We start from the raw sequence: 245,498 nt of genomic DNA, 5'->3' as shown, positions 1-245,498 counted from the left end.
ACTGCCACCCTTTGAATATCAAGGTATGTAAGCTTTCAAGTACTGTCTGTTTTGATGTTGCCTTAAGAAACTTCCGTCCACCTTTTAACTTTCAACGAAAAAAGAAAAATAAAAAATTGAAGTAGAACTAATTAATCAAAAATCAACCACTCCTTTCTTGTTTGGTAAATAAAAATCAGCCACTCCCTTGATAGATAATTTATCGACTTAATAATCACCTCAATCGTCCATCAGAAGCTGACATATAACTCCCATTTTGGAGACACAATATCCACTTGGGATGTGCCTAATTTTTCGAAAATTGATTCATTATTTCAACCTCCCTATTATGAAGAAAAATTTTCTAAGACCAATTGATTTCGTGTGCTTTATTTTGGCCTAATATGGGCGACTTGATATCCTGTAAAGCAGGTACAAAGCGAAGGTACATGGTAGCTGAGTATTCATATTATTATTAGAACCTCACCATTACTAGTTAGATATGTCCCCCACTATACGTTTGATTCATTGATGCGTGTCCCTTCTACACTTCTCAAACATCGTTTTTTTTCCTTCCATTAATACAATTAAACACTCTTTTATTTTCCTTCCCCTTCGTGCATGTTATGTGATTTTCACCACCTTATACTTGCTTAGTCTCTCACATGAATACCCATATGCCTAAAGGGCCACCTCTTTTCCTTCAATTGAATTTTGTTCTTCAAACAATTGGGTTTTTTCGTATGCCAGAAAATCCTAAGTTCTGTTATAAAAAGGAAATTGTACGTGAATATATATATATATATATATATATATAGATAGATAATATATACACATATAAAGCAAGCAAATGTGGCTTAGAGGGAATGAGTTCCAAGTGACACCCAACTTAGCAGCTTGGGTACCCCACAAAATGGACAAAAAGCAGGGGCCATCTAAATGGCCGTACAATCAATATTGTGGAGGGAGGGAATGTGATGCTTTGACAAAAAGGAAAAGTGCTCATGATTTTAGAAAAATCAAAGTTAACGGTTAAACAACCCATAAAAGAAAGAGAAGAAAAGAAAATAAAGGGAGAAAAATAATTGAATAGAGTGAGAAAAGGGGAAAAAAAAAAGTGAAAATGACAAAAAGGGTATGGGACCCAAAGCATGGATATATATATTAGATGCATATAATGAGTAACATGCACACATGGAAGCCAAGGCAATCCCCACTAAGAAGCAAATAATTTTTCATCATTAAAACGCAACGCATTAGACCCCTTTTTGTCATTTGGGCACTAAAGGTCAACTTTCATCATCCCTTTCATACCTCTCCACTCCACTACTCCTTTGGATTACTAGATCTCCATGCTTGTCTTGTCCCAATTATACTGTCCCTCTTCTCCAACCCCAACCCACACCTAGCTTCATTTATGTTTTCTTCTTACATTTTAATTTCACTAAACAAGCTGTAAAAACTCATGCATTTCTTTTCTTTGTTATTGAATGATTGATGAATTGTTTCCTTCATTTTGGACCATGATTTAAAATGGTAGGCCATAATTTTCCATTGTTTTTTGTCTATGTCTTTTCATTGCTATATATATTGTAAATAGCACCGTTCACCAAATGTTGCCAAGAAACTAGCAGCGAGTTCTTTTATGAAGCTATAGCTGGAGGGGAAAAACAAATAATTAACAACCATAAGCATTAATTCACAATAGCTGAAAATCTTGGTTGTTCCTTAAACACCCAAGAGAGAAAAGCCGAAGGATCATTTTGGTTGTCAATAAAGATTTTTAAAACAACTCATAAAGATTACACTTTCAGACTGACCTTTTTCTTTATTTGAATGTGAAATACAGATTGTATGCTTAAAATACAATACTACAGGTTTGCATGTACCATTATCAAAGTGCTCAAAGTATAATTACCTAAAAATAATTTTTAAAAAATATGATTCGATCACTAATTAATTCCATTATACTATGATTCTACAAAGTTGATTTGGGTTAGATGCCTAAAACAGGTGGCTTGGACTGGACATTTTTAATGTTTTAAGTACATGGCTAACCAGAGTAAAGCTACTTGGAGAAAGGAAAAAATAAATAAATAAGTAAAAATAAATAAATGAGCCCCTAATACTAATTTTAATTTCTTTTAATAAAATAATTAAGTTCCCATTTGGTGTATGTCTGCTACCGTTAAGGATACCTGTTTCTAGCAAAATAAATAGTTTTCTTTGATAGTTCCCAGTCAGATTCCCACCCCACCCATCAGAGAAATTGATTCAAAAATGTTCTGCTTAGAATAATATCTACTTTAAATCAAAAAGCCTAAGCAGAAGGAAGTGGGAAATTCACAAATTATTAAATTAATTGTTAAAAAAAATATATATGTGGGATTTGGTTAGCTTTGGACATTTAGTTGCCATTTTTTGGTAGAACCAATCAGAGTATGTGCTTAATCATTCATATATTGACACGAATCAATTTGCAAATGACAAATGCTGACAAATTAATCTGGAAATGAGTTGGTAATAATATGGATCCTTTTGTCATGCACTTGCCTACTTTTTTTTTTTTTTTTTTTGTGGCATTATTGGTTTGCAAGGTGGTAAAGGATAGAAAGATCTTTATAACTTAATGAGAATATTTAACATGTTTTATTGTATTTTTTCATCACTTTCTCACTTTCTTTGTTAGGCCATAGTGGGGCTTCCTTGTGCAGCTTAGGTATGGTTTGCAAGCTGGAATGTCCTTCTCCTTGCATTTCAATGAATCAAGTTTTGCTTTGCCTCCTGCACAATCCAAAACAGAGAACAAAAAAACATCCAAGGATTGAAGAGAAAGGAGAGTAATTTCCAAAGGAAAATCAGTCTCTACTGGTCATTATAGTTTCTGAATGATTGATATCCTTCTTCAACAAAACAAAGAAAGAAAAAATAATAGTAATAATAATGGAGTTCAATTGTTAAGTGATATTTGGGGTATGTAGGAGTGACATAATATACTATGACTCTTTTTGCCAAGTATAGTCGAACTGTCACTTTCCAAAAAAATGAAGCAAAAATGTTCCAGACTTGTATGTCTTTGGAAAAGACAATAGCAATTTTTTTATGTGATGCTTTTATTTTGATGAATGATTTTTCCTATGTGATGCTGATAGTGATATGAATGTGAAGATTTTCGCCCCCTTTCTTTTTTTTTTTTCCCATTTCATTTTGTAACAACATCGCTGTTTAATTTATATTTTTTTTTATCTATCTTTGAGATTTAACTAGTTCAACGGCCTCTAAATGCATTTATTAGTGCTCATGGCATTATTACATGAAAACACCTTCTATATGTATTTTATTGGTCGGATCTCTTGCACCACTCATTGAAACCCAAAAGTAATGTATTTTCCGAGGCAATTTTGTCACTTATTTTTTTTGGTAAATCGAGGCAATATTTCATGGAAACACATTCTTCATGTCCCCAAGCTTATTCTATAAGTTCCAGCTGCAGCATTGCATTATTTACCCACCAAAAAAAAAAAAAAAAAATGAAAGCTCCAGCATTGCATTTAATTTTATATTTGTATTTATATAATATATATAAAATAAGAAAACCAGAAAATAGAAAACAAAGAAAAAGCCTGTTTTTTTCTTTTATGGAATTTTTGTTTACAAAATTACAAACTTTTAATGCAGTAACTGACTACGGAAGATTTATATAAACAGGATAGCGATTTGTTAAGGGGGGAAAAAAAGAAAAAGAAGAAAGTTTTGTTCTTTTACCAGAGCAAAAAGAACAAGGAAAAAAATGTTCTTCATTTGCAATAGAACGTGTACTATGGTTTTTTTTTCCTTTGCACAGTCCCTTTTTTTTTTTTTTTTTTTTTTTTTTTTGTGGGGACTATAGGCGTTATGCTTGTGAATCAAAAGGGGTTTCATTTTTCACCGATAAAAAATTTGGATTTGATTTCGACCATATTCTTGGAATGGATGCTCAGGGCTCACCTACGCGAATTGTTATTCATTTTTTTTTTTTTTACATGAAAAAAAAAAGGTTCCATTTTTCTACTTTGACTTTTACTTTTTATTCATTTATTTATTTATTTACGTCTATACTATTCCCTTTTAAAAACAGCTGTGTTTGATTCTTTCCCAACCTTATTATATATAGGCTGTCAATGTTTGTTGGATGAATTTTGCCCACAAATCCAAATCTTGTTGATAAGATTTGCCACTTTGAACTGTTTAAGATTTTGGTATTATTTCGTATTACTGAATACTGTTTTTATATACAGAAAAGTTAGCATTCAATGATTAAAGCCTAGTTTTAAAAAACCAGCAAAAACAAGTTATCCAGGGGAGAAATAATTAACGTAAATTTAGGAATTTATTTTATGAGTCTAGTACATTGATGATGGCGAAAATGCTACATGTCAACCACAGCACAAGATGTTTTGTTGACTTTTTATTATTATTTGCTAATCAGTTACCTTTGAAAACAACACCAAACACTAGGTTGGTGTGGTGGAATCGAATATCATCAACAACTAAAAATGAATTGTTCATCGTTTCTTTCTTTCTTACTAAATTATCAAATGAAAATATTAGAGCTAAATATGAACTCATAAGCAGAGTAATGCCAGGTTCAAAAATGTAAAACTTCCAAGTTTCTATGTACTTCTTTTAATGCTTCACTAATTCTCCCTATTTTACTTCTTCTTCTTCTTTTTAAAATGAGATACATATTTGTTCTGATTTCCAGAGATAATTAAACTATAACAAGTGCTTTAGGATTTTGTATTCTATTTTGTAATTTCAATGCAAATTAATTCACTATTTTCCCAATGAAATAAAAAGGAAAAAAGAAAAAGAAAAAAGAAAAGATACTTGAATCTTCATTTTATTAGTATATTTTTGTGCGGCTACTTCAATCTTCTTTGCTTTTATAAATGAAAACCCTTTTTGTTATCAGGTAAAGATAATATTGATTTTCATCTTAGAATTAAGCAAAGAAACATGAGGGTTTTTCCTGTCTACATAACAACAGACCTACTATTTATTTATTTATACATTTTGATCATCAACGGACCCATTTATGCATGTAGGCAATGATAAAACAACCCAAGTTCAATTTATGAAGTGTGAGTTTCTAATAATCCTTAAACCATATTCATGAATATTCAACATATATGTCAAACATACATACATCATTTTATAAATCATAGACATATTTTACCCCCCCACAACCTGCTCATGATGGGCCATAAAATTTTCCTCCTCGACTTAATAATTGAGACCAGGTAAGATGCTGAATAAAAACTGGCCAAAAAATTATGTAGACACAACTTCCAAACGCTCCTCGTCAAATCACATGTCACAAATTATTCCAATAATTAAAAAAAAAAAAAAAGCTTAACACCTTAAAAATAATGGAAAATTATCCACAAAAATATAATCTGGAAGCAGAGCGTGACTTATGATTGGTGCTCATTTCATTTTTAGATTGGGATTTAAGATAATAGGATGTAGTAAAAGATTGTAATAACAATAATAATACTTTTTTTTGTTCACCGATAATAATAATAATAAAATAAAACCAAAGATTGTACATTAGAAAGATCATATTTAGGAATCGATGTGTCCAAGGTAGGTGGACCCAAATCTCAATTTGCAATCCAAAGCTTTTCATGGCTTCTACACATTGTTATATAGAAATTGTGCCCTATTTCCATCACATGCCCAGCAAGTGCCCTACCATCTCTCAAATCAACCAACCCCTCTGCAAGTTTCTTTGCACTGCTCAAGAAATGAAAAAAACTTTACCAAAGCAGGGGTTGCTTGTGATTCTTCTTCTTTTCTTCTTGAACCAAGTATTATTATATACCATCAAATTTTCAATTATAAAAACAATGATATACAAATATATAGAAAGAAGTGGAGGGAATTATATCTATATCCCCCTTGTAACCTGCTTAGTTTAAACACAAAGCGGCAGTCTAGAGAGAGAAAAAAAAGGAAGGAAAAAAAAAAAAAAAAAAAGGGCTACTGAAATGTGGACCAGAGAATTAAAAAATGCCAGGATAAAGAAAAAAGTCAAAGTTATATATTCATATTTCTTGCCATTTTGCTGAAATTTGGGCACGATGTAGAATAATTGAGCCTGTCAGAGGAAATTTCAGGCTCCTAACTTATAGCAATGAATACGGTTTCTGAACCCTGACTGAACTTGTAAACAAGGGCAATAATCAGACCCCCAGTGTCACATATATTTGTTTCTAGTTCATATTTTCTGAGACTTAAATATGACAAAGAAATAGTTTTTACATATAATTTTTTTCTGAGCACTTTGGACACTTGTAGAAGTCTTAGGATGCCAACACAATCATCTTTGTGGTTTGCAGTTATTATTATTTTATTTTTTTGGTGAATTTTGTGGTTTGCAGTTGCGTATACAAAGACCACAAACCCACATAATCATCATTCATAGCTTATGAATTAAAAATCATCTAACCTTTGATTATTATAGAAATTAATATAAAAATAATGCACATTTAACCACAAGAAAGACAATGGAATGGCATAATGAGTGCCACATGCACCACATATTAGAGGAGTATTTGAGTGGGCACTTGAGTATATGTTATGAGATTTGAAATTTAACCTCTCTTCCCAATGGCCAAAAAAAATAAATAAACAAACAAGGGAAAGAATGAATAACGGACAATTGGACATACCCTTTATACAAAACATTAATAATAACCTCTCAAATATGAGAGAGAAAAGGATAAGTGGGGTTGATTTTGATTTCCCTTTTTTGACTTGTTCAAAGTCACACACTCTCACTCTCTCTTTGCTCTTCCTCCGAATTTGGCTCATTACTTTCACTATAAAATACACATTCTTTCTTCTCCTAAAGTTATTGCATGTAAAACTCAATTGGGCAATTTTCTTTCTTTATAGAAGTTTGCTCAACAACTCTTTTTACTTTACACCTAATCTTTTAACCACCTTATTTGATTTCTATGCCTTTCTTTATCTGTATACTGCTAAAACTCTTGTTGGATACCATTCACTGTCTTTATGATGACATTCTTCAGGGCCCTACTCTATTTAAGTTTCTATTTATTCATTTATTTATTTATTTTAATTCTGAATATAAGAAATTGATGAAGTGTGAGAAAATGCCCTTAGTGTTTTAAGTCAATTTGGTTCATTATTTATGTACTTTTCTTTGTTCTAGTCATTGAATTTGAGGAATCTTCAAGGGTTTATGTTAAAACAACCCAAAAGCTACTGTTTAATATACAGTGCTCTTTTAGGGCATGAGTAAGATTTGCATAGTTGGTCATTGAGGCTCTCACAGGGGAATAGTCCTAGTGATGTTTCTTTGACCTAAAACTTTGAACCATGGTCTAAGTGCACAATTGCACTGGTGGACAATTACGCCGCTGGTCATTCGCCTTTTGCTTCCTTTGTTTTTATTTTTATTTTTTACTTTACTTGGTCATGTTGAGGTCATGACTAAAAGGCAGATCTGATGTACCACAGCTATAGATAAACAGAACTCTTTTACGTGTATAAATCTTACAAGGGATTTGTAAGTTATTATAAGAAATGTGTAGTCCAAATCATTTGGCACGCAAAACCATTGAATTCTTTTAAAAATGGTGGGGACTAAAATATACCAAGGAGGGCTTTCATAATAATATTACATGCCCAGGAACAATGTATTTAATATATAGTATAAGAAAAAGTTACTTGGTTTCGTACCATTGTCCAAACTTTCACTTTAGTATCATAGAAACCTCCTTAGAAGATGATCTTTTTAGAAACTTTAGGAAGAAAATTCAATGATTGTGGATTGTATTTGGGAGTTGGCATATTAATTTTCAACATTTTGAGACTCGATTTGAAATGATCTTTGAGGTCCACAATTTCACTGAGCAAATTCATCCAATACAGTTTTTCTTGCTAGTAAATAGCATATAGTATTGTCATCAATGGAAGGGCACCAAATTTAGAGTAGTCAGATATAACTTTCTACACAACTTTTTTCTTTTTTTTTCACCTATTTCCATATTAGCGGTTTACCCCAAAGTCCGTATCTGAAAAACCAGAGTAGTAGTTGGAGTTCAGTCCCTCCCATTTACATCTGGCATTGATGGAGGTCCCAAATTCTTCAAAACCGACCCAACACCAATTTCTATTAGGAGTAACATAGCATTCAAGAGCCTGAACACTAATATATTATCCAACAAGATTTGCTTTATTATTATTATTATTAATAATTTTTTTTTCTTCCCTTTTCCTTGTAATAAAGCCTAGTATTGTTGTTCAAGGTTTTGTTAATGGAGGGATAAGTAGTAAAGTAGAAGCAACGGAGGGGAAAGGAAGTAAATGTGACAAAAGAAACCAACAATGGCAGATGGGTATTCTCGTGAAAAGCTGCAAAAAGAAATTCAAAATTCATGAGAAAGGCAGGGTGCAGGAGTCGACAAATGCCCGTGGGTAGACGCAAAACAGAACCTTGCCAAAGAGGACTTGGCAGGGACGGTACTGTATGCGTGAAAAGAGAGAAAGATATCAAAACCCCACTTTTTCTTTCTTCCTCGTTCTATTCTTTTTACAAAGAACAAAAAAGAAAAAATTAAAGAAGATCCAAAGTTTTTCTCATTTCTTAATTTATTTCTTTATTTTAAGTTTATGAATTATTAATTATCTCCAAAAATCAATTTTTGTCACAATCTCACTGAGGAAATAAATGGAAACAAAAAAAAAAATAAAAAAAAAATGCAACTCTCAGGGGGAATTTTTGAATTTTTCTTTACATTGTCAGATCCCAGTTCACTTTATTGTATTTTAGCTAAGGAAACCAAAAAAAAAAAAAAAAAAAAAAAAAAGGGAGCTGACTCATTAGCCCAGATCCATTCATTAAACTATGAAAGCGTGATTAAAGCCAGTTTCTCTTTCCGTGGTTATCTCTGTAACGGAGGCTAATTTATTTAGCTTAAATGTTTAATCAAGCTTTATAAGCAGTACAGAGTACTCTCTGACTTAAGAGAGAATATGAAAATCATTTTATTACCAAAAATATATATATATATATTTATGAAAAATCCTCTTAAACTGAAAAAAGAGTGGCAGATGGTTGCATGTAAACAAACCCAATAATTCGCTGTCATTTTCAGTAAAGAATCAAAACTTGGGAGGAATCGCACAGATTTATTCATGATTTTCTGACAATTGCCTGGAATCCTACTTTGAATTAAATCTCAAGAATTTCACTAAAGTATATAGATTAAAAAAATGGTGGAACTGGAATTTGGGTTTATATTGTAGTATAATTTATAATGGACTGGTGTGTCACTGCCACACAGCAGCTGTGCAGAGAAAAAAAATATATATATGGAAGAGTGTGTTTACATTCACAATTTCTATCACCGTCAAAATTTTCCACAGTCAACATTCAAACTAAATGTGCTACAATAAATTAATAGTGAATGACAATTGAACACTATTTTTGATTGGGTAGCTTAAAAAAATAAAAACTTGTTTTTTAATTTTTTAATTTTTAAAATTTTGTTTTTGTTTTTTAATCTTTTGGGGGTACAGTGAGTAGCAAAAGTCGCCGGATTTAAAGGTAATAGACAAGAGAGGTGGTGCAAGGTATGAACTTTATAAAGAAGAAAGGAAATTACTTGTGAGGAGCTTTTACGGTTTAACTTGCAGAAGAAGCCAAAGCAGAGGAATTGAAAATCAACTGCCACTGAGCTATATTTCTTTTAAAGAAACAAAAAATAATAATAATAATAATAAATAATATTTTTTTTTTAATTTTTTTTATTGGGTTCTCTACTTTGAACCTGTTTTAGTCAAAAACCTATCTTCAAGTTTTCACACAGTGTTGTTTGTCGGGTGTAAAATCCTTCTCTGCTGTCTCTCTGCACTCTGCTCCTCAACTTACCATTCTGTCGCTTTCCATGTTTTTTCTTTTTTCTTTTTAATTAAAGTTTATTTTAAAGAAGAAAAGAGACTAAATTGGAGCCAACCCATCAACCGTAAACTCTCTACAATGTTAGATATATGATGGAACAAGCACAAGAAAAAAAAGCGCAGAAACAACAAAACTGACTGAGAAAGAGAGTAAAAAAAAGATGAAGACTAACATGAAAGGGGGGGGGGGGGGGGGGTTAAAAGGAATAATAAATTGGAAAAGTTAGGCAGCAAAAACATGAGCTCAAAAGCCAGGTAGAGTGAGATAACAAAGAGAGAGAAAGATAGAGAGGGAGAGAGAGAGAGAGAGAGAGAGAGAGACGGAAGGGAGGTAGGGAGAGAGGGAGAGAGGTTTGTTCATAAAGTTAGGAATTTTGCAAATGTCACAAGATTCTCAGGAGATAAAGACGATTGAGCAGTGGAGATGGTCCGAAATGCAAGGCCTTGAGCTCGTGTCAGCTCCTGCTCCTGCTCTTCCTGACCCATTTAAAACCAACAACAACCACCCATCACCAACGCCAACACAACAACCTACAACACCATTAGCCACACCCCCGAGAGTGGAACAACAAGACCAAGAAGAAGCTCAAAAGCCTCCTAGCAGAGCACACAGAACAGAAGCAATGGAGAGCTCCGAACCCACAAGGGACGCCGGCGGTGGTGGTGGTAGTGGTGGAACTAGTAGTGGCAGTGGGGAAAAGCCCGAGGTTTTTCCTGCAGTTGGGTTTGGAGAGCTTTTCAGATTCGCTGATGGGTTGGATTATGTTCTCATGACAATTGGGTCGCTTGGAGCAATTGTACATGGCTGCTCTTTGCCTCTGTTTCTTCGCTTCTTCGCCGATCTCGTTAATTCGTTCGGTTCCAATGCCAATAATATGGATAAGATGATGCATGAAGTTTTGAAGGTAGGATATATAAATTCAGTATCATATGATTGAAAATCCATTTTGTGTTCTTTGCCTTGTGCTTATGCCTCTGTCGTGTATTTGCAGTATGCCTTTTATTTTCTTGTGGTTGGAGCTGCAATATGGGCGTCCTCATGGGCCGGTAAGTTGCTTTCTGTTGGTCCTTGTTGATATTCTTTGCAATCATTCTGGGTATTTTCCTTCTAGTTTCCATTTTTTTTTTTCTGATTTGATCAATGTAATTGAAAGTGGGATTGGATTGGTAATTTATGATCAGAAATATCATGTTGGATGTGGACCGGAGAACGGCAATCGACGAAGATGAGGATCAAATTCCTTGAAGCCGCTTTGAACCAGGACATTCAGTACTTCGATACAGAGGTCCGAACCTCCGACGTTGTTTTCGCCATTAATACCGACGCAGTGATGGTCCAAGACGCCATTAGCGAGAAGGTGAACCAAAACTCAATATTGCATAAAGACATTATAAGTTTGGTTTCTAAATGTGGTATCTAAACTAACAATATTTTTTCCCCTTTTTTTTGTTCTGCGTTTTTTCGGTGCAGTTGGGGAATTTCATTCACTATATGGCTACTTTTGTATCCGGTTTCGTGGTGGGTTTTACTGCAGTGTGGCAATTAGCTCTGGTAACACTTGCTGTTGTTCCTCTCATCGCCGTAATTGGAGGCACCCTTACTGCCACATTAGCTAAGCTCTCTGCCAAGAGCCAGGATGCTCTGTCTAAGGCAGGAAACGTTGTCGAACAGGTTCGCAAACTGCAAGTTTTTCTTTTTGTCGCTCTCTGAGTTTCATCTGAGCTCTGATTTATGGCAGTTTTTCTATGCATTTAGTATCTGGGTATCACTGACTCGTTGCTAAATTTGCAGACGGTGGTTCAAATTCGTGTTGTGTACGCGTTCGTCGGAGAATCAAGAGCATTACAAGCCTATTCCTCAGCTTTGAAGGTTGCTCAGAGAATTGGTTACAAGAGCGGATTTGCAAAGGGAGCTGGACTTGGCGCAACTTACTTTGTGGTTTTCTGCTGCTATGCGCTTCTTCTCTGGTATGGGGGTTATCTGGTTAGGCACCACTACACCAATGGAGGACTTGCTCTAGCCACCATGTTCGCTGTCATGATTGGTGGGCTGTAAGTATCTATTCAGTTTCTACATTTTTCTTCTCAGAACTTTTTCTCTCTGATTAAATTTTTGTTTTGCCTGAAAAATTGGTTTTGATTGGCAGTGCCTTGGGTCAGTCTGCCCCAAGCATGGGTGCATTTGCCAAGGCTAGAGTTGCAGCTGCTAAAATTCACCGTATAATTGATCACAAACCGGGCATAGACCGAAACAGTGAATCAGGCACCGAACTAGAGTCCGTAACTGGATTAGTGGAGCTAAAAAATGTGGACTTTGCCTACCCGTCGAGGCCGGAGGTTCGGATCCTTAACAATTTCACTTTGAATGTACCGGCCGGAAAGACCATAGCTTTGGTTGGCAGCAGTGGCTCTGGTAAGAGCACTGTTGTCTCCCTTATTGAGAGATTCTATGACCCTATCTCAGGTAAACCCATTAGTAATTTCTTATTTTAGCTAATCCAACAAAGATGCATACTCCAAAAACATAATCTTTTTAATTGCTACTTTAATAATTGTTAATAAAATGATAATGTGAACTAGCTATTTTGAATGTACAGTAAGTGAAAGTATCTTGGTTGTTTCAATGGAAATTGTGCAGGAGAAGTTCTGCTTGATGGGCATGACATAAAGACATTAAAACTGAGATGGCTAAGGCAGCAAATTGGTCTTGTGAGCCAAGAACCTGCTCTGTTTGCTACCACCATCAAGGAAAACATACTCTTGGGTAGGCCTGATGCAGACCAAGTGGAAATTGAAGAAGCTGCAAGAGTTGCAAATGCTCATTCATTTATTATCAAGCTTACTGAAGGCTTTGACACTCAGGTTAGTTAATTGGGAAAATCTTTTTAAAACTTGTTCCGATGGATCAGCATTAGCATACTTGTCGTCTTTACAGCTGTTTGAGGAGGTGGTTGGAGATGGAGATATTTTTGGTCATTATTGAAGGTGAAACTAAGTTATGGATCTTGACCAGAGAGGACATGATTTAGTTTGACTTTTAATGCCCAAATAATTGCTGCAGTTCTGATATTTTTAAGATGGAATAGTTTTGGTCAAAAAACAAACCTAACTTATTTTATACTGATATTCTAGAAGTCAATGTAGGAAGTGTTTTTTCATGCATGCATTTGATGTTTAAGTAACATGCTTCAGTCAACAATGCATGTGCAACAAATAAATAAAGGCTTTTATATTTATTTATATTCACGAGAAAGGAGAGACCAAGAATAAGGATAAGGAAACATGAGAAAAAGGGAACTTTATATCAATATTTACCTCAACAAAACTATGAATATCTTAATCCCCGTGTAACTTGTAAAAAAAGGAAAAAAACAGACGCATGATGTTTGAAATTCGAAGAATCGTCATAATTGTTTGGATTTATTTATTTATTTGATTTTTATTCTTTCTGTAAAATTTCATATAGGTAAATATTAGTCTTAAAAGGATTTACTATATGATTGAACAGAATATCATATAGATTCATTGTGAAGAACATATAGACATCAAAGTGAGAATTTTTTAAAGATACTAATACAAAACTTGAAAATGACAGGTAGGAGAGAGAGGATTGCAGCTTTCAGGAGGACAGAAGCAGAGGATAGCTATAGCAAGGGCTATGCTAAAAAACCCAGCAATTCTTCTCTTAGATGAGGCAACAAGTGCATTGGACTCTGAGTCAGAGAAGTTGGTGCAAGAGGCTCTTGACAGATTCATGATTGGAAGGACAACTCTTGTCATTGCTCATCGTCTCTCAACCATTCGAAAGGCTGACCTCGTAGCTGTACTCCACCAGGGGACTGTTTCTGAAATTGGAACCCATGATGAACTCATTTCTAAAGGTGAAAATGGTATGTATGCCAAGCTCATACGAATGCAGGAGATGGCACATGAAACTGCTCTCAACAATGCCAGAAAGAGTAGTGCAAGGTAGGTTCCATCTATTTTTAATTCTTTCTGTACGTCTGAAAATGCTAATTATGCCATGGATAATGCTTATGGTATTTCCATATTCTCAGGCCCTCTAGTGCCAGAAACTCTGTGAGCTCACCAATAATTGCCCGAAATTCCTCATATGGTCGATCACCATACTCACGCCGTCTATCTGACTTCTCAACCTCTGATTTTAGCCTCTCCCTTGATGCCTCATACCCAAACTACCGCCTCGAAAAGCTTGGTTTCAAAGAGCAAGCTAGTTCTTTCTGGCGGCTTGCAAAAATGAATTCTCCTGAATGGGTATATGCTTTGGTTGGTTCAATTGGTTCTGTTGTTTGTGGTTCCCTTAGTGCCTTCTTTGCATATGTTTTAAGTGCAGTCCTTAGCATCTACTACAATCCCAATCATGCTTACATGAGCAGAGAAATTGAAAAGTACTGTTATTTGTTAATTGGGCTTTCATCGGCTGCACTTCTTTTCAACACACTTCAGCATTTCTTCTGGGATATAGTGGGAGAGAACCTTACGAAACGGGTGAGGGAGAAAATGTTGGGAGCAGTGTTGAAAAATGAAATGGCATGGTTTGACCAGGAGGAAAATGAGAGTGCTAGGATTGCAGCAAGGCTAGCTCTTGATGCCAACAATGTCAGATCTGCCATTGGGGACAGGATTTCAGTGATTGTGCAGAACACAGCTCTCATGTTAGTTGCTTGCACTGCTGGGTTTGTTCTGCAGTGGCGCCTTGCACTTGTTCTCATCGCCGTCTTCCCTGTGGTTGTCGCTGCCACAGTTTTGCAGGTTTGTTTTTCTAAAGTCTCTCAAGCTTGCAATGATTTCTAAGTTTCTAGTTGGGAATTTATCATGGTTAGTATTATTAATGAAAACCACTGACAGGCTGCTAATCACATTATGGAAAAAGTTCGTAAAAATGTTAGATGAGATACTTTTGGGGTGTGGGAAACACCATATAAAATTGACTTCATATTAATCATCTCATGATGAATTGTTCTCTAATACAATCCTCTTATTATGGTTTCAATTTTACAGAAAATGTTTATGAATGGATTCTCTGGAGACCTTGAGGCTGCTCATGGCAAGGCCACACAACTAGCTGGGGAGGCCATAGCAAATGTAAGGACTGTTGCTGCCTTCAATTCAGAGGGAAAGATAGTCGGTCTTTTCGCCTCCAACCTTCAGGCTCCCCTTCGCCGCTGCTTTTGGAAGGGTCAGATTGCTGGAAGTGGCTTTGGGATAGCTCAGTTCTCACTTTATGCTTCCTATGCTCTAGGTCTTTGGTATGCCTCATGGCTTGTAAAACATGGGATCTCTGATTTCTCCAAAACTATAAGAGTTTTCATGGTCCTCATGGTATCTGCCAATGGTGCGGCCGAAACACTAACCCTGGCTCCTGACTTCATCAAAGGTGGTCGAGCCATGCGATCGGTCTTTGAACTCCTTGACCGCAAAACTGAAATCGAACCTGATGATCCAGATGCGACCACAGTTCCTGACCGCCTGCGTGGTGAAGTTGAATTCAAGCACATAGACTTCTCTTATCCTACTCGCCCCGATGTCCCTGTTTTCCGTGACCTCTCTCTGCGTGCTCGAGCAGGAAAAACTCTTGCACTTGTTGGTCCTAGTGGATGTGGCAAGAGCTCAGTTATATCATTGGTACAGCGATTCTATGACCCAACATCAGGACGGATTATGATTGATGGAAAGGATATTCGGAAATACAATCTCAAATCCCTCAGAAGGCACATTGCTGTGGTTCCTCAGGAACCGTGCCTTTTTGCTACTTCCATTTATGAGAACATTGCTTATGGTCATGAGTCAGCATCTGAGGCCGAAATCATAGAAGCTGCAACTTTAGCTAATGCTCACAAGTTCATTTCTGGATTGCCTGATGGATATAAAACATTTGTTGGGGAGAGAGGAGTTCAATTATCTGGAGGACAGAAACAAAGAATTGCAATTGCTCGTGCTTTAGTAAGGAAGGCAGAGCTTATGCTGCTTGATGAGGCAACAAGTGCACTCGATGCTGAGTCTGAAAGATCTGTTCAGGAGGCTCTAGAGCGCGCATGTTCTGGGAAAACTACGATTGTCGTAGCACACAGATTGTCAACCATTCGGAATGCACATATCATTGCAGTGATTGATGATGAGAAGGTGGCAGAGCAAGGATCGCACTCCCATCTTCTAAAAAATTACCCTGATGGGTGTTATGCACGAATGATACAGCTGCAAAGGTTCACACATAGCCAAGTCATTGGAATGGCTTCAGGTTCAACTTCTTCAGCAAAACCTAGAGAAGATGAGGACAGAGAAAGCAAGTAATTAAGGTGAAAAAGAAATACAAGTAAAGAGGAGTATATCCCATATACCCCCTTGTTATTTTTTTGGCTTTTTTTTTTTCTTTTTTTCTTTTTTTTTTTTTTGTTTTGTTTTGGTTTTTCACTATTTTGGTATAGTATGTTTATTATCCTTTTTTTTCTTTTTTACCACATATGTTCTATCTTTACGAATCTTCTTCTGGAAAAAATGATAATGACCAATACTTGAGATTGAAGTAGATAATAACACGTAGATATTAACACCTCTCTTTGCATTATGTTTTGTCTCGCCCCATGCTTTAAATATAGTATAATGTGGATGTAAAGATACCCAATATTCGGTCATAAATGAGAAAAAATTGCTATCCAGACAGGCACTTTCCAACATGGTACACAGCTTGGCCTGTGAAAGTGAAAACCTAAAATGTGTCAGAATCCAAACTTCCAATTGCCCTTTAAAACGTGCATGGACCATTAGATATCCACATAGAAATGTCCCTGTAATTCCACTATCATGGCGATAAAGTGTGTTAGAATTCCATCGCTTTCAAACACTGATTGCATGGAAATGGTGGCCGAATATCATGTTGGACTGCTGACTAAATGTTATGCATCACGGTGGGAAACTTTAACAACATGATTGATTTCAAGGCAAAGTTGAAACGGCCTGGTCTTGATCATGACGATGATCCATTGATCTTGATCTCAAATGGGTAATGCATATTTATATTTATGAGAGAGAGAGGTTTTGTGGGGAACGACACTATTGAGTGAAAAGTTCACGTGGTGGTTGCACATGTGCATAAGTTATAAAGACAGAGCAATGGGGGGAAGATAATTGAATAAAGATGAAAACGGACAGAGACCCAAGAGGTGGAGAGAATTGAAGACGACAAACCAGTGGCTCTGGTGATGGACAAAGCATGATCGAAAAGGGTGGGTTAAAATGGTTTGGAAAATGACATGGAGATTATGGTGTTTGATTTAGGGGGTGCCGTGGAAGCAAGTGGGTCACACCTAATCTCTTTGTTCCTCATAAAGTAAAAATACCAAGGATGTCAGTCATTGGCCACCATTGGCTTAATGGTTTTTTCATCTTGTGTGTTGTGACCAGCCTCATCCTTGTTTTGTAATATGCCAATATCTTTGGAGAATTGGAGCCTCATTATTTTCTTGTTTAGAATAAAAATAAAAAAATAAAAAAAATTACTTATTTATAATGGAAAAAATGCAAAAGATGAAAACCAAGTAGATAAAACAGGAGTGCCTGAAGCATACGATTATATCATCCCGCTACAAACAATGTAATTAAGAACTTGGACCAAAAATAGCCCCCCAAAAAAAAAGAAAAAAAGCGGATTCTGAGGTAAACCAAAAATTGAGAACTTCACAAATAATAGTAATAATAATAAACAACGGACTAACCCAAAACAATAAAATAAATAATTGAATGAATAAATTATATGTCAAACTAAAAGATTTTTACATTTTAGAAGTCAAGACAAAAGCAGCGGCAACAGGTTAGATGAAACAAACCAAGAGAGAACATTATAAGAGCAGAGTAACGCGCAAGGCACTGATCCTTAAAACGATGGGAAAAACAGAAACTTATGAAAGCTTCTATGTTGGCCCGTCAGTCATCTTTGTGATGTTATGGCTTTAAGTTACCTTGGTGGTCCGGCTAGAAACAATGACATGATCGTTGATAGATAAAAGTGTAAGTTACACGTCAAAGAAAAACACGCAATTGTGACTTTCGATTCTATACCGTACCATCATCACATTTATCGCACCACTCACATCATCAACTATAATTCACCAAAAAAATAATAATAATAATAAACGAATAAAATTCAAATATTAACTTCTGCAATATCATTACTTTTTTTTAGGCTCATATTGTTTGTTAAGATCAATTTAATATGACAACAATTAGGTGTCCTCTCTCCTCGGCACATTTTTATAATTAAAATTGATTTTTTTTTAATAAATATTTCTTTTAACTATGTTGCATAAATATTTCTTTCAAAAAAATTAGTAACCTACACTGCATATCAAATTTAAATACCCTCATCAATTTGTCAACAACTAGGTGTCCTCTCTCCTCGGCACATTTTTATAATTAAAATTGATTTTTTTTTAATAAATATTTCTTTTAACTATGTTGCATAAATATTTCTTTCCAAAAAATTAGTAACCTACACTGCATATCAAATTTAAATACCCTCATCAATTTGTCAACAACTAGGTGTCCTCTCTCCTCGGCACATTTTTATAATTAAAATTGATTTTTTTTTAATAAATATTTCTTTTAACTATGTTGCATAAATATTTCTTTCCAAAAAATTAGTAACCTACACTGCATATCAAATTTAAATACCCTCATCAATTTGTCAACAACTAGGTGTCCTCTCTCCTCGGCACATTTTTATAATTAAAATTGATTTTTTTTTTAATAAATATTTCTTTTAACTATGTTGCATAAATATTTCCTTCCAAAAAATTAGTAACCTACACTGCATATCAAATTTAAATACCCTCATCAATTTGTCAACAACTAACCGCAAAACTATCCAATGATAAAATTTAAATTTAAGTATGTGTCATTTTGGGCCTTTCTTATTATGGGACCAATCAAAAGCTTTTGGGGGAATTTCGCCCAATAGCCCTGTTTGAATGAGGCTAATAAAATCTACCCACGTTGTCTTAAAATTTTTTGTTTTACCTTCTTACTTTTTGATATTCCTAAATTATCCTTAGAAATAAAAATTAAAATGAGAAGCTATTGCATTTTTTTTCTGAAAGCGGAGTACGAAGAAAAAGAGGAAGAGAAAAAGCGGAAGAGAAAGTGAGAGAGAACGGTGAAACGGCTTGGGACGAACGGAGAGTTCTTCAAGAATAGTAATCGGATCAACTTTTCTTCTCTTTGTTTTTATTTTTCCTTTTGTTTTCGAAACCATCAATTCATAAGAATATATAAAACGAAAATAATATACATGATCAGTAATCACCGACATGGTTGAAAGCCTAGTAATCAGACAACTGGCCTCTTTCCTTTAAATGATTCAACTTCGGAAGGCCAAAAATCAAATTGCAAAGCAAAAGATCCACAGCCGAAAGTAAAAGCAAAACTGTGGTAGCAGGAACTATTGAGCAATGTCAATTTTTCCATTGTTGTATCCCAGTTGTTGCTCCATCTCCCATTCGGTTCAGTTTATCCTATTTGGCTTTTAAAGTTGTGGATCGGCTCATTACTCATTGCAACCAAAGTTACAAAAGAATCGGTGGGCATAGTAAGTAGACCCAAAAAAAAAAAGCCCCAGCCAATGGTTTTTATTTATTTATTTCTTTTTTTTTTTTTACTCGAATTTTCTAGTAAAAAATGAAAGAAAAATTGCTCTCCAGAACCCCCAAAAAAAAAAACGGAAAAAAAAAGAAAAAATTTGTTGCTTATCTTCTGGTCTGCCAAAAAAAAAAAAAAAAAAGAAAAAAAAAGAAAAAAAAAAAGCTAGACCTTTGTTATTGGGATTTGATAGTTCCAAACATTGGTAAATTCTTGAGCTCCCATGCGACTCTTTCTTGGCTTTCAAGAGAAATTAATTACATTTTTCATTAGTTTTTTATCTTCAAAGTTCAATGGGATTGTGTATGGGTTTGGGAAGAAGAAAGAAGGAAAGCATTGCAGGGATTGTGCTTCTCGGGGAAGGAGGAAAGAAAAAAGTAATATTTTATTTTAATGAAGGGTAAAATAGGAACAGAAGGGCAGATATAAAAAATTTGAAAGAGAAGGGGCATATTTCATTAGCCACCTATTTTGGTGCCTAATTATATATGGATGATATTGGAAGAAATACCATAAGTTGATAAGTACAGCCCAGAATTCAGCCCAAAAAAAGACAGGTAGAGCCCAGATTCTTCTACAACAGTAAAAACAAAAAAACCAAAAAACAAAAATAACAAAAAACAAAACTCTCAAATTCTAATACCTTCGGCTGTCACTTGGTTCGCTTCAGCTCCATCACACAGACATGAGCTTTGGACCATTATCTGGCATTCCCATCCCACCTGCTAAATCGGCATCAAGTTGGGTGTGAGGGGCAGGCCCCATCATTTGTTTTAAACTGCATCAATAATGCTTACGTTAGATTAAACATCCTCCACGCACATTGAACAATAATGAATTAGAATTTTACTTTTTGTGCGAAAATAATTAGTATGAATTTGTTTGTAAGACCAACAAATGACCATCGTGTTCAACCACAAGTCAGAACCATAAGCACTACAGAAAACCAAATCATACTAGACCTAAGAAGATAAGAAGCACACATTTTCCAGGATTTGAGTAGAGGGAGAATGCATCATTAACGTAACATACAGAGGATATATCATAAATATTAATTTAAGTATTCTGTTCCCCCTTCTTTTTTTTTTCTTTTTTTTTGGGGGGGGGGGACCACAATAAGTAATAGAGTTTCTAAGGTACAAAGTTCATGTATACTATATAACTACATAGATGAACACTCCAGAATTATATCTACAATTCTTGCATAAAAATTCTGTACCCAACAGCACAATCAAAAGTACTAGAAAGAGAAAATGATATACCTGTGTGTGTGTAAACAATTTAAGACTTTGCAAGCAAAAGAGAACTTAGTAATTAGACATATGGTCTCCCTTAACACTGTGTTTCATTTAGTGCAATTAGGAGTCCATAACATAACAATGGGTGGGAAATAGAAGAATTGGGTTAAAGGCTCACCGCTTTTTATGTCGCTTTGTCTTGAAATGCTCATCTCTCACAGCCACATTAGCAAAGTATCGGCTGCAAGTATACACCAAAAAGCTCATTTGAACGATCCAAAACCCAACACAAAACACAGTGCAAGGTAACCAAACAAAACAAAGATAAAATAGAGCAAGGAAACGAAACAACTTTCTAAGTCTAATGTCACAAAACCACTCAAGTCTTTCTCGTTTTCTATTTGACAGTTTGTTACTTGCCTTTCTAGTTTATTCTCGGCAAGCAAGCAGAACACCAAAGAAGACATAATTAAATCCGAGAAAAAGCAATTCAAGCAGTTACACATTTTAAAAATTGAAAAGTTTAATTAGAGTAAGAAAAAAAAAAAAAAAAAAAGACATACTCGCAGTGTATGCAATAATACTGGCCCATGCCAGGGAGGTCTTCATCAAGGGGCAAGGATTTCCTCTCTTCGTCTGTTTTCCTCAGCTCATCATATACCATATCGTCGCGTGGCCATTTTTAGGTCAAGGAAGGAAAATTCAACAAATTCAAAACCCAAAATAGCAAAAATTGAAGGAAATCAAACAGGAAAAATAAAACATAAAACTCCACGCTCCCCTGAAAAAATAAATAAATACATAAAAAGGATATCTTTGACGAGGAATTTGGCGCGGCGATCAGTTTTGTGAGATAACCTTCTTTTCTTAACTTTTCTGTGCGGGCACTTCCCTCCCATCTTCTCGGCTTGACCTAGGTTTTCCTTCCAAGTACCAATTGGGATTGTCTTTGCCTTCAAACCCAACAAAAACCCTAAAGCTTTACCGCGGCTGTGCTTTGTGTTTTAATGTCTCTAGTGCTGTCTGTTTTATACGATGCCGTTTTCACCAGCTTCCATGGTCTCCATCCTTTTTTTCTGAATTGGGTCTCCATCCTCTTGGACACACTCGGAATCAGGCCCATGTGTATCGGGAATTTTTTTATTTTTTTTATTTTTTTCAGATTCTCATAAGGAAATTTAATAAAAATAATAAATAGTAAAAAAATAAAATCCTTTAAAAAAATACCAAAAAAATAAGAGGTATAAATATCTCCAAAGATTTAGGTCAAACAATGTTGGATGCTTTTTTTTTTTTTTTCTTTTCCAGCAAGGATAATCCAATAGTAAAAAGTTGTTGTTTTCTTACATAATAATTTTAAAAAAGTATATTCAATCTAAAATTTGAAATATTTTAAAAATATTTAAAAACTTGAAGGTATTCAATTTAAATTTTAAAAAAGTCTATATAAATTCAATGATATTTAATTTAAATTTTATAAAAATCTATTAAAATCCAGGTGTATTGAATTATAACTTTGTAGAATTTTTATGAAATCTAATGGTATTTAAAAAGTTATTGATTTTAAATGATTTTAGAAAATGATGGATTTTAATGAATTTAAAAAAAAAAAAAGATTGTCAATATGAAATCTAATCTTAATCCCAAATATTTCGTTAGATTCTTATAAATTTTTTATGAAATCTATAGAATTTTATTACAATCCATAAAATCCTTTAAAATTTATAACCCATTTTAAATCTATTAACTCTAGATTGAATACATATTTCTTAGTTCAAATGTTCCCCTAATATTTAAAAAAAATAAAAAAAAAAATAAAAACTTAACAATCTTTTCTTGATAAAGCAGATGGAGGGATTCAAACTCTTTGACTATTATCCAAAAACATAATGATTTTATTATTAAATTGTTCCTTAACTACCATAAAAGAAACAATTGGTGCAAATCATTTGACCTCATCAAATTAATTATCTTATTAATAAGCTCTCTTTTTCTTTTTCTTCTTTTTATTTTTTATTTTTTTCCTTTTGGGTAAATATAAGCTGCTCGTTGTCTCTAATGGGAAGAACGATTGTTTCATTTTTCAAAACATGTATATTTTGGATTACTTTTTTATATTTATCATTGGAAGACCTCTTAATTTCATAAAGTTATGATATTTACATTCCATGAAAAGTGAGAAGTTTTGCATATTCAAAGTATTAATTCACCATACTCAATTAATACATATATATATATATATATATATATATATATATATATATATATATATATATATATATATATATATATATATATATATATATATGAGTATTTCTATATGGTAGATATCCACGTTGTGGACACAAATAAAAACAATGGTTTTTAAAAACATCATTAATATTATCATCCAAAAAAATAGAATTTTTAAAAAATCATCTTCTTCACATTTGTCCACGTATTAAAACAGTTGAGACTTTCACACCATAAAAAAAAGCTATTATATATATATATATATATATTTAATATGCTTTAGGCCTCTGCCAAAAGACGCAGGCACTAGCGAGAAAGCCTGCATAGTAATCAAAATAGCTAGGTTAACGATGATATACAGTATAGTTTTACCCAAAAATAAAAAAAATAAAAAAAAAGATGATTTACACCGTATTTTCGGTAAAGAGAAGAATATTTTGGAATAAAAAGGTATAATCAATGCTCAATCTTCCAATCTACTACCTTCCAATATTTATTAGGGAAAGGATATAGCAAAAAAAAAAAAAAAAAAAAAAAAAAAACAATTCTTTCCCATAAATTATAGTTTTATTTTCATTTTGACATTATCTTTTTCTTTTCAACTCATGCTTTTCTTCTTTTATCCAAATAATGAGAGTTAAGAGATTTATCTTCTTCTTCTTTTTTTCCTGTAACAGATTCTATGTTGCTTGCATAGTCCAATTGCTCATCAACAACTAGATAGCGGAAAGAAATATTGAACTACTTCAGATGTTAATGTTATATGTTTAGAAGCTTTTTAAACCATTTTGAACATCTATGTATGTTATTGCATATAAGAGAATAAGAAGAATATGCGTATGGAAAACAAGGAAATGCGTTATACTCAAGGATGCTCCAGGATATTTATTAGCAATTTCGAACTCTTTAATATGGATGAGAACTTATTAATATTTCCACGAATCAGATTCTTTTCGAACATATATATATATATATATGCCCTCTGGATGAGTACATCTATTGACATTTATATATACTGTACAAAGCAGGTGAGAAAATTAAATAAAGTGTACCTGAAATTAAAAAATCAACATAGCTCTATTTTACAAATCTGCTGGTGGCTCTACCTGAAATGAAAAAATCAGCATGGCTCTATTTTACAAATCTGCTGGTGGCTATGTAAAAATACAATAGCTAAATCTGAAAATAGAACCTTCAAAAAGAGAAAAACACAGCATCTCTATAATTTAATTAAACTAGCTGAAAATTGTGATAATATTGAAGCATTTTTCAATGGATATGTGAATTGTAGATATAAACATACCAAGAAAATAATATAAACAGTATGGTAAAGGAATTGTTATTTAATATAATGTATATCAAGTTGATTAGACTTTGCTAAACATTATATAGTTTCCTCAAGAGCTGAATTTTTCTAAACTGAGTCAATTAATTTTTTCAAAAACATTAATAAAATATATAATTAATTAATTACCATAAATACTTTTGTACACATTTTACTTGGATAATAACAATTTAATTTTAGAAAAGCTGTATATTTATGCTATTTAAATTTAAACAATATTAAAATTTATATTGCATAAAAATCAGTCTATATTTATCAATGGAGATATTCTTAGAATTGTTAATAGTATTAATTTTTGAGTATTATGACCAATATATTCTCTATATTATGTCCAATAAAATTGAAGAAGCAAAACTTATAAAAATTTTGTGATTGACAGTAACTTAAAGACTATCCAGTTATGTTCAAAGTTGGACAATGACATATAAGTGTAATGAATTGTTAAAAAAAAAAAAAAAAAATTGTTTTAGTAGATATATATCGTTAACTTATAGACTATTTGATTAAAAAAGAAAAAAGTTCTACAGATGATTGACAGTAACTTATAGACTATTCAAAACCAGTATCTAGTTACAATCCGAATTTGATTTAAAAAACTTCTCATGATCATACGTTTAATGTGACCCATATACTACAGCAGTTAGTAGTTTCCTTCGACCATCAATTTATACTTTCTGATCATATTCACAAAAAGAAAGCGAAAAAATTCCACTTTCTTATATATAAAAAAATAAATAAATAAATAAATAAATGAGTAATAAATTAACGAGTAAGAAATGGGTGCATATACAAGTTGTTAAACTAAGAAGCAGAATTTACACAGAAATTACCTATTACATATATATATATATACATACATACATAATTAAACCTCAACATAGATGTATGAGGAGTTGACATTAGTCTACCAGTCTTACTTTCGTGTAAATTGATCTGATCCCTATTTGGAAATGATTTTTCATTGCTTGTAAATATGAACTATGCTAAGTTATGGTCTTGCAAAACAGTTATGTCAAAATGCTTCTAGTTGAATAACAAATTGTGCTTTTCATATAACCCTATATCATAGAATAAAGCACGAACATACAACATGAATAAATGCATTATCAATCGTCTAAAATGATTATCAGTTTTCAGGTAGTTTTAAATAAATTATGTATAATCTTTACCACATATATATAAGTTTATTTTATTATCAAATAGATTTTATTGATAATATTATTAAAATATTATGTATATATACACACATACATACCTGTATAAGACAAATGCAAAACCTGTATGACCGTATATATGTCATGATACGAGCTGATTGGCATATTTTATGTATAAAAGCTGCTGTTTATGACCTGCTGGATTTTAAACAAATGGACAAAATAAAATAATAAAATATCGGTCCTTCTGCTAATATAATATTTATATTTCTGTGTGCTGATTTATTTTTACTTTCTTTCGACCTCTTTAACAACAACTTTCAATCAGATGTAATTTTGGACTAATCTAACACATCTCAGGAACTCAGCAAGCAACTAATTAGATCAAAGATAAATTATATTATTATGGCAGTTTGGCTTGCATAGAACTAACAATAAGATGCAAAGAAAATTGAAAGAAGGTAACTTTGCCTTTTGGTAAGTAAAAAGGTTATCTTATTTTAAAGTTTTGAAACTAATTAAATTCGAAAAAGAATATATCTATATATATATGTATATATGAAAACATAAAAAATAAAAAAATAAAAACAAATCAATCAATTAATCAGAATTACTTAAAACCCTAAAACGCTACAGGGAAAAATATTAATTTGTTTCATCAAGGACACCGAGGGGGGGGGAGATGGATTTCAGAGATTAAATCTAGCTTAAGGAAGAAACTTCCAACTAAAATAAAACTAATATCTATGTTAACTAGAAAGGATATATAGAACATAAAAAAGGCGTAGATTGGCCATGGTAGCAGAGGAAGAGAAAAGAGAAAAAAGGAAACCAAGGTGGCATTTGTCTGCAGGTACATCTGCACCTTGTTGGTTTGGAGCTTTACCACTACCATTACTGTTAGAAAGCAGTGCTCAACAGAAAAAGGTGCAGGTGCAAATGCAGAAAAATGAAACCACTATGGCTATATTGGAGTACTTCTGAAACCCTAATGACAAAATTGAACTCTTCCCCACTTCCTTCATGGGATATATATAAGCACGAGAGAAAGAGAAAGAAAAACGTCATCAAACAAGAACCAATAGCAAGATATGTATAAAACGATGTACAGTGAGTACTGGGGAGGGAATCAATATGAGAGAAAGGGACATTGCTTTGCTTGCTTGCTATTTTTGCAATTGCAAGCAAGAGATATAGATGAAATATTAATAAATGAAAGTTAATGGAGTGACAGTAAATTTTTTCTGCCCTATGCATAATGTCTATTGTGTTTTATTTATTTTATTTTATTTTTATTGGCAGATGGGGTTTAGTAGTGGTACGTAAGTGACCCACGTGATCAAAGATGATGAGCACGTGGGGAGTAAGATCCTTAGCCAATGATAGAACAACATGTTGGATATCATAACATCCGTGTCTCCACCTGATACGTTAACCAAAGCTGGTGGTCTAAAAAGTTGAATGAAGAGATTGTTTGGTCACGTGGGCGTTTACAACCCAGCTAGCTGAATATGGGGTGGACCACCCCACACGCACCGGGCCCCCACCCCCACCTAGACAAATCCCAATCCCCTTTTACTGTCCCTGACAACGTTTTCGGTTTTTACCCACAAAAATAAAACTCTCTCTCACTCCCTCTGTATATTTTGTTGTCTCCTTAAGATCCTCAAATCTGTTCAACTGGGGATATTTATTGTGAGAATGAGAGGTACAACAAAGAGTTTTTGTCATTTTCTCTGTAATTTTAAAGCTTAGCCTTGAAATGGGAAGTTGGAAAATAACGACGAATAGCTTGATTGAAGATGATCAAAGTCTAAACTAATCACCGTTCATCATCTTCTTACATTTCTAATTTAGGGTGGGTTTCAGACTTCAGACTCTCAAGAGTAAAAGTTCCATGAAAATTATACTAGGATTAAGCCAACCAACCACTTCTATGTCACGTCAACCATCAGTCCTACTCAAGGAATGGGCAGTCCATATTGGATTCCTCCCTCCCTCTCTCTTATCTAGCTAAATGATTTATTCTTTATGTACACCAATTCCTATTGTTTTATTTATCTTATTTACAGGTTCATTGACTTTTACCCATACATATATATTTTCGAAATCTTGAGAACGATTTTATTTTCACCTAAGAAAAGAAAGAAAGTAAAAGATATATAAAGTAAAACTGGAAAAGTATGTGCTGTGAAAAACTGATAGGTTAGCCTTTTTACAAGTTTGGCAGATAATCAAAAGATGTGAAATGAAACAGAGGGTTGAATTGAAGGGGTATTGTACAAAATACAAACACCTTTTAAGGCTTTCCCATTTTTTCCATTTTTTTTTTTTTTATCTTGTGAATTTCCTTTCACGGCAACCAGACACGAATTAAAGTATCCAAGAAATCGCCACCAAAGCTAAACCTGAGCCACGGCTCACTCTCTGGTGCAACATGAATCATCGGTTCGGAGGCTCCCACTTTTCATGCCCACCTATGAATTGGACATGACCCATATGTGTGGTAACCAAGACACTGATTGCCTGGACTGCTAAGCATATAGGTATAAAAATATATTTATAACATATGCATATACATATAATTTATAAAACAAAGTGGAGAAGATTTTTAGCCAAAAAATAAAAGGGGGAGAAGATTGATATTAAAAGAACAAGGAAATGCAAAAGCAAGCACAAAGAAGCGCCCGTATCTGGATTGTGGACCTGATTCTCTTTTTCATATTTACTTTCTGGATGGTGCTTGGGAGAGACCCACAACGAAGGTTATTAGTCAGGGCTGTCACCGATCAAAACTTAATTTCAATCTTTGAATAGCTACATATATAAATAAGATATGATCAAGGTCAACAAAGTGGCTTCTGTCCACAAGATTAAAGAGAACCCCACTTGGTTGAAATAATCTAAATAGGCCTTGCTAATTCATTGTATTGATGTTTTAAAATCTTTCCTTTAAAGTATATAATTCATTGTATGGCCTCTTTTCTTCTAACTAATAATTTCAAAAATCTCATGTTCCTAGTCAGCAATTTGGCATCCTACTATTAGCAAGAGTACAATGATTGAGGAAGAATAATGGATTGACGTAAAAACAAGAGTACACTGGAAAGAGATGGTATTTAACTGTTTGAATTAATTAGAAAAAACCATGGTCTCAAATAGCAACAGAAATTAGCTTTCTTATCCACAACAGGGACCATAGAGGATTACAAAATCTACAGATCGATATCATGCTGATATTATTTCCAAAGCGCAAACACATAGATATTCGATTATGGGAAGCCATAGAGGAATCTATGATATTGGAGGCAGATAAATTTGGGGACTCAAAGCTCGGCACGCTAGATATAGAAGTACCCTCATCTTCAATCTTTCATCTTGGGGAAATACCGCGCGGCATATCATGATAACATTGGTGTCTTCTTCTTCTTCCTCTTCTTCGTTGTTGTATTATTGTTATTTATTTTTATTTGTTTTTATTTTTTTGTGAATGAGAGATTCTTTGACAGAATTTTTATCCCAGTTTTCATGCTGCATAAACTAGAGTAATCGACATCATTTTGTGTTTCACACTTTTTTCGGTTTCTAGGAACAGTTTCGCATCTGATTGTATATTTGACTTGCTGCTAGCTTTGCCTGGTAGAAAAGGCTGTATCCAGAGTTCCACTACGCAATATATATACAGCAAATCGTTATGAGTCAACAGGAAGATAACATGGCCATTGGGCTCCCTTGTCTATTTTAACCAAATGCACCAGCTTCATGTATTCCAATGTTTCCATTCCACCTGAGCAAGAGCACAACGAGCACATGCCCTACAGATTTCAAATGTCAGGAAAAAGTCAGGCGAGCACATTCTATATCCAGCAAAACTTCACATGTTTAAATAGTGATGCGACACAATATATCAAAAAGGAAAACTTATTGGGAAAGACTAACAAATGTTCATCATCTGTCAAAAAGAAATATGTGCTTTAGACTCTGTTTCAACAAAAATGGGTCAAGCCTTATGACAAGGTCTGTTCAAAGGCTTGGGCCTGAATCCTCTTGGCCCATGAACCCTTACCCTCACTTAAGAGAAAGAAGAAACAAAAAAGTGGACTAAGCTACATGGAGCTTTGAACTATCTTGGGAGTTTGGTTTCAAGAATACGGGGCTTCCTGCAACCTGGTCAAAATGTGCAGTGGAGAAAGTGTGTAGGATTCTTTAGGTGTTTAATCCTATTAGAAGTCCAGTGAGTGTTCGAATGCTTGTTAAGAGCAATAAGATATGTCATGGGAATGCACCGTGCGAACTATATCTGCAAGGGGAGACTGATACCTTCCAAACTCAACCATTGGATTCAGCCGCTTACACCTTCTCATACACCATGTTATGGAAGATTCTTTTCCTCGTTTAATCAGGCCTTGCTGGGGGATAGCTCTCCGTTTTGGACCATAAACTGATAAACAATAAATAAAAGTGGATAACACATTTGCCTTACCCTAAACAATAAAAGAGTTTTGGGCTCTTCAGCATTGCGAAATTGTGCTTGTGCATCCAGACTAAACCAGCCGGCAAAGAATGAGAAGAATATATAGAGATCTGATGTTCTGTGCCCAACTCGCTTGAAAGATCCTGCTGACCACTTGGCCCCGAGACATGGTTCTCTTTATTGCAGGGAACCAATGTTACAATATTCTGTAACCATGTAATTCAGTTTGCTAGTGTTTGCCGATCTTATGCTATGGTTTCAACTGGTTAGGGAGGAGAGTACTTTGTTTGAGAGATTGTCCAACAAAAGAATATGTGACGACTCACTTTAATAACAATCAATTATGGAATTTCAATTCTTGAACCAACACCGCTACGTAGGCAAGGTAGACCAGGCATCACTTTTCCCTGCATGCCTGTATGGAACTGATAGAGCTCTAGAGATAAATGGCAATTTTAAAAAATCTAGGAAGCACTTAACAGACCGTAGGAAGTCCCATATAAGAAAACCAGAAAAACTAACTCTGTGTATGCACCAATAAATGGTTAAAGGAAAAAAAAAAAGGTTCCTTGCAAGGTTTATGTTCAAGGAAGTGCATCTTCCAAAGCTGGTCTGTATTTTCTTTGGTGGTAAAAAATGGAATATTAGAACAGGACCAAGCTCGACATGCAAAAAACATAACGAATCCCTTAGTCTTCAGGTAAGAATGTGACTTTTAGAAGTCAATTGTTAAATTTCAAAACCATTTCTAACAAATCAAATCTTTCACACTGTTCTTATTGCACACTGACCTCTTACTAAACCTACTTCCAGACTTGAGTTGATTTTGTCTACGTACCAAAAGAACCATCCAAATTAGGATGAAATTTGGTGGAAGAGGAAAGCATAAGTGCTGATGCATGAATACGTCTGAAAAAATTACTTATATATAAGTTCTTAGAATTCAAAGGATGGGGGATATACAAATGTATTCCATAAATGAAAATTTTCCATATTAATCTCATTTCTAATTAATGTTCTACATTTGCCATTGCTAATCACAATAATGACCTTGAATGCTCTGCAAAGGAAAAAACAAGCTTATAGCATTCAAGCATTTCACCATCTCAATCACATAAAGCCCATACTTAATAATTTTTATAATCTATTCCATATGAATAATAAAGTGAACCTTTAAGCTAAAAATGATTAGAAGACGGCAAACATGCCAATCATGATGTGTAAATGATATCAACCATTATATCGTTCCTCAGGAAACAAACAATATGGATGATGTGTTAGAAGCTAATGTCTCTATTTGACTTTGATGCATGTAAAACAAGTTCTTTTTACACGTATGCACGACTCCAAAAAAACATATGCTCTCTTCTAAACGCTATGTGTGATCTAAATGCATCAGCTATATGAGTTGGAAAGAAAATAATTATTTACATTTTTTCAAGCATGGTCAAGTAATAGTCTTCCTTCATATATGCAAGCTTTATAATTTATGCTTTCTAACTTTAAACTACATCTTAATCTCTGCTTCTTTAATATATTTATGTAAACCACACACATCAGAGGTATTAAACCATTTAGTGGTACTTCTTTAGATATTTTGATATTGAAAAAAAAAAAATATATATATATATATATATACATGTGTGTGTGTGTGTGTGTGTGTGTGTGTGTGTGTGTGTGTGTGTGTGTGTGTGTTGTGTGTGTGTTGTGTGTGTGTGTGTTGTGTGTGTGTGTGAAGTAATTTTAAATCATTTGATTAAGCAAGCCCTGTAAGGTTTCTCTGTGGTTGATCACTTTATTCACTGTTATATCATCTATGCTAATATTCAGCTGTGGTTCAAAGTTCCTTCTCAAAAGTTTCCTAAATAGAATAACTAAAATAAAAACAGAGAAAGATTCCTAAGTAAATATAACTGAATAAAAGATAACAAAATCTACATGATTTGTTCATAAAGAAAGAAAGAAAGAAAAAAAAAGAGCAAAGGAGAGAAAGAATATGATATTACCACGATACCAAGACGTTATATAAGAAACAAGAAATGCCAGCTTGATATTTTTGCACTTATCCTACATATAACTCGCTAGAACACACTATCAGTAATTAAATTTAGTACTGGAAGCAATTATGATCCACAACCAAAATCATTGACTATAAAACTTCTAATTGCACTAGCGGCAAGAAAGGCCAGGTATCAACCTGCCGAATGCATACCTTGCAGCACATTGCTTGCATGTACACCGTGTGTCTCATAATTAAGAGCTCCTTTCAATGGTATACTCACCGTACTACATTCTTCCACATAAACCCAATTAATGTCTTTATATTCACTCCTTTTTTGCTTTCTATTTAAAGTAAACTTTGCACCTCTAGAACACAATTGTAGCCACTGTATGCTTCTCCTGCATCTATCCATTGCCCTCATCTCATAATTCCTTCAAGACACTGTCTCTTCTCAGGTTCTGAGTTTTCTTTGCTAATTAGTAACGTTAGTGAAGATGAGAAGTCTAGTTTCTCAGAACCCTAAGCTGAGAGTGACAACTGATGTTACAAGCAGTCTAGGATATGCCTTGCAAGTCATGCGAGCTCCAGTAATAATACCACTACTACAGCTAGCTATGTTGTTGTGCTCACTGATGTCTATTATGCTTTTCATTGAACGAGTTTACATGGCACTAATAATCATATGTGTAAAACTGCTGGGGAAGAAAAGATACACCAAGTATAAGCTCGAGAACATGAGAGAAGACCTGGAGTTTAACAAAAGCTATCCAATGGTTTTGGTTCAAATACCTATGTACAACGAGAAAGAGGTATGGTGAATCATTAGTTACGGTAAAGTAGAACTCATCTGCATATTTATATTAAGCGTATAGTCATGTTACAAAACTTTCATATAAGAACTATGGAGGCATCTAATTTTGAGATTGAATAGCATATTATTTGCAGAAGGTGGTTTCAATCGGTAGATAATAGATCTTTTTTTATTCTAAAAGAGTTGTCCTGCTTTGATGATAGCAACAATCCGAACATCACATGTAGTGGCTTGACTATGGATTCTAAGACTAGTTTGGCATATATTTATGAAATATAATCCCTGCTTCCTTTTAAAGTAATAAATTTAAAGTATGCTAAACTATAGTAGATTCTTTCATGTTCAAAATGGTTATGTATTTTCTTCTTTAGGTGTCCAACTTAAAATCTCATTTCCTATTTATGCAACAATGTCTTCATTATAGATTGTACAGTTCCATCCCAAAGTATCATGTAGAACAGCATCCTAAATATGTATGTGTTTGTACAGTTCCATCCCAAAGTATCATGTAGAACAGCATCCGAAATATGTATGTGTTCTATAAAACAGAATTATTCATCCATAAGAGTTCAATAACTGAAAATCTAAACGGTACAAAAGCCTGCTGACAATTTCTGAATTTTCTATCCATTATTTTTCATTTTCGACAGTTTCACAAACAGTGTCCTCATATACAAATATTTAAGAGCTTAAATTCAGCTAACCGACAAGGGAAACGAGTCGGTTGCACTTGTCTGAAAGTGTACTTTAGTAATTTCATAAGTATTCACTGTTGACAATCATTTCAGACCTATGTTGTAATTATTAGCATGTCTTAAAAACTAAACCACTTAAAAAGGTACAAGTAACACAAATCTTTTTTCTTTTTCCTTTTCTTTTTTCCCCATCTCTCTTTAGGTCTACAGGCTGTCCATTGGGGCTGCATGTGCACTTTCATGGCCTTCTGACTGCCTCATAATTCAGGTTCTCGATGATTCAACAAATCAAGTGTTAAGGGTATCTCTTGAAACCCATTGAAACTTCTATTTTTGACTTAAAAGTAATAATATTTGTTAAAATCTGATTACTTATATGCAGGAGATGCTGGAGTTGGAATGTAAGAAATGGATACAAAACGGAGTAAATGTCAAGTATGAAACCAGGAATAACAGGAATGGATACAAGGCAGGTGCCCTCAAAGAAGGTTTAGACAAGCAATATGTCAAAGACTGTGAATTTGTGGTAATCTTTGATGCAGATTTTCAACCTGATGAGGATTTCTTATGGAGGACCATTCCTTATATGCTTGAGAATCCAGAATTGGGCTTGGTTCAGGCCAGCTGGAAATTCGGTAAGATCATGTGATATTCAATTTAGAAAATTACGTTCAGTAGCCAACTTGATAGTGTATCAGGATTCATGTATGCAGGACATGTCTTAGCAGACATGAAAGCTGCACTCAGATAAGGCAAAAATACTACCTAAACTATATATTTGCAATTTACTCTGTAAAATTTCAGACAATTTCAGGGCCCATAGCCAGTTATTTGTGTAATTTTATCATTTGATTCACAATTCATTATCTGGTATTTCTCTACAGTGAATGCGGATGAATGCCTGATGACTCGACTTCAAGAAATGTCCCTGGATTATCACTTCAGCGTAGAGCAAGAAGTGGGCTCCTCTACATGTTCTTTCTTTGGGTTTAATGGTAAAACCTCATAAGATTTCTAATTCAACACAAAATGTTGGAATAAAACTAAATATTCTACTGAAACTGAATCAAATTCTGGAATATTTTTTGAAAGGGACAGCTGGGGTTTGGCGAATTCAAGCTATCAAAGAGGCTGGTGGATGGAAAGATCGAACCACAGTGGAAGATATGGACCTTGCAGTCAGGGCAAGCCTAAAGGGTTGGAAGTTTATTTTTGTTGGGGACGTAGGAGTACGTTCATGATCTCACTTTCTTATTTAAAGCTAACAATTTATCTCATTCTCATTCCTTCTAAGCAATAATATTCTTTCTTATTTATGCAGGTCAAAAATGAACTTCCAAGTACCTTCAAGGCTTATCGGTTTCAGCAACACCGGTGGTCATGTGGCCCAGCTAATCTCTTCAGGAAAATGACCAAAGAAATCCTCCTCTGTGAGGTCAGTAATCTCAAATCTGCTCCAAAAAAACATAATGAAACTGTTAATTGAGAATTATTCCATGTATCTTGAAGATAAGGTTTATTTATTTAAGGATTTAATTATACTTGTCACAGATGCATGTATTCATGTACTTGTCACAGATGCATGTATTCATGTACTCGTCTCTTAGGAGTTTGATATGTATTTATTGTTCTAGTCTATATTCATAGTTTTAGAAAATTATGTTTCTAGTATAAATAGCTTTGTATATTCATGGATTAAGTTATGAAGATATGATATATGAATGTTTTTTATAGACCAATTCCTTAATAGTCTTTATTCATTTTCTGTCTGGTGTATGTACCAGCATATTTCATGTTTTATTAACAGAAACAACTAAAGAAACATATAATTTCCTAATAGAAATGAAAAATTGGAAACCATTCACTAGAAATTTCTAGATTCACGGTTCCCAATTAGGAAAGTTAAGGTGGTACCTTTTCATGTATGTTTTGTGCAGAGGGTGTCGATCTGGAAGAGACTTCATCTAATCTATGCTTTCTTCTTCGTGAGGAAGATTGTTGCACACTGGGTCACCTTCTTCTTTTACTGCATTATCATACCAGCAAGTGTTTTAGTCCCTGAACTTCACCTCACAAAGCCAATCGCCATCTACATTCCAGCCACCATCACAATTCTAAATGCAGTCTGTACTCCAAGGTAGAAAATTTCCAAATTTGGAAAAGAAAAAAAAAGTTTTTTTTTTAAGTTTCTTTTTCTTCTTTTTTACTTTCTGATAATAATTTTCATATCAAAACTCGAATGTAAAAGGTCTCTGCATCTGGTGGTGTTTTGGATATTGTTCGAGAATGTCATGTCACTTCATCGAACCAAAGCAGCAATTATAGGACTCCTTGAAGCAAACCGTGTCAATGAATGGGTTGTGACTGAGAAGCTTGGAAACACCATGAAGCAAAAGAATGCAAAGAAATCAAGGTTTCGAATTGGTGAAAAGTAATGCACTATTTCCATTTTAACATTTATTCCTCCCCTTTAATTTTTTTTTTTTCTTTTTCTCTCTCTAAAATAAAAAGGGTAGCTTTATTAGCACGTAAGAAGCAAACACAGATGGACGAAAATAGCTCTTTCACCACGACACGAGACAAACTAATAAAAAACAAAAGAAAAGCTAAGAAAAACCAAAAAATTGAACATAAAAATAAAAAATAACAATTTGGGACAGACAAAATAGAAATTTGAGTTCCATAAGCAGCACTCTTGGGTCATTTGAATTGTAGTTTTTCCTCGTTCTACTTTCTCAAAGTCTTTACCTTGCCATGTTGAACAGGTTCCACTTCTTGGAGCTGATAATGGGAGGATTATTGCTGCACTGTGCAATCTACGATCTGATGAATGGAAAAGATCACTTCTTCATATATCTGTTTCTGCAGTCTGGGGCTTTCTTCATCATGGGATTTGGGTATGTTGGAACATTCGTTCCAACTTAAGACAAAAGAATTTAACGAGGGATTTTCAGCACCAATAAGTGTATCAAGTAGTGTACAAGTTTTTCCCCCAAAAAAAAAAAGGTAGTATATACGTTTGTGTAATAAGATCAGAACTTTGATTAGAATATCTAGTCAAGAGAAAAAATACTAGTACGAAAATTAGAGGCTATCTAGTTTGCGTTCAACCAAGCAAGAAGTGTATAAACGTTTGGTATTATGCAGTGAGTCTGCCTTGTATAAGAGACATCACAGAACCCTCTAGCTTTTCTACATCCTTGTCCCATGAAATTCGAAGTTTGTACGCAAGAAAAGCGCCCTTTATTTAACATTTGAAATGAGGAAGTGGGATGGAATAGTTTAAATGGAGTAATCCTTTTCACATATTTGGATGCCCATTGTTCATGTAATCCTTTTCATTCAAATAATCCATAGTAAAACCAAGTTCGTTCTATAATTTTCGTCTGCGATTTTCAAATTTTGAAAAGCAACTCAGGTCATATTTAGATTGTGCCCATTTCTTCAGCAGATCATGCATTAACCTCGTGATTTCTGAATAACACATACACCCAAATGGATAAATCCTCTCTTCTTGTCACTTGTGAATTAGCTGCCACAGATCCACCCAAAATCCTATATCTAGGTAATGTGTGTCACCGTACTAGCTGCCATAAAGAAGAAATAATAGAAGCAAAAACCTGCTTTAATTGATATTTGACTGAAAAAAAATATTTTAAGCGTAAGCTGGAGGAAAATAACAAATTGCCTAAAGTTGACACTTTCTATAAATAATACAGGTTAAAAATACAAAATCCAAAAAGTCATCACTATAGCTGTTCAAGTTTTATCTCATGTTGTTCGCCAGAAGAAAGGATTTTGACACCAACCATACCCTTTTGCCACTCAGAAATCCCCACCAATATAAGCCTGTTAGCATTTATCCGAGCTGCCCGTTTGAAAACCCTGAGAAAGCAAGATTGATATTTAGAAAAATGACAAAGTAATCAATATAGTGGTGAAATATAGAAACATGTGAGGAACCATAGAGGTGGATAATATTACCATTTAAGCGGTTTGTTCTCTAAGACTAGATCAACACTTTGGCCCTTTCCCCTGAGTATGGTAGCAACAGTAGCAGCTGCACCTTGAAGATCAGGATCTAAAGCACATACAATGTTTTCTACTTGGAGGCTAAGTTCAGGTAGAAGACCCTTCTCCTTCAGCAACTATCAAACCCAAGATGGCAACCAGAAATTTATATTAAAAAATAAAAAAAATAAATAAAAAAAAAAAGAGAGAGAGAGAGAGAGAGAGAGAGAGTGGGGAGGGCGTTAGAACAAAAGATGAAGATGACATCAAGAAAATACATGAAGCATAAAAATCACCATGAGGAAAAGATGAATGCATACAAAAATTTATTACTTATGAGTGCTAACACCATAAAACCTTTACTTTAGATGCCACCCACCATTAATTTTTCAGATTACAATCATAGATTAAGCAGATTAGTAATCATAGATTACTTGATCGGTTAACTTCTTCAAGAGGTATAACAAACAATGCTAAAGCAAAGTGTGTGTCTGTGTGTCTGTGTGTCTGTGTGTCTGTGTGTCTGTGTGTCTGTGTGTGAACTTGTGAATTAATATCAAATTATACAATCCATGGTCCATAATTTTCCTGTTACCCCACAGATTGCCGAACTTAATGAGAAACATTTATTTAGGGGTTTGACTAGCACAAAGACATTTATATTTGATAGGCCTGCAAAAGTTGGTTTATCCAAATTACAGTTGCTGAAGATATAAGAAACATATTCTGCTTGAAGTTTACCAAGAAAAAAACGTATTCAGCTTGAATAAAAATGTTTTAAAGTAACAAACAGAAGTACAGCACTCAAATCTTAATAAAAAAACAAGTTAATTATAGAAAAAGGATATAGAATTTTGCACTCACTTCAACTATGACAGCATCACCAAATCCAAATCCACAAGCAGGAATGTCATCACCACCAAAAGTAGAGAGCAATCGATCATATCGACCACCCCCACAAATAGCTCGTAACTTTCCTTCTCTATCAAAACCCTGATAAAACAAATAAATTATTAAAGCAGAGAAAAGGATGAATCAAATTTAAAACCTACACAATTGACATGTGTGTAAGCCATATTCGGAAGAAATTATTGTCCATAATGGAAGAGTACTGAGGCATATGTATGACATGCAGATAGTTAAACTGCAGTCTCCAGAACAGCCTTATATAAATACATCAGCAGGAGGGCCAATCAAGAAAGTGATATTCTCAGCTCCCTCAAGCAACAGCACTATAAAGGGGCACTAAAGAGATGCTTTTAACTCCAAATAATTGAATAAGCATCTGCATTACTACTACAAGATCAAAGAACATAAAAGTACACAAAAAATCTAACCTCAAAGACAATACCAGTGTAGTAGGCAAGACCACGGACAATGGATGCATCAAATTGAATCCATTCAGAATAACCAAACTTGTCAGCAAGTGAGAATAGCTGTTTCAGGTCAGCAACTGCATTCCCAGTGCCTCCAAGTATCTCTACATGCAGACAGATATAGCATCTATAATTAAAATCAATAATGCCTATTCCACTCGAAATAAAGACAACCTTAGTTATTCTCAAATGCCTCGTTATAATATCGCATTTATTGCACAAAAATAAAATTTGACACATCAATACAGAATTTTAGTCCAAATATTTCAGATTAAGCACTACTTTTGGCCAAATGCCAAGCTACTGGATACCAGATATTCTAGTCAGATATCTAACTTATCTGGATACACTCAGCCCACTGACAAACTAATGACAGTGTCCTTGGTTCAATTCAACATTAGCTAACTGAAGATTAATAAAAACTTCTAAATTAATCAACTGACCTTCCAATTCCGTCAATGACTTTATGGAAAGAACTTGCATTAGTTGCTCAATAGCCTCTGCCGATACACCAGCAGACTTCAACTCCTTCTTGATATCATCCACTGGAATTTTTTCAATCTGTTTAAATAGAATTAGAACATTATGTTTTTCACACAAAATACCATTTAAGTAAGCAGAACAACAATAATTCAACTTTATTTCTAACTTCAAGGACCCTCAACATTAGAGAAAAAGAGAAAGAAGGGCCAAAATCCAGTTGCAACCTTACACATCTTACCTTGTCTATGATGATGCAAACCTTGCCAAATAACTCTTCAGGTACGGAGTAGCGCATCAGAACTTCTTGTAAAACCTGCAAAGGAGGGAATATAAAAGAAATTAATACTATCCTTTCCAAAAATATGAACAAAAGAAGAATTTTTTACATGTCGCTGGATGGAATTAGAGATCTCTTAGAAGGCAAAAACAGAGTTATGAAGCATAACAAACCAGTTTAAACGTTGAAAATTATCTTTTTAGTTTTTGAAAATAAGCAACAAAAATAGCCAAATATGCAGGGCATTGAACAGAGAAGCAGTTCATACTTCGTCAACACACACACACACACACACAAATAAAAACAATATTGTGAAAGATCTGATACTACATGTTAGTGCAAGTAAAAATCATTCCCACCTTTCGGCTTGAAACCTTAAATCCAACATCCGATGCTGTAATTCCAATTCGCTTGAAAAAGGTAATGATTGAGGAAATAAGTTCTGCTTCAGCCTAAATCATAGAGAGAGCAAAAATAAGCTTTTTTCCTTCATATCAAACTGTTTTTTGTAATTGAAAAACAGAAAAATAGAAGGATGACTATGCGGAGAGCTAAGATAGGGAAAGAAAGAGTGAAAAACAAAAAGTATGTTCAACAAAAAAATCACTCAAGAGTAAACAAATAAGTCTGAAAGAAAAAAATAGAAAGTGGGAAACCAAACCCAGTTCATAATACATACAGTAACCTCCGGCACACCAATAATATCCATATTCCACTGATAGTGCTCTCGACGCCGTCCCCTTGTCATTCTCTCATATCGCCAACACTGTCCTACGGCAAACCATTTCAGCGGGAGTGATAGAGATTTTCTGGACAGAAAAAAACATCGACATCAAATTCTGGCATCTGTACCTGGATAAGAAAATCATAAGTAAACAAACTGAAACTCTTGCACCATTTAATTGTTAAATTAGCAAAAAGCAATGACAAATGCAAAATAAGATACACGATAAGATAATAGAAATTATTTTAAGTACTTGAAACGTGGCAGCAAAAATGCTGTAGAGTCGAAATTAATTACCCTTTCTGTATCACCAGCCTCGCCAAAGAAGGAGTGAGTTCAGGCCTCAATGCAACGCGACGGTTTCCACGATCCTCAAAACAATATAGCTGCAAATTGATAGAGAATTTATTCAATCTAAGTATTTCCTATAATGGTTGTACCATTGAGATTCAACGCCAAACCAAAAAAGCGAAAAGACAGTCGTTTCCACTTTCCAGTACGAAAATCAAAACAAATTTCAAGGCTTTTTTAAGTTCAAGCATGCAAACACACGAACAACGCACACTTTGACAGAGAAAAACACTGACCTGGTCTCTAATCTCCTCCCCAGCTTTTCTAACAAACAGTGCCTCCGACTCGAGCACTGGAAAATCGACCTCTTCGAACCCGAACAAACGCGAAACCTGAAAAACCAGAATCCAACATCAACCACACCCGATCAAAACAGCAAAACATGAATGAAAGACAACAATTAAAAACGATGGAGAAACCCCTAGCGACCTCTCTGAAATTGTGGAAGAGCCAGTTACGGAGCCGCATTTCCTCAGGCGGGAAATCCCTGGTCCCCTTGGGAGGATTGACGTCGATCTTCTGCAAGTCTTCGACGAGCGGTGGGGGAGCGAGCGCTCCGGACCTCCCGCCGGAGCCTCTGTCATTGTCACTCGGAGACTGTGCGGAGACGATAGAAGAATGCTTCCGACTGATTGCCGGCAATAGCGGCGGCTTAGTGACGAAGAATCTGCGAGCGGGATTGACTAGCAAAGAAGACGATGAGGAGGGTTGACTAAGGGACACCAACAAGGGCTTCAGGAAATGGTTGAGCTTCAGCCCCGGTTGGAGGATAAGGAGGCTAGAGGCGCTTGCAGCAGACATGGTGGCGCGAGAGTCGCACGAACGCGCTCGCAGACCTCTGACCTTATTGGGTTTGGGGGCATTCTTGGCGCTTATTTCCTACGCCGTTCTTTCTTTTATTTCTGGGTCAGTTGGGCTACTGGAATCAAACCCTTGGTCTTCTTTTTGTCTCTACGTGGTCCTTTTTAAGGGAACTTGATCCAATATCCCTTTTAGAAAGGCTATGATGATATATATCCCTCGATCAATTTTTTTTTTTATCCTTTAATAGTTATTATATTTTTAAAAAAAATTTAAAAGATTTGTATGTCCTTTATTTTAGATTTAATATAAGGAAACATTTTGTGGCTCCTACGATTTGGCCGAGTTCTCATAAAAAACCAATGTTCAAATTAGAAAGAAGACCAAATCTAAAGATAACATGTTTGAGTTCGAAGAAAGCAATGCTCAGATCTTCAGGCTAATGCTCGACGATGCCCATCTTTAATCCCGTCTTTATTTCTACGAGTATCGAAATGCTTTTACCTTCTCACTTGTGGTTGTTTCTTTTCTGCTGCTTCAGAAATACTTGAATGGTGGATCGGAAGAATCTGGTTCTTTAGCAAATGGTGGTTTTGTTCCAGTTCTACCAGGATTTGTAGTTGTTTTTAAGTTTCTAACGTTGCTCGACAAGGTTTCTTTTGAAAAATCAGCATCAAGGAGGCCGGAGAAGTGTGAATAGAATCATCAAAAATTCTGAAAATGTTATCAAATTGGCAAAAAAATTTAATTACTGTAGGGTCTTTGATAATTACCAATGAAACCTACGCTAATCAATTTATCCTTGCTGGAAAAATTACCGTAGATTTCATCGGTAATTACCGAAACCCCTGTGGTAATCACATTTTACCAATTTTTTTGCCTCCACAAGTCCCCTAATGTGTGTTAAATGCAACAACATACAAAATATACATTGTTCAATGATCCTAAGGAGGAAAAATTCCAAAAGTTAGGAAAAAATTCTCAAATTGCCAAAAACTTTATTACCGTAGGGTCTTCGGTAATTACCGATGCAACCTACGGTAATCAATTTGTCCTTACTAGAAATATTATCGTAGGTTTCATTGGTAATTACCGAAACCCCTTTAGTAATCACACTTTACCAATTTTTTAGCGCCCACAAGTCCCCTAATGTGTGTTAAATGCAACAACATGCAAAATATACTTTCTTCAATGATCCTCAAGAGAAAAAATCCCAAAAGTTCTAAAAAAGTTCTCAAATGGGCACAAAAATTTGATTACCGTAGGGCCTTCGGTAATTACGATGAAACCTACGACAATCAATTTGTAGTTGCTGGAAAAATTACCGTAGGTTTCATCGGTAATTACCAAAACCCCTATGGTTATCACATTTTACCAATTTTTTAGCCCCCACAAGTCCCCTAATGTATGTTAAATGCAACAACATGCAAAATATACATTCTCTAATGATTCTAAGGAGAAAAAATCTCAAAAATTCTGAAAAAGTTCTCAAATTGTCACAAAAATTTGATTATCTTAGGGCCTTCGGTAATTACCGATGAAACCTACGGCAATCAATTTGTCCTTACTTGAAAAATTACCATAGGTTTCATCAGTAATTACCAAAACCCCTATGGTTATCACATTTTATCAATTTTTTGGCCCCCACAAGTCCCCTAATGTGTGTTAAATGCAACAACACGCAAAATATACTTTCTTCAATGATCCTAAGGAGAAAAAACCCCAAAAGTTCGGAAAAAATTTTGAAATTGGCAAAAAAAATTTATTACCGTTGGGGCTTCAGTAATTACTGATGTAACCTACGGTAATCAATTTGTCTTTGCTAAAAAAATTACCATAGATTTCATCGGTAATTACCGAAACCCCTGTGGTAAATTGTGGTGATTTGCTTTGAAAAGATGGACAAATTAAAATTACCAACGAGGTATCGATAATTACCGACGAAAATTATCGGTAATTTTTTCTGCAAGTAAATTGGGTTACCGATTGTCCATCAGTAATCAAATTTTCTCATTTTTTTCGATCGTTTTTCCAATAACACAATGGCCAAAAAAATATATAATGATAACATAATCAGCAATTGTCATTTTAAGAGACAACACAATGGCCAAATCCATGGTGTAATTGTTTAAAATGGTATTATTCCTTAAACATGAAACTGCTTTGAGCTTTTTACATTGAAGTTATGCTCACATTTCTGTCGATTCAAAATCAGATTAGCCAATATGAGATTACTGTCCAATCAAAGACAAACAAGTAGAAGCAGTGCATCATAATGAAAGGCTAGTTTCGGTTTCAGATAAAGTCTCAAAAGCATAGACTGCATCCGTCTGTTTTTTCAAGTTAAAAATCATAAATGTAAATGTAATTATGGCAAAAACTGATAAAATTGTAACTTTATAATACTATCCCACGATGAATGTTGAACGTACATGAACAAGTGCTGTCAAAACTGATATACTAGCAAAGAGAAAATATTTGACCAAATAATACATAGACAATCATGTTTATCTAGCCAATGCATTGAAACTGCAAGTAAGATTTCAGTGTGTTCCAAGTATATATCTTTCTATAATATCAATTCAACTAAGTGAATTTGTTTTAGCTGCAAGATGAATGAGTGCTCGCTTAAGTGGTGCGAAGCTTCTTGTATATCTGCACAAAAGGACCAAGCTCGATCTCCCTATCAAGAAGCTGCTTGTGCAGATTTTCAGATTCCTCATTGGTCTTGTTCATTGCATCTGCAAACAAACACCAGTAAAATAAAGGTTAAAAGTAATTAAGATAAAGTAGCTTTCTATCATCAAATTTGGCTTCTCTACATTAATTCTTTTGTGTTTAAGCATAGCCACTAGGTACAAAACAACAAAATAAAACATGTACTTGAGCACAAAGAAACTACACAATGTAGATTTTCAACTATAAATGATCATATTCTATACCTTGAAGCCTTTGGAGAAGGGAAGCAGGGGAACCGAACCTCAACATTTCTTCCTTTTGTCTCTCAAGCTCATGTAACTTCTCCTATGTAGCAGCCAACTCTGTTGTTCTAATAATTCTGCACTGTGACCATACAAACAGGAGAAAATGTTTCACAATCAACACAATAAATTCGACACTACCTAAAGAAAGCAAGATAAATATTACCTGATTTCTGAGCTCCATAATGCGTGGTCCATTTTCCAAGTTCTCCCCTGTGAGTTTAAATAAATTCAGGATCTGTTTCTCCATGCATAATTCAATTGTGCTTAACTGATATATATATAATTAAAAAAAAAAAAAAAAGAACTAGCAGATTTCTCCATGCATAATCCAATTGTGCATGACTGATATAACAAAAACTAGTAGATAACAAGAAAGAATAACTCGCTAGCTGCAGTGTTTCTTTGCGAATTTCATCTCTAAGCTGATAATTGTCAAGTTGCAAAAAAATATCAAGGAAAAATAATCAGAACATAGACTCAAGTATCACAATAGCAAAACTACTATATATTGGGAAGGCATAAACCACCATGCTCATTAATAAACCTTATAAATCAAGCACAAAAGTCATTGTATTAGCACAATACCCAATATTCACTAACAAGCATTTTAAAAAGGGGTTGATGCATGCACTTTATGCACTTAAGTACTACAGACAAATTCCCAAATAAGAGAAAAAGCTTATGTACGTACATTATTTTGAATTTTCACTTGATCGAGCGAAAGTAAAAATTGATGGTATGCATCCTTGTCAAACAAAAGCTTCCTTAACTCGTCAACACTAAAAAATATCCAATCAAAAACAAGAGAATGATAAATATTTATCAATAATGTTTAACCCAACTGCAAAATAACATATCAAAATGAAACAAGAGACTGATAAATATCACTCAATAATGTGTACCCCAACTGCAAAATAACATATCAAAGCATAAAACATTACAATAATCAAATGAAATATGAAGTTTATGACTTTTACAAAGATGACTAATATTTTCACAAATAGTAAAACAGATTACTTGTCAAGTGGGCTTTAGAAAAATAAAATTAGATGACATAACAAATGTATAAGTAGAAATTAGTTTTCTCTTCATAACAGAAAGAGAAGGAAATAAGCAAGTGGTGATGATACTATTAGAACAGTTTGATAGAATACATGCTTGTCTAAAGATTAATTAACCTAGTTCCATAAAGTCATATGAGTAATCAATATAAAATTTAGTCATGAGCATGAGGAACCTCACGTCTTATCCTTCAAAACAGCAATTACACCCACAAGCCATACAATAGATGGTTTGACTAACAAAAAAATTTATATTATCATAATTACCGAAAATTTGTATTATCATAATTTCTACACATAATTTCTACATAATTTCTACTTTCACTCTATTACCTTCAATGCCCATCAAAAAGACCTCAGATTTTCTTCTCGCAGAAGCAAGCAACCAAAGAAGCAAGGCATACTATAATTATTCATTCCAACCCATATCCCAAGTGGCATATCAAATACAGTTAAGCAATGAGCTGTATCAAACACCACTGCATCACTAAAGATCTTATATGACTTGACAGAAGATGCATATGACCAGACAATGTTCTATAGTTGGTTGTTTGAATCAAGTGTATACTCAAATTTGAAATTAGGGTATTTGTCCTTAATATTTCTGCACATATACAAGTCTATGCTCTCATCTTCTGGGTCTAATTTCCTGAATGACTGCAAAAATACCAAAAGTGCACAATACCAAAAGTGCTAATAATAAATCACAGTTTCTCCTATTTCCATGCCCTTAAAAACAATTGGTGGGTTTTTGAAATTTTTTGAAAAAATATCCAATTCAAGTGAAAAATCGATGAGAAATTACAAATATTTAAAGAGATACCAGGGGACAATGTAGCCCGAAATGGCCATGGTTCAAACAAAATGTCGGACAAAAAAAGAGAAAAGAAGAGCAGGAAAGACAAGAAATGGGGAGGCAAGCAGAAAGTGTTATCTGTTTTTTCTTTTTTTTTCTCATGAAACAAAAACTCACCTGAAATGCTTCTTTGTGTTGGAAGAATTACAGAAAAGGCCGAAGCTCGGAGAAGAAGAAGAAGACGAAGAAACGCTTCTACGGGAGATGTTCATGGCAAGAACAATGGCCACAGCAGAAAACCTATAGTGCGCCTTAACAGTCAAAATCCAGTCCATAGATTCTTTCCGAGCCATCAATGAAGCACCATTCGAGCTCAAATCGCTGAAACAGACATGGGTCTCTTCCTCTTTAGGGATTAGAGAGTCAAGCTGATGATCTTCCCAGAATAAGTCATTTTCCCTCACTCTTGAGTTTAAAGACTTTAAAAATTGCATTACCCATTACACAAATCATCTCTCTCCCAAGCTCTATTCGCGATTCTGTCTCACTTTCTCTTCCTCTTTTCTTTGTGCTCCGTTCATGTCGTTCAGGTTCAGGGGAAAAATAGAATACACATACCCTTTCATTAATTCATTTTTTTAAAAGGATAATTTAGAAATATTAAAAAATAGAAGGGCAAAACAAAAAATATTGAAACCGAAAGGGTAAATTTCCTTAGAAGGTTTTCAATAAGGGTATTGGACCAAAAATTTCCCCCTTTTTAAACTTCGGCACTAAAATTTTGAGCCCAATTGTGGCTGCAACGGCCTAACAGATGTGACTGCCCTTGGAATGAGAACGGGCCAGCTGTGAGACGTACTGGACTGAACTGGATCCATAATTATTAGGATTTTTTTGATAACTAGCCACTTTACAATTGCATTTTAGAAAAATAGCAAATTTTTTTATTTTTTTAAAAACTAACCAATATTTTACCCGTTTGGACTAAAGTACCCTTATCTACAAAAGCTTTCCTTTCTTCTACACAGCCGTTCGTTCGTGGGGGTGGGGTTTATACAAAACTGTTCGTGGGGTTTCTCTAAACTCTTTGCATCTCATTGCCTCTCACTCTCATTTTTTTGTATTTTCTCAGATCTCAAACTAAAATCAGGTAAAAATTTTATCTTTTTTCTTATTAGATGAAAGTAAGGAAATATGTATTTTTTTTGTTTTTTCTCTTTCTATTTTTTCTTGTAAGTTTTATTAGTTTATGGTTTTTTAAGCTTTTTATTTGATATGGGTATGCAAGAAATTGATTTATGAGATGTTTTATGTGATTTTAAAGATATTTTAGGTGGTATATGGTTTGAAAATGGGAGAAATTTTGTGTAAAACTGAAAAATCACGAAAAACAGTAAAAACGGAGGAAATTTGGCGAAAAAGATGAATTTCCGCCAATTTCCTCCAGTTTGTCAGTTTTCGCAAATTTCCGCCAATTTTCCGCCAATTTTCCGCCAGTTTTTCGCCAGTTTTCCTCCAGTTTTCCGCCAATTTTCCGCCAGTTTTCCGCCAGTAGGAAAAAGCTATATTTGGCCCGAAAAAAAAAACAGAATCAACTTTTTTAATACAGTTAATATGTTTGTTTAATATTATTCAAAATTTTATATATTTATTGATTTAGTTTAACGTTATTCATTTAATTTTGTAGTCAAATGGAAGATGATGACATTGTAATTGCGGTTTTATACAATGGAACATTGGTACAAAATGATAGTGGTGATTGGGAATATCGAAATGGTAAAAATGTAATGGTTTCCGTCGGCAAGAGATGCACAAAATCAGAGTTAGAGGACTGTGGCATATTTACACTCAAGACCATCGAATTCTTACATGCTAGATTACCATTGACATTCACACAAGATAACATGGAGTTCTTTAGGAAGAAGTATGCATATGAGGTTTACAACAAAGAACTTAGCATATGAGCTGCGTGGTGATGCTTTTTTCTTTCCTTTTTTCATGTTTATAGATGCATATTATTTATTATATTTGACTTTTAATTGTAAATATAATGGTGGCTTATAATGTTCATTTAACAAAGATAACAATGTGGTATTGATGTAATGATAAGTAATTGACCTTATAGGAAATGTGCCATGTTTATTTATTAGAATTCCGTTATGCACAAACGCCTTAAGAGCTCAATTGCAAATTTTAAAAAAATTTCTGCTTGTCGGAAATATTTCCTATAGGCCGAAAAATTTTCCTACTGGAGGAAAAATGGAGGAAAAACGTTCCTCCAGTCGGAAATCCCATATGAAGAAAAATTGAAGCCTCTTGATAAATTTCCGCCAGGTGGAAAAATTTTCCTCCAAGCGGAAATAGTTTTCCTCCTGTTGGAAAACATTTCCTCTAAGCGGAAATTGTTGAATAATTTTTACTCCTATTAGAAACTAATTTCCTCCACTTGGAAAATCAATTTCTAATAGATTATATAAGTTAATAGTAGGATAAAAAAAATTGGGAGTGGAGACAAATATTATATAAGATGAAGATGGAATTAATAAAAAATGTAGTGACATTTAAAATCAATAACCATTTTAAATAAAAATAAAATTGATATATGTTTGTTTTTATTTTCAAAATCATTTGGACATTTCATAAAATGATATGTAAACTAAAGATTGAAAATCAATTCCAGAAAGCATCTTTTCATTTAGGATTAAATTCAAAAAAAAAAAAAAGATATGAAATAATTATCAAAACATATTAAACCATAACACTAAATTAAAACTTTCTAATTCGAAGCATAAGACAATGGATTCGTACATCTCTGCCTATAATGTCCAACACCACCGCATCGGCTACATCTACGTCCAATAACATCTTCACCTTCGGATGGTATGCGTTGCATCCTTGGTCTACCGGCTCGCCTACGTGTCCATCTTGGTGGAAGAACAATGCGACTTGCCACGTCATCCGGGACATGCCACTGTTTTTCATCTAACAAAGGATAAATGGACTCAGCATAAGCTGCACGATATGCATCCGCGGTGTAGTAATGAGAACACATGCCATAAGGAGCAATTTTTCGGTCTCTGCAAGCGGCAATACAATGATCACAAGGATATTGATCAAGATCGAAGACTTTGCATGAGCATGTTTTTGATTGGAGATTAACTGTACCCCTCAAACTCCCACCTTCCACAAGAAATTCATGCATATTAATGGCTTTCACACGTAGTCCGATGGACTCCAAATTTCGTAGTTTAAGTTGCTCTTCCATATGGTCAGTCACAGGCTTTGTCAATTTTGCACCTGCAGTATGTCGCTAATAAAACCACCTTTGCAGTAAATCCCGTATGTGCTCTATTAATGCTACTATTTGCATCTCTCTAGCATCTAGCAGAATGCCATTCAAGCTTTCTGCAATATTGGTGGTCATGATAGTGTACCTTCTACATGGACAAAGAGAACGTGCCCACCTTGTAGGGTCACATGATCGAATGTACTGGGCAGCCCTAATGTTTTTTGCCTCAATTTGCCCCATATAAAACTCAAAATCTTCAACCAAATATGCACTAGCTGCGAGCATGAAACATTGTATTATTGATTCATCTTTCGCATGTCCATTTGCTTTAATATTTCTGCTTATATGGTACGTGCACAACGCATGGTATGCATTGGGAAAAACTTTGCGTAATGCCCTTTCAATAGCGGGGTGTCTATCACTCACAAACACCAAATCTGGAAAATCTCCGATGGCATCCTTCAGGTTTTGGAAAAACCATGTATATGCTTGCTCGTTCTCTCCATCTCCAATGCCGAAAGCCAAAGGATATATTTGCTTATTGCCATCCATACCCGATGCAATATACATGTACCCTTTGTATTTCCCTTTCAATGTAGTTGCATCAACAGCCAATACGAATCTTATGTGGGATTTAAATCCCCTAATGCTTGCTCCAATCGCCATAAAGAAATATACAAAATTGTTATTATCGTCTGTTTTGATACGTGTAACAGTCCCAGGGTTCTTCGACACTAACTCAAAACAGTAGGCAGGTAACTTAGCAAAATTCTCCTCTGGAGATCCCCTAACACTGTTAAGTGCATACTCTTTACCTCTCCATGCTTTGTTGTAGCTTATATTCACCCCATATTTCTGCAAAAAATCATGTTGAATTTCTTTGGGTTTGTAAACACGTGCAATACCTTCATATTTAGATTTGATACATTGCCCGATAACCCGGCTACTGGCTTGCTTGTGTTCTCGATGCACGATATCTAACGAGCAACTGTGTACATTATCAAAAATTCTCACAACAAATATTTCTCCATTTTTAAATGTGGTTGCACGTAGTCGCCATTTACAAGTATTTTCCAAGCATACAACCTCATACCGTTGTGTAGTTGATCGTGTCACCTTGAACTCCTTATTTTCTCGCATGCAATAGATACTCAGTTTATTCTGTAGGTCACGTTTGTTGCGAAATAATTGTCCAACTACTATGCTCTCACAGCCAGTGAACTTTGACGAAAATATGGCCATAGAACCACTTCTGTTGCTCGATGATATGTGGTCACTTGTAGCACGATGAACCCTAACATCATCAACTCCTTCATTGTTCATTTCAGGATGCATATCATTATCATTATCCGACAACTCATGATCAAAATCTACATCATTATGACCAACATCATCCCCTGCTGCATTGTAATTCTCATCATGATCAATATGATGCAACTGCTCATACTCCTCGTCGTTAGGAAACCGTTCAGCATAGTCACCTCCAACATCAACTCCTTCGTGAATGTTAAATGATGTCCAGGCCCCCCCACGAACATCAACTTGATCTCTAAACTGAGTTTTTTGAACCATAATTTCCTGAGATGTAGCCTGAATTGGTTCAGTACCGGAAGCTTGTGGTAGACGACCGCCAATTGGAGGACAAGAAAAAGAATGAAGATTACTCCCACTATCCGAAGTAAATGCTGTTTGATGAACATTTCTACATACATGTTCAACTTTTGAAATCACCTCAACATACAATGGAGGCCGCATCATTGTCATCCCTCCATTCCTCACTTCTTGAAGAAAGCATTTCACATCCCTATCACATCGTATTTCTGTAGGATCCAACTTTTCTGCACATCATCCATATATCCATTTTAGCTTTAGCAAATATTCATTTCGATCTATCTCAATAGAATTGAAAATCTCATCCTCTAACTCTGATTTTGTGCATCTCTTGCCGACGGAAACCATTACATTTTTACCATTTCGATATTCCCAATCACCACTATCATTTTGTACCAATGTTCCATTGTATAAAACCGCAATTACAATGTCATCATCTTCCATTTGACTATAAAATTAAATGAATAACGTTAAACTAAATCAATAAATATATAAAATTTTGAATAATATTAAACAAACATATTAACTGTATTAAAAAAGTTGATTTTGTTTTTTTTTTCGGGCCAAATATAGCTTTTTCCTACTGGCGGAAAACTGGCGGAAAATTGGCGGAAAACTGGCGGAAAAATGGCGGAAAACTGGCGGAAAAATGGCGGAAAACTGGCGGAAAATTGGAGGAAAATTGGCGGAAATTTGCGAAAACTGACAAACTGGAGAAAATTGGCGGAAATTCATCTTTTTCGCCAAATTTCCTCCGTTTTTACTGTTTTTCGCGATTTTTCAGTTTTACACAAAATTTCTCCCATTTTCAAACCATATGCCACCTAAAGTATCTTTAAAATCACATAGAACATCTCATAAATCAATTTCTTGCATACCCATATCAAATAAAAAGCTTAAAAAACCCTAAACTAATAAAACTTACAAGAAAAAATAGAAAGAGAAAAAACAAAAAAAATACATATTTCCTTACTTTCATCTAATAAGAAAAAAGATAAAAATTTTACCTGATTTTAGTTTGAGATCTGAGAAAATACAAAAAATTGAGTGAGAGGCGATGAGATGCAAAGAGTTTAGAGAAACCCCACGAACAGTTTTGTATAAACCCCACCCCCACGAACGAACGGCTGTGTAGAAGAAAGGAAAGCTTTTGTGTAATTTTCAATTTTATCAAGGGTATTTTTGTCCCAAGGTGGCTAGTTTTTAAAAAAAAAAAAATTTTGCTATTTTTCTAAAATGGAGTTGTAAGGTGGTTATTTATGGGAAAAACCCTAATTATTATTTCGGCCAACTTCCAATATCAAAAAGAGTAAATTATTTTTCCAACGGTTGTAGAAACTAATCCAGACTAACCAAAGTGATCTAACTGAACTGATTTAGTTTGGGTCGATTTCGAATTTGTAATCTGTTTAGTTTTGTCTAGATTGTTGTCATTTCAAACCAGATTAAACCGAATCTGGCTGTCATATAAATATAATTTTTAAATGTTTATATTATTGTTAATTAGATTTTTAATACATTTTTATGTTTATTAATTGTAATATATTATTAATATTATAAATATTCAAATTATTAAAAAAATAATAATATAATTTAAAAAACATTAAAATATTAAAAAAATAAAAAATAATATAAGATAAAAAGTCTAAACTAACTAAACCAAGCTAAACTGATGGCTCGGGTCGGTTTTTGTCAAAAAACTGATTGAATTGAGTTAATGTCTATCCTAACTTCTAAATCTTTTATCTTATCTTCACAAAGTCCCATTCACTGTGAATTGTTAAAAATACCCAAATTTTGTTTTTTAATACTTCATATTGTCGACCTCATCATTTTTGCTTGAAAATGTCTGACAAAATAGCTATCGGTTTTGGACTAATCTCATCTCATCAAGAGCAGTATATTGGTTATATACAAATTCTAAATAGATATATAAATCATCAGGAACCAATAAAGACAACAACGAAGTAAACTTTAAACTTTGGGTGGATCCCCTTAGGTTTCATAGAACGGGACCCTTTGAATCTAATAACATCAGCATCTTTACCAATAAAGTTTGGGATTAAACGAAAATTTAGTGCAACAGTCAATAATCAAAATACAGTAAAACTAATGACTTTCAATGTTTTATGCATTTTGGTATTTCAAAATAATAAAACTATGTAAAATATATTTTTTTATGGAAAAATGATGTAAAATATTTTTGATAATGCTAAGTATTTTGATATTTGAAGTTAAGATTTTGGGTGCATATCATTATTTAGAAAAACAATAACTTTTGCCCTCAAGCTTTTATTAGTAAAACTTATTGGTAGAGCAAGTTGAACTTTTCTATTAGAAACTAATCCCAGAGGCTTTGCAATTGAATTTGGCAGAATAATGCAGCTAAAACCTATATAGAGCTGAATTAATTATAATAAAGATCCCATTAATTTTTTACCATACACACTTATTTTTTTCCCCGAGTATACGCATAATTAATTGGCAATGTACCCCCAAATTTAGCTTAAAATGCTTGACGTCACATCGACTTATGATAATGTTGAATGTGGGTTTGAAGGAAGGGGTAAAGTTTTATTTAATTGTGCCAACAAAAAAATTGTCAAAAAGGTGAAAAGAATTTGGTCAAACAAAACAACGAAGGAATCTTCGCTATTTTAATCAGGCCACCCACAGTAACATTATCATCAATGTCGCTTTGTATGTGAAAATATCATTTTCGGCTACCAAATTGCTGTTGGAATAGTTTATTATATATATATATATATATATATTAAAAAAAAAAGGGCATTGGAATTTACGCCCTAAAAAGTAATTACTCAACTGTATCTAAATTAACCTCATTATATACAAGCCAGCCATCATTATTTTATATAATTAACAAAAGAAATTAAAGAAAAAATAATAATACGGAGCCCTCGACCAACCAACCTTGCCAGAAACATTTACGAACGTTCTGAAAAAATTTTGCAACGTGAAAAATACCAAAAAAAAGCAGCACATATATTGCAGTGGTCATCATGTGAGTTCTGTGAGTGGAACTTCAGTCCAATAATTATTTAATGGCAGAGTCGAGATCTTTAAAAATCATAACCAATTGGCCGCCTTTGCCTCTTCCAACAATTGCTAAATCTTTTATATTAATACCATCTCGAAATTCTCCTATATATATATATATACATATAAAATATATTTTCCACAACCATGTGACGCATATTGAATATTCCTTCAAAATTACGAAACACCCATAAAAAAACAAAGAAAGAAGCACAATTAGAATAACTACCCATATATCTAAAATACTTCATTTATTATTGTTTTATGTACGAAATGGCAGAGTGCAATTCACGTTTTTCTTTTCCTTTGATCATTTTTTTTCCCCCTAAGAGATAAGAAAGAAGATAAATTTATTCATGAATGTTGAATTCTCTAGACCATGTTAGCTTTTATTTTATTTTTTATTTTTTTGGATGAATTAGTCCATATTAGTTGTTACAAAGCAGAAGCTACTCCTCTAGTAGAGAGGGGGGAAAAGGGGGGGGTCCCCGTATGGCGGTACCGTATATAGCTTTTCTTCGCAGCAAAATCACGTATAGTAGTCCCTAGGGGGCGCCACAAGTGCCAAACACAGGTGTCACTCTCACATTCTAAATCAAAGATTTTAACATCTCCCCCATCCGGGTTCTCCATTGCCTCAGTTACTTCTTTCCTTGGCATTGAATCACTGCTATTGTAAGCATCTTTAACAAAAGTCAGTCAAATTCATCACCCTTTTATCATTCCTCATACCACCGATAAAATGCCAAAAAAGGTCAATCATCACTGCGTTTAATTTAACACACTCTCTCTCTCTCTCTCTCTCTCTCTCTCTCTCTCTCTCTCTCTCTCTCTCTCTCTCTCTCGTGGAGTCGGCTTTTGTCTTGAATAACCTTTCCCACGTTGGGTTCATAAACATTCTCTTGGACAATTCTTTGATTAAATGTGTTGCGTGTGATAATAGACCTTCTAAACCAATAGCCGTGGAAGAAATATTATGTCCATTGGTGAGGTATTCCAGAGGCACAGCAAAAATGATGTTGATGTAGGAACAGATGTCAAATGACCAACTAAATACGTAATATTTGGAGAGCTTTTCAATCTGATTTCTATGTCTATATGAACAATGATTTATATATATATATATATATATTTGGTAAATGATTTATATGAATAAATATATATGATATTTTGTGGCAGTTTTGTAAAATTGTATTCGTTGGAAGTGAATGGAGTTAGTTAGTCCCGCACTTAAAAATCTAATGCGGCAAGTTAGCATTTTCAATTCGAACTACTCTTCATCAGCCGGCAAACAAAAGTTATGAGCCTGACGCCCTAGACAAACGAAAAAAACAAAAAAGTAACCAAATATATACTAGGCTTGCTAAAATGAAACTGGTTTTTCTCCTATTTACAAGCCCCCATTGCAACGGAGAGACAAAACAAGACGAAGCCTTTTCCAAATTTTGACAAGACCATTACCAAGACAAAGGTCCTCAATGGCTCGCCGCCGCCTTTTTAGTCCACGTTTGATTATAGCTTTGGTTGTAGGTTTAGGTTAATTTGGTAGATTTTTGTATTTTGTTATAATAATAATAAAAGTCAGACCCACTATCTATCATCACAGCCATTCTGAAACTTTTGCAAACGACATAAATGCTTACCCAAATAAGAGTCCCAGCCACTATGAGTGTAATGCCCTCGGTTTACCGGACTGCCCCTGCTTTCCAATCTCGGGGTTAGAAAACTAGCCGCGAAGACCGAGGGGCATAAAATAGGGATAGAAAGGTCATTAAGCTTGAGTAACCATTGACCAGTCAAAAACACACGATTTTTATCACGGTGCCGTCGTTTCTCCACAACCGATTGGTCCAACTCGACGGCGACGCAACGCACCAACGAGACTCGCCCATCTATGCTGACCTCATCATTAATATTAATTTTAAAAAATAAAAAAATATATATTTAAACCGCCATTACCAAATCATACCTATATGACCCGCGCATACATCCAAGCATACATACATAATCCATACATACATAGAATTGGAAAGTTAGAAGCCCCCCCCGCATCCGGCTCAACCGACTCCCACTCTATATATATATATATATCTGTTTTGCCTCCGTTTATATTCCCTTCAATACATTCCAGCAAAGTGAGAAGGTCGTTCCTTCGAATACTCGAATCCCTAACTAAGGTTCAGATCCCACATTTAGAGAATGGGCGAGGTTAGTGGTCAACTTTAGCAGTTTAATTAAAAGTCAATAACTTGAAGAATTTGGATTGGAATTCTCGTTCTGATGTGGGTTTTTGTTTGGATTTGTGGCAGAAAAAAGAAGGCGCAAAGAATGAGAGCGAAAAGAAGGCCGGCGCCGACGCCGGTGCCAAGAAAGACGATGGCATGACCACCGTCGTTCTGAAGCTTGACATGCATTGTGAGGGATGCGCTAAAAAAGTCAAACGAGCCGTTAGAAGCTTTGATGGTATACCATATATCCCAAATTCATTTACTTTTTCTCATCCGTGATTCTCCTCCGGCCTAATTAATTTATTTTGCTTTTTAATTTTCCAAAAGTTAAACGGAAAAACAGCATTGATTTTTTTGTCTTAGATATTTTTACAATGGAAATTATATCTTATATCGAACGGTTAAAAGATATGGTAAAGGAAGAGATGGGAATTAGAACTTGAATTTGATTTTGATTTTGATTTGATGCCAGTTTTATTTTCCCGTGACTTTAAAATCATAATTGTTTGAAATTAAATTGTCATTCATCTTTAAACTCCATTAATTACGTAGCGTAAGATATAATCTATCAATTCGTAACAAACTCAATTCCTAATTGTCGATTGGCTTTTGGGGGCTTTGAAGGCGTTGGAGACGTAAAGGCAGACTGTGCCACCAGCAAACTGACGGTGAATGGGAAAGTAGACCCCGCTGCGCTCCGAGAGAAGCTGGAGCAGAAGATCAAGAAAAAGGTTGAGCTCGTTTCTCCACAGCCCAAGAAAGATGGTGGTGGCGGTGATAAGAAGACAGAGGAGAAGCCGGAGAAAAAGCCCGAGGAAAAGAAGCCCAGCGCCGACGACAAGAAACCAAAAGAGGTAAAACAATAAAACAAATTCTATCTAATATATGCGCACACGGCGCACTTTAGCATTGTTGAGCGGTTATTGCTCAATTTGAATTCAAACTTTGTTTTAGGGACTTGATCAGTCAATGTTGAATTTTCTCATCGATTGGGGGTTCAGAGACTGAGAGAGTTCCATGAGTTGTTCCATTAATTTCGTTAACACCAAGACTTTGTATTCTATTATTTATTTATTTTAATTTTTTAATATAGGGTTTCTTATTTTATTTTGGAACTAATTATTTAATCTTATTTTTGGTTGGCTCAGGTTACGGTAGTTTTGAAGATCAGGTTGCATTGTGAAGGATGCATACAAAAAATTCGCAAAATCATCTCCAAGTCCAAAGGTGAGCAATAATAATATCCAATTCTCACCCTTTAAATTTTTGATATATTCGCTAATATTACGTCATGATGATAAATATTTGTTTAAACACAAAAGTATTTGAATATTACAAAGATAAGAAATTGTAATCATTTGAACCACAAACAATTCAAGATGACGCAAGCACACCACTTGCCCTTGTTTCTCTTCGTGGAGATGGCATACGCAGTAATTACTTCATTATCTAACGGCAAACTGAAATTGCAAAATTGCAGGAGTTGAATCGGTGAAAATTGACGATACCAAGGATTTGGTAACCGTTAAGGGAACCATGGACGTGAAAGAGTTGGTTCCCTACCTCAGCGTGAAGCTGAAGAGGAGCGTTGAGGTAGTGCCGCCGAAGAAAGACGAAGGCGCCGGTGGCGGCGAGAAGAAAGACAAAGAAGGCGGTGGCGATAAGAAAGATGCCGGTGGAGACAAGAAAGCCGACAAGAAAGACGGCGCCGGAGGAGAAAAGAAAGAAGGCGGCGGTGATAAAAAGGAAGGCGGCGGCGATAAGAAAGAAGGCGGTGGCGATAAGAAAGAAGGTGGTGGTGGCGCTGCTAAGATGGAGGTGAACAAGATGGAGTACTTTGGGTATCCGTCGCACCAACCTTCTATGTTCTGGTACGATGCGCCTACACTACACTCTCACAACAACTACGTAATGGAAGCTCATGCGCACCAGGCGCACGTTAGTCAAGCTTATACGCACCAGGCGTACCCGGGCTACGGGTCTATGGTACCAGGGCATCAGTACGATGCTCCTCAGATGTTCAGCGACGAGAATCCCAATGCGTGTTCAGTTATGTGATGTTGAGGGATCAACGGCGGGTGATTCAAATATTAATTCAGATCTAGAATATTAGTGCTTTAATTAATTTCTAAGATGTAAATAAAAAAAATGGTATATATGAGATATATGAAAAGGAGAGAGAAACAAAATATATAGATGAATTTTAGGGATGGTGACATTGTGAATATAATTTTGGGATGTGATGGGTTTAGTCTAGGGACGTAGGGCAATTGTTAGACGGCCGACTGGCCGGTGAAGCCGGTTCATTTGTTGGGGTTGGTTGGTGGTGGTTGTTCTGTTATGTGGTTTTGTCGCTTTGTCTTCTGTAATCAAAATTTTCTGCTTATTTTTTTTATATAATAAAAATATATTAGCTCTTGATTTAAATTTATCTTTTTTATTATTCGATCGGTGAATTATTTTATGATTTAGTGGCTTAAACAGCTCCACGTGGTTAACTCTGCTTATTTTGATTATTCTAGCTCGATTTAATCAGGTGGTGTACTTTGTTGTAATACATATTAATTATTATTGGTGGGGATGGGGGATTAATTTTGGAGTATAATTCTTCAACCACATGGCCCATGCCTTGAAAGAGCGAATAGCTTTCTCTTTTGATAAAGTAAAGCCATGTAGTACATGGTATGTACATATATGGTGGTTTTCGCAGTACAATTTTTGTGTTTTGTTTTTCATTTTGAATGTATATTAAATTTATAATATTAATGCTGAAAATGTTAAAATGGTCTTCAAATTTTAGTAATAGATGTTAAAATATTATTATTAACATATTTACATAATTTAAATATTAATAAATAAATTTTTAAATAGATAAATTTAATTAAAAATAAATTAATGAAATAAAAATTGTAAATATTTTTAATAATTTCAATATTACTGTTAAATTAATTAATAAATAAAAAGTTGCATACCTTTGAATATTCGAGATAAAATGAAGCAATGGATTAGGTGGTGTCCCAACAGCCAACTCTACAGAGATAACCCTTGTAAAAAAAGGGAATGCAATATAAAAGAAAGGTAAGGCTTTCCATGCATTGGATTCAGAAATTACGGGAGTTTATCTGCATGCCCAGCAGCAATCAGCATTACAGATTAATTAAATTACTATTCATGTACATATATGGAACACCACACATAATATGAGATATATATATATATATATATATATATATATATTGATGATGATCTATTTATAATCTGTGTATAACATTAAGATGCATGACTAAGCAATGAATATTGTGTTTTACGTCCCTCATAAAAAAAATGAATTAGAGGGGGATGGGTTAGGTTTAAGAGGGGTCCCTTTACTAGCTATTAACTAATTCAATCATTAATGTTGCTGATCAGACATACATATATCTATATATATATATATATATATATTAATGAATTCTATATTTATATATTTTAATATATTACGTTCATCATAATGTCTATTGTTTGGATATATTGTTATATATATACTACTAGTACTGATATTATTATACAACTTCGATAACTTTTTAAAGTGAATACCAGATATCGTTTTCGATGGATGGGTAAGTATTAATTAATCACTATTAATATAAACTTTTGTGAGATAGATGAAAGAGATAAACTAGAGAATTAATTTTCTCAAGTAGGGTTTTAGTCTCACTCGACTAGCTAGCTTTAAACAAATATTTGGCTAATAAAAGCTGATTTTCATTATTAATAAATGATATTAGAATCTCAAATAACCTTTATAAACTTCTAAAGTTCTAAGAACATGTTCAATCGCCGTCCATAATTCTTAACAATATCATTTTATCAAGTCAACGGCAAACGGGCCGTTAAAGCCACGGCTTTTCATTTGCAACCCAAGGCTAAACAACTGTGTATAAATAGTATGAACTTGGATTTATTCATCCATCTTTCCGAATATATAATTTTGCTAATTTGCAATCATATTAGTTCAGGAATATCTACATAAAAAGGAAATTACTTGCGATAATTATAAGGATATAATTTGGAACTATGGTATGTACCACATACTATTTTAATAATATATATAATCTAGAAACTTTTTGAACCCTCTTTCGGACTTTGGAGGAACTATGTACTAATCCTCAATATTTGACTTTATATATATATATATATATATATGTATGTATGAATGAATAACATTCAAACAATTAATATCTTAATTTCAAATTTTGAATCAAAGTTGAAAATAGACGGGACTTGGAATTCAAACTTTGAAAATTAAAAAAAAAAAAAAAAAAAGATATTATTTGTCACAAGTAACAAATCATGACTAGTAATGGATTATTAATGGTCCTTAAATGTTAAGACCAATTTAATAAGCTACCATTCAGTATTTACTTTTTTATATTAAATTATTAGTTTTAAAAAATAAAAAACTATTAAATAAATAATATTTATCAAAATAATTAGTAATGGATTACTAACGGTCCTGTATGTTAAGAGCAATTTAATAAATTATTATTTGATATTTACTTTTTTATTAAATTATTAGTTTTAAAAAAATAAAAAACTATTACATACAACCGAATAATGTTTATCAAATCAACATGGATTTTATTAGTGATGAATGCTACTGATAGTAAATAACAAAACTTAATTTGAGGATTTCACATTGAGTACTGGCCCCCCATAAATATATATGCATTAAAGAAGAAACAATTTGAAAGATTATGATAAACACATTGAAATCTTTAATTGCTAATAAAAAAAATAGTAGCGTTTAACGAACTCTTTTTTCTTTTTGGTTCTCCTCCCTATCTATTCATTCTTCCGCAGTACTTAATTAGATTTTGTCGTAATTTCTTTTTAATATTGATAGATAATAACGTTTATTTCTGGTTTGAATTTTTCTTATGCCTCAACATATGACGAATTATATTTTTATATAAAAATAGCCATTATTTTTACTTCTGGGCAAATTGAAGGGCAGGCGTGCAGTTGTCTCGTAGCAAATATTTTAAAAAATGGATGCGGCGTGTTTCTGATTATATGTATGCCCATGTATGACATCAAATATATATGTTTTTTTTTTTTTTCAAATTATACATGCAATTTCGATGTTAATTATTTGATTTACTACTTGAATAATATACATATAAATATATATGCATTAAATTTTTATCAAAATTCGAATATATATATATATATATATAATCCGGCTACCATTCAGACCCTTCGATGTGTGGATAAGAAAAAAATGATGATTTTTGGATGGTCCAATTGGTAGAATCATCTTTTATATATACATATATATATATATATATATATATATATATATATATAAGCAACTTGGTATACGGAGAAGAATAATTAAAGGCATCCAAATGAATTAACAAATAAGCCACCTTCCCGCAAAAGGGTCAGAAGCTAAGCTACCAAACTGGCCTTTTAAAGACAATTTCTTAATGCTAGAAAAGTAAAACCACCTTATTACCTTTATTTATTTAGCAGGAACAAAATGAATTTTTATTTTTTATTTATTTTTTAAATGTCTAAACTGATTTTTATCAATATGTATATATGTATGACATTACTGACCCATCCCTCCGTGAACCACGTACGACTGCTCGAATTTTGAAAGACAACAACGACAAAAAGTTGTTTTTATAAAAGAAAAAAAAAGAAAGAAAAGAAAACAATTATTAATTAATTGACATTATATGGTTACGTAATTGCATAAAATACTTAAGACAAAGAAGACAAGAGCAGCCAATCATTTTGAGGATAAGAAAGTTGATGTACAATTTTTTTATTTTTTTATCATTTATTTGAGCAAATTTTTTTTTTTATTTTTATTTTTTATCATTTTCTTTTTTTTTGCTTGAACAAAGTTGATGTGCAATTGCATGCATCAATCATGCCCTTCTTTATACAGCGAGCTTATTGCTCCATTAAAGTATATGATTGTGATAGCTCAACAATAATTTTCTCTATATATTTATTTTATTTCAATACTTTATCCCTGTGTTGTGCCCTCTTTCTTTTTTTCAAACTATTTTAATACAAATAAAAAAAATATTTTTCATATATTTAAAAAAAAAAAAAAGAAAGAAAGTAAATGCGTTTATTTAATTGATTGATTGTGCCCTGTGATCTCCTTGTTTAATTATTTCTTATAAATTAATCTGCACTTAAAAAAAAAATTGAAGAAAATAAATGCATTTTTAAATTTTTTTGGTGACTTAAATTAATTATTAGTAGGTACCGAAATAATTAATAAGCACTTCTTAAATATAGAAGAAAATTATTGCATTTAATTTTTTGTCTTTTATTGATTAATAAAATTTTCAATACCTATCAATGGAAATAAAAAAAATAAAAATTTAAAATAAAAAAAAGGTAGATTGATATAAGCTAAGCCATAGTGCATTTGGTTTAAAGTAAATCAAAATGAGCATAAATCATAATTTACCACCACAAATTAAAAAAAAAACAAAAATCAAGTGAATTGATATTTGGCCAAAAAAATGCAGCTGGGTTTCGTTGTCATTTAATTAATGGATTCACCTATGACTTGTACCAACTTCACAATGAAGGGCATACCTAAAATTGTAATTATTGGAATCGTCTTTTTTTTTTCCCTCAAAAATTAAAAAAATATCTTTCAATTTTTTTTTTTTTTTGCTTTTTCAATTTTCTTTTTGGCGCTTACTGCATATATCCATAAAATATCAAAATCCAACGTAAATCATGCATCCCATTATTACACTTGAAAAGTGATTCAAACTTTTTCCATATTTTTTTTTTGTTTTTTATAATTTAAAAACTAAAGTAGGCTGAAAAAATTCGCCGTGGATTATAACCCAAACCGCACACGTCACGCATCTAAATGGATAGAATCGATTCACTTCAACGTGTCGTTCTTTTAGCGCTTTAATTCATGTAATGTAACCTTTTTTTTTTTAACTTGATCGCACCAGAAAAATCCTTAGATTACTGAAGCTTTACCTGCAATTTTGCCTTTTATCCGAAATGACAGCAGGGAATTGGAGTATAGGGCCCCGCCAAAAGTGAAGGACGAGAGTCGAGACTTGGCCCGCATAAACTATTCGAAAGTGGTCTCCACGTCAGCACACACGTCATAGCTTTGAAATGAAAGATGGATTTGCATTCTTTCTTGTTGTCGTTGTAGTTGATGTTGTTGGATTCGGGAATGAAGTCATGGTCCTAATCCAAGCCCACTTGACACAAAACCACGGGTAGTATTTTACACACAAATCGTAAGGAAATTACATTTCCGACCCTAATTGGGCCACGCCTAACTACCACTTGAAAAGTCTTGAAAAGATCTGAAAATTCATGGACTCTGGGTCCCTCACCTAACAATTTAGTTGAGAGGATTATAAAGTTTCCAAATCTTGAAAGCTTTATTCAATGCCATATAATTGTGATGGGTTATCAGGATTAGTGAAAATGGTAATTTTAAATTTGACGATCATGACATAGTGGAAATTAAATCCGACGCAATCGAATATTAAATAAATAACAAAAAGAAAAAAAGAAGGCATATCAAGTTTTGTTTGTTTCCCAAGAAAAAAGAACGTGACAACAGCCATTTTCATGTCATTTTGGTACACCATTAGAGGCCACTTTCTTCATCTCCCAAATGCTTCTCAACACCATATTTGCTTTGATTGGCGATTTCAATCAATTTGCCATTAGACATTGTCATGTCTATATCATTTATAAAAAAAACATCAACAAACACGCACACATAAATATATAGATTAATCCAAAACTTCGTTTCTCAAATATTAACATTCATTTTATAACTATCGGTTTTGAATATTTTATATTTAGCTTCTGACTCTCGAGGCATAGCACAGTTTGGTCATTAATTAATTTATTGAAAAATAACGCTGTAAAATATAATAATGTTCTAACCCAAAGAAAAAAGTAATAATAATGATAAGAAGAGAATGTGTCATCTTGATTGATACAACCACCAGGGTTTTCAGGTTTAACTAGTAAAATATTAATTCATTCACGGTCACTGAATCATTTACCAATGAAGGGGCAACCGCCGTAGTTGAAGAAATTAATGATAAAAATAACTCGGAGAAGTGTCAACCGGCATGCATATGGTTGTTGGAATAAAAAATAATTAAAGTAAATATTTTATACATTGATTTAATTAAATTGCTATATTAACGCAATATCAAATAAAGTCTTAATTAATTAATAATAAGTGTTTGGATTATTAACAAGGGGGGCAGCGTTTATCAGTATCTGTGGATGGGTAAAGAAGAGCTGCGTGCAATACGTACATGAATACTTTCTATTGCACCGACACATAATTTCATCTACAACAACCACGACGACAGGTGGTTGTCGTCTTTTTATTTTCTTTCTTCTTTTAAGAGGAGACAAGTGCTCTTTCACCTTTGCTTAACTTTTTCTTCTCGTTCTCAATATAACCAAATACCACATCAATGATGTTCATGTCCGATTTAAGGTTTTCTTTATTTAAACCGAAAAATTATGGAATATTTTTCTTCACCTTCCACCATAATTTTTATTCTACAAGTTTGGTGTACTGTTTTGTCAAAGCTCAACTCCCTAATGTATATTTGAAAAAAAAAAAAAAAATGGTGGAAAAAGAAAAGAGAGCATGTATATGAAAATAATATTCATTTTAATAAGAGACAAGCACGCCCGTGGTGTACTAACTAAAAGAAAAAGAAAAAGAAAAAAGGCACTCCCGTGGATTGTATTTATTTATTTTTGTTTTTTCTATTGCGAACCACGCGTGTACATTAACTTAACAATTATTTATCCCATTGGGTGAGCTTATTCTTCATTCGTTTAATTATATGTCTTGATAAAAATTCAATTATATATGTATGTGTAGAAGACTCTTGGGTTGTCTTATTGAGACCCTCTAATAATGATAATTTTGATTATTGTGTAAAGGGAGATTTCTATTAGCAGCTAGTATAATCTAGCATACCGTAGTTAAAATCTTCTCACCTTTAGTCATCATTATTTATTTGAGAAATATAATTAAAGATCGACTTCGATCGATTTAAGATTTGGTGAATGGAAATTTTGATCTTTGGTGGCACATAGCAAACTCCTTCAATAGTGACATTGAGATTAAACCAAGAGACGTTTATATTAAAATGATTTGGGATAACCTAATTTACCAATAAGGAGGGAAGATAATGAAATTTATTGGAGAATGGGATTTGTCATCATGCATGATCATGAATATTAAGCATGGAGACAAATTGAGTAACAATGGAAGAGGAAGTTGAGTCATGAATGAGGTCCTAAATTCTGACTCAGCCATGACTATGACTCAAGACCGCGTTGCTCTTCTAGATTTTTTGTACACCCCATGAAATACATGGGGATGATGGCCATGTATTTGTGTATGTATGTATGGACATGGATGATAATGATGATGGTGGAGATGTATGATGAAAGTGAGCATGTTCATGTGGGTCCTAAAGTGTTTGAAAAGGGTTTGAGTTTTGGGATCTGGTGTGGGTTGGAAGGAATAAAAGTTTGACTCCGTGAGAGATATGCACAGTTAGCCACCAGACGCAATTTGGCAGAGGACATTCAGGGCCCATTCCACGTCAGGTACACATGGCGCCGTGTTGGACTTTTAATTCGCACGCCAAGTATGGGCTTTCTTTCACTTCAATACGTCTCCTCCATGTTCTATCTTCTTCAATTTTCTAAATTAATTCCTCCATTATTTTTGAGGGATTGGATTCTCTATCTTTATATTTTTCCTCAAATACGTACTTGTTCACATTAATTCTCGAACCAAAAGCTCTATCGGTTTCGGCTTTAAATAATTTAAATATATGCTATAGGTGTCTTTGTTTGCATTTTTTTTTCCTTCAATAACTCTTTAGTTTTGTTTTTAGACAGTTTAATTGCAATATCCATATTTTTCCATATATAAAGTTTTAGATTTAAGATTTTAGGTTTGAATAATTCTAATAATAATAATAGAAAACTAACTCCTTAATTTTCACCCTATTATATAAATTATAACCTAGTTTTAAACCACCTACTTTGATTATTTCTATCCAAAGTTGTTCTAGAGTGTAGTCTAGTAAACTTCATATTTTAATTTATAAGATGAAAAGTGGGAAATCGTCGGAGTCATTGACTCATTTGTTTGAACACGTGAAATTTGCCTTCATATTCAAATTACGCAGATAAATGAAAACTAAATTATATTATATATATATATATATATATGCGCTTAAAGTCCAATATAAAGATGTTAAAAAGAAAAAGAAAAAGGAGTTGATTGGTTTTGTAAGTCAAAACCCAGGTGCACGATATCCTTGTCCGCTATTCTTATACAACAGTCTAAGGAGAGATAAAGTTTGCTTGATTTATATCGGACCAAAGAATTCTAACATGAAGACTGGACCAGCGGGACACAAGCAGCCTGAAAAAAGTTGATATGTCTTTTGACTTTTGGTCCTTGGATAAGATTTTCCAAATTACTCTAATTAATATTCTCCTTAATTGGTCCATATATCCTTGGACCAAATGATATACTTGGTTTTGCCTGTTAGATTTGGTAAATGTCACTGCTAATCAAACTATTTGACAATCAGATGCAGACTATCAAAGGTATACTTTGTATCCCATACCATGTGTTGCACTTGTCTCCCAAGAGCCAAATGTTTGACTATTTCGTGATTTGGTCTTTAGGTTCCATCAACCATGGAAGTTTTTTTTTTTTTTACCAAGATCACAAATAAAAAAACGTTTATTTTGTGTTTAAAATTTATTAAACATCTATTCCTTACTAAGAAGTACTTAATGCCCATTTAACATAAGTTACATAACCAATACAAAACTTCCTACTGGTTTGGTTTAGGATCAATGTTTTTTCTAGAATGCGATGCGAATGCATGCGCCATTAATTTATGGTAGAGTTCCATCCACACATGTTAGCTTCTCTGTATGGGTTTGCTTTTAAATTGAGAATTGTGTACAAATGATTAAACTCTTTGTTTTCTCTTTGGATCCTACATGCCATGTCATGGGAAATTTTACATAATCTACGTACACTGAAGGCCCAAAATCCATGCAATCTAGAGAGTTGGAACTTGTTATCCACAAACTTTTCTGCAACCATGCCTTGGGCTCCACTTGTATTTAATCACCATGGATGTATGTTGTGGGCTCATCATTATGATCAGCCATGACCATAAAAGGGGATGGTGGGCCAACCCAATCGATGATAGATAAGTAAGTCCAACATTTCAGAGGGCTAAAAGATGGGGAATTTGGCCCTTTGCCCTCACGGGCAGGGCTTTAACTGAATATATCCCCTCTTCTTTTATTTTTTATATTTTACCCTTCTACTTTTCAATAATCTTAAAATACCCTTATATCAAAATTAAATATTTTTACCTGTTTTTTTTTTTTTCATTTTTTTTTTCTTCATCGGCCTTTCTCTTCTCCTTCATCACCTTTCTCCTAAAGCTGGCTCACCTCTTCTCATTCATGAAGATTTCTTCACTTAATTGCCTTTTTGCCAAACAACCTGGTTTTATCTCTCAGGTCACTAAAATTCCATACATACCTGTTCAATTTGATAGTTCGGAATTCGGAATTAGGGTATTGTGAAGAAAGAGAATTTTAAAAGTATTAGGGTATTGCATTGCCACCTCGTTACAAAAAATTCCTTTTTCTTCCACGCAATCCAATACCCAATAGCCCAAACCCCTCTCCATCGTCTTTTCGTTTCCTTTGCCTTTTGTTTTTTTAAGAAAAAAAACATTACATTACTCAAAAATTTAATTTAATATCCTTTTTCAACCTTCTCGTTGTTATTTCTTTTTGTTCCTTTGGTGTTTCTTTAACCCTTGTTTTATGTTTCCGCGAACCAGAGAATCAGCCAAACTGTTTTTCTAGATTGTTAAGGCTTCAGAAGAAGCTGCGTACGTCAGAGACCTCTCAGATGATTTGCTGCAGCCAACTACAAAACGGTCTCACAATGTCTCAACCAAGGAAGTCATATTCTGGAAAATTTTTAAGTGCCAACAATTGAAGTGTTCCCTGCAGCTGCTCTAACACCTGCACTAGCAGCACCAGAGATGAGAATGAGTGAGTGGTCCTGAACCTCCTTTCATTTTGTCGCTTTCCATCATTTTTTGGGTAGAAAATTTGTTAGTATATGCAGACTTTCAATTGTTGCAGTAATTATGATGTAGTATCAAGTCTGTATGCAACTATAATTAGTGCCAGATTAATAAATTCCATAAGCAAGGAAATTTATCTTGTTCTATTGCTTTCTTTAAGTACTCATTAGAAAATCTGTCTTCAATATTGCAGACTGAGGGAGGAATCAGAAGCCCTTTGTTGGAGAACCCGAATATATCCCCCTAGAAAGGTAACCATGCCGAGTAGATATTGGTAAAATGCATTAGAAGGTTCTTAAACAGTCATGACATGAAGGGGTTAAAAAAAAAAAAAAAGTTTAGAGAAGAAAGAACAAACTTCTGAACAATAATAATTATAATTAATTTCTCAATACCTTTGTCCAAATTTTGTGTTCATCTTTGATCATAATGAAGGACCTCTGTTTGTGTTAGGAAATCACTCTAGATTTTTTGAATAATTTCTTAGATGCTATATACATAATTTTAAATGTTTTGAGTTTCAGGCCAAGGTGTTATTACTCTTTGTACTGACTCTTTCGAATGTGTTAATGGATGATGCAGGCTTGCCAAACAAGTGTCACGGACTTGTTTGTTTACCCTTCAAGCCGTGCGGCCTTAGTTGCTATTATAACCCTTTATTGCAACTAAGTCAGCCTTTTGCTCACAAGAAGTGAAAGCTAAGCAAAAAAGACTAGAGCACAAAAGAGAGTTTGGGAGAATGAAAGTATATTGAGCACAAAAGAGAGTTTGGGAGAATGAAAGTATATTGCTTAGAAGAGAGTTTTACAAGTGAATGTGTGGATTCTTGGTTTTTGGTTGTTGGTTCTACAAATGAGGGTTCACCCCTTTTATATAGAGGGCTTGGCACGTAGTACGAGGATACAACATTCTAGACCTTGTACACATGGTATTATCCTAAATAAGATTCTAGATAATTCTCCTAGATATTTCTATGGACTATTCTAGAAAGCCATCTTACTACATGATCCTAGAATGTTCTAGAAAGGTACATATGTCCTAGATTGTTCTATAGTATTCTAGAACCTTCCAGAGATCTCTTGAGTCATCTAGAACCTTTTAGACTTCTCTTGAATCATCTATAACTTTCTAGAATTCTCTTACCTAGAAGCTTCTAGAATCTTCCGGACCCCTCCAGATTTCTCTTGAATTATCATGAATTCTCATGGAGAGTCTTGAATATTCCGGATAAGCCTCAAGGATTCCTCCATATTCATGCGGAACGTGACACTTTCCCCCACCTAATTTCGTGACACCCTCATTGCGCCTTCTTCCTTGAACCTTTGAATATGATTTTTGAATTGCCAAAGTGCATCAGCAGGTTCCCAACTTGCTTCGCTATCGGGTAGTCCCTTCCATTTCACCAAGTACTCATGACTCGGATGGTTATCCCTTCCACGAACTACTCGATTAGCTAAGATGCTCTCCATATCCTTGTCATAAGTGTTGTATACCCCTATTGGTGCTCGCTTGGACTCCCCTCTTGTTTGGTCTTCCTCATCCTTGTAGTATGGCCTTAAGCAACTTACATGGAAGACCGGGTGAAGTTTGAGTGTTGGAGGTAGCTCTACCTTATAAGATACCTTGCCCACCTTCTTGATGATTGGAAATGGCCCTTCATATCGGCGAACAAGGCCTCTATGTAGCTCTCGGGTAGACTTGTGTTGGGATGGAAGGATTTTGACGAACACCAAGTCTCCCACTTGATACTCCACGTGCCTTCTTTTTGTGTCGGCCCATTTCTTCATTTTCTTGGTTGCTTTATGAAGATATGACCTTGCTAAGTCCACTTGCTCATGCCAAGTTTTAGCATCCTTGAATGGGGCAGGACTCCTTCCTCCAAGTTGATCAAATAAGTTGGCTATCAACGGTATAGGATATTTGTTCTTGATGGTGACCTTGTTAAGTGCCCTATAGTCGATGCATAGCCTTAACGAACCATCGTGCTTCTTTTGGAACAACACAGGTGCTTCATAAGGTGCTTTCGACGGTTGAATGTAACCGGCATATAAAAGCTCTTTAAGTTGTCTCCTTAGCTCCTCTAGCTCCGGGGGAGACATGCGATAAAGTGCCATTGCGGGTGGTTTGGCACCGGGCTCCAAGTCGATGCAGTGATCCACCTCTCTCCTTGGTGGAAGTCTTTTAGGTAGTTCGGGTGGCATGACATCTTTAAAGTCTTCAAGGACTTGGCTAATCTCCTTTGGTGGCTCCTTGGAAGTGACTTCTTTTTCCTCACGTAATGTAGCAAGGAATGTAGCATCTCCCTTCCTTATCCCTTTCTTGAGTTGTATGGCAGAGAGATGGTTGGAAGTTCTCAGCTTGTGTATTGTTGGGATCATGCAAGGGCCTCCCTCCATTATACACACCGTGTTGTAGCAAGGGAGTGGCACCACATTGAATTGTCTAAGAAATTCCATGCCAAGCACAATATTAAAGTCATCCATAGGAGCAATGGAGAAGTTGACTTTACCTTGCCAAGTACCGAGGTGTAACTCCACGTTACGAGCCATGCCATCCAGTGGTTTAGCTTCAGCATTCACAGTCTTTAACCACCTTTGACCCTTGTCAAGTTTTAGGCCAAGCCTCATGGCCTCCTCCCTCTTTATGAAATTGTGAGATGCTCCAGAGTCCACCATGACTTGAGCATCCTTACCATTAATATGTGCCGCCACGTACATAAGGGAGTTGTTCTTTGCATTGTGAGCTGGGATCGGTTTAGCCTTCAATGAGTTGAGGAGTTGTAGACAACCCATTTGTGTTTGCTCTTGAGTTTCCCTCTCTTCGAGCATGGCACTTAATGACTTCCTCTTTGGACAATCTCTTGCTCAATGGGGACCGTCACATAGGAAGCAATTTCCTTTCGGCTTTAGTTCGGGCTTGGCTCCTTTCTTCCAATCTTTGCTAGGTAATGGTGGCCTTCTTTGATGTTCCTTACTTTGGGGAGTTTTATGGAACTTGTCTCCCCCACCTTTAGTATAATTATTCTTAGGCTTAGGGTTAGAAGACTCACCTCGCCTATATTCAACAAGAGTTTCGGCTGTAGTGAGTGCAGTTAAGATGTCTTGTACACCCCTTCGTTGAAGCTCTTGACATGCCCATGGTTGTAATCCATCCATGAAGTTAAAAAGAAGATCCTTCTCACTCATGTTGGGAATTTGAAGCATTAGACCAGAGAATTGCTCCACATACTCACGAATGGATCGTTGGTGCTTCAACTCTTTCATGCGCTTTCTAGCATCATTTACCACATTCTCGGGATAGAATTGCTTCTTTAGTTCACTCTTTAATTCTTCCTAAGAGTTGATTATGCATGTGCCTTTCTTTATTTCTTCATGCTTTCTACCCCACCATACTACAGCAAGATTAGTAAGATAGAGGGTTGCGGTGTTTACTTTTTGTTTCTCATCTTGAAAATCCAAGGCCTCAAAGTACCACTCCATATGCCACATGTAGTTGTCTAACTCTTTGGCATCTCTTCTCCCACTAAACTCCTTGGGCTTGGGAACATCCACCATTGGAGTAGAGACTACTTGTTGAGTAGTAATGGCGCCCCTAGTTGCAGCTTGCTTGCATAATGCCCAATCCCCACGTGTCTCCTCTAAGCTTTTCTTAAACTCATCCAATTGAGCTTGCATGAGGGACAAGGTTTCAATGACCTTTGTTTGGAAAGCTTGGCTTTCATGACGCCATGCCTCGGTGTTGGCCTCGTTGGTACTTTGCATGGTACCTCTAAGCTCCCCCAATTGGTCACCCACACGACCATTGAGCTCCTTCATGCCTTGCTCCACACAATCAAGCCGCTCCAACATGTCGGCAACGGCCAACTCCATCTTGACCACCTTGGTCTCCATGGCAGCGAGAACGTCCTTCGACTTTGAACGCCCTCGTCCTTTCCTTCCAGCATTGGGGCTGGTCTCCCTTCCCCTTGCCTCCTCAACCACAACCTCTGATGAAGACATGTTGCTCTAGATGCTAGCTTTAACCAAGGCTCTGATACCACTTGTCACGGACTTGTTTGTTTACCCTTCAAGCCGTGTGGCCTTAGTTGCTATTATAACCCTTTATTGCAACTAAGTCAGCCTTTTGCTCACAAGAAGTGAAAGCTAAGCAAAGAAGACTAGAGCACAAAAGAGAGTTTGGGAGAATAAAAGTATATTGCTTAGAAGAGAGCTTTACAAGTAAATGTGTGGATTCTTGGTTCTTGGTTGTTGGTTCTACAAATGAGGGTTCACCCCTTTTATATAGAGGGCTTGGCACGTAGTACGAGGATACAACATTCTAGACCTTGTACACATGGCATTATCCTAAATAAGATTCTAGATAATTCTCCTAGATATTTCTATGGACTATTCTAGAAAGCCATCTTACTACATGATCCTAGAATGTTCTAGAAAGGTACATATGTCCTAGATTGTTCTATAGTATTCTAGAACCTTCCAGAGATCTCTTGAGTCATCTAGAACCTTCTAGACTTCTCTTAAATCATCTATAACTTTCTAGAATTCTCTTACCTAGAAGCTTCTAGAATCTTTCGGACCCCTCCAGATTTCTCTTGAATTATCATGAATTCTCATGGAGAGTCTTGAATATTCCGGATAAGCCTCAAGGATTCCTCCATATTCATGCGGAACATGACACAAGGCATCAACAACAAGATTTGCATTTGGTTGGGTGGGTTCTTCCCTGTGGTACTGTCAAATAGCTGGTGAAAATCTAAGAGTTTTGATATGTTTGCCTGCATTTGGGAAGCTTCACAAAAAAGTATTGCAGATGCCTTCTGTGGGTTTGGGTTATCAAATGTTGAACTAAGCGAGCTTGTCTTGTCCTGTGCTCCCTTTTTGCTTTGTATAAACATTCTTTTTGGAAAAAGGAATATATATATATATTAAGGAATCAATTTCTAAAATGATTAATAGGAAGAGTAACTCTTGGAATCCGTCATTTCTATTACAATAGGTATGACTCAAAATTTGATATGCAGCAATATTTGGTGGTGATTATACTGAATGTATCATTTTTTTAGGACAATGACCAAGATTTTTTCTTGCAGTCTTGATATTACATATAATAAAATTCAAACCATGCCATGGGCAGCGATTCTTGAAAAGGTTGTCCAGCTACAAAGTTTTCAACAGCTTTGTGTGGTTAAGGATCTTTCTGCTCATGATGTGGTGATGCAATTGATGCAGAAGGAAAACTACTTGATTGGAATGCTTAACAAGGGAGTACTTGCATTTCCAATCTTAAAATGGGTCCCTGGTGCTGGTCCAACTGTCAAATCTGGTTCAAAAGGAAAGTGTCGTCGTTTGATACTGACTAAAACCCTTGAGTGGACCTTAAATTGGTGCATACTACAGAGCATGTTTGATAGGTATGTTAAACTTGACCGTGCATTTCTTGTCATAGATTTCTGTTCATATTTAAGATACATATTTTGATTGGTGCGTACAGTTGGACATATGCCAATATGTAATATGTAAAATGTCCATTTCATATTTTTGAGACAATATGTAGAAGACAAGAAGTTATTTTTAAATTTGGCAGTTCTTACAAGTTTGTTCTTTTCAAGGGATGATTACTTCTTATCCTAGATGCTTTATTGAACTTTATACCTTGCCTTTTAAAAGACAAGGTGACAATGCAAACTAGAGATAGCCCTCAAATAGTCAGACAACCCTTTATAATGAGGAAATTTAAAATATTTAAAAACTTGATATAATTAAACCTGTGATTTTATCCAAAGATTTGACTTTTGTTCATTTTCCAGTAAAAACGTGTCACGTTTAATTTTCTGTTTGCAATTTGATATCTTAGAATGAATAAATTTTTTGCAATCAATTTATTTAGTTTGAATTCTGATTTTTCCTTATCTTATTTACAACTGATAATTTAAAAACTTGGAACCCAGTGGAGTTGGAAGGTTTGAAAAAAGCACACATTCGAGATGGCGTTGCAGTGGTGCAATATCTTGTCTAGTTGGATAAGCAGGTAATCCGTGAAACTTGTGCATCTGTTTATTTCTTGGACAAGTAGTCAATATACCCTTTTTTGAGGAAAAGCTTTTTATGAAAACAATAAAACTAAAAAAAAAAAAAAAAGATGTCTAAGCTTTTAGTGCATATACGGATGTAGGAGATATATGGGGTTTCTGGTTACTTCTTGGAGGGAGACGAAGTGACTAAGAAAAAGCAATTGTAAGTTCATTTTTTGTTTTTCGTTTTTTTTTTTTTTTTTGGTTTTTTTAGGTTGTTATGCAACATCTAACATTTGATTGAGATACCAGTTGAGATGTATTGTGGCCTAAATATTTCCTGAAAGAGGAATGTAAAAGGACATAAACCGTATCAGACAATTTGTCAGTACACAGCTTGTGTATATTTCTATGTGTTTGCATGCAATGCTCTGCTTGTGCAGTTTCAATACACACTAATCAAATAATGATGGAATGATTGCAAGCATGGCAAATTTCACCATATAAAGATAAATAAAGTGTTTTCCAATTTCAAATGAACTTTGACATGGATATGCTAATTCCTACTTTAGCAACCACTTTCAAAAACTAGCATGACATTCGATGCATAACAAATTCCAATATATCAAGAGAAATAAAGGGTTGTCCACTTTTAAAATGAACTTTGACATGGATATGTTAATTCCTACTTTATTAACTACTTTCAAATGTTCTTGTTAAAAAGTGATATAGTTGAAAATGCTATACTGGAGTAAGTGCTAATCTATTTTGTTTTTCCTTTTTATTATCATTATTATTATTATATTTTTTTGAGTCTTGTAAAGTAATTTTGTTTGCTTTATTTTGCAGGTCCTCAAGGGTCATATTGCACTTGGGAATGCTCAATTTCCTAATGGAACCAATGGTATTTTATTTTATTTTTTAAATTATGTGTTTCATTTTAAATGAAATGTATTGACTATATTCTTGTAAGTTTGTGTGATAGGAAGGTACATGTTCATTTTCCTATAGGTAATGCCCTAAACATTCTTGCTTGAGTTCCACTATAGAAAAATGGTCTTGATTATCGGCATGGTACAGGCCACGGAATTGGGTCTTACCTTAATGTTCATGAAGGCAAGTGTATTTTACTACTTTCCTCTATTATTACTGGGTATGAGCTATTGTCTCAATTGTTATATTTGAACCTTTATATTTCTTTATGGATACTCTAGGTATTTAATTATTTTATTTGAAACTTGTATACTAAATATTGTAAGTAACCGCAGACATTTCGTTTGATTTCATCCAGGTATCAAATTAGTCTCCGTTATAGTGTAGGTGCCCCATATGCTTTTAGTGCTGTCACTAAAATTTGGCATTATACCAATTGTGGTGCGAGTTGGTGTTCGAGATTTTGACATTGATGGGTTACGAGACATTTGTTGGACCCAACATTCGGGACTTTTAGCTGGTGATAGTCGACATGGTGAGTCTCCTTATGGTAGTAGTCCAATTGATAATGTGAATGATGATGTGCTTGCCTCTCCTTGTACCGAAAACCATTTGGACATTCGATAGGATTCTACCGCAACCATGGCTGAACTTAGGGTTAACCATCGCTTCTCATCCATCAATGCCCATGAAATCATTCGAATCAACCAAATCTTTGCGAGTAAGAATGCGCTACAGAAGAAGATCAGTCTTTATGCACTAAGGAGAAATTTTGAATTCAAGGTTAAGAAGTCGGATAGAGTCCGATATGAGGTTGTATGTGCAAACGACAATTGCATGTGGCAAATGCGTGCTACCAAACTACATGGTGATAATACAGAGGCCTTTATGATTAGGGCCTTCAAGGATGAGCATATTTGCTCTTTAAATATCATGAAAAGGGATCATCGTCAAGCAACAAGTTCAGTTATCGGAGACATCATCCAGCCAATGTTTGATGGGATTTCAAGGCAATACAAACCTTGAGATATCGTGCATGACATTCGCTCTAATTACGGAGTAAACATAAGCTACAACAAAGCATGGGCCGCTAAGGAAGTTGCACTATCAGGTTTGTGGGGCACGCCAGAAGATTCATATGCAAAACTTCCTTTATGGAGTCACGTTTTGAAGAGCAAAAATCCAGGCACGTTTACTCGAATTGAAACTGATGATCAAAACAGATTTTTATATTTTTTCATGGCACTTGGAGCTAGCATTAGAGGGTTCCAGCATATGCGGAGAGTCGTAGCTGTCGATGGAACTATACTGAAGAATAGATATAGAGGTTTGTTATATATTGCATCATGTTTGGATGGGAACAATCAAAATTATCCACTTGCTTATGGAATAGGCCATGGGGAGACGGATGCGGCTTACACATGGTTTTTTGAGAGCTTTAAAGAAGCATTTGAGGATGATCCGAATATAGCTTTTATATCGGATAGACACAAGAGCATTGCAAAAGCAATACGTACAGTTTTTCCTAATAATCACCATGGCCACTGCACATATCATCTTGGTACAAATTTACGTGCTAAGAAGTTTAAAGGTAATGTCAACGCGATTATATCAACTTTTAATGATGCAGCTAGAGCATATATTGTTGAGGATTTTGATAAGGCCATGCAGCTTTTAGAAGGGGTTAGTATTGAAGCTGTACAATATCTCAAGGATGCAAGTCCTTCAAAATGGGCTAGATCACATTTTCCGGGCAATAGATACAACATAATGACAACTAACATTGCAGAGAGCATGAACTCTGTGCTTATTGATGCTAGGGATAAACCTGTTTTGCCATTACTAGATCACATTCGTGATGTCTTGCAAAGGTGGTGGTATGAACGTCGAACTAACGCTGCTGCAATGCAAACTCCTGTTACTAATTGGTTGGAAAAAATCATGCAGGACCGCTCAAATAATGGCAGAGGCTTATGTGTTATGCCAATGAACTTATATGAGTTTCAAGTTGTTGGCCATGGCATGTTCGTTGGAGTTTTTAACTTAGAAAATAAGACGTGCTCATGCAAGGAATTTGACGTTGGTGGATTTCCTTGTGTCCATGCAATTGCAGCATGTAAGCATCGACATATCTCTCCATATTTCCTTTGCTCGGCGCATTACTCAGTTGACTCACTCCGTGATGCATATTCGGAAACCATATATCCACTTGGAGATAAAAGTCAGTGGCATGCTCCAGATGATGTCATAAACCAGGTTGTACTTCCACCTCAAATTGGCAAACAGTCAGGAAGACCAAGAAAGAAGAGGATTCAATCTCAAGGAGAGGAGCGTCATCAATATAGATGCGGGAGGTGCAAATAGGTTGGTCACAGCAGCCGATCATGCTCCGCCGCCGTACCTCTTGATAGCACTAACAACCAACAGCACCACTGAAACGAATGCCCATCAATCGCATGATGCTATATTCAGACAATGAGGCCATGTTATGTGGTATGCGTGTGTATGAAATGTAGTCAGGAATGCAATTAGTTGGTCAACCGCGTAACGTGTGTTTTGGCGTAATAGACGTTGGCTTTATGTGTTCTTTTATTGTCAAATTCATCTGTCGTATTGTTTTGATAACATATCATTCCGTCTTCAGTTTTTGGTTCAGTTGTTTGTATGTTTCTTACTATTGCATGGATGATATTACTGCCCAATGGTAATGACCAATGCATCATCGGTAATTGACATTTGTACACCATCGTAAAAGACTCACAACAATTCCATCCGGCAACTTCAATCATGTGTGTTCCAACCAATAACATGCTAAATGTAGCATTATTAATGATAAATTTTGGCAAAGTAAATGATCAAACAGCATTAAGAAATGAAAACGGTCAATTTGTTTTTGATTAAAAAATTACCGAAGGTTTCGTCGGTAATTACCGAAACCCTATGGCAATCACATTTTACCAATTTTTTGGGCCCCACAAGTCCCCTAAGGTGTGTTGAATGCAAAAAAAGAAAAATATGTATTCTAAAATTATCCTAAGGAGAGAAAATCCCAAAATTGCTTAAAAAGTTTTCAAATTTTCTAAAAAAATAGGATGACTGTTCACCCTCGGTAATTCCCGAGGAAATCGTCGGTAACCAACAAATACCCTCTGGAAAAATTACCGACGGTTTTGTCGGTAATTCCCGAGGGTGTACAGTCCATAACATTTTACCAATTTTTTGGGCCCCACAAGTCCCATAACGTGTGTTGAATGCAAAAACATGGCAAATAGGGACTATAAAATTATGTTAAGTAGAGAAAATCCCAAAATTTCATAAAAGTGTATCAAATTTTGCAAAAAATTTGGATGACTGTTCACCCTCGGTAATTCCCGAGGAAATCGTCGGTAACCAACACATACCCTCTGGAAAAATTACCGACGGTTTCGTCGGTAATTACCGAGGGTGTACAGTCAATCACATTTTACCAATTTTTTTGGGCCCCACAAGTCCCATAACGTGTGTTGAATGCAAAAAAATGAAAAAAATGGATTCTAAAATTATTCTAAGGAGAGAAAATCCCAAAATTGTTTAAAAAGTTCTCAAATTTTGCAAAAAAATCGGATGAGTGTATTCCCTCGGTAATTCCTGAGGAAATCGTCGGTAACCAACACATACCCTCTGGAAAAAGTACCGACGGTTTCGTCGGTAATTACCGAGGGTGTACAGTCCATCACATTTTACATGTTTTTTGGGCCCCACAAGTCTCATAACGTGTGTTGAATGCAAAAACATGCAAAATAGGGATTCTAAAATTATGCTAAGGAGAGAAAATCCCAAAATTTCATAAACGTGTCTCAAATTTTACAAAAAAATTGGATGACTGTACCCCCTCGGTAATTCCCGAGGAAACCATCGGTAACCAACCACATACCCTCTGGAAAAATTACCAATGGTTTCTTCGGTATTTACCGAGGGTGAACAGTCATCATATTGTTTTACAAAATTTGAGACACGTTTAGGAAATTTTGGGATTTTCTCTCCTTAGCATAATTTTAAAATCCCTATTTTGCATGTTTTTGCATTCAACACACGTTATGGGACTTGTGGAGCCCAAAAAACTTGTACAATGTGATGGATTGTACACCCTCGATAATTACCGACGAAACCGTCGGTAATTTTTCCAGAGGGTATGTGTTGGTTACCGACGATTTCCTCGGGAATTACCGAGGTTGAACAGTCATCCAATTTTTTTGCAAAATTTGATACACTTTTATGAAATTTTGGGATTTTCTCTACTTAGTATAATTTTAGAATCCCTATTTTGCATGTTTTTGCATTCAACACACGTTATGGGACTTGTAGGGCCCAAAAAATTGGTAAAATGTTATGGACTGTACACCCTCGGGAATTCCTGACGAAACCGTCGGTAATTTTTCCAGAGGGTATTTGTTGGTTACCGACGATTTCCTCGGGAATTACCGAGGGTGAACAGTCATCCAATTTTTTTGCAAAATTTGAGACACTTTTATGAAATTTTGGGATTTTCTCTCCTTATTATAATTTTAGAATCCCTATTTTGCATGTTTTTGCACTCAACACACGTTATGGGACTTGTGGGGCCCAAAAAATTGGTAAAATGTTATGGACTGTACACCTTCGGGAATTACCGACGAAACCGTCGGTACTTTTTCCAGAGGGTATGTGTTGGTTACCGACGATTTCCTCGGGAATTACCGAGGGTGAACAGTCATCCAAATTTTTTGCAAAATTTGATACACTTTTATGAAATTTTGGGATTTTCTCTACTTAGCATAATTTTAGAATCCCTATTTGCCATGTTTTTGCATTCAACACACGTTATGGGACTTGTGGGGCCCAAAAAATTGATAAAATGTTATGAACTGTACACCCTCGGAAATTACCGATGAAACCGTCGGTGATTTTTCCAAAGGGTATGTGTTGGTTACCGACGATTTCCTTGGGAATTACCGAGGGTGAACAATCATCCAAATTTTTTGCAAAAGTTGATACACTTTTATGAAATTTTGGGATTTTCTCTACTTAGCATAATTTTAGAATCCCTATTTGCCATGTTTTTGCATTCAACACACGTTATGGGACTTGTGGGGCCCAAAAAATTGGTAAAATGTTATGGACTGTACACCCTCGGGAATTACCGACGAAACCGTCGGTAATTTTTCCAGAGGGTATTTGTTGGTTACCGACGATTTCCTCGGGAATTACCGAGGGTGAACAGTCATCCAATTTTTTTGCAAAATTTGAGACACTTTTATGAAATTTTGGGATTTTCGTGTATTTGTGTGTTCGTGTAAAGCCGTTTGTTTGGTTTTTTGTATTTGTGTGTTCGTGTAAAGACGTTTAGAAAAAGTTGATTTTTGTTTGGTTTAAAATATAATAGGATATGTAAGTAATTTTTTTTTGTTTGAAGGTTACAATGGATATTGAGGGGTAGAACAAAAAAGATAGGGTTTTTTCGATAAATAGCCACTTACAACTCCATTTTAGAAAAATAGCAAAAAAATTTTGTTTTTTAAAAACTAGTCACCTTGGGACAAAAATACCCTTGATAAAATTGAAAATTACGTAAAAGGTTTTTTTTTTACCCTTTCCTTTCTTCCTCTACACAGTCGTTCGTGGGGTTTCTACACAGCCGTTCGTGGGGTTTCTCTAAGGTCACTCTTTGCATCTCATCACCTCTCACTCTCATTTTTTTGTATTTTCTTATATCTCAAACTAAACTTAGGTAAAAATTTTATCTTTTTTCTTATTAGATGAAAGTAAGGAAATATGTGTTTTTTTTTGTTTTTTCTCTTTCTCTTTTTTCTTGTATTTTTTATTAGTTTAGGGTTTTTTAAGCTTTTTATTTAATATGGGTATGCAAGAAATTAATTTATGAGCTGTTATATGTGATTTTAAAGATACTTAGGTGGCATATGGTTTGAAAATGGGAGAAATTTTGTGTAAAACTGAAAAATTGTGAAAAACAGTAAAAACGGAGGAAATTTGGCGAAAAAGATGAACTTCCGCCAATTTCCTCCAGTTTGTCAGTTTTCACAAAATTTCCGCCAATTTTTCGCCAATTTTCCGCCATTTTCCGTGAATTTTCCGCCAATTTTCCTCCAGTTTTCCGCCATTTTTCTTCTTCGGCAAACTAACTGACGAAAATGTGGACCTTCTATAGAAATTTGCAAGCTAATTTTGATTTTCCAGAAACTTGTTTCTCTGCTCAAAGATGAATATCAAACAACATCGCATCGCATGGGCATGGGGAGGGAGAACAATTTTCCAAAAACTGGTTCTTCTATGACACCGGCAAATGGGAGGACAATTTTGCTTGAAGTGAAAATGGCACTGGTGTGTTTCTAAAGGGAAAGGGAAAGCTTAGCTTTGTTTTTATGTCCTAGTTCTGTATCGAAAGGAAAAGGAAATGAAAGAAAAAAAAAAACCAAAAACAACAAACTAAAAGAAAGTTGCATTTCGATAGAGAAAATAGACCCAAAAAAAAAAAAATATAAAGGGTATTTTGGTCCTGTTGTACTAAAAATTGAATATTTTTAAAAAAAAATTTTTTTTTGCTATTTTTCTAAAATAAAATTGTAATGTGATTATTTTTCAAAAAAATTCAAAAAAATATCAAATAAGAGGACAAAAATCATTAACCTCGATCTTATGAGAGTGTTGGGCCAAATTACCCCTAAAAGATTACAATGATGAGGAGATTTTGGATCGAGATTTCGAAAAGCAGCACAAACTTAGAGGCCCAAAATTGTGGGGTTGATCTTAGGTGGAGTGCAGAACAGGCGGATGATTAGGGAGCACCAATAGCAGCACGGAGAGTGTTAATAGTTCTGTAGAGGGTTGATCATCCAGAGTCTCTGTGCTGACAATTTTCTACACAATTGGATGCGGAAAGGAAATCTTCTCGAAAGGATTAAAGAAATTGTATTAATGAAAAACATATAAAAATAATTAGTCAACGGAATTGAATGGCATCGACGATTCCACCACCAACATCCAGAGCTACCAGATTCCTACTATCTCGGAACAACAAGAAGCCTCTGGTGGATAAATGGAGCTCCAAATCCAATACCCAGAAAAATGCTAGTTGTTCTCATAGAATCTCCCATCTCCATCCTCCTCACTTTCATCCTCCTCGTTATTCTCTTTCGCTTTGCCATCGTGTTATTCTTTCTATTGCTCCTTTTCCTTCTCTGTTCCAACCTCGTTCACCTCCTTTTCGACATCTTCTTCCTATCTCCCTTATGACTACTACCGCTCGCTCCGCTTCTTCTGACTCTGCTCAGCCTTCCTCTACCAAAACGGTGCTCACCCCCATTTTCGGTTTTGATATATATATATATATATATTTTTTAGTGGGTTTTGTTTTTGATTGAAGTTAGGGCTTTTGAGTAATTGGGTTATTGGGTTTTTTCTGGGGATGTGCAGGTAAGAGTTGTGATAAAAGGGCGGGTTCAGGGTGTGTTCTATCGGGACTGGACGGTGGAGAACGCCAATCAATTGGGTTTGAAAGGTTGGGTTCGGAATCGGAGGGATGGGTCTGTTGAGGCTCTGTTTTCTGGGAATCCTGACGCGGTGCACGATATGGAAGAGAGGTGTCGCCGGGGTCCTCCAGCTGCAATTGTTACTGGTCTCGAGGTTTCACGGAGCTCGGATGATCCTGGTACTGGATTCCTGCGCAAATCGACGGTTTGATCAACCTACGGAATAATGCTAGTATCCCATTTTCTATGTCTTAGCATGTATGCATAGCGATATTCTCTACATAGGTTATCGTTCTAAAAAACCATTTTCATAAGAACATTGTAATCGGTGAAGAACATGTGATGTGCTGCCAACCCATGCTTGCAAAGCGTTGATAGGGGTGCTCAACCATTGAAGCTACCCACTTCGTCTCGGTTGTAATTGGTTATAGTTTGGTTGATGAGTATGTTTCATATTTACCGAAAGAAACTGGATGAATTGGAGACAACACTTTAATTATGACTTGTCACTATCTTCCTCAGCTTAGTAATAGTTATTTGTAGTATTGATATTTATGTGCAGAACATGACACCATTTGAAATTTTTTACCAGCCTTATAAAACTCACGAAGTTGGTTGCTGGGAGTAAATGATTATTTACTGCACAATGCACATGTCAAACATCTTTGGATTGCTTGTACCCCTTTTTTGGAAGGTTGCTTGGTCATACATGAAAATCACAAAACATATATCAAGGTTAGGGACCAGAAATGCTGGGATTTGATGATAGCAAAATTTTTCTTATTTGTTGCAAGTGCCTAACTTCATACCACAAAAACATACCAAGTTGTGTTTATCTCTATGTACCGTTTTATTTTGCTTATGACCAGCTTATTTTTTAAAACTTGATCAATTTTTTTCCTTCATATCAACTTGAGTTGTCTAATACCTATGCCCTCGATAATTTTTTTATTATGTTAGCAAGTAGTTGATTTTTAAGGACTTCCATCTGGAAACTACATTTCATGACACGATGGCCACTTCGAATTTGGAGACATTTCATGACAGCTGACTCTGAGCAGTTGAAATTAACTAATTAAGTGTAAATTAAGTTGATTTAGTTTTAGTGGGAGCCTACATAATTTGATGGCCGTTTTCAGCGTATTGATAGCTTGTGTCCTGTGGTTTCCCAATATTTTGTGCGTACCTGTTAGACTGATAAAGCAGATGTATGCTGCTAACTGCTCATACTCTAACTTTTTCCAGCATAGACTGTGAGTTATCACATGAACATAGAAATTCTGTGGCATTTCATGGTGACTGGTAGCTTCTGAGGTGATTACCATGCTCAAATCAGAATATACAAGTGAGGATGCTTCCTTATAGGTTGCACTGCACACAACATATGTCTCAGCTGCACCTTTCAGAGATTTGGCAGTTCTTTCTCTGTCCCAAGGTCTCCAATCTCCACCTTCTTCGTTTATATCTAGTCTCTATAAGCGAAATCTTTTGAGGATCTCAATAGATGCTCATATAAATATCAGAGCTTTTCGGTAAAAATGTCTAAAATGAGATCATGTATATATATTATTGTGAGTTTCTTTTTTCATTGTTTCTTATCTACTACCTGCAGCTTCCATATACCACGGTTCATTAACAGAAAATTTATGGTAGGATTGTCGAAGTTAAAAATCTCAGTTTAGTCAATGCGAAGTGCTAATCTTTTGCCTTGAATTTACTCCGAGGAAGAAAGAGTGATGGGTTTCTTTGGTCATAACTGTACATTCTGTTATATTGTGAATAAAGTAGATGACTGGATGCGGAATACGTTTGGAGAAGCATCAATATCGTTTTCGCTAATCAATAAGATAGTATGTAGTCCACATTGCCAGAGTTGTAAGTGTTGTGCCTTAAAGAAGGATAGAAGAAAAATGAAAAAATGTAAGTACGGTGGTACCAATATCATTACAATTACAAGAAGTTATGGAGCCCCTGATTTGTTTTGTTTGGTTTGGTTTAGATATGTTTTACTAAGTTTTTACATTTTGAAGGATAAAATAATCATAATTGAATTTTAGCTAAACCTGCACAATTGTTTTAGGTTTATATACTGAGCCAAAATAGAAATAATAGAATAGTATTATACCACTGTCATGAACAACAATTCTTATTTTTAATGCTTATCAAAAGTTTGATTTTTATGGTTGCAATCTATAAGAGTTCTTCTGTGCTACAAAGAAATCTCTCCACTAATTGGAATTTATTGGTAAAAACCTTTTGGAAAAGTTGAGGAGCAAAAAAATGTTGGGGAAAAAGAAAGATATTGTAGCAGGTAAAAAAAGTTAAAAACTCAAAGGTAAACAACAGAATTTCTATTTTTGAATAAAATTTTTGAAACCTTTTCTTTAACAGGGGTCAATGGGTCATGAGTGTTTTTATGGCTAAATGTTGAGTCGTGAATTTTGATGTACCAAAAAAAGTCCCAGCATTTAATTGGCCAATTAAACAAGATTCACATGATTCCATTACTCTGCAGGTTTAGTAAACCCTGGAACGGATATGAAACGGCTGAAGGAAAAGCAATTTTCCATATGTACTTTTTGTCCTATCACCGTATAAAGTGGTTACTTGACCCCATGATTACGGGTTTATATAGGGAAAATGTATATCCAAGATACAATTACGTCCAACCCAGAAAAATGGGGTGCGGTTTTGATAGATTATAATGATACACCACATGCAAATTGGTCCTACCTCATCACCACTCTGTTTTCAAGAATCTTCTTATATTTCTGCAATCTGTTTCAGACTTTATGCAAGTATAAATACCACCAGTCTCACAGAAGAAGAGTGTCAAGGGGCTAGTCTGCCATTGTTTTGGAATTCATGAGCAATACTTTGAGCATGGCTAAAGCTATCAATTATGGGGGATCAGCAAGGAAGGGAAGTCTTGGGGTGTTTAGGTCTATCATGGGAAAGCTGCAAACTAGGCTCTTACCTTCTAAAGGGGTTAAACAAGGCCACTTTGTGGTAGTTGCAACTGAAGGTTGGAAACCAAAGAGGTTTGTGCTTGAACTGGGTTATCTCAACGATCCGGAGTTCTTGAAGTTGCTCGAGCAAGCTGAGGAAGAATTTGGGTTTTCACAAGAGGGAACTCTTGCAATTCCGTGTCGACCTGATGATCTGCAGAGAATCCTTGGGATAAGAAAGCTGTGAAAGAGAATGCTGATAAGTAGAAATATGAGTTTTCTGCATGAGTCCTTGAAAATAAGAGATATACATGTGGACAAATAGAGTTGCAATGCTAGAAATAATCTAATCAATGTGTTGCACTGTTAAATGTCATATATTCTTCTTTCCCTTGTTGATTTCCCAACTTGGTCACTTGTTTTGTAAGTGTAAATTACTACTTGCAGCTATATGATCATGTTCAGGGACTTAGGTTGTGTGGTTAAGTCTTAAACTTGAATGAAAATTACCTTTTCTTTTTCTTGGCTTAACATCAAGATTTTTGCTAAAATGATGATCACAGAAAATATTTAAATGTTTTTGAAGTAAATAAAGGCTTGGGTTGTGGAAGACGAGGAAATTAGTCTGCTGCTAGTAACTAGTAAGAGACATGAAGGACATCCGTACGAAGTTGATCTGGTTGGTGCTTTTTCTAGTCGGCATCAACATAGAGATTGAGAAGAGGGCAACTGAAAAAATGAAATAATGCAGCATGTGCAATGACCCCATCCCATTCTTCCTTTTTCAGAAAAATCTAATCGTTTTCCACCCCATCACTTTGCCAGATCCATAGTTTATATATGTATGAATGTGAAATCATCAGAAGACTATGTGATGGTGACATTCGTTCATATGGGTTTGGTAGAAACTAACTCAGTGACATTCATTCATATGGGTTTGGTAGAAACTAACTCATTTTTATCACCTTTCATAAAACAGATCAATCAAACTAAATGCCAATCCATTGCTAATAACAGCTCATAAGCAATTGGAAAAAAAAAAAAAAAAAATTGGAACTTTACCATTTTGTACAGATATGTGTTTTCCAAATCTATAGAGCTTGGATTTAATCTGGTGTTAAAATCTCTCTCGCAAATTTTTTTAAAAGAAAACCTATCTCACCCTTCTTCATTTGATAAACAAAAATTATCAGTCTTCCAATTCCCGCACACATGTGGATATGCGGCTTGCCTAATTGGCTAATCAATGTGATCATCTTATAGACATTTTAGCAGTAGCCCAAAAGTAGTAGAAATGTACTAGAAAGATTTCCCTGGTACTGGTTGTAAAATCCCATCTTGTAAACCCAAAACTAAAATCTTTGCTGCACTATCTTACTGTACCCCTGTGGGACAACAAATCAGCAGCAGTGTCTTGACTAAATTCACCCATTTGGACCATTAATACTCTTGGGTTAATTAATATTTGGGCCCTGACACCATTTATAGCTGGGCTTACTCTCTCTCTCTCTCTCTCTTCTTTATTTATTTATTTTTTAAAAATGACTAAACTCAATTGGACCAGAATACCCTTGGACTTAATTATGTTTCCTGTTGAGTACCAGCCCTTTCTATTCAATTTCAATATGGTTTTCAATAAACCATTAAAGGCCATTAAACGAATAAAAAGAAAAAAAATTTCTTTTGAAGTAGCTTTTTTTTTTCTTTAAATAAATAATTCTGTTAATTATTTTTGGTATTTCCCCTTTTTTATTTTTTAAGAATGTCCAAATGGGCTCAAATGAAAAAAAAAGGGGGCCCAGAGTTTGTCTCAACTCAAAGAAATAGTTATGCATGTGGCCCATTGTTTAAGTTGGGCAAGCCGAGTTCGGACATATGAAACAGTAAAACTGTGAAGCCTGAATTCAAAATCAGGCCAGAAAAGGGAAGCAGGAAAGCCGATAAAATAGGATCGAGGTTCATTTGGAAAAAAGACAAAAATGGGGGATAAAAAAAAGACAGGTTCCATGGGCGAGAGTGCGCAATGGAAAGTGGAAACCAGGTTGATAAGTGTGAGTAAAAATTCATAGTGATAGCCTTGGAGCTGACACATGGGGCATGACCTGGTTCACTACGCAGCAAAACCTTATACAGCGGTCACTATAAAGAATAAAACTTTGCAGCAAGAGTAGGTATGCCTTTGCCCTTTGCCATATTCTTCTCTCCCCACCAAACCCAAATACATAACTCTCTATCTCTCTCTCTCTCTCTCTCTCTCTTAATCCTAAACTAAACTTCTCCATATATATATATATATATATATATATTTGAATCAAATTCTAATATACATATATATATATATATATATATATATATATATATATATAATGTAATTTCTTTTGCATAATTTATATATCAGATTCTCTGTCACTCTTGTTTTTTAATTAATTTTTTTTCCCCTTCTTTTTCCCCGTCGGTTTCAGTACTGTGTTTGATCATATATCCTTTTATTGAGAATTTTCTATTTTGATAGAGATATGATGAAATGTTGTTTTTCTTTTTTTTTTTTACAATATATTTGCTGAGATTAGTTGAACATCTTACTTGTCTCTTTCTTTCTTCCAGGTAATTAGTTTAAGAAAATATATGTTTGCGGAAAATTTTTTTAATCTAATTTCTAGACCTTTTTTTACTTTTAATTTTTAATTTAATTTAATTTCTAGATCTTTTTTTTTAAATTTTATTTTCTAATTAATTAATTTATTTACTTTTTTTTTTTAATTTTTTTTAAAACTTTTGTCAATTTTAATTTGCAGAAGTTTTTATGGTTTTGTGATTATCGTTTTTCCTGTCGGCGGTTCTCTGACAACTTCACTGCTTCCAGGTGGCTGGATTCAGAATGGGGCTGTCGGGGGATTTCGCCGGCGAAAGAAACTCTTCAAAAAGTCTCAAAACCTTAAAAAAAAAAAAAAAAAAAAAACCCATAAAAATTGAATTTTAAAAAAGAGTCTAATAAAATTGAAAATTAAGGATATTATTTTTGCAGTAAATTAAAGGGTACCGAGAAGAAGAGGAGGTTTGTGGTTGATCTAGAATTGAATACTAATTTACTACTACTAATCGAATTAACCTTATTCGTTTTTGAGTTAATTTGTTAGAGCAGGCTAGTTAAAGGACGAGTATACGCAAATATGGATTCAGCCTCTAATTAAGGACGAATTGCAGAGATTATTTTACAAGCTGACAGGAAGGAAAACCAAAGAGCTTGGGCTCCCTAGTCAGTGATATATATATCATCACTTTTGCTAAACAAGGCAAAGGCAATCATGAAAATGTAAATTCTCCAAATACAGTTCTATAATATTCTTGTGTTCCTTGTTGATTTCCTGTTTTAAGTCTTTAGGTTCATCAGGTCATTCACAATTACATACGTGTCAAAATTTTCGGTCAAAACAATATTATGTATTTGCTATTTCTAATTTTACACCATTTTTTCTTAATGCATAATTTCAGGTGTTAATGTTAAGAACAAAATTATAATTTTGTTGAGATGATATGGATGATGATTATGATGTTCATCTAATAATACGAACATAGTATGAATGATTAGGGTGAATTTGATTTTATAGTCCTACCAATCACATGCATGAACTTTGAGACAGTGTGTGACGCGGAAAATTAGAAGTAGTAGTTGTGGCATTAAAAGAGATAAATTGGAAATGAAATTACATTAATTTTCTGTCTCATATATTTTTTTCCTCTACCAACCTATAATAATAATAATAATACCAGCTGCAACTAACATAATTTAGCTTGCTGGATGTTTATTTTTACAAAACAAGGTAGTCGGAAGTTAAAGCCAACATCAAATCAGACAATTGCCAAGTAAGTCCTTTGCTACAAAAGAAAAAATTGATGTGACAATATTTGAATGTGGTTTTCAATTTTCCAATACGGGGCCTGGTGCACCATTTCCTGTAGTTGGCTCGTTGATTTATGATTACTATTCCTATTCCAATCCAATTTCCAAATCAAATTTGATGGTAATATGTAAGTAAATTTCCTATAAGTAATAGACATGAAAAAAGAAGAGAGAAAACACCTTATTTGGAGAGTAAAACAGAATACTTTTATTATTCATTAGAAAGTAATTTATACTATATTTGGAAAACCTTAAAATAACAAACTCCTAAAGTTAAGGAAAGAACTCTTAACTAATCTCCTAAAGTTCTAATTAACCTAGGACTGCTAACACTCCCCCTCAAGCTGGACTATACAGATTGTACCTCCTAGTTTGTTCATCAATCTTTCAAACATGACTCTATGTAGTCCGTTTGTGAAGACATCTGCAGTTTGCTGTGTAGTTGGTACATAGGCTATACATACCATTCCTTCCTCAATTCGTTCCTTGATAAAGTGACGACCTATCTCCACATGTTTTGTTCTGTCATGTTTTATAGGATTGTAGGTCATATTCATTGTAGATTTGTTGTCATAGTACATCTTTATGGGACTCTCCATAGGAAGTTGAAGTTCTCTGAGTAGAAGTCTTAACCAAATTACTTCGCACATACCATCTGCTAATGCTCTCAGCTCTACTTCTTGCCACCACAGTTTGCTTTTTGCTTCTCCAGGTTATCAGATTTCCCTAAACAAAAGAGCAATATCCTATGGTAGATCGTCTATCTTCAGTTGCTCCTCCCCAATCTGCATCTATACATCCTTCAATTCTTCGATTGTCAGTTTTTCGAAACAACAATCCTCTTTCTGGCGTACCTTTTAGATACCTCAACATCTGGTAGGCAACTTCCATGTGTTCTACGCATGGAGCGTGCATAAACTGACTTACTCGGCTCATAGCAAATGTAATATCAAGTCTAGTGTGGGATAAGTAGATCAGTTTTCCCACGAGTCGCTGGTATCTCCCCCTATCTACTAGCTGTCCATCTGTTGATGTACCGAGCTTCACTGTTGGGTCAATTGGAGTCTTGGCTGGCTTGCACCCTAGCATACCTGTCTCAGTAAGGAGATCCAGAACATATTTTCTCTAACAAATCATAATACCCTCCTTGTGAGTTCTTGCAACTTCTAAGCCAAGAAAGTATCGTAGTTGGCCAAGATCTTTGATCTTAAATTCTTTAGCAAGAGTGCGCCCAATATTCTTTAGTTCATCATAATCATCCCCAGTCAATATGATATCATCCACATACACAATCATAATAGTTACCTTGCCATCTCAATGCTTTAGAAACATAGAATGATCAGATCTGGTCTGTTTGTACTGTTGACAAAGTAGTGCCTTCGAGAATCGGCTAAACCACGCTCTTGGTGATTGTTTGATACCATAGAGAGCTCGTTTTAGCCTGCACCCCCTCTTGCAGTTGTTACTAATTCCGAATCCTGGTGGTAGATCCATGTAGACTTCTTCTTCCAGTTCTGCATTCAAAAAGATGTTCTTCACATCCAATTGAAGCAAAGGCCAATCCAGATTCACAACTATGGACAATAGTACTCTAATTGTGTTCATTTTGGCTACCGGAGCAAATGTTTCCTCATAATCAATCCCATAAGTTTGTGTGTAGCCTTTTGCAACCAGTCGCGCCTTGTACCTCTCTACTGAGCAATCCGCATTATACTTGATGGTGAAAATCCATTTACATCCAACTGGAATTTTGTCTCGAGGAACTTCGACCACTTCAAACGTTCCACTCTTCTGTAAAGCATCCATCTCAACCATGACAGCTTGTCTTCCTTTGGGATCTTGTAATGCCTCTTCTTTGGTATTAGGAATCTTGTGATCTGCAGATTGAACACTAACTGCTGTACAGATTTAGACAAGTGAGTGTAAGCAAGAAAATTGCCTATAGGATGTTTGGTACATGATCTAGTTCCCTTGCGAAGTGCAATAGGTAACTCTTCTCCTTCATGTGGATGCACCAGCTCCACTTCCTTATCATGGGTCTCCTCTTCTACCTCCTCATCATTTCTCAAGTGAAGTTCAGTACCAGACATCGTATTAGAGTCTTGGACGTGTGAGTCTCTTTGTATCCAACTACCTTTCAGACTTGTGCCCCGAGAATAAGTAACATCAATAGACTTTTTTGTGTTGTTTTTAGGGCTGTAAATATGAACAGAATCTGACTTAAGATTTTTGAGGAAGAGGCGAAATTTTGAGGAAAAGTAGAGATGAGATTTTGATTTTGAATGTGAGTAGGACTGGGCAAAAGTGAAGAAGTGATGTGTGGAGTTGAATTCGAAATTGAGGGCACAAAATTATGAGAGAAGATGGAGAAAAATCTAGAAAAATAGAATTCGAATTTAAATCTAGATTTTTAACAGATTTGCATGAGGATTTGGACTTGAGAAACCAGATTTTGTGGAAGGATTAGGTACAACAGAATTCGAATTAAATTGAATATCAGTACTTGAAGGAAAATTCGAATTTGAAAGGTTATCATGAGAGAATATATTTGAATTTGATGGTGCCATATTTTTAGGAGAATCTAAGTTGAATGATGAATTCGAATTTGATGGAGAAAAACTAGAATTTTTTGAATTAATCTCTTCCTTATGTGGACCATAATCCCAAAAATATTCCCATTCAAAATCTAAAACATGTTCTCTCTCTCTCTCCTTGTTCTCTCTCTCCCCCTAGATCTGTGTTCTAGCAACAAACTGATTTTCAAAAAATGTAACATCTCGAGAAACAAAATATCGCCTTCTTTCCATAGAATAGCACCTATACCCTTTCTGCGTCGTGGAATATCCCACAAATGTACACTTATGTGCCCTGGGATCTACTTTACTTCTATTTTGATCTAGGTTGTGGACAAAAACTGTACACCCAAAAACTTTAAGACCAAGGTTTGAGAAAACTTGGGTATTTGGGTATGATTTTTGGAGTATGATCAAAGGAGTTTGATACTTTAAGACTTTGGATGGCATCCTATTTATCAAGTAACAAGCAGTTAAAACAGCATCCCCCCAAAACCGCTTTTGTAATCCAGATGTGAATAAAATTGCCCTCGCAACTTCTAACAAGTGTCTGTTTTTTCTCTCAGAAACTCCATTCTGCTGTGGGATATCTACACAAGTACTTTGATGAATAATTCCATTATGACTCAAAAAATTTCTAAGATAGTTATTAAAATATTCAGTACCATTATCAATATGAAAGACTTTAATAACTTCATGAAACTGGGTTTTAATCATGGAATGAAATTGTTAAAAAATAATCCCCACCTCAGCCTTTTCTTTTAACAAATACACCCAACAGACACGTGAATGATCATCTGTAAATGTAAAAAACCATTGTTTATTAGTAAGCGAGGGAATTCTAGATGGTCCCCAAACATAACTATAAATTAAAGAGAAAGGTTTTGAGGCACAATAAGGATGTAAAAAGAAAGAAATACATTTATGCTTTGCCACTTGGCAAAATTCACATTGAAAAACATCAGATTTATGAATCAAAGAAGGAAACAAGCATTTCACGTACTGAAAACTAGGATGTCCTAAACGAAAATGCAACTTCATGATTTCATTTATTCTAGAAACAGAATTGGAAACAGAATTTGAAACACTTAAAGCTATTGATGACTTCTTATTCTCGAAGAGTTCATCTTCAAGGTAGTAGAGTCCATTGAGTTCTCTAGCACACTCAATCATCATCCTCGATGTCCGGTCCTGAAAAACACAGGTAGAATTCACAAAGTTAGCCATACAATTCAGCTCCGCAGTAAGCTTACTTATTGATAATAAATTGCATGTTAGCTTAGGAACATGTAAAATCCCTCGAAGAGTCAAGTTGGGATTCAGTTTTATTGTTCCAACACCAGCAACTGCTGATAACGAACCATCGGCCACCTTGACCTTCTGTCGTCCTGAACTGGATGTGTACGAGGTGAATAATCGTTCACACCCTATCATATGATCAATAGCCCCTGAATCAACAATCCAGATCTCCTGTTTTCCTCCTAAGGCAGTAAAACTTGTACCTGTTTGTGTCATGAGCTAGGTTGGTGTCTCTACCGGAGGATTCAAAAGTTTCCAAAGTTGATCAAGTTGTTCCTTTGTGAACATATCTAATCCAAAAGTTGGCTTCGGAGTGGAATCTGAAATTGTGGCTTGAAGTCCCTTGCCTTGAGTTCGATTGGATTGAAAATTTGATGGCTTTCCATGGAGTTTCCAGCATGTCTCTTTTGTGTGATTAGACCTTTTACAATGGTCATACCACCTTTTTGCATTTCTACTTTCTCCAATCTTCTCTGGTCCAGATCCTCGAGCCACTAGAGCGGTATTCTCTAGAAATCCACTAGGTGTTCCTCCAAGCATAACTCGTCTTCTGGACTCTTCTTTTCTAACTTCCGCAAAAATCTCTTCAATATGAGGTAGTGGCCTTATTCCTATCAACCTTCCTCGCACATTGTCAAGATCTTTATTGAGTCCTGCCAAAAAATCATAGACTCGGTCATTCTCAATCATCTTTTTGTACAACACTGCATCTTCGGGATCCTTCCAGGCTGGTGTAGTAAACAATCAAGTTCTTGCCATAACTTTGTCAACTCATTATACTATTGAGTGACATCTTCGTCTCCTTGTTTCAAGTTTCGAGCTCTATTGCGTAACTCGAACATTTGAGATGTATTTTTCAAGTCTGAATATGCCAGAGTAACAGCTTCCCAAATCTTATGGGTTATAGGAAAGAGAATGTAAGTGTCTGCGATGTTATCCTCCATGGAGTGTATGAGCCATGCCATCACTGTAGAATTTTGAGCTTCCTAGATTGCAAAGGTTGGATCTTCTGGCTTTGGTTTTGGAATTTAATCATCCAAAAAACCTAACTTTCCTTTACCCCGGATCACCATCAACACCGATCTTGACCACTTCAGAAAATTCTTTCCATTTAATCTCTGGGTAGTAATTTGCAGAGAGATATGAGATCCTGTTTACGAAACAATGGTGGATGTTGTGCCTGAGCCACCACTACCACCATCTCCCTTGTGTGTTCCTTGTAGTGCCATCCTGTACATGGATCTTCGCAACGGACTTGAATGGTTTTACCGCTCTGATACCATATAAGTAATAGACGTGAAAGAAGAAGAGAGAAAACACCTTATTTAGAGAGTAAAATAGAATACTTTTATTATTCATTAGAAAGTAATTTATACTACATTTGGAAAACCTTAAAATAACAAACTCCTAAAGTTAATCCTAAAATAAAGGAATTTCTAAAATACTGCTAAAGTTCTAATCAACCTAGGACTGCTAACATTTCCAAATCAAGATGGTAATATTTAATTAAGAAGTAGCACCAATTTTTAATCCATCGGCCCTTTCGGGAGCTTAGAGATATCATGTACAGATGGTTTAATTTAATGTAACATGGTAACCTCGCTAACTATGGTATGTGACTCATCCATTGAAAGAGTATAAAAAAGTTCTGTTTGACATGATTTTAGAAATCATAAACAATATTTAAGGTTTAAAATCTGTTTTCAGAAATGCTTAAATGATTTCCAAAACATGTTTCCGATTCTTAGATATATTTCTAAACAGAAGCAAAAACTATGCTAAGTAGTACCCAAGTCTGTCTCAATTATCTCCCGGGAGTGGGAGGGATGGAGAACGGATCTTATATGATATCCAGATGCAAATGCTTCTACTGGAATAGTACACTCACCCATTGCCATTTGCTTTATTATTGCCGATGGATTGATTATTCAGACGATATGGATTTTTACTCGATTTGGTTTATGTTTGCTTTTGCTTTTATTTGGGGTCAATCTTTTTATTTACGGGTCTGTTATTCATTAAGCAAAACCAAAAAAATCAATCTACAGAAAACATCAAAACGATAAAAAATTTTGTGCAAATAAATAAACTGCTTAACAACAAACAAAAGAAAGAAAAAGTTTTCGCCGTGCCGACATCTTTGGTACAAGATGTTGGGTCAACCTTGAAGCATAAAACATCAACGACGTGAATGAAGGACAAAGAACGATTAATACGAAGTCCTACAATTTTCCTCTTTAGACTAGTGAAGTCATTGCAGAGGACTTTTTTGAATCCTTAGAAATCTGTAAGATTGAAAAGCCACTAAATAGAGACAGAGAAGGCGCGTTATAGACGTGTTAAAGTGGAAGCACCGAGTTCTGAGTTCTAACCCATTAAACGCTGCATTGAACGACATGCTTGTGGCTGTGGCCCCCATCAGACAATAAAATTTCCCACTTGTTTCTCCTCACACCAATATATATAGGAATCTGCTCTACCATATATTACTTAGCAAATACAGAACTACTATCCAACTTCTAAATAAGACCTTCCTCCCTAAAATGTCGACCAACAATTATAGGGAAGAAAGAAAGAGAGGCTTGGTGATGCTTAGAGTCTTCATTAGAAAGTTAAAAAGGGGTTTCTCCGCTTTGGCTGCTATTAGAGGACCTGATCGCTGCAATTTTAGTGATGAAGAACCGGAACTGGAAGTGTCATCGACCAAGGTACCAGAAGACGTAAAGGAAGGACATTTTGCAGTTTTTGCAGTAAAGGGTACTGAGAAGGAGAGGTTTATTGTAGAGCTTGGTTACTTATCTTGCCCTGCGTTTTTGAGTTTGTTAGAGCAGGCTAAGGAAGAATATGGATTCAGACAGAAGGGTGCTCTTGCTGTTCCTTGCCTGCCTGAGGAAATGCAGAAGATTCTACAAGAAAGGAGGGAGTGTAATCTTACCGTCATAGGGGGACAGTAGGCCAAAAAAATCAGTTTTCGTGTTTAGCTTTAGGATAACTTTTTTCCATGTCGATATGTGTTGCTGATTATGTCGCTGAGATGTGCAAAATTAAACTCAATGCTTAAAAAAATTAATAAACAAACACAATAAGCAAAAAAACATATATATATATATATATATATATTGATGGTATTTACATTGTTGTTATTGTTTTCCATTTATTTCAATCGTGAACTGCGGGAATGTTATTAAAATTTTGAAGCAAGATTGCTAGAATTGAAACTTGCTTTTTGAGATTTTTAGTCAACATTAATAATGCTATCAGATTTTCAAACCAAATTATAACATATGTTTGGTAGCTCGCTCCTTTTGCCATAGATTAGGTGGGCAACCAAAACCAAACAACAATGAAGGTAGGGTTATGAGGCCAAAAATGAAGGAAAAATATCCAAACATGTAGTGGACTATGAATTTCAATCAATATTTGTCAAGAACAGAGCCAATTGTAGTTTCCCAGGCATTTGAGACTTGCATCACAATTGATGCCATGTGCAATTTACTGACAAATGGTACTGGTCAAGGTTCAAACAAAGTTTGGCAAAAGACGTAAGATGTGCAAACTTCCTATTAATTTCGCATTGAATGGAAATGTAAGTCCATACGACAATCATGTTTTCGTGACATGTATATACTATTATCACCTAGTAAAGAAGGCAATCATGAAAATGTAAATGATCCAAATATGGGGCAAAGTTTGAATTGTCCTTGGGTTTAGAATTATATAGAACTTCTGCATAACGGTAATATACAACTTGTGGTCTCTTATTCTATTATTTCATGAAGACAAATGAATATATGACTCTATATTTACATAACGCATTTGACTTGAGTAAGATGAATTTAAAAGAAATAAACAGTAACATCTTTCTCTGTTTTTGTCTTTCCACATTCTACACAGATTTACACACCTAGTTTCATGACACACATTACAAAATTGGCAGGTACAGAATGGAAGAAATCTCGACGGGTACTCATGATGGTTTTACTTAACCTCGGAGCAATTATTAGGGCCTACAGGTTCCTTCAAGCAATCAGATATTGCCATGACTGCTGCTTCAATAGATGCATCCTCTCCCTGTTTCATGCAAATTTGTAATTAATTATTTTTTTTTTCCAACAGAAGCCACTATCATGGAAACAACCTTGTTAAATAAATATGACTACCAAACCAAGCAATAAAAAGACCATTCCACCTTCTCTTTCCAATAGAACATATTCCCGTACTTCCCAGCCAAACGACTCCAAAAGCTACGAGGTATATCTAGATCAACTGAAGCCCCCACATTGAAATTTAGTATATTTCCTGGTTAAAGAAACCCCTTTTCATCTAAATCATCCATGGCAGAGTAGTCAAAAACAGCATAAAATATACAAAAAAAAGAAAGCTTTACCAAAAGTGGGATCAGCAACAAAGACTATAGTTCTATCATCCACTTGCCAAAAATCCTTTATAGCCAAACCTGCAACAAAAATTGATTGGTTCATATTGAAGTAACACAGGAAACCAAATTATGGGCTACAAAATGTGAAGCTTACCCGGTGTGTCAGGATAATTCTGGGCCAGAACTCTCAGCTTGAATCCAGTATCCTTCTCAATGTCATCAATCTCTTGGGCAAGTCTTTTCTCCTGCAAAATTGACCCATTTAAACACATTGAAACAACAGGAAGAAGGAAATGATTAAAAATGCTAAAAACAAAATAATAATAATAATAATAATAAAACAGAGAGAAGGCAGAAACCTGGCCATCAGAGAGAAAGCCGGCAACGTCAATGACGGGACTAAACTCTTTGGGAAGCAGTTCTGGCTTGTTTACCCCTTCTTTTGCTGACAATAAAAGATTGCATTTTTTTTTCTTTCTCAGTTTGGTGAAAAAATAATCAAAAGTGAGATACAAATTTTGCTTATTTTAAGGAGATGCGGTTGTTTTGAACAATAACTTGCCTGCAAGTACTGCAAGAGAAAAGCCGAACGTGATAGCTCCTGAGAGAGCTAAACTCAACGATTTGGATCCAAAGTCTCTGATCCACTTGCTGGGTTTCGTTGGAGACAGATGAGACGACGACGTTATAGGTGGCTTTGTCAATGCATGACGCGAAGTCACTTGGAATGAAAAAGGTGTTTGCAGATAAGCCATGTCTCTTTGCAGCTCAATCTGGATTCTGATCCTCCGGATAACGAAGATTACTATCACCCCCTTTTGGGTGTGTACTTTTCAGTTCTAAGCGTTTCAAGGCGCGTGAAATATAACCGCACAAATATTCTTCAGCGTTTACTGTCAAAATTGGAAGATTGTTGAGGCTTGTTAGAGCATGTTACATAGAATGGCCATTGGTTTATCCAAAATTTTTTTTACCGTATCAGATGGAATAAAGTTATGCAAAACATGTGAGATGGCCCCAAAAAAAAAAAAAAACTGTCCAATTTTGTAAAAAGTTTATTAGAGGAGTTATAAGTTCCAACATATTCTCTATAATCTTTCCTCCTCAATTCATAATTTTTTCTTCCTTCTCTTTCCTCTCATCTCCTCTCTCAATATGCCTAAATTTTAGTATTTGACGTAGAAAACGTTATTTATACAACCGGGGTAAAAATAGGATTTGTTAACATCCTTATATATATATATATATATATATATATATATTCAGATTTTATTATGGAATGACATTAGAGGCTGAAGTTTATGGTTAACTTCCATTTATTTTGGTTTTGGTTTTGGTCTTCTTACCTAAAAGCATGCAAAACGCAAGGAATAATAGCTCTACTCAAAGAATATGGTATTCGTGCTTGTGTATTACAATTCATAGTGTGTTTATATCCCTTCCTAGTTTTCAGTAAGAGCTCCATTATTTGCTTTTTAAAACACAAAACGAAGATGCTAAGATGAGATAATAACAAAATAAAGAACGCTTATATCTTGTCTTTCCCCCCAGGCTAAATACGAATTCAAGATCCTGTATAATAAGCAAAGAAAGGGGCAAGACCTTCGATCGTGCATTATGGACATATGGAAATGACGAGCATGTGAGGGGTGCAGGAATAGAACACAACTCTTCAATTTTGTGCCACAGGGGTTTTCTCTCGGTTATCTTTAGTATGCATATAACGTTGTATTATACACATACATCTTCCATTAAAAAATAGATAGTAACTTCACCATCCACAAGGATCGCAAAAATCTATAATAAACCTGTCCTCCAATTCCAAACAAACCATTTCCACCCAGCATTACAATTTTTGCAACAAAACTTAATGGCACGCAATTCACCTGCATTGTTTAGGCCTCCAAAAACCAAAACCAAGAGCAAGATAGTGATAATATTAAAAATTTTCTTAGTTTCAGGATATCAGAGTTGTGTTTTTTTATAGATTTCAGAAATTAAAGGCTATAACGAGTTGCATTGATCTAAAAAAATTCATAACCAAACGGTAGAGTAAAGCATAAGCATGCCTATGCAAACTGAACACTTAAGGGAAATAAACAGGCCAGTTGAAATAGTAGGAGTCTCGGAGGTCCTTGTCCATGTACTGGTTCCACTGCAACCACAAAAATTTCAATGACAAAATGGCTAACATATACTAAAGCACTGAAAAGCATAAGTCTAAACACAACATAATACTCAGATAGGGAACTGCGAAGTATGAGACAAACCCACAATCAAAACTATTCTGGGTCACTGAAAAAGTTTGGGTTTTTACTAGTGTCAAAGATTGTACCTTGAATTTATATGGCTGCCCTTTCTTCATGGCCTTCTTCCAGTGATACTGCTCGAATAACATTGCTTTGTCATGCCAACTGCAAGCAATTCAGATAGTGAGCCAGAAACCAGAAAAAAAAATTTTCAAAATGGCAGCAAACAAGGTTAAAGCAAAAAAAAACAGAAACAAGCAGCAAAACAGCAAAATGGGAAAAACTGATAACATGGAGAATAATGGAATATGAACCTTAAATTTATCTAGGAAATATTACCATTGCACAACCCAAATAAAATAAAAAAAAAAAACACAAAAACAAAGGGTTTGCATTTGCGCAAAGCAATTTAACAGGAAAAATTAAACCCTAAAAAATTAGAAATTTGAGGAGCAAAACGAGTAAAAGCAAGGGAGTTGAGTAGGGCGGTACTTCATTTGATTGGAGAGCTGCCACATGTAAGGATTGAAAAAGGTGAGGACGGAGAAAGCAGCCGACCCGATCCATATGTTCACGAATCGGTCTGCGTCGGCGTGTGGAACTCCCGGGTCTCCTCTGTATGCATTTCCAAAGTACTTCTCCATCTCTCTCTCACTCTCTCTCTTTCTCTCTTCTTCTCTCGGCTCTCGCTTTTTCTTATCCTGTTCTGTTGTGTAACATCTTTGTTTTCAACGTCAAGGCCGGGCCTAATTGGGCCTGACCTTTCAAGTGAAGTTCCGTCCAGCCTAAAAAGAAAACTAAAAGCCCAATAATTTGGCCCAACGTAACAGATACTAGCGAGTAGGAAACAAAATCATACTCGCGCAAGTAGACGGGTAGGAGTGGGACTGTGATTGGTTAAGGGAGTTTACTAATAAAACTCTATAAATAAAGCCCACATCTCCTCCATGTTTTGGCTCACCGAACTATAATCTTCTGTAATTTTCCACATCTCCGATCTACTTCCTAGGGTCTTGCAAGGGTTTATCTTCAATCTTTTTCTTTTTTCTTATTATTATTATTATTTTTTTTTTTCGAATTCTCGGATTCCCTCTCTTTCTCTCTCGCTTCTTTTCGCTTCCCCAATTCTCTCGCTCATCAAAACCCTAGCAACCTCTGCGTCGTCCGGGGCTTTGCGCTTTTGTCTTTGGCGTTTGCGATGCTTTTCCCTATCTCTTCCAAACTTTGTTCTTTTTTACGCTGAAGTTCGTTAATCACTGGTAGGGCTCGAAAGATTTGTTTCTTCTCGCCAGTTTCTTGAATCTTGTGGCTTCTCTTTCACTTCCGCTTCGTGCACTGGAAATTTTTTCACTCTAGGGTTTCTCGGTAACTGCTGAGAATTTCTCTCTTCCTTTCCCTCGTTTGTCTCTGTTTGGTTGTCTGGAAAAAAGGTTTAAAGGTGGGAAATTTAGAGAAGCGGAAGTTGGATTTTGGTTAATTTAGGGACGTTGGGAAGCTTAATTTTCTCACTGGGTTCATCTGGCTTAGTGGAGGTTTGCAGCGCGCTGGTTTTAGTAAGGTTAATGATGCGGGTTCAAGAAATAGATAAATGATATGAGAATTTGAATATGAGCCATGCAGATGCGAATGGTACGAGAGTGAATGAACAGCGAGGAGGCAATAAGTCACAAAGACCTGGAGACGATGATTTTGGACGGGCGGTTTCAAGGGTTGCAGTGGCGCAGATTTGTGAGAGCGTCGGGTTTCAGAGCTCCAAGGAGTCTGCATTGGATGCTCTCGCTGATATTGCAATCAAATACCTCTGTGACTTAGGAAAATTGGCGAATTTTTATGCCAGTTTGACTGGCAGAACAGAGTGCAATGTGTTTGATATCATTAGAGGGTTGGAGGATTTGGAGGCATCGCAAGGATTTCCAGGTGCTGCGGATGTTAACCGTTGTCTTGCAGGGTCTGGCACAGTAGAGGAAATTGTTTCATATGTTGGTTCTGCCGAGGAGATTCCATTTGCTCAGCCGGTGCCGCGGTTTCCGGTGATCAAGAGTCGTAGCTTAATTCCAAGTTTTGTAGAAATGGGTGAAACACCCCCTGCCCAGCATATTCCCATTTGGTTACCAGCTTTCCCTGATCCCCATACCTATATTCACACACCCATGTGGCATGAGAGGAGCTCAGATCCTCGTTCAGATAAGATTGAGCAAGCTAGACAGAGAAGAAAGGCAGAAAGGTCTTTGTTGAATTTGCAACAGCGGTTGGTCTGCAATGGGTCAGTGGGAACGTCTGCTGCTGCTCCAGTGTCCTTGGGCAATGAAGTAGCGGGATTGATGGGGGATGAAAGAAATCCATTGCTTGAACCGCCTTTGCAACCAGGAGAAAGAGATGTTTCTGCCGTTGTCTTACCTGCTAGGTTTTCAGATAATTTGACAGGAGAAAACCATGGTTCTGTGCTGGAGGCATTTGCACCTGCTATTGAAGCAGCGAAAAATGGGTTTTGTGATGATGGGGAAGACGAGAGAAGGGCTCTTCCTGACACGAGGCCTGCTGTTCATTTCAAGTTCAAAACTGGCAAGAAGTTTTTAGGCGAATGTTTGGATTTGAGCCTTCAGAAGGGTGTTGGCAGAGCTGCAAATTGGTTTGGAAGGGATGATGAAAGGGATGACAAGAAGAGGAGAGCTGAATATATTATTAGACATGCTATGGAAAATCCACAGGAACTCAACCAGTTGTAGATTAATTTTTCTGACCGACCTTTCTCATGGAAAGAGTCTTCTTAGAAGTTGCTATTAGAAATGGGCTTTGGCTGCTCAAAAGTTGGAAGAGTATGGTGCTATTCCTCTTTGGATAATTCAGTAGTTACTCGTAGTCTTTTTCTAACATTTTTTTTTCAGAGGCATGTGAATGATCTTATGTTACCGGGTCCTTAACTTGAGAACAATTCTTTTGTAATGAATTCCTTAGCCTTTTTCCCTTTTTCTTTTTTCGTTTTTCTACTCCCGTTTTCTATATTCTATATAAGTTTAGGGTATTCATGTGGCTTTTTGCTTGCCACTATCCTTTTTTTGTTTTTATTTTTATTTTTTATTTTTTTAAGGTTATGGATATGTTTCACAACTTCGCTCATGAATGCTTGACATACTTATGTATATAACAATTACAGCTACATTATGTTAACCCTGAAATTTGCATCATCTCATCTTCAAGAAAGCTAAATTTGCAATGTCAAGGAACAGATTTTATGTTGTGACCATCTTTCAACAGAGCATTGTATTGAATGGTTTGACCAATAGTAGTATTAGCATTAGCATTAACTTGTGTCAAAACCCAATGCAATTTCTTGCTTCATAATAAAAAACAGACCTTGGCAACATCGTCACATTCAAATCATTTAATTGTCATTGTTCTACATGCAAATTCCACGAGCAGGCTTATAGCTCCTCATAGGTGATCTGACAACAAGCAAAACTGCACCGACATTATAAAACTACTGGACCAAGTTAAGAGACAAAGACACGAATATTTTGTTTAAAAGCTACATACCACTGTAATGAGAAAAAAGCTAAATCCAAAACAACTAAAACAAGGGGCGAAGCAGCTATGATGATTTGCAAACGTAACGCTTTTTCTTTTCAAAGCTAAAACTGATGGTAAGCGGTGCTCCCCTCAGAAAGACACCAGGAAGACCCCTTACTTGATTTCACAGACTTCAATGTTTCAGCTTCAAATCCAAATCAAGGGGAAATGCTTTGCCACGATGGTTGAAAATCATAAAATCTAGGTTGGCTGGTAGAGAAACTATCCTGCATTCCACAACTCACAGATTTGGATATCAATGTCTTATTCATCTGATATATTTACATGAGTATAATCATATACAAGAATAAAATACAAAATGCAATATCTGGTGTATTCATTACTTGTTCATCCTTTAAAAGAACTGTGTGTAGCAGCCTATACTTGCACGCCAAGTATATCAAAGAATTATTGATACCCATTTAAATATTGGTATAAATGTATTCCATGTTTCACTCTTGCAACAAAACAAAGATGCCTCTTTACTAAAACCAAAAAAATCAAACTTCCATTATTTTTTGAACAGGCAATTGTGTCATGATCATACCACTAAAATATTGTATCTTACAATTACTATGAGCCGTTGCCCAAATTTAATGAGGGAAGACGAGGGGTAAATCAATGAATGACCTTAGTAATAAAAATAAAACCAAAAACTAATACAAGCAAGGAGCAACCAACAGGTTGTAAAATTAAATGTTAACACGTAATATAGGTGGTCTTAGCAATTCATTTGATAAGACAGAATTTGATTACAAAATGCAAATTATAAGATTGAAGAAGATATTATCATTTAAAATTGTAAAGAGAATGTCATTTACAATGAATTAAATTGATTGGAGATGATACTATATATTTGATTAGCTTCCAGTTATAGGGACCAAAATAAAACCTGTTATAACAGAAACACAAGGGAAGTTATGCCATGACCAATGACTATTACTAAATAAATGGTCATGGGGAGGTCAAAACAAGTTAAAACCAGCATGCAATAGTCCAATTAGCAACTCTAATACTAGTATAATAGAAGCTAGAACCCCTTCTACTACCATTTATCTTTTGCAAAACTCAACCACACATGCAGAAAAGCAGGCGTTTTGAGTATTCATACATGGAACTAAGGTTTCATTATATTCTAAATATCTCTGTCGAGTATGCAAAAAACAAAGCAGATATCCAAACCTCACTACTATTAGAAACAGCACCCAAAAAAAAAAAAAAAAAAAAAAAAAAAGAACTGTCCGTCTATTTCTAATTCGAGCCAGATTTTCACAGAGCACAAGGTTAAACTACCAAAACTTCGGTTTTTGGGAGTAACACATCCCACAGTATGAATTAAACTGCTCTAACGTCAATGCACCCAAGCTGCAATTGAATCTTTTGACCAAAACAAACTTTTAACTTCTTATTACAGACACTGAATTTCATTCAACACAACTATAATCCAAGTTGAGGAGACAAAACCCATACCTATTCTCGTCAGCATAAGGGTGTATTGAGAGGAAATTGCCGGGAACGGTAAGCGCCGCCCACATACAGACCGCGAATCCTAAAAGCAGTTCAATTACCACCTGTATTTTACACACAAAAAAAAAAAAAAAAAAAAACCTAAACCATAAGCACCAAAAGCTTTATAAATGAAATCAGACCCATCAACCAAAAAGCTCTAATGCTTACATTCATGGGAGGTCCTGAAAACTCTTCCTCCATAATCTTTAACAACCCTCTATCTACAACCAGGGTAAAAATAAAACAAATAAAGAAAACCAATCAAACCGACCTCGTTAAAAGCAAACCCAACATAGATGAGAGAATGGAAAAATTGAATTCAACATAAAGACTTCAAATTTCTAATTCGTTGATCCAAATACATACATATAATTGCATTGGATGTATATGTATATGCATGTATTCAGGACTTACATTGGATGGTTGAATAAGCGGCATGAGCGAGGATTAGAACTCCAAAAACGCCAACCGCAAAGCCCAGACCCATTTTAACGGAAATCCTCTTGAAGCTTACCGATCTCCGGCCGGAAACAACTCCGGAATGGGTTTCCACGGCGGTTGAGGGTGAAGGGCACGACTTTGTCTGCCTAGATCGTCTCGCCTCGAGTATGTAAACCTCCAAGAACCAAAGTGCGTGGTATAACACTACGAGCTTTCATTTTGGTGATTTAGACGAGGAGAGAAAACGACGTCGTGAGCAAAGCAAATTCAAAGAATAATATAAACCTTTTTTTATTAAGTTCTTAATTATAGTAATTATTATTATTATTTTTTTACCCCTTTTTTTGACAGAAATTAGTTATTATTTATTGCTTGTTGTTTATCATGTTTATTTATTTATTTTTTCGCCCAAAAAAAAAAAAAAAAAAAGAATAAACAAATCTTGAGACCTTTTAAGGAAGAGTGCAGTTTTGTAATCTCTGCCAATTGAAGCACACATTCAGTGGAAGAAGATGAACGACCGATTGGGAAGCCAAGCCTTCGGAGCTTCTACTTGAGATTCTGAGCTCCAAGTTAGCCTTTCTTTCCTGTTTCCTTATAGTTGCTTCAATATTCACTGGCTGACACTGATATACACTTCTCTTTCAGCAAATTCAAGCAAGCGAAAGAGGAAAAAAGAAATGGGTCTGCTTCTGAAGCCACTCCAAGAAACTCTGTGTTTTAGCAAATTTAGTAGAAACGACTGTTGGCCCAAGTTTCAGCTCAACAAACCGTGTTGGTTAATTGGAGAGTGTGCCTATCTTCTGAAACGACACAATATAAAGTCATCCTTGCGAGGTTCTTATTTAAACCAAATAATAGTCTTGCAAAAATGTTTCTACTTTTATGAATATATTTTAAGTTTCAAAAGTTAATTCTTTGCAGGCAATTGGGAGGCAGTCAATCACGTTGAGAGCTCACTTAAACATAAGGTACTAATACCACAATGCTTGTTCGTAGGTTGGAATTAGTATTAATCTGAGAACTGGGTATTGGCCTTAGGACTCTGATGTCTTTCCAGACGTACAAGCTCTTAGAAAATTTCCCAAGGAGGAGCTCCATGCAAAAGTTGTCTTGGTCAGGTTTGATTCTACCATTTTGCTTTCCAAAGGTGCTGATCAAAATGTTCAGTTAGCCTCCAATGCTTTCTTCACCATTAAGTACTTACTAGAAGCTGGAGCTAAAGTAATTCTAGTGAGTGAATGGTCTGTAAAAAATAATTTGAAACTCTTTGCTGCAGAGCCTGTCGCAGGTATTGTATCAAAAAGCATTCCTTTTGAACTATTCCGGTTTCAGTTTAGATAGCGTCTATTATAGTTTATTGTTCTTTGTCTGCCTGATTTTATGATGCTTATATTCTCGGTCTTGCAGATTTCTTGTCATCTGTTCTTCACCATAAAGTTGTTCCTGTACGATGCATTTCCTCTGAAATGCTTTCAAATATGGAAAGCATGGAGAAAGCAGATATTTTTCTTCTTGATAATCTTTCAGAGTTCAAAGAGGAAGTTGCTAATTGTGCAAAATTTTCTGAATCATTGGCATCTGGAGTTGATATCTTTGTTAATGACTCCTTTTCCCAGTCTCATAAAATTCTTGCATCCACTGTTGGTGTTACTCGCTTCTGCTATGCTAGTTTAGCTGGATTTCATTTCGAGCATAGCCTATGTCAACTCAAAAAGGCCACAAAAAATGAAAACAAACCTTATGTGGCAATTGTATGTCTTTACTGCTACCATGCTATTAAAGCTATTTCCTTAATTATACAGAGCTTTTTATACTTCCATTGAGGCTTGCCAGCTGGCACTACTTGAGCTAAGTTGTAATCTTTCACTTTCTAATTGTAATGTGTTTCAAAATGCAGATTGGAGGAGGTAAACTCCTTGATAAAGCAACTGCCTTGCATTTTTTGGCTTCCAGATGTGATGGATTAGTGTTTGTTGGAATGATGTCTTTTCAAATAATGAAGGCTTTAGGGCTATCTGTTCCTTTGAATTTGGTTGAACATGGGGCACTTAAGGAAGCTTTAAATATAGTCCAGTTTGCACAAGGTCGAAATGTACAAATTCTATATCCGAAGGACTTTTGGTGCAAGAATGATCGTTTTCCAAGGCAATTTGAGATTTTCCCTGCTCATGGTATTTTGGATGGTGAGATTGCACTTGTTAGATCCTGAATGTGATGTACTTTGATTTCTTACCAATATGTTTTCTCGCTTATGTCCTATAATTATCTGAAGTATGCCTCTGTCTGCTCTTGGCATTTCAGAAACTTGTTTAATTTTGGACTGTTACATTGATCATTTTAGCTTATTTTTAAAATTGTCTTGTTATCTTTCGCTAATATTATATTACTATTTGGTTGTAAGTGGTAACATTTGAAAACAACTTTGATGCTTGTGTGCAAGTTGTTTCATATATATATATATATATATACATTCCCCTTAAACATCAAGTCTTATGTTTTTTTTATGTTTTGAGGTGTAGTTCTACGCATAACTTCAAGATGATAAAAGTCTGATATTTGGATTTTTCATCTTATATTTTTCTTATTTTAGGGTGGGTGCCTGTTGATATTGGACCCGTATCTTTGGGTGAAATCAACTCCTTGCTTACAAAATGCAAGGTAAATCCGAAAGAAAACATGTTATAAGGTAACATAATGATTGTGTAGCTTTCCAAATACCATTCACTATTTCATTTAGAAATTGAGAGTTTTAGGAGTCATAAAGATACTAGGTTTAAAATTTTGTGTAGTGTTGGTACACTGATGTATTTGCCCACTTATTTTTAGATTATGATTGAATAATTCATCTTGAAGTCATTTGTAATTTATTTCATGACACTTTTGCAGTATAAGAATTTATTTACTGATTTGTTTCAAATATCTTTGCAACTTGATTTTTATTGCTTCTTTTTTCATAGTCAGTCTTGCCTGATGCCTAATATGCGTTTCAGAAAATTATATGGATTGGTCCAGTGAAATTCCACAAGGCTGGCTGCACCAGTGGAGCATCTAAACTGGCTCAAATGCTTGATCAACTAAGTCGGAGCAACTGTGACATAACTGTCATTGGGAATATGGCATGTGAAGCAATGATGAAGGAATCTAGTTCAAACTCTGTTTTTAATATGGTTTTCAATGCTTCAGTTGTGTGGGAGTATTTCAAAAGAAGAAAACTTCCAGGAGTCATGGCCTTAGATAGGGTATGATTTATGTACTTTCACAAAATTTCACTGCTGTAAGAATAAGCCTACAAGACTGGCTGTTAAGTCATGCTGCAGACAAATTCAACATCCTGGTAGAATATTAATGGGAATAAATTGTTCAAAACTGCTTAAAATAGTTTCTTGGTGCAGGCATATCCTTATGATACTAGTTGGAAAGCTGCCTATTCTGATCCAGTTCAACCTTTGGCTGTTGATATTGGATGTGGTATGGCATTTCTTCTCATTTTCCATTACTATGTTTTAAAATTTCCTTAATATTTGTTCTAGATGTATATTGAAGCTAAAATGAAAGAACCAAGAAATGACATTCTTCTTGCATTTAGCAAATCTAGAAGTGAATGTCAAATTTTATAATCAGGTGCACAAACCAAGGACATGGATTTTCAATTACGATGGTTTAGCCACAGACATATTTTTTCAATTGTTAATAATTGCAATTGCTGTCTGTTTCTCCTCACTTTTGGATAATGAATGGCAGGGAATGGACTCTTTCTTATAGGAATGGCTAAAAGAAGGAAGGATTGGAATTTTCTTGGTCTGGAGATTAATGAAAAGGTTTTCTTCATTGGCATATGCACCCCCTTTGCTATAACTTTCATTAAATTAAGACTTTTTAACTTTTTTAACTTCTTCTTTTTTTATGTTTTTATTTATTTATTTTTTTTCCCCAGCTTGTAAAGCGCTGTCTAGATTCTGTCCAACAACTCGGTATAAGAAATGGGTAAGGTTTGTAACATTTACTGCCAAATATAGTAATGAAAGTATGATGAGTTTTATTCATGTTTTAACATTTTCTTGATGAACCTGAATGCTTGAATGGATCCATCCAGCATTTCTTTGTACTTGAGTTTTGATGTGTGATAATTGAGTGTTTCCATTTTGGTTTAAAGGCTGGAAAACTTAGCTGTTATTATTGATAAAGTCATGTGTTAAGAACAGTAAGTTCAACCATTAAACTTTTATAATTCTATGACATAAAGGGTGTTTTCCTCCTTTTCTTATAAAGAAAATAACACTGGTTACCGAAGATGTTTAGTATGATCAGGAGTAATACTAAATGAGAAGTCACGAGAAATACTTTCTTGTTGTAACTGTATTGATTTTCAATTTCACAAAGCCAGAAGGATTTCTTTATACTTTCTTCTAGCCATTGCTCATCATCAAAGCTATTTTCAGGCACTTCATTGCAACAAATGCTACATCGACATTCCGTTCTATAGTTTCCAGCTACCCTGGAAAGTTAGTTCTTGTGTCCATACAGGTAGATGCTGCGATTCTAAATGTTTTATTAACCGTAATAGTGGCTAATAGTGGCTTCTTATTTTATTTAAATATTGCCATTTCACATGTAGTGTCCAAATCCCGATTTCAACAAACCAGAACATAGATGGAGAATGCTGCAAAGGTCGTTAATAGAAGCAGTGGCAGAACTCCTTGTGCCTAACGGAAAGGTAATACTGCATAGGGTACCAACTTCTGTAAATTCCTTTTATTCATGTGACTAGAGTGCACCTCCGTTTGATCACCCCTTTCACTGCATTTCTATCCGCCGCAAGTAAGGGAACAGTATAATTTCAATATATAGTTTGACAGCAAACACCTAGAATGTTTAGGCAGGTGGGCTATTTTTACAAATTAAAAGAAATCATTGTTTTTCCCTCAAATTATATGACACTTCTGAACATTGCTAATGTGAGATTAGTTTTAGCCAGTAGCAGATGGGTCTCAGTTGGGTCATTTGCTCACATTTCCAGGTCTTTCTGCAGTCAGACATAGAATCAGTGTCAGTGAGAATGAGAGAAGAGTTCTTGAAATATGGAAAGGGAAAACTGCTTGTGCATGAAGAAAGCGGTGATGAAACTGATCAAGGATGGCTTAAGGAGAACCCATTTGGAGTAATGTCAGATTGGGAGCAACATGTTATAGATCGAGAAGCACCAATGTACAGATTAATGCTTTCCAAATCTGCAACTACTGATTGGAGTGGCTGATAATCTTCTTACTTGGAAGAGGTCGTTTGGGAAGAGAGTCTGTTCCCATTTGGCTAAGCCATGTTTTCATCCGATCATAATCTACCCATGAGATGCTCTGCAATTTTGTGATCTAATCACTTTTTTAATGGGAAAGCTTCAGTTTTGATTTCTACTAGCCTGGGCTCCACCTAAAGAATGGACATGGATTATTTTATTTTATTTTTTTAATGTTGGTGGAGAGCCATTAACAGATTGGTGGGAAGAGATTAGTGCTGTGTCTGGAATCCATTTGAAAAAGGTAATGGAAATGAATATGATATGATAAAAAGGCAATGCTTAATTGCAGGGATATTTCAATCTAGGCAATGTTTATACAGAGAGAGTTGGCAAGCTTCAATCTTTCCCATTAAACATCAATTTTATTTACTTTTTAGTTTCCTGTAACTTGATTAAGAATTTTGGAATCAATGTATTTTCTATAGATTTTCTTTTCTCGAGGAAAATGAAAAGTTCACGCTAAGCAAAGTGCACCTTGTAGTACCGTAACAAGTTTGGAAAAATTGTTGTCAACACTGCCTTAATTAATTGTCCAAAACTGGAGCTTTCTACACCCTTCCTTCAATATCTGCCAAATTCATTAATTTTATAATTGAGACACTTTTTTTTTTTTTTTTTTGTGTGTTTTGTTTTCACCCCCCAAAGAAAATGTGGCTCAGGAGAAAGGATGATTTTATCTATATATCTATATCTATATATATATATATATATGTTTTTCTTTTTTATTTTTGGATCTAAATAAAAAAAAATGAGTGGGATCTAAAAATGCCGTTGTCTCTTTTATGTTGAACTCTGTATGATTTACTAAACGAGGGAAAGAATACTGATTTGAACTCGTTCTTTTTATTTTATTTTTTTATTTTTTTATTTTACCATTGTTGAAAGTAACTCATCATTTCGACCACTTTTTGACAAAGTTTAAATAAATAGAGCACCCGTAATAATGACAGAGAAATGAATGCTTATAATAAAATACCAATACAGATATCAGTGAGAAAAATAATTACATAATTGACCCCAAAAAAAAAAAAAAGAAAAGAAAACCATGATATTTAGAGAATAAAATTCAATGCATTATGATAATTTTATTTTTTTTGGGTATTTTGATAGTTGTATATTTGAAATCATTTATGGTCCATAAGGTTGTCAACCCCATTTTGTAATTGGCCATGCTCTTCTTGCTGATTGACATTGCTGGCTTTCATAATATTTTAATGAAGTTTAGTTAATACGTATGAAACTTTTGTGCAAAATCATAGTTTATATGTTTGAGACTTTTATGCAAACTCATAGTTTATATGAACTTTGACTACCAATACTCACATAATTTCTACAACATGAAACATCAAAGAAGATTCTGCTTCAAGTAGGTTGAAAAGGAAATCACAAACAGGTCTAAGCAATAGAAAAATTAAATAATTAACGACAAAAATAAGAGAAAATCAGATTAATTAGGAGATCCTATTTAGTTTTGCCCTTCAGTTTTATTTATTTATTTATTTAGGGGTAGTGACATTCTTTCATTGCTACCATAAAAAAAGAATTATGTGAATTCAAATAGTACTCAAACCCAATTTGCAATAATAATCCCAATTTTATACCATAAAAAAAAAATATATATTTCCCATATTTTATTTTCATTTTAAATCCTTCAGGAATTAACTAATGACGTATTTCTTTTTATTTTTTTAATTTTTCCTTTTTTCCAAAGTAAAATTCGTTTCCTCTTTTCCCTTCTCTCTCCAACTGTACATCTCTGTCGGAAGATTCTTGCCGGTCTCGATCACTTTGTTCCGAATACTTGAAGCTAATCGAATACGATTCCTGGGTCTGCTCGATCACCCCCCAAATCTCTCTCAGGTATTGTAAAGATTCAAATTTTCTTTTTTTCTTTTTATTTTTTTTTGTTTTCAGATTCAGTTATTTGATATGTGATTCATAGCTCGTATTCGGTTAGTTGTTCTGTTCAAAACCCTAGCCGTTTCTGATTGCTGGGAAAATAGAAGAAAACGAAAATTTTAAACATTTTCCTGCTGGTTGCTTAAAGAAAATTTGAAAATTTTCCCAAATTAACTTAGCCCAATTCGTTGTATCTTGTTATTTGGATCCAATTCGACTAGTCATGAAAGAGTCAATGCTATATTATGCCCTATTATTTTCCTGCATTTCATCAGGTACCCTAAAAAAGAATTATTAATTTAAATTACTTGCTTTACTTTGCTGAATTGAATTTTTCTTATCAAGTCAATGTAGGGTTTCAAGTAGATCTGGATGGAAGTTATTTGCTTCTCCTTGCTTACTTGAATTGTTGTAAATGGATTCAATTATATGATATAGATATTCTGAAGGTTTCTCACCTCCACTTCATGATCAGTTCTCTCGTAATATTGAAATTTCATGCGCTAGAGTGGATAACTACACGAAATATGAGTTCTCCAGTATTATTTAGATTAGTTTGTGGTCTTCTTCTAATTGAACTTATGTTGGTATTAGTTGTTTCTCGATTACCCTTTGGATGCTAAGCTGCTCTCCCTCTATTTTACCAACTAGATAGACATTGTGTCAACTCAAAGGTCAAACACTGCATCACTTGAAACTCTGTAAGGTTAGAGGACATAGTGTTCTTGTGATGCATTTAATATGCTGATGGAATCACGGGTCATCTTGGACACCGAGGCACACCCCCATCTGGAGAATATTGCAGTTCAGGAAGGAGAACATGGTGTAGCTTCGTCAAACCCTATTCATGTTGTGCCACAGCAGCCTGGTATGTTATTTTCTGACTGGTTCAATATTGATTACATATCATGGTTTTTTTTAAATGATTATACACCCTTGCTTTTCATAAGTACAAATCTCCACCTTAGTTGTTGTTCAAATTCCTAATGCAGCAAAAAAGCCAACAAGGCAATGGGCTGCTTGGACCCGTCAAGAGGAGGAAAGTTTCTTCACTGCTTTACGACAGGTTGGCAAGGTATGTTATCATCAATGTTTATATTCCAAATTAGGTTATTGTAGCTTATTGTTGTCCTAAGGACATATTGTTGACTGCAGAATTTTGAGAAGATCACTTGCCGCGTGCAAAGTAAAAACAAGGATCAGGTATTTATTTTGATATAGTGATTGATAGATCTTTCTAATGTCTTCCTGAAAATATTTTGACCTTAATTTCTGTTTTCTTTCTTTTGGTTTGTCCATGGTTTTTATTGATTTTCAGGTCAGACACTATTACTATCGTCTTGTGCGGCGCATGAACAAACTTCTGGGTCCAGGACTGTGCTTGGATGCCAAGAACTCTAAAGACACTAATGCTGCCATGCTACGATGGTAATATTGTCATTTAGTCAGTTGTTTCCCATGAACTAGTTTTTGAAACCCTCTGTATATTAGGAGCATGATATAGGTCTCTTGGTTTTTAGCATTTGTTATTGAAGGATATGGCCAATATTGGGTGGATCTTGTAGCTTATATGGCTCAAGATTATTATGATTTACAACTATATTTTACTGCCCTGTAGTAATGCTAATAATTTGGTATTCTATGTTGGTTTCTGAAAAATTACTATTTCTCTTCTTAAAAGTCTCATCTAGAATGAGCTGAGAACCATAATTGATAACTTGTTTAACTCTGTAACAGGTGGTCTTTACTGGAAAAGTATAGCTGCAAAGCGTCAAAGCTTCACTTGAAGCCTCGAAGGTTTAAGATATTTGTAGAAGCTTTGGTTAGTTAGCATAATATATTTCCTATCCTTGAATGCTTTTCTATATATGGAAGATGGATATCTTCTGCTTGTGTTGGACTCTTACTGACTCATTTTTCTCATGAAGGAGCACCAACTTCTGAAAGACAGGAAGAAGAATGTCAGGAAGCGGCCTTCTCAGGGAGAAAACTGCCCTCCTGCACCAAGCACATTCTCAAATCAGAGTAGAGCATCAGGACATGATAATCGTACATTTAAACTGGTTCTTGTTGACAGTCAAAACATTCAGAAAGTAGGACCTGGAAAAGCATCATTAAAGCGAAATTTAAATACGGGCATTAACCGTAGCAATAAAGGAGACTCGACAACCATGAAACCAGCAAGACAACGTCGAAAACCAGGTGATTCTTTTCGCTTTTATCTCCAATTGTTAATTTGTTTTCCCTTTTACTTTTAGAGAAAAAAGGTTCAGTAGAAGGTGATTTGTATGTCTGGTTTCTAAATCTTTAATCTCCTTTTTCGTTTTAAGTTTTTTTCATGAACTAATATAAGATTGGGCATCTGATTCTAACCATGCCTGATTTTAGTATCTCTTTCATGCAACCAATTGAGTTGATTGTTATTATACAATAAAGAGTAAACCATTGATTGGATTTACATATTATATTCTTGAAGTTCTGGATGATTATAGATTTATAGATAAGATTGATTTTGCCAAACTAACATGTGCATTTTTGAGACAAGTTTGAAGATCTCATATCATCACTTGCTTTTACCAGAAATAATTGAATTTATGTAACATTGCCTGATCTGTAAAATAATAAATTTAAAAGTTGTAAATGCTCACAACCACCATGAGGGAATTTTGTATTAAACTGGTTGTTTCCGGATTAGGTGTTGTTTCATCAGCTGCATATAAAAAATGGGAAAAGGCTGCAATTGCAGGGGTTTCTTTAGTTGCGGATGCTGCTGAGCACTTGGAGCGGGCAACAACTGGTAAAGAGGTTGAGCAAGAGCAACGCACAGCAGGTGAAACATGCTGTAGCTTAGTTGTTCCTATCTGTCATATGTTCTTGAAAAAATATATAATCCAAGGTAGTGGAAAGAAATTTCTTCATGATGTGGTTCTTTCTACTCTAATTTCCAGGTCAAAAGAGTAGTGATCCTGTTGGAGAAGTTCTGTCCTCTTTGCCTAGTTTTCCGCAAAACATTTTTGTTGAGAGCAACACACACACTTCAGTTAAACTTAAGCTCCAGTTATTCCCAATTGATGATATTACAAGGAGAGCATTGGAGTTGGTAGGCACTGAAAGAATTGTATTTATGATAATTAATGCTGAATGAAGGTTTTTAGCTGAATAACATTCATACTAATACAAGTAACAATGTGGTTTTCATCTATTCACAGGATAAGCATAATCCACATTTAGAGCTAACTCTTAGTAGTCGGAAAAAGATATCTTCAGTTTTAGAACATCTAAATCGTAAATGGGGCAGTTCAGTGGTAGCATCTGGAGAGTTAATGCTTTTCCCTTACAGCATCCAGAGGGAGAACCTACTGGGTCATCAAAGATGGACACAGGACTCGATTGTCAGTGCAGCAGATGTGTATGCAACAATTGGAAGTCCTGCCATTTTTCGTTTAAGGTTCCTTCTTAGTTTCTTTTCAACTTAGATAGAAGCTTACATATTTGACACATCTTAATTGACTTATTAAATGTCCTTGAAGGTATGGTTGGATCCCAACTACTGAACTTGGGTCTGTCATGTTACAAGCACAAGCACCTATGGCATCTTGCTATGTTCCAGAGGAGCATAATCTGAATGTGGAGAAGAGCAATGATCAAAGCAAGGATTTAGCACCTGTCTCTGTCCCATCTACCGATTATCAGGCTGTGGAACTCAATGAAAATTATCCAACCTCAGTGAACAAAAGCCAAGCTATTGCGGTGACTTCAACAGATGTCCCAAATGAGAGGAAAAGGTACGATACTGTAGGTCCAAGCAATAGCCTTGTCGAGTCATCTGAAGCAAAAAAATCATGGAACAGAAAGGGGGCTGGTGATGGAACTACACTGAGACAGTTGAGAGATGTGGTACTTATCCTTCCTCTTCTTCCCTTAAATTAAATTATGTAAGCCCAGAGGTATTATTTCCAACTTGAGCCCACTGACGGCCTGGAAATGATACCCAAGTTCAGTAAACAATGCTTCATGTGAAATCAACTGTGTTTGATATGACTCTGATCTATTTATCACATGTACAATTCCTTTTCTTTTTTTGTTTCTTTGTTTTTTCTTTTAATTTTTTTTTTTTCCTGAATTTGTAATTCCCTGAAAACTTTAGGATGATCCAAGAAGCAACAGAACTCCATTATCAGCTGGCGAGTGGGCTGATAGCCTTACCAACATAAGTGTTGGAGATCTGCTTTCAGGAGTGTCTCAGCATATGGATGCGACCTGCACTGATCCACCTGATGCTGGGATCTCACAATGCCTTCAACAGATTCCGTTCAGCTGTGACTCATTTGATGCTGCTATAGCTGCTCATATTTCTAGACAGCAAAACAAGATGGGATGTCAACCTAATTTGGCATCTAATGCATCTTCCATATTGGATGCTGAAGAAACATGCGATGCCTTCTCATTTCAGAAGAACCATGTTCTTCCTCAGGACGCTCAACATATATCTGGTGTTTCTTCACCAAGGGCTTGCAAACAGATGGCTGGGACAAACATGGTGGACACTGGGCACTTGGATGAGGTATCAATTCAAATTTTTTTATTCTAGTAATTATCTCCTGGGTAAAATTGCTTGCAAATTTGAGCTACATGTAACATGTTCATTCTTTCCTGCAGGAGTTACCTGAAGTGGAGAGGCTACCGAATGATCCTGCACAAGTAGATCCTATGGATGAGTGTCAGTCTGATCCAAATCTTCTAGACAATGCAGTAAAAGATTTCAGCGTGCTTGCTGACATATATTGGGTATTTTTCCTCTGAGAATTTTATTTTATTGTTTTGCGGCTGCATGATTCTAAACTCTCCTTTGGTTTTATGGGTTCACCTCTGTTGAAAGCTGCCTTGGAACTACGGACAAGACTTTTTGGTTGAAGCAAAAGGAAAAAGTGCTTATGTCTACTTTTTTCCAGTGTCCCTGTCAAAAGAGTTAAATATTCATGACTTTAGAATTATAAGTTGTTGATTTTTTAACATCTTGATCTGATTTTTTATGTTCCCTGAATTGCAGCCTGATTCTTTAGGACCACTGGATTTGGATATACCATCATCGAAGTACCACAGTGAAGATATAATTCTGAGTGATAGTCTTAGTGGTTTGAACCGTCTCATAGCCAGCAGTTTGGATGCATTTCAAAATTGCTCCTTTTTTGGGTTTGACAAGAAAGAGCCAGCGTCAACAGTTGAAGCTCGAGAAACTGCCTCGTTTTCAGATTTTAAAATTGGCAGTGGGGTTTGAGAATTGGCACACTTGATATCAGAGATCATAATCTTACTCAAACGGGCTTTGATTTTGGAATCTAGCAAAGCATAGTCATCTTCCATTTCAGCTGTGACATGAGATTTGATTTGCGTGCTAATGGTGGCGCTGCTAGCTCTGTATATTATGGCTTTGCGTGCTCAATTGCTCTGTTTGGAAGTCTCTCCAGCTGTAAAAACATAGACATGGAAAAACTTCTACAATTCAACTTTATTGTTTCGATACTTCTCTGTAAATTAGAATTCAGAGCTGGTGTGAGCTGTGTAACCTCAATAGAACGGGACACAATACCACATCAGAAACCTTTTGATCATTAATGTTAGTTTCTTGTACATCCATCTATCGCTTCTATTTTGCTGATTTGCTTTTCATTTTCATTTTTCTTTTTCTTTTTCCTAGTTCGGTGTGCAGCCCAAAGGGAGGGTTTAACTGTTGGGACTTTGTTCTTGAGCTACTTCTTCCATTTGCTGCTCAAGATTTTTGGTTACTTTTACTTTTCAAGAAAGAATTACATCTGTCAAGCCGTTAATGTTAAAATTTAATTAAATAAAATTTAAAATATTGCAAGTTAACTGTTTTACTTCTCTATAAATACTTGAATCAAAAACAAATTTTGGATTGGAAAACTACCGCTGTGTAAATCTTTTGATTTGGATTTATTTAACTGTGAATTTATAGTTAGTTTAAGTATTAAAAGGTTTACAGAATTTACAGTTTGTTACAAAATTGATAAAACATGAAAGAGATAATTACAAGCCCGGCCAAACAAGTTTTGTTTTTTTCAATTTTCAAGAAAATGAATTTACATGTTCTATCAAAAAAAGAAAGTGAGTTACATGTTCGATCAATTAGATAAAAAATTTCAGGCTCATGAATTCAATTGTAGCAATTTAATTCTTTATTGAACGAAAAAACTGCATCAGTAAATAACATTGTAGCATTTTTATTATGGATTTTTTTTTTGGGTGAATTTTTATTATGGAATTTATTATTCAGTAGTTAGGAGTTAGAAGTTGAATCAGCATTGCTAAGTCTGCTTCTCCAATCAAAATGTAACACGTCAATTGTAGCCTCATGTGATGAATTATAAATGTAGTTTTGTTCTTGCTTATGATTCAAAAACAAAATAATAAGCCAAAATAAATACATTGCTGTTATGGGGAACTTTTATTTGATTATATAACCACTGTCTAGAGTATGATCCATGGAAAAACTATTTAAACAAATCTAATTACTGAATAAAAGTTAAAAAAAAAAATCAACAGAAAGATATATTATAAAAGTCTCCTTAAACAAATCTTTTTTTATTATTTTTCTTTAAGAAAAATCCTTAAACAAATCTAAACAGTGTCAGTTTCCATATCGATTAACCAATACGTACAGTCATTTTGCTGGCAAAGAGCAAAGTTTTAAATATTTGAATGTTAATTAAATCCTAAGGGAACAGGAAATAGTTAATATTAACAATAATTTATGAACAATATATTATGTCATATTAAAAAAGTTACAAGATGGGAATTTCACAGTAACAAAACATCAAGTGTAGATTGTTACTCAAAATTATTACATTTGGATATGTTGAGTCAAAGTCCAAAATAATTATGAATTACTGGGTTTATGCTTTATTATATAGTACAAAATGTAGGACAAAATGAAGAAATATAGAAATTTAATACGATAGTTGTCCTTCGGTAAAAAGATTCCGATTGTTTTACTAATTGGTGACAGCTTAAGAATTTTATGCCTTATAATAAATTAACGAATTGAAGTTTTTTACTGTTGAAAAAATTTATGAAATTACATATTTATATTTGATTAATTGGTTATTTTGTAGGATATAGAATTGTAACATTTTGTTCGTCAAAAAAAAAAAAAAAAAAAAAAGGAAAAAGAAAAAACAAACAAACAAACAAACCCAACTTGAAAAGGTATGTTTTTTATTATAAGTAGAAGACTTACTATAGGCAAACATCAATCTTACTATACAAATAAACGGAATGAAATCCTATGTGATGCCACCAAGTAGTCCAATCTAACATCCATTTCTTCAAATTGCAAGTTTCTGAAAAGTTTTATTTAAGAAAATAAGGCCACAATGGAGTACTTATAAACAAAATTTATATCCAATAATTTTCTCTAATTAAGTCGTAATAATTTGGGCGTTTAATTGGAAAATCAGCTCACACATTGTTGTTTCTGATAATCCATCCGCGTCCACAGCATGCTCTACTATCTCCCTCACCTTCTTCATCTCCTCCCTCAATTCTTCAACTGAATTTCCACTCATCAGATGGTTGATCTTCTCTCTCACTTCCATCCTAGTCATTGGCTTCCGATCACTCAGAAGTTCCAATCATCAACCACTAGTTTCCTGTTAGTCACCTGATCACTCAAGATTGGGAAACAAAGCATTTGGTACACCACACCATAAGCACTGAGTTCCATCCACAGTGTGTTAAGAACCCCCAACTCTGGATGCGAAATCACCTCAATCTGATTGCACCACGGCACCGTCAACCCTCTGCCTTTGATCTCATCTTCAAATCCAACGGGTAGGACATAGGATTCAGCATAGCTCACAGTACCAGGACGCAGCACCCAAATGAAACTCACTTTGCTCAGTAACAGCTCCTGAGCTATTTCTTCTATGTCAAGTTTATTGATAAGAACATAACTTCCAAAAGAGAGATACAAAACTGAACAATGGGGCTTCGAGTCTACACTCAGACTCGGACCTAAGGCTAGCGGCCACTATGTCCCTATCTTGCTCATTGTCTAAAACGGGTCCGATTGCATATATTGGCTGCTTCTCTCGTATGGCAGAAATGGCGTGGGGTTCATGCTCTTCCACTGTGTTGCAGAGAATAAATTCTGCCTTTTTCACATCCTCGAATGCCTTCTATATCATCCGATGCATCACTGTTGATACATCAAGTCCTTCGGCTCAATAGCCTGGACACCCGGTATGTCATCTATGCAGTCCTCTCCATTATCTATTATTGAACCGCACTGATTAAAGATATATAATTAATTACCTATTACACATAAGAAAATTAAAAGAAGAACATATAGAAAAGCACTTACATACCATGAGAAGCAAAATGACCGTTTCTTACAAGGAGGTCCAAGTGACAGTAGAGACTAAAGACGAGAGCTGGTTCTGTCCGGAAGGAAATATAGACAAGTTTGTACTTTTTTGGCTATGGTTGATGGCCATGAGTGGACAGTATCTGCAATCAAGCATGAGACTGAGGGATCGGCTCCAGCTATATTTCCTACAAGTTCATCCATATGAGCTGGGAAGACATGCATAAAACCCTCACAGAAATTGCTCAAGGTTAATGAACCTATTAAAGGACAGAGGAAAACCATCAGTCACCGTCTTGTAGCGAATGTCTAGGCCGGACTTACGTGCTCCGGCAAAGATGTTTTGGTCGTCGTTGCCGTCTTCTTGGGGTTGAGATTTAATTATCTGATGGTGGGTGCCTTTGGTGTTGATAAAGGTGATGGTGAAACCTTTTGAAGCAAGCTTTATGGCTAGATATACGGCTGTGCTTATGTCGTCTTGGGGATTGATGGGAATCATGAGAGAATGGGGCTTCGGATGAGTGTTCTCCGTGTGTGATTGATTTTGAGTTCTGTTTTTTTGGAAATCGAAATTTGAAAATGAAACTTTCAATATTCCCACAAAATTTTTATTGAAATTACTATCAAAATATTCACATAAATTCCTTTATAATTTTATCAAAATTCCTTAATTTCTTTGGAAATTTATATTAGATTTAATTTATTTTATCTGATAAATATTATTGATGTATAGCCTTCTAACTATCTATTATTTCTTTTATTATAATAAATTTAATATTTCTATAAATATTATAAAATAAATATAAAATCATAATTTTAATAAAAATACAAATATGCATACGAAGTAAATGTTAAATAGTATAAAAGTAAATAAATATTATAAAGACATATAAAAAATATTATAAAGATATATAAAAAATATATTTTCTGCAAATGTAATTAAATGAATTAATAAAATATTTATAAAATGTCGTTAAGTAGTAACTGGTGAATACTGTTTCAAATTTAATCATTAAAGGATAATAATTTTGCTTACAATTAATTACATCTAATGATTATCAATAAATATAGCCATATTTAATACAATATTCATGTGGTTGGCGTATTAATAATTACATATAAAATTATCAAAAAAATATATATTTAATAATTATTTTTCATATTTTACATCTTAAAATGACAATAAAAAAATTAATAATTTTCAACAATCTAAGATTTTGTATATGGTATTGAAATGACATTTTATGATATATTATATAATTATAATAATTATTTTATATATCTTAATTAATAAATATTTTTAATCTAATATATATATTTTTAATAAATAATAATATATTTATGATTATAAACATGTACTATGCATTATTGGTAAAGAAAAATATAAAATCCATTTAATCATTTTTTATGAATTAAAACTTTCATATTTTTATAAATATTTTTATATTTTAAACTTTTGATATATCTATTTATATCAAATTGTTTAAACCTTTATATGTGTGTTTTTCTGGAAAATACTTTTGCAAGAATTATTTTTTTTTTTAAACTACAAATAGTATTTTATGATAATTTAACTAAGCAATATTTTTTATATATATTTGTTAAGCTTTAGAAAAAGATTTTTTTAGAAGTAAAACACCATACTCCAATTATAAACATATTTTAACTAGCGATTGAAAATAAGTTGCTTTTTTAATCTGCATAAAAACCTACTGGACTTGTAATACTTTCAAGTTGAGAGAACTATGGACTAAAATGATGAGCCACAGTCAGTTAGATACTTACTGTTACTTTAACGCTTTTGATATTTATACTGATTTTATTTTAATTATTGCAAGGAAGTCCAAATGATGACGAGATAGTTAAATAAAAAATAAAAATAAAATAATAATAATAATAAAAGGTGATGAGATAATATAGAGTGGGAGCAAAGAATTAAAAGTCAAACATAAACAAAAATCCTTTCAAAGAAAACACCGAAATAATTGTATCTGATTATGTCATAATCCTTTTCTTAATTTGAGATTTGACCTGGAAAATGAACTCATGTATTCTTTTTTCTGATAATCCATCCCCCTCCACGGCATTCTTCACTATCTCTCTTATCTTCTTCATCTCCACCCTCAATTCTTCTGCTGACTTTCCGCTCATCAGACGGTTGATCTTCTCCCTCACTTCCATCCTGGTCAATGGTTTCCTATCACACAGATTGAGTCCAACCCTCCAATCATCAACCACTAATTTCCTGTTAGTCACCTGATCAGTGAAGATTGGGAAACAGAGCATTGTTACACCACACCACACGCTTTCCAGCACTGAATTCCATCCACAGTGTGTTAAGAACCCTCCCACGGCTGGATGCGAAACCACCTCAATCTGATTGCACCACTGCACGATCAACCCTCTGCCTTTGATCTCATCTTCAAATCCAACGGGTAGGACATAGGATTTAGCATAGCTCACGGTATCAGGACGCAGCACCCAAACAAAACTCACTTTGCTCAGCAAAAGCCCCTGAGCTATTTCTTCCATATCATATATACTGATAAGAGCACAACTTCCAAACGAGATATACAAAACTGAACCATGAGGCTTTGTGTCCAGCCATAGTCTGCAGTCAAACTCGGGCCTAAGGCTTTTGGCTACTATTCCCCTGTCTTGCTTATTGTCTAAAACAGGGCCTATTGCATATATTGGCTGCTTCTCTTGTATGGCTGAAATGGCGTGGGATTCAAGCTCTTCAACCGTGTTGCAGAGAATAAAGTCTGCCTTTTTCACGTCCTCGAATGCCTTGTACAAGATTCTGTGCATCACACTTGACACCTCTGTTTCTTGAAGGTAAGACATCAAGTCCTTTGGCTCAATAGCCTCAACACCCGGTATGTAATCTATTGTATCCTCTCGATTATCTAATATTGACAAAGATATTTAATTACCTTTTAATATATATAACAATAGCATATAAAATTAAAAGAAAAGCATAATCAAGCGCATAAAAAGAATTTTTACATACCATGAGAAGCAAAATGACCATTTCTTACAAGGAGGTCCAAGTGATAGTAGAGTGTAAAAACCAGAGCTGGTTCGGTCCAGAAGGAAATATGGACAAGTTTATACTTGTTGGCTATGGTTGATGGCCATGTGTGGAAAGTATCTGCGATCAAGCACGAGACTGAGGGATCGGCTGCGACTATATTTCCGACAAGTTCATCTACATGCGCTGGGAAGACATGCAAAAACCCCTCAAGGAACTGGTCATGGTCAACGAACCTATCGTAGGACACAGGAAAACCATCGCTTACCGTTTTGTAGCGAATATCTAGGCCGGATTTACGTGCTGCGGCAAAGATGTCTTCATCGTCATCATCTTGGGAAGTTTTAGGTCGAGATTTGATTATCTGGTGGTGTATGGCTTGGGTGTTGACGAAGGTGATGGTGAAGCCCTTAGAAGCTAGCTTCATTGCTAGATTAACTGTTGGGATAACGTGGCTTTGGAGATGTAGGGCTATCATGATGGCATGGGGCTTCGGATGACTGTTCTCCATGGATTCAATTTTGATTTGTGTTTTTGCCATTTGGAAATTGAAAATGGAATTCAATCTGGAATTTTGAGATTCTATGTTTTTGTTTGGTTGAGTAGCTCTGAGTTATCTTCATCTAGCAGTTGGTCCACATGCTTGAAAACCATACCATACATTATATGGCCTTGACTTGGGACTTTGGTTTCAAAATAAACATAGTGGAATTGACATTGCGCCTGGTGCTGGTAAACTGTCACTGTCTGTACATATTGTTATGAATACATATGTATGGGCTGTTTGGTAATACTTTTGTAATTAGTTTTTTATTTTTTAACTAGAAAAAACGTTTTTCGTAGAAGAGCTAAGGAAAATAAACAGCTGGCACATGTGTGAGTAATTTGACAGTTGTGGGTCTTGCCACATTCCATGTTGTTATTGGCTGTTCATATGATTAATTGCTGTTAAATTTTTCCTAGTAGAGTTGCTTCAGGATTATCAAAGTCAGAATCTGATTAGAAGGCTGATAAGTTGAATATAAATCTAAAACAGGTTGTTGTAATTCGTAAACTAAAAACACAGATCAAATATTCTTTTCTTAAATTATTGCCTTAGCTTCTCTCTAAAGTTTCTTTAGTTTTTTCTCGTTCTTAGTTTAATACAGCTTGTTGTTCAACAATTCTTCAGTTCAGTTTCAACATCTATCTAGAAGAAACACACCATTCGCCAATTAAACATACTTCATCTTGGGATTAAACGTAAGTTGCTTTATTAAAATGAATAAAAATTTACTGGATTGATAATACCCTCATGTGAGAGAAATATGGACTAAAATGATGTGTCAGTTATAGAGCAATTTAAAAGAAATTAAGTTTTACCAAAAAATTAAAAAGAAACTAATATATATCTATATATAGCGATAGAAAAGTCATTAAAAAGAAAAAAGAAAAAAGGAGAAGTGGAGGATTTATTTAGTTGGGAAACTTTTTGGAAGGGAAAAAAAAAAAAAAAAAAAAGCAGACAAAATGAATTGATTATTGTCTTTGTCTTCTTAATTTACAGAAATATCCGTTTGGTGATTATTTTTCATTTTTATTTTAATTATTACTACCTTAATGATTTTGATATGGATATTGATCTTTTCCTAAGGGTTAATTACATTTTATATAGCACCATCAGTTTCATCATGTTCTAATTTAGGATTTTTTTTAAAGTTTTTTTTTCTTAAAAAAAAAAACTTTATTTGTGATTTGATGTACATTAATCCAATTTTTATCAAATATTTTAGTTTTGACCAATAAGGAATTATCTTCATGTTGCTCCACATAACTCAACAAAGTAAATAAAATAAAATAAATCAGCAAAGTATAAAACATTCAATTTAGTTGTAAAGGTTGCAGTCCATACTTCACAATTGTATTAGGGGTTAAAAGTTATAACTATTAAATTTATATAAAGCTCAAAATGAATCATATCAAAATAAACGGCACTTGGTCGATTTAATTGTAAACATTCTAAAACTAAAAGGCTACTAAACTGCAATTAATCATTTTTTTTAGTGAGGTTGTTATTTGTTTATTTTATTCATTGCTTCCTCTTTATTCTGAATATATTCAAGTCGTTTATTTCAAAAATAAAATAAAATAAAATTTATTACAAGGTAGAGAGTGACAGCGTAGAAATGAAAATTCAAAGATGACTTTGACCTTTACAAAGCATTTGTGATTGTGGAGCGGTTAAATTAGTGTGTTTGGGAGAGTAATTGTCGTTTAGTTTCTTTGCGATACATCAATCAATCGCTGATGACATATAAAGAGCGTGGTTATGCCCACTCCTTTGACTGAGATGACCAAGCTTGAAAGCAAGAACCATATTTCATAGTTTTATTCTTTATATATATATATATATATATAATTTGGTTTAGCTTGGTTAATAAGTTATACGAAAAATTGAATGTTCTATTACCAATTAATGACTCCTAAAACACTGAAAAGAAACATGTAGAAAAGTAGTTTCTTGAAGGGTGAAATTAAGCTTTATAATTTGGTTTGAATGGTATAAAAACTGTGCGAGATGTTGAGCCTTGAAACCGTTGTTGAGAAAGATGGAAATGGTTGTACATTCTATCTTCTAACAGTTTTGCTGCAAACATTTTACCATCCAACAATTAGTTGAACAAAAATTTAGAATGCGAGCCAAGCACAAAGAGTTTCTAAATCACTGTTAGTGAAATTATAGGTTTGCCACACGAATCACAATATACAAACTAACACAAAATCAGTTCCTGCAATTCTCAAGTTTCTGAGAACTTTTATTTGTAACGAAAGAATGAGAGAATGACCAACAATGAAACTAGCATGTTCTCGACTAAGTTAACATACGCCCTACCATCTTATGCCCAATAATTTTTCTGATATGTCACATACCTTTATCAATTTTGGCCTTTACTTGGCAAATGAACTCACATATTGCCTTTTCTGATAATCCATCCTTGTCCGCAGCATTCTCTACTATCTCCTTCACCTTTTTCATCTCCTCCCTCAGTTCTTCAGCTGACTTTCCGCTCATCAGCCGATTGATCTTCTCCCCTACTTCCAACCTCGTCAATGGCTTCTTATCACACAAATTGAGTCCAACCTTCCAATCATCAACCACTATTTTCCTGTTAGTCGGCTGATCAGTAAAGATTGGAAAACACAGCATGGGTACACCATACCAAATACTTTCTAATATCGAGTTCCATCCACAGTGTGTTAGGAACCCTCCAACCGCTGGATGTGAAATCACCTCAATCTGATTGCACCAGGGGACGATCAATCCTCTGTCTTTGATCTCATCTTCAAATCCAACGGGTAGGACATAGGATTCAGAATAGCTCACGCTATCAGGACGTAGCACCCAAACAAAACTCACCTTACTCAGCAAAAGCCCCTGAGCTATTTCTTCCACATCCAGTTCATTAAGTGGAGCTAAACTTCCAAAAGAGATATACAAAACTGAACCATGAGGCTTGGTGTCTAGCCATTGTTTGCAGTCAGACTGGGACCTAAGGCTGGTGGCTACGATGCTTCCGTTTTGCCCAATAATGGAAAAAAGAGGGCCAATCGCATATATTGGCTGCTTCTCTCGTATGCCGGAAATGGCGTGGGGTTCAAGCTCTTCCACAGTGTTACAAAGAATATAGTCTGCCTTTTTCACACTCTCAAATGCCTTGAATATCAGCTCATAAGTCGCCGTTGATACATCCGTTTGTTGGAGGTAAGATATCAAGTCCTTTGGCTCAATAGCCTGGACACCGGGTATGTAATCAATGGTATCCTCTCGATTATCTAATAAATTGAATCACCCAGAGATATTTAATTGCCTATTAATATATAACAGAAGTGTACGAAAAAATTAAAAGGAGAACATAATTAAGGACATAAAACGTACTTTTACATACCATGAGAAGCAAAATGGCCATTTATTACAAGGAGGTCCACATGATAGTACAGAGTAAAGACCAGAACTGGTTCGGTCCAGAAGGAAATATGGACAAGGTTGTACTTTTTGGCTATGGTTGATGGCCATGGATAGAAAGTATCTGCAATCAAGCACGAGACTGAGGGATCGTCTCCTACTATATTTCCTACAATTTCATCCACATGGACTGGGAAGACATGCAAAAGACCCACACAGAATTGCCCAAGGTTAAGTATCCTATTGAAGGACAGAGGAAAACCATCTGTCATCGTCTTGTAGCGAATGTCCAGGCCGGACTTACGTGCTCCGGCAAAGATGTCTTGTTCGTCGTTGTCGTCGTCTTGCGGCCGAGATTTGATTATCTGGTGGTGGGTGCTTTCGGTGTTGATGAAGGTGATGGTGAAACCTTTTGAAGCGAGCTTTAAGGCTAGGTGCACGGTTGGGATTATGTGGCCTTGGAAACAAAGGGGAAACATGATAGCATGTGGCTTCGGATGAGTGGTCTCCAACTCCATGGGTTTCAGTTTTAGTTCAGTTTCGACTACGGAAAATGAATATTGAATGTGGAATCAGTTTGGATTTTGAAACTCAAGTCAAGTTTTTCTCGGGTTGACGAGCTCCTGCAAGTTAATCACTTGCTAGCTAGAGCTATACTGGCCACTATTGCTGCTGCTTTGTCTCTTTACATATTTACTAGGTGTGGGTGTGGCCACGTGCACGAGGCCCTGTGTTCTAGATTTTAAACGATTGCCATGGCATGATAATTTGAAAAGTTAAGAATAAAGTCACCTTACGGGACTTTGATTTAAAACACAAATCATCTGGCTCATTCGTAGAAGGAAGTTTGTTTAGATAAAATGATCATATAAAATATTTTATGAATAGTTGCTTTTTTGTTTATCCCGCTGCAACTATCAGTCTTTTGGAGCTGAAAGATTGTCTGTGTCCCATCTAGAATAAAATTTCACATATATATATAATTCAACTATCAGTCTCCTGGAGTTCAAGCAAAAAAAAAAGAACTATCAGTCTCTTGGAGTTGAAAGATTGTCTATGTCCTATCTAGAATAAAATTTCATATGTGTATATATATATATATATAATTCTACCATATTGATATCCACATTTTATTAAAAATGTAAATATTATTTATATAAAATCGGATTGTATATAGTCTTCATTTATGATTAATGTAAAATTTATATGCATCTTGACATATCGGTATTGTAGAAGAATTATATATAGATTATGCAACATATATTTATATATATACACACAGACACACGTAGGTAATTAAAAGAACCTGTCTAAAACAAATACATATCTTAGTTCATGAGAAAGAATCGAGTTGGTGGAAGCCAGTGAAGCTCACTAATTAGATTTACCGTACCTAGGGTTCTTGGAATTAATACAACGAAAGTATGGAATATATGGTTTTTCACTTATGGTATACCCACAAATTTTCATTGCATATATGAAAAGGAATAAAAATGGGTGAGGTTGGGACCATTTGAATCCGTTTATTGGACGTGATTAAATAGGATTGAATGGAATTATTTCATTGTCATTCAATCAAATAAAACTATTAATGAACTTCTAGATTATTTTATTAATTTTTTTTTAAAAAAAAAATTCCTATCCATTTTGTCCAATCCATACGCCTTTGGCTTCCTGTCCTAAGTATGATGTTAAAATCTTCTTATCAATTTATTAAAAAAATTGGATGATTTTAATAGTAAGTAAATCGACAGCATTTAATTTTACCCAAAAAAAAAAAAAATCGACAGCATTTAAACCCGACCATTTTCTTTCTTAATTTATACTTTGACATTTACAAAGCATTTGTAATTGTGGAATAATTAACTAAACTAATTGTCTTGTTAGTTTGTTTGCAATCAATCAATCGCTAATTACATACAAAGGGCGTGGCACTTTGAAAGCAAGATATCTATTTCATCTTCTTTTTTCTTTTTTAATTTTTAGTTTTTTCTTTTTATATGAATTTGATTTAGCTTAGGTTAATAAATTATACCAACAATAGAATATTCTGTTACCAATTTTGACTGTTCAAATTCTAGAAAGAAACATGTAGAAAAGTAGTTTCTTAGAAAGTGAAAGCTTTCTAATTTGGCTCGAATGGTATAAAAATTTTGCGAGATGTTGATCCTTGACACCATTCTTTTTGCGCAGACATTTCACAATCCGACAATTATATAAACAAAAATTTAGAATACAAGACAAGCACAAAGAGTTTCTGAATCGCAGTTAGTGAATTAGGCTTGCCACACGTATCACTATAAACCATTCACAAGATTGGTCCCTGCAATTTGCAAGTTGTTGAAAAGTATTATATGAAATAAGGGAGTAGCAAACAATGGAAGTAGCATCTTCTCGACCAAAAGAATATACCACTATGATCTTATGCCCAATAATTTTTCTGATGAGTCATATTCCTCAATTAATTTTGGCCTTCACTTGGCAAATGAACTCACATATCCTCTTTTCTGATAATCCATCCTTGTCCACAGCATTGTGTATTATCTCCTTCACCTTCTTCATCTCCTCCCTCAATTCGTCAGTTGACTTTCCACCCATCAAACGGTTGATCTTTTCCCTTACTTCGAACCTCGTCAATGGCTTCTTATCACACAAATTGGGCCCAGCCCTCCAATCATCAACCACTAGTTTCCTGTTAGTCGGCTGATCGGTCAAGATAGGGAAACACAACATTGGTACCCCACACCATATATTCTTCCGCTTTGCCCAATGCTGGAAAAAAACAGGGCCAATAGCATATATTGGCTGCTTCTCTCGTATGCCGGAAATCGCGTGGGGTTCGAGCTCCTCCACTGTGTTACAAAGAAAATAGTCGGCCTTTTTCACACCCTCAAATGCCTTGAATATCAGCCGATGCGCCGCCGTTGATACATCTGTTTGTTGGAGGTAAGACATCAAGTCCTATGGCTCAATAGCCTGGACACCCGGTATGTAATCGATGTTATCCTCTCGATTATCTAATAAATTGGACCACTCAGAGATTTACCTATTAATATATAACAGGAAAGTACGAAAAAACTAAAAGGAAAGCATAATGAAGCACATAAAACGAACTTTTACATACCATGAGAAGCAAAATGGCGATTTCTTACAAGGAGGTCCACACGATAATACAGAGTAAAGACCAGAGCTGGTTCGGTCCCGAAGGAAATATGGACAAGGTTGCACTTTTTGGCTATGGTCGATGGCCATGGATAGAAAGTATCTGCAATCAAGCACGAGACTGAGGTATCATCTCCGACTATATTTCCTACAATTGCATCCACATGGGCTGGGAAGACATGCAAAAGACCCCCACAGAATTGCTCAAGGTTAAGCATCCTATTGAAGGACAGAGGAAAACCATCTGTCACCGTCTTGTAGCGAATGTCCAGGCCGGACTTACGTGCTCCGACAAAGATGTCTTGGTGGTCGTTGTCGTCGTCTTGGGGTCGAGATTTAATTATCTGGCGGTGGGTGCCTTCGTTGCTGATGAATGTGATGGTTAAACCTTTTGAAGCGAGCTCTGGGCTTATGTGGCCTTGGAGGTAGCATGGGGCTTCGGATGAGTGTTCACCATATGGAATTGATTTTGAGTTCTGTTCTTTTGGAAATCGAAAATTGAAAATGGAATTGAATTTGGTTTTGACGAGCTTCTAATATTTGTTTGGTTGAGGAGCTACTGTGAGTTATCTCCGGCTAGCAGTAGCAGTGGATCCATATGCTTGAAAACTATACTACATGCAGCCTTGGGACTTTGAATTCAAAACAAATATAGTTTAATTAAAGTGTCATTTTGTCAACTGTTCCGTTTTTTTTTTTTTTAAATTGTATGTAATTTGCTCACTTTGATTGTTTATTAATGGTAATTGGAGTTTATTAAATATATAAACTAACTATAAATATGAAGGAAGAAAAAACAAAATAAAAAATAAAAAAACCAATGCAATTTTAAATTATATTTCACTTGATGTTTATGTGTTTTTTTTTTTTCCCTTTTTTTCTTGAATTTATAGCTGATTGATATGTCTAACTACCACTAAATAATACTAACAAACCATGGAATAAGTAAACCACTATCAACTTAGTATAGAAAAACAAAAACAAAAACAAAAAAATTACTAAACACGTTAAAAAAACAACACCTAGTATTATGCTTGATCTGGTGGTGACATGTCTCACTCTTTGTACATATTTATATAATATATATATATATATATATATATATATATATTAAGGTTTAAAAAATCAAAATTTTCTTGAAATTTGACTGAAATTTTTATATTCTTGAAAGGTGAATAGAAAATTTTGGTTCCAAATCAAAGCTAGTAAAATTTTTAACAAAATTTCTAATATTTTCACAAAATTTTTATCGAAATCTCATCAAGCATCTATATCATTCCTTTATAATTTTATCAAAAAATTAATAATTTTCATGAAAATTTTTATTAAATTTAATATATTTTAAAATTTTTTTATTAAAAATTTACTAAATATTATGATATTTTACTGTCTATCTATCCATTATTTTTTTATTTTAATAAATATAATATTTTTATAAATATTATAAAATAAATATAAATTATAATATAGACAAAAATATAAGCATACATATTAAATAAATAATAAATATTATATTATAAATATTATAAAAGTAGATAAATACTACAAAGATGTGCAAATAATATATTAAATCTTATAAAGATGTGCAAATAATATATTCTCTCCAAATAAGTTAAATGAATTGATGAAATATTTATGTAATATTATAGAGTAGCAACTTATGGGTATTGTATTAAACTCAACCATCAAAGAATAATTATTTTGCATACAGTCAATTAACATCATATAATAATTATTAATAAGGATAGTCTATAAGATTCATATAATTAGTATATTAATAATTATATGCAAAATTATCAAAAAAATATAATTTTTAATAATTATTTTTCATATTTTATATTTCAAAATAAAAACAGAAAAGAGATAAATAATTTTATGATAATTTAATTAAGCAATATATATATGTATGTTAAGCATTATAAAAAGTTTTTGGGCAAAATGCATTTTAGTACCCTCTACTATTAACCTTTTTTAGTTTGGGGTTTGTAAAAAAAAATTTTTATAGATAATACCCTTTATTATCTAAATCGTTAAAACAAAATGATTTCTGTTAAAAACTCGTCATGTAAGTTCCACGTAACAAATAAATCCATTTTTTTAATACTTTCTTGTTTTTCTAAAAAATTGAAAATGGTAAAATGTTTTGAAAATCAAAAATCTAAACTCATCATTAAAGCTTCTGTCCCCAAACCTTCTGTCAGTAGAGTTTCAAGCTCAAACTCAAGGAAGCACTAGAACCTGCAAAAGTCATCTCTCCTCTTAAGGGTCAGAACAAGATAAAGAGGACTGAACCTAAGCAAACCAAAAATGATGAAGTCCAAGAACAAACTTTGTATGCCACCATGATGGAAATTGAAAGCAAAACTTTAGAATCTGATCGAAATGAAAATTGTGCTATCGAATCACTACCACCTCCTCCATCATCATCTCCCAAGTCTTCATCCCTTCTGAACTCTCTATCATTTTCATCCTATGAAGAAGAGGATTATCAAGAGGAGTCTAAATATACTAGTGAATCGGATTTTGACTCTTCCACTAAAGACAATGAAATGGAACATGCAGGAGATGTAGAGACTGTGGATGGAGATGTGAAAAGGATGGATAAAAAGTCTTGGATGGTTTGTAATGAAAAGGATTGCCAGTCTTCAAAATTAAAGTTCAGGAGGGGAAAGGTAGTTGACATGCAATCTGAAAATAAAGGTCCAAGGAGTCTAAAATTTAGGAGAGGAAAAGTGTTAGCGGAGAACCCAAATGTCAAACTTGATGCTCGAAGGCGAAGCTTTAAGAGGAGAGATGGAGTTGATGACAATCGTACTGAAACCATTCTAGAAAAAGTCGTTTTGAAGCATCAAGATTTGCAGGGGAAGAAACAAGAACAGGGTATGTTTAACAATGTCATCGAAGAAACAGCAAGTAAACTCGTTGAAACACAGAAGAGCAAGGTTAAGGCCTTGGTCAATGCTTGTGAAATGGTGATCTCGCTCCAAGATAGCAAACCTTTTGCCAAGACAGTCATTTGAGTTCAATTGAAATTTTCATTTCTATTAAATCCCTAAATCCTTACACGTGTGAGAGGTTTGTTTCTATTGAACGGTGAGTTTCAGATTTTTTTAATTTTCAAAACATTTTTCCATTTTCAATTTTTCAGATAAACAAGAAAGTATTAGAAAAATGAATTATTTATCACGTGCAACTCACATGATTAGTTTTTAACAGAAAATGTTTTGTTTTAACGGTTTGAGTAATAGAGGATATTATCTATAAAAAAATTTTTTATAGATCCCGAACTAAAAAAGACAAAAAAATAGAGGATACTAAATTGTATTTTGCCCAAAGTTTTTTATAGAACTAACACACCATACTCCAGTTAAAACATATTTTATCTTGCGATTGAAAATAATTGGTTTTTTAATAGGCATAAAAACCTACTGGACTTAAATGATGAGCCAGAGTCGGTTACATACTATTACTATAACGCTTTTGATATTTATAGTGATTTTGTTTTAATTATTATAAGGAGGTCCAAATGACGATGAGATAGTTAAAAATAATAACATTAGTAAAAGGTGACGAGATAATGGAGAGTGGGAGCTAAGAATTAAAATTCAAACATAAAGAAAACTCTTTTCAAAGAAAACACCAAAAGCAAATGTCTCCATTACTTAATTAATTTATTCAAAAATAGTTCATCAGCAATTTTAATGGATAACCTTCCTTTTGGACGGTTCTGATAATTTCAGATTCTGAATCCAAATCAGTTTCTGTGAAGTTTTATACAAGGAGGGAAAGGCGACAATATTGGAGTAATTATAGACACAATTTTTTATATCAAACGATTGTATTTGATTATGTCATAATCCTTTTTCTAATTTGAGATTTGACTTGGAAAATGAACTCACATACGCTTTTTTCTGATAATCCATCCCTGTCCACAGCTTTCTCAACTACATCTCTCACCTTCTTCATCTCCACCCTCAACTCTTCAGCTGACTTTCCGCTCATCAGACGGTTGATCTTTTCCCTCACTTCCAACCTCGTCAATGGCTTCTTATCACACAAATTGAGTCCAACCTTCCAATCATCAACCACTATTTTCCTGTTAGTCGGCTGATCAGAAACGATTGGAAAACACAGTATCGGTACACCATACCAAATACTTTCTAATATCGAGTTCCATCCACAATGTGTTAGGAACCCTCCAACCGCTGGATGTGAAATCACCTCAATCTGATTGCACCAGGGGATGATCAATCCTCTGTCTTTGATCTCATCTTCAAATCCATCGGGTAGGACATAGGATTCAGAAAAGCTCACGATATCAGGACGTAGCGCCCAAACAAAACTCACTTTACTCAGCAAAAGCCCCTGAGCTATTTCTTCCACATCGTGTTCATTAAGAAGAGCTAGAGTTCCAAAAGAGGCATACAAAACTGAACCATGAGGCTTGGTGTCTAGCCACTGGCTGCAGTCAGACTTGGACCTAAGGCTGGTGGCTACGATGCTTCCGTTTTGCCCAATACTGGAAAAAAGAGGGCCAATCGCATATATTGGCTGCTTCTCTCGTATGGCGGAAATCGCGTGGGGTTCGAGCTCTTCCACTGTGTTACAAAGAATATAGTCTGCCTTTTTCACACCCTCAAATGCCTTGAATATAAGCCGATGAACCGCCGTTGATATATCTGTTTGTTGGAGGTGAGACATCAAGTCCTTTTGCTGAATAGCCTGGACACCGGGTATGTAATCGATGGTATCCTCTCGATTATCTAATAAATTAAATCACTCAGAGATATTTAATTACCTATTAATATATAACAGAAGTGTACGAAAAAATTAAAAGAAGAACATAATTAAGCACATAAAACGAACTTTTACATACCATGAGAAGCAACATGGCCATTTCTTATAAGGAGGTCCACATGATAGTACAGAGTAAAGACCAGAGCTGGTTCGGTCGTGAAGGAAATATGGACAAGATTGTAGTTTTTGGCTATGGTTGATGGCCATGGATGGAGAGCATCTGCAATCAAGCACGTGACTGAGGGATCGTCTCCGACTATATTTCCTACAAGTTCATCCACATGGGCTGGGAAGACATGGAAAAGACCTTCACAGAATTGCTTAAGGTTATGCAGCCTATTGAAGGACAGAGGAAAACCATCTGTCACCGTCTTGTAGCGAATGTCCAGGCCGGACTTACGTGCTCCGGCAAAGATATCTTGGTCGTCGTTGTCATCGTCTTGGGGTCGAGATTTGATTATCTGGTGGTGGATGCTTTCGGTGTTGATGAAGGTGATGGTGAAACCATTTGAAGCGAGCTTTATGGCTAGATGTACGGTCGGGGTTATGTGGCCTTGGAAGCAAAGGGGAATCATGATAGCATGTGGCTTCGGATGAGTGGTCTCCATCTCCATGGGTTTCAGTTTTAGTTCAGTTTCTGCTACGGAAAATGAATATTGAATATGGAATCAGTTTGGATTTTGAAACTCAAGTCAAGCTTTTCTCTGGTTGACGAGCTCCTCCGAGTTATAACTTGCTAGCTGGAGCTAGACGTGCACTGTTGCTGTTGCTTTGTCTCTTTCTATAATTACTAGGTGTGGGTGTGGCCACGTGCACGAGGCTTTGTCTTAAATATAAAATATCTAATATGTTTGCTAACTTCGTTGGAATAATTCTAGATTTTAAGAGATAAACACAATCTGCTCATTGGAAGAAGGAAGTTTGTTTAAATAAAATGATCATATAAAATATTTTATGAATGGTGCTTGTTTGTTTATCCCACTGCAACTATCAGTCTTTTGGAGCTGAAAGATTGTCTATGTCCCATCTAGAATAAAATTTCATATATGTGTATATAATTCAACTCTCAGTCTCTTGGAGTTGAAAGATTGTATATGTTCATCTAGAATAAAATTTCATATCTATATATATATATATATAATTCTACTATCTGTATTTTATTAAAAATGTAAATACTGTTTATATAAAGTTGGATTATATATAATCTTCATTTATGAATAAGTTAAAATTTATATGTATTTTGATTATTACAAAAAAATAGAACAAAACAATAGCAATAGAATAACAAAAACAAAACACGCATATATTTACGTAAAAAATTCTTGATAGGAAAAAATCACGGATAAAAAGAGATAAATTTTTATTGATTGAAATTAGTACAAAAGGTGAGCAAATAGAGAGGCAAAAACTCAATATATCCAAAAAACTTCCGAAAATATATATATTGTGTGGACAAAGTAAACTTAAAAATTGAAAAGATCCGTACCACAAAGGCAAGCCTATCGGCCCTCGACCTCTGCTACTATCACAAAGCCTCATTTTTTCCCTCAAAATATATTTCACCAATCGGATTGCACCGCGAACTTTTCGGATGGATCAATAAAAATTTGGATCACCAACTCTAACATTGATATATCGGTATTGTTGAAGAATTATATATAGATTATGTAACATATATTTACATATATACACACAGCAACACGTAGGTAATTGAAGAAAACCTGTCTAAAACAAATGCATATCTTAGTTCCTGAGAAAGAATCGAGCTGGTGGAAGTCCAATGAGGTTCACTAATTAGATCTACCATACTTAGTTTTCTTGGAATTAATACAACGAAAAAATGGAATATATGGTTTTTCACTTATGGTTTACCCACAAATTGTCATGGCATATTTGAAAAGGAATAAAAATGGATGGATTGGAACCATTTGAATCCATTTGTTGAAGGAGACTAAATTGGATTGAACAGAACTATTTCATTCTCTATTAATGAATTTCTAGATTATTTTATTAATTTTTTTCAAAAAAATTCCTATCCATTTTGAACAATCCGTATGCCAATTCCGCTATTAAGTATGATGTTAAAATCTTCTTATCAATTTATTAAAAAAATTGAATGATTTTAACAGTAAGTATAACGATAGCATATAAACCCGACCATTTTCTTTCTCAATTTATGCTTTACTATTTACAAAGCATATTTGGTAGTGTAATAGTTAGTTAAACTAAATATCTTGTTAGTTTGTTTGCAATCAATCAATCAATCGCTAATTACATATAAAGGGCATGACACTTTAAAAGCAAGATCTCTATTTAATCGTTATTTTTCTTGTTTTCTTTTTTATTTTTTTATATGAACTTGATTTGGCTTAGGTTAATAAATTATACCAAAAATTGAATATTCTGTTACTAATTTGACTGTTCAAATGCTAGAAAGAAACATGTAGAAAAGTAGTTTCTTAAAGAGTGAGAGCTTTATAATTTGGTCCGAATGGTATAAAAATTGTGCGAGATGTTGAGCCTTGACACCATTGTTGAGAAAGATGGAAGCGATTGCATATTCTCTTTTTGTAGCATTCTTTTTGCGCAGACATTTCACAATCCGACAATTATATAAACAAAAAGTTAGAATACAAGACAAGCACAGAGAGTTTCTAAATCACAGTTAGTGAATTAGGCTCGTCACACGTATCACTAAAAACCATTCACAAAAATTGGTTCCTGCAATTTGCAAGTTGTTGAAAAGTATTATATGAAATGAGAGTGTAGCAAACAATGGAACTAGCATCTTCTTGACCAAAAGAATCTTATGCCCAATAATTTTTCTGATAAGTCATATTCCTCAATCAATTTTGGTCTTCACTTGGCAAATGAACTCACATATCCTCTTTTCTGAGGATCCATCCTTGTCCACAGCATTGTGTATTATCTCCTTCACCTTTTTCATCTCCTCCCTCAATACTTCAGCTGACTTTCCACTCATCAAACTGCTGATCTTCTCCCTTACTTCGAACCTCGTCAATGGCTTCTTATCACACAAATTGAGCCCAGCCCTCCAATCATCAACCACTAGTTTCCTGTTAGTCGGCTGATCGGTCAAGATAGGGAAACACAACATTGGTACCCCACACCATATACTCTCCAACACCGAGTTCCATCCACAATGTGTTAGGAACCCTCCTATTGCTGGATGTGAGATCACCTCAATCTGATTGCACCAGGGGACGATCAACCCTCTGTCTTTGATATCATCCTCAAATCCAACGGGTAGGGCATAGGATTCAGCATCGCTCATAGTATCAGGACGTAGCACCCAAACAAAACACACCTTACTCAGCAAAAGTCCCTGAGCTAGCTCTTCCATATCATGTTCATTAACAGGAGACATACTTCCAAACGAGACATACAAAACTGAACCATGAGGCTTGGTATCCAGCCATTGGCTGCAGTCAGACTGGGACCTAAGGCTGGTGGCTACTATGCTTCCGTTTTGCCCAATATTGGATAAAACAGGGCCAATCGCATATATTGGCTGCTTCCCTCGTACGGCAGAAATGGCGTGGAGTTCAAGCTCTTCCACAGTGTTGCAGAGAATAAAGTCTGCCTTTTTCACATCCTCGAATGCCTTGTATATGATTTTGTGCATCAACGTTGATACCTCTGTTTCTCGAAGGTAAGACATCAAGTCCTTTGGCTCAATGGCCTCAACACCCGGTATATAATCTATTGTATCCTCTCGATTATCTAATAGATTGAACCACACAAAGATATATAATTAATTACCTATTATGTTTATGTATATAACAAAAATAAAAGGAAGAACATCATTAAGCATATAAAATGGCAGTTACATACCATGAGAAGCAAAATGACCATTTTTTACGAGGAGGTCCAAGTGATAGTAGAGATTGAAAACAAGAGCTGGTTCGGTCCAGAAGGAAATATGGACAAGGTTATATTTTTGGGCTAGGGATGATGGCCATGAGTGGAACGTATCAGCAATCAAGCACGAGACCGAGGGATCGGCTGCGATTATATTTCCGACAAGCTCGTCCACATGGGCTGGAAAGACATGCAGAAAGCCCTCAATGAATTGCTCCCGGTTGAGGGACCTATTGAAGGAAAGAGGAAAACCATCGGTCACCGTCTTGTAGCGGATGTCTAGGCCGGATTTGCGAGCTCCGGCGAAAATGTCTTGGTCGTCGTCGTGGTGTTGGGATCGAGATTTGATTATCTGGCGGTGGATGGCTTGGGTGTTGACGAAGGTGATGGTGAAACCCTTGGAGGCGAGCTTTACTGCGAGATGTACGGCTGGGATAACGTGACCTTGGAGATGAAGGGGAAACATGACAGCATGGGGCTTGGGATGAGTGGTTTCCATGAATCTGATTTTGAGTTCAATTTCGGACTGTGAATATTGAAAATGGAATTAATTTGATTTTTGAGCTTCAAGCTTTTTCTTTGGTCGAGGAGCTCCTGCGAGTTTACGTTTGGCTTCCCTAGGGAACAATGGCCGCCATGCCGCTGCTCTCTGTCTTTGTATATAGAGAGACCTAATTCACGGGTCTTAGTTTGAAAATGTTTATGTAACAACAATTTTAAAAAAACAAAATTAAAAAAAAAAAGAAAAAAAAAACACTTTTAAGGTATTTAAAAAATCATTTAAAAGGGGACTTTCTTGAAAATTAACACTCTGATTAAACATTCACGGTATATGTTTGGGATTTAAAATAATTTACATTTTTAATGCATTAATATCTCCTGAATTGATAATGCCCCAAGAGGAGTAATTATAAGACATTAACAATAACAATTTTGGGATTTAAAATCATTTATATTTTAAATGCATTACTAAGTAATTAAAAAAAGACATCAACAATAGAAAGAAATAGAAGATTTATTTACTCTGCCAAAATTTTATAAGGAATAACTTTTTTTTTCTTTTTCAAAGAGACCCTCTAAATGTATAATGATTAAAAACATACACCTTTTATTATAATAAATAAATAAATAAAAGATCCTACCATTCCAATGGAAGTGCGATTATAATTTTACATCAAAGTGAGTCTCCTGTTAACTTCACAATTTTATTTTAAATTCACCCTTTGATATTTGATAATCAGACCAAAAAAAAAGACTCTCTATTTTTGAATATTACTTATTAGCATTTATTCAAAAATAAATCACATATTTTTTTTAATTTAAATGTTAATAATATGTAGAAGACCAGTGTGATCAATGTGTATTAGATATGACAAGAGTTAATTAGGATAATAGAGCAACAATAAATGTTGTTTATGTGAGTGCTGTTGCGTGTAGGATATTATAGGCTTAGCGTTTTATTGGTTCAAGAACTGGAAAATTACTGGAGAGCAAGGTTAAGGACCTTTGTCTGAGGACTTATAAATTTCATCTAACAGCCAAATATGATTTTAATTAATTTCAAAATTAATTGAGTGGGCATCAAATATTTTTCTTCCTTATTGTTATCATTTATTTTCTATAGCATAAAAGAAACAAGTGAGGATGGAATAATAAATTTTGACCTTTCATTTGTCAATTGGTAAATGTCATCAGATTAGGAAAAGTCATCAAATTAGGAAAAGATAATAATTAAAAGTGAAGGGTTTGGACGGGTAGTAAAACCACTAAATTAAACGTCCACATCTGAAATTCGAACAAATCTAAGTAAAATTCCCTTTTTCCATTGAAGTAGGACCATATGTTATGATGTGTTATTGAATTTTCAAAATTTAAATAATGCTTTACATAAAGAGATAATGCTGAAAAGCACAGGCCCAACCCATATTGATCCAACCCATTCTATCTTTTTGCGGCCATCTCAAAATGCAATTCAGTCTATTACATACAAATGATTTGCATAGGTTATCAAAAATTCTTGTTTTGGGTCTGATTAGACTTCAATTTCTAAGTCAGCACAAATATGAATATTTTTAAGTGCTTAATTTTTACCACCCTCTCTAAGGCCCTATCCTGCTCTTTTGGTCTGATTTTATAGTTTAGTTGTTAAAATACTTTAATATTATTAATTATACAGTCAACTATGTTTTTATTTTTACTTTTTGTCTGTTTCTGAAATACTTTTCAGAACAACAATGAAAATGTTGTTGAACAGAGAGCGATTATGAGAATGTTCAATAAAGAGTTCACGAGAGTTCTCTCTCTCTCTCTCTCTCTCTCTCTCTCTCCCTCTCTCGCTCTCTCTCTCTCTCTCTCCAGAAGACCCTACTGCTTTGCAAAGAAAGAAAAAAGAGAAACATAAAACCAATTATACTATTTGGTAGAGATTTGTTGGGATTCCTGTAACCTGTTAGATAATTTAATGTAGAGATGAAAACGAAAAAAAAATAAAAATTTAATACTATCATAATAGAAAAAGTTAAAACTTATTTTTTTATCTATTTATTTTGTTTTCATATTCCAATCAATAAGACATCAATATTGAAATGATAGATTAGATATATGTTTTTATTTAAACAAAATGATTAATATGTAAAAAACTTATGGTAAAGTGCATGTATAAAATTAATAATTAAGCTTCATGGGATAAAAAAATTAGAGGCTGGTTGTGACGTTGATTGATCATCATAAGCATCGGTGGCTTTGCCATCACTTTTATCAGTTCATTTTTTGCATGTAGCTCCACCTCATCTATATATAGCCATACACAACATCAATTCTCACACTCTCTCTCTCTCGTTTCCCTTGCCTCTCATATTTTCTCTCCTTCTCCTAGATGGAGAACAACACTCATCCAAAGAAGCCTCATGCAGTTCTATTTCCCTATCCTCTCCAAGGCCATGTAATCCCCTCCGTTCCTCTCGCCGTCAAGCTTGCATCCAATGGCTTCACAATCACTTTCATCAACACCCATTTCATTCATCACCAGATCAAAATCTCCCAACCCAACCCCACCGACAATGATGACATCTTCTCGGAAGCTCGTAAATCCGGCTTAGACATTCGCTACCAAGTTATCGGCGATGGCTTCCCACTTGGATTCGACAGGTCTCTCAACCATGATCTCTTCTGGGAGGTTTTCCCAAAAGTTTTTCCCACACATGTTGAGGAACTCTTGGACGATATGGTCCCTTCATCCGAACCCCCACTCACTTGCTTAATTGCCGATACCTTTTTCACCTTCTTTTCTATGATAGCCGCAAAGTATAACCTTGTTAATATCTCCTTCTGGACTGAACCTGCTTTGGTTCTTACCCTCTACTACCACATGGACCTCCTCAAAGAAAATGGTCATTTCGATTCTCCTGGTAGGCACGCTCGCTTGCCCTCTTGTACTTTCTTTCCTTTCCTCTTCTTTTCTAAGAATATACACACACACACACACACACACACACATATATATATATATATATATATATTTGTATAATTTTTTATTAGCCTTATCATATTATGATGATTTGTGTCCAATTACATGTAATTTATACCAATATTGTATATACTTTACTCTCGATTATATACCACCAAAAATTTTATCTTTGATATATATAAATATATATATATATATATATATATATATGTTTTTATGCCGAAATATCTTTGATATCAGATAATCGCAAAGATGTCATCACTTATATACCGGGTGTCCCTGCAATTGAACCAAAGGATTTGATGTCATATCTTCAAGCCACAGATACGTCGACTACGGTGCATCAGATTTTAAACAAAGCATTTTCTGATGTTAAAAAGTCAGATTTTATTCTTATCAACACAGTCCAAGAGCTTGAACCAAACACAATATCAGCGTTGCAAGAAAAGCAGCCAACTTTTGCAATAGGACCTATTTTTCCATCTGGCTTTTCCAAAAGCATTGTGGCTACGAACATGTGGTCCGAGTCAGACTGTAGTCAATGGCTAAGTACCAAGCGTAATGGTTCTGTTTTGTACGTCTCTTTTGGTAGCTATGCTCATGCTAGTAAGAAAGATATTGAGGAAATAGCTTACGGACTTTCTCTTAGTAAAGTGAATTTTATTTGGGTGCTTCGTCCTGATATCGTAAGCTCTGATGAAACCGATATCCTACCCGTTGGATTTGAAGATAAAATCAAAGGTAGAGGGTTGATCGTGACGTGGTGCTGTCAGATTGAAGTGCTTTCGCATCCTGCAATCGGAGGGTTCATAACGCACTGCGGATGGAATTCAATATTAGAAAGCATATGGTGCAGGATTCCACTGTTAGCTTATCCACTTTTGACAGATCAGTTTACGAATAGAAAATTAGTGGTTGACGATTGGAAGATAGGAATCAACCTCGTTGATAACAAACCCATCACGAGGGAAGAAGTATCGGAGAAAATCAACCGACTGATGGGTGGAAAATCCCGTGGTGAACTGATGAAGAAGATCGAAGAGGCTAGAAACACACTAGAGAATGCATTGAGCCACAGTGGATCATCGGAAAATAATTTCAGCCAATTCGTCAGTGAGCTAAAGGTTAAAATCGAAAAGCGACGTGGACTTCTCGTTATTTGATGAATGATGTTCATAGACGTATGAGAATTGATAGATAGGAAGGGACAATGTGGAATTGTCTGGGTGGGGTTTTATTGATTTGTCGTCTTTTTGCAGTTATTCCAAGTTTAATAATGGAATAAATGGTTGGTGTGTAGCTAGAGGAGCAATGTTGGCTGACGCCAAGTATTGATTATTGCATAATATGGGGCACTGCATTGTCTTGGTCTTGGTCCGCCACCTTGCAATTTCACTTGCATATTCATACACATTAATTGACACATGTCCCACTTGGTCGTTGGGGACGTGTCTTTATTCTTTGTCTACGGTAAAAATTAATTAAACCGGTGATTAGTATTTACTAATTATTTACAACCTACATCGTATAAATTTCACCGAATAATATGTTAGCATTGTACACGCTTTTATAAATTTGCCAAGTGGGTGCAGCAATATGCTGGAAAAAACTGATCAATTCCTTTATATATTTTCTAAACAAAAATAAATAAATAAATAAATAGAAATAAAAATTTCCATTATATATCAATCGTCATTAGGTTGCTAGTTTGGACATAAAAAATGAAGCATTCAGAAGTTCAAGTAGTAGGCTTCCTTTACTCTACTGAACCATGGAACGTATGCGATGTCCTCCTAATTAAAGTAAGACAAATTAATTGACTAGTACCGCTACATATTATACACATAGCCATCTCAAACTGTTTATGCTAGATAATTTTTTTTTTTTTTTATGGTAAATGTTAATGCTAGAAAACTATGTTATATAACAACGGGTAATACAACTTTGGCATATATTATTTCTTTTCTGTTAGTATTTGTATGTTAAGCTCCAAAACATACATTGTGGACATGCTAGTTTTATTTAGGGGTGGGTCGGTTCGGTTAAATGGGCTTTTTTAAACCGAATTGACCAATTAGGTTTGGATTGGTTATGAAATCGAACCGAATCAATCGCCATGTCCAACCTGAAATCGAACCAAATCGATAGGCATTGGTCTGTTTGGGTTGGATTTACGGTTTGGATCAGTTTGGGCCTCATGTTTGACCTCGTCTTAAACTTCTTTATTTATGCTTTTTTTTTAATAAATTTATTTATACTATTTTAAAATATAAATTTTATATATTAGATCAAAATTGTATAAAGTTTTTTTAAATCTTTTTAATTATCAATCTTCAATCATAAAACATATTACGTAAGATGGATCGGGTTGGTTTGGGTTGGATAAAATTTCTTCCAATCTGCAACCCAAACCAAATATAACGGATTTTTTATATCCGTAACCGAACCGATCCGTTTAAAAACTTAAACCTAATCCAAACCAAATCAAATAGTTCGAATCGATCGGTTTGGTCGGGCCGATTTAGATTTTGCCCACTCCTAATTTTATTTACTTGCATTAATAGGATTTTTCAATACAATATCATTGGATAAATAAATATATATATATATATATATATATCAATGGCCCTAATTAGTTTCAGCTCAATATCATGTATACTTATGTAGCATTTGAAGGACATAAAGCCTCAAATTATAAATATTTTTATAATGGACAATACCATAGATATTAAATTTTTTTATCAAATTTTTTGTAACTAATTATATGGTAATTTTTTAATAGTGATTAAATTGATATTGTCCTATATTGATAGAAAAACAAACTAATTAAAAAATATCAAATTATTGATATTAAAATTTTGATAAAAAAATATTGATTACTCTAAACTTATCCTTTCATGATATGATATTGAAGGATATTATTAATCATGTTGACTTGCAATACCAAATGGTCGTCTAGTTCCTCTCTATTTTCACTTTACTTATAATAAATAACGAAAAATCAAGGAGTTTCAAAAACTTTGGAAACTACATCAATCATCATCCTATATTGTAGATCCTCATTTAGAAATCTTAATCATGATTTTATCCAAAATCAACCTCAGCTAACCACGCAGCAATTACATGATTAATCATATCCTCCTATCATAAGTTGCTCCAATCATATATATATGTTTGTGTTTTATATATTTTCTTCAGAGACGTTTGGTTTGATTTATTTAACTGTTTACAGTGATTTTAATATATTTTATTCGTTTTAAAAGTGAAAATTTTGCGTTACTTGGTGATTTATAAAATTATATAATATGTTTGGGATATTAATTGAATTTAAGAAAAATAGAGAAAAATATTATATATTTGAAATGCTAAGTAGGTTGGTGAAAAAAAAAGAAAAGAAAGATTGATCACAGATATGCCATTTTGATCTATGTGTTTTAGAAGAATAGAAATACAAAAGAATGGTTTTCAAAAATAATTAAACAAACATTAATTTTTGTTAATTTTCTCCAAATTAATCAATACTTGGAATAGTTTGGTGGCCAATCGTTACCCGGACCCCAAAAAAAACCAAGAAATTTCTCCTGGTGCACCTCTAAAATTAAAATCGCGGCAGAAAGCGAAGCGATCATTTACTTAATAGTAATTTAATATAATAATAATATTATTATTTTTGGTAATGATAATAATAATATTATTATGATTATTTACGAGACATGCAGACAAAGTAATCCCACTGGCTCTCTTGCAGGGCCTTTTTCGAATTTGTCAAAGTGCAGACTTTTCTCAGCCGCTTATTATTCAGTGGTCCAACAGGTCAGTAGCTCAAAATGACGTCGTCCAACAACTCTCTCAATTTAATGGGCATTGGCCTGCTGGGACGGATCATATAACTAAGCTCATTAAGAAATACCCAGTAGCCATTTTAGATGGATTGTTCATATTCAATGGGCTGAGTCCAGGCCCTATAGAAAACCTATGTTCTTTTCTAGTTTTAATTTTTATTCTTTCCCAACAAGAAGGCTTAGAATAATGTCAATGTCAATTCTAGTATTTACTTACTTAAATGAGGGTAAAGGGATTGGTTTCTGTATCTTCCAGATTTTTTTGAGAATTTGAAAGAAAAAATATTAATGCTCTGACTAAAAAAGGTAGGGAAACAAAGGGGAGCATAATAAAATCCTTGGATTCAACATCACTTGTACAATAACATTTCCGTTCTCACCATATAATATGGAGAAATTAAGTACTTATTATTATTGTAATTTTTTTTTTTACTTTTTAATAATAAAATTAAAAATATTGCATTGTAGCAGCTTTTGATTGAAATAAAAGTTTTTATCTTTCTTTTTTGATAAATATATAAGTGCAGAATTATGCAGGATAACAGCATTACCAGATTTATTCAAAAAAAAAAAAAAAAAGCATTACCAGATTAGTTGTGATAAAGGTTAAATTAGCAATAAAGAAATCTCGCGGCCAGGAAAAAACAAAAAAAAATAATAATAATAATAATAATAACAACAAAACAGTAGAAGGAATCAGAAAAATGAAAATGCCTCTATACCGGACTCAAAGGGCTGTAGACTTGTGCGGTTAGTGGGCTGATACGTTGCCTCCTATATTCATGTTCATGGGCCTAATTAGAAAAATTAAATATAAATCACTAATTAATTCTCAAATTATAAGGAATTTCTTCATATTAAAAAAAATCTTTTTTATTTTTTAAGTTTTAACAATGAAAAATCACTAACAAGAAACGTTGAATGACGACCGAAAAAAGACTTTGAATGACCCAATTGGCATTGAGCTAAAGTGCTGTAAATTTTTTGGTAATTAAATTAGACGGTGACTTTGAATAAAGTTCTGTTTGGTTAGGTGCTAAAGAATGACAATTTCGAACATTCTAGACTTTGTAATTTAATAAAGTGAATCTTCAAATTGAGTGGGCCGATGGATTTGCAATTTGCATCCAATGTTCGTTGTTTTAAGAAAATAATAAATAAATAAATCAACTAATTATCTTATTCATAAAAAAAAAAAATAGTATTCATAGTGGTAATTCTAATTTTCTCCTCAATATCGAAAAATAGGCACTTTTTTTATTTTTTATTTGAGTTCCAATTTTTTTTTTTTTTTGGGAGCTCCAGTTACTTAGCTTCTATTTTAAAATGGTTAAAAATAGAAACTTTATATATATATATATATATATATATATATATATATATAATATTAAAAAGGAAACCCACCATCCTAATTCCAGCAAAATTGTTAAAAATTGTACATCAATAAAGTTTGTATTCTGATAATTTAACAATTTTAGTAAAAGTTCATAACCATTAGATAAAAGACTACAGTACCTAAATAAATCACACACCAGTTTTTTTTTTTTTTTTTAAAAATTCAAATGTTAAGAATATATAAAGATTATAAATATATTATGAAATTAATCAATAATTGATAACACATTTATTTTTGTTGTTACATAAATAGGAATTAACAAAAAGAAATAGGAATTGGATTTTTAATTTTAAAGGGAAAAGGAAAATAAAAAAGAGGTATTGGCATTGCATTCTATGACTCAAAAGCAAGTAAGAGAGAGAAAACAGAAAACTTTTCTTTCCTAACAAGAAAGGGAGTAGCTTGGCTATCTCCTTATAAATATCCCAACCCCGCATTTCAGATCCCCATACCATTCTCTATTTTTGTTCGTCTTCTTCGACCTCTTTGCTCTGCACCCAACTCTCTCTTCGTCTTCTTCAAATCGGCTCTGCTTACCAATATGTCAAACCAAGCTGAATCATCCGACTCGTAAGCCCTCAGATCTCCATTCTCATTCTCACTCGCCGATTTTTATTTGTTTGTTTGTTTGTTTTGTTTTGTTTTGTTTTTTCTTTTTTTATTTTTCCCCCTTTTTTTTTTTTTTTTTTTGGGTTCTGATTCTGATTGTATTTTTTGAAAATTTGTTCAGTAAGGGAACGAAGAGGGACTTCAACACGGCGATTCTCGAGCGGAAGAAAGCGCCCAATCGCCTAGTTGTGGATGAGGCTGTCAACGATGACAACTCCGTCGTCGCGCTCCATCCGGATACCATGGAGAAGCTTCAGCTCTTTCGCGGCGATACGATCTTGATTAAGGTTTGATTTCTACGCCCATAAAGTTTCTCGCTTTATCTCTTTTAATTAATTTAGGTTAATTGCAGTTTTAGGTTATTGACAGTTTTTGGGAATTCTGGTTAGGGCTTATTGGAATTTATGGTTTTTGGAATGTTGCTCTGCTACTCTTTTTGTTTGTTTATTGGGATCTAAGAACTGGGTCTGTTGTGGTTTCTTAAAGTATTGGTCTTCTTGTGGTTTTTTAAAGTATTTTGGTCTTGCATCCATTGAAGTTTTTCCAAAGATTAATGGTTACTCAAAGGAAAAAAGAATCAGACCCTGACATGTTCTGGAAAACATAAATGGAGTGTTAAATATCAGAAATTAATGTGTTTTGAAAATCACGGGAGTGCATGAATTAGGTGGTACTTGCTATTCTGTGTTATGTTTCTTTCTGTCAACAGTGTGGTGAGTTCCCATGTACTCTAATAACTTGGTTTATATTTGGTTATTGTTAATCTGCTTTAGGGCAAGAAAAGGAGAGACACAGTCTGTATTGCCCTTGCTGATGATACCTGTGATGAACCAAAGATCAGGATGAACAAGGTCGTAAGGAACAACTTAAGGGTTAGGCTTGGAGATGTTGTCTCCGTGCACCAGTGTGCTGATGTTAAATATGGAAAGCGTGTTCACATTCTTCCTGTGGATGACACAATTGAAGGGCTCACTGGCAATCTTTTTGATGCATACTTGAAACGTGAGTTATTTTCAACATTTTTGTTGTCTTTTAAAACTGAGTTAAATTTCAATCTTTTTGTTATATTATGAAAGTTGGATGAGTTTTTTCTCACTACGTCATTATTCTTGCAGCTTATTTCCTGGAGGCATACCGCCCAGTGAGAAAAGGTGATCTCTTCCTTGTGAGAGGAGGAATGAGGAGCGTAGAGTTCAAGGTTATTGAGACTGATCCTGCTGAGTACTGTGTTGTTGCCCCTGACACTGAAATCTTCTGTGAAGGGGAGCCTGTGAGAAGGGAAGATGAGGATAGACTGGATGAGGTTGGTTATGATGATGTTGGTGGTGTGAGAAAACAGATGGCTCAGATTCGTGAATTGGTGGAGCTGCCACTTAGGCATCCACAGCTATTTAAATCAATTGGAGTGAAGCCTCCAAAAGGAATTCTGCTGTATGGGCCTCCTGGATCTGGTAAGACTCTGATTGCTCGAGCTGTTGCCAATGAAACTGGGGCATTCTTTTTCTGCATCAATGGACCAGAAATCATGTCTAAATTGGCTGGAGAGAGTGAAAGTAATTTGAGGAAAGCTTTTGAGGAAGCAGAGAAGAATGCTCCATCCATCATATTTATTGATGAGATTGATTCAATTGCTCCAAAACGAGAGAAGACACATGGAGAAGTTGAGAGGAGGATTGTCTCCCAGCTATTGACACTCATGGATGGACTAAAGACTCGTGCCCATGTAATTGTTATTGGTGCTACTAATCGTCCTAACAGTATTGACCCAGCTTTGAGAAGATTTGGAAGATTTGATAGGGAAATAGATATCGGAGTTCCTGATGAAATTGGGCGTCTCGAAGTTCTCCGTATTCATACAAAGAAGATGAAGCTCTCCGAGGATGTAAGATCAAATGCTGAATTTCTTTTTATAATGATTTATGCACTCCTGCAATTCAAATTGAGTTGTTGACTCTTTTTTGTTTGTGTGATGCAGGTTGATTTAGAAAGAATTGCCAAGGATACCCATGGTTATGTTGGTGCTGATCTAGCTGCTTTGTGTACTGAGGCTGCACTTCAGTGCATCAGAGAGAAGATGGATGTTATAGACTTGGAAGATGATTCAATAGATGCAGAGATACTCAACTCAATGGCAGTTACAAATGAGCACTTCCAAACTGCTCTTGGGACAAGCAATCCATCAGCCCTCCGTGAAACGGTAAGTATTGTTTTTAGCATTGTCTTCAGATTATCTAGGAGTGTATATTATTATTATCTTTTCTCTGTAAAAGCATCTTCTACATTGGATAGCTTAATTTATCAATTTTGGATGTGGCAGGTTGTTGAAGTGCCCAATGTTAGTTGGGAGGACATTGGAGGTCTTGAAAATGTCAAGAGAGAGCTCCAAGAGGTAATTGCATTTGTTGCACTTGCTCGGATATATATAATTACTCTTTTCCATCTCACTGTTTATAAAAATGTAATGTTTTCCTGTATTATTTGTCTTGCAGACTGTTCAATATCCAGTGGAACATCCCGAGAAATTTGAAAAATTCGGTATGTCACCTTCCAAAGGTGTTCTTTTCTATGGTCCTCCGGGATGTGGAAAGACTCTTCTGGCTAAAGCTATAGCCAACGAATGTCAGGCCAACTTCATCAGTGTCAAGGGTCCTGAATTGCTGACAATGTGGTTTGGAGAGAGTGAGGCCAATGTACGAGAAATTTTTGACAAGGCTCGCCAATCTGCTCCATGTGTGCTGTTCTTTGATGAACTTGATTCCATTGCTACTCAGGTTTGGACACTTCTTTATTTGAATGATTTTACCTTGTATTTATCATTGATGTTTATAGGGAATCCTTAATTGGAATTTATTAGCCATAAGCTTGATTTGGTTAAAAGAAATCTTTAATTTAACAATTCTACATATTGGAGAAAATTAATGGCATTCTTGAAGAAAGAACATGAAAATTAGTCCTAGGATCAATTTTCAGATTTTCAATAAATTAAATGAGAATGAGTGATGATGCATGTCTGTTGATCATCTATAATAACTACTCATAGTGATTGTGTCTCAGTCCTTATTCAACAAAGAGAGTTATTGCAATATTAATTTGGTTCCTGACATTGTTTTTATTTCCTTTCTGGTTGATTTTGTAGAGAGGTAGTAGCGTTGGGGATGCTGGTGGTGCTGCTGATAGAGTTTTGAATCAACTTCTCACAGAAATGGATGGCATGTCTGCAAAGAAAACAGTATTTATCATCGGTGCAACCAACAGGCCAGACATTATAGACCCTGCTCTTCTGCGTCCAGGCCGTCTTGATCAGTTGATTTACATCCCTCTACCAGACGAGGATTCTCGTCACCAGATATTCAAGGCCAGCCTGAGGAAATCTCCAGTCTCCAAAGATGTTGACCTTAGAGCCCTTGCCAAGTACACTCAAGGATTCAGTGGTGCAGATATCACAGAAATATGCCAGCGGGCTTGCAAATATGCCATCAGAGAGAACATTGAGAAAGTATGATGCTTCATTATCAATCTCTTTTGTCTTATTCATATAATCATAGAGACATACACACACACACAAACATATTTCAGTTGAATGGTACATTTATCTTTCTTTTAACTTTATTGTTGATAATAACCCATGAGTTGGTCATTTGTTGTGCAGGATATTGAGAGGGAGAGGAGGAGAAGGGATAATCCGGAGGCTATGGAGGAGGATGTTGAGGATGAAGTAGCAGAGATCAAGGCAGCTCATTTTGAAGAATCAATGAAGTATGCTCGTAGGAGCGTGAGCGATGCTGATATCCGCAAATACCAGGCATTCGCACAGACATTGCAGCAGTCAAGAGGGTTTGGAACAGAATTCAGGTTTGCAGAGACTGCTTCTGGGGCTGCTGGCTCTGACCCCTTTGCAACTTCTGCTGGTGCTGCCGATGAAGATGATCTCTATAGTTAGATCTTTAGATCTTAGTCTTCTGTTTGTGTTCTACTTACGTTTGTTTTCTGTTGAAATAAACATTCTTCTATTTGTGCCCTATTTATGTTTGCATACTGTTGAATATTTCCTTTGAGATCTTTGCCAGGACATCACGAAAAGGCTCTAGAAAATTCTTATCTTAAATATAGTATTTTTATTTCTTCAACAATCTTAATTTATCTTTTTTGGTGGCATCTTTAATATGCTTGCTTTTCATGTGTTTCTTCTTCTTGTAATTTAGAAAAAAATGTGCGCTATTACGCCCCCCAAAAAAAAAAATAATAATAAAATAAAATAAAAAATGTGCGTTTTCTGCCAGTCAAAATGTAAATAGTGTAGTCAACGCGAGAGCAAACGAGTCCAATGAAGCCCAAAATACACAAGCGGTGTTGGGCTTCCCCTTCTGCAAGGGAAGCCCAAAACGGCAACGTGAGGCTTCATACATGTATATGTCATGTTTATTTATGTATTTAATACTTTTAATGTAAACCTGAAAAGAAGATTGAGAATGCTTTGGTTCTCTTCAACTAAAATCGCTGCAACTCTATGTCTTTACTCCTCTGTAAGAAAAACCAGACCACAATATCAAATTAATGCTCTATCCTTCGCTAGAGACCAAGTAATTAAGATTCTAATTTAAACTTTATATACATATTTTTTTTATTACGTAAGATAGAACACATGTTTTAAAAAGCAAATAATATTGACTTTTTACCTGTGGGATAAGGATATATAATGGCGCCAAAAATTAAGATTTGAGAGATTGAACAGGTCAGCCAAACTTTTTATTGAGCAGGTTGTTGGTTCCAACTTCTAACCTCACTGGATGAGGATAAAAATGCTTTATTTGAATATGTGACTAATTCTATTGAAGCATAAAAGTTTTTGAAACCAAGATTAAATGATTTTGTGGCAGCTATATATATATATATATATATATATTGTGAGAGAGAGAGAGAGAGAACTGCATATATGATAGAGAGAAAACCAAAAAAGAAGAAGAGACGATTCGATATAATCTTTTCAAAATTGATAATTTTGAAAGCTCATTATTCACCGGCATGACTGCAGATGATGTATTTAGAATACAGCAAGCTAGGCAGAGATTTTTGGTTTCGAATTGGAAAATGACAAATTACTCTGACAATTGCCTCTTTGGTTGACCATTACTTCTCTTTCTTCTTTCCTCATGTACATTTCACTCGTCCTTTAATTTTTGTATTCCCCACTACTCGTCCTTTAATTTTTGCATTATTATGTATAAATATTAAATATGCTTAATCTCTATTATGAAGACCCCGCACTAATTAACGGTTTTCCAATTTCCTTGCTGATGCAAAATACAAATTAAATTTAACTTCTTCTTTTTTTATTTTTTGAGAAGGAAAATTATATTTAACTTACTCATCAGGTTCAGTTGGGCTTTCTTTTGATATTTACTAAAGAAAAGTACTGTCGCAAATCAAAAGATTTAAAGAGCATAGACATATTAAAAAGGTATAATTCCAGTTAGGAAGACATAATGTCTCAGTTCAAACACGAAGCTTCCTCCCTCTAACGCATTTATTTATTTAATTTGGTCATCAAAAAGTAAAATTATGGACGTTGTTAGGGGAAACAAAAACTTGCAACAGTACAAGACTGAAGAAATCCAATGAGCTTCACTTGAAAATTTGGGATCTATATCTTATGGGTCCACAATTATGTTGTACACGTACATATATTGTATACATATACACACTTTTCACCAAAAAAAAAAAAATATTACACACATGCACGCACGCATTTGCCAAGCAAGGAAATTCCTATTTTCATTCATCGCTTCTATTTTCATTTTATTGTACGTACTTAATATTAAGTATTAATTTTGAATTTACCAACCACTTCCCTTTCATGATGTATTTATTTCTAACTATTAAACATATATATAATTTTTTATTTTATTTTTTATAAGATAGCCTACGTCAGCTGAGATCTAAAATAAACATGATGAATAACAACTTTATTAAGAACTAGTTCTGAATCTTTATGGGAAAAATTCAATCGTAAAAGATTCTTAAGCTTTGTGGGATAATAATTCAAATTCAAATTCTTTCACCAATATTAACAAATTATGTATATTATTAATTAATTCTTTGGCCAAAAAATTAGCCATAACAAAAGAAAGAACGTTAAAGACACAAACCCATGCTTCTAATTTATTGATTATTATTTTATCGTTTAAACTAATTGTTAGAAATTTTTTTTAAAAAATTAGCTAAATAAAGTTTTCCAAACTGAATGGAAAATCAGTCTGGACTTTAAAACGGTGTATGACAATAATTGTTGCAATTTAATAATTAGATGGAGGAAAACGCATGCATGTGTACAACTCAATAAAGCTCAGTATCCCTCATTTTGTACCATATATAATACTATTGTTTGAAATTCGTGGCCTTAATTTGGTGTTGAATATTTTTGTAGTAATAAAACCCCAATCTCGAAGGTGTCGGAGTTATAGGTAACTACTACTAGTCAATTAGCCGAAGACATTGAAAAATTTTGTAGGAAAAAGGGAGTCATGTCTCTCATAATAAAGCATAGCATGGAATAAGAGAGTTGAATGCTAAGACAAATTAAGCAAATGCATATAGTTGGGGTAGAGAGTATAGATGTAGTACTATTGCGATTAGACTAAGCTACTATATGAGGGACACACCCCCACAGCCCCCACTTGAAAACAAGAAATTAAATGGGTCCTCGTTTGCTATTATCATTAATTTCCTACACAAACTCTTTTGGGTTTTCTGGTTTTCGGTCATTGCGATTGGTTTTTCTTTTCTGTTTTTTGCTTACAAACCTCAAGTTGGCTGTCAACTTCAGCTATCTACATAATAAGGATTTCCACACCCCTATCTCTCGCCTTTCATTCAAAAATATCTAGTATCTTCGTTTTCATACATTGGACTCTTTTTTCTTTTTTTTTTTGGTGCCTATTGTAGATATTTTAATTATAACCACTTTTGAACTTGAATTTCAATGATATATTTCCCAATTAAATGAATATTAAAATTTCTTGTTCCATCTTTTGGAAGCAGTCCAATAATAAAGTATTTTTTTTCTTTTTGAGAATGCACCATGTTCGATATAAAATTCTGATGAAAGGAAGGAGGAAGTCAAATAAACAAAAAAAAAAAAAAAAAAAAGGGAAAAAAAAGGAAACCTAATATATTGTTTTCACATCTTACTATCCCATTTTTCAATTCTAGAATCTATATTGTTATGTAGGAAAATGATATATAACTCGTCCAAAGAAAGAATAATTCTCCAACCATTGCCGAGAAAGAAAAAAAAAATAAATAAAAAGCAAAATTAAGTTTGGTTGAGAAAAGAAAGAGGGACATAGTTAGTTGGCAATCATCTGACGAAATAATGGTAACAAGCACATCAAATCATATCAATACCATAATAATGAATGATGGTGAGAAAACACATCATATCATGCACGTAGATATCAATAATGTTATGCCCCACCACATTTCTCATCTAACCCCCACTCTCTCCTTCTCCTTTTGATCCCACCATTTATTTAAGGCTAAAACCTGCAAAAGTGGGTCCCATTTCCCTATATCATCATGTGATTCAGCCTACGTTTCTGTCTATCTAAACTGTTTCACATTTACACTGGAATATTTAACCCGTAAACGGCATAATGATCATCTTGTTGTTGATCTGGTTTAGGGCTGTGATTCAATGTTCATGCATGTCCAATTGGAGAGGGGAAGGGATAAAGATGTTTGAATTATGGGACAACTGATAAGTGGTTGAAGAAGATAACCTAAAAAGAGGTAAAAACCCAAGACTAGGCTTCCTTTTGGGCTGTGCTTTTAGTTTCCTAGCAGCACCTTTTTGGTGTGCACCCACACGTGTGTATGCACGTGGGAGGTCTTGAATGCTTCGTACACAAAAACATTAGTGACTTTTGCCACACTATTTGTTATACTGTAACGCCTACATTTCAACGTTGTCAGAGATGCACGTGTTACTCAACCCTTCCCAAACTTAGGTTGGGTCCCACACTTATACAAAATAATATATTGCCCTTGACTTTTTTTATCCCACGTTAAAACATTTTTTGGCATCCCCATCATTTTACCTACTTGGTCCTTGGTTTGGACTAATTTTATGTTACAAAAAAGATTTATGAGATCAAATTAACAATTTTTAACAAATTCGTTGGGATCATAATGAGTCACTTTTTCTCTTCAATAAGGTAAAAAAGAGATTTGAATTTTGAATATACATCTAAGTTTAAAAGAAACAAAAAAGGTTAGATTTATGGAATGAGTACAGTAAATAATCAAGTTTATCCAAAAAAAAAAAAAAAAAAGGGGGAGAGTGGGACCAGGAAAAGGGACATAAAAGGGCAAAAAAGAGAGGGCCGCACGAGGGGGCAGTGAGAGACTATAGAGAGGAGGTGCAGCCTGCAGCAGGGGTGGTGGTCGTACCCCATCTCACTCACCTATCAACGATTCTTGCTGTCGGCCTACCTTCAACCCCCTTGGCCCCACCTCCACATCCCACGGCCCATACACTCTCACATTTTTATTTATTTATTTTTTGATAAATCCATTCACTCTCACATTCGTTTCTTTCTTTCCTATTTGTGTTTTTATTTTTTATTTGTTTTCTCTAATTCATTACACACACACACACGCACACGACCATTCCTTTATCCATCCTTAAATCCTTATTAGTGGAAAACCATGCATTAGCTATTTTTTTGAAACAATTTAATTAGTAATGATCACCTGTAATAATTTTTAGATTTCAAATCGATCTATTAAATTTATAGTTAAAATTTTCTTCTCAATTTATTTAAAGAAGAAAAATAATCACTCCACTTATCCATTAATTTATTCTATTAAAACTTAAAAAAACATAATGATTATTTTTAAAATGGTTCACAAACAACACTGGTCGAGTCAGAACTAGGGTTAAAATTATTTGATTCTTGGTCTATGTATATATATGTTTTGGTGGTAGTCAACATGAGGTTTCATTCAGTTTGAATTTTAGATTCATGTATGATGATGATGATGATGATGAGAAGTATATATATATATATATATATATACATTGGAGGAGTGTGACTTGATGGCGCTGGTTCAAAGCAACAACGATTTGTCATTTTACATTTCGCTTTGAAATTCAAATCATTTTGGATAAGTTTTAGTCTACAATATTCTAGCTTTCACTTTACAACACTTTCAACGTAGTTTATCATACTTAACTACATTTTTTGGCCGGCATATACATATTGATCCCCAGCAATATGTCTCTCCAAATAATTCAGTTCTTCAGCAATTAACTTGCCAAAGTTAAAATATGTGAAACATAGGCTGATTAAGTAAATCTAATGTGTAGTAGTGATTAGTACAACATGATCTTGGATTCCACATGTGAGTTTTCTTTTTTTTTTTACCCACTCTATGTGATCATTTACATTTGTCTTTATCTTGACTTAACAAAAGCGAAAAAAAACCAAATCAGATTTACTCGTGGTTACAATTATAAAAGCCACTCATATTTTTGATGTGACAAAACACTTTATATGTATATGGTTTTTATAATTTCAAATCAAAAGTACATATTTTTTTATTTCAATTGGTTAATTACATTTTTGATATAGATATAGTCTTTTTATTTTTTTAGCATAGTTACAAGCTATATATTAGAAGAAATTAAAACATTTATACTTTCGACATGCACCTTTTAATGTGTGCGTATGGCCATCCATCTAATTTTGATATGGCCCATAAATTATTGTTGCACATAAAGGAACATTAAATCTAAAGATGGTGGGATTTGAGGGCACAAAAACCATAAAAAAAAATAAAAAAAAACTACAATTTAAGAAGATAGAGCACAATACAAAATAATATACTACAAACGGATCGATCATGCTTTGCTACCTCCTGTCTGGTGTTCCCTTAGCATAAGGTCCCTGGTGATTAGATTGTCCGAATTGACAAATCATAGAGGATTTTGGCCTTTAGGAACCACGATATGATCATATGCAATTAATTTAATTGGACTATATTCCACTATTGCTCTGCAATTTTTCTCACAACTTTTTTTCGTTCCTTGCATGGTTTTCCATAAACTACTTAATATGTTAACGGAATATCAGATTTAATTACATGAAATTATTGATTAATCACCGGATGTTAAAAAACTTACATAATATTACTTTACAAATGATTAAAAGCAGATATCCATATTTCATAATGATGAAGGAAAAGTATCAAGTACTACTGCTTAATGCTTCTACACATTTTGGAGCCTGTTTGTTTCTTATTGTTTCAAGGCTCATTTTCGTGACAAATATTTAAAGTCAGATAAGAAGGACTACAAGCAGCTATTCAATATAATAATATATAATAAAAAGATAGTAAAATGAAACTAAATGGGAAATAAATATGAAGAATAGCACAGTAAAAACTAATGAAGAATAGTACAGTAAAACCTAACTAATGAAGAATAGTACAGTAAAAACTAAGGACTTTAATGTCTCAAACATTATTTTAGCTATGAATGACATATATGCATAGCCTGATGCTGATATATTTATATATATATATTACTATACAAGTAATACAAAAGTAAGAATGGTAATTTAGATTCTTTTAAGTCTTACCAATCCATTGTGTGTAGGTCATTATTCCTTGAATATAGGGTAGGTTAACTTAGCATCAATTACCACTAAAGAAAAAAATTAATAGTAGAAATAAAAAACTGAAAAGGAAGGGAGTAGAAGAGCATAAAATTGCACTAATCCCCACTAAGTCTGTTTTGTACGAGAATGTGAGTAGCTTCACTGAAGTTTCCGATTGCCAAGAACTAATTACAAAAGAGAAAAAGAAAATAAGGGGAAAAAGAAAAGAAATAAGCCTTGGAGTTTGGATAGTTTTGATCGCTATGAAATGGAGGATTTAAAGAAGTTTAATATCAGAACCTGTACAGATCTAGAACAATAAAGTTTCTAGAAGGTAAATAATATGGAAAATTAAATAATTTTTATATGGATGGAGAAAGGCTACAAATTCTAACAATATTCAAACAAGTCCTTATATATGTAGTTACAATTCTATATAATATATATTGAAATAGATAGATACAGCAAAAGTGCAAAACAAAAACAAAAAAACAAAAAACAAAAACTAAAAGAGAGAGAGAGAGAGAGAGAGAGAGAGAGAATGGAGAAGGTGATGATGTGATCAGGGCTCGCCACGTTCATGCGAACAGACAAGCATGGCTATACAGCGGCGGAGAATGTAGAATTTGGCTCTCTGCTTCTTCACCAGATGGCTGCATTTCTGACCGAACGATCTGCAAGGTTCACAGCCTTGCTGCAGCTGCTGCTGCTGATGATGATGATTATGATGATGATGGTTATGATGATGATGATGATCATCATTGGTGATGCTTGTGTTGCTTTCCTTGGCTGCCATGAAAGCTGCAAACGGCCTCTGCTATTTGTGCTCCACTACTAGTCTACTTGGGAGCAGTAAATATGAAAGGTAGATGTTAGATGGCTCTCTCGCGCTATTTATATATAGCATAACAATATATCTTTTATTTATTTATTTATTGGATATTAATAAATAAAGTCTTACCCAGAAAAAAAAAGAAAAAAAAAAGACATTAATCTAGAGAGAGAGTGTGTGGAAGAGAATGGAGGTAATGTTAATTAATTTTGATACATATGTGGGTTAAATTTAAAATAAAAAAATAAAAAAAGGGTTTGGATCCTGTAGATTAGGCAAGGACTGTGAACAATGCAACGCACTAGCTATGTGTCAGGGAAGGATATTAAAATATAAGAGAAATGGGCCAATTTTGCTGCCACTTTTTAACCCGAAAATGCAATGAAATATAATTCACCCCAAGAGACCCCACTCACAGTTCATACCCTAAAATGCCTTGACTATACCACATATAATTTACTCGATCAGATTTATTTTCCCACAACATTTATTTTCACAAGGCCATAGATAGCTGGCTCTCTTTGTCCAATCAATATAATAACATTATGCCCAAAAAAGAACATATATATATATATATATATGAACAAGACATGCAAGGGAAATTACTATTAGGTACCCACAAAATTACAATATTACCAGTTTGGTGCTGGTTTTCTCTGGTGTCCAGGTTCAAGCTAGCTATATCTCATCCATTATTCTGGTCAACCATGCATACTGGAATAGAGAATTTCTGACCCGCAACTTTCTCCAGCAGAGATTATTCTATGGCTAAATGCATGCCCCTTCTGTTCCCCTGCATTGTAAATATCAAGGGTCATATCATATTGATGTTAGTCGAATATCTTTGATTTGAAATTAACAAGAGTGAAAAACTCAGTAGGAAATGGGAAATAGGTTCTCTTTTCCTTTAAAGCACACAATGCCTTGATTTCCCTATCTAAATAACGGATTCACATTAATCATTTTTACGTCGATAAGAAAGTACATATGTATATATGTATATATGGTTATCTAAATTAATTTTATTATTTAGTTTGTCAATTAAGAGAAATTTAATTAAGCTGTTTGCAAACATTACATTAGTACGCACTTCAATTGTACCCGACCCAATTGAGAATATTTAATGACAAAAGTATATATCAGCAAATATGTAGAATTAAGTAGGAATGATGTATATTAATTGATTTGGAAATATATATATATATATATATATATATATGATGTTGATATGGGTGATGATCATGCATCCAATACTGTCTCCATGTCCATGTCCATGGCATAAACCATTCTCTTCCTAGAAGAGAGAGATTGGGCCTACAGGGCATGTGGTTAAGGCAGAGAGTTGATGAGGTAAGTTTGTGGTTGATGGTCATAGGAAGGAAGAGATGTTTCTATCTGATGGGCCTCCATCTCACATGTTATAAAACTTATATGTTATCACCATCATCATCATTTGCAATCATTGTTTTCTTCAAAACTATCTGCCATTTTAGAGCTGGCAAGGTATGTACACCTTTATACTTCTCCCATTTTTCTTTCCTTAAACCAATATATATTTTTATTTTTATTTTTGTTTCCCTGCATACATATAATGCCAGAATTATATATTTTTTGTTTTTCAGTCTCTTTACAACATAACAGAACAATCTATGATAGAATTAACAAGAAAATCATTTCAGTACCAATTAGCTCAGTTGTACTTGCGCGATTGGGCATGACTAATAAAGAAAAAATATTCAATAGCATTATTACATGTTTAATTATGTTACATGTATAGTTCTTGTATATCTTGGTTCCAAAAGCTTATATTGCAAGGCCAAGAAATTCAAAAGCATTTGGTAAAATAAATAGTGGATTATGATTCATGAAGTTTGGTCCTCTTATCCTGGGTTCCCAAAGTCGAGTCTCGTATGATATTTCAGTTGCAGGCGTTTTTATTTGTAAATATTTGATGTGTACGGTCATAATTTTTACAGCGACAAAACATTCAATGAGAGTACACCGTATACAGCTGTGTGGTACGGACATCCCTGTTTTTGCAGGCTGGTTTGTCGGTTGGACTTGGACCGGCCAGTAGGAATTTTTTTTATTATGTTCTTTTTTTTGGGTTTCTATGAATCCACTTCTATTTTTGTATTAATGGATCACATAGGCCTTTTCTGACCCAGATAACCACATAGCCCAAGTCTTTTTTTTTTTCTTGGGGACAATATAGCCCAAATCTTTTTTATCATGTTGACCAACAAAAGTAGAACAGAATAGGCTATTATTTATTTATTTATTTATTTTTGCAGTATGGTACAGAAATAGTTGAGAGTTGGATTTATGAATAAATATTATTTCTTGTTTTCACAAACATTTCGTGCATTAAATTGATTTTGCATGCAATCGAATAATACATTAAAAATAAATGAAATTGAGGATGTAGAATAATACCACTTTGAATATCTTTTGATCGGCAATCGCTGATTCAATTTAAAATCATTATTATTTTATTGCCTGTGTGAGATGAACATGAACTGAAAACAATGTATACATGTTCAGACTCTCTCATTCCTTGTTCAATTAAATCAGTTAACCCATCCATGTAAAATGAATAAAATCAACTCAAAATTCACATGAACAGAAGGCAGGAAACCAAAGTTTGTTTTAGCACAGCTAAAAACATCCTGTTCCCATGAGAAATGATAATTCCATTGCTCCAAAAACAATGCAATCAAAGTGAACAAATTGAAAGACACATCTAGCATGAATTTTCAATATATAAACCCAATGAACCAGAAGTTTAAACATCAACAATTCCATAAAAACATTTAAAAAAAACAAAAAAAATCGATTGAGTTGAGTGTTTTTTTTTTCTGATATCAATTATGGCGGCCTCGATAATAAAACTCTGGATCACTGGATCCAAAATTCCATTCGAAGTAGACGCAATTGGTCCAATGACATTTCAGCAAGTGAAGGAGAAGATTCGGAATGCCGTAAATGTGGAGCCGGAGAGGCAAAACCTGTACTACAACGAAGTGAAGATGCAAGATGAGCACCAAGTGAGACAGTGTGTGCTCGACTTTTTTGGTTACATAGAGCTGAGGGTGACGCCTTTACCTGAAAATGCCAAAGTCACGGTTCTCTGCAAGGCACGAAACAGGGATGTTGAGGCTATCAGTATCAGGGAAACTGATACCGTTGAAAGTCTCAGAAGCAAACTCTCAATGACTTGGGGAATCCCAATGGAGAAGATTGTTCTTCACCGCTGCGGCTCTCACATGGAAGATGATTTTCCTCTTTCTGATTATTACGTCTGCGAAGGTGCTCAAGTTAATGTCAGCATCACTCCTAGTTCTCCTCGTTGATCACCAACTTAATTGCCTCAAATTGAGTTGGAAGTGGAACTTTATAAATACCATGATTAGGAAGCAAGCTAAGAGTAATTGTTCTTCATGGAATTCAATAATAATCATTAGCGGTAGTAGTAGTAGTAGTTTATTAGCCTAAGAATAATTGTCCTTGATGGACTTCAATAGTTATCAGTAGGGTGGTAGTAGTACTTTAATATCAGCTTATCTATGATATAATTGTAATAAAGTTTTATTGGACTATGGAATAAATATTATGGTATTTTAGTAAATTGAACGTGCTAAATTATAAAAATCTGAAAAAATTGGTTTAAAAGACCAACTATTTCTGAACCTCTGTCTCCAATCTTTCTTTCTTTAGGCTGAAGAGATCCTCTAATAGCCTACCAATATTGATGTTTGATGAGCCGCCTTTGCCTACAGCTGCTTTTGCTAATTCACCCAGTTGACTCGCTCGTTTTCTCATTCCTTCTACCGATTCATCCCCACCCATTAATCGATTCACAGTTTCCTCAACTCGGTCCCTCTTCACCAATGCGCCAATCCTCTCTTCCTCTCCCCATGCCAAACCACTGTGAACACCAATTCCAACTCCAATTCCAAGCTGGTTCAGCACAAAGTTTTCGTTGAAAAATTGCTCACCAAAGAGAGGCCAAGTGATCAAAGGCACGCCGGCCGTGACCGATTCCAGCACCGAGTTCCAGCCGCAGTGAGTCATGAACCCACCAACGGCGGGGTGATTGAGAATCAGAACCTGTGGAGCCCAACCTCTTATGATTAGGCCTCTGTCTTTAACTCTCTCTTCAAAACCTTCAGGCAAAACCACAGGTTCATTTGCATTATTATCCTTGATCACCCAAATGAAGGAGCTTTTTGAAGCTTCCAGACCAAACCCAAGTTCCAAAAACTGAGACCTTGCAAAAACACAGAGACTACCAAAACAGATATAAAGCACCGAATTTGGTTTCTTGGAATCCAGCCACGATAGACACAGATCTTTATCAATGGAAGCTCTGTTTCCTCTCTCTGCTATATCATTCGTTTTGGTGTTAAACAATGAAACTGGTCCAACAGGCCAAACCTTCTTCCCAGTAATTTTTGCATAGCAATCGACATATTTTGGTTCGAGCTCACAGAAGGTATTTGCAACGGTGCCGTATGTCTTCGTCTCTGCATCAATGAATTTGGCAAAGAACTCCTCTAGACCCGTGTTGCCGAAAAACCTCCCAGGCATCTGAGACTTTGTGACGTAAACAGGGTCGGGCAAACCAGGTAGCAAGAAAGGTTGGGTATAAGAAACAGAGTTGGTATTATTTGCATTTGGGTTGTGTTGAGCAGAGACGGCTGAGACAGAAAGAGAGAAACAACAAGTACCATGGAATATAATACGAGGAATACCATACTTGTCTGCTACGTCGGCAGTCCAAGGGAGGTTCATATCTGAAACAATGGCGTCGGGGCGGTGTTGACGAACAAGTTCATCGCCTTGAGGTTGGAGCATCATAGTAGCTTTACTGAAGTTATAAGAATGGAGTCTCGTCGGAAGGCTGTCGAGACTTTCACAGGTTTCAGGTAGATTTGCTTCGGAGAATGGGAATTCAAGTTTGTGGATATTAATATGGAGATCAGAGTCGTCCTGGTCACGAATAAAGATATTCTGGAAGCGAGAGATGTTTCGAGGAGTCGTGGCTATGGAGACCTTAACACCGTGAGCTGCAACAAGTCTGGCGATGTCAACCATGGGAATTAGGTGGCCAGGTGACATGAAGGGAAAGAAGAACAAATGGAGCTCTGTTTTCGCCATTGGAGACAGAGAGCAAGCTTTGTTTGTGAATTTTGTGGGATTTGTATTTTGCGTATCCGAAGAAAAAAAGCAATAACTTCAAACTTTTGACTTTTCAAGTTTGAATACGACATGAAGGAAACCAAATACTAAATAGGAGGCCACGCAGTTGGCAAGTTGTTTGAATACTTTACTTTGACTGGTTGGATATATTTAATAAAAACTGTACTATTTTGACCACCGATTGCCTCCAATAAATACTTCCATGTTAGGTGGACCCGCTTAGTCTACGTGGAACACTATCAGTGGGCCAAATAATCGCTTGATGATTTCGAGTTTGAACGGCTGGGATCTTGTCTTGGTTTCAGCAGTGGGACCAGATCGAGATACCCGCCAAAACCAACGTCTAAAAATCATCTGAGACTGAGACAGACTAGGGCTTGCTTCTAATGCTTCGATTCTTCGACAAACAAAAACAATGGCGTCGTCGTCGTCTCAGAACGTCTTCAACACTTTGAGGAAGGTCTTCCCCTCGTACTCTATTTCTTTGACCAATCAAGAGATCGCTGAGAAGATAGCTAAAACCCTTATCAATGGAGGTCTCAAGCCCCTCGAAACTACTCCATATCTGCTGTTCAATCTCAATTCCCAAATTACCCAACTTGTTCTCTCCAACCCACGTGTTCCACCTCATTCTGGTTTGATTTTCTTCAATTTTCTGCGAAGGAATCAATCCCTCGCTTCCTACAGGCCCGATCTTCAAGCGCATGTCACGCTTATTTACAGGCTCTATGAAGCTCGAAAGTTTGCCCAGTTGAAGAACATGGTGAATTGTATGGTGACCTGTGATTATTTTCGATGCTCGGTTTCTGGGATTGTTGCTTCTTTTGAGGATGGATATAAAAACAACTCTAAATTTGCTGAAAAATTGTGCGATATGCTACTCAGGGTCTATGCGGATAATAGAATGTTTGACGAGGCTTTATGTGTTTTTCACTACATGGATCAAAAGGGATTTGAGATTGAAGAAAGATCTTGCTTTGTGCTTTTGCTTGCTCTGAAGAAATCTGATCGGATGGACTCATTTTTCGGCTTCTTTGATCGGATGGTTCAAAAGGGTGTTGAAATCACTGTATATTCATTAACGGTTGTGATCGACGGGCTGTGTAAGAGAAGAGAGGTTGAAAAGGCAAAGGCTTTGATGTGTAAATTGGCTGGTAGAGGGATTAAACCCAATGCTTTTGCTTATAATACGCTGATGAATGCATATATTGAAAGGAACAATTTTGAAGCCGTCCACGAAATTTTGAGCTTGATGGATAAAAATCATGTGGGCTATAATGCAACGACCTATACCATCTTAATTCAATGGTATGCCAGCTCTGGTAAGTTTGAAGAGGCCGAGAGGCTGTTTGAGGAGATGTGTAATAGAGGGATAGAACCGGATATTCATTTTTATACTTCATTTATCAATTGGACTTCTAAATTTGGAAAAATGAAAAGGGCACTTGAGCTGTTCGATGAAATGACTGAGAGAGGCCTTGTTCCAAATGCTTACACTTATGGGGCTTTAATCAATGGTTTGTGCAAGGCAGGGCAAATGGAGGCAGCGGGAATGTTAGTAAATGAGATGCAAAGTAAAGGAATTGATGCAAATCAGGTGGTTTTTAATACATTGATGGATGGTTACTGCAAAAAGGGGATGATAAATGATGCTTTGAGGCTGCAGATTGTTATGGAAGAGAAAGGTTTCAAGCCCGATGTGTTTTCTTTCAGCACCATTGCTAGTGGATTGTGCAGATTAAATCGGAACAACGAAGCAAAGACATTGTTGCTTACAATGGCAGAAAGGGGGGTGGCTCCAAATTTAGTGAGTTTCACTACCTTGATTGACATATATTGCAAAGAAGGAAACTTTGTTGAGGCAAAGCGCATAATTCAGGATATGGAAAAGAAAGGAGAGAAGCCAAATATCGTTACATATAATACTTTAATTGATGGGTACATTAAGCAAAGAAAAATGAAGGAAGCTTATAAGCTAAAAGATGAGATGGAAGACAAAGGAATAATGCCAGATTCGTATACATACACGTCGCTTGTTCATGGGGAATGTGTTGCCGAGAAGGTGGATGAGGCACTGAAAATGTTTAATGAAATGCCTCGGAGGGGTTTAACTAGGAATGTAGTTACTTACACAGCAATGATTTTGGGTTTGTCTAAGGAAGGTAGAGCAGATGAAGCCTTTAATTTGTATGATGATATGATAAAAGCAGGACTTACACCTGATGACAGAGTTTATTCTTCACTAGTGAGTAGCCTTCATACAACCAAGCCTTAGGTTTAAAGGGTTCTCAATGGCATGAAGACTATGTCTTTAATCTATTCTTTCCATTACATGGAAAGGAAATGGATCAATTTGTCCTACTTTGCCCACTAATTTCAAACGTGTGCAATCCAAAAAAGTTCGGAAAGTAGGTAGTTTTGCAGTGATTATGATAGGGAAAATCCTACTTATGAAATTCTATGATGCAGCTTCCTCTAACCTAAAAAAGGGAAAGCTAAGTAAAAGGAATATCGGTATTGGTATTTTTGCTGTGGAGTTGGTAAATACATATGATTACAGATTTCTTTCTGGGGAACCTCCTCCTTATAGCCCTTCTGAAAGTTATTAAAATAGTTCGCAAGGTATGCTTCTCCAAAACGTTTCCATTTTACTTAATTCTTTGTTGTCTTTTCTGCGTGTCCTGGGGCCTATAAATTTGCTAGAAATTACTGCATAAAATTGTTGATTCAAAAGGCAGCGCCTAATAATATGAAACCTCTTTCATAGAAGTTGATGCCATTTGATATCATTACATCTTCAGGTCCCGTCTTACTTCATGTGTAATGTTTAAGAGTATGTTACCTCTTCATGTCTTCAGAGCATCCAGAGCAAATTTGCTGTTACATACAGGGTTTGGAGGTGACAATCACTTTCAAATTCCATGATGATCAAGGGATGAGAGGCATATGTGGTTCTTATAAAGGCCCAAGGCAATGGCACAGAAGCGGCGTGTAGATATTGTTTATGGAATAAGAATGCTTCACGGGCACCATGATCTTCAATCCCATTAGTTTGTATTTTCCTTTTATTTTTTTCCAAAGACTAACTAGAATATGGCCAACCGAACCCTTCAGTCTCCAAGAGAATCGCATGTCAAAGCATTCTTTTCTGTTTCCTTGACTCTTATCTTGTGTTTCTTAAAAGCACTTGTCAGATATAAAACGAATGTTGCGTTTCTTAAAGCATGTTTTGATGTCACAACATAGTTATCCTTTAATTATTTAAGTGATGACTCTTAAAATATCGCAAGGAGAGACAGAGACAGACAAAAATACTAAAATACAAAATAATAAAAAACAAAAAGTCAAAATTACATTAGCTGGTAATTGGTCCTGAAGATATAAGGAAAATGGTATTAACATAAACTTACACAGGGAATTTACCTTTTCCTTGACACCCAAAAGGCTATCGGTTATTAGGAACATTTCAAGCCTGAAGAAGCTGGCTCGAACATTTCATCCTTGTCCGTATATAATTGTGGACTATTCCATTTTCAAAGAAATAGTTTGCTGTACATTCACCTTAAAAGTTGAATTCCATTTTACTCTTAAAATTCAGCAGAAATCTGAAGCGGTCGAGTCAATACCATGCTTATATCCACAATATTAAAGTAGCAAATCAGCATATGCATCAAGACCATGGCTGCCCAGGCACTGCCTTAGCTTATATAATGCTCGGCTCTCGATCTGTCGCACCCTCTCCTTAGACAACCCATATATGTTCCCAATTTCTGATAGTGACTTGTGATTTCCACCTTCAATTCCAAATCTTAACCTGATTATTTGCCGCTCCCTTTGGCCAAGAATGCTTAGAAGGTTGCGTACGTGCTTCCTCATCAGTTGCTTGGCCACACTAACATCTGGGATCTCAATTCCAGTGTCTGCTGTTATCTCCTGCAAGGTTGACGGTTGCAGAATACAGTTATACTCCCAATGGTAGAGATGAATACAAATTAAGAGGGTAAAAATGTTGTACTTACTGCTGAATAACTTGCCTTTCATTTTTATTAGCAAAGACGTTTAATTTCTATGAGATACAAATCAAGACAATGGATAAGTACTACCTGAAATGTGGTATCTTGGTCTGCCCAAACACGTTGTTGCATGGAAAGTGGCATTCTTGTGGTGAATAGCAACTTCTCCAACTTTTCAACAGTAATGCCAACACGTTTAGCTAAGTCTTCTTTGGATGGATAGTGATTTCCTTCCTGAATATACAATCTTTTTGCATCCAATACCTTGGCAAGTTGGGTATATACGTTCTCCTGCATATAATTTTATAGTTTTTAGAGATATTGAAATTCTTGTTGTACCAGATGCATTTCAATAATCTTAAGGAGCTGGGGGGGTATAGACTACCCAGTATTGGTTATACCAAGGTTATAAAATAGCTTCCCCACAACAAGAACACATGAATCAGCAAAAGTTAAAGGTATTGAATTCACTGGTTAGATTGCATTAGTCTTATTCCTAGTCAACATTAATTGATCAAAAACTTCAGTTGCTTTATTAATTTCATTAAGATATCAGAAAAAACGTTGAGGAATAAGCTAAATTGCCTGAAACGTAGTCAAACATTTTTTTCAATGGAATAAAAGCCCAACCATGAAGTCTCATTAGAATGAGAGGATAGATTATAAGATTGTCATTACCGGCAAACGGATGGTCCTGGAGTGTTGAAATATGGCCTTCCTAATTTTTTGCCTTATCCACCAGTATGCATAAGTAGCAAATCGGCAACCAACTTGGGGTTTGAATTTCTCAACACTCTTCATAAGACCCCTGCTTCCTTCCTACAAGAGTATAAGAATAAAACAGAAACATATTGGTTATCTTTTACTTAAGACAAAAATATTGTCACCCACATCCACCCCCTTAGAACTTTTTCATAATATATGGAAAACACAGGTACCAGGTTTAAATAAAAGAAGAGCAACACTTCATATACACCAAAATGATCATATAGGGCAAAAACATGCACTGCATTCAAGCTTTATAGATGGCACTGGTTTAGAAAAGTGCAGAATCTAAAACAACAGTGAATCTCTGTAAAAGAAAGAAACTATTTGGTGCAGATTCCTGGACTTATAGATGCATCTTTTGTGCACAAGGTGCCTTTCAGACTCGATGTGTTTCCAATTACCTGCAATAAGTCCTGAAGACCAACTCCTCGTCCCTGATATTGTTTAGCAATATGAACCACCATACGTAAATTAGCATAGATCAGCTTTTCACGTCCTCTGGTTCCAGAACGAAGTTGTGACTGCAACATTGCACAACTAAGCCCACCTGCTTCTGCCCATTCAACCAAAGTTGGTTCACGGCCAAACTGAGATTGAAATCTGGTCTTGACTTGTTCTAATTTCAATAAATCCTGTTACATTGTTTACACCAGGAGAGTATCACTTTCCATCAATCCACATGCCCTACAATGAGAACCACAAGTTATTTAGATATTCACCTGTACTTGAACAATCAGTTGGGACTCTTCTTCAAAAGTCAAAACTTGTTTCATTTCGGGACCTCCCAAGAATAAACGAAGGGGATCATTCGGATTAAACCCTTCATTTAGCCTTTTTCGTACATCTGCACCTCTAGAAGTATGATTCTCATGAAATAGAACTTTTGACTTAGGCACCTTCCTCTTCTTAGATCGCCTCTCTAGAAGTCGAGTTGACCTTACAGTTTTCTCCTTGTCACCTAGAAAATTGGCCATACTTGTGGATCCAAACGGAACAAATGTTTTAGGCATCAGTCCAAAAGTTATGACCAGGAAAGAACGACAAAGATAATAGTGAAACAAGGTAAGAACATGATACTAACCCCAAAGAATGTGAATCATCAGAATCAGCTTCAATTATTTTGGACTCTTCAACTAATGAAGCTGCTTCTTTTGAGGCCGACAAAGCTTCCTTAGCTAGGGCAACTACATCACACAATTCAACATCCATGTGCTTCTTGGCACCAGCTTTAGAAGGGTCCACAGTCAATGATGTAGATGAGTTTACTTTGGTTTGCAAGGATGGCAATCTGTAAACAGAAAAGAACATATCAGCACTACATGATAAGTTGACGCTACCATTAGGGAAAAAGAGGTATTCATCTTACAGATGCCAAAAACCAGTCCAGTGAAGCAATTGGCGCTCGAAGTCCAATAGCAACTGATTAGAGTCACCAAAGTGTTTATCTTCATGAACCAAGTTACCAGTATCTACTTGCCTCCTATCTAACATTGCCTATAATTAATAGAAACAATGAAGGCAAAGGTGCATTAATTAGAAATTTCCAGACAGAAAAAAGAGATTGCATCAAAACCCAAAAAAAAAAAAACAAAAGCAAACAAACAAAAAATAAAAGAAATGAAAAAAAAAAAAAAAAAAAAAGGGAAAGAAAATCGATTGCATGGGTCAAATTTGTAGGTAGTAAGGGTTGAAGTATTCAACACGAGTAGCACTATCTCTTAAATTATCTAATACTTAGTGTTACATTATAAGATATTATAGCATATCCAAAGTTATTTACAATAGCAGAATAACCCGGTACTAAGTGTTACATGGTAAGATATTATATCATATCCAATGTTATTTACAGTAGGAGACTAACCTGGTTAGCTTTCTCTACACGCAATAGAGACTTGAATTCATCTCCCTGTTCTTGTGAAACAACTGAGGTAGAAAAACGTCGAGCCATAGAAGCAGCAGGTACAGATGAAACTGTGGAAGCTATTTGCTCATTGAACATCAGCACTGCAATATTATGATAGTTACAAGCATGAATTTTCGAAAAGAAATGCAAGAGCACATACAGAAAGTTATAATGCTCCGAATAAATGATAACTAAAAGCTGAAAAATGGGTTAATTATAACGACCATGCCTATTTGAAGTTTTACATATTTTACCTCGATTTCATCATTATTAACTCATGCACCCATAGTTCAGAAACTTCACAATATAAATATATGATATTTTGAGACAATCACTGTCTTTCTTCAATAACAAAACTCCATGTTTATCCATGTCAGACAAAATGTAATCTACCCAAAAACACATATCTTTCTTCATGAACACAAATTCATGTTTATCCATGTCAGACAAAAAGTAATCTACCCAAAAACACATTCAAGTGCGTGACGCTAAAAGTTAAACAAAAGTTTTTTAGGAAACAGTTTTCTTTTTCTTTTTTTTTTTTTTTTTTGGTTCCCCCTGCAAATGTGGAAACAACAAGCATCATAACATAAATAATTCAGCACACCTTCAATTCACTAACAAATTATAAAATCACCTGAACAACTAAAAGAGCAAACAAAATATCAAACAGTGAGGGCATTTTCCAACATCCCAAGGGTTCAGATTTCCCATTTCGTATACATTAAACATCCTCAGATGTAAAGAAACTTCTACAACTGGGACACCAATTGTGAATGAAAGCAACAGAATGCAGACAAACCCAATGGAATATACACAACACAAATATGTACCAAAACTTCGCCTTCTCACATCACTCATTTAGGTAAATTTATATTTGTGAAAGGAATTCCCCTTAAACTGAGAACCAATTGCAGAGAAAATTCGAGCAAAGATAAATAAATAAATAAAAAAATGGGAAAGCTTCAGTGGGTGTTGTAAAATCCAAACAACTTCATTTCCACTATCTTCTAAGCAACCAAAGTGGGCATGAAGTGGAAAAAGAAAAATGAAAGTTAAGAACTCACCAGAGGTAGAGGCAGGAGAAGAAGCAGAAGAAAGTGAATTCCTGAAGTGGGTTCTTGGAGGAAAGGATGGAGATGAAGAAAGCAGACTCCTTGCAGCCTCCATTTGCATAAAAATTTACTTCTCTTTTTCTCTGATGTGTATATATATATATATATATAAACAGCAAGTATAACAGCACACTACTATATGTGTGTTACATGGAGGTTGTGGATTGTACGGCTCTCTCTTATGGTGGTAGTCTCTGCATCAGCTTTGTTGGAGTGGAAGAAAGCGTTTTTGTCTTTGTAGATAACGCAGCTGAGGAGGAGGAGCTTCTGTGCCGCTTTCACCGCCTATTTCACGCCTTACGATCACTACCCGTTTTTTCAAGTGGATTTTTTGTTTTTTTTTTTCTTCTTACTTTTGGGCCGGATATCATAACCTGGGCCATGATTGGAGAATGATGCCGGCCCACCATCTTGCCTAAGATAGTGATATTCATAGACCAAAAATATATATACATAATTTAACCTTGTTTGCTAAATATGTCAAAATTATTATCATTTAATTTTGTGTGCTATATCTTGCCAAAAAAAAAAAAAGGGAAAATTGTGTGTTATAAGGGAGTCATAACCCATTAAAATGCTGATGAACAGAAATTAGTTGAGAAATCCAGTCGAAATGTGAGGTAATACTTTGTTTGCGTTTATTTGGGGAAGAAATTTAAAGCATTTTCCAATTGAGGAATGTAGGCATAATATCTGCAAAGCATATATGTAGGAAAGTAACATAATATCTGCTTTTGTCTTTACATGGAAGTGCCAACATGCTTGTTCTGATTGGATTTCAAGATTTAAAAAATTAGCTTTAAATGAATTATTTGATAATAATATCCAACTATATATACATATATATATTCATTTTTAAACTGGCGTATTCTATATTATGATGTTATCATTCACTGTATTATTACTGTTTATAAGCATAAAAAAAATCCGACTCTCATACACTCTAAAAAGAAATTAAAATGTTATAGAATCGGCTCCTACAAAATGGATAAATCCGACAATTCGTTCACAATTTCCGAAGCTGGTCAAAGTAGGTTAAATTAGAGTTAGAAAAGAAGACATGCAAAAACTACAGACCCATGCGCAATTATTGGCAGCACATCTGACTTCGCTGCACTGCACCACACCACACCACACCACATTTCACCACCCTCATTTCACTGATTTATTTTATTTTATTTTTTGTTTTAAATTCAAAATAGGAGGGTGGTGGTGGTGAGGGACTTGTGTCTAACCATATGAGCGTCGCTACAAGTGGGACCCACTGAACAGGGGAACGTGGGGTCCACAACGCTGATTTTGCTGCATTTTGTTTGTCTTTTGGGCTGGGTGTCCCAGGTTGGAACCTTTTTTGGTGGGCCCGGGCTTTTGTTGATGTTGAGTTGGATTGACATCTTGCCACGCAATAGCGCGGATGTTGATGACGATGATGATGATGGCATACCAATGTGTACGGCATAACATGAAAATCTCTTCCTTTGTGGATTTATTTTTTTATTTTTTTTGGGTTTATTCTTCTTCAAATTATTTTATGGAGAACAGGCAAAGATTCTTTATTTTCTGCTTAATCTGTATTGATAAAAAGAGCTTCTCCTTTGCGGAGAAATTCCTCTGTACACAGCTTCATGATTACTCAACACCGCAACTCCAGCAACCTCCGAACATTAAAGATCGGATGTTACAACTGATACACATGGCTGTATGAGATTGGTGATATGTATCACAGCATCGGTACACGGTGTGTAGAAGAAAACTTACCATCCTTCCCCTTTGTGGGGTCTATAGAATCTACAAGGCCCACCTATTTCTCTCTCTCTCTCTCTCTGCTTTTTCTTTCCTTTACCAAAGCCCTAATATCTCTCTCTCTCTCTCTCCTCTTCCGCCCAAACCCTAACACTGGTTTTCTTCTCCGATCACCAACTCTCCTTCTTCCCCCCCTCTCCCTCTCTCTTGAAAACCCTAGCCTTACCCGTCTGCGTCGATTTTTAGAATGGCCCTCCACAAGTTCTCGTCTTCAGACCACCATAACAACCAGTCCCACCACCAAACAGAGCGAACCACCACCGCAGTAATACCCACCGCCACGACCACTACCACCACCACCACAACAACCACCGCCATAACCGAGCCCTCTTCCAAGACCCAACTCTCCCTTCCTCGCAAAGCCTCATCTTCCTCCAGAGACCGTCACACCAAGGTTAACGGCCGAGGCCGCCGGGTCCGCATGCCAGCCATGTGCGCCGCCCGTATATTCCAGCTGACCCGCGAGTTGGGCCACCGCTCCGACGGAGAGACCATAGAGTGGCTGCTCCGCCACGCCGAGCCATCGATCATCGCCGCCACCGGTTCCGGCACACTCCCCGCCGCTCCCGTTTCCACCCCCAGCCCAGCCATGGCGTCGACGTCGGCCTCGGTGACTTGCCGCGTGCAGCCAATATCCTCGGTGAGTTCTGGACAGTGTTTGTTCTCGGTGGGTCCTCCGCAGGCCGCGCCGAGTTGTCGTCTGGACTTGTGTCAGCCGGTGGGGTTGGAGTACGCCGCAGCGAGTAATGGGTACCGGCACATGCCGTTTACGGCGCTGTTGTTGCAGACGTCGACAAGTGAGGCTGATGAGAGGCAGCAAGAGGAAGCTCTGAGGGAGCATTAGAGAATCACAGCCCATATAAATTATTATAAATGAAAAATAGATGCAAGTGATAATTAATGGCTTAAAAATGTACCTTCTTTGGGGCCTGTTTGAGTTTAGGTGGTAGCATGATCAAAGCTTTATGCTTTTCTGAGTCTTCTTTTTCCTCTTTACTGGTTTTGGCTCTTTTCTATTCATTGGTTTTTTTTTTTTTTTTTTAATTGGTTTTTTTAATAGTTATGTGAATTGGTACTACTTGGAAATGAGTGAGTGAAGAAGATTGTAAATTATCAAATCTCAAGGGAAAAGAAAAAGAATTTCATGAAACGAAGTTAGATAGGGATCTATGAGTGTGTTTGGCAATGGCACTTTCGGAGGGTCCCTTGGCCATTATGAAAACGGAACATTGGACCCACCATTACTGTTCAATTAATCCAAACTGGTTGTTTCTGATGCTTTTTATATATGTTGGTACAATTTTTAAAGGAAAAAATATATAATATTGTTAAAAAAAAAAAAAAAAAACTATTAGAGTTTCCAAGAATTAATGAATGAAGTTACATTTTAACCTAAAAGAAGAAATGATAGAAGAGATTTTAATATTAAGTAGCTTTTTATGATAAAAGATGGGATTATATTTGCAAAGTAAGCCAACAATGGTGATTCATAGCCCAAAAAAAAAAAAAAAAAACAACCAACAATGATGAAGCTTCGGCTGTTTGCCGTATCATTAGGCTATGCACAAAATTCTTCTACAGTCCCTGTTGATGGATGCTTGTAGTTGAACAAAAATGAACGAGTAGGAGAACAAAGTCATGCAATGAGTTCCCATGGCTAGAAATTTAGACTTCACATAGCTGCAGCGTTCCCTTTTTTGTTTTTACGTTTGGTGGGAGCAACATTTCAACCAAGTGCATTGGAAGAAACATTCCAACCAAGTGCATGAAACTGTAACCGTAAATGGTATAATTTCAAGCATAATGTGAATTTCCAAGTTTTTCTTTTTTGGATTTTCGTTTACAATAAAAATAAATAAATAAAAAATGATTAGTTTGTCTGTTATTTACTCTAATCACTCATTACAACAATCGTCTTTGTTTTTCTACAGCCAAAATGTAAGTTTCTGATCACAATCTTGAATAAGGTGCAGTGCACTTTGGTTCCGAATGTTGTTTGGATAGAATGCACTAATCCGTTAAAAGACTCCCTGGGTAACCAACCAATATGTCTCTTCGTCAAAGACAATGTTTAACAAAGGATATACCATGGAATAATATTTTTCTTTTAAAAGATTCTGAAACTTTGAAACTAAGAATCTCATATATATATATATATATGTATATATATATTTCACCACCCGACCAACCGGTGGAAGAATACATTATAGAGATTGAGTGGAAAGCCCTCTTTAGCTCCTTTCTTTCCCAAAATTGTACTAGAAAAATGGAACATGTTTAATACAAGTTCATTTGTCGAAAAAGTCGAGCGCTACAAGGCACTTTATATTGAAGTTAAGGTGGGTTTATAACTGTAGAAGAATATCACTAATGCTTTCATACAATTGACCGATCCAGTTCGATAAATTTTAGAAGAGACAAAACCTGAGAACATGAAGCGGGTCCTGAACCAAGAAATCCACATCATTTTTTAGCAGCAGAAACAAGTAGAGCAGGAGTCCCACAGGCCAGGCGGAGAATTCTAATGCTTGTTCCCAAAACTCCACCACCTTTTCTTCTTCCTATTCTCACTTGTGGGTATATCTGGAATAAAATCCATAACAGTAACACTCGCATTAATTTCCGATGGCTAATGTGAAAATATAAAGACATTCGTGATGACTTAAACTTCATAATTACTAAAACGTTGCACAAGATGGAGAACCAAAAGCAAGGAGCTTAGCATCATCCACTTAGCTGGACCATATAACTAAGTTTGATTTCCTCAGCATTCTTATTATCTTAAAAGATCTAAGAAGTACCTCCTTGAGGATAGATTGAGTTGTAGTGCACCTCTGCCCAAAAGCTCAAGTAAATGACTGCACAAGTTGAACAATCTCCAGATAAGGCTTACCAACCACGCGTAATATTTAATTGAGTATAAAGGAACCAAAAACTTTCTTGTAGGGTAATGAAATAAAGAATTTTCAGAAATCCTACAAGAAGCCTTGAAAAATTTGAACAAATATCTTCACTCAAAACAAAAATTAAGGGCTTTACAAGCTTACCTTGTTTTGGCTTCCGAGATTTGGGAATAATCTCTATGCAATAGGGATCCTTAAAAGAAGTAATGACAAAAATTTTCACTCCATACTGCAATAACATATTCACAAGCATTAGTCTTAGATGAAATGAATGATGATAACTCTTCCAGAAACAAAAATCCACAAAATGCGTATCAATGTGTTCTCTATAGAGAAATCTTGTATACCATATCAGCAGCTGCCTGCAGTGTGACATGATCACCCCACTCGCCGCTCCTGGTATAATACAGATTAAGGTATTGATTACTAATTTGACCAGCCTATGCCAAAATACCATCAATGACAGAAAAACAAGGGGAAAAGGGATTTGATTATTACTGGGACATCTTCTCCAGATAGTCATCATATGCCATCGGAACATATCCCTCATATATCTCTGGCTCGGACTTGAGCTGGTAACAGTAAACGATTAAATGTAAAAATAAATGAGAATGCATGTAAAAGATCCAACACATAAACACAAAATTCAGTTGTACAAATAAGTAGCTTGATTATAGAACGGAGACCTGATTTACAACTTGCTGTCTCACATGGTTGTGATGGTCAGGTGTACCATATAATTGATCTGATAGAGCACGGAACTGAAAAAACAAAGCATGAGAAAAAAAATAAAAAAATAAAAAAATTAGCTGCAAATTCTACAATCAATTGCCAAGGGATAAACGTGAAGTTGATAAAACGAGAGGCAAAGCATTGTCTATCCTCAAGGATACAGAGTAACAACATAACAAGACATAAAATTCTAACCTGACAGTTGCCATCTCCTTGAACCGTATGCTCAACAAAATCATGCAATTGCAATCTATTGAAAAGGGAAACAATTATTTTACTAATCAAATTCAACATCAACCCACAGCTAGAGGAGGGAAAGAAGAAGAATTAATTTATGTGATAGATGAAAAAATAAATATTGCTGCTACCACATAGGCATATAATTAATAAAGCATGATGCTCAACTCCTAGAAAAGGACAAAGATAAGCATCACCTGTCCTGCAGTGTTTGATGATCTGAAGTCACTTCGTCACTCGGAGGAATTTCTCCATTAATCCTAGGAACGTGCTTTCAACATAAAGGGAAAATTTCAACTCTTCAGCAAAAGCTCACTGAATCAAGTATAAACATTGCAAATCATACCATATGCTGATATAGTACTCATATTATAGCCATGTAAATATTTGTGCACCAGTCTTGAATTTTCTAGCTGTAACATTCTTAGGGCATGCCAAAAAGGCCAAAATGTAGAAATTGAATATGTTGTATTCATCATAAATAGCAAACTTGGACCTACAGTATGTCATAAATTTTACATAAGAGACACTTACAGGAATAGGGGTCATCTGATCAAAATTCCAGTGTACTTGATTATCATCAGTATATTCATCGGCTAGCTCCAAAGAATGCAAATACTCTTCTTGATCACCAGGGCTAGAACATGAACTAGAAGGTAGCACAGAATCAACTTCTTCCCGGCCACGATCATGACCTGAAACAATGTTAAAATAAAAATATTATCAGGATATCTACTTTAAATAAGTTCGTGGCCAGGGCATACATGATACGTTTGATCGTGAATTTTTCTAATACCTGAATAATAGTTCCCTCTGGATGGACTATGCCAAGAATTCACAAAATTGGATGCATGTGAGCCTCCTGTATCCAAGTATCCTGAGGCTTCGGTCACAGCTATCTGTGAAAATTCTTCTTGAAGAGTAAGTGCGATAATCTCATCATTCTCTACATTGTTAGACTCCGTTTCATATTGATCTCTCACATAATGTCCTTGATAAATGCCATCAGCATCATTTTGCATCATTTGACCATAGTACCCAGAACTGTTATAGGGATCACCATCAAGTAAGCGAAGACCCCACTGCATAAGATCTGAATGAAACTCGTTGATAGCCATCTTTGTTAAGAGAGTATTTGTAAATGAAGACCCGACTGCATAATATCTGTAACAACAACATGAAAGTGGACTTTATCAGAGAGTGGTGGAAGGAAAGACAATTAGACCTTCTATCTGTAATTGATTTAGACATCTAACAATAACCAATTATAAAAAGTATATGTGCTGTTGTTACCTGCCCCATCTAAATATAATTTAAAATTTGGCGAGATCAGTAAGCTTACAGTTATAATTAAATAACATTTTGTTCTCATGTAAATTAAAATTTTGGTGAGATCAGCAAGTCCTTCAACCCACAGTCAAAAGACTAAGAAAATATAGGTAATTACCGCTCTAGCATACCTGCCACCCCCAGTTGAAATATAATTTATAATTAAAACATTAAAAAAATGACAAATAACCCAGAGAAAGCAATAGGCCTTGTTCTTGCATTCTTCATGCATTATTCTATCTAGAGAATTTTTTTAAAAAGAAACGAACTATAAAGACGATAAAATAAAAAGGGCTGCCATCACAAAATAACTTTTTTGTCTTTTTTTTCTTCCTTCAAGATATATTTGAAAAAATAATAATTATTTATCAAAATTAAAATATAAAACAACACGTCGTATATAAGGAAAATATAGAACATATAGTTCAAACGTTGTAATTATCAGAAGGACGAAAAGCTTAATAAACTTTGAACGGTGATTAACATATGTAAGTGGGTGGGTGGGGAAGAGTCTTGTTCTATTGTTCTTAAGACTAATATACACCAAAAGTGAAAATCAATATTCACATCAAAATATTTTACAAAAGCAAATCATAATACCAAACAAACCTGCTGTTTGTAGCATTCGAATTAAGAAAAACCAGTCCCAGAATCGAAGCCTGATCAAATAGTCCTTCCTATCCGTTTCCACTTCGATTAAAGGTCACATATAATATATGCTTCATCTTAATTTCCCAGTTCTATATTTTTGAGAAGACAAACTTTGTTGAACCTATGTTGACCTCTCCAACACGACAAAACTTACGACAACAACAACTGTCTGCACGCAAATCTTTCACTAAAACAAATGAGAACCGTCTGTCTTACTACGTTGAACACTCTATCTGCCATTAAATTAATGATGACCGTTGCGAAATACTCTCTATCTAACCCCTTAACTCCAATATAAAAAACAAAACCACATCTTTCCAAGCAGAAAACGATATCCAATCGAACATAAACGCAAATCTCAATAATCAATCAAAAAACCATATACCCAATTAAGAACTTATAAAAAATAAAAAAAAAAAAAAAACTGCAAACTTGGTACAGAAAACAAAAGAATAAAACCCAAACATATATAAATCGACGAAATTTTCATTACCCAGTTGGACAATCAAAAAAAATATCAATCAGAAAAAGTGGAAATGTTGGATTAAGAACTCACCCAATAAGCTGAGCTAGGATTCGAGCCAATACAGTCCAAAAAGCTTTGAAACTTTGCTTGGAAGTTTTGGTTAAAGATGATATTCACAAAGCACAGCGCTTTTTTTTTTGGTACTTTTAGCAAGCGTACGAACGCAGTGGATGACGACGAAGCATTGAAAAATGAAGCGGAAAATGGGAAAGAGTTGCACTTCACTCTCTTATATACAGTTGCCAATGGTTAAAGCTCGAGCAACTTTCCTGGCATAGTCTGCGTACGGACACATCTAACGGTTCAGAGCATCTTCTAGCCACTGGCAAAATGACAGACTTTAAGCGGCAATTCATTGAACGGTCTTGATTTTTTTAATTCGTTTTATTTAGTTTAATTTAAAATAACCGCGTCGATCGGTATCTTATATCTTAACCGGGATTTAATGGTCATTAATGCTAATTAGATCTGACTGTAAACGTTGGATTTGTTTGGTATGGAAACTGGATGGTTACGATTTAAATCCGTTTAAGGTGTTTAACGGCTATGATTGGGAGTTTTTAGTACAAATTGGCTGCTCTATTCTCAAATAGCCAATGGCTGCTCTATTCTCAAATAGCCAATTTGACGTTTCCTTGTAGAGAGGTCCTTTTCACATGTGGTTAAGGATGTCATAATATAAATCGATTCAATAAGTTCATCATTATATTTTATTATTTTTTATTTTTTTAAGATTATTCACTACCATTGAAGTGGGATCATCGATGTGATACATGAAAAAATTGTGCATATTTAAGGATTGAGATCCTTTGAAAAATTAAATTCTCATATTGATACGAAGGAAGGAAGATCCAATAAGAAAGTATTATTTGTTTTAAAGATACCACTTTTTTAATTATCTAATGGAAGAAGATTCAGATCCAAATGGATATTTGCAGAAAAGGGTGCTACTCAAGGAAACCACCCTTCATAAGATATCTTTTGGAGAATATTGAAGATTATTAATTGAAAAAAATAAAAAAAATCTAAATTTGTAAAATTCATAAAGTTTTACATCGTGGGGTTCGGTCAAAATATGGTTTTTCCATTATAAATGAAGCTAGATGCAAAGCTGGTGTTGGACATCTTTCTTGTAAAGTGGGAATAAATGAGCTTGACCTGATAACCCCCAAAGACTTTTGAAGTCGGCTCAAGGGAAGTAGCTCCTCTCGTTCCTTTCTAATTTTTCTGCAGGAAACAAAAGCCATTGAGGTTCCAAAAACTGGCTGGCAATTCTTGACTTTTCTTCCAAAGTGCGGAACTTTTGGGATGAATTTAACTACATTTTTACTTGGTTGATCTTCTTTTTAGTGCCTTCACTTTCAAGTGGTTTTTAGTGCAAGTTAATGTTTGCCACAATATGTATATATATATAAATTAATTAATACGTGTGAAAGATTTTATATGTTTATATGCATATGCTTTGCTTCACATTTGGGAAACACCACAAAAAAAGTTACAGCATTTTAACTTACACGTAACAGTAGGCTCAACCTTTCTTTGTAAAGCTTTTTGTGTAGCAAAGCCCCACATATTTTTCGTCTTCTTCAAGTGCTGGCATTACGTGCCGTTTCCACACAGGTCACAAAAATTCACAAACCAATGGATTTAGTGTTGAGCTTTTTTTGTGTATTATTTGAGTGTGAGATGGGCAAATCAAGATGTGTTGGCGACTGATACCAACAAATTTGTGTTTTGTTTTGTTTTATTTATACCTTATCTTCTGTTGGCAAAATCAGCATACTAGGAATATTCAACACGCAACATTTGAACAAAAGGCCCAAAACCAGGATGTGTTCCTTGGTTTTTTGGTACCGGATTCTCATCTGAGTTTTGGTAGATGGCCTTTTTTTTATTCTGTGTTCCTGTCTAAGACAAATACATTTTTTCTGTCTTCTTCAAGTTTTAGAAATAAGCAAATATCCCAACATGGTAAACTATGGTCTCAATCAATTTTGCAATAAAAGTTGAACATATTGGCAGGAATTGTACTTTTCTAAAATACCCAATTATAACTGCAGATAATCGATGCAATTTCTAGCTTTTTTAACCATTATTAGCTCATCCCATTTATTACTACTGTATATTTCTTTCCGATACGTAACTTATCAGAATTCCCCAAAAAAAAAAAAAAAAAAAATCGAATTCAAACAAAACTTGTTCATTTTACACGTTTTCTTCGCAATTTTTTTTCCCCAAATAAGCCTGTAAATGTTACATAATTGGATACATCGGAAAAAAAAAAAAAAAAAAAGAAAAGAAAAAGGTACAAATTATCATGTCAAGATTTAGTAATTAGCCTCTATCTATCTGGAAAGACTCCCAAACTTTGGCACTAAATAGTGGTTCTCTAATAAAATCTTGTTACCTTCCAACTATGGAGTAGCAAAAAGAACCAGCTGACCAAGCTTAACTGTATCTGAATCGTCCTTCCAGAGCTGCTCTATTCACAGATTTTTCTCTTTAGCTTTAGTTGGGGGAAGACATTATTTACTTGATATGTGTATCTGGAGTTTGTACAGTCGTGTTGTTCATCCTAGTTGTAATTCATGCCTCAGCCGCAAAGGTCCTGTTTTTATGGAGTTACTTCGATCAGCATGTTCTTAGAAGCTTCGGTGTAAACAAGCGAGCAAACCAGCCACTTTCTCCAGATTTCAAATCCACAATTCTCCTCTTGTTCTTCACTTCACTTTTCCCTGAAGTTTCCAATGATGGCAGATTCTTCAAGGGTGGATTTGGACTCTTTGCTTCTGTTGGTACCCCCATAATTTCATTCACCATATCCAAAACCTCGCTCATCTTAGGCCGATTCTTTGGATTTCTGACCAAGCACCGGTTGGCTAAAAGTGCAAGCTTTTGGACTGACTTGAGAGGGTATTTCCCTTCGAGCCTAGGGTCTATTATTAGTCTGAACTTCTTTGAGTCTGATAAGTGTGGCCTCACCCAATCTAAAAGCTTCTGCTCACTCTTAGGCCGGCTTTTATCTATAGGACGCCTACCTGTTATAAGTTCATAGAGAAAGACTCCATAGCTCCACACATCATTCTTGTAAGTAAGACGTCCGGTTTGGAGATATTCAGGTGCTGCATATCCCATTGTCCCAACAACCTGATGAGAATCACAAGTCATGTAAGTGCTGGTATACTATAAAATTACCAAACGCTTATGTGTTGCTCTTTTATGCACGCAAACAGGGTCACAGTGTATTGGGGTGGTGTTAAAACAGCATTGAAGAAGAAGTTACAAAAATATTCTTTATTCAGCTTCTCACAATATATAGTTGGTGAATGGTGACCATTTTATGATTGAAATGTATGAGCATACCGCAGTAGAGACGTGAGTTAATCCTTCTGTTGGGCCCAACCTAGCCATTCCAAAGTCTGATAGCTTCGCATTCCACTGGTCATCTAGAAGGATATTTGAAGATTTGAAATCCCGGAAGATGATCTACATCATGTGTTATGAAATATGTTAAGAGCTGTATAGAACTGAACTCCCACAGGGCCACAAATATGCAAAACACTTTCATTACAAACTTTTTGCTTGAGACGAAATATGAAATACATGGAATAAAAATAAAACATACTGGCATGGAAAATAAAACTAAAATACCTGGAAGTCCATCCCTTCATGTAGATATGCTAAGCCACGAGCAGCATCTTGAGCTATTTTCAATCTCATGTTCCATGGAAGAGGTATCTCACATTGAGAGGATATATGGTCCTCTACACTTCCATTAGGCATATATTCATATATAAGAAGCCTTTGGATTCCCCTTTCATCATCTTCAGCACAGTAGCCCACCAATTTAACAAGGTTAGGATGCTCAACCACCCCAAGGACATTTACTTCGGTAACCCATTCCTTGTGCCCCTGTCATAGAAAAGAAGTGTATCCTCGGTAAATCATGCAATTGAATATTCTTATCTAGTGACCTGGAAATGTAAAGAAACATCTTAAGTGACAAGATTAACCAGAGCAACTATCTCCTCATGAGACTACATTACTTTTAACCATCAAGCACAAAGTTATCCTAACAATCAACCAGGGAAAACAGCAAAATTTATAAAAGATTGAAGAAAAAACTATATGCAAATGGTCATGGACTCATAGTACAAAAGAAAGAATTACAGTGGCCTGGCATGAGTTCAGTTTAACCATATCATATCTTTGTTGAGTTTTTTAATAAAATAAAAGAAACGTATAGCTTGGAAATGATCATCTTATTTTAAGAGAAATTTTAAAGGAATTTTCCAGCAATTCAATTTTGTTTCCAGCCAAAGAAACAACATTTAGAGTCCTTATAAGATATTTAGACAGCCTCAAAGATCACTTATATGCTAATAAATTGCCAAGAATGAAGGAAACCTGTAATGACAGACTGCAAAACAGTGATACATAAGATTGGAAGAGAAAGATCTCTTTCCTTCTTCTAAAGTAGAAGAAGAGAAATTTGAATTATAATAATGCCTAGAAATATGTGTTAATTGAAATATTAGGGGTTAACAGGGTATTTGCACAGCATTAATTAGTAATCAGTAAAACAAATTGGCTTGTATAATTTTATCTGTGACAATACAATATTTCAAAATTTTTATTAAGAGGTAGAAATCTTGCCTGCAATCCTCTTTTACTGAGCTTCTTCACTGCAACTTCAAGTTTTCCTGAAGGATCTTCTGAGCTCTTTATCAATCCCTTATAGACACACCCAAAACCACCCTCTCCTAACATCGCAGAGCGGCTAAAGTTCTTTGTGGCTGACTTCAGCTCAGGAACTGTAAATATTTTCAGATTGCTGGGTCTTTGAGAGAAACTAGGGTATGAGTTCCGCCTCAAAGACTCAGTGCTGGCATCAGAAATATTTTGGGAATTTAATTCGGAACCAGATCTCTTCATTTCACCATCTGTAAGTGTTGACTGATTCGTCTTCTGTTCATCCTTTTTGTCTCCAATGGAGAATGAAAAGCACTTCATAGCTCCAAAAACGTAAAACACTATAATCCTCACTATAGATCCAGAAGCAGAAGAGAGCCTCACAATCACTGAATCATCAATTAACAACAATGAAATATAGTAAAAAATTAGGGGGGGAAAACTCATAATTTGGTAAAACAGCTCAAAATTGCATTTTCCAAACTTCCACTCTTGTCTTTCTGACATAATTTTCCACAGGGAAAGGAAAAAAAAAAAAAAAAACTTGACAGGCAGGATACACATCTTTCATTGACTATATTAGTTAGATTGCTCAAAACCAAACGTCTGGATTTCTTTAACCAGACAAACAAAAATAGCAACTTTTTCAACAAAAAAGACAGACTCCAGTAACCGAATAAGTATCTCTTCCCCATATCGTTGTTGTTTCCATTTCTTAGCACAAATAACCAACATAAAACTGAAACCTTTATTTTCTCGTTAAATACCCAACATATATATTCTTCACTACTTTAAAGTTCAAAGAATCATAGTTCTATAAAATAACTATAACTTTGAATCTATTAAAACCCATGAAAGACATAGATAAGAAAACAAAATCTTTATTATCCCTACAACCACGGGTCAATTGAATCCCGACCCAGAAAAAAAAAAAAAATATATATATATATATAGATATATATATATATAAAATTACCAATTTTCAGTAGCTTGCTGAATCGTACATTTTTCACAAGATTGTATGATTTTCAGACACATGATAACAATTATCAGAGTTATATCTATATAAGTTTCAGATTTACCCCTAGTTTAAACATAACAAAGCATCCAACATATATAAATAATAATTAACTATAAATTTCGGCAGAACATACCTCAGAATTTGATGATTACAGTGTAACTAAACAAACTGTATGTCCTAGCCTTGAGAGAAAATCCAAAATGAAAGGAACGATCTGAGAAGACCCATTTAGCAGTTTGCCAGAAGAAAGACCTGAGAAGCTAGACCAAAAAGGTCGAGTCCGGGCTTTCAGAGAAGTCCTCACACGGCAACTGGAGGTCAGCTAAGCTCACCAACCAAAATTAAATTCTAAAACCCACATTTCTGAAATAACATTACATTAGAATATAATTGTTTTTTTTTTTTTTGGGTAAATATATTAAAATATAATTGTTATTCCATACACATAGTCAAATTGTAAATAGCCACTCTAAAACCCGTCTCTCTGTGTGAATTAGAAACACGTGAGCAACAAGACAAAGGAGGCAAATAGACTGAAGAAAAGTCTTCTATGTATAGGATAAATAGTACAGGTCAAAGTAGTCCTGGAATTTGGAAAAGAAAAATTTTTTTTGCAACATTTTTTAGCGTATAGTAAATCGTTGTCTCACATACATACCGCGAGTCATGTAGGGAAACAAAGACAGTAATTCTTCATTTTTATTTTTTTTTCTTTTTTCCTTTCTATTGGTTCAAATAGAGTGCCCATTGAAAGACATAATCATATAATATAAATAAGGTAGTTTTTTTCTTTTCTTTTTTTTTTTTTCTTTTTTTAACGAATAACGATAAAGCTGCCGTATAATAATATGAAGCACCCGATGATAATTATTTTTCTTCTTTTTCTTATTTTTTGGGTTAGACTTGACTGTATTCTTTTATCAAGCTTTGAAAATTGAGGATTTATTAGACTAGAAAAAAGTTTCAAACTTTATGATGCTAAAATTGCTAATGATTCTATTGGCTGCTGATAATACAAACATGTGGTCGGCTATTATTTTTAAGATAGAATTCATAGCAAGAAAGTAGACTGGAAATGACACAATTGGGAAAGAAAACAAAACAAAAAACCAAAATCCATTTTACACGTTCACATATCAGATATCACTTACTATTTTTAACTTTAAGAACCCGCTTGCTGATTTTTTTAGGATTTTTGACAAGAGGTTTCGCGTCATCTACACTTCGTTTGATTTCATCACCTCAAAAGATAATATCATCGTTTCTAATACTAAATTTATTTCAGTATTTCCCACAAAAAAAAAAAAAAGAATTATTTCATTATAATATTTTTTATCAGTAGGTCGTCTCAGTTATATGTATATAAATAGTGTGTATAGAATGTACAATATATTTATTTATTTTATTACAAGTTTTGATGTATAGCCAGAATAAACTATAATTTCTTCTGTCACCTCCAAAAATAAATATTTCCATCTGATAGTTTCCTTGCAACTTCTTGGGTCAAATGGAACAGTTATAGCACGTTCACTTTGTCGCTACGTATTTTGTTTGGACAAATCCAATGAAGCAGTTGCATTTTGATTGTTCGGCTTTCAAACAAAATATTCTAAAGTGAATAAAATGTTCTCTTATGAGTAGGAAAAGTGTGAGAAAGGAAGAACTAAACACATGAAAAATACACATACAACAAAAAAAAAAAAAAAAAAAAAAGGAAAGAAAAAAGAAAAATACACAAACCCATAATCATTTATATTAAAAAATATAAGATTGTAGAAGATATCAGGGGCTTTAATTCTTCATGCAAAAAGAAATTAAATGAAACAAAAAGAAATAAACAATGCCAATCTCATTATTTAACAATATATACTAATAAGGCAATTTTAATTTTAATAAAAAAAATAGGCTATACTAATAAAAATTGATCCTTGTAACCTTTCAGTGTAGCCATCCAATCCTCTCCGCCATTTCTGCGTCCCGAAATCCGGACCTCCTCCAAAATCCTAAATACACCATTGACCGAAAATTCACCGTTTTTGCAGTTACCCAAAAAAAAAAAAAAAAAAACCCACTTTGAGCCTCTACTGTTGATTTTGCAATAGATTTTCCGACGTTCAATTTGACATTTTGAAGAACACCCTTTACTCAATGCCGTAAAAGATGACATCTTGTTCCAGAAATTAACGTTATGATCAATGACATTAGGCACTTTCAAGCACCATCTATGCAGATTTTTTTTGCTGTTGATCCATGAAAGCTTCCTGTTGATGTTCAAAGTCTAGCTTGGATATTGCTTATGTAACATATATATATATATATATATATACTCGGTAAATCATTATCATATGGAATTTGCAAATTTGAATTCAGAACCTTTTGGTTTACGTGTATTTAATACACAATTCTTGGATGGCTGCTTAATAAATACAGTTTTTTGAGATGGGGAACTTAAGGAGCTTCAAGTGATGGAAATGAATGAATTGAGGATTAAACTCCATTGGCTTCCACATGTTTTCTTGTTTCTCATTGTTGTTTTGAGCTTGTTGCCGAGCACACATTGCGTGAACGGGAATGATTACAGTCAAACCAAAAACCCAGCTGTGCTTCCCATTGTTACGGAATTGATCTACAACAGGCTTTCAAATCTCTCTACTATTTTAACAAATGATATAAAAAAGGATTTGCACTTCTGCATAAAGAATGTGTAAGTAATTCACATAATTCCTCTAGTTCTCTGGTTTTTCATTCAATATTGATTTCAACCCATGATTTTTTTTATTATTTTTTATTGCTTATTTTTTATACCTTGCATTGCAGAGAGTCTGATTGGGATGAAGCATTCAATTTCAGAGGAAAATTGGGTTTCTTGTCTGATTGCATTAAGAAGACGAAAGGTATGATTTTTATTTTGTTTATTAAGTCGTTTTGTTTTCATGTTTTGTCTTCTTCAACTTTTACCATCTCTATGTATCCTAGAAATGAATGGTGGCACAATCAAATTAATAAAAAATTTAGCCTGATAATTGATGTGGTTCTGTCAAACAGGAGATCTCACAAATCGACTATGTACAGCAGCAGAAATAAGATTCTACTTCAATAGTTTCCTTGATATGAGGGATAAAGATTCTTCATACTTGAAACCAAACAAGAACTGCAATTTGACATCATGGAAATCCGGGTGCGAACCAGGTTGGGGTTGTAGTATCGGCAATGATAAGAAGCTTGACCTCAAATCTACAACCATTCCTTACAGAACTCGGGATTGTCAGCCTTGTTGTGAGGGTTTCTTCTGTCCCATGGGTCTTACTTGCATGATACGTAAGTACGTTATAACATCCCCAGCCATTTAGTGTTGTAAGAGTTTGCTTGTAATTTACCATCTTATCATTCCTTTGAGGTTGATGCTTTTCTATCTAATTCTATCTATTTTTTAAGCGAGCAAACGTTTGGATATATTGATTCTGTTTTAGACTCTTGTGAAAGTTTTCTTAGTCTCTGTAAATTTGATTTATAGTGATGCAAGAGTTCCCACATTTAATCATTTTTGCATTGTAAGGCCTTCAATTTATTTCAAAATTTTCTTCCAAATGAAGCTTGCCCATCAGGTTCTTTCTGTCCGCTTGCTAAACTGAATAAGTCGACTGGACTATGTGATCCGTAAGTTCGTAATATCATACTCTTTTTAAAGTTTTTAAAGTCTTCGTGCTCGGGTCTTATATGGGCATACCATGCATTAATCTACATGGTTAACATAATTTTGCAGATATGGTTACCAAATACCTCCTGGACAACCAAATCATACTTGTGGCGGTGCAGATGTTTGGGCTGACTTAGGGAGTAGCAGTGATATTTTCTGTGCACCAGGTTCATACTGCCCCACTACCATAACTGAAGTTGGTTGCAGTAAAGGGTATTGACCTCTTATCCTAGATCTCAGATTGCTTAATTGTTTGCTGTTTGCCGTTTTCTGTGAGATAATAAAGCAAGGATCCGAAGCATTGCCATTGATTTTTCTTTTTTCACATGCTGACAATTGGTGTTCAGCATCTTCATTTACTAATATTTTCTGTTCATGCAACTTCAGACATTACTGTAGAATGGGTTCAACTTCCGAACAACGTAAGTGTTTTCCCATTTTATTTTATTCTATTTTTTAGCATCATAGCGATTTGTGCCATGCCATACAGAAGTTAACATTTGTATGTAAGCTATTTCCCATTTTCTTTCCTTCCATTTCTACCTTATTAGTCATTAGGACCTTTTACAGGAAAGAAATAGGAAAATGAATTTTTTGTAACATTGATTTAAGGAAACAATTATTTAATGAAAGCAGTTGTTAGTTTAGAGGAAGTTGCTTTTAGATGTTGTTTGTCATTAAAATGCTCTACTAGAATGCTGGAAGAATCATTATGATATTTTCGATGAATCTTATAAAACTGGTTAAACGCATCTTATTGTCACTAAGAATATGATATTTCTGAATATCATTCATCTTCGCACTGCATTGTTCTTCAAATTCAAAAGCAGTGCATCACTCAAGTAGTTTTGTCAATACTTTTGAGTATGAGAAGGAAGGATGTTGATATTTGATTATTACGACCATTTGCAGCATGCTTCCAGTTGGCTACCTGCAATTCAAAGACTTCAAACCAAAATATCCGTGCTTATGGGGTCATTCTGATTGTAAGTGATTTGCTTATGTTGTCTTAGATGACAACGTGAACATAAATCTTAAGCTAGTACCGTGATCTTGTTTGTTAAGCAGGGTATAGATAATTATTGATCAGCTGTGTTTTTAACTTATATCTGTTTCGTTTGATAACCATGGATGATGCAATGTAGCCAGGCTGACAGTTTATTGTAATTGTCAACCTAATTCCCATTGCATATGCTCTTATTTGTAATTAGCATTTCAAGTTTTTATGCATGAAGAAATGCCAAACAACCTTGCAGACCTAGCTCGGCTATATCTCCTCATATGACTCTTTCATTCTTTTTAGCTGGAATATCTCTTCATATGACTTCAACTATATGAAATTGATTTCGTTAACATCCCTTTGTAGGTAGCACTGAGTATGCTGCTAGTCATTATATATAACTGTTCTGATCAAGTTCTTAGTACTCGAGAAAGAAGACAGGCAAAGTCCAGGGAAGCTGCAGCAAGACATGCAAGAGAAACGGCACAAGCACGTGAAAGGTGGAAATCTGCAAAAGACATGGCCAAGAAGCGTGCAGTAGGTTTGCAACAACAGCTATCACACACGTTTTCTCGCAAAAAATCAACAAGGCAACCGGATTGGAAGGGTTTGGGTGACACAACATCTGTGCCATCTGATAATTCTTTACCACCTTTGCATCCAGGCACTTCAAGTGCACCTCAGCAATCTGCACCGGTTTCAAAAGGAAAGAAAACAGAACCAAGCAGCCTTACAAAAATGTTACGTAAAATTGACGAGAATCCAAATAGTCATGAAGGCTTTAATTTGCAGATTGGAGACAAAAATATTAAAAAGCAAGCTCCAAAAGGTAAACAATTACACACTCAGAGCCAAATATTCAAGTATGCCTATGGGCAAATTGAGAAGGAGAAAGCAATGCAGCAGAAAAACAAGAACTTGACATTCTCAGGAGTAATTTCAATGGCTACTGATGTAGAAATCAAGACCAGACCTGTGATTGAAGTGGCTTTTAAAGACCTAACTCTCACTTTAAAGGGGAAACATAAGCATCTCTTGAGGTGTGTAACTGGGAAGATCATGCCTGGTCGAGTTTCAGCTGTCATGGGTCCTTCAGGGGCTGGGAAAACGACATTTCTTTCTGCTTTATCAGGAAAAGCAACTGGATGCACTACAACTGGTTCAATCTTCATAAATGGAAAGCTGCAGTCAATGAAGTCATACAAGAAAATTATTGGTTTTGTACCGCAGGATGATATTGTGCATGGGAATTTGACAGTGGAAGAGAATCTTCGATTCAGTGCAAGATGCAGGTATTTGCAATATGGTCGGTCTTATGTTGTTACCATACTTGGGCTAAACATGAGGCATTTTATTACTTTTCATCATAGTAGATCACCGGTTTTAGTTATCATCTTCCTAAGTATGCTCTGTCTGCTTGATTTGATAAGTTATCTATCAATGACAGTGGCATGTCCAAAATGCTTGCTGTCTGCTACAATTACTCGTATGAGAATTTTGTTCCATTACTATCTTAATATTTCTTGTCTTGTCTGTGGCCACAAGTTCTCACTCAACTACTTCAGTGACAATAAAACTATTGTCTAGTATTTTTTTTCTTTTTTTTGTATATATTACTGATTCTTATTTCTGTTTTTGGAGACTATCTGCGGACATGCCAAAACCTGATAAGGTTCTGGTGGTTGAAAGAGTTATAGAGGCTTTGGGACTGCAGGCAGTGCGGGATTCCCTTGTTGGGACAGTGGAGAGAAGAGGAATATCTGGAGGTCAAAGGAAGCGAGTAAATGTTGGGCTAGAGATGGTCATGGAACCCTCATTACTGATCTTGGATGAGCCTACATCTGGTTTGGATAGTTCATCTTCCAATTTACTTCTTAGAGCACTACGACGTGAAGCTCTTGAAGGGGTAAACATATGCATGGTAGTTCACCAGCCGAGGTACATGCTTTCTATTTCTTAAGACTCATGTTCTGTTTGAGAAGTTATTTAATTTGAATGAATATTTAACTTTCTTTTTATCAAAACAGCTATTCCCTGTTCAAGATGTTTGATGATCTAATACTCCTAGCCAAAGGTGGTCTTACTGTATATCATGGTTCAGTAAAGAAAGTTGAAGAATACTTTTCAGGAGTTGGCATCATCGTACCAGAACGTGTTAATCCCCCAGATCACTACATTGACATTCTAGAGGGTCTAGTCAAACCAAGCTCCGGTGTGACCAGTGAACAACTTCCAGTCAGATGGATGCTTCACAACGGGTACCCAGTACCCCCAGATATGCTGCAACTTATTGATGGAGCTGGTGCCTCATCAAGTAGTGATGCAAGTACTGAACCAGCTTTTGCAGGAGAATTCTGGCAGGATGTGAAGTACAATGTTGAGATGAAAAAAGATCATATGGATCACAACTTCTTAAAGTCTCCGGATTTATCCAACAGAAGAACTCCTGGTGTACTTAGACAGTATAGATATTTCCTTGGAAGGTATAGCTTTCATCATTCAACTCTACTCAAGCCTAAACCCTTTTTAGTCTCTCCAAAATGTTGTAAATTGGAAAAACAAAATAAATAAATAAATTTACAACGTACTTACGAAACTTTGATGTTTCTAACACAAATATCTGGCTATACGAGTAATTTCCTTTCAGGGTTGGTAAGCAAAGGCTAAGAGAATCCAAAATACAAGCAGTTGATTATCTGATTTTATTAATTGCTGGAGCCTGCTTAGGGACCCTTGCTAAAGTGAGCGATGAAACATTGGGGTCCACCAGCTATACTTACACTGTAATTGCTGTTTGTAAGTATAAGAATGCAAACTTTTTAACCATTTTTAGGAAATATGATCCCCTTTTATTACCTAAGCATAAAATAGCCGTTCCTCAACTACACAAAAATTCTAGCATATTCTTATGTTCTTGTCTTTCCTTATTGTTTTGCAGCACTACTATCAAAAATTGCGGCTCTGAGATCATTTTTGGACAAATTACATTACTGGAGAGAAAGAGCATCAGGGATCAGCAGTCTGGCGAATTTTCTGTCCAAAGATACAGTAGATCATTTCAATACCATTGTCAAGCCTTTGGTTTATCTATCTATGTTCTATTTCTTCAACAATCCCAGATCATCCTTTCTCGACAATTACATTGTTTTGGTTTTCCTTGTGTACTGCGTGACTGGCATAGCTTATGCACTTGCCATTTACCTTGATCCAAGTCCTGCACAATTGGTAATATACAGGAACAACACTTTAATATCAACACTTCACATGTCAATATATGTTTTAACTGTGATATTACAGTTAAATAAGTTCTTCACTTCAGTATTTCTTTCTCTTTGCAGTGGTCAGTGCTTCTTCCAGTTGTTATGACCCTAATTGCAACCCAAGATAAAGATAGCAAAGTTGTGAAGGTTTTAGGAAGATTCTGCTACACAAAGTGGGCCCTAGAAGCTTTTGTCATTGCAAATGCTGAAAGGTTTGTTCGGCTTGTTTCTTTCTCGTCTTGTAGAGCCGCTTAATGATTTACCTTTGCAAATATCAAAACAAAAATCTGTTGTCTTACTGCATTCATAGACACACTCAAAGCTGGATATTGTCTACTGAGAATTGTGGTCAAAACTTTCATGCAGTATGGAAAACGGAGACTTTGTACTGTTAAATTTTGAACTGTCTTTGCATGTGCTTTTAAAAACATAGTTATACAATTCTGAGTAGCATTGCTTTCTGGTAATCTTTGCCTTAACTTTCTATCTGCTCTTTTCTTCAGGTATTCCGGAGTGTGGTTGATAACCCGCTGCGATGCATTGTACAAAAGTGGGTATGATCTTCACGATTGGAACCTTTGTCTAGCCAGGCTCTTCCTATTTGGTTTACTTAGTCGTGTGGTGGCTTTCTTTCTAATGCTGACCTTCCAAAAGAAGTGAGTTTTGTGTTTTGGGAAAAAAAAAAAAAAAAAAAAATAGCAGTCAATTTTGAAAAACACTTGGTAGCATAGTAAATTAATCAGCAGTAGGGGTTCACTTAGCCACCTGAAGGAATACAACTTCTCTTTAGCAAACATGAATTGATGGCTAATGATATGTAATATTGTAGCAAGCTCTTTACAGTGCAAGTAGACAATACTGACACAATTTGCTATGTACAGAAAGAAGAAAAAAATGGAAAAAAGAAAAAGAAAAAGAAAATCAGCTTGATTATTCCTTTACATATTTGCACTTAGAATTGTTGTTTTCGAAATCAGTTACATCAACAGCATGATGGAAAAGTTTGGTTACAATATGAAGGTACTTGGAAAGATTTTGAAAAGCATTATTCCATAAAAACATGGACATTTTCTAGTATACAATATAAGAAAAAATAAAAAAAAATTCCTGAACCTGTATGTATGATGTTGAAAGATTTATTTGAGACTTGTATGATACCACAGTATCTTTAAAATGAATTTCATCCCACCGGTACAGATGGTTTTGTGATGTTTGTTTTCTAGGATACAACGGATGATTTAGATTTCAGATATGACACAACCAAAATCTTTCACTGCTAACTTAATGTATTACCACACTTATGCACACAATGTAAACTACACTATAACTCCACAAAATTCTTCTTCTTTGTTCAATTATTCTTTGTGCTAAAAAAAGAGCTCCAAAAAGTTGTATATAAAGCCTCAAACGGTAAAAACATGTCATCAATTCCATTAAAACTCATTTATTCCTTATTAATACAAAACTCATCAATATAAAAAAAAAAATGCTAAATCATTCAATTAAATTAAATGTTAAAAATGCTACAATTCTCCACATGAATGATTTAACAATTAAGGACAATGCAAAACTCTAGTGGTAAAGCTCTATGGTTGGAATCTACATAAAATAATTAGATGTTATTCTTTGAACATGTCCTTATAAGACTATATTTATATTACTAATTAATGGTAGATACGATATGTTTGAATCATTTCATTGTTTGTGTAGATGATAATGTAATTCACACATTATTCCTTCTTGGTACACTTCGGTTCTCGCTCTTATATTTATTTTGGTCTTGAACATCTTTCTAGTTCTGCGAGAGTTTTTAGAGAATTGTGCATTTATCAATTCTTTTTTGAAGCGGCCACTCTTCTCTCTCATATAGGTGATTTTTATTTCCAATGTAATTAGCATGATTATGCATAGATTACCAAACACACATATATAATAATCATTAAAAGCATATTTATGCTGTTTCATTATAGGAATTGGCACAGAATTAACCCCATAATGATCCATACCAATTTTTACAAATGCATTTTCGTATTGAACCTAGATGTTGGGATTTCCAATCAACTAGATTGGGTTTCCATCGAATTGACTTTTCTTATGAGCTTCAATCCCATTCCCCTCGATGACTTCTCAACTAAATTTCTATTTAACCCTTTGGTTAGCGGATCCATCATATTGTCTTTCAACTTTACACACTTTATCGAGATAACTCCAATTAAGATTAACTGTCTAATAAAATTATGTTTATGACGAATGTGTCTAGACTTTCCATTATATATATAATATATTGTGCCCTGGCAATCCCAGATCGACTATTACAATGTATACTTATTGCTGGCACAATTTAGGCCATCTAGAAATATCCTCTCAAAATTGCCATAGTTATTCAACATTTTCACCATATTTATCTAATGCAATGAGCTCAGATTTTATTGTGGATCGAGTTATAATAATTTGTTTGGATGACTTCCATGTTACAACTGCACCTACTAATGTGATCACATAGTTACTCATGGACTTTGAATTTTTGATACCTAATATCCAATTTACATCATTGTATCCTTCTAATACAGTAAGACATATTTTTTCGTACAATCCATAATCACGAGTATATCATAAGTACATTAATATTCTAATCATTCATTTCCAATGATCTTCATTAGAATTATTCGTGTATCTACTTAGTTTACTCAGAGAGTAGGCTATGTCTGGTCTTGTATAACTCATCAGGGACATTAGACTTCCAATCACTCTTGCATATTTCACTTGAGTTACACTCTCCCTTTTATTTTTTGATAAGTGTAAACTCATATCTATGAGTGTTCTGACTATACTAGTATCGTCTTTATTAAATTTAGCTAGTGTTTTAACCACATAATATGTTTGACTAAAAATGATTGCATTCGAAGTTCTAGTGATTTTCACTCCTAAAATCACATCGGCAAGCCTCATATCTTTCATGTTAAATTTGAATTTTAATATGGTTTTTGTAGTTTGAAGTATATTGTTGTCACTACCTAAAATAAATATAACATCTACATACAAATAAAGAATGACTTATCTATTCTCTATATCTTTTACATAAATACATTATTTAGTATGGCACTATCAATTTTTTTATGTCATTGCTTTGGGGCTTATTTTAGTCCATATAGGATTTTACCAATCTACAGATTTTCTTTTGCTATTTTGGTGCAGAAAAACCCTCAGGTTGCTCCATGTAGATCTTTTCATTAAGATATCCATTAAGAAATATTGTTTTAACATCCATTTGATGTACTTCAAGATCCTGCAATGCAGCGCTCGCCAATACCATCCTTATGAAATTTATTTTCGTTATTGGAGAATAAGTATCAAAATAATCATGGCCTTCTTGTTGTTTTTATCCTTAATTACAAGCCTTACCTTGTATTTATTTATTGTTCCATCTACTTTTATTCTCCTTCTAAATATCCATTTGTAATTCAACGGTTTAGAATTTGGAGGAAGATTTACTAATATACTAACTCGTATATGGGATTCTGCAATATGGAATTAATCTCACTTTTCATGACCTCTTTTCATAAATTCACTTTAGGAGAGTTTACAGCTTTTTGGAACTTTTGAGGTTCATTTTCTAGCATGTAAGTAAGAAAATTTAGACGGAAGAATTTTTCCGTTCTTACTCTCTTGCTTCATCTGAGATCAACCTCAATCTCAATTTCAGTCTTCTCTTCTTGATCACTATGATGATTATATTCATTTATAGCATCATACGTTCGTTTAGATGAACTCGCTCCTTTTTTGAACTTATATGAAAAAATGTGCTAAAAAATGGTGCATTTCTCGATTCTATTATCATGTTCTTGTATACATCAGGAATTTCATACTTGTATACATAAGAAATGGATATGCACTACTATTTTGAGCATAACTTGTAAAAATGTAATCAACTATTTTTGGATCTATTTTCACTTTCTTAGAAGTAAGTACCACCACTTTAGCTAGACACCTCTACACTCTTAAGTATTTATAGGAAGGTTGTTTTCTTTTCCAAAGCTCATAGAGTGTCTTCACCTGATTCTTCTGAGACACCTTATTTAAAGGTAGTTCGCCGACAAAATGGCTTCCTCTCACAAGTTTTGAGATAATACTGAATTTATCAACATTGCATTCATCATATCTTGTAAGGTACGATTTTTCCATTCAACTATACCATTTGCTTATGGTGAATATGCTGTAGTAATTTCATGTCTAATACTGTGTTGAGTACAATATTCACCAAATGAAGCTAGATAGTCACCACCATGACTACTTCTTGTTACTTTAATATTTTTGTTAAATTGATTCTCAACTTCAGTTTTACAGAGAATAAACTTCTCTATTGCCTCATCCTTGCTTTTAAACAAGTATACATAGCAATATTTCGTGCTATCATTGATAAATGTGATAAAATATTTATTGTCTATTCTAGTTGGTAGAAATTTCAAGTCATATATATCACTAGGGATTAAATCCAAAGTTTTTTCCCACAAACATTCCAGACTTAGACAAAACAACCTTATCATACTCAAACACTAAACAAAAATCATGCTTGCTCAAAAGCAATTCAGACACCAGATTCTTGCGAATGTCTAGAACAAATAACACATTGTTGAGCTAAGTTCTTTCCAGAGGTCATGTTCAAGATTACTTTGCCCTTCCCTAGGACTTCAGACGTGGCAGAATTTCCTATGAACAATTTTTTCTCATTTTTATTTAGTTCAAAGGAAGTGAATAAGCTTTTGTCTAAACATACGTGGTGGGTTGTACCATTATTAATCCACCACTTTTTAGGATTTGATGTCACCAAGTTCACTTCAAAGACAACAGCACTAAAATCGATATCATCAACCTCTCGAGTGATTTGGTCCACCATCACTCGGTAGACAACAGCCTCTTTGTTCTTCTTCTTTTTCGGTAGTCTACAGTCCAATAATCTGTGATCCATTGTGTCACAGTTGAAGCATTTACCTTGAAACTTGGTATTTTTAGAGATCCCTTCTTTAGGCCCCAACGTAGAGTCCTTGGAAACTTTTTCAGTCTTCTTCTTATTCTTGTTCTTGGAGCTTCAACTATGCTAGACAATATTGGCCTTACCTCGGCTTGTAAAAATCTTTTCTTAGATCTCCTATTGTCATATTTGATATGAAGTTTGCCAACAAGAGCTTTCGCATCAATTTTCTTCCTCTTATGTTTAAGATAATTCTTGAAGTCTTTTCAACTAAGTAGTAAGCTTCTCAATTATAAATGATATTTGAAAGGGTTCACTAGTTATCATCCCTTCATAGCGAATCTCTTGAATGAGCATTTGTAATTCATGTACTTGAATCATCAGAAGCTTTGAATCCACCATCATGAATTCCAAGAACTTGCCTACTACAAACTTTTTGAAATCAGTATTCTCAGTTTTGTATTTGCAGTCCAAAGTTTACCGCAACTTTTTTGTTGTTTTCATGCTACAGCACAACCCATACAAAACATCTAATAGACCATTTAAGATATAATTATGATATAAGTAATTGGAATGCTTCCATACATCCAACCATGAGTGTTTCTCTATCACTCTTTTCATTACTTAGAGGTGTGTTTTTATTCAAGAATCTCGCAAGGTTCAGGATGATCAAGTAAAACAACATCTTTTATTTCCATCTTTTAAAATGTGTTCCATTAAATTTCTCTGGTCACTCAGCATGATTTGCAGGTATAGCAGCCGGTTTAGGAGTAGGTATTTGGACCACAGGAGTTGGAGTTGGCACTTGTTTAGCATGCATAATTGATCTTATATTAGAAGTCACATTATATGATCCACTTGCCATTTCAGTAAGATTACAAATAGAAATCAACTAGTTGTTCTTCTAAACCCCCTTAAACTAATTAAACCCAATTTCCAATATGAAAATACAACAATGTGATTTTTTTGATTTTTCTTTATACACCCACAAAATGTTGTAAATGCCTGCAAAATTATTGTAAATACCTACAAAATTACTGTATACACCATAACATTTCTATATACACTTGAATAATTACTTTATACACCTACCAATGCCAACATCATCACTAACATTATTGTTGACATCATCCATCGATGTCATGATGATGTGGCATTCTAACATGGCACACTGCTGATGTGGTATCATAATGACGTTCATGATGATGTGGCATGCTGATATGGCAGATGACATCACTGTCTAGTGTCACATGTTGCTCTGCCACTACACGACTCGTGGCTATGCCACTACTCAGCATGTGGCACCCTAAATCTTTTGGGCCAGCATCTCACGAGCCAAGTTTTGCTATTGGACCTTACATTTGAGTTGAAATACCAGCCTGTTTGTAGATGGGTTGAGCTTTAACATAAGCCAAACCCAGCAAAATTCATGCTCCAGCCCTTATGTCCATTATCCAACCTATTTACTTATGGCTGACCACTCTTCAACCTTCAACCGGGTCATTTTTTATATGTTTCATTGGTAAACGAGTCAGCTGACGAGGTTGGATTTTTTTTTTCCCACCATTTTTCAGCATTCCGGCACTGAAAAATCACCAAAATATTTATAAAAACATAGGTAATCAAATTATGAGAATAAATTTTTGATAAAACAAGGGAAAAAAATTATGCCAAATCAATTTAAAAAGGGACGGGTATGGAGAATTTTTTTTTTTTCAAAAACAAACAAATATATATATAGACATAACGAAGGAAAGAATGAATAGATAAGAGAAATTCGTCTTAAGATTGGAAGAAAAAATTAAAAGAATTTCCCAAACCTATATATATGATGTTGAAAGATTTATCCAAGACCTGTGTGATACCACAGTATTCTTAAGACGAATTTCGCCTCACTAGTGTAGATGGTTCGGTGACATGTGTCTCCTAAGATACAATAGACGATTTAGATTTCGAACACGATATTACCAAAATCTTTCACTTCGAACTTAATGTATCTAAACTTTATCACACTTTTGCACACAATGTAAACTACACTAAAACTCCACAAAATTCTTCTTCATTGTTCAATTTTTCTTTGTGCTAAAAAAAGAGCTCCAACAGGCTGTATATATAGCTTTATAAGACCCAAACGGTAAAAATATGTCATCAATTCCATTAAAACTCATTTATTCCTTATTAATACAAAACCCATTAATAAAAAAACAAAGTTAAATCATTCAATTAAATTAAACGTTAAAAGTTACATTCGAATATCAAAGAAATTCAAAATCCCATGTTCTCATATTTGAGAAAACTGCTATCGAGATTTATTATCCCTCTAATTCCAATCCTACGACTCTCTATGATCATGAAATTGATTGATCTAAATATATATATATATATATACATAAACAGAAATTCTATGGTGAGGATGGTCCGTATGAGGACCGCAGTATTAGTGACGGTTTTTCATAGTATTAACGACGATTTTTTAGAACATCATCACCAATACTATGAAAAACCATCACCAATACTGTGGTTCGCATGAGGACTGTCCGCACCATAGATAAACTGTATATATAAATATATATATATATAGATATATATATATATATATATATATATGAATGTTTTTGGACATATTAATTTCTATTACTTTGAAACAGATTGATGAAAAAAAAAGAAAAAAAGATGATGATTGATTGAGAGTTCTAAAAAGTAACTGAGCAAAGTCATGAAAGCAGTCCAATTGTAAAGCAAAAATGTGCCAAAAATGTATGTTTTTTTTGTTTTAATAGGAAAGTAGCGAATGAAAAACGTCTATAATTAGACATGAAATATTATATAATAACAATACTCTATATGTAAATTTGGCTAACCTTATGGCCTTTGAAACTCGAATGATAAAGATTGTGTTTGATTCTGTATTTGGTTAAAACAATTGATTAAAAACATCATGTTATATTTATTTTTACTTGGAGTTATTGAAAAGATAAATAAGTTCAAACTTTGACTGAAAAGTCGAGTAAAAGAGAGAATATATTTTATTAAAAAAAAAAGTATGACGTGGCAGCAGTAAATTAGAAATGGCGGACACGTAGTATAAATATTAAAATTACTAGAAAATTTTCCACAATGCAATGAAATCGGCAGTGGCGTTTCGAAACGCCTACTTTACCATCTCCCGCTCCTTAAAGCCGAGCCTTAACCGTTCCTTGTTTCTCTTCTCTCTCCATTCGCTCCCAACCTTCGCCGTTTCTCCTCCTCCTTCTCGGCGACTCAGGCCCGAAACGTTTCCCTCACTCTCCGCCACTATCTGTTCCTCGACCATGGCGGCCGATGAAGCCAACGAGCCACCCCCTTCGTCCCCTTCCTTGGAGAAGCAGTTCGAGAGCTTCCGCGTTCAGCTCGATGAGTCCGGTAGCTTGCGGGAGCGCATTCGAGCTGTCGTGATGGAGATCGAATCCACCACCAGGCTCATGCAGGCTGCTCTACTCCTCGTCCACCAGTCTCGCCCTACTCCTGGTAAAGAAATGAAATAAGTTTATTTTTGTGAATTTTTTGGGATTGTTTTTATGCTATTGTTATTCAGCAAAAGGGTTTTTCTTGTTGTATTTGAAGCAGAAGTTTTAGAGAAGCCCAAGGCTCAAATTGGTGTGCTTAAGGAGCTCTACAATCGACTTGCTGAAGTTCTTCGTGATTGCCCTGCGCAGTATTATAGGTTAGCACCAGAAACTTTTTGAAACGCTGTTTTGTTCTTTGCATTTTAGTTTTAATCTGGTTGGTTATATCGTATATTGAAATTGTTGATTGTGATTGTGTAGATATCATGGGGATTGGAAGAGTGAAACACAGACCGTGGTTTCGCTGCTTGCTTTCCTGCATTGGTTGGAAACGGGAAATCTTCTGATGCATAGTGAAGCTGAGGAAAAGCTTGGCTGTATGTTATTGCTCTATTGGTATTTCTTTATGAATTATGAATATTTGTCAAGCTGGTAGTGTGTGCCGTGTGGAATCATTTTCCTTGTTTGATTTGATCGTATGTAAAAAATGCCAAACTTTAATGTTTTGCTGCCAAATTATGGTCATTGTTCATCAAATGATAGAAGCATCTAAATAAGCTTTAGTTTTTTCCGACGTATTTTGGTTCAACAAAGAAAAAACGACTACTGGGGAACTTATAGTATGCCACCGTACTCATGGTCATTGTCGTATTGTGTTCAAATTATATGTATATATTTAGATGTTCTTTATTCATTTAACCTTAATGAGTTGGCTATAGTGCTTCTAACATCTTCAATAGCTCCATTTGGTGAGGTAGACAGAAATTAGTCAAATCATTTGCTGACTCTATCATTGTGACACTTCGCTATTCTCTTCTCTTCCAGTTAACATTGTTTCATATTTTCTTGACGATCTATAATGATTTCTGTCTACCCTTTCTTGAAATCGTTCTGAACTTCCAGGGTAATATTTTCATTTGCTAATCCTACTTGTGCATGAATTATGCAGTGAACAATTTAGATTTTGGTCTGGATGTTGAAGACTATCTTATTGGTGAGCTTCTCTTGCTATTTCAAATGTATACTTTTTGTGAAGTGATGGCTTTACTGATCACTGATGATGATGCTGTTTGAACTTGTTGGAAATGCACTAAATTTTCATTTCCTAATAGAAAGTATAGTTGATTTTACTGCTCTACGGAGTAACACACAAAATTCTGATATAAATCAACTATCAGAATTACAAGCACAAGCACAACACACATAATTGACAGGATATTTTCGCTAAGAAAAAAAAAATAATAATAATAAATAACAGAATTATATGGTAAGGTTGGAACTTGCAAGTAGTAGTAGTTAGTTACGTAACATGATTTTTAATATAAAACTTTGTTTGGAGCCTGCTGGGTTACTTCCTTATGTATATTCTTAGTCAACATGCCGTTCTTTTAAGATGGATAGACTGATATGAAACTCTTTTCATATTTCAGGTCTTTGTTTCATGTCGAATGAATTGGTAAGAACTGCCGTACGCCATTTCAATGCATCTCTGTTGTGCTTGAAACAAATTAAGAAACATTGACATTGTTATCTTGGTTAAAAATAATTATGGAATATTGTCAATGTAAAAGAGTCATATATATTAATGTGTTTCAAATGAGCAAATTTGTGGGGGTACATTTGCTTAATTTTCTGCATATTACTTGATATCTTGTTAAAGGGGCTTCTTATGCAGTTAATTTAAACTTTGCAGCCGAGATACGTGGTGAACCAAGTGACGGCAGGAGACTATGATTGCCCAAGAAAGGTGTTGAAGTTCCTGACAGAACTTCATGCAGCCTTCCGTATGCTTAATCTCCGGAATGATTTCCTGCGCAAGAAGTTTGATGGTAGTTTGAAAATTACAATTGTCGATCAAATTTCACCAGTCTCATTTTTTGGAATCGATTTTATAACTCTTGTTTCAACCTCGTCACATGTGGCAGGTATGAAGTATGATCTAAGAAGAGTTGAAGAAGTTTACTATGATGTGAAGATTCGAGGCTTGACAGCCAATGACGATTCAACTGGAGACCAAACAAGCCAAGGACAACCACAGGTCACATGAGTGGTATATTTTTACCTCTCAGTTTGTTTTCATTACCTCCTTAAGTTAAAAGCTGTAATTTTTTTTTTCTTTTTTTAACAGAGAGACAGTCGGCTATGTAATTCCAAGAACACTTCTTTTTTTATTTATTTTTATTTTTTTCAATGGAGTAAAAAAAAAGTCTGATTAGGGATTCATGCAGTACGCACTCGTTTTAGGATAGGATCAAACGAAACCCAAAAGGTCGTGCTAATTGGACCACATATGAGGGGAGAGGAGAAGATATAAATCATTTTCCAAATTCTTTTATATGTCACATCCTATTATTTCAATCATTTATTGAATCCCCACCCTATCGATTGATTGAGGCTGGTAGGTTTTCTCAGAGATTTACAAAATCTCAGGAGTCCAAAGGGCTAATACAGGGACAAACTTTTATGATATTTTATTTTAATGGTTTCGGTTATCCACCCAATTTGGATTTTGAAAATGAGTATTTAGAAAAAATCCTAAATATTCTTAAATGTATGATAATAAGGAACAATTTTTGTATTTTTATTTTTTGGACAAAGTAAGGAACAAAATTGACTAATTGAGCATGAAAATTTGATGGATAAATTGAAGATTTAGAAATATCCAAGCAGTCTCAGTTGGACAAGCAAGAAATGGAGGGGAAAGAGAGGGTGGGCTGGCTGGCTGGCTGGCTGGCTGGCTGGCTATGAAGATGTAATAAGCACCGTCCACTGAGACAAGAAAAAGGAGCAGATTCCCCATTAAAACAAATTCAATACATCTTGATGTTTGTCCAGTTGCTAGCGCGGCGAAAAAACCACACGCCATGCCAACACACAAACGAAGAACCTTATCAGCTTCACGGGGATTTTTTTTTTTTTTTCTTTTTTAAAGTTATAACGCCGTCAAAAAAAAAGTCAAAAGTGTCAAACGCGGACAACCTCACAATATCAACATATTATGAACAGTTTCGTCTACGTGTCTCTTGTCACTGCGGATTTCAAACGCTCATTTATGTTGCTACCAGTATTTTTTATTTTTATTTTTCGCAAATGGAAAAAAAGAAAAAAAGAAAAAAGAAAAAAGAAAAAATGAAAAAGAAAGCGAGTGAGGGAAAAATAATTTATAAGTATTTGGAATCCGCGGAATAAAAAAGCGGAAACCCCAATTCATTCATTTCCCTCTCTCTCCCTCTCTCTGTCTATCTATCTCACTCTTCCCCCAATTCGTGTCGCTTTTTGGCGGTTCTGAGGCTTTTCGGTTTCGAACATTCGCACGAATTTTTCTGACGTTTGCTTTCTTCTTTCTCAGAGGTCAGATCTCCCTAAGCTCTCTTTATCTTCTAGCTTTTGCTAGATCTTGATTTCTCTGGTTTATTTATTTATTTATTTTTTTGTTGTTGAGCTTGCAGATCGGAGGGTTTCGAGCTCGCAGAGGTATTTTACTGATCACTGTGAATTTTTTAAATTTTTTTTTTTTAATTGTTATCGCTTTGTTTGTAGTGTCTGCTTGGTTTCCGAGAAAGCGAAGACTAAGAAAGTCATTTTTTCCCTGTTCATAATTTTTTTCTTAACATAACAGTCTTGGCTAAGCCCAATAGTTGCTTACAGCTAGCTCGAGTTTTTTTTTTTTTTCGGTGGTGTATCATGCTTAATATAATATATATATAAAAAATCGTATTTTTTATTCTACTTTATTTACTCAACTTCGTCAGCAACCAAACAGACACTTTGACTCTCTCTCTCTCAAGTTCAATGTCTTCCGCCTTTTTTTCTGTATTTTTCATTTTTTTCCATGTGGTATTTGATATTTCTTCTATGCAATGCTTAGTCTTTGGATTTTGTAAAATTTGTTGCGTTACATTTTGCCAATTGTATAGACGTTCATGATTTTTGAACATGTCTGAGTAATTTCATCTAGAGCGTGTTTGTTGTGTGCGCTTCGCTAGAAAATTTCAAGTCAATAATATGGCTATTAGCGAGAGTGCGGCAATAAAAACTATAAATTTATCATATTGCTACTACGTACGACTAGTTAATGTTCGCTTAAGATATACATGGTTTCTAATTGTCGATAATGCGCGTGTAACGCTAAAGAAGTTATGGGGCCTCGTTATTTTCTCTCTGGCAACGAAAATAAAGCACCTTAACTACATTTTCATTTTTTTATTTTAGATATTTCTGTTGTCATGTTGATGATATTTGATTATTGGAATCTGCATACTTTATGGATCTTGAAATCTTTTTGGTAAGAAGACTGAGTAGACTTGTATGTTTTTGGGAATGTAGGATCGGCCCTGGGAGCTTAAATGAAATGGATCGAGAAGCTCATTTGCGTAAGAAATTTGCTAATGCGAAATCTCAAAGGGTATAAATCTTTTTCCCAATTGGTTTCTTGGTATTATGATTTTATGCTCTCAAATCCTTGAACTTGAATCATGTATTGGCATGGCACCTCTGTCTTTATGCTTTGTTTTTCAATTTTTTTAACAATAATTGTGGAGAGACTGTTTTCTTGTTCATTGAGGCAGAATCATTGGATTTTGAATTTTTCTTCATGGTCGGAAAATGTGGATGCTCTTTTTTGGTTTTATTCCCTCAGAATTTTGGAATTCCATTATATATATTTCATCTTGATTTATGAATTTGGAAAGAAAACTTCTTTGAATGGTATTGTTGCACTTTTTTCATTGTTTTGCTATATTTTGTAGGTAAAGACAGATGAGTCTTTAACTCCTGCTTTAGAAGATGAAACAGTTGAGCATTTACTTGCAGAACCTAAAAATGAGAATGTTTCAGTAGATGGTGTCTTGTATTTTGGCGAGCAGAATGCAGGAAAATGCTTGGGAATTGAAGATTTTTCATGTGAATTCGAGTATGGGCTTAATCCATATAGAGGTACTATTCTTCCAGCGTGCTACTGACCTTAATGCTGATGCTCTTGTTAGTAAAATATGTTTATAGTGCTGTCTTTTAGGAGGGAAGAATTTACTAAGTGCCTTATGAGCACCTTGTTTATTGGTGAGTAACATAATTATAAACAATTTTGAGATGTATACTTGGCTTGGGCTTCATGCTTGTAGAGAACACTTGTAGGTGAGGTGATGCAATATTACTTTAAATAATTTCATTATAAGTTTGTAAATAGGATGGTGGTTTCCTGTTTCGGTCACGGTAGTGAATGATGCTATAACTTTTTTCCTTTGTTAAATTTTTGCATTTTTTTTGCAATTGTTCTAATACTGATGCACTTGGTTTTGTACTAAGGCGGGTTGCATTCTAGTACTGCTCGGGAAGAAGAAGATGACTTTGCACTTGGAGTATGTATCTTTGTGAATATTTTATGACATGCCAAAATCATTATTTGCTACATATATCTCTCTTCTGTATGAAAGTTTGACTCCGTTTAGAAATTATGACATCATTCTATATGTGGTTGGTGGGCCACTGTTTAAGGATTGCCAGTTTTATTTGAACTGTTACTATTTGTGTATGTGATTGATCATTTGATGAGATAATAATCTAGTAGGTTCTTGATGGATTGCTGGATGAAGTCGATGAAGTGGAGGATCTTCATGCAACAGATGGTCTTGCCAGCCCATGTGAAGATTTTCTTCTGGGTAAAATTATCTACCGTCTATCAGTGTGGTTCCTTTTTTTTTTTTTTAATTTTTTTTTTTTTTTTGTTGTGTAGTATTTTCAATTATGATATGCTTAATCTTTTCTTCCCTTTTCTTTTCTTTTCTTTTTCTTTTTGGGGTTCAAGTGCAGATATTGACTTTGCTGGAAAAGTTTCGGTATTGGCTCCTGGTCTTTGTCAAGGATCACATTCAAGAAACCCAAGTTCTGAGAGTCAGTCTCCAGGATTAAGTGGAAGCAGTAACAGTGCGATTGGAATATCAGATTCATCAACAGTGACTGTTCAAGATTTTGAGTATAAGAATGATTCTCTTAACAAGACAGAAAAGCATGGCTTACAGGCTGCTGTAAGACGCAAAAAAAGGTGTCGAACTCCACTTCAAGGGACTTGTCTAGATTCGCAAGATTTTAAAGAGTTCGATGATGATGAAAATCCTCTTCTGAGTGACTTATTATTATCCAATCAAAAGGGAAAGAGCTCTATTGAAGCTTGTAAAGTTGGTTCTTTTCTGAGAGAGAAAAGATTGCGTAAACCTACTCAGAGATACATTGAAGAATTTTCAAATAAGAAGTCAAAATATCTAAAAGGAAGAGGAAAGTTTTCTTCTGGTGATGCTGTTACTGCAAATGATAAAGGTCTGAAGATGAGATCCCATGGTGATCTTCATAATGTGAGGCCTAAAACATTGTCAGCAGTTTCTGAGGAGGAATTGCTTTCTGGAACTAAAATTCAGGAAGTGCCTTTGGTTCGGGGAAAGAGAGGACGTCCAAAGAAGCATGTATCAGTGCCAGTATGGAACTTTTTAACTCTATATCCTCATTTTCCAGTACACTTGAAACTATAAGTTAATTGTTGCTGCATTCTCATTTTCCAGTATACTAGAAACTGGAATTTTTGCTGCATTGTTTTCTATGCATGTCTCAATAGCCTGAATGAGTTGATATGCCTATTCATACGAATGGTTAAATAGAAGTATGATGTACTGTGCCTTTTTAAGTATAGTTATCTCATGGTTGGCCTCTTCATAAAGTTAAGACTATTGTGGCAATATTAAGAAGGCATGGGGCTCAGGGTTATAGGTGTTATTATCTCCTTATGCTTGCCAATAGTTTAAACAGGTGTCATGAAATTCTGAAGTTCTTCCAGGGAAAATAAGTTCATTAGTATTGATGATCTAATAGATCAAATAATACAAAATGCCACTTAAAAGTCGGTGGTGTTTAGTTTTTGTTCAAGTCTATGATTTTTTAATTCCAGGAATGCCAGTGTTTGGCTATCGGTTCATGCCTCCTTTCCCTTTGTTAACATGTTTTGTTTTCCTTGTAGATTGACGTTTTTCTAGTCGTGAAGGTTCAAAAGTTTAATTTATTTTTGTCCTTTTGTATAGCAAATCGAGCCTGATGAAGAACATTTTACATCTGAGTCTGAAGATGATTCTGTGACAAAACGACGATGCAAAAGTCACGATCGAAGGAAGCATCAGCGGATGTGGACCCTTACTGAAGTGATGAATTTGGTTGATGGTATTTCTGAATATGGTGTCGGACGATGGACTGACATAAAAAGACTCCTTTTCGCTGCATCTGCATATCGTACACCCATAGATCTCAGGGTACAGGGCAACTCTCTACCAATTAAAGTACTGTCTTTGTTTTCTAATATTGACTCGTGTTCTTTGCTGTGTTTGCTTCAGGATAAATGGAGAAATCTTTTGAGAGCTAGTTGTGCCCATAAACTGAAGAAGAAAGAGGTTAGTTGTGGTTTTGCATATATTTATTTTGGTTAGATTTATAATTTATAATTTAATCACAGTTTCCTGTATGAAAAAATATTCTTTGGTCTAATATGGCTAATGCAGATGGAAGAAAGGCAGGGTCATGCAGTGCGGCCATTGCCAAAGTCTCTTTTACGACGAGTTCGTGAGTTGGCCAAAATTCACCCATATCCAAGGGAGCGTGGCGTGAAGAGCATTGGTGAAGATGACCCATCCACACTTCCTACTTCCAGTAAAGGTGCTCCGCTGAGTGTCGGCAGAAAGAATAATGTACGAAGAAAGAACTGTACTTGAAGCTCCATTTTCTATGAGTCGCAATTGACTACTAGTTCAGGAATGTATCTAAAATTTAGTTGTAAAAAGTCAGTGATGTTATTAATTATACCTGTTGTTTAACATCAAGTGCTTGAATCAGTAGCAGAAATTATTATAGAATCACTATGTTTCACCAGTGGGTCCAATTTTTAACTATAATACCTGTGGGGATGATTAGCTGAATGCTTAAACAAAGCAGTTGCTCTGATGATCTTGCTTAACACCCTACCCCCTTATTTTCCTGTTATTTTCTTTTGTTGCAAATTAATTGGCCTGGCTGCTTGTTTGTTATGCTAACATGCATGGTCTTTTTGTCATTTAGTATTTATTTATTTATTTGGTTTTTGTGGGAATAGAGCGAGGTTTTGATATTAGATAAATCAGAATCTTGTTAGGAATGTGAATTGTGAAATATTGAATAGGTTGAATTGTCCTTTATCATATGCGTCGCCCCGCATTTGTTAATGCTCCATTGCCTATAGAAATTGGATATCTCAAACAAAAGACAAGGGCTCTGTATATCTAGGTAAGTTCATTTTTCATTTTTGGGTTTGTTTGTTTCTGTTTTTTTTTTTGTTTTTTTTTGGGGGGGGGGGGGTGTTGTTTCATGAAAGAGGTAATTCGAGTGCTTGTGGTTTTGTATTCGACTAGTACTAATGCATAAGCGTAAAATTTCTCATCTTTAATATCAGAAAAACTTAAAATCAGTAATAGGCGAGATATGTGACTTATGCAGAAATATTGATACACACAACATGGGTTTGTATATATTAAGGTAATTCTAATGATTTAGTATTTTGCCAAGACAACACTTCCTGATTTGCACACCTTCTTAACATCTTCATCTTATTACAAATAAACATAGGAAAATGATCTGACCCTTTCTCATACCTTTACCCAAATCATTCCTAACGTGAGAACTTCTCTTCTCCACAAAGTATGGCCAGGTTCCTTTTGGCCTAGAGTTCAAACAGCTTGGCACTTACTGTCATTTATGAACACAATTGAAACCAAATATAAACTATTTGCATACAGGACCTTAGTTATAGAACAAGAGGAAATATTAGCAGAGTAGATAACATAAATAGATCATAGACGTTGCTGTGGAGGTGCAGGGCCAATTACGGCGTTCCGGCTGCAGCTCCATTATCACCGTTATCAGGATCATTGTTGTAATACTGTCTAGGAATGCTATGGTGGTTGTCCACACTTCTTTCTGGGAACTTGAAACTGTTTATTTCCTTATAATAGCCTTCAATGTTTTTTCCCTTCCTAGCACGCTGTCTTTGCTCTTGTCCATATACTCCTCCCAGCACTCCCCTCCTGTGCTCTGCAAAGCAAGTACCCACCACCAGCATCCCAACTAAGATCACTGCTACAAACTTACTCATCTCAGTAGAATAAAAAGGGACACAAAGTCTGCTGGGTGGATTAGAATTCAAGTTTAAACAAAGATGAGAGCAGAGTAGAAAAAGGTTGGATTTGTTGGTTGTATATTTGATGGGTATATATAGAGAGGGATGAGGAAATTTGATTGATACAATAGACAATATATTAAGAGTTATCATGGGTTCTCCACCAAATATGAGACAAAATGAGTGGTTTTTCCATATAGTTAATCACTATATGTGTTTTTTTTTTTTTTTTTTTTTTTTTTTACCGTACCCTAAATGTTGGTTGGATAAAGTTCTTGTCAACATTAGCAACCTAACATGGAAGTTCCACTTTAGTTTCAAGTAGGATTAGTAAAAATATTGTAAACACAGAGTCAATCCAGCATAATGGCTCTCTGTTTTCTCTGGTTTGAGTTTCTTTATCATGATGTCAAATCAAAAATTACATAAACCAAGTAAAGACGTTGTGCCTTTTCAAAACCTATTAGCTGTAGAGATATTTAGGTATCTTATTTTTCGCTTTGCAACCATATTTGTGCCATCTGTATGTAGGGATTGCACTTACTTATGAATTGTTACATAAAGAAAGACAGAAAGAAAGAAAGAAAGAAAGAAAACTACATGCCATCCAAGATCATCGCTTTTGTGAGTGCTTGATGAAAGATTTCTCAAACAAATGATGGGAAAGCTTACTTCATAGTTCCTACGAGGTCAGATCTTTAGGGCATCAAAGTTAGCTACTATAAAGTCCTATATGGGAAATATTACAGCGAAACTCCTAAATAACAAAGGGATTTGTATACATCCAATCCCATGTTCACAGCAAAGATGAGCTGGGACCAATATCCAACATTGAATAAAATGCATAAAGTAGAAGCATTTAATTCATGCTCTAGTTTAAATATTGTCCATCCACTTCATAAAGTAGGATAATCTTTGGTAATCATTGCTATCAGGAATTTTACTTTAAGATTAACCTCGAAGGATAAAACTTTGGCAGTGACGGGTAATTCTTTTCGGATTTTCAAATTACCATCTGAAAAATATCCAGCTTTTCTTTTCTTTTGGAGATAAATTTATCTGCCAAGATTGACATCTTCTTCGTTCACATAATCTTTACCCACTTCATCAGTCACTCTCAAGGTCCCCAATCCCATATTTGCAAATTTTTTTCTTATTTAAATAAACACCTTAACAACCTGAACCTACTGGATCTGAATTCTTTCTGGTTAGTAGCTGGGGCCTCTGCAAATCACAACCACTGAGATATTGTTTTATCCTTTCCAACCTGACCAGGTTGTATGGGAGTATGTAATGGTATACCATGGTGTTCCGAAAGGATTTCCAACAAAACAAAATGGAAACTGTCAAATGCATGCATTTTGATTACAATGGTGATAAGGTATAAGAACAATCCATTTCAAAAGAAAACGATGAAAATGGTTCATATATTCACACATTCATACTGGTTGGTCATAACAATTCCAAGGCTGACAAAGGCCTGCAACAGTGAAGCTGGTGCAGAATTTCTTCAGAAATCCAGTCTATCCCGATGATATTTTGACAGTAACATATGGGGTTTATGGAGTACAACTTGGAAACCATTTTAAGAAACTCAAAAAGGCCAAAGCCCAATAGGGGATTGATCAAGAACCAGATTGAATGAAGCAATTAAGAAAGAATTACAAAATACTAACTACTACCCAAACGAATGAAAAACTACGATTAACAAATAAAGAGAAAAACAACAAAGAAAACAAAAGAAAGAAAGAGCAGACCAGTGCTACCTCTCGGGAGGCATGGGGAGGAATTAATAGGAAGTGATGGGGAGGTGGGTTTTTTTGGGTGAATTGGAAAAGTTAAAAGGTCGAGCAGGGTTTGACAGCTAAGAAAACCTGACTGGTGCACGTGCAGAGGGAGCTAAGTGTGTCCAATCAAATCATTGCGGACGCGAATGGTTGGTGGGCTGCGATGCATATGAGTGCCTTGAGGTGTCACCAACTAGCTTCTTCTTTGCTGTCTCTCATCACTCATCCACCCATGACTGTTTGTGCGTGTGTGAGAGAGAGAGAGAGAGAGAGAGAGTGTTTGAGTGAGCCTTCTTGGCCCAACATCATGTGCTCCCTCTCGCTAAACAACACAACCCCTCCTATCAGCTTCTACTACAGATTTAATGCATGCCATTTACGGTCACACCTATAAAAAAAAAAAAAATCTGTTTTTTTAACAAATCAAATATCTTGTTGCAGAAAACAATTTCGACCCCAGGAGAAGGAGTTCAGAACTTTCCCAAAGTTACTGTCATAAACTTGTTCCACATGTATCTATTATAATTTCAATTTTTTTTTTTTTTTAAATTTCTTGACAACATTAAAAAAGGATATGTGATTGATGGAGTAGCCACAATAAAGGACTAGTCAATATATAACATTGAACTCATTTTCAGTCTCTGAGTCAGCTCTCTCTCCATGTCTGCAAAACCGTTGGCAGTTTATTCATAATGAATGTGTTCAAACTGAGGAATTCTTGCTTTCAAAAAAGAACCCTCAGAAGTACAGCACACATTGTCTTCAGGGGATGAATCAAATGTGCTGGTTCTTAATCATCTCTGAGTGAATTTGTTTCAACATAAGAAGAAACCCACCGAGAAAAAAAAGTTCCACCTCATAATCCACTGTCCCACTGCATCAATTCAGTCTTTCATTTACAATTTTTCAGAGGGCTATTTTCCACCATTCGATATGCCAAGCTACGTACTAATATATATATTTATTTATTGACTTTTATTTTCTATTATTTAAGTTCTCAGACAGGAATTGAAATGGAGACCTACATACTCTCACAGAACGCGGTATGTCATTATCACTGTACCCTAGTCAAGACCCCGATCCTGTAATACAAACAAATTTAATATATGGCTGGTTTGAAGTATTGTTTCAATCTAGAAACGATCTTCAGGCGGGTTAAATTAGCTTCCTCTTAAACCATGATCATTTTTCTCCATGTAAACATTAATGATATATAATATAATTTAGAGATATGGGTCGTCAATATATTGTTTATGAGAAAAACCTTAAAAGACTTTGAATCTGTATATGAGTAAGAAAAATAATTATAGAATGTTTGAAAGTACCGAGAGATGGGAATCTCATACTTTTGTCAAAGATATATAAAAAATGTGACCTCCATTCCATCCTTTTTGCTGCGCAGTGCTTAAAGCCCATATCTCTTGCTTTTATAAAAGGGTCAGGGCTGCAGAGATACGCAAAACTTATCCCGAATCCATGCATCAGCAGGGGAAACCATGACAAAGAACTGCATATAAACAAACGCTGTTGTACGGAGAGTACAGGTGGAGTTCAAATTTAGATAGAATTTAATTCAAGAAAGCGGAGCATTAAAGTCAATTAAGATTTCAGCTCATCAAATCTACAATGATTATTTTGATGATTGGGGGTGTGGAGGACTAGAAAAATGTGATCATGGCTTGGCTCATCTAACATCAAAGGCCAAATTTATGTGACCTCCACAGCAGAGTCGCCAATTATAAGGTAATTAATGTTATATGGTTGGATGATTATAATCTTCGACTCAAAATCCACCATCGTTATTGGACTTTTCAACCCCATTTCAGGCACATATATATACATATATAGTACACACACATATTTAAGCATTTGTCTGTATGTTTTAATCAACCAACTTGATTATTCCACTCGAATATGTTAAAGAACACGGTAATATATATCTATATCTATATCCATATACATGACATGACACAGAGATAACTCTTTTTTCTTTTTGTGTCTTAAAGTGATGTACATATAATTTACAATATCCATTACCACGTATTTTACAAGTAAGTGGGATCGCACTATGCCCAAGAAGCTTATCCCATCCTTCTTTCATTCATATCTTATCTTTTTTCCTCTCCCAACTTGTGGGGTCTTAACTTCGAGAACTTGGAAAGATCATCAATCATCAAAAAGCCTGTCTCAAAGAGAAAAATAAAAAATATATTTATGTAATAATATTATATAATATGATAATTATGTACATATATATAAATCACTCAAGGATGCATGTTCGTACAGTTTCGTATCAAGATTCATTACTAGGGTACTGCACGGTAATATAAAAGGCGCAGCTCAAAAAATAGAAAGAAAAAGATAAAGAAAAAGAAAAAAATCATTGCTCATAAGCTTCTCTCCCCACTCTTAATTAGCTACCCATCACGTCAACCATTTAATGTGCCCCAAACACACCCATTCCTCACTTATATATACCCTTTCACTTTTCTTCTTACTGCCCCATCTCTTCTTTTCTCTCTCTCTCTCTTTGTCTAAAGAAAATTCCCTAAACATGAAAAATATGAAGGGGAAGTTTCTAAAGGAATGCATTAACAAATGGCGGAACATGGGCAGTAGAGTCACACCCTGTTCAGGCTGCGAGTACTGCTGCCATTGTCAATGGGCTTTCTGGCCCTCCATGCACGAAGACAATTCCATTCCAAAAGATGTCCCAAAGGGTCACTTAGTTGTGTATGTGGGTGAGAAATCCAAGAGGTTTGTGATCAAGATCAGCTTACTCAATCACCCACTTTTTCAGGCGCTGCTGGACCAAGCTCGAGAAGAATACGATTTCAATGCCCACTCTAAACTCTGTATTCCATGCGATGAGAACCTTTTCCTCGATGTTGTTCGCTGTGCAAGCCATCCTAGAGGGTAGAACCAGAAGGGTTTCTCTCTTTCTCTGTTTATCAGAGAATTCACTGACAGAGAAGTTTGAGACATTTTTGATTGATTTTCCAGGATCCATGAGAAGAGAATGCTGATGATATTGTAACCATTGCATGCATATTGTGTAGAGTTCGTAAAAGACTAATTATGTCCTCTAGACTCTAGCTCACGTCAAATTCAAGAATAGTAGATTCTGTTTTGCTTCTAAATAATCAAAAGCTCTAGGAACACAAAGAGCTAATTTAATATAATAATACCCATTTCTGCACTAATTTTATTACCCCAAATAAGATTAAGGGTAAAAAAATTTAAGCTCGATTATGGCGGTAGACCAAACTCTAGATTGATCTGACAATAGCTCTTGACAGTTTTTGATTGGTCAAATCATTCTGTTCCATGTGCAAGAGCGTATGTTGTGTGTGTTTATATATATTTTACCAAGAGCAACGTTTACAGTGAATTAATCGGAAACATCAAATCAAAGCAGTAAAACCAATTAGAATATGGAAAGTGGGGCTTTGAATCCCATTTTTGTAAGCATTTGGTGAACTGGTGTACGGCGCATGAATTGGTGAGACTGCACTGCCATAGCGAGCTTCGCTTGGAGAACCAAGAAGCTACTCAATTATAGCGAATGAGGGCGATAAACTATGCTGGGTATGGGTCTTTTCAATTTTTTATAATTTCTTTCTCAGAGGAGAAGTGAAGTTTATTATGTACAGTCAAGCGTGTTTCAGAATTTGAGATTTCTCTTAGACCAGTAAACATTACACAACTGACAAAACTGCACAAAGGATCACAATGCTGACCTGTATTTGCAGAGGCCCCTGCTTGCGGCTAACAAAGGAACCAACCAATTGCAATTGCTTGCTCAGTAGTTTTCTACGAGCTAAAATATATTTTCCAGGCTTCTTTGGTATCAATCGAGCATAAACATGTTTTCACACGTAATCAATTAGGAACTTTGCTAATTAACATATCAACAAGGAAATCAATGTCAACAGAGCACAAAAATAATCAATCTAATATACATAATTTTCTTTGGAGTTGCATCCTTGACCAAAACAACCAATTAATTTTCTTTGGACTACAATCGGCAGTCCAAACGAACCAATCTTGCTACGTTATGAGGATTGGGAAGGAATTAGCTGTTTTTCTCAAAGAACAGGAGTTGGGGGAACCCTTTTTCGAGTTAGGAACGACTGCATACCTCAAATATGACCAAAAGCTTAACCATTTATGCTGTTAGTCTATAAAAGCCTGTGTTTAAAATACTTAAAAGTCTATAAAAGCCTGTGTTAAAAATACTTAACAAAAGATACTTGGAAACAAACTTTTTTCGTTATTTTTGGCCCCCGCGGGCCCCCGGGCCGGGGGGGGGGGGGGGGGGGGGCACGCGCGGCGGTGAGTGAGAGTTGTATATACATGCCCCAAATTTACACATGAACTTAAAGTGTGCACAAATAACATATCAGTTCCGGAAAGTTATTGCATAGCAATCAGAGCAGAAAACTTGTTATACACTAGGCATCATAGCTATATGCCCCCAATGTTTTTAGCAGGGTCACACAAACAAGGCAATAACAAATCTTGGGAAAAAGCAACATAAAAACCACGAACTGGAAAACTGAGTATTAGCATTAAATATGATATTCAAGTCAGCACAGTTCTAGAATTAGTGAAACAGAGTTCCTAGTACCAGCTCTGCGAGCAATTTACGTTTAAACTGGGAAGGGATGGCTCCAAAGTTTCCTTTCTATGGATCATGTAAGACAATTGAACAAACTTTCCTTCCATCAATGGAATATACCAGATCCAATGATAGACTGTCATATAGAGGATACAATCACTTCTCAAAAACTTCTTATAACATAATGTCTAATGCAAATCAACTAAATTTCAACAGGAATCTTCTAATGCAAATTAACTAAATTTCAGCAGGAATCTTTTACTTTCTGCTCATCGCCCACAAAAAGGTTTTGTGGGACTCGATTACTAACTCTGGAATGTTCATCACTCAGGAAGGACCTTATTGAAAACTAATTTTCAGTCGAGCATCTTAGCTTCTACTAGCTAGAAAACAGAGCCTATTTAGAATAGCTTCAGAACAATACTCCTTCAAAAGGGAAAACAGAAAGAAAATATAGAGAAATACAGAAATCAATGGTCCAACACCCTAAATCATATAACAAAGATTAAAACAATAAATATTTGGGCTGCTTAGCCCACTATACTACATAAGCTTGCTCATTATCGCTTCACCCAGCAGGCTGAATTGGTTAAAATTTGTTCGAGGAACAAATGTTCAATTGGTTGTATGATAAAACAGATCAAAACGTATAGAAAATACTCTTAAGTCTTAACCATAAATCCAGCATTTTTAATAACCCATTTTCCAAATCTGGGGAGAGGAACAATGTTAACAAAATGGCCAGTCCTTAATCATCCATAACTAAAAGACCAGATTTTCTGCGTTAAAAAATGAAATAGATTATCAATTAATAGATGATTCTGGTGATAGAATCTGCACAAAAACCACTTTACCAAAGAAATCCAAGTCCAGACACTGGCAATCCCAACATCGCCATTTAATCTTTCCAAGGTCAATTTTTTCTCCTCCAAACTACGGCCAAGGTGTGTTATCCAAAACTTTCACAAAATTTTCAATTCCTCCGTTTCTAAATTTGAATCCATATATTGGCAAGTTGAATATTAATTTTATCAAATTGTCTCTAAATTTTAAGTATATTACCATCTTGTCTAAGAAACAGCACAACTTAAGTCACCTATAATTCAACTCATGTTTCACATTACAATAAGTTTCAGAACACAAAATTCTCGTGCAAAATCCCAGATTACAAACCAGCCTAATATTCAATGCAGAATCAAGTGAAAACACATCAAGTTTCTGATAAAATTTTCTCATTCACTTCCATTAACTGCAAGAGGAACATTATACAGTTAGAAAAACAAAAGCGTCTAACATTGAATCCAGTAAAAAAGAAGGTCCTGCATAAACTCAAATGACCATGAGGATGAAAACTCTAAGGCACACCAATGCAAGTAACTTCCTAGAATGACCATTCTGAATTTCTTACAGTTATCAGCACCAAAAGAACATGTTTTGCAGGGAATCAAAACAATGCTTGCAACATAATATACACACGACAGGATTCTCGTGCAGAAATCAGAATATACACAAGTAGTATATTGCCTCGTGATAAAAAGTACATACAATTCACTGCTGGGGCTACACCAAACAATGCCACTGCTGAATCACAGCAATTTTAAAACAGGAATGCGGCAGCAGAGCACCGAATGATGACCGCTAATTTTAGCGCAACGATTGAAGCCTCAAAGAGAAACTGTCTGTCCAAGTATATCATCTATGGCCTTCAATCAAACCCTCCAATTCTCTCCGACCGAAACTTCTTCGTTGTGAATTAGCATCTTTACATCTTGCCGAAAAGTAAAATATCAACCAAGCAACCATAAAGTAAACCTCCATGGTCGACTGAAAAACCTTGGCAAAAGATCTGCCGCAAACCCGAGCTAAAACCCACCTAACAAACGACCCACAAAATACAGCTTCCAAACATTTTATCTGGACAGCCTGGTTCAACATCGTCGATATCAAATAATAACCTTCCTTCACAATTTCTCTCCCACTCTTCCTGGAATCCACAATAGCAACCCAAGCATCCACAGCGAAAATGAAAGCCACCAAAGTATCCAATAAGAACCACGTAAACAGAAACCCAGAAATCTCCTTTTCAAAACCTCGAATCCATGGAGACATAACCGAGAATGGCATCAGTTTCAACCTCACAAACAGCTTGAAAAACGAATACTGGTCTTCTATTTCGCCGAAATACCACAACCCAAGAACCTGAGTCAGCGCATCTCTCACGGCCCACCTCATGAGAATGAATCCAGAGAGCCTCTTGAGTCCTAACCTAGACCCATCCCAGATCAGACCCACGAATGAACTAAACCTCCCTATTAGATCATTAACAGTGGTGGTAAAAACAATGCCCAAAACCCATGAGTATGTAACCAGAAACCCTAGAATCACCCACCCATAAGCTGCCGATAAGAAGCTCACCAGGAAGAACAGCGCCGCCGCGTCCCGACGGCCCAGCTCCAAGCCCTTTATGAAGAATTGCAAATCCACAATCCGATCCAATTCCTCACCACCACCACCAGCGTTATCCAATCCGGAGGAGATTCTATTATCTTCCTCTTGATCGTTTTCGCTGTCCCTATCGTCAACTTTGAAAGTGACCCCGTAGCGTATGACCTCCGAAACCCTAATACCATTATCCACAACTGGATCGGAGGACCCCAGCTTGAGACCGTATTGGGAGAAAACGATGACGCTGGCATTGACTGGTGCCTTGCGGTTGGAACCGAATAGGCTACGATCGTCATCATCGTCGCCGGAGAAGAAATCATCGTCGAGGGTCCCAACACGGGTCAGATGAAGAAATGGGCGGCGACGGTGGTGGTGGTGGTGGTGGCGGCGGGGGGTAGCAGGTGAAGGTGAATCGGGGGAGCGAAGACGGTTGCCGGCGAGGTCGAGGCGGGAAAGAAGGGCCTTGAGAGAAGGATCGCGATCGATGAAGGAGGTGACGAGGTGGGTCCCATTCTCGACGACAGTACGGAAGGAGAGAATGAGGAGGGAGAGGAAGAGGAAGGTGGCTAAGTTGGCCGTGAAGGTTGTGGTGGCTTCCCTCAGAATCTGCGTCGTACTCCGTAGATTGCTCAGCCGTGGATGGTGCTCGCTCATGGCGCTCTTTCGCTAATTCTTTTTTTTCTTTTTAACCACCTATTTTCTTGTATTTTTCGTTTTCGGACTTATTTTATATTTACTGATCTTTCTATTTTGGTTTTCTTTTCGGCGAGGGGCATTGGGATTTTTTATTTCAAAAAATTAAAAAAGAAAAAAGAAAGCGTTTTTGTTTTCAGTGTTTCTGTTGTTGATGTTGCGAGAAAACAGAGAGAGAGAAAAGAAAGGAGAGTGGTGTGTTTGTGTTTTGTGTGTTGACAAAGCCGGCTGGTTAAGGGGAAGAGGAAACAGGATATAGTTGGTTCCCACGCGTTGAAGAACACGTGGATCGACGCGCTGATGCCTAGTGGGATGGGGATTGGGAAGCTAGGAGTTGTAAGCCGTAAGTTATACGGTGTAACATTAATGGCGGTACCAATATTTATTAATTTATTCATGCAAATATTTGACCCAATGAACTTTGCAATTGCAGGCCTGGCCTGGCAAAGTATTGTATTATTTGGATATATGAGATTGCATAAAATTGTTCGTTCACCTTCTTTTTCCTTTGTCCATCAACTTTATGTGTATAGTTCGGTCGAAATCATCAATTTTCAATTTTAGTAATACTTTTTACACTTCCATTTTATTTTTACACAATATCCTTTATAATGAAATATCAAAAATACATTTTTTTTTTCTTTTCAAATCCTAATATTTTAGGCTTTTTTTGTTGCCGACGGTTAAGCTACTTGTTTTGGACTAATATATCATCGATTAAAACATACAAATAAAAATCTAAACTAGCTAGCTAAATAGTATATTTATTGGTATTCTGATAATTATGGAAGTTTTTGCACCATTTGCCAAATCTAGAATGAATGCCATGCCGGAATTTTCAAAACCAACAACCAAAACATGCTTGTTTTTTAATTCCTTCCAACTTTTGTACTGGGTGAATGAAGAACATTATCAGAAAAAAGTTTTCAAATCTTCAATTTTCAGTACATAAGGGTTTGACGTTTTGCTGAAAACCATCACCAAAAACCTTCCAAGATGTACTTCAATGTCTTTGGAACCACCATGGCTTGTTTTCACTTTTCATTTTTCGGAAACTTCAATGAAACTTGCAAATTCAATTGATCTTTAGTAGAATAGAGCGATTTTGAAATGGATGCGTAATTATCTCGGTTTTAGAAGATTAGCGGACAAAAGGTGTTGATGTTATAATTGAATGCCGACAACATTGGATTGAAAAAATAAAAATTAAAATTAAGATTTGGGTATTTTTGAAATTTTAAATTAATGGAATCATGTACAGTATTTTTAATAGTGCAAATAGAATTTCTATTTATATTTTTTGTTCGGTCTAAAAATTAATTGCCTTACACAAAACATCCAAATAATAGGATATTTAGATGATCAATTAATATATAGTGCTTTATAGCTCAAAATTAAATCATACATGATAATGCCATTTAGTCATGCCTATGAAGCAATATATTATATATCAAGAATATGTGCTTCTTCTGTTTTTTCTTTTGCAAATTTCGTGAGTAAAAGCATGAATGAAAACTATTGAAAAGGAAAAAGGGATATTATATATATATTAATCATTTACTTGGAAGCAACCACCCAATCTTGTAGGTTTTAAAAATTTTAACTACACATAATTATGACTTAAACTATTGGGCATCATCGAATTAAAACATGTCAACATATTTTATATAATATATATTCTTTTTAAGAGCAAAACATTTTATAATATTAAAATAAATTTGTAGGGAAAGTTTAAAGTAACACAAAATTGGCAAATCATAGTGGAAAATGTTACAGAAATTTACAATTAGTAAAAAGTAGTTGAAAAATGAAAAAGTAACATTGAGTAAAAAAAAAAACAACCGAAAAAACTAACGCCCAGTAGTTTATCATAGTCATAGGTACTAAACTCTACGTTAAAAATTAGATATTTGCAATAATAATAATAATAATCACCGTACCGACAACTAAACTTCAAATGGCGCTGAAGCCTTCTTGGTCAACTAAGTTGGCCACAAATAGCGGGAGTGCATCAACGTTGTAAAGAAAATTAAACCAATACGGCTCTTTGGTTGCACAAAATAAATATGCTCACGTACTTTGATATTGTTGTAAAACAATCAAAACGTGGTTTTTGTCACAATCAAAAGGTTGTTGTTTGGGACTAAGATCTTAAACCAATTATTGGAATCATTTGGTTTTTTATATATGATTAATTTTTTTAATGAATATATTTCAGTGAAAATTAAACTAATTTTAGCAATAAAAAAATAATTTATAATTCTTTCATAAATAATATTTATGCATATCTATTATTTAATCAATACAAAACAAAATTAGGAAATAAATCTGATAAGAAATGAATATCTATTTTAATGAATGATCAATTGAAAAATGCCTTTTGCACTAATCGAAAGGTTGTTATAGTAAAATTACTTAGTTCGTGCTAAGATGTTGTAATTTTCTTTTTTTAAAAAAAAAAGTAGATACCTCTAAAAAAAATTAAAGAAAATTTAAGACTTCAGAAAATATATAAATATTTAAGAGTTAGATCGACATAGTAGTCATTGAATTATATATGAGATTATATGTACATAATATATGAGATTATACATTACAAGCCAATTTTAGTTCTTAAAGTTGAAATAAAAATTGCAAAAAAGGTTAAAAACCCAAATAAAAATGAAGGTTGGGACTAATAGAAAAATGAAAAACTTTACTTGTTTGTTGTAACTGGGCAAGTGTAGAAAATTATCACGTTCAAAAGGAAGGAATTTCATTTGTTAGGCCTTTCACTCTCAATCAAAGTATTTGGGGTATTAAAATGTAAGGGGTCGGATCAAAGTGTATCTCATAACATTGCCATTAAATCACTTATTGATAGAATTTTTAATAAAAAATGCTATGTTAACATTTTCATTTAATATAATAGATATATTATACCTAGGTCTTTTAATCTTTTTTTAATCAAGATTTAATCTTTCAAGTTCTAAAAATTACATTTAACACATTGCCGCTAAAAATCCATTCACATAACATTTTCTTTCTTCTATGTGGCATACATGACAAAAATACTTTCAACAACTTTTAAACATTTAAATTTAGTCAATGTTAATCACACCCCTTCAAATTAAATAAAGTTGGTCTGATAGTATCATATCCCATTCCTTTTTAATTAAAAATTATCATTAACCTCTTCAAAATCTTAAGAGAAAAAGGAAAATATATATTAATCCTTAACGGACTCAATGTTATAGGTTTTAAAATTTTTTAACTATACATAGTTATGTCATAAATGTTAGGTCATGGATAGAATTAAGAGATTTTACAATTATGAGAGAAATAGTTATATTCCTTACAAATAATATGGAGCATTTTTTGAAAATTTTCCAATAGTTTTGATAATAATCATGATTTGTCTAGTTAATTTTTTTTTTTATTTTTTTATTTTTCATTCTAAGCTGGTTTGGGTTCTTAAAGTAAACCAAGTCTGTTTCATCAATAATACATTTATATTTCCTGGTAAGGAATCAAGAAGTTGAAAAAGAAAAAGAAAAGAAAATAATAATAATAATAATAATAAGAAAAAGTCGTTTTATGCAATAATGCTGATGTGATAAGTTCTTTTCATGAGTCCTCACAATTTCAAGATAAAATATCTTTGTTGTTTTTGCCAAAAAAAAAAAAAAAGAAAAAAAAATTCTGTTATGGACCTCTAAATATGGGTCAGGCCCTGGCTTTTGGGTCAGTGGGGCTCCATTAAGTTTCGGGCTTGCCTGAGGCCCATTGGACGGAGAGGTAGCAGAGTAGGAGGGCTTGAGCTTGTGAACAGGGAGAGGGGAAATTCGCAGAGAAGTACAATTGATAAGATGTTGCATGGCATGTGATGGGCGTGAAGAGAAAGGGAATTAGCTGTCTGTTGTTGCAGAGGAGAGAAAGCAGGCATAAAAAGATGGAATAGGAGAAGGGGCTCCTAATGCAGCTCAAGATGTTCTTCAAGAAGGTCCTTTTATTAATAATCTGTTGGACCTATCATTGCCCGGCACTGCTTTGACATCGGATATTTTTGTAAATTTTTTTTTTTTTTTCCAAAATTTTAAGAATATGCATAACTTCTTTTAAGGAAACCACCATTTTGATAATATATATATATATATATATATTTTTTTTTTACTAGTACCAGACGTTTTGATAGTATATTTATTTCATTTTATTACGTAATAATGTATTGTTAATAAACTAAAAAACCCATCCAATGGGGGGTGAGAAGTTATCTTTTATCCAACTTTAACATTATTAACTTCTAATTTGTAGCCAAAAAAAAAAAAATTCGACTTTTAATTGCCAAAAAATAAAAAAATAATTTTTTCAAAAAATAAATAAATAAATAAACTCAATTCAGACTATTAGCGGCATGAAACTCGTGGCAAAGCTATTACCAAAAAAAAAAAAACACTCGTGGCAAAGCTGGCGAGTATGTAAATCTCGTACAATTATTTTTACGTAATAGTACTGAATTAGGCATACATCTTTGTCGACCTTCTAGCACCTCAAAAATTAATTCAATAATTGCACTTTTAAAAAAAATAAATAAATAAAAACTGAATATGTGCAAATAATTGTACTACACATGTCGGGATAACCTCTATATTAAGCCCTCTCACGATATTCTCTGAAACCATAATCCATTTTCTAATTAAAGCTTTTTCTCTTTTTTTAAAATATTGGTTCTTGCATTGAGTGGGATTATTTCTTGCATAGAAAATGGAAAATTCTCAGCAACAACAAAAGCCAAAATGGGAAGGCAGAACAACCGCAGAAGTAGTAGGATTCAAAGCAGAACAAGTTTGGCCACTTCTAGAAGATTTCTGTGGCCTTCACAAATGGTTTCCAACTCTCACAACCTGTCTACCTGTGGAAGGCATTTGTGGGCAACCTGGTTGTGTACGTTTCTGTGCTGGTTTCAACACTCCAGTGAATTGTGATGGAGACAAAGTGAGAGTGAATTGGACTAAGCAGAAACTTTTGGCCATTGACAGGACCAAGCTCACCTTCACTTATTCAATTGTAGATGGGAATGTCGGATTCAATTCGTATATTTCGACGGTTAAAGTGATAACAAAAGGGGAAGATGGATGCAGCCTAGAATGGAGCTATGAAGTTGAACCAGTGGAAGGCTGGACACTCAAGGATTTGGACTTTTTTATTGGGACAGGTCTGCAAGTCATGGCTACCAGAATGGAAGAAGCTCTTAAGGACTACTGTAAAATCACTCAACAATAAAAGCGCTTATAATATTTCGTTCAAAAATATAAAATAAAATTAAGCAACTATATGCTCTAGGCCTCTAGCTACTATTTGGTTGGCCTTTTTCTTGTTTCTGCTACTTCTTTTGCTGTGATTCTGATCGTTTGGCAAAGCACCTGCATTGGGTTTTATCAACTCAACTGGTAAATTTGTTGTTCAATGTATGTTTCAACAATTGAGTGCAAGCATATTTATATTTATATTTGCGTGGTCTAATAAGTTGTTAAATTGAGGTTCTTCTAGTTCCCTGTATGACTGCTGGAGTGTCTTTCATGGATTCAGCAGTTGTTTTCTTTCAAATTATTTCCAAACCAAAAAAGGAGAAAAAATTGAGCTATCAAATATTAGTTATCATTATTCAGGACTGTGTTTCTTTGGATATATTATGCCTCATTGATTATTAGTTCTAAAAACGGAAAATTTTCTTTCACTAAAGGTTGGCTTTATGTATTTAAAATTGAAAATTAATAATAAATTTTCCATTACATGGCCAAACAGATAACAATTATGCTGTAAGTGGAAGTAAAAGCTTCAATGCATGGTAATAAGGCTGTGCCAAAAATGTTTGTAGACAGCTCTTAATCGATCTTAGTTAATCAATATTCATTATCGAACAATCAAATTACTAGCTAGTAATACGAAAGGTTGAAGGTCATATGGTCAAATTTCACATAACTAAATTGCTATCATAGAGCTATTATATTAAAGGCAGAAAGTATTTGCTGCTAGTTATTAGTTTGATTCACTTTGTAGGTGTCGAATCTGGAAAACATATACAGCTGTAGGTACCCAACAATTTGAAGATCTTTGATGCAGATTCTTTCTTCTGGAATCCATCGCTAATTATTCATGTAGTTGAACTGATAAGGAATTGATCCTCTTAAAAATTTTGTACCTATGTGTGTCAAGTTTGTAAAATTTCTAAGATTATGATCTGTTCAAGATCTTGTTGTCCCACATCACAGTATGGATCACTTTGCTTCAAAATAGAATTTTTGAATTGGAACAAGTTGAAAAATCCTCTGTTTTTGCTACTCTAAACTGCATGTAATTTCATTATTACTAAATGAGGTTGTTGAGTTGAGGTTATAATTACCTGGAACATTCTCTGTCCTTGTGTAGGATGGTGCTAACGAGCATTGATTACCAATCAAACACCAGTTGATGGTTTGCCCCTTGACCATAATAAAGGTAAAAATTAGAGAACTATATGATTCCCAACTTCAGGACTTATATAGCTTGCATTTTATTTTATATCATGGGAATGCTCGGTATTGTCACATTGACTGAGCAGTCTTCTAACTGCCTCTTCATTTTCAAATTCAAAATATGCATGTTTAAACATTAAATTTGATGATATGAATACAAATTCTGAGTAAGTAATTATCTTTTACTAAGTTCAGGCCTTTCAAATTCTTCAAGTGTTGGCATTTATCTCATTTGTTAATGGCTTAAATATGATCGATATGGGCAGCCTTGGTCAGCATGCATGACAACTTTCACACTAGCAGTTCTTACTTGCATATCCAAAACTGGGATTATCAATTTCATAGGAAAATAGAGCGTTCCCATGAGAGAAAATAAAATGCAAGCACTAAGTCCTAAAGTTGGTATTCATCGGGCTGCTTTATTTATTTATTTATTTTTTCTTATGGTCAAAGAATGAACCATCAAATGGTATTGATTTGAAACCAATGCTCTTTAGCACCATCCTACACAAGGACAGAGCATCGACTCAGCAACTTCATTTAGTAATTAAGTTACATAGTTTAAACACAGGAGAGCTAAAAAATGTAAATAAAACACAGGAGAACTAGAAAGAAACGTGGCAGTGCCCTGTAATGGTTTGATCAAGCTCATTGAGTATGTTTTCTCAAAAATTTAGGGGTCAAGCAGGCGTTGTTGCCTACCTGGCTTTATACCATCTTTTTGAAAGCAGTCTTCTATAGTACATATATATTCCTGCAACATGCATTGGGTAATTTCATTTCAAATGATAACTTTATTGTAGTATTTATATGCATTCAAATGATAACTTTGTATTCAAAAAATTGGATAGGATGGTGATGATATTAACTTCATAATAAGAAAGCTTCCTGAATTGCAAGAAGTTTATAAAATAAGAATTATATAAATTCAACATTCATTAAAACATTCCATGAGTAGCCCCAAAAAAAAAAAAAAAATCAAAACCTCCCCCGCCATATTTGACTATTTCTATTAGATTTCTCTTTCCACCTTTCGAATTCCTCTCTCTAATTCCTCCTAAATTTCTTCTCTCCCTCTCTTTCTTTACCTTCTCTCTCTTCCAACTAACCTTTAACTCTACTTTCTCCTCTCTCTCCTTTCTCTTTCTAGTTTCTCTCTAATTTATCTATTTGCATTTTTCTCTCCACCCTTCTGTACTCTCCTTGTTTTTTCTCTTTAATTCCATTTTTGTTCTTCTCCCCATATGCATATACTCCTTACACTTTCTCACTACTTTCTTCCCACACTTCACTACATTTTCTTTCCTCTCTCCCTACTTTCTCCCCATTTTCTCAGTTATCAAAAGATTTTTTCTCTACTTTTTCCAACTTCCTTCCCATCGTTTTCCTTCTCCATTCTCTCAAATTTCTCTAGCATTTATCTCTCTAGCTTATTTTCCTAGTTACTGCCACAGGATAACTCATTTGTTTCACAAGCTAGCAATGCAAATTTTATGTCCTTTGCTACAATCTAAAGGTTTCTATTTATTTATTTCATTTTTTATATTTTGGGATTTTGTTACATCTTATATTGCATTTACTTAGAAAAGATTTATATTATTTACGTTATTTACTTAGATAAAATTAGGATTCATTAGTTTCGTAGTTTTTTTGGTATCTAATATTAAAATAAATTCCTAAAATTTTATAATTTTAATTTTAGTTTTTAAAAATTTTTAGTTGATAATTAATTTTTTCCATTTTCAGTTTTTCTTTTTCATAGTTAAAAAACTTTCCTTTTTACTCTATGAGATAATTCTTGTACACATATAATTAGTTTAATACTACTTCTTTAATAATAATAATAAAAAAGCTTCATATGCATTGAAAATTTTTAAGTTTATTGAAATTATTACATGTAATAGAAGAATGTACGAGTAATTAGGTGAGTAGTTTTAGTAAAATATATATACACATATAATTATTTTAATACTACTTCTTTAATAATAATAATAATAAAAAAGCTTCATATGCATTGAAATTTTTTAAGTTTATTGAAATTATTACATGTAATAGAAGAATGTACGAGTAATTAGGTGAGTAGTTTTAGTAAAATATATATTCTTCCTTTGAATTCTAATTACATGTAATACTATTTATTTTATTTTCATTTAATCTTAAATTTGTATGTTAAGTCTTTATTTGTATTTTATCTAATAAAATTATAGTTTATTTTTTCTCTACTTCTAGAAAAAATGCAAGTATATTTTAAAAATTATCTTCATTTTTTTTTTTTGTATACTTTTTCTTCGTAGTGTTGTTTTTCTCCACTAGGTTTGAATATCAATTTTGTACGTTTAAAAAGTCATATACCTAAAAAAAAAATTAAATCTTTTCCTTTCTTTGTTTTTCATTTTTAATTTTTTTTTTTTTTTACAAAATACTATCAATTCTAATGGTATATTTGATTTATTTATATAATTTTGTTTATTTTTAACCTATAAAAGACATAAATGGAATTTTATAAAATTAGCATAAATAACATGTGAATCAAACAATTTATCCATAGGCAATAATAAGAAAGAAATTAGAGAGTGAAGAAAAATTGAAGACAAAAATAGAGAGAAATTCTTAAGAGAAAGCATGAAGGAAAGTAAAAAGAGAAAATCAAAAGATAAAAATGTAAAATGAGAAAATAGAGCATAAATTAGAGAGAGAAAAAAAAAACTGTAGAGAAAAAGTGAAGAAAAAAAAAAGTAAATTGAGAAAACTTAGGAGAAATAAAGAGAGAGAACAAAAAGAAAGTAAAGAAATAAAACAAAGAGAGAAACTAGAAGGACAAAGAAGAAAGATAAATCAAATAGAGAAAACAGAGAAAGAAAATAAAAAGAAATTAGAGAGAAAAACATATGGAGAAAATAGATAGGAAACATGGAAAAGAGAAAAAGTAAAGAAGAATGTGGAGATGGGAAAATAAGAGAAACATTGAAGAGGGAATGTTGAAAGGAAAAGAAATGAGAAATAGAAAGCAACACACCACCCACACATGCACAGGGGAGGAAGAGCCCTGGGCCAATCCCCCAGCGGCCTTTTCTCCCTAACAAAACAAAGTATTGCATTTTTATTATATCACTTTATCCTTGCACAAACGACACCATTACATTTAAATAATTTACACTAATTAACACAAACCACACCATGAACCCCTTGCTGTACAAGTAATTCAAGCCCCAGAAGAGAAGCTTTTCTGTATTAAGAAGCAAATAGCCAAAGCAAATGATGCACTGCACAATAAAAAATATAAGTGTTAATGATTAAGCGTCCTGGAATTAAGAAACTGTTATATCTATTGAAAATGCATTTTATTGTCAAAAGGTCAAGAAGCTACTAACATCTCCTGAATTTACTTTACTAATTTTTGTTATCTAATTTTAATTTAAACTACATATACTCTTCTAGAAATCACCAAAAACCCCAACTCTGCCAAAATCATGTGTCTATATGTAAATAAATTGTCATTTACATGTTAACATTATGTATGTTTGTATATAATTCATGCATTTCTGTCGTTTATAAGACATGAAACAGAGTACCTAAAGTTTAGTATGTTCATTTCATACTAAATACACATACAAACTAAAGCAATTCATTTAAATTTCAATAATAAAGTAAAGCAGTAGTCATGTTTTTGGACATTCATTAGAGGAAAGTAATGGTACAAAGAATACAAGTTTCAATCGCTTGAAATCATAAACAATCAAGCTTTACCCTGGAAATTAATTGTCAATTATATCCTTGATCAAGGAAGAAAAAACACGCTTAGAAGCAAATATGCATAACAAATGTATATGAAGTATACCCATCAACACATATAAATCAAGAAGAAAAGCAAGAACAGAAGGGGACCTTGGATGCTTCCTTGTGACAAATATTGTTGTGGTTCTCTGACCACTATAGAGAAGAAATATAAGAAGAAAAATAAAAATGTAATTCTATTACTTTCTTGGAAATAGATTACAAAAATACGAAACTTCTCTCTTGGATTCTCACATGAAATCTCTCTCCTGGAGTTTCAACTCTTCTCTCAAGCTCTCTCTGGAGTCTTAAAAGCTCTCAACACTCCTCACTTAGGATGATACTGAGATTGCTCGGCTTGGCTTGGAGATGCAACGGGATGGAGCCTATTTATAGGCTCATAAGGTCGGTTGCATGTCCTCCATCTTCAACCGGTTCTGACAATTGCCCACAATTGTTGAGCAAGTTGTTTTTCGGTCTTAAATGTAGCAACGATTGTCAAATATGGTGGCTGAACGGTGGCAATGTGGCTGGTTTCACACTATCGGTGGAGATGCAGCTGGACTTCACAATTCTCCCCCTCCAGCGGCATTTAAAAACTGATGATCATCTGCTATCCATTCCAACTATGTCTCTGCATAGCTTCAGCTTCTCTTGAGCAACAACTTTTGTTAGCATATTTGCTGGATTCTCCTTTGTATGGATCTTCATCAGTTTCAGCAACTGTTGTTCTATTACTTCGCGTATCAAATGATAGCAGATGTCAATGTGCTTTTGTATGGGAATGATACATTGAGTTCTTGCTCAAATCTATGGCACTTTGATTATCACAATGTATCTTGTAGTCTTCTTGCTTGATGTCCAATTCTGTGAGAAAACGCTTTAACCACAACATTTCCTTACCCGCTTCTACTGCGGCAATGTACTCTGCTTCTGTAGTGGATAAAGCTACACACTTTTGCAACCTTGACTGCCATTACACAGCTCCCCTTGTAAAAGTGTAAAGATAACCTGACGTAGACTTCTTATTATCATGGTCTCCGGCCATATCTGCATCTGTATAGCCTTCTAAGACTGGGTTACCCCCCCTGAAGTACAAACATAGCTTTAATGTACCCTTCAGATACCTGAGAGTCCACTTGACTACTTCCCAGTGTTTCTTTCCAGGATTTGAAAGAAATCTGCTCACGACGCCTACTGCATGAGCAAAGTCTAGTCTAATACACACCATAGTGTACATCAGACTTCCTACTGTTGAACAATATGGTATTGAAGCCATCTCCTCTATCTCTTTTTGGGATGAGGGGCACAATCTCTTTCTCAACTTGAAATGATTTGCAAGTGGAATGTTGACTGGTTTGGCTTTATCCATGTTGAATCTCTCTATCACTCGTTCAACATACTTCGCCTGAGATAGCCATAACCTTCTGCTCTTCCTGTCTCGGATTATTTGCATTTTCAAAATTTGTTGAGCTGGTCCTAAGTCTTTCATATCAAAGGACTTAGACAATTCCTTCTTCAGCTGACTAATTTTCATTGCATCATGTCTAATGATCAACATGTCGTCCACATATAGCAAAAGTGTAATGAAGTTTCCATCTAGAAATTTTTGAATATAAATACACCCGTCTACTGCAGTCCTCATATAGTCTTGACTCACCATAAACGAGTCAAACTTCTTGTATCATTGTCTTAGTGCTTGCTTGAGACCATATAAACTCTTCTTCAGCTTGCATACGAGGTTTTCTTTCCTTAAAATCTCAAATCCCTCTGGCTGCTCCATGTAGATTTCCTCATGTAAATCACCGTGAAGAAATTCTATCTTCACATCCATCTATTCAAGCTCTAAGTTTAGACTTGCTACTAAACCAAAAATGACTCGAATCGAAGTCATTTTTACCACTAATGAGAAAATTTCGTTAAAGTCAATTCTTTTCTTCTAAAGAAATCCTTTGACCACCAATCGAGCTTTGTATTTCACTACCCTTCCGCTGCCATCTTTCTTGAGCTTGAACACCCATTTATTCTTTAGTGCCTTCTTTCCCATTGGAAGCTCAACCAACTCATAAGTATGATTTTTCTACAAGGATTTTATCTTATCTTGCATTACTTGAAGCCACTTTTCTTATCTTGATGAGAAAGAGCTACCTGGAAACTCTCTGGCTCCCCCTCTTCAGTAAGCAGAATATACTCAAATTCTGAAAATCTCTTTGATGGAATTCGGCCTCGCTCAGATCTCCAAACTTGTAAGCCACTGATTTCAAGAGGTGTACCATCATCTAATCATTGTGATGGCCCTGTAGCTTCTTGAGAGGATTGAGTCTCCCCTGCTCAATATCCCCTTCTTCCTCCTGGTCTGCTTCTGGCATATCTTCATGCACCTCGTTATCCTCTGTGGCTATCTGTGCAGATTCTAGATTAGGAATAAAATTCTCAGCACTAGAACTACGATTAGGAGACATTCTAGGCTTTTCGATGTCTTCCATTGTCTGGTTTTCATGGAATACTACATCTCTGCTTCTAATAACTTTCTTTGTTTTCGGGTCCCATAACCTGTATCCGAATTCTTCATCTCCATATCCTATAAAGATGCATAGAGTAGATCTTGCGTTGAGCTTCTGTCTGAGCTCCTTGGATACATGTGCATAAGCTAAAAAACCAAACACTCTTAAGTGAGAGTATAAGGGAATCTTACCCGGCCACATTTTCTTCAGAATTTCAAAATTCAACGGTACTGACGGTGATTTGTTGATCAAATAGCAGGCGACACGAACAGCTTCTGACCTTTTCCATAATGGTTCGGGTCATTCTCTTAGCTACTCCGTTATGTTATGGGGTGCGAGGGACCATCTTCTCATGTCGAATGCCGTGTCTTCTGCAGTAAACATCGAACTCCTTGGAAGTATACCCACCTCCATTATCTAAGTGGAGACATTTCAGCTTCTTTCCTGTTTCACACTCTACCATGGTATGAAACAGTTTGAAGTAATCCAATACCTGGTCCTTTGTCTTTAAGAAATACACCCACACTTTCCAAGAAGTATCATCAATGAAGGTCAGAAAATACCTGTTGCCACCTAATGATTCCATCTCCATGGGACCACAAACATCAGAGTGCATCAGACTAAGCAACTTTAATCTTCTTGATTCAAAGGAACTAAAAGAGACTCTATGTTGCTTACCAAACAAGTAGTGACTACAAGGATCTAACACAACGTTCTTGCAAATAGCGATAAACTTCTTCATTGCTAAAGTAGACAATCCTTTTTTACTCATGTGACCGAGTCTCTGGTGCCACAGATTTTTAACTGCCTCTCCTTCTGCAATGTTGAGACTATCTGCACATATTTTCACATGAGTCTTGTACAACGTTCCACAAATATGTTCTCGGGCGACAACTATAGGACTTTTCGTCATTTTCCACATGCCTTTGCTGAAATGGTTGTCATAGCCTTGCTTATCTAAGGCTGCTCCCGAAAGTAGATCGAGCCAAAGATCTGGAACATGACGAAAATCCTTCAAAGTAATTGTACAACCAATATTCATTTTTATTTGAACATCACCAGTTCCCATAATCTTTGCGAAACTGAAATTTCCCATTTTTATTGAACCAAACTCTCCTGCTTTGTACGTTTTGAAGAAATCTCTATGTGGAGTGACATGGTAGGATACTGCAATATCAACTATCCACTCAACGTCTTAGGTTGATATATGAAGGCATGTCTCTTCTTCGGTGGAGCAGAGCGCCACTTCTCCTGTAACAGTGACTAGTGTCTCTCCATCCTTCTTCGGCTGATTTCCTTGGAGTCTCTACTCTCTCAACAACTTTCTGCAGTTCTTCTTCATGTGACCCTCTAGGCCACAATGATAGCACTTATATTATGATTTCCTGCCGTCTGTAGATCTGCCTCTCCTCCTATCTCGACCACCTCTTTGTTGTCTTCCTCTCTCTGTGATGAGGCCATGTGACTGGCCCATGCCAATAACCTTTCTCCTGACCTCTTCATTAAATAGGGCATCCTTAACCATAGACATGGTAAGTTTGCCATTCGGAGTCAAATTACTGAGAAAGACTACTAGCATCTCCCAACTATCTGGAAGAGAGCTTAGAGAGCCTGATCCTCATCCCCTAGTTGGTAATCCACAGCAGATAGTTTATTTACCAAGCTCTGGAACTCACTAATATGCTTGACTACAGAAGTTCCACTCTGTAATTTTAGATTTACCAATCGCTTAAGCAACAAGGCTTTGTTCCGAGCAGTCTTGGCTTGGTACATGTCCTCCAATTTTGTCCAGAGAGCATATGCATCCGTTTCCTTTACTACATGATGGAAGACACTGTGATCGATCCATTGCCTGATCTGACCGATCGTTTTCTTGTTTAATTTCTTCCATTCTGGTTCTTTGCTGGGATCAGGGTTTACTCTTTTAGCTTCTATAAGATCAAACAAATCCTTACAATTGAGGAGATCTTCCATCCAAGGTCTCCAAAGTGTATAATTTGTGGCAGTGAGCTTAACCATGGCTTCCGAAGATGATTCTTCCATTCACATAATGGCTTGATAAAAAACGGAGCTGAATTTGGCAAAATGAAGTTAACCATTGCGTCCAGAATGGCCGAAAATGGTGGACTTGACTCTTCTGGGTCAAAATATAATTACCAACAATTTTTTTGCAAAAATGCAATTTCCCAAAATTCTGGGGTCAAACTGTAAATACAGAAACTAAGGGGTCAATATGCAATTTTTGAAAAATACAGGGGCTGTTCGAAAATTTTAGAAACTTTTGATGACGGGGCAGATTGTGATGATGTGTCAACACATGGTAGATGATATGTCGATTACGTGGCTGACAACATGTCGGGTCGTGTGGCAGATGATGTGGCTGCGTGCAGTGACGTGCCGATGACGTGGTCGTCTTCAACCTCCAGACAACGCTTGCTGCATGTGACCTACTACAGAAAAATTCGGGCGGTGCGTGTGGGTGCATGTAGCATTGCGTTTCTCTCCGGCGGACTTGGTTTTTCTCATCTCGTTGAGTACTTTGACCTTGTATCCTCAAATATTTGATTTGAGCAACTTTGCAAAACACCAACTTGAATAACAAAGGCTCTGTTTCTTCAAATTTGGAACCTAAGCTCTCAACCTGGAGCTCTGATACCATTTATTGTGGTTCTCTAACCACTATAGAGAAGAAATATAAGAAGAAAAATAAAAATGTAATTCTATTACTCCCTTGGAAATAGATTACAAAAACACAAAATTTCTCTCTTGGATTCTCACATGGAATCTCTCTCTATTTACTGTCAAACTCTCTCCTGGAGTCTTAACAGCTCTCAACACTCCTCACTTGGGATGATATTGAGATTGCTCGGCTTGGCTTGGAGATGCAATGGGATGGAGCCTATTTATAGGCTCATAAGGTCAGTTGCATGTCCTCCATCTTCAACCGGTTCTGAGAATTGCCCATAATTGTTGAGCAAGTTGTTTTTCGATCTTAAATGCATCAACCATTGTCAAATATGGTGGCTGAGCGATGGCAGTGTGGCTGGTTTCACATTGTCAGTGGAGATGCGGCTCGACTTTATAGATATTAGGGATTATTTTTTATTTCATTGGTTTGAAAGGACATTAAATGCCTGCCGACCAAAAGAAGGAAAGTATGTGTGATATACATGACTAGAAAATGTGGGGAAAAAACAAAAAAAATATTGTCTATAATTATCAATGCAAGAAAAATGAAAATTATGAATGAGAGAGATGATCAATCTAATAATATATGGAAGATCCAACAAACACCATGCATAATATATACATATAGATTTTAACCTTAAAATAGATTTTCAGATTTTAAAAATGGTACCTTTAATCATAAAAATCAATCAGCGGGGATTTTCCCTTCTCCCGTTAAAGAATAAACCCTAGATCTAGACCGGTGGGAAGAAGAAGAGTCTAGATTTGCGAGAGAGAGGGAGACTGCAACGGCTATTTTTCCTTCTTCCGTTAAAGAATAAGCCCTAGATCTAGATCGGTGGGAAGAAGAAGAGTCTGGATTTGCTAGAGACGAAAAGAGAGAGAGAGAGAGACTGCAACGACTATTTTTCAAAAAATTTAGACCGATGAGAACTAACGGCGAGAGACTATAGAATGAACGACCGCTCTTAACGGCTATATTCTTAAAATTTAAAAGGACCTCTCCCCTCTTCCCCAAATAATACCCAAGGCCGGCTTAAGGCGTAGGCCTATGCCTAGGGCCCATTCTGTTGGAGCCCTTTAAAAAATAATAATAATAAATATTATATATATATATAATATATAAAATATGTATTTATTAAATAGAATATAATTATTAATTTATTTTGAAAATATAAAAATTTTGACTTAAAAAGAATTATAATTTATCTATAATTTATTATTTGTTTTCAGGTGAATTCTAATTAATTATTTATTACGATAATTATCATTAATTATTTTTATTTTTGAAAAATAGTACCAATCAAATTCAATTAAATATTTTATAATTTATAATTGATTACATTTTAATAATAAAAATAGATAGAAAAACATGTTAAAATATTCCTTTTATTTATACACTCTGTCTCATTTGTTTATGCATTTTTTCTAATCTTGTTCATTTATTTTCATCCCTTCTCATTCACTCATCTTTCATATTTATTTAATCTTGGTATCCAACTTATATAATTTGCAATTTTGATCCAAATGACTCTAAAATAAAAAGGAAGCTTGTAAATTATTATCTATTTGAAAGAATTTATATTGTTCATTCTCATAATATTTTTAATTTTTAATTTTTGTTCTCTATGAACTTATGATTTTAATTATTTAGTAGTTATTCTTGCTGTTAAAAAACTAGATTTTGTATTTCTCAGTTTTTGCTTTCATTTTTTTTTATATCTTAATTCAAATAAATTGATTAGATTTATTTGAGTACTAATACTTTAAAAAAAATAAATTATTTTCCCAATGTATAAATTTATTATTTTTTATTAGTGCAACTTAGTAGAAAAAAGTTTTTAAAAATTGAAATTGATAACATCTTATTCATGTTCAACTATATCTCTTGAAATTGTTAGGTGATTTTGTCATAGCTTTTTGTGCTATGATATAGGAGAGCTATGCGGTTTTCTGTGCTTTAGATTTCACTGTTCACATATGTACATAATTTACGCTTTGGATAATTTGGATATTTCAATTTCTTGAACTTTTTGTGACCCTCATTGGCTATGCCTATGAGACGGCCCAAACTATTCCAGTTGAAAGATTTAACAAATAGGCCAACGTTCTTATTTGAACGACCCAAACCCATACATTCTTGGTCAACGTTATTTGGTTCTGATAATAATAATAATAATAATAAAAGTTACATTAAATATCTTATGGTGGACTTTAGTAACATATATAAAGGTATTATTATAAATTTGGTAAGTGGGAAGCATGTCAGCAAGTGGTGGCCTTCCACCCCCACCCTCCTCTCAACCCCCAAGCAGAGATAAGAGAAGAGATCGATCCATATATATCTATATATCTATATATATATATATATATTTGATTTCGTACCTCTCTTGGAAAGCAAAGACGGAAGTGGATAGGAAAAGAAGAAAATGGGAGGAATGGGGGTGGTGATGATACTAGCACTAGCAGCACCAATTTTGATGGGTTGCATGGATGTAGCATTAGGCTTGAATGAAGCTGGAAAGATCCATATAGGTGGGAGAGTACTATGCCAGGACTGTACTCAGGGATGGAATCAGTGGGCTTACGGTAGCAAGCCTATAAAAGGCAAGTACATTTACATTGATCCTAAAATGTAGTGTGTGTGTGTGTGTGTGTATATATATATATATAAGGTGGTCGTAATTGCATTACATAATGCAATACAAATGCAATAATAATATTCAATGGTGGACTAATTTGTAGGTTGCCACAAACCTCTATCTCTACTAACATACATGTAACAGCCCAGACCACCCGCATCAGGATATTGTCCCCTTTGGCCGGGACACCAGGTTAGCAGCGGCGCAGTGGGACGCCACGCGACCGTATGCCGGTTTCTTTCTATAACCTCCTGTCTGGCGGTACCTTGGGACGCTGGGTATTGTTGGCGCCACTGGTATATAGTGGGTGCATCAACTGATTTTTGGAACTGTGTTTTAAAAATAAAATGTTTGGAAACTGTATTGGAAAAATAAAATTACTTTTACTGTTCGGATATTTATTTGATGTCTTGGTTTTCGGGGAATATGAATAAAGGGTTTTGTGAAAATGTTTTAAAAGGGGAACCTTTCCAACTGAGAGAATTGTAAGGGTTTTGAGAGAAATTATTATTTCCAAATAATTATTATTTATACTTATTACTGTGATATTATATGGTATAGTAGTAGGGTCGCTCACTGAGATGATTAGCATCTCACACTCTTAAATTCCGTTCCTCTAGGTACCAGGTTGTCGGCGTTCACTCGGAGCGGACTTGATCTTCCTCGCTGTTTTAGTTCGTACTGTACCCTGTTCTTCTTTATTGCAGTTGTACTATTTCTTTCACTCTTGTTGTATTTATCTTGCACTGGATTACTGTATTTTTGTTTTGAAGTGCTGAAATTTGTGGAACCAGTTTGTAGTTTGTGGGAGGAATAAGGGGATATTTTTGAAGTGTGTTTTCAGTGCAGGTAAATTTGTGGTAAGTAAATCCCTTAGGGGAGGTGCTGCCGGATTTTCCGTTGGAAGGTTCGGTGGTATTTCCCTGGGATCAGGGCTGTCTAGGGTTCCGGAGGAGGAATTCTGGACAGGTCCTGACAGTTGCTCAACTGTAACAGCCCAGACCACCCGCATCAGGATATTGTCCTCTTTGGCCCAGGGTTCACACCCTCTCTCCCCCCTGGCCTCAAGGTTTTGCTCACAAAACGCGTCCTGAAGGGAGAGGTATCCACAGCCTTATAAAGACCGCTTCGTGCCCCTCTCCAACAGATGTGGGATGTTACAATCCTCCCCCCTTGGGGCCCAGCGTCCTCGCTGGCACACCGATCCGGGTACTGGCTCTGATACCACTGTAACAGCCCAGACCACCCGCATCAGGATATTGTCCTCTTTGGCCCAGGGTTCACACCCTCTCTCCCCCCTGGCCTCAAGGTTTTGCTCACAAAACGCGTCCTGAAGGGAGAGGTATCCACAGCCTTATAAAGACCGCTTCGTGCCCCTCTCCAACCGATGTGGGATGTTACATACAACTACAAGGTTATATTAGTTTTTGATTAATAGCTTGGTCGATTATGGATTGTCATGACAGGTTGAGGGCATATCTGAAGATATTAAACAAGGAGGGGTATTTAGCATTTTATCTAGTTTTTCCCATGCCAGGCAAAGAGGGTCTCCTCCAATTATTCAATGTTCGAAATGTCAAGAGTTCTACCAGATAATGGTTAACAACATACAATGTGTGTAGGCAGCTAATTAAATCGTATTAATTTTAATTTAAGTTGAGTTTAATGGCACAATGTTAGCGTTCCTAACAACACTGTGGATGGAACTTAGTACCATATTGAAATACATTTTCAGAATATGTCATCCTTGAAATGCGACGTTATGTGATGTTACAAGCATGGTAAAATCCATCAATATCAAACAATAGAATCAAATAAAATCAAAAGTTGTCACTAACACTAACTTGTAACATCCAAAAGCTGATATTCCACAAATTGTTTCAAAGACATGTAAGCAAAATGTAAGCCCTTTCTCTAAAAGTCCGCATAGAGAAATCATCTATAATCAAAACCACTTTAACCAAAAACACATCTTTGAATGTCCTTAATGAACAAGATACTTGCATCTAGACAATATCAAGACATCTTCAAATCCATACTCAACCACTTCTTACTTCCATCATAAAACCACCCTATCCATCCATGTCTTCCAGATTTGATAAGTACTCCCAGTCCCACATGATACTTTCAAAGGGCCATTATAATGCATACCTACAACACATTTTTTTGGACCATTACTGATGCATGACAGATAGAGAAGGAAAGAAAACTGAAAATTAAAAGATAGACTCTAGCATCACACTAGAACAATTTTAGGAATCACTGCTAAAATCTTTAGGCATCACACCTAACTTTGTTTTGCATCATATAAAATTAGAGAAATAACTCTTAGAAAATACTTGTATTATCAATCAAATTGTCTAAAAGAATTACAAAAGCTCCTATTTATAATAAAATCACCTAACAACATAAAGAAACTAAAAGTAAGATAGGCTCTAGCATCACAGTAGAACAATTTTAAGAATCACTCCTAAAATCCTTAGGCATCACACCTAATTTTATTTTGCATCACACAAAACCAGAGAAATAACTCTCAGAAAATATTTGTATTATTAATCAACTTGTCTAAAAGAATTACAAAGGCTCCTATTTATAATAAAATCACCTAACAACATAAGAAAACTAAAAGTAAAATACCTCATTAAATAAGGAAACTAAATAATAAAACTTCTTTAAAACATAAAGAAACTAAAAACCTTAATAAGCATAATAATATTTAAACCCCAGAAATCAAATACATCATAATATTAAAATCCTAAAAATCATAAAACCCTAGTAATTATATTCCTATGTGATCTCCATTGTTCTCCATCAACTACACTACAACTGTTTCACCTCCAGAGCCCAAAAGAAAAGGACTATCATTCTTTTAGGAAGTTTCAAGGGTCTAGAAACAAAAATTTGAAAAGTGGAATCTCTTCAATTATGCTGTTTAAAAACAGATATTATTCAAAACGTTTACTAGGGCTTTAAAAATCCAAATGGTTGATATCAACACACCTTACGAGGTGCAAGCTTGTACTTCTTAGCCTTCAAGTGAGCCAATCCAGCAGCACAACAAAGTTTTTTAAAACCAACCAAATCAAGGCCATCTGGGGCATCTTCAGTCCTGCTAACAAAGCTAGTTACATGGGTAAATTGACCCATCTCAATACTAACCAGAATCGCCCTCATACATGTTTGAATTACACGTTTTACTGTATCAAGATGGTCCAAACATTGCTCATAGCTTTTGAAAGCATCCTCTAAAGCACCATGACCATAAAAAAAGTCTCCCAGATCATTGTACCCATTCCATATGCTGGCTTCTTCAATGAAATCACTACTCTACAAATAAGAATAGACAGGAACTAAAATAGATCGTATCCACAGTTCTTGTTACCCAAAATTTGCACAGCTTAAGCCTTATCAGACTTTATCTTAAATTAGACAAAATCCAATGACCATGCTGGAAAAATAAATTGGCTCAAATTTAGTAGTTTAGTGTGAGCTCTCTGCATTGAAAGTCTATATATGTATATATATATATATATATGTTTTTAAATATGTTGTGTTTAATCTGTCAAAGTACCATGTAGCATTGAAGTAGCTATAGCATATAACCTATTTCCTATTCTTAATGAACAAATCTTCGTGGGAGAAGTTGACGAATATCATTAACAAGTAATATTACCAAGTACGATAAGTATGGAAATAACCAATTAATTTGTTTGTAGGTTTAAATTCATCTCTTTATTCTTTGCTGTTTTATTCATTTGTTGATTTATAGCTTTCATTGACAATATTAGATTTATTTTCTCCTGAACAAAAAATAAAAAATAAAATTATGTGAAAAATTAATGTGCCCTATTTCTATTTAGACGTTTAACAAGAAAAACCCAACCACCAAAAAAAAAAAAAAGAACTAAATCATTTTACCTCATAATGATCGAATTTGTTCTCACGCTTTCTCTTCTTCTACACATCCTTCGTCAGGTTAAGTTTCTGATTGA

At 34.9% G+C, this 245,498-nt stretch overlaps 35 protein-coding genes, 5 long non-coding RNA genes and 2 pseudogenes across 55 annotated transcripts; 22 read left to right on the top strand and 20 right to left on the bottom strand.

The window, feature by feature from the left end:
- The first annotated feature begins 10,159 nt into the window (after window positions 1–10,159).
- LOC107431938 (ABC transporter B family member 1) lies at window positions 10,160–20,216 on the top strand. Its single transcript, XM_016042973.4, has 10 exons — window positions 10,160–10,859; window positions 10,947–11,001; window positions 11,137–11,312; window positions 11,426–11,626; window positions 11,747–12,006; window positions 12,102–12,418; window positions 12,593–12,816; window positions 13,550–13,923; window positions 14,013–14,727; window positions 14,977–20,216. The coding sequence occupies exons 1-10, from the start codon at window positions 10,335–10,337 to the stop codon at window positions 16,264–16,266; spliced, it is 4,137 nt and encodes a 1,378-aa protein (XP_015898459.3). The 5' UTR covers window positions 10,160–10,334; the 3' UTR covers window positions 16,267–20,216.
- On the bottom strand, window positions 20,039–21,903 carry LOC107431907 (uncharacterized). The gene is made up of 4 exons (XM_016042938.4): window positions 21,658–21,903; window positions 21,407–21,515; window positions 21,022–21,084; window positions 20,039–20,383 (listed from the first exon to the last, which is right to left on the bottom strand). Exons 1-4 carry the CDS (start codon window positions 21,740–21,742, stop codon window positions 20,281–20,283), a joined length of 360 nt encoding a protein of 119 aa, XP_015898424.3. The 5' UTR covers window positions 21,743–21,903; the 3' UTR covers window positions 20,039–20,280.
- Window positions 21,904–28,672: 6,769 nt separating this feature from the next.
- On the bottom strand, window positions 28,673–35,610 carry LOC107431941 (uncharacterized). The gene is made up of 3 exons (XR_007238241.2): window positions 35,471–35,610; window positions 34,901–35,007; window positions 28,673–29,389 (listed from the first exon to the last, which is right to left on the bottom strand). It is a non-coding gene; the product is annotated as an uncharacterized LOC107431941 (long non-coding RNA).
- On the top strand, window positions 31,764–36,862 carry LOC107431940 (glucomannan 4-beta-mannosyltransferase 1). 2 transcript variants are annotated; one of them, XM_048464835.2, is made up of 9 exons: window positions 31,764–32,859; window positions 33,759–33,857; window positions 33,939–34,191; window positions 34,441–34,551; window positions 34,655–34,785; window positions 34,878–34,991; window positions 35,494–35,693; window positions 35,805–35,987; window positions 36,322–36,862. In XM_048464835.2, exons 1-9 carry the CDS (start codon window positions 32,545–32,547, stop codon window positions 36,479–36,481), a joined length of 1,566 nt encoding a protein of 521 aa, XP_048320792.2. In that variant the 5' UTR covers window positions 31,764–32,544; the 3' UTR covers window positions 36,482–36,862. The 2 variants fall into 2 exon arrangements, with proteins under 2 accessions (XP_048320792.2, XP_015898461.3); XM_016042975.4 differs by having other exon boundaries at window positions 31,765–32,859; window positions 34,649–34,785.
- A 303-nt stretch (window positions 36,863–37,165) lies between these two features.
- LOC107431939 (histidine--tRNA ligase, chloroplastic/mitochondrial) lies at window positions 37,166–41,698 on the bottom strand. Its single transcript, XM_016042974.4, has 11 exons — window positions 41,208–41,698; window positions 41,015–41,110; window positions 40,725–40,813; window positions 40,383–40,512; window positions 40,063–40,155; window positions 39,665–39,739; window positions 39,387–39,504; window positions 38,905–39,047; window positions 38,432–38,560; window positions 37,541–37,704; window positions 37,166–37,441 (listed from the first exon to the last, which is right to left on the bottom strand). The coding sequence occupies exons 1-11, from the start codon at window positions 41,577–41,579 to the stop codon at window positions 37,306–37,308; spliced, it is 1,545 nt and encodes a 514-aa protein (XP_015898460.3). The 5' UTR covers window positions 41,580–41,698; the 3' UTR covers window positions 37,166–37,305.
- A 2,262-nt stretch (window positions 41,699–43,960) lies between these two features.
- On the bottom strand, window positions 43,961–47,142 carry LOC112488809 (cyclin-D3-3-like). Of its 4 annotated transcripts, none has more exons than XR_009634697.1 (5): window positions 46,598–47,142; window positions 45,255–45,342; window positions 44,727–44,773; window positions 44,522–44,637; window positions 43,961–44,320 (listed from the first exon to the last, which is right to left on the bottom strand). XR_009634697.1 is itself a non-coding variant. In XM_060812509.1 (5 exons), exons 1-4 carry the CDS (start codon window positions 46,912–46,914, stop codon window positions 44,561–44,563), a joined length of 534 nt encoding a protein of 177 aa, XP_060668492.1. In that variant the 5' UTR covers window positions 46,915–47,141; the 3' UTR covers window positions 43,961–44,320; window positions 44,522–44,560. The 4 variants fall into 4 exon arrangements, 2 of the variants coding, with proteins under 2 accessions (XP_060668492.1, XP_060668493.1); XM_060812509.1 differs by having other exon boundaries at window positions 44,522–44,642; window positions 46,598–47,141; XR_009634698.1 differs by lacking the exon at window positions 45,255–45,342 and having other exon boundaries at window positions 44,522–44,642; window positions 46,598–47,140.
- Window positions 47,143–56,373: 9,231 nt separating this feature from the next.
- On the top strand, window positions 56,374–59,032 carry LOC107431970 (heavy metal-associated isoprenylated plant protein 6). The gene is made up of 5 exons (XM_016043016.4): window positions 56,374–56,585; window positions 56,687–56,840; window positions 57,230–57,459; window positions 57,754–57,832; window positions 58,086–59,032. Exons 1-5 carry the CDS (start codon window positions 56,577–56,579, stop codon window positions 58,661–58,663), a joined length of 1,050 nt encoding a protein of 349 aa, XP_015898502.3. The 5' UTR covers window positions 56,374–56,576; the 3' UTR covers window positions 58,664–59,032.
- A 9,087-nt stretch (window positions 59,033–68,119) lies between these two features.
- Window positions 68,120–69,392, top strand: LOC107431927 (uncharacterized). Its single transcript, XR_007238448.2, has 3 exons — window positions 68,120–68,761; window positions 68,990–69,047; window positions 69,321–69,392. It is a non-coding gene; the product is annotated as an uncharacterized LOC107431927 (long non-coding RNA).
- A 4,085-nt stretch (window positions 69,393–73,477) lies between these two features.
- On the top strand, window positions 73,478–77,052 carry LOC125419272 (uncharacterized). 3 transcript variants are annotated; one of them, XR_009634919.1, is made up of 6 exons: window positions 73,478–74,206; window positions 74,744–74,823; window positions 74,968–75,029; window positions 75,656–75,710; window positions 75,818–75,959; window positions 76,098–77,052. It is a non-coding gene; the product is annotated as an uncharacterized LOC125419272 (long non-coding RNA). The 3 variants fall into 3 exon arrangements; XR_009634920.1 differs by having other exon boundaries at window positions 75,818–76,274; window positions 76,367–77,052; XR_009634918.1 differs by having other exon boundaries at window positions 75,818–77,052.
- A 5,467-nt stretch (window positions 77,053–82,519) lies between these two features.
- Window positions 82,520–83,799, top strand: LOC107431896 (uncharacterized). The gene is made up of 2 exons (XM_016042919.4): window positions 82,520–83,064; window positions 83,189–83,799. The coding sequence occupies exons 1-2, from the start codon at window positions 82,729–82,731 to the stop codon at window positions 83,453–83,455; spliced, it is 603 nt and encodes a 200-aa protein (XP_015898405.1). The 5' UTR covers window positions 82,520–82,728; the 3' UTR covers window positions 83,456–83,799.
- Window positions 83,800–88,096: 4,297 nt separating this feature from the next.
- LOC112493588 (uncharacterized) lies at window positions 88,097–89,749 on the top strand. The gene is made up of 2 exons (XR_003058067.3): window positions 88,097–88,363; window positions 89,056–89,749. It is a non-coding gene; the product is annotated as an uncharacterized LOC112493588 (long non-coding RNA).
- A 6,691-nt stretch (window positions 89,750–96,440) lies between these two features.
- On the top strand, window positions 96,441–97,093 carry LOC107431869 (auxin-responsive protein SAUR50). Its single transcript, XM_016042891.4, has one exon. The coding sequence runs from the start codon at window positions 96,509–96,511 to the stop codon at window positions 96,917–96,919; it is 411 nt and encodes a 136-aa protein (XP_015898377.1). The 5' UTR covers window positions 96,441–96,508; the 3' UTR covers window positions 96,920–97,093.
- Window positions 97,094–97,696: 603 nt separating this feature from the next.
- Window positions 97,697–100,122, bottom strand: LOC107431888 (thylakoid lumenal 15.0 kDa protein 2, chloroplastic). Of its 2 annotated transcripts, XM_025079665.3 has the most exons (7): window positions 99,946–100,122; window positions 98,906–99,236; window positions 98,703–98,788; window positions 98,498–98,588; window positions 98,353–98,421; window positions 98,155–98,264; window positions 97,697–98,036 (listed from the first exon to the last, which is right to left on the bottom strand). In XM_025079665.3, the coding sequence occupies exons 2-7, from the start codon at window positions 99,096–99,098 to the stop codon at window positions 97,944–97,946; spliced, it is 642 nt and encodes a 213-aa protein (XP_024935433.1). In that variant the 5' UTR covers window positions 99,099–99,236; window positions 99,946–100,122; the 3' UTR covers window positions 97,697–97,943. The 2 variants fall into 2 exon arrangements, with proteins under 2 accessions (XP_024935433.1, XP_015898393.1); XM_016042907.4 differs by lacking the exon at window positions 99,946–100,122 and having other exon boundaries at window positions 98,906–99,346.
- Window positions 100,123–100,261: 139 nt separating this feature from the next.
- Window positions 100,262–101,293, bottom strand: LOC107431910 (uncharacterized). Its single transcript, XM_016042940.4, has 3 exons — window positions 101,085–101,293; window positions 100,679–100,757; window positions 100,262–100,498 (listed from the first exon to the last, which is right to left on the bottom strand). The coding sequence occupies exons 1-3, from the start codon at window positions 101,234–101,236 to the stop codon at window positions 100,430–100,432; spliced, it is 300 nt and encodes a 99-aa protein (XP_015898426.1). The 5' UTR covers window positions 101,237–101,293; the 3' UTR covers window positions 100,262–100,429.
- Window positions 101,294–101,532: 239 nt separating this feature from the next.
- LOC107431960 (transcription initiation factor TFIID subunit 8) lies at window positions 101,533–103,760 on the top strand. Its single transcript, XM_016043001.4, has one exon. It carries the CDS (start codon window positions 102,200–102,202, stop codon window positions 103,316–103,318), a length of 1,119 nt encoding a protein of 372 aa, XP_015898487.1. The 5' UTR covers window positions 101,533–102,199; the 3' UTR covers window positions 103,319–103,760.
- A 171-nt stretch (window positions 103,761–103,931) lies between these two features.
- LOC107431961 (membrane magnesium transporter) lies at window positions 103,932–106,320 on the bottom strand. Of its 2 annotated transcripts, XR_007238414.2 has the most exons (5): window positions 106,083–106,320; window positions 105,837–105,889; window positions 105,630–105,730; window positions 104,127–104,386; window positions 103,932–104,051 (listed from the first exon to the last, which is right to left on the bottom strand). XR_007238414.2 is itself a non-coding variant. In XM_016043002.4 (4 exons), the coding sequence occupies exons 1-4, from the start codon at window positions 106,153–106,155 to the stop codon at window positions 104,293–104,295; spliced, it is 321 nt and encodes a 106-aa protein (XP_015898488.1). In that variant the 5' UTR covers window positions 106,156–106,320; the 3' UTR covers window positions 103,932–104,292. The 2 variants fall into 2 exon arrangements, 1 of the variants encoding a protein (XP_015898488.1); XM_016043002.4 differs by having other exon boundaries at window positions 103,932–104,386.
- A 198-nt stretch (window positions 106,321–106,518) lies between these two features.
- LOC107431911 (phosphoglycerate kinase, cytosolic) lies at window positions 106,519–111,738 on the top strand. 2 transcript variants are annotated; one of them, XM_025079654.3, is made up of 14 exons: window positions 106,519–106,681; window positions 106,758–106,946; window positions 107,034–107,080; window positions 107,151–107,400; window positions 107,520–107,863; window positions 108,010–108,295; window positions 108,703–108,770; window positions 109,103–109,351; window positions 109,505–109,580; window positions 109,854–109,930; window positions 110,047–110,096; window positions 110,552–110,636; window positions 110,728–110,826; window positions 111,142–111,738. In XM_025079654.3, exons 2-14 carry the CDS (start codon window positions 106,790–106,792, stop codon window positions 111,364–111,366), a joined length of 2,013 nt encoding a protein of 670 aa, XP_024935422.3. In that variant the 5' UTR covers window positions 106,519–106,681; window positions 106,758–106,789; the 3' UTR covers window positions 111,367–111,738. The 2 variants fall into 2 exon arrangements, with proteins under 2 accessions (XP_024935422.3, XP_015898427.3); XM_016042941.4 differs by having other exon boundaries at window positions 106,520–106,681; window positions 111,130–111,738.
- A 1,205-nt stretch (window positions 111,739–112,943) lies between these two features.
- LOC107431967 (TSL-kinase interacting protein 1) lies at window positions 112,944–118,939 on the top strand. 3 transcript variants are annotated; one of them, XM_060812743.1, is made up of 15 exons: window positions 112,944–113,265; window positions 113,960–114,172; window positions 114,297–114,379; window positions 114,460–114,507; window positions 114,623–114,732; window positions 115,042–115,126; window positions 115,233–115,506; window positions 116,000–116,134; window positions 116,253–116,404; window positions 116,514–116,752; window positions 116,835–117,201; window positions 117,452–117,868; window positions 117,964–118,092; window positions 118,184–118,272; window positions 118,355–118,505. In XM_060812743.1, exons 2-15 carry the CDS (start codon window positions 114,046–114,048, stop codon window positions 118,365–118,367), a joined length of 2,268 nt encoding a protein of 755 aa, XP_060668726.1. In that variant the 5' UTR covers window positions 112,944–113,265; window positions 113,960–114,045; the 3' UTR covers window positions 118,368–118,505. The 3 variants fall into 3 exon arrangements, with proteins under 3 accessions (XP_060668726.1, XP_060668725.1, XP_015898496.1); XM_060812742.1 differs by lacking the exon at window positions 118,184–118,272 and having other exon boundaries at window positions 112,951–113,265; window positions 118,355–118,939; XM_016043010.4 differs by lacking the exon at window positions 118,184–118,272 and having other exon boundaries at window positions 112,951–113,265; window positions 113,956–114,172; window positions 118,355–118,939.
- A 1,633-nt stretch (window positions 118,940–120,572) lies between these two features.
- LOC112488928 (UDP-glycosyltransferase 86A1-like) lies at window positions 120,573–122,931 on the bottom strand (annotated as a pseudogene).
- Window positions 122,932–123,581: 650 nt separating this feature from the next.
- LOC107431913 (UDP-glycosyltransferase 86A1) lies at window positions 123,582–125,766 on the bottom strand. Its single transcript, XM_025079663.3, has 2 exons — window positions 124,704–125,766; window positions 123,582–124,599 (listed from the first exon to the last, which is right to left on the bottom strand). Exons 1-2 carry the CDS (start codon window positions 125,263–125,265, stop codon window positions 123,686–123,688), a joined length of 1,476 nt encoding a protein of 491 aa, XP_024935431.3. The 5' UTR covers window positions 125,266–125,766; the 3' UTR covers window positions 123,582–123,685.
- A 1,651-nt stretch (window positions 125,767–127,417) lies between these two features.
- On the bottom strand, window positions 127,418–129,404 carry LOC107431947 (UDP-glycosyltransferase 86A1). Its single transcript, XM_016042982.4, has 2 exons — window positions 128,651–129,404; window positions 127,418–128,537 (listed from the first exon to the last, which is right to left on the bottom strand). The coding sequence occupies exons 1-2, from the start codon at window positions 129,183–129,185 to the stop codon at window positions 127,627–127,629; spliced, it is 1,446 nt and encodes a 481-aa protein (XP_015898468.3). The 5' UTR covers window positions 129,186–129,404; the 3' UTR covers window positions 127,418–127,626.
- Window positions 129,405–130,828: 1,424 nt separating this feature from the next.
- On the bottom strand, window positions 130,829–134,173 carry LOC107431949 (UDP-glycosyltransferase 86A1-like; annotated as a pseudogene).
- On the top strand, window positions 134,172–134,849 carry LOC107431875 (uncharacterized). Its single transcript, XM_060812872.1, has one exon. It carries the CDS (start codon window positions 134,172–134,174, stop codon window positions 134,847–134,849), a length of 678 nt encoding a protein of 225 aa, XP_060668855.1.
- Window positions 134,850–135,453: 604 nt separating this feature from the next.
- LOC107431945 (UDP-glycosyltransferase 86A1-like) lies at window positions 135,454–137,551 on the bottom strand. Its single transcript, XM_060812972.1, has 2 exons — window positions 136,706–137,551; window positions 135,454–136,592 (listed from the first exon to the last, which is right to left on the bottom strand). The coding sequence occupies exons 1-2, from the start codon at window positions 137,238–137,240 to the stop codon at window positions 135,676–135,678; spliced, it is 1,452 nt and encodes a 483-aa protein (XP_060668955.1). The 5' UTR covers window positions 137,241–137,551; the 3' UTR covers window positions 135,454–135,675.
- Window positions 137,552–139,219: 1,668 nt separating this feature from the next.
- LOC107431948 (UDP-glycosyltransferase 86A1-like) lies at window positions 139,220–141,201 on the bottom strand. The gene is made up of 2 exons (XM_016042983.4): window positions 140,482–141,201; window positions 139,220–140,370 (listed from the first exon to the last, which is right to left on the bottom strand). Exons 1-2 carry the CDS (start codon window positions 141,005–141,007, stop codon window positions 139,469–139,471), a joined length of 1,428 nt encoding a protein of 475 aa, XP_015898469.3. The 5' UTR covers window positions 141,008–141,201; the 3' UTR covers window positions 139,220–139,468.
- A 2,063-nt stretch (window positions 141,202–143,264) lies between these two features.
- On the top strand, window positions 143,265–145,351 carry LOC107431905 (UDP-glycosyltransferase 86A1). The gene is made up of 2 exons (XM_016042936.4): window positions 143,265–143,915; window positions 144,215–145,351. The coding sequence occupies exons 1-2, from the start codon at window positions 143,384–143,386 to the stop codon at window positions 145,135–145,137; spliced, it is 1,455 nt and encodes a 484-aa protein (XP_015898422.1). The 5' UTR covers window positions 143,265–143,383; the 3' UTR covers window positions 145,138–145,351.
- Window positions 145,352–149,569: 4,218 nt separating this feature from the next.
- On the top strand, window positions 149,570–153,951 carry LOC107431944 (cell division cycle protein 48 homolog). Its single transcript, XM_016042980.4, has 9 exons — window positions 149,570–149,782; window positions 149,943–150,108; window positions 150,595–150,823; window positions 150,937–151,703; window positions 151,797–152,018; window positions 152,139–152,210; window positions 152,311–152,592; window positions 152,958–153,317; window positions 153,471–153,951. The coding sequence occupies exons 1-9, from the start codon at window positions 149,754–149,756 to the stop codon at window positions 153,759–153,761; spliced, it is 2,418 nt and encodes an 805-aa protein (XP_015898466.1). The 5' UTR covers window positions 149,570–149,753; the 3' UTR covers window positions 153,762–153,951.
- Window positions 153,952–160,812: 6,861 nt separating this feature from the next.
- On the bottom strand, window positions 160,813–161,365 carry LOC107431931 (small polypeptide ROTUNDIFOLIA LIKE 3). The gene has a single exon (XM_016042962.4). It carries the CDS (start codon window positions 161,273–161,275, stop codon window positions 161,042–161,044), a length of 234 nt encoding a protein of 77 aa, XP_015898448.1. The 5' UTR covers window positions 161,276–161,365; the 3' UTR covers window positions 160,813–161,041.
- Window positions 161,366–164,033: 2,668 nt separating this feature from the next.
- LOC107431889 (UDP-glycosyltransferase 73C3) lies at window positions 164,034–166,604 on the bottom strand. 2 transcript variants are annotated; one of them, XM_048464988.2, is made up of 2 exons: window positions 164,417–166,604; window positions 164,034–164,324 (listed from the first exon to the last, which is right to left on the bottom strand). In XM_048464988.2, exon 1 carries the CDS (start codon window positions 166,469–166,471, stop codon window positions 164,990–164,992), a length of 1,482 nt encoding a protein of 493 aa, XP_048320945.2. In that variant the 5' UTR covers window positions 166,472–166,604; the 3' UTR covers window positions 164,034–164,324; window positions 164,417–164,989. The 2 variants fall into 2 exon arrangements, with proteins under 2 accessions (XP_048320945.2, XP_024935430.3); XM_025079662.3 differs by having other exon boundaries at window positions 164,034–164,319.
- Window positions 164,182–164,664, top strand: LOC107431876 (uncharacterized). Its single transcript, XM_016042896.1, has one exon. It carries the CDS (start codon window positions 164,182–164,184, stop codon window positions 164,662–164,664), a length of 483 nt encoding a protein of 160 aa, XP_015898382.1.
- A 177-nt stretch (window positions 166,605–166,781) lies between the features above and the next one.
- LOC107431898 (pentatricopeptide repeat-containing protein At2g32630) lies at window positions 166,782–169,734 on the top strand. Of its 2 annotated transcripts, none has more exons than XM_016042922.4 (2): window positions 166,782–169,135; window positions 169,372–169,734. In XM_016042922.4, the coding sequence occupies exon 1, from the start codon at window positions 166,929–166,931 to the stop codon at window positions 168,786–168,788; it is 1,860 nt and encodes a 619-aa protein (XP_015898408.3). In that variant the 5' UTR covers window positions 166,782–166,928; the 3' UTR covers window positions 168,789–169,135; window positions 169,372–169,734. The 2 variants fall into 2 exon arrangements, with proteins under 2 accessions (XP_015898408.3, XP_015898407.3); XM_016042921.4 differs by having other exon boundaries at window positions 169,315–169,734.
- Window positions 169,735–169,813: 79 nt separating this feature from the next.
- LOC107431977 (RNA polymerase sigma factor sigF, chloroplastic) lies at window positions 169,814–174,612 on the bottom strand. The gene is made up of 9 exons (XM_016043034.4): window positions 174,265–174,612; window positions 173,156–173,298; window positions 172,661–172,788; window positions 172,376–172,582; window positions 172,014–172,269; window positions 171,696–171,926; window positions 171,205–171,345; window positions 170,617–170,817; window positions 169,814–170,446 (listed from the first exon to the last, which is right to left on the bottom strand). Exons 1-9 carry the CDS (start codon window positions 174,371–174,373, stop codon window positions 170,159–170,161), a joined length of 1,704 nt encoding a protein of 567 aa, XP_015898520.1. The 5' UTR covers window positions 174,374–174,612; the 3' UTR covers window positions 169,814–170,158.
- A 1,230-nt stretch (window positions 174,613–175,842) lies between these two features.
- On the top strand, window positions 175,843–177,135 carry LOC107431895 (transcription factor TCP11). Its single transcript, XM_016042918.4, has one exon. The coding sequence runs from the start codon at window positions 176,303–176,305 to the stop codon at window positions 176,957–176,959; it is 657 nt and encodes a 218-aa protein (XP_015898404.1). The 5' UTR covers window positions 175,843–176,302; the 3' UTR covers window positions 176,960–177,135.
- Window positions 177,136–178,328: 1,193 nt separating this feature from the next.
- LOC107431978 (OVARIAN TUMOR DOMAIN-containing deubiquitinating enzyme 12) lies at window positions 178,329–182,795 on the bottom strand. Of its 2 annotated transcripts, XM_048465495.2 has the most exons (12): window positions 182,524–182,795; window positions 181,926–182,136; window positions 180,784–181,151; window positions 180,522–180,682; window positions 180,185–180,258; window positions 179,946–180,000; window positions 179,705–179,779; window positions 179,517–179,590; window positions 179,366–179,414; window positions 179,163–179,247; window positions 178,917–178,973; window positions 178,329–178,698 (listed from the first exon to the last, which is right to left on the bottom strand). In XM_048465495.2, the coding sequence occupies exons 3-12, from the start codon at window positions 181,103–181,105 to the stop codon at window positions 178,637–178,639; spliced, it is 1,014 nt and encodes a 337-aa protein (XP_048321452.2). In that variant the 5' UTR covers window positions 181,106–181,151; window positions 181,926–182,136; window positions 182,524–182,795; the 3' UTR covers window positions 178,329–178,636. The 2 variants fall into 2 exon arrangements, with proteins under 2 accessions (XP_048321452.2, XP_015898521.3); XM_016043035.4 differs by lacking the exon at window positions 181,926–182,136 and having other exon boundaries at window positions 182,524–182,792.
- Window positions 182,796–184,677: 1,882 nt separating this feature from the next.
- On the bottom strand, window positions 184,678–188,568 carry LOC107431877 (serine/threonine-protein kinase PCRK1-like). Its single transcript, XM_048465994.2, has 5 exons — window positions 188,340–188,568; window positions 187,150–187,574; window positions 186,145–186,405; window positions 185,857–185,979; window positions 184,678–185,640 (listed from the first exon to the last, which is right to left on the bottom strand). Exons 2-5 carry the CDS (start codon window positions 187,504–187,506, stop codon window positions 185,125–185,127), a joined length of 1,257 nt encoding a protein of 418 aa, XP_048321951.2. The 5' UTR covers window positions 187,507–187,574; window positions 188,340–188,568; the 3' UTR covers window positions 184,678–185,124.
- Window positions 188,569–189,821: 1,253 nt separating this feature from the next.
- On the top strand, window positions 189,822–197,106 carry LOC107431878 (putative white-brown complex homolog protein 30). Its single transcript, XM_060812619.1, has 14 exons — window positions 189,822–190,910; window positions 191,024–191,100; window positions 191,252–191,524; window positions 191,800–191,863; window positions 191,970–192,116; window positions 192,291–192,325; window positions 192,816–192,889; window positions 193,270–194,195; window positions 194,545–194,841; window positions 194,931–195,386; window positions 195,551–195,699; window positions 195,842–196,128; window positions 196,242–196,375; window positions 196,667–197,106. The coding sequence occupies exons 1-14, from the start codon at window positions 190,672–190,674 to the stop codon at window positions 196,821–196,823; spliced, it is 3,315 nt and encodes a 1,104-aa protein (XP_060668602.1). The 5' UTR covers window positions 189,822–190,671; the 3' UTR covers window positions 196,824–197,106.
- A 7,143-nt stretch (window positions 197,107–204,249) lies between these two features.
- Window positions 204,250–206,898, top strand: LOC107407748 (uncharacterized). The gene is made up of 7 exons (XM_016015058.4): window positions 204,250–204,639; window positions 204,739–204,835; window positions 204,939–205,054; window positions 205,627–205,671; window positions 206,108–206,133; window positions 206,371–206,506; window positions 206,603–206,898. The coding sequence occupies exons 1-7, from the start codon at window positions 204,255–204,257 to the stop codon at window positions 206,722–206,724; spliced, it is 927 nt and encodes a 308-aa protein (XP_015870544.4). The 5' UTR covers window positions 204,250–204,254; the 3' UTR covers window positions 206,725–206,898.
- Window positions 206,899–207,778: 880 nt separating this feature from the next.
- Window positions 207,779–212,651, top strand: LOC107407763 (uncharacterized). Of its 2 annotated transcripts, XM_016015074.4 has the most exons (10): window positions 207,779–208,028; window positions 208,127–208,151; window positions 209,004–209,082; window positions 209,426–209,612; window positions 209,982–210,034; window positions 210,244–210,334; window positions 210,486–211,144; window positions 211,742–211,966; window positions 212,048–212,104; window positions 212,213–212,651. In XM_016015074.4, the coding sequence occupies exons 3-10, from the start codon at window positions 209,029–209,031 to the stop codon at window positions 212,420–212,422; spliced, it is 1,536 nt and encodes a 511-aa protein (XP_015870560.3). In that variant the 5' UTR covers window positions 207,779–208,028; window positions 208,127–208,151; window positions 209,004–209,028; the 3' UTR covers window positions 212,423–212,651. The 2 variants fall into 2 exon arrangements, with proteins under 2 accessions (XP_015870560.3, XP_048320902.1); XM_048464945.2 differs by lacking the exons at window positions 207,779–208,028; window positions 208,127–208,151; window positions 209,982–210,034.
- A 382-nt stretch (window positions 212,652–213,033) lies between these two features.
- On the bottom strand, window positions 213,034–216,830 carry LOC132799970 (uncharacterized). The gene is made up of 2 exons (XR_009634885.1): window positions 215,304–216,830; window positions 213,034–213,815 (listed from the first exon to the last, which is right to left on the bottom strand). It is a non-coding gene; the product is annotated as an uncharacterized LOC132799970 (long non-coding RNA).
- Window positions 216,831–216,899: 69 nt separating this feature from the next.
- Window positions 216,900–221,803, top strand: LOC107407111 (protein SMALL AUXIN UP-REGULATED RNA 51). The gene has a single exon (XM_025069715.3). The coding sequence runs from the start codon at window positions 218,086–218,088 to the stop codon at window positions 218,563–218,565; it is 480 nt and encodes a 159-aa protein (XP_024925483.1). The 5' UTR covers window positions 216,900–218,085; the 3' UTR covers window positions 218,566–221,803.
- LOC107407123 (uncharacterized) lies at window positions 221,482–223,639 on the bottom strand. Its single transcript, XM_016014355.4, has one exon. It carries the CDS (start codon window positions 223,363–223,365, stop codon window positions 221,959–221,961), a length of 1,407 nt encoding a protein of 468 aa, XP_015869841.3. The 5' UTR covers window positions 223,366–223,639; the 3' UTR covers window positions 221,482–221,958.
- Window positions 223,640–228,053: 4,414 nt separating this feature from the next.
- Window positions 228,054–228,892, top strand: LOC107431918 (lachrymatory-factor synthase). Its single transcript, XM_016042948.4, has one exon. The coding sequence runs from the start codon at window positions 228,148–228,150 to the stop codon at window positions 228,664–228,666; it is 519 nt and encodes a 172-aa protein (XP_015898434.3). The 5' UTR covers window positions 228,054–228,147; the 3' UTR covers window positions 228,667–228,892.
- Window positions 228,893–245,498: the final 16,606 nt, after the last annotated feature.

Source organism: Ziziphus jujuba, chromosome 11 (assembly GCF_031755915.1).
Source record: "Ziziphus jujuba cultivar Dongzao chromosome 11, ASM3175591v1".
NCBI classification, from domain to species: domain Eukaryota; kingdom Viridiplantae; phylum Streptophyta; class Magnoliopsida; order Rosales; family Rhamnaceae; genus Ziziphus; species Ziziphus jujuba.
This window is presented reverse-complemented; position numbering and strand designations above follow the sequence as displayed.

Bases quoted from the DNA above. Each gene is read 5' to 3' on its own strand.
- LOC107431938 (XM_016042973.4), top strand. From the start codon at position 10,335: ATGTCACAAGATTCTCAGGAGATAAAGACGATTGAGCAGTGGAGATGG. The intron at 11,002-11,136 runs GTAAGTTGCTTT...ATTTATGATCAG, and splicing joins ATGGGCGTCCTCATGGGCCG to AAATATCATGTTGGATGTGG. The intron at 11,627-11,746 runs GTTCGCAAACTG...CTAAATTTGCAG, and splicing joins CAGGAAACGTTGTCGAACAG to ACGGTGGTTCAAATTCGTGT.
- LOC107431907 (XM_016042938.4), bottom strand. From the start codon at position 21,742: ATGGGAGGGAAGTGCCCGCACAGAAAAGTTAAGAAAAGAAGGTTATCT. The intron at 21,516-21,657 runs ATATCCTTTTTA...AAAAATGGCCAC, and splicing joins CGCCAAATTCCTCGTCAAAG to GCGACGATATGGTATATGAT. The intron at 21,085-21,406 runs GTATGTCTTTTT...GTATACTTGCAG, and splicing joins TATTATTGCATACACTGCGA to CCGATACTTTGCTAATGTGG.
- LOC107431940 (XM_016042975.4), top strand. From the start codon at position 32,545: ATGAGAAGTCTAGTTTCTCAGAACCCTAAGCTGAGAGTGACAACTGAT. The intron at 33,858-33,938 runs GTATCTCTTGAA...ACTTATATGCAG, and splicing joins CAACAAATCAAGTGTTAAGG to GAGATGCTGGAGTTGGAATG. The intron at 34,552-34,648 runs GTAAAACCTCAT...ATTTTTTGAAAG, and splicing joins TTCTTTCTTTGGGTTTAATG to GGACAGCTGGGGTTTGGCGA.
- LOC107431939 (XM_016042974.4), bottom strand. From the start codon at position 41,579: ATGTCTGCTGCAAGCGCCTCTAGCCTCCTTATCCTCCAACCGGGGCTG. The intron at 40,814-41,014 runs GTCAGTGTTTTT...ATCAATTTGCAG, and splicing joins GGGAGGAGATTAGAGACCAG to CTATATTGTTTTGAGGATCG. The intron at 40,513-40,724 runs GTAATTAATTTC...TTTTCTGTCCAG, and splicing joins AGGCTGGTGATACAGAAAGG to AAAATCTCTATCACTCCCGC.
- LOC112488809 (XM_060812509.1), bottom strand. From the start codon at position 46,914: ATGCAATTTTTAAAGTCTTTAAACTCAAGAGTGAGGGAAAATGACTTA. The intron at 45,343-46,597 runs GTGAGTTTTTGT...GATATTTTTTAG, and splicing joins AACACAAAGAAGCATTTCAG to TGTTGACGAGTTAAGGAAGC. The intron at 44,774-45,254 runs GTACGTACATAA...TTAAACTCACAG, and splicing joins AAGTGAAAATTCAAAATAAT to GGGAGAACTTGGAAAATGGA.
- LOC107431970 (XM_016043016.4), top strand. The intron at 56,841-57,229 runs GTATACCATATA...GGGGCTTTGAAG, and splicing joins AGCCGTTAGAAGCTTTGATG to GCGTTGGAGACGTAAAGGCA. The intron at 57,833-58,085 runs GTGAGCAATAAT...GCAAAATTGCAG, and splicing joins AATCATCTCCAAGTCCAAAG to GAGTTGAATCGGTGAAAATT.
- LOC107431896 (XM_016042919.4), top strand. From the start codon at position 82,729: ATGGCATCGACGATTCCACCACCAACATCCAGAGCTACCAGATTCCTA. The intron at 83,065-83,188 runs GTGCTCACCCCC...GGGGATGTGCAG, and splicing joins AGCCTTCCTCTACCAAAACG to GTAAGAGTTGTGATAAAAGG.
- LOC107431869 (XM_016042891.4), top strand. From the start codon at position 96,509: ATGTCGACCAACAATTATAGGGAAGAAAGAAAGAGAGGCTTGGTGATG.
- LOC107431888 (XM_025079665.3), bottom strand. From the start codon at position 99,098: ATGGCTTATCTGCAAACACCTTTTTCATTCCAAGTGACTTCGCGTCAT. The intron at 98,789-98,905 runs GCAAGTTATTGT...TTTTATTGTCAG, and splicing joins TTCTCTTGCAGTACTTGCAG to CAAAAGAAGGGGTAAACAAG. The intron at 98,265-98,352 runs GTAAAGCTTTCT...TTCTTTAACCAG, and splicing joins TGTTGCTGATCCCACTTTTG to GAAATATACTAAATTTCAAT.
- LOC107431910 (XM_016042940.4), bottom strand. From the start codon at position 101,236: ATGGAGAAGTACTTTGGAAATGCATACAGAGGAGACCCGGGAGTTCCA. The intron at 100,758-101,084 runs GTACCGCCCTAC...AATTGCTTGCAG, and splicing joins CAGCTCTCCAATCAAATGAA to TTGGCATGACAAAGCAATGT. The intron at 100,499-100,678 runs GTACAATCTTTG...TTGTGGTTGCAG, and splicing joins GGCAGCCATATAAATTCAAG to TGGAACCAGTACATGGACAA.
- LOC107431960 (XM_016043001.4), top strand. From the start codon at position 102,200: ATGAGCCATGCAGATGCGAATGGTACGAGAGTGAATGAACAGCGAGGA.
- LOC107431961 (XM_016043002.4), bottom strand. From the start codon at position 106,155: ATGGGTCTGGGCTTTGCGGTTGGCGTTTTTGGAGTTCTAATCCTCGCT. The intron at 105,890-106,082 runs GTAAGTCCTGAA...CCCTGGTTGTAG, and splicing joins CGCTTATTCAACCATCCAAT to ATAGAGGGTTGTTAAAGATT. The intron at 104,387-105,629 runs GTATGGGTTTTG...TGTGGAATGCAG, and splicing joins CCTTATGCTGACGAGAATAG to GATAGTTTCTCTACCAGCCA.
- LOC107431911 (XM_016042941.4), top strand. From the start codon at position 106,790: ATGGGTCTGCTTCTGAAGCCACTCCAAGAAACTCTGTGTTTTAGCAAA. The intron at 109,581-109,853 runs GTATGGCATTTC...AATGAATGGCAG, and splicing joins GGCTGTTGATATTGGATGTG to GGAATGGACTCTTTCTTATA. The intron at 109,931-110,046 runs GTTTTCTTCATT...TTTTTTCCCCAG, and splicing joins GTCTGGAGATTAATGAAAAG to CTTGTAAAGCGCTGTCTAGA.
- LOC107431967 (XM_060812742.1), top strand. From the start codon at position 114,046: ATGCTGATGGAATCACGGGTCATCTTGGACACCGAGGCACACCCCCAT. The intron at 114,733-115,041 runs GTAATATTGTCA...ACTCTGTAACAG, and splicing joins AATGCTGCCATGCTACGATG to GTGGTCTTTACTGGAAAAGT. The intron at 117,869-117,963 runs GTATCAATTCAA...TCTTTCCTGCAG, and splicing joins ACACTGGGCACTTGGATGAG to GAGTTACCTGAAGTGGAGAG.
- LOC107431913 (XM_025079663.3), bottom strand. From the start codon at position 125,265: ATGGCAAAAACACAAATCAAAATTGAATCCATGGAGAACAGTCATCCG. The intron at 124,600-124,703 runs GTATGTAAAAAT...TGTCAATATTAG, and splicing joins TGGTCATTTTGCTTCTCATG to ATAATCGAGAGGATACAATA.
- LOC107431947 (XM_016042982.4), bottom strand. From the start codon at position 129,185: ATGGAGTTGGAGACCACTCATCCGAAGCCACATGCTATCATGTTTCCC. The intron at 128,538-128,650 runs GTATGTAAAAGT...TCAATTTATTAG, and splicing joins TGGCCATTTTGCTTCTCATG to ATAATCGAGAGGATACCATT.
- LOC107431875 (XM_060812872.1), top strand. From the start codon at position 134,172: ATGATGGAAATTGAAAGCAAAACTTTAGAATCTGATCGAAATGAAAAT.
- LOC107431945 (XM_060812972.1), bottom strand. From the start codon at position 137,240: ATGGAGATGGAGACCACTCATCCGAAGCCACATGCTATCATGATTCCC. The intron at 136,593-136,705 runs GTATGTAAAAGT...TTAATTTATTAG, and splicing joins TGGCCATGTTGCTTCTCATG to ATAATCGAGAGGATACCATC.
- LOC107431948 (XM_016042983.4), bottom strand. From the start codon at position 141,007: ATGGAAACCACTCATCCCAAGCCCCATGCTGTCATGTTTCCCCTTCAT. The intron at 140,371-140,481 runs GTATGTAACTGC...TCAATCTATTAG, and splicing joins TGGTCATTTTGCTTCTCATG to ATAATCGAGAGGATACAATA.
- LOC107431905 (XM_016042936.4), top strand. From the start codon at position 143,384: ATGGAGAACAACACTCATCCAAAGAAGCCTCATGCAGTTCTATTTCCC. The intron at 143,916-144,214 runs GTAGGCACGCTC...CTTTGATATCAG, and splicing joins TGGTCATTTCGATTCTCCTG to ATAATCGCAAAGATGTCATC.
- LOC107431944 (XM_016042980.4), top strand. From the start codon at position 149,754: ATGTCAAACCAAGCTGAATCATCCGACTC. The intron at 151,704-151,796 runs GTAAGATCAAAT...TGTGTGATGCAG, and splicing joins AGATGAAGCTCTCCGAGGAT to GTTGATTTAGAAAGAATTGC. The intron at 153,318-153,470 runs GTATGATGCTTC...TTTGTTGTGCAG, and splicing joins TCAGAGAGAACATTGAGAAA to GATATTGAGAGGGAGAGGAG.
- LOC107431931 (XM_016042962.4), bottom strand. From the start codon at position 161,275: ATGGCAGCCAAGGAAAGCAACACAAGCATCACCAATGATGATCATCAT.
- LOC107431876 (XM_016042896.1), top strand. From the start codon at position 164,182: ATGGCGGCCTCGATAATAAAACTCTGGATCACTGGATCCAAAATTCCA.
- LOC107431889 (XM_048464988.2), bottom strand. From the start codon at position 166,471: ATGGCGAAAACAGAGCTCCATTTGTTCTTCTTTCCCTTCATGTCACCT.
- LOC107431898 (XM_016042922.4), top strand. From the start codon at position 166,929: ATGGCGTCGTCGTCGTCTCAGAACGTCTTCAACACTTTGAGGAAGGTC.
- LOC107431977 (XM_016043034.4), bottom strand. From the start codon at position 174,373: ATGCAAATGGAGGCTGCAAGGAGTCTGCTTTCTTCATCTCCATCCTTT. The intron at 172,789-173,155 runs GTTAGTCTCCTA...TATTAATTATAG, and splicing joins GTGTAGAGAAAGCTAACCAG to GCAATGTTAGATAGGAGGCA. The intron at 172,583-172,660 runs GTAAGATGAATA...TTCTGTTTACAG, and splicing joins TGGACTGGTTTTTGGCATCT to ATTGCCATCCTTGCAAACCA.
- LOC107431895 (XM_016042918.4), top strand. From the start codon at position 176,303: ATGGCCCTCCACAAGTTCTCGTCTTCAGACCACCATAACAACCAGTCC.
- LOC107431978 (XM_048465495.2), bottom strand. From the start codon at position 181,105: ATGGCTATCAACGAGTTTCATTCAGATCTTATGCAGTGGGGTCTTCGC. The intron at 179,415-179,516 runs GTAATAATCAAA...GTATTATACCAG, and splicing joins TATCTGGAGAAGATGTCCCA to GAGCGGCGAGTGGGGTGATC. The intron at 179,248-179,365 runs GTATACAAGATT...ATGTTATTGCAG, and splicing joins TGCAGGCAGCTGCTGATATG to TATGGAGTGAAAATTTTTGT.
- LOC107431877 (XM_048465994.2), bottom strand. From the start codon at position 187,506: ATGAAGTGCTTTTCATTCTCCATTGGAGACAAAAAGGATGAACAGAAG. The intron at 185,980-186,144 runs GTATTTTAGTTT...CACATGATGTAG, and splicing joins ATGAAGGGATGGACTTCCAG to ATCATCTTCCGGGATTTCAA. The intron at 185,641-185,856 runs GTATGCTCATAC...GATTCTCATCAG, and splicing joins TAACTCACGTCTCTACTGCG to GTTGTTGGGACAATGGGATA.
- LOC107431878 (XM_060812619.1), top strand. From the start codon at position 190,672: ATGGAAATGAATGAATTGAGGATTAAACTCCATTGGCTTCCACATGTT. The intron at 190,911-191,023 runs GTAAGTAATTCA...CTTGCATTGCAG, and splicing joins CACTTCTGCATAAAGAATGT to AGAGTCTGATTGGGATGAAG. The intron at 191,525-191,799 runs GTAAGTACGTTA...TTCCAAATGAAG, and splicing joins GGGTCTTACTTGCATGATAC to CTTGCCCATCAGGTTCTTTC.
- LOC107407748 (XM_016015058.4), top strand. From the start codon at position 204,255: ATGAAATCGGCAGTGGCGTTTCGAAACGCCTACTTTACCATCTCCCGC. The intron at 204,640-204,738 runs GTAAAGAAATGA...TATTTGAAGCAG, and splicing joins CCAGTCTCGCCCTACTCCTG to AAGTTTTAGAGAAGCCCAAG. The intron at 204,836-204,938 runs GTTAGCACCAGA...GTGATTGTGTAG, and splicing joins TGCCCTGCGCAGTATTATAG to ATATCATGGGGATTGGAAGA.
- LOC107407763 (XM_016015074.4), top strand. From the start codon at position 209,029: ATGGATCGAGAAGCTCATTTGCGTAAGAAATTTGCTAATGCGAAATCT. The intron at 209,613-209,981 runs GTACTATTCTTC...TTTTGTACTAAG, and splicing joins TGGGCTTAATCCATATAGAG to GCGGGTTGCATTCTAGTACT. The intron at 210,035-210,243 runs GTATGTATCTTT...ATAATCTAGTAG, and splicing joins AAGATGACTTTGCACTTGGA to GTTCTTGATGGATTGCTGGA.
- LOC107407111 (XM_025069715.3), top strand. From the start codon at position 218,086: ATGTGCCCCAAACACACCCATTCCTCACTTATATATACCCTTTCACTT.
- LOC107407123 (XM_016014355.4), bottom strand. From the start codon at position 223,365: ATGAGCGAGCACCATCCACGGCTGAGCAATCTACGGAGTACGACGCAG.
- LOC107431918 (XM_016042948.4), top strand. From the start codon at position 228,148: ATGGAAAATTCTCAGCAACAACAAAAGCCAAAATGGGAAGGCAGAACA.